At 45.5% G+C, this 288,358-nt stretch overlaps 6 protein-coding genes across 15 annotated transcripts; 3 read left to right on the top strand and 3 right to left on the bottom strand.

Annotated features, from left to right (window-relative positions):
• The first annotated feature begins 19,140 nt into the window (after positions 1 to 19,140).
• LOC127030706 (thyrotropin-releasing hormone receptor-like) lies at positions 19,141 to 48,902 on the top strand. Of its 2 annotated transcripts, none has more exons than XM_050917420.1 (3): positions 19,141 to 19,222; positions 20,605 to 21,494; positions 46,725 to 48,902. In XM_050917420.1, the coding sequence occupies exons 2-3, from the start codon at positions 20,688 to 20,690 to the stop codon at positions 47,103 to 47,105; spliced, it is 1,188 nt and encodes a 395-aa protein (XP_050773377.1). In that variant the 5' UTR covers positions 19,141 to 19,222; positions 20,605 to 20,687; the 3' UTR covers positions 47,106 to 48,902. The 2 variants fall into 2 exon arrangements, with proteins under 2 accessions (XP_050773377.1, XP_050773376.1); XM_050917419.1 differs by lacking the exon at positions 19,141 to 19,222 and adding an exon at positions 19,876 to 19,977.
• Positions 48,903 to 109,991: 61,089 nt separating this feature from the next.
• JPH2 (junctophilin 2) lies at positions 109,992 to 176,639 on the bottom strand. The gene is made up of 6 exons (XM_050917309.1): positions 174,652 to 176,639; positions 160,389 to 161,172; positions 132,095 to 132,213; positions 116,547 to 117,469; positions 113,821 to 113,918; positions 109,992 to 112,690 (listed from the first exon to the last, which is right to left on the bottom strand). The coding sequence occupies exons 1-5, from the start codon at positions 175,028 to 175,030 to the stop codon at positions 113,838 to 113,840; spliced, it is 2,286 nt and encodes a 761-aa protein (XP_050773266.1). The 5' UTR covers positions 175,031 to 176,639; the 3' UTR covers positions 109,992 to 112,690; positions 113,821 to 113,837.
• Positions 176,640 to 181,713: 5,074 nt separating this feature from the next.
• Positions 181,714 to 192,859, bottom strand: OSER1 (oxidative stress responsive serine rich 1). Of its 2 annotated transcripts, XM_050917458.1 has the most exons (4): positions 192,726 to 192,859; positions 189,906 to 190,011; positions 184,621 to 184,734; positions 181,714 to 182,520 (listed from the first exon to the last, which is right to left on the bottom strand). In XM_050917458.1, the coding sequence occupies exons 2-4, from the start codon at positions 189,980 to 189,982 to the stop codon at positions 181,827 to 181,829; spliced, it is 885 nt and encodes a 294-aa protein (XP_050773415.1). In that variant the 5' UTR covers positions 189,983 to 190,011; positions 192,726 to 192,859; the 3' UTR covers positions 181,714 to 181,826. The 2 variants fall into 2 exon arrangements, with proteins under 2 accessions (XP_050773415.1, XP_050773416.1); XM_050917459.1 differs by lacking the exon at positions 192,726 to 192,859 and having other exon boundaries at positions 189,886 to 189,984.
• A 2-nt stretch (positions 192,860 to 192,861) lies between these two features.
• On the top strand, positions 192,862 to 201,980 carry LOC127030710 (oxidative stress-responsive serine-rich protein 1-like). Of its 7 annotated transcripts, none has more exons than XM_050917426.1 (4): positions 192,862 to 193,059; positions 198,407 to 198,528; positions 199,180 to 199,290; positions 201,000 to 201,980. In XM_050917426.1, the coding sequence occupies exons 1-4, from the start codon at positions 192,877 to 192,879 to the stop codon at positions 201,700 to 201,702; spliced, it is 1,119 nt and encodes a 372-aa protein (XP_050773383.1). In that variant the 5' UTR covers positions 192,862 to 192,876; the 3' UTR covers positions 201,703 to 201,980. The 7 variants fall into 7 exon arrangements, with proteins under 7 accessions (XP_050773383.1, XP_050773388.1, XP_050773389.1 ...); XM_050917431.1 differs by lacking the exon at positions 192,862 to 193,059 and adding an exon at positions 193,066 to 193,190; XM_050917432.1 differs by lacking the exon at positions 192,862 to 193,059 and adding an exon at positions 193,207 to 193,286.
• Positions 201,981 to 207,424: 5,444 nt separating this feature from the next.
• Positions 207,425 to 248,837, top strand: GDAP1L1 (ganglioside induced differentiation associated protein 1 like 1). The gene is made up of 7 exons (XM_050917437.1): positions 207,425 to 207,771; positions 215,669 to 215,861; positions 221,182 to 221,355; positions 233,582 to 233,679; positions 234,485 to 234,599; positions 243,249 to 244,142; positions 244,354 to 248,837. The coding sequence occupies exons 1-6, from the start codon at positions 207,592 to 207,594 to the stop codon at positions 243,590 to 243,592; spliced, it is 1,104 nt and encodes a 367-aa protein (XP_050773394.1). The 5' UTR covers positions 207,425 to 207,591; the 3' UTR covers positions 243,593 to 244,142; positions 244,354 to 248,837.
• FITM2 (fat storage inducing transmembrane protein 2) lies at positions 243,765 to 260,195 on the bottom strand. Of its 2 annotated transcripts, XM_050917467.1 has the most exons (3): positions 259,934 to 260,195; positions 258,181 to 258,318; positions 243,765 to 244,086 (listed from the first exon to the last, which is right to left on the bottom strand). In XM_050917467.1, exons 1-3 carry the CDS (start codon positions 260,104 to 260,106, stop codon positions 244,050 to 244,052), a joined length of 348 nt encoding a protein of 115 aa, XP_050773424.1. In that variant the 5' UTR covers positions 260,107 to 260,195; the 3' UTR covers positions 243,765 to 244,049. The 2 variants fall into 2 exon arrangements, with proteins under 2 accessions (XP_050773424.1, XP_050773423.1); XM_050917466.1 differs by lacking the exon at positions 243,765 to 244,086 and having other exon boundaries at positions 253,957 to 258,318.
• Between the last annotated feature and the right edge of the window lie 28,163 nt (positions 260,196 to 288,358).

Raw genomic sequence — 288,358 nt, 5'->3', positions numbered from 1 at the left:
GACTGTCCTATCGGACATGATGATTAGTGACTGAGCACAGACTCTGGGGCTTGGCACAACCTTAGACAGAGCCACAGTCCCTGTCCCAGGCTTGGGGTAGCAAGTGCCCTCTCCTGAGCTGGCTGCCCAGGCTGAACTCTCTGAGGCACTTCCTGTCCCTAGTTAGAAAATGCTTCTGGCAATTTTCACTGGCAATTTTTATTTGTTTGCTTTAAATAATTTTAAAAATTTGCATAAGACATTTGTAAGACTCAAGCTGAGAACTGGTAGCTTGGTAGCTGCCAATCAAATTTCCAAAAACAACTGCTTTTCCTCTCCTCGGGTTCCATTGGAAAGGTGAAAATAATGTGAGTGTTGGGCCTTTCTCTAACATAGCTCAGGCACTTCAAATTGGTCCCAGCTAGCCTATAGCCAAAATGACTGGGAAATACAGAAGAAAGAAGGGGAGCTTTCTGTACAGAAGATGCCAATGCTAATACTCACAAACGTCTGATTTAACTAGGTTGTAAAGATACACTGTACACAGTCTGCTTAGCTCTTAAACTATAAGGAGATGGAAATTATAGGTATTGGAAAAAGGAAATTGGTATCCATAGAACTACATAATGCATCCTCATTCCAGAAGGTTGTTCTGTTCAGAGCTGCATCAGTCCCAGTGTTTCAATTCATTGTGCTTATAAAACTAGTCTATAATACATCACACTAACAAGTGCTTTTCTGCTCTTCATGGTGTATTCATAGGATCTCAGTCATTCCAGAAGCTGGTCAGAATGGATTCCAAAATGTGCACTGATTATAACTGTAACATGCGAGACCGATATATTCAAAGGCAGAGAAAAATAATTTAATTTCTGGATGCTCCTGGATATAGGAGGCTGCGTCAGTGATGAATTATAGTGATTTACATGTCTGCAGTGGATAAAGAATATGAGAAAGTAGGGGGAAGAGGGACATCTGTCTGAAAGTTCTATTTAAAGCACAAAAAAGAAAAAGAAAAACAGGATAATTTCTTTTTTTTTTCCATTAAAAATTACTTATCAATAACCCTGGAGCTGGCCTTCTCCTGTTGTTTTGTGTCAGATTAACACTTGCTACCTTCTTCTATTAGAGCAACATTTCTATTAAAAATGGATTCAGAGCAAAATCTGACTAATGTCTGGGATGAGCACAATGTGGTCAAATGGTATGAAAGGCTCATTTGGTGCATTGCTGCTGTGGCCTACATGGAGGAACAAATCTGCTGTGGGGTTGCAGTTTTAAGGAAAAAATATCAGCAACAAAATTTATTTTCTGTTGGGCTGCTAATTTATGCTTGAATTCTGCTGTCCTTATGTGGGCAAAACTCTCACTCAAGTAAGTCAGTGATGGTTTCTGTTATTTATTATTATGGTAGCACCCAGAGGCTCCTACTAAAATGGGGGTTAATTCCAGGCACGGTGCACAAACATAGTAAGAGACAGCTGGGGCAAAAAAACCTAACTGGCTTCAAGACCAAGCTTGATAAAGTTTATGGAGAGAATGGCATGATGGGATTGCCTACAATGGCATGTGGCCAATCTTGACTGCTAGCAGCAAATATCTCCAAAGGCCAATGATGCAGAGGGCTCTGAGTTACTACAGAGAATTCATCCCCAGGTGTCTGGCTGGTGGGTCTTGCACAAATGCTCAGGGTCTAACTGATTGCCATATTTGGGGTCAGGAAGGAATTATCCCCCAGGTGAGATTGGCAGAGATTCTGAGGTGGTTTTTTTTGCCTTCCTCTGCAGCATGGGGCATGGGTCATTTGCAGGTTTAAGCCAGTGTAAATGGTGGATTCTCTGTAACTTGAAATCTTTAAATAATAATTTGAGGACTTCAGTAACACAGCCAGAGGTTATGGGTCTATTACAGGAAGAGGTGGGCGAGGTTCTATGGCCTGCGATGTGCACGAGGTCAGACAAGATGATCATGATGGTCTCTTCTGAACTTAAGGTCTTTGAATTGGATCCGGCCCCTAAGAGCTTACAGTCTAAAGAGACGAGTGTGGGAAAAGGGAAGTATTGTTATCCCCATTGTACAGATAAGGAACTGAGACACAAAAGGTGAAATCCTGGCCCCATTGTCAAGTCATAACTTCTATTGACACCATGATTTTCCCTAGAGAGATTAAGTGACTTGCTCTCTCTACCTTCACCAGGAAAGTGAAAATTACTCTTCATTTAACTAGGAAATTCAGGCTCTTTCACATCAGTGGGAGGAAGTGAATTCCAAAATAGAACATCCTGACCTGAGACTTCGCTTTCTCCCAGTATGCAAACACAGGGAGTATAAGAGAGATTTTCTCTCCGCCTAGCTGACCCCTGTTCTTGTGACTCTCAGGGAGAGAGCACAGAACTAGGTAATCTAAGTAAACCTCTAGAAAAACAGAGAAACAGGAACATCATATCAGACAAATTCGGCGGGGAGGTAGAGTTATGTCAGCAAATAGAACATTATAAATGATTATGTTATATGCTGAAAAGTCAGGGGAACAAGAAATGGAGCATATAGATATATGAAAAGTTGTGGGGGGACCAAGATCTGGCAACTGCTCCCTTATCCCATAGCAAAAGACACCTCTGCAGAGAAACAAAAAGTTTCAAGGTAAAACTGTAACTTTCTTTTGTATAATTGTTAGATCAATGTTGAAGCAGGAGGGGAAAAATGAATCACAGTTTCTGACACTGGGCTGCTCGCATACTGATGGAGCCATAAACCTTCAGGTCCTTAGCACCAGCAAGAGGCTCAGAATTGCCTATTCTAATTAAATACTTCATTTTGGAAAGACATTTCCCATTTTATTCCGGGTGAAAAGTTTTTCATTTGAGAGCTTGAGGGGTGTGAAACATAGCAGGAAGGGAAAATGGAAATCAATTGTTTTAATTTAATGATGTATCAGTCGCCTTATATGGGTTTCTTAGACAGATCAGCTGAAAGTTCTTAAAGAAAAATCATTAACATCCACGTGCAGTCAGTTCCTCTTTTGTTTTTACGAAGTTGTGAAACTCCCATGGTGAGGGGGAAGGGAAATCCCACAAGGCATAGAACAGCTTTGAGGTCACTGGAATAGATTATGCCATATAATATATATAGAAGTGATAACAGAAATCAGACAATGACATAAAGGAGATGGAGGACCTATGTATTGGTGGGGAAGTCAGTGAAGAGAGGGCTTGGAAGGGGAATTGCCTTGCTATGCCCCACAAATAAATCACAGCCTTGATCCTTCACCCACTGAAGTCAATGGGTGTTTTGCCAGAGTTTCACCCTCTGGCTTTGTTCTGCACCCTTGAAGTCAAGGTTAAAGCTCCGATGGGTGTCAGTAGTTTAGGATCAGGCACTTAGGACCCGGATCAAAGCTCGCCAAAGTCAATGGGAGGCTTTCCATTGATTTAAATGGGCATAGGATCAGGGGCTAGGTCTCTCTGGTGCAAGTGAGGAGTATCCCAAATGCTAGGTGGGACTACACACCAATCCCCCTCTGTGGAGGCAAGGGCCCAGTCCTATTCAGTATATTTACAAATGATCTGGAAAAAGAGGTAAACAGTGAGGTGGCAAAATTTGAAAATGATACAGTTAAGTCCCAGGCAGACTGCGAAGAGCTACAAAAGGATCTCTCAAAACTGGGTGACTGGGAAACAAAATGGCAGATGAAATTCAATGTTGATAAATGCAAAGGAATGCACATTGGAAAACATAATCCCAACTATACATTTAAAATGATGGAGTCTAAGCTGTGAGCACTCAAGAAAGAGATCTTGGAGTCATTGTGGATAGTTCTCTGAAAACATCCACTCAATGTGCAGCGGCAGTCAAAAAAGTGACAGAATGTTGGGAATTATTAAGAAAGGGATAGATAATAAGACAGAAAATATCATATTGCCTCTATATAAATCCAAGGTATGCCCACATCCTGAATACTGCGTGCAGATGTGGTTGCCCCATCTCAAAAAAATATATTGGACTTGGAAAAGCTTCAGAAAAGGGCAACAAAATTATTAGGGGTATGGAATGGCTGCCATATGAGGAGAGATTAATAAGACAGATACTTTTCAGCTTGGAAAAGAGACGACTAAGGCGGGATATGATAGAGGTCTATAAAATCATGACTGGTGTGGAAAAAGTAAATAAGAGAGTGTTATTTGCTCCTTCTTATAACACAAGAACTAGGGGCCACCAAATGAAATTAATAGGAAATAAGGACAACCTGGCAGCAGGTTTAAAACAAACAAAAGGAAGTATTTTTTCACACAATGCACAATCAACCTGTGTAACTCCTTACCAGAGGATGTTGTGAAGGCCAAGACTATAACAGGGTTCAAAAAAGAACTAAATACATTATGGAGGATAGGTCCATCAATGCTATTAGATTCTGTTTGCCAGAAGCTAGGAATTGGTGACAGGGGATGGATCACTTGATGATTACGTGTTCTGTTCGTTCCTCTGGGGCACCTGGCATTGGCCACTGTCGGAAAACAGGATACTGAACTAGATGGACCTTTGGTCTGACCCAGTATGACCATTCTTAAGAAACTAGGTCAAATTACAAAGGATGAATATAAACAAATAACACAAGTTTGTAGGGACAAAATTAGAAAGGCCAAGGCACAAAACGATATCAAACTAGCTAAAGACAGAAAGGGTAACAAGAAAACATTCTACAAATCCATTAGAACCAAGAGGAAGACCAAGGATAGGGAAGGCTTATTACTCAGTGTGTGTGTGTGTGGGGAAATAATAACAGAAAATATGGAAATGGCAGAGGTGCTTAAAGACTTCTTTGATTCTGTTTTCCGCAAGAAGGTTGGTGGTGATTGTACATCTAACATAGTGAATGCCAGTGAAAATGAGGTAGGATCAGAGGCTAAAACAGGAAAAGAACAAGTTAAAAATTACTTAGACAAGTTAGATGTCTTCAAGTCACCAGGGCCAGATGAAAGGCATCCTAGAATACTCAAGGAGCTGACTGAGGAGATATCTGAACCATTAGTGATTATCTTTGAAAAGTCATGGAAGACAGGAGACATTGCAGAAGACTGAATAAGTCAAATATAGTGCCCAACTATAAAAAGGGAAATAAGGACAACCTGGGAAATTACAGACCAGTCAGCTCAACTTCTGTACCTGGAACTATAATGGAGCAAATAATTAAGCAATCAGTTTGCAAACATCTAGGAGATAATAAGATGATAAGTAACAGTCAGCATGGATTTGTCAAGAACAAATTGTGTCAAACCAACCTGATAGCTTTCTTTGACAGGGTAACAAGCTTTGTGGATGAGGGAAGCGGTAGGTGTGGTACATCTTAACTTTAGTAAAACTTTTGATACTGTCTCACATAACCTCATAAATAAACTAGGGAAATGCAACCTAGATGGAGCTACTATAAGGTAGGTGCAAAACTGGTTGGAAAACCATTCTCAGAGAGTAGTTATCAATGGTTCATAGTCATGCTGGATGGGCATAATCAAATATTTAGATAATAGTATATAGAGTACACTTATAAAGTTTATGGACCATACCAAGTGGGGAGGGATTGCTAGTGCTTTGGAGAAGAGGATTAAAATTTACAATGTTCTGGACAAACTGTAGAAATGGTCTGAAATAAACAGGATGACATTCAACAAGGACAAATGTAAAGTACTCCATTTAGGAAGGTACAATCAGTTTCACACATACAAAATGGGAAATGACTGCCTAGGACGGAGCACTGCGGAAAGGGATCTGAGGGTCATAGTGGACCATAAGCTAAATATGAATCAACAGCATAACACTGTTGCAAAAAAAGTGAACAACATTCTGGGATGTATTAGCAGAAGTGTTGTAAGCAAGATATGAGAAGTAGTTCTTCCGTTCTACTCTGCACCGATTAGACCTCGACTGGAGTATTAGGTTCAGTTCTGGGTGCCACATTTCAGGAAAGATGTGGACAAAATGGAGAAAGTCCAGAGAAGAGCAACAAAAATGATGAAAGGTCTAGAAAACATGACCTATGAAGGAAGATTGAAAAAATTGGGTTTGTTTAATTTGGAGAAGAGAAGACTGAGAAGGGACATGATAGCAGTTTTCGGGTATCTAAAAGGGTGTCATCAGGAGGAGGGAGAAAACTTGTTCGTCTTGCCTCTAAGGATAGAACAAGAAGCAATGGGCTTAAATTGCAGCAAGGGTGGTTTAGCTTGGACATTAGGAAAAACTTCCTGTCAGGGTGGCTAAGCGCTGGAATAAACTGCCTTGTGGAGGCTGTGGAATCTCCGTCATTGGAGATTATTAAGAGCAGGTAGACAAACACCTGTCAGGGATAGTCTAGATAATACTTGGTCCTGCATTGGGTGCAGGGGACTGGACTAGATGATCTCTCTAAGTCCCTTCCAGTCCTATGATTCTATGATTTTACATTTGACCATATTCAAACACATATTATTTGCTTGCACGCACTTTACCAAATGTTGCAGATTGCTCTGTATCAATAACCTGTCCTCTTTCTTGTTTACCACTCCCAGTCTTTGCGTCATTGCAAACTTTAGCAATGATGATTTTATGTTGTCTCCCAGAACATTGATAAAAATGTTAAATAGCATAAGGCCAAGAGTAGATCCCTGTGGGAATCCACGAGAAACAACGATTCCCCACTTATGCTTACATTTTCAGATCTATCAGCTAGCCAATTTTTAATCCATTTAACGTGTGTATCTTTTTGGGCATCTAGTAAAATGTTCTTAAATAGTTCCCAATTATTGTTCATCTTTTTCTGTTTAATTTTTTTCTCCTAACTGATTTGGCTCAAAATTGTTTTCATCTTTGTGAAATTGGCACTTTTAGTGCATCAAATAACTATATTACTGGTCTGGGATTTATTCTGTTCACACATAGCAGATGTACTCAAGTCAGGATCATCTATGTCTCAACTACCACTAACTTTTAGTTCTGTGATCAATCCTTCTTTATCTGTCAAGGTGAATTCCTCCTTGTCGCATGCAACACCTTTTGAGTTAGGAATTTGTCATCTATAATTTTTAGGAATTCCAAGGATGTTTTCATATTGGCAGCCTGAGGCCTCTAGCATATGTCACTCAGATTGAAATCGATCACGATAATGCAGCTTTTTCCCCTACACATTATAGTTACATGCTTAAGGAATTGGTCATTCTATTCCCTAATGTGATTTTGGTGGCCTGTAATAGAGACCAATTAATACCCCATCTTGTGTTTTATCTGTTCAATATGTGGATGTTCAAGGTCATTTGTCAAGTGTCAGTGACTCGGAAGCAGGTAATGCCAGTTTTGACAGTGCTACTCCCCCTTCTCTTCTTTTTGCCCACTCAATCCTTCCTAAACAGGTTATACCAATTGAGTGTAACATTCCAATCATGCAAATCTTTCCACCAGGTTTCAGTAATACCAAGAAGGTTGAATTTATGCTCATGAGTGAGAAATTCCAATTCCTCTTATTACCCGGGCTCCTAGCATCAGTATATAGATAATTAAAGAATTCCAATATCCCTGAAAAGCTTTACTCTGCAATGCCCTTGCCAAGAGGTTTAATATCTGACAGAATAGACAGACCAAGACAAATAAATAAGGATCTACCAAATCCATGGCTGTGAAAAACATTCCATGGACCATGAAATCTGGTCTCTCCCATGAGATCTGGCCTTCTCTGTACTTTTACCCTATACTATATATATTTCACAGGGGAAACCAGCAGTTCTCAAACTGGGAGTCCCAACCCATAAGAGACTTCCTGGGAGGTCACAAGGTTATTGTAGCAGGGTTATGGTAATGACACCCTTACTTCTGTGCTGTCTTCAGAGTTGGGTGGCCAGAGAGTGGTGGCTGCTGGCTAGACGCTCAGCTCTGAAGGTAGTGCCCCACCAGCAGCAGCGCAGAAATAAGGGTGGTAATACCATACCATGCCACCCTTACTTCTGCGCTACTGCCGTCAGAGCTGGGAGGCTGGAGAGTGGCGGCTACTGGCCAAGGGCCCAACTCTGAAGGCAACAGCACAGAACTAAGGGTGGCAATACCATACCGTGCCATCCTTCCTTTAGCGCCGCTGCCGGTGACGGAGTTGCCTTCAGAGCTAGGCTCCTGGCCAGCAGCCACTGTTCTCTGGTCACCCAGCTCTGAAGGCAGCGCCACTGCCACTGCCAGCACCAGCACAGAAGTGGGGAGGGCAATATCACGGACGCCTCCCCCCATCTCCTTTTGGGTCAGGACCCCTACAATTACAACATCATGAAATTTCAGATCTCTGAAATCATGAAATTTACAATTTTAAAAATTCTATGACTGTGAAATTGACCAAAATGGACCATGAATTTGGTTAGGCCCCACATATAAACATAACAAGCTAAGTTCATTCCTGGTATAGATAGAGTGGAGTATAATTCAGCGAACTAGCTAACTTTCCATACTATACCTCCCTCTCTTCAATCCGAGTGCCCCACCATGCAAATATCTGGTAGGACAGTAAAATGGACACAGAAACACTGTCTTGTTTGGTCAAATTTGCTTCCCCATGAAAGTCCCTCATTGAGACACCCCATGGCCTCTGTGAACCCCACCACTGTTTTTCATAGTTTGCTTTAGACACAGCATAAATCCACCAGCTTTCAGTCTAATTTCACAAGATTAATGGTTTTAATATTTTCAGTGTACCCGGCACCCCAGAGAAGAGAAAGATGCTCATGCAAAGTTTGGACACGGATAAACTCTCCTCCCACATTGTTTATTAAATATGTTAAAACATCATAGGTCTTTCTGTCCATGGAGCTAATCAAATTGCTCACCGAGGCCATATTAGAGGAATGCGTTTTCTAGCGGTTATTAAAAAAAATAGGAGAGTAAATTTGTTTATTGTCCATGTGAGATGTAACCTTATTAGCTCCTCACCCACAGATACAGAGCTGTTGCAATGGGAAATAACATACTAGGTGAAGGATTGAGCACTGTGGGAATGTAGGCCTCTAGGTGGCCTGAATAGGTTTTCTTAATTATTTTTATTACAATAGTGGCTTGAGGCCTCTATTGAGATCAGGGCCCCATTGTTCTATACAATTTACAAACAGCCAAAACAGACATTGGGAGGGGAGGGAACACGGTGTCCTACTGTCCCCCAATGCGTATGTGGCAGGGTCTCCACTGCACAGTTTAGGCCCCATTTTACCCCTTTCCTTCCGTGCTGTAGTCTTCGCTTTGGCTGCTTCTGCTGCTGCTCCTATCAGCTATCTCCTGAGGCTACCAAACAGGAGGCTAACTACTGCCATTTGCAATGGTAGCTTTTACATTGTGGGCATTTGTCCTTTACAAACTGGACTGAGAGCCCTCCCCCGCCCCGAAACTCATGTCACACAGTCCATTGGACAGCTGTCAGATGATCACATTTGTTTTTTAAGGACTTGAGCTAAACTTTAGCATGTGCCCGACTGCAAAGGAGAAAGGCTCTGCGACCCATTGCCTGAGCTATTCAACCTCCTCCCCAGCTCCACTCCATTTGCAAACCTCCATTCTGACTTCCCTGGTGTCCAAGCAGATAGCATGCTCACACATCACATTTTAATTATATGACAGTGGGCTCTATCTACACATCCCTCACTTACTCATCCCTGATTGATTTTTATAGAGCTATCTCTTTTCCTGATGCCAGCATTTTTTGCTCGGCTATTGCATCCTCTGCCACCAATGGACATGCTGGACAGCCTGGTGTGAGAAAATTAACACTGACTGTATTCATGTGGGGTCAGTGATAGCAGAACAAATTCCTGTGCCTGCTGTGCTCTCTTCATTAATGTCATTCACTGGCCTTCACAAGACAAAGCCAATGACAGACCATCAAGAGTAATGAGGCAGAGCTAACTCACTAGAGAATGTGACTGCAAATTAATTTTAGTTTCATTACTTGTCCTACTGAATTACATTAATTAAAGAGGAAAGGAGAAACATGTTTGCTCAGCTATTTTCACTGTCCTGTTACAGAAAACCAATACTCTGTGTCCAACTTGTTCAAAGAAATTAGCGAACGAGAGGGAAAAGTGGCAGGAGGTGGAGTGGGAGGGGGTGACACCCTCATAATCCATAGCCCAGATGAACAGTATGCAAATCCATTAGCAGAGGGAGACATGCTCTTCCTAGCAATAGCAGTTGCTTGTAAATAGTGCCAGAAGTCATTGAAACCATTCAGGGCTGGATTTTTAACTATGTCTAAGTAGAGTTCAGGAGCACTGGGGAGGAGTAATCATGATACCAGTTTGAATCTCTGATGCTGCATCACTGGCCTTGGTGTAAGATCCCTCCAGGAGTGAGCCTGGGTGGTGCAAAGTGGATGAAGCAGACCAGAGACTCTGATCCTGTAGTCTAGATATTTCTGTCACAGTTCAGTGCAATGGCACCTGAATTTCCCCTTCCATGGTCCAGAAAGGACACCCACTCTCACACTTTCAGCTTCTCAGCTGCCTCCGCACATTGGCTTGTTTAGCCTGGCCAAAAGAAGGCTGCGAGGGGATATGCTTGCTCTATATAAATATATCAGGGGGATTAACGTTAGGGAGGGAGAGGAATTATTTAAGTTTAGTACTAATGTAGGCACGAGGACGAATGGGTATAAACTGGATATTAGGAAGTTTAGACTTGAAATTAGACGAAGGTTTCTAACCATTAGGGGAGTGAAGTTCTGGAACAGCCTTCCGAGGGAAGTAGTAGGGGCAAAGACTTTTCTGGCTTTAAGACAAAGCTTGATAAGTATATGGAGGGGATGTTATGATAGGATCGTTAATCTGGGCAATTGATCTTGGATTACCACCAGATAGGTCTGCTCAATGGTCTGCGGGGAGATGTTGGATGGGATGGGAACTGAGTTACTGCAGAGAATTCCTTCTTGGGTGCTGGCTGGTGAGTCTTGCCCACATGCTCAGGGTTTAGCTGATCGCCATATTTGGGGTCGGGAAGGAATTTTCCTCCAGGGCGGATTGGCAGGGGCCCTGGAGGTTTTTCGCCTTCCCCTGCAGTGTGGGGCACGGGTTGCTTGCTGGTGGATTCTCTGCAGCTTGAGGTCTTCAAACCAATTTTGAGGATTTCAATAACTCGGTCCTGGGTTAGGGGTTGTTATAAAATTGGATGGGTGGGGTTCTGTGGCCTGCCTTGTGCAGGAGGTCAGACTAGATGATCATATTGGTCCCTTCTGACCTATGAGTCTATGAGTCTATGAGTCTATTAGAGTGGAGACCTGTGTCTCTTTCTCTCTCCTGGCCAGAGTATTTTCCCGCTTACACTGTGAATTCCTTAGCAAAGTCAGAGTGCCTCAGTAGGCCTGCTCTGCTTTTCTCCTCAGAGGCTATAAACAGTGTATTACCCACCATTAAGTTACCACACAACTCTTTCTAAGCAAGCACATTTATTCTTAAGGTAAAAGTATTACCGATAAAACATATTCCAAACAATAAAAGAAACTTGTCTCATGCTAATAAGTTTACCAGAGATCACCTCACCCCTCCATCTCCACCCATGGCTTTCATTGGTGTCAGTCCTTCCTATGGATTAGGGCCACTCCCCTTGGACAGAAGGTTCTGTCCATTTGCTGGAACAGAATGAAGGCCCTGAGTCAGTTTGAACTCAGGTTATTTGTCCAAAAGTCTTCTCTTTGTCTGCTAGTCTCTGGAGAATCCCATTTGAACCAGTATATGCAAGTATCTCCAGGTGGTGGTGCCTCTTTGGAGGTGTTACAACCTCAGTATACCCTTGTAGTCACCTCTCACTGTTCTTAGTTCTTCATGTGCTGTGGTTCCTCTCCCCTATGGAATTTCATATAATCCCTGGTCCACAGTGATACATAAACTTAATACCATTATTTTCTCCCAAAGATTTTGCAAGAAATTGCCATGACTGTCACAGCTTCTCTGAATTTACCTGATCAGATTTGGTTTGGACAATGGGGACTAAACATCTCAGCAGATCAGACATTCTTTCAAGAGTTCAGTTTCTGCTTCCTGATTTTAGTTAGTCTCAGAAAAACCCACAGAGATTTTCTGTGATGATGTAGACACTTTTGCTTCTGGGTGAAACTAGCAAGTGCAGAAGTACAGGTATGTGGAAATGTCAATTACAATAAAAATTAGTCAAGCTTCAAAACACACACACCTTTTGGATTTCATTCAAATTTGGGGTAATTATTTAGGCACATTCTTCTTTAACACTCATTGGCTGGCCAGATCTTATTTATAAGCACCTCATTATATTGCTATTTTTTTAATGCCTGAAAGGTTAAAGTTTTTTCTGAATTATAAGCAATGGAAAACAGGGAGTTACAAAGGAAGTTGTTAGGTAATTTTAATAATAAGCATTGCTACTGCACTGCTTATAACCTTACGTGTCTGCATTATGCTTGTGTGTGTGTGTATACACACATTTTATGTGCACTTCCTCCAGCATTTGGGCAAAAGGAGAGTTGATACTTTGGGATCTATTGGTGTGATCTGGTACCATTATTATTATGGTTATCGTTATCATCATGATTACTAGAGGGTCATTTATTGTTGAATGGGCAGTTCTGGAAGTAAACTGGAATGCAGTTTGTTGTATGAGGGGAAAACAGTCAAAAATGATGATCCCACAGACGGTTTGCTATTTGATGTGAAATAGCAACAAGATGTATTATTACTTTATTTTTCTGTCCTGGTCACAGCCACTGGCTCTTGGAATGTATTTGAGAAACCAGTCAAATCTGGAACCACTCTCTGTGCTTTCTGTCAGTGTTATACTCTGCCTTCCTCTCAGCTCACTCTCACACACTTTACCACCCAGCCTCCAGCTCTCTCTCTCTCTCCTTCTGTATTTTGCAATGCAAGCAACATGTCAGTAATAAGTTACAGAGACATCCAAATTAGAAGGACATGTGAATAACTTTGTGTCCACTTCTCCCACATAGCCTATTTCAGGAAGCAGTGCTGGTTTGGCTGATGACAATGCTCAGCATAGATTTTTTGCTGCATTTTTAACACCCTGGTTTTGTTTTGCATCAGATTCTTGATTCGGTACATCTGCTGAGCTGCATTGCCATATGATATAGCAGAACACCACAAGTCTTGTCACATGCAACATATGGAAAAAGAAAAGGGAAGTCTGGTACAGTGGTTAGAGGACAGGACAGATGCAAGAAGTTCTATTTCTGACCCAGCCACTGACTAGCTGTGTGAATTTAGGCATATCACTTTGAAAATCTTACCTTAAGGTGCAAAGGGCAGTTAGGCATCCAAGTCTTAGCGAAATGGAATTGGGTATTCAAGTCCTATTTGTGCCTTTGAAAATCTTCCCCTGTATCTCTTTGGGCATTGTTTTCTCCATCTGGGGAATATAGCAGGGATGGGAGTACTCACTACAGTAGGGGATGATACTTGCCTACCTGACAGTGGTGTTGTGAAGGTTAATTCATTAATGTTTGTATGAACCCTTTGGGGTTCTTGGAAGGAAATTGCTATATAAGCGCCGAGTACTATTTTCTTCATGAGTTCCTCAACCAAGAGATAAACGCATTTGTTATTGCAGGACAACAGAAGATACAAAAAGATGCAAGTGACTCTTCCAAGAATGTCCTGGTGACATTGGTGCCTCCCTCTGTACTACGGTGGCAATCACCAAGTCATAGTGTGCTCCAGTGGCTCCTTAGTCTAGTCGGGAACATGGGATATTCTATTGTTTTTGATGTTCATGTGGCACTCTTCTACTCATAGGCTTATAAGCTTTACAGTCAGAAGGGACCATCATGATCATCTAGTCTGACCTCTTGCGCGTTGCAGGCCACAGAACCTCACCCACCCTCTCCTGTAATACACCCAGAACCTCTGGCTGTGTTACTGAAGCCCTCAAATCATGATTTAAAGACTTCACGTTACAGAGAATCTGCCATTTACAGTAGTTTAAACCTGCAAATGACCTGTGCCCCATGCTGCAGAAGAAGGCAAAACTAACCCAGGGTCTCTGCCAATCTGACCTGGGGGAAAATTCCTTCCCGACCCCAAATATAGTAATCAGTTAGACCCTGAACATTTCAGTGAGACCCACCAGCCAGACATCTGGGAAAGAATTCTCTGTAGTAACTGACAGCCCTGGCCATTTATTGTCCCGTCACTGGGCTTTGGAGATATTTGCTACCTGTTGTAGGCAGTCTTTTTATATCATTCCCTCCATAAACTTATCAAGCTCAGTCTTGAAACCAGTTAGGTTTTTTGCCCCCACTGGAATGTCTGTTCCAGAACTTCACTCCTCTGATGGTTAGAGACCTTCATCTAATTCCAAGCCTAAACTTGTTGATGATCCATTTGTTCTTGTGTCCACATTGGTGCTTAATTTAAATAACTCCTCTCCCTCCCAGGTATTTATCCCTCTGATATACACCTCTACCCCAATATAATGCGACCCGATATAATGCTGGTTCGCATACAAGGCGGTAAAGCTCTGACACGCTGCTCTGAGCAGTGTGTTAAGGGTGCCTGGCCAGGCTGAGGTGTTCGATAAGGGGCAGAGGGTATCGGGAGTGGTCAGGGGCTCCCCCACCCAGGGTCTGGGGGGCAGGAGCTGTGGGAGGGCACTTTTGGGGGCCCCGCAGTCCCAGAGTGGCCTTGGGGATTAGCGGGGGCCAGGGAGCAGCCTGCTCCGCTTCCCTCGCCCCGGCCCCAGCTGTGTCGCTCAGGGGAGGGGCTTGGGGGATCCCCCCAGCACTCACCAGCAGCAGTGGAAGCAGAGCAGACCGGCCCCAGCCCGTTTGACTCCGCCAGCTCCCAGCCACGGCGCTCCGCTTCCTGCCGCAGGTGAGTGCGGGGCGGGAGGGGGCATCCTTTACCCAACCTCTCCGCACTCACCTGCGGCGGGAAGCAGAGTGCCGCAGTTGGGAGCTGGTGGAGTGGAGTGGGAGCTGGTGGCTGGGGCTGGGCTGCTCCGCTTCCTGCCGCTGCAGGTGAGTGCCTGTCAGGGGGTGGAGGAGGCGTAGATAGGGGTTGGAGCAGTCAGGGGATGGGAGGTTGGATAGGGGATGGGGTCCGGGGGGGTGATTAGGGACAGGGGTCTCTGGAGGGGGCAGTCTGGGAACAAGCAACAGGGGGCCCAAAGCAAGTTTGATATAACGCGGTCTCACCTATAACACGGTGAGATTTTTTGTCTCCCGAGGACCACGTTATATCAGGGTAGAGGTGTATGTATAGAGAGAAATCATATCTCCCCTCAGCCTTCATTTGGTTAGGCTAAACAAGCCAAGCTCTTTGAGTCTCATCTCACAAGGCAGGTTTTCCATTCCTCTGATCATCCTAGTAGCCCTTTTCCATACTTGTCCCAGTTTGAATTAATCTTTCTTAAACATGGGAGACCAGAACTGGACACTGTATTCCAGATGAGGTCTCACCAGTGTCTTGTATAATGATACTATTAACACTCCCATGTCTCTACTGGAAATACCTCACCTGATGCATCTAGGACTGCATTAGCCTTTTTTCATGGCTGCATCACATTTGCAGCTCATAGTTATCCTGTGATCAACAAATACAACCAGGTCTTCCTCCTTCTGTGTTGCGTCCGACTGATAAGTCCCTAGCTTACAGCAAAAATTCTTGTTGTTAGTCCCCAAGTGCATGACCTTGAACTTTGCACTATTAAATTTCATCCCATTTCTATTACTCCAGTTTTCAAGGTTGTCCAGATCATCTTGTATGATATTCTGGTCCTCCTCCATATTGGCAATACCTCCCAACTTTGTGTCATCCGCAAATTTTATTAGCACACTCCCACTTTTTATGCCAAGGTCATTAATAAAAATGTTTAATAAGATTGGCCACAAGATCGATCCCTAAGGAACTCCACTAGTCACCTCCCTCCAGCCTGACAGTTCATCTTTCAGTATGACCCACTGTAGCCTTCCCTTTAACCAGTTCCTTACCCATTAATTCTCATATTAATGCCCAGTGTCTCTAGTTTAACTAATAATTTTCCATGTGGCACATTATCAAATGCCTAACTGAAAACCACGTAGATTTACTCCATTTCCTTTGTCTCAAAAATCAGTTATCTTCTCAAAGAAGGAGATCAGGTTGGTCTGAAATGATCTCCACTTTTTGTTAAACCATGCTGTATTTGATCTGAAATACCATTTACCTCTATGTCCTTAATGACTTTCTCTTTTAAAATTTGGTCCAAGATCTTAAATACAATTGAGGTTACACTACCAGGCCTGCAGTTTCCTGGATCACTTTTTCCCTCTTTCTTACAAATAGGATCTATATTAGCAATTCTCCGGTCATAGGATATGATTCCCCCAGTTTACAGATTCATTAAAAATTCTTGCTATTCAGCTTGCAATTTCTTGTGTCAGTTCCTTTAATACTCTTGGATGGAGATTATTGTAATGTACAGTGCACAGTAACTACCGAACCTATTATTCTGATGTGCCTTTTTCCTGCATCTGCCTCAAAATTATGTGACAGTCTTTACTGCAATGGATTTCTGTTTTGAAGGAGGACATTTTAATTACCAAACAAAAGACCAGGAGTGCAAAATTACACCACTGCACAGCAATGTGGTGTCAGCTAATAACATCCATGTCTAACTTTGGACCCTCTGCTATTGTTAAGATAGAGCAGTGTATTGATGAACAGCAGCAACCAGATTGGCATTACAGTCACTCTGTTTAGAATAGTGACTTGTGTCAACCCTTGAACACCATGAGCTAAATGAGCACACACACACACAAACACGCACCCACTCCAAGGAACCCCACTTAGCAAACCAGAGAAAATTCAATTCATGGATTTCACTTGTAAGCAGCTTATGGAGAAAAATCATAAGGCAACACTAAGACCTTGTCTACATTGGGAATTAGTCTGATTTCAGCCATCAGCAGCTAGCCACTGATTCCTACCCCCTCATTTCGAGCAGGGATAAGTTCCACTGGGCAAATTGCAGCTTTCCTTGTTTAAATTAGGGGTTTGCACCTGTGCTGGCTTTCTAGTGGCTGGCTACTAATGGCTGAAATTGAGACATATTCCCATTGTAGATAAGGTCTAATTGATGGACTGCACTTCAGGTTAGTGCCGTGCCAAATACGGGGTTGAATTCAGCAGACTGCCCTCTCCAACAGTCTCAAGCACTCAGTGGAAAAGGATTATGTAATGAATGGTGATCAAGAAGTTCACTGGAAACCTTAGCCTGCATAAGGTAAGGGATAGGGTAGAGGTCATGATGGAGAAAAGCAAGAAGTGAGTGGCCACATTCAGTGCCTGCAAATCTGTAGCTCTTATATTAAGAGGTTCTTCGGGTGGGAAGCTGAAAGTTATGATGTTGACAGAAAGTGAATGAGGAGTTTGCCGAGTCTGGCAGCATTGGATGAAAAATGAGACAGAAAATGCTGAATGGTAAGAGGTAGAATTAAATCATCCAACAATTATTAAGTAATAATTAAGTAATGACGTGCTATTAAGCAGTAAACTTTAAGTGCTGGCTCAGTAGTGAAGACATGGGTTCTTAACATCATAAATCCCAGATCTGGACAGTTACCAAATAGCATCCTGCTGTGGGAGCTGATGATGATGTCAGCTATTATTTCTGTAGAAAATAATGGCAGGTGATGAACACAATGAGAAGTAATAGGAAGAGAATGTTTATTATGGCTGGAGCAGGGCCAAGAGAGAAAAAAGTGGAGCAACAGTGCTGCATTCAGGGAGGAACAATGCACTGCAGCCCTGCTAATGGTGCCAAGCAACAAGTAACCAGGAATGCTGTAAACCTACAATAAAAATAATGCTATGTTCTTGATTATATATCAGAGGGCAGCAATAATCATGATAATAATTATTATGACTAACATTTCACTAACTTGAAAAGTATTTTACAAACATTGCAAAGCAATTTATAATATATATATATATATAGTCTAACATGTATTTATATACATATATATGTGTGTGTTTATTATCTAAATATGAAACATAACAAATGTGTTAAGAGAATGTTGTTTCGGCTGTAAAGTCAAGAACTCAAAAGTTAGGAAGTACTAGAGGTGTGGTTGTCTGCACCCCTCAACCTTGTGTGTCTGTTCTGTGCACTGACGGAGGCCGGGAGGGGGTCTTGTGGAAAAATAGTATTTTATTATGTGCTTAAATAGTTATAATGCATACACACAAAGAGGAAGGATTAAGTTTGCAGGGGCAACCATAAATCTGGCATTCCCTAACTTTCAAACACTTGGCTTTGCAATTAAACAACATTCTTTCGATGTACCTTTTGTGTATAATTTCTTAGGGTTTTTTAAAGGGGAAAATCAAGATTTGTTATGTGCAGGTTTACAGGAGAAGGTGAGCCTGCCTTTTTCACTCCCGTTACAGCTACGCTGGCAGCTTTCTGGTGTTCCCAATGCAGTGCCTACTGTTGCTGCTGCTTTGGCAGTGGTGTGAGCCCAGCCTTGGAATGGTCAGTGATTTGGGCAGGCTTCCAACATTTCCATCAGAAAGGCAAGTGGGAGAAGAGACATGGTGATTTTTCAGTATATTAATGTTAGAGTCAAACTGAATGTAATTTCATGAGACAAAAAAATAAAAATAAAAATCTGTAGCCTGAAAGGATTCCCCTTGCTGCATATCAAAGGCCTGCTGAAAATGAAGGTGAGATGAGAGTTCTGGGGGGAAAAAAAGTAGCAAGAATCGTAGGACTGGAAGGACCTCTAGAGATCATCTAGTCCAGTCCCCTGCACCCAAGGCAGGACTAAGTATTATCTAGACCATCTCTGACAGGTGTTTGTCTAGCCTGCTCTTAAAAATCCCCAATGATGGAGATTCCACAGTCTCCCTAGGCAGTTTATTCCCGTGCTTAACCACCCTGATAATTAAGAAGCTTTTCCTAACGTCCAAGCTAAACCTCCCTTGCTGCAATTTAAGCCCATTGCTTCCTGTCCTATCCTCCAAGGTTAAGGAGAACAATGTTTCTCCCTCCTCCTTATAACAACCTTTCATGGACTTGTATGTATATCCTTTATTATGGAAAGTGTTACATCACTTTATGCAGCCCTGACTGTACATGCTTAGGGTTTGTGTATCTCCTTCTTCTTCATACAGAGAAGAGCTGATAACAGATGTGACTCCCAGGAAAAGCTCAGAAGAATGATCATGAGGGTCAGAATCTGAAGCTTCAAGGGGCTGTTTCAGTCCCCGTATCTGTGGGTCTCAATCAAAACCAGGTGGGGACTGAAATATAGGTCAGACTGGCGTTTGAAAAGGTGGACTGTGCAAATTGAATTGGCTCTAAGCGACACACAGGTGCAACCCGGATCCCCAAGGGGGAGGAAAAGTCCCCAGGAGCGTGAGTGAACCGCAGAGGTGGGCTCATCCCCACGCTGAAGCTAGGCTCGGGTTGCACAGACCCCCAGGAGTCAGGACTGGGTCGCTGGAGGATAAGCACTCATGCAAGGGGCTCCAAAGGCGGAAGGGGGGGGATGCGGTGGGCTGCAGAAGAGGGGCGGAGAGTTGAACATGTAGAGGAGGCAGAGGGCGACAGGCCCCCGTGCTGGGGGCAGGTGGGGGAGAACTAGTCACTAGTAGGGTGACCAGATGTCCCGATTTTATAGGGACAGTCCTGATTTTTTGATCTTTTTCTTACATAGGCACCTATTATCCCGATTTTTCACATTTGCTGCCTGGTCACCCTAGTCACTAGCGCCCCGTTTCCCTGGGCTCGGGGCTTTCCCCTCCGGCTCCGCGGGGAGGAGAAGGGCGCGCTAGGACCCTGCCGGAGAGGGCAGCTGGGAATCCCCCACCCCCGGGGGGTAGGTAGAGGCTCCGGCTGCAAGCGGCTCAGCACAGAGCTGCAGCTCCAGCCGCGCGGCCGAGCCGGCGGGCACCGCAGAGCGAGGGGGGTCGGAGCCCGGCTACAGCAGCAGCGTCTCCGCCCCGGGACGGCGCTGGCCACCCTGCCCGGCCAGCGCGCTCCGAGCTGGTAAAGTTCGCCCGGCCCGGGCTCTCTCCGGCTTAGAACAAGAGGAGTTCAGGCAAAGGCGCGGCCGGGCGGTGTGAAGCGGTGGGCAGGCGCGGAAAGTTTGGGCCAGCGGGACACCTGTTTGTGCCCCGGGTTTGCAGTCTCCTAGCCCAGAATCGCTGCTGGAGGGGTGTGCTGGGCTATGGGGGTGCTGGGGTGTGTGTGTGAGGCGGTGTTGGGGGGGTGCGTGTGTGTGCTGGGATATGGGTGTGTGTTAAGGGGGTGCTGGGGGGGGCTGTATGTGTGTTGGGCTCTGTGAAGGGTTGCTGGTGTGTGTGTGTGTGTGAGGCGGTGTTGGGGGGGTGCGTGTGTGTGTGTGTTGGGCTCTGTGAGGGGTTGTTGGGCTGTGTATGTGAGGTGGTGTTGGGTGGGGTGCATGTGTGTGTGCTGGGGCAGAGAGGACCAACCTTTAGATGTAAAACAAAAGCCTGCCAAACTCTTGAGCAGCGCAATCAAAGGGCCCCCGGTGTTTTGGGGGAAGACACTGGAGGTAACTGTGGGGAGGGTGATCTCCTGATGGGGAGTGCAAGGAAGAGACCACGGCAGTTCCTTTGAACCAACTGACTTTCCCTGCCTTTCCTTGCTCAGGACCCCTGAAACGCAGCCGGGGAGCTGGTGAGAGCATCTGGGGAGCCTGTGGGACCAGCAGGAGATCTTCCAAGCAAGGCCCCATGGAGAATGAGACCTTGGCCTTTGGACCCCCTCTGGGCAACAGCAGCGTCAACCAGACGCTAGGGAAGATGCCCCAGCACCCCATGGAGCTGCAGGTGGTGACCATCCTGCTGGTGCTGCTGATCTGCGGGGTGGGCATCGCAGGGAACATCATGGTGGTATTGGTGGTGCTGCGCACCAAGCACATGGTGACCCCCACCAACTGCTACCTGGTGAGCCTGGCTGTGGCGGACCTGATTGTGCTGCTGGCGGCGGGGCTGCCCAACATATCGGAGGTGGTGGCCTCGTGGGTGTACGGCTATGCTGGCTGCCTGTGCATCACCTACCTGCAGTACCTGGGCATCAACATCTCAGCGTGTTCCATCACCGCCTTCACAGTGGAGCGCTACATCGCCATCTGCCACTCCATCAAAGCGCAGCTGCTCTGCACCGTGGCCCGAGCCAAGCGCATCATCGCTTGCGTCTGGCTCTTCACCTCCCTCTACTGCATGATGTGGTTCTTCCTGGTGGATACTGCCCAGGCTACCTTCTCAGACGGGGCACAAGTCAGCTGTGGCTACAGGGTCTCTAGGAACCTATACCTGCCCATCTATTTCCTGGACTTCACTGTCTTCTATGTCATCCCGCTGGGGCTGGCCACTGTCCTGTACGGCCTCATTGCCCGCATCCTCTTCATGAGCCCCCTGCCTGCCACCCCCCAGGACCCCGACAGGCTCAGCTCCATGCACCGGGGCAAGCCGCCCAACTCCAGCTCCATGAAGCTCTCCTGCCAGGGCAACAAGGGAGCTCTGAGCTCCAGGAAACAGGTACAGCCTGAAAGCCAGTCTGCTGCCCCCTCCTGCTGCACCTGAGAGGGGGTGGCATTGGGAGGATGGGGGGCATGAGACAGGTGAGGTGGGGCAGGGACTGGAGGTATGAGAAAAGCAGTGTTCCTGTGTTTCTAAAGAAATGTTCACTCTCTGTCTCTCACGCGTTATAAAGAAAGACTCTGGGAATTGGTCTGAGTGGCATTTTTTTCTTGGTGTTTATAGATGGTTGGCATGGTGACATCCTGGAATGGATATAGGTGAGTTAGTGCATTATCCACGGTCCCCCGTTATGGTCAGGATGCATTAAAGGAACCCATCTGATGGCTGCTTAGAAAGTCATCATCTCTCTGAACAGACAAGTCTGTGGAGTTGCCTTACTCTGGGAGTTGGCAGCAAAGGCCTTTTCTGTGGGACAAAATATCTTAGAAGTATCAGAGGAGTAGCATGTTTGTTGCTTTTTACAGATGCAGACTAAGAGTTCTGTGGCACCTTAAAGACTAACAGATGTATTGGAGCATAAGCTTTCGTGGGTGAATACCCACTTGTGTCTGACGAAGTGGGTATTCACCCACGAAAGCTTATGCTCCAATACACTTGTTAGTCTTTAAGGTGCCACAGGACTCTTTGTTGCTCTCTTTAGAAGTGCGACTCTGATCCCTGACTTGACAGGGGCCCTGGAACACCATTTATTCAATTACATCTGATTCTTAGGGATCTTAGGGATCCTTTTCTCGTGGAACACCCTCAAAATTGGCAGGCTTCCCAACAGAGCCTAAAGCTTCTTGGATTTAAAGGAGTGATTGACCCCCTTACAGCAGACAGTGAGGTTGTATGGGGGGAATGGGGCTGAGCAGAGGAATAGTGCTATTGCCTTCGTTGCTGTTTCCGGGTTTTCTTTCCCTTCTCTGTGTAATGAAATCGTCAGGGGTAAGAGGAGAAAAGGCGTGAAAGCTGATAAAAGGCTGAGTTCTTTTAAAAGGCCCCTGACTACACAGGAGCATTGGTTTCCCACAGTCCCTGTCCCAGCGGAGAAGCGATTGCCTGGTGCTACAAGCACCATAAGAAAGGGAAGCATTCCTCAGAAATGGAGCAGTCCTGGTTAGAGGCGGTTATTGTTGCAGACTAGCTACTAATTCACTTCATGATTAAAAAGGTGTTCGATTGCTGTAATGCGACCTGAGCTTCGTTCCCCAACTGGAATCATGATTAATTAACCCTTCCAGTTTAAAATCGCCAAGGAAGAGGCGATCTGATGGGACACACTTCAGACAGGAGCTCCATTACCCAGACTCCCATCCCTTCCCTCTGAACTCCTTTCTGAGCCAATAGCATATGAATTAATTCTGGGGAGCAAACTCTCCTTGGGTAAAAAGAGGAGCTGTCCTCCAGCAGGGGGAGACATTTCTCTTTTCTTTGCTGGTTAGTCCCTGTTTGTCTGGCTGGTTCCTGTTAGCATTCACCATTCTGTCTGGATGTGCTTTCATTCTCTGCCTAACCCACACTTTTTAGCTGGACAATAACTATCTAAAAGCTTATTATCCTTCTTCCTTTAGCGGACAGTCACAGTATCCGGATGTGGGACCTCTCCTTTTACACTTGCACTTTTACTTTATTGTGTATTAGTCAACTTTTCCAGGGTGCAGGGAGGCAGGACTGGATTGGAACAGGTGCCATTTCTAGAGCTGCTAAGCAAATCCAAGCAGGGAGTGAGTCACTACATCTCAGTGAGGAGACAATTTTGAAATACCAGGTGCAACAGAATAGAGCTCTGTACCTGGATTTCTTAATCTGTACGTGTGTGTGTGTTTTGTTTCTAGTCTCTCTCCTTTAACTTTTGATCTCTTCCCATGAAAAGGTTTAGATCATGTACTGAATCCTTGTAAATTAACTGGGTGAAATGTTAGACAGAGGTTGGCAACCTTTCAGAAGTGGTGTGCCGAGTCTTCATTTATTCACTCTAATTTAAGATTTCGCATGCCAGTCATACATTTTAATGTTTTTAGAAGGTCTCTTTCTATAAGTCTATAATATATAACTAAACTATTGCTGTATGTAAAGTAAATAAGGTTTTAGAAATGTTTAAGAAGCTTCATTCAAAATTAAATTAAAATGCAAAGCCCCCCGGACTGATGGCCAGGACCTGGGCAGTATGAGTGCCACTGAAAATCAGCTTGTGTGCCATCTTTGGCACGCATGCCATAGGTTGCCTACCCCAGTGTTAGCATTTGAAATAAAGGAACTGGATTGGTTTAGACGTGTAAATAATAAACAAATGAGGCTCTTTGGGATTATGCTTGATAATTTACAACAGAAATGGACAGGCAGAGGATTCAGATGTGGATTTGGAGACTGCAGTTTGTGAGGCCAGTTCTAGCCTGGTGTAAGTGGGTGCAACTCCCTTGACTTTAAGGGCTTAAACCAGGGCTGACTTTGGCCCTTAGAGTCTACAAATGGTAAGGGTCATATACTCTTGAGGCATGGATGCACTGATACTGATAAGTGCTGTGTAAAGGCTGATTGGGAAATGGGACTCTCTTTTTGGGTCCCCTTTTTTCCATGGTGTCCCCTTTCTTTTTCAACCAGTTTTAGTGTTGTGTGTGTGGCAAGGGAAGGTATACGACTTGGCATGCTGCAGACAGCCTATTGTATCTTCAAAGCCCTGCTCTGACATTAACTAGTCCTCCCAGCACCCTTGTCAGTAAGAGGAATATGATCAACATTTCATGCCAGCTCAGCGTTTAAGGGTTTTTAGAACTGTGCATGTGCTTTTACACACCCAGGCTAAAACCCTTTTTGACTTCGCTGAGCCAAGATTTCACCCCTACTTTCCTGATTAAAATCACAGAAACTCCCCCCTCACTCATAGCCTGTTCTAATGGGCACTTAGACATCTAACCATCATCCGCACACACTTAACATAATCACACACTCAGAGTACATCCACAAATACACACACCTCATTTTAAAAATCCCAGGCTAAGTGACTTACCTAACGCCAGTCAATGGTAGATGTAGGATTGTAACACAGGAGTTCTTGGCTCTCAGCCCCATGCTTTTTCCTCTAGACTATGCTGCCTTTGATAGTTTAGGTATGGCTCTTGGTTTGTAAGGCATCCAACCACATCGGACTGTATTCTGGTGGTTGGAGAGTCCAGAAAATGTTCTTCAAAGAACAATTGCTTAACAAGTTGCCCCTTTATGGGGTGCCTCCCCCGCCTGATGTCCATCATTGCCTAAAGTAAGCTGCTCTTCAGCACAATTGCCTTGTCTTTTGTGGAGCTTTGCACAGCACCGTATAACACTTTTCAACTCTCTTCAGCAACAATTGTTTACTCTGTAGGCCCGGTGGAGACCTGTTGATTCCGCTCCTGCAGATGAGCAGACGCAGGATACTTATCATAGGATCACACTGTCTCCTTTCAGTCACACCAGAATGTATTGTTTGTAAAGAATGTTTGTAACATTCTGGGACTTCTCAACATGCAAGGGCTCTCTGTTTGCGTCAGGTTTCCTATGGCCTTTCTGATCTGCTGCTGCATGAGGGTCCTTAGATGAGGCTGAGATATGAACAATAATATAATCATAGAATATCAGCGTTGGAAGGGACCTTGGGATGTCATCCAATCCAACCCCCTGCTCAAAGCAGGACCAATCCCCAATTATTTTTTTTGCCCTAGATCCCTAAATGGATCCCTCAAGGATTGAACTCACAACCCTGGGTTTAGCAGGCCAATGCTCAAACCACTGAGCTATCCCTCCCCCCATTATTATTAACAAGTAATATTAATTATTAATAATAATATATTTCCACCAGTAGCTCTTAAAGCATTTTAAAAAGGTGGATCAGTATCATTATCCCCCTGACACAAATGAGGAACCAGAGGCACAGAGAGATGAAGAGTAGGGCCCAAGGTCACATGGCAAGTCAGTGGCAGAAGCAGGAAAAGAACATGCATCTCCTGGTTCCTAGCCCTGTCTAGATTTCACTGCCTCCACATCTGAGTTATGAAGCTGCATGAACTATCAAGTGAGCCAAATTGGTGGGACCCCAGAAAGATTATGGTGGGAAATAAATTTTGGAAATATTGGTCTCTCTGTCGCCAGAGAGAGATGGGCTCCTGGGAGAGAGTGAGCAGGAAGGTACCTTCCAAATGCAACTCGGGCTTCACTACCCTGTGACTGACAGCCAGAACATTGTGTTCAGGTTTACTGCATGGTGCAAAGATCACTTTAAAGGTCTTTCCTCATTCTTTGCTTCCCTAGAAGAAACCACTGTCAGCGGAGCCGGGGTAAGCATTGGAGGCAATAGGATAACTGCAACTATAGGGGAAACCCAACAAAATGCAGTTGGGAAGGACCAAGCGGGAGAATACATGAGATCTGCAGCCATATTAGGGGAACATCAGCAAGAAGATGATAAGATGTGGGAAGGAGATAATAAGATGAGCAGTGTGTGCCTGAGAGGGACACACACTGTAAGTGTGTGCATCTCTCTGCAGTTCATTAGCTGCTGCAGCTGAACATGTCTCTCTTCCTTTGCTGACTCTAGTTCCATTTTCAGAAAATTACAGCTGTGAAAGAATTTGAAAACCTACTGTTTTTCTTCTAACTTTTCTGTCATTGTCTTGTTAAATTTGACAGGGGCCATTGTCATATGTTAAAATCAAGGCTGGAGAGAACTGTAGGGTCTCGCTTCTCCTCCCACTTCTTATGCTGTAAATTGAGAGCAGCTCCACAGAAGTCAAGCAGAATGAGTAGTTCTCAAATGGAATATCCAAGTCATTTATGCCAATCCCAAACTTTGTCTTAAATGTAGTCATGCTTCTTGCTCCACTACTTTCCCCTCACTAGATTCTTCCATTATGCAATGAGTATCTGTAGTAGAAAACCTACCCAAAAATATTTAGCTGAGAGCCATCCAGTTTTTAACAGCAAATTGCTTAGAGCTTAATACATTTATTACAGTTCACAGAGAGTGTCGGAGAGGAGACAGAGACAGATGAGTTTATCAGGCCAGAGTCAGTGAGCTAAATATTGTTTTGTGGTATTATCCTCCAGCTTTTCTTTGCCTTTTCTTTTCGGATGCATGTGAGAGTCTCCAGTGGGTGTGAATCATTTACCTGGCAGAGAGTAAATCTATGTAATGCACACATACTATTGGGAGCCTCTCTCAATGAGGACGACAGGATTATTAGCATGTTGATTGCATCCAGCATAATATTTGGAACCATTACAATGGGCTTTGGAGGATTTCAGACAATGAGCTAACATGCATATTATTATTATTAACATTTATATTGCAGTAGCATCTAGAGGCCCTAATCACATTAGAACCCTACTGCGCTAGGTGATGTACAAGCATCATAAATGACAGCCCTTTCCCTAAAGAACTTACCATCTGTTGTAAAGGTTACTGGCAAGTGGATGGGGAGAAGCTGTAGACATGATATGCCTTGTTTTTAATAAGGCTTTTGATGCAGTCCCACAGGACATTCTCAGAAGCAAACTAGGAAAATGTGATGTAGGTTTGTCATAAATATAAAGGGAAGAGTAACAACCTTCCTGTGTACAGTACTTTAAAATCTCTCCTGGCCAGAGGCACCAAATCCTCTTACCTGTAAAAGGTTAAGAAGCTCAAGTACCTGGCTGGCACCTGACCCAAAGGACCAATAAGGGGACAAGATAATTTCAAATCAGCGGGGGGGGGGGGGGAGGGAGAAGAGGGAGAGGCTTTTGTTTTGTCTGTTCCATGGGGCTTTGGCCGGAGCAAGTTCAAAGAAGCAAGCAATCCAACTCCTACAGAATTAGTAAGTATTTGGCAAGGAAATGCATTAGATTTAGTTTTGTTTTGGCTTGTGAATTTTCTCTGTGCTGAGAGGGAGGGTATTCCTGGTTTTCCTTTTGTAACTTTAAAGTTTTGCCCAGAGGGAAACCCTCTGTATTTTGAATCTGATTGCCTGTGAGATTATCTTCCATTCTAATCTCACAGAGGTACTCCTTCCACCTTTTTTCTTTAATTAAAATTCTTCTTTTAAGAACTTGATTGATTTTTTCATTGTTGTAAGATCCAAGGGTTTGGGTCTGTGTTCACTTGTACCAATTGGGGGATTATTCTCAAGCCTGCCCAGGAAAAGGAGTGTTGGGGCTTGAGGGGATATTTGGGGAAGGTAGGGCTCCAAGTGGCCCTCCCTAAATGTTTGTTTAAATCACTTGGTGGTGGCAGCGTTACCTAATCCACGGTACAAGGAAGGATTTGTGCCTTGGGGAGTTTTTAACCTAAGATGGTAGAAATAAGCTTAGGGGGTCTTTCATGCGGGTCCCCACGTCTGTACTCTAGAGTTCAGAGTGGGGAGGGAACCCTGACAGGGTTATATTCCGATAAGGCAGGTGTACAACTGGCTGAAAGACCATTCTCAAAGAGAAGTTATTAATGGTTCACAGTCCAACTGGGAGGACATATCAAATGGGGTCACACAAGGGTCTGTCCTAGATGTGATACTATTCAATATTTTTATTAATGAGTTGGGTAATGGAGTGGAGAGTATGCTTTTAAAATTTGTGATGAGACCAAGCTGGGAGGAGTTGCAAGCATTTTGGAAGACAGGATTAGCGTTCAAAACAACCTTGACAAATTAGAGAATTGTCTGAAATCAACAAGATGAAATTCAAAAAAGACAAATGCAAAGTACGACCCTTAGGAAGGAAAAAAAATTTAATCTCAGCTATAAAATGAGGAACAAGTGGCTAGCTGGTAGTACTGCTGAAAAGGATATGTGAGTTATAGTGGTTCACAAATTGAATATGAGTCCACAGTGTGATGCAATGCAAAAAAGGCTAATGTAATTCTGGGGTGTACTAACAGGAATGTCGTATATAAGACACAGGAGATAATTGTTCTGCTCTGCTCAATACTGGTGAGGCCTCTGCTGGAGTGTGGTGTCCAATTCTGGGTGCCACACTTTAGGAAAGATGGGGCATACTGGATATAGTTCAAGGAGAGCAACAAAAATGATAAAAGGTTTAGAAAACCTGATCTCTGAGGAAACATTAAAAAAGCTGGGCATGTTTAGTCTTGAGAAAAGAAGACCAAGTGGGGACATCATAAGAGTCTTCAAATTTGTTAATGGCTGTTATAAAGAGGATTGTGATCAATTCTTCTCCATGTCCACTGAAGGTAGGACAGAAGTAATGGGCGTAATCTACAGCAAGGGAGACTTAGGTTAAATATTAGGAAAAACTTCCTATCTAGGTTGTAGAATCTCCATCATTGGAAGTTTTTAAGAATAGGTTGGACAAACACCTGCCAGGGATGGTCTAAGTTTCCTTGGTCCTGCCTGAGTACAGGGGGCTGAACTCTTAACGTCTCTTCCAGCCCTATATTTCTGTGATGCTATAAATAACACCTAAAATACCTTAGAGGAAAAATACTGACTGGGAAGACATGCCAGAAACCCCCATTTCAAGCTTCTGTATGTGAACTGTGTTCAATATACCTGAACCCCAAATACTTATGTGCTCTATATCACATTGACTAGGAGTTCCTGCCATCACACCAGCCTAGGTTGTGATCTTATAATTAAGTAGAGTTAGTACAAGGATTAGAGATTTCCATGGCTGACTCCAGTCCCTTGAAGAAGTGAGGTTTGTAAGTAAACAGTAAAGCTAATGATCTACACGTACCCCAGTGGCAAAGCCTTCCTTATGGAAGAGACTACTGAGAAGCCCTGTAAGTGTGAAAAACATTCATGGGGAGGCAGTGGAAATGCCTTTCTCTATCTGAAAGTTTGGTACAGGCAAGAATGTATAACACAGCTGGCTCTGATTGTTCTGCTAATCTCTCTCTGTCTTGCATTGCATAAGGGCACATCTCAGGAGTGAGAAAGGATGCAGGTTTTCTGATAATTTATTTCCAGATGCTCGTTTGTGTAAAGGATACAATCAACCTCAGAATGTTTTCTGTGCCATTTTCTCACAGATGGTTCTGTTTATCATGGAAAAAGAGAGAGGACAAATATATGCAGGAGCCTGTGTCTGGAAACATTTTCTTATGCCATGGCTTGCAGAACATTGTATTTCACATGGATTCTTGATGCACTTTGTTAGATGCTTCCTGCTGAGTCCAGACAAACAGCATTTGAAAGGGGTCTGTTTAAAGAGACACTGATGGAGAGGAAGCAGGCTAGCTACACTATTAGCTCAGTTATCAAACTGTCTGACAAGACTTCTAGTTAGGCACTACAGACTCATTAGTGCCTGCTTCAGTAATGTATTAGTAACCACAGTCTTAAAGGTGAGACATAAAGCCAAAGTTTGTGGTCCTTAAAGATCCCCTTTCATCAGAATAAGGGTGCTAATCTGACTGTCATGGCTGAGTTTCCACTCTCTGCATTGCCCAGGCAATTTCAGCTGGATCCAGAATTCTTCTTCAGTTCCTGATCCAAACATTTGTATTGTTGTGCACCGTTTAACAGTTGCTGTGTTCCACCCCAAAGGTGGCTGCACTTCAATATTATGGTAAGCGAGCCCAATTTCTCTGAAAAAACCTTCACTGATTTTTAGGACTAAACTCAAATGGAATCATTAAGGTTTTGAGGTGATACTTTTGGTTTTTCTACTTCCCAGATAGAGTCAGAATTATCAAAGGCAAGGCTATTCTCACAGTAGTTTCATGTGTGGACAGAAGTGCGCTCAAATCTCGTGCAAAATCTTGTTCACCCAAGATTGCCAACCCAGGTCTGCAGACCCACATGGTACAGAGAGTACTGAGAAGTGCACACATTTCTGGAGACTTATCTGCATCAAACCTGAACTCAACAACGTTTGAGGTCCAGAAAAAGAGTCTCTAGCATAGATACTCATCACCATTTCGAGTTCAGTCAGTAGGATAAGAAATTATACCTCTGGGCTTAATTGATATGCAACTTCCCACTTCATAGGAATATACATAGGAAAGGCCCTACTGGATCAGACAGTGGTCCACCTAGTCCAGTATCATGACTTCAACAGTTGTTGGCACCCACGCTTAAGAAGAAAGTGCAAGAAGCCATAGCGCAGACAGTCATGGAATAACTTCCTCCCAGGGGAAGTTTCTTCTTAACCTCCACTAGTTAGTTTTTCTTATGCCCTGAAGCATGTGTGTTTATATCCCTAATTCACTTAGGTCCTGATCCTGCACCACTGAAATGAATGGGAGTTTCATCATTAGCTTCAGTGGGAAGAGGATCAGGTCCCTATAGCAGAAACAAAGTAATCAGTCTCCTGTCTGGAAGGCAATAATCTTTGGGGGGTACCAGGGAACAGGCTGCCATGTAATTTGAATGTAAGTGCTGCTTAGTATGTGTTTCACATTGTAGTTACTGGTATTGAGACAGGTGATATGAGGTGAAATTAAATGGGCAGTCAGCTTTTCTTTGAATCGCAGCTTATGTTTTCAAGTACCAATTTTTCTTCTATAATAATAAAGGGATCAAAATTCCACTGCCTTTTTCCTACCTATTTTTATACTCCTTATCCAAAGATCTCAAAGTGCTCTACACCTACTTGAAATAAGTGTCTCAAACCCATGTGATGTATGAAAGGATCATCACACTCATTTTATATATGGCTAGTTTGAATCACAGAGAAGCTTAAATGGCCTGCCCAGTTTTGCATACCGAGTGAAAGAAAGAGCCAGGAATAGAACTCAGGAGTTCAACTCCCTGTCCTTTACCTACTAGAGCAGGGGTAAGCATCCTATGGCATAGGTGCCAAAGGTGGCACGCAAGCTGATTTTCAGTGGCACTCACACTGCCTGGGTCCTGGCCACTGGTCCAGGAGGCTCTGCATTTTAATTTAATTTTAAATGAAGCTTCTTAAACATTTTGAAAACCTTATTTACTTTACATACAATATAGTTGAGTTATATATTATAGACTTAGAGAAAGAGACCTTCTAAAAACATTAAAATGTATTACCGGCATGCAAAACCTTAAATTAGAGTGAATGAAAGAAGACTCGACACAGCACTTCTGAAAGGTTGCCGACCCCTGCACTAGAGTCATTGTGAAGCTATTTAACTTTGTGCTGTTATCCTTAGCAGTAAATTATCTACGCACCAAAATCATGCCAGATAAATCACAGCTATTTTGATGCAGCTACTGAAGGAATAAACAGAAAGAGTGCTCTGAGTATCATAAATCTGGGCTTTAGTAGTGCATCTAACAATGCCGTCTGAAAACTAACGGGATAAATTTGATCTAGATGCAAATTCTGTGAACTGGATTGAAGAACAGCTAATAGATAATTCATAAACGGTGGTGATTCATGACGCTCCATCTATTTGTGAGGAGATGAAGGTATCTAGTTCATTGTTGGGGCCAGCTTTCTTTACTGCTTGCTAAGGAATCTGGAGGAGTAAGGAGCACCGGAATTACTTTTGCAGATGATATTGAGCAAAAAGATGCTGCAAACACCTAGTGGAGCTCCGGTAGTATGGTGAAGGACAGCAGTATAAAACCCTGAGAGACAGCAGAGAGAAGACACAGGCAGAGCTCAAATTGGGGAAATGGATAGATAATTAATAACTAGGCTTCCGTTTGGAAAAATGCAAAATATTAATCGGGAGAACCCTAATACAGAGGTAGTGGATGGAAGAGAGGAGCTTAAAGAAGAGCCAGGTGTAGCACTGGGTGATAGCTGGTTCCCTGCAATGGGATCTGGTTGCTAAGCCAGTGCATATAGTGTTGTCTAAGCAGAGGCATCAAACTATGTGACAGAGGGGTAACAGCAGTGCTGCCAATGCTTGCAATTTTATTGCAAGTCTCATGATATTTGATGTTTTTCAAAAGGCCTCAGCTGTTACAAACAGGTGATTATGTGAGAATCTTAGTTTACGCTTCTAAAAAAGTAAGTTTCTAGGTTGTGGAGAAAAGTCTGACAATGTGAAACAACTGCATCCTAAAGGCTCAGACACTCAAAAGGAAATAACCTCTCTTCCCCCCCAAATATATTACTTTTAAAAATTTCATGACTTTGAAACTAACCTTGCTGGTTAGTTAGTTTCAGGGCCTGAGGTGATTTCTGAATGATTGGTATTGGCAATACTGTAATGGTCCCTCTTTGAGCAGATCTGGTGAGGCTGCATTTGCAGTTCAGTCTTGCTTCTAATTAAAATCAGAGACAAAATTCCCACCGATTTCAATGATCGGGATCAAGCCCTTGGAATCACTTGGAGAGTTTCGGGTATCTGATGTGGAAAAGACAGCAACTGGACAAGGTCCAGAGGAGGGCAACAAAGATAATGGAGGAACTGACGGGAAGAACCTCCTGTGAGGAAAAGTGAGGCGAGGCACCTATGCAGAGCTTGGTGAAAAGTTGGCTGAGGCAATAGGGATATTTTCATGTCTCTGCTCTTTACACAAAAAACATAATATGAAGGAACTACATGGAGAGAAGGATGATCCAGTGGTTAGGGCCCTAGACTACAACTTAGGAGACTGAGGATCAAGTTCCTGCTCTGCCACAGGCTTTCTGTGTGAGCTGGGGCAAGTCACTTAGCTTCTCTGTGCTTCATTTTCCCATCAGTACAATGGGGATAACAGCACTGCGCTGCATCGAAGGGGTATTGTGAGGCTAAAATACATTAGATTGTGAGGTGCTCAGATATTACAGTAGTGGGGGCTAGATAGGTGTCTAAGATAGGTAGAAATAACCACGGTTACAACATGCAAGTCTTAACACCATGCTGTTCTGGTGGCTTCTCAAAGCAGACATTGGTGAGGGCCACAAGCAGGCCCTCAAACCACTTAAAGGGATACTAGCCTATTCCGATGTGCTATGAGGAGCTTATATTATTGTGGGGGTTTCTCTTAATTTCTCTCCAGCCTCCAAATCTGACTTGTAATTGTGCACTTCCTTAAAAGAAATTATGTGCCTTCTCCTGGCCTTACAGGTGCGGCCTCCCTCATGCTTAACTCATAACAGGCTGCTAACGAAGGAGTTCATGTTAGACTGAGTCTGAAGATAATTGTTCTTAAAGGGGGGAAGGAACTGCTGGGGGGAGGAAGAGGTGAGGAACAAGGGAATAACAAGGAATGGGGGCATGAAAAGATATAAAAGAAAATGCAAGCTAGACTGCAGGAACAGGTAGTTGCATTGATCTGTGGGAAACTCTCCCAAGGAACATTGTTGAAGCTCGCATTACTGGAGTTCTTCAAACTGAGGCTGGATTTGTCCCATACGGTAGTGCAGTAAAGGCTGATCTTGCGGATGGCAAGGAGATGGACTCCACCTTACAGGTCTGTTCCATCCCTAATAATTGTGCTGCCATCAAGTAGTGACTGCACTAGCATGACATGGCATCTAGCCTTGGCTTAGCCTCAAGAACTCAATCTCCAGGCCCCTTTTCTATGGAATAGCTTGAATCGCTAGCACTGAGATATGTCAGGTGACATTCTCTCTCTTTCCAACCACAAGACAACCCAGATGGCTTTAGGAACTTGTGTCTCTTGAATAGCACCATAGAATGCTGCTTCACAAGTGATACAAGTTCAAAACCTGTGAAAGGCTCATTTGCTTATGAATCATTTGTTGTTGGTGTGGATTATTTGCCTTCTGCCATTCAGAAGCCCTGACAGCTTTTTGAAAATGTCACAGAAAATATTCCTGATGGCCTTCAGAAAGCTACCTTGTCATTTGTGTCAGAAACTTTGAATAGCACCAGAAGCTGATATTATAATAAAAGGCATGGGAGAGGCATCTTATCTAAAATGCTAAATACTAGGATTAAAAAAACCAGTAGACATGCTAATGATGAGATTTCTCTGCTTCAGTACAGGAGCTTGTTTAAAAGCACAATTGCCAAGTGGGTACAAACACAAGGGAGGCAGCTAGAAATCAGCAGATTTTCAAATACAAATGTGCTTCTGCAGGTGGTGCTGACATAGCAATAAATATTATTATATTTGTTATCTCTTACTGTTCACAGGTATGCTGGGCATCTCACAGCAAACATATAGAAGGCAGATCCCTGCTCTGAGGAGTTTACTTTCTAAGACCTGGATCCTGCAAACACTCATGGATGTTTGAATTAAAGAACATAAGAATGGCCATACTGGGTCATACCAAAGGTCCATCTAGCCCAGTATCCTGTTTTCTGACAGCAGCCAATGCCAGGTGCCCCAGAGGGAATGAACATAACAGGCAATCACCAAGTGATCCATCCCCTGCTGCCCACTCCCAGCTTCTAAGAACAGAGGCTAGGGACACCATCCCTACCCGTCTTGGCCAATAGCCATTGATGGCCCTATCCTCCATGAATTTATCTATTTATGGACCTAATCATGTGGCAGGATTAGGGCCTATGTGACTACCATGACAGACAGGAGCAGATACAACATGCCCCAACTATTTGATCTTGCAGCAGTCCAGTGGATGGAAATTGGAGCTAGACAGATTCAAACCAGAAATAAGGTACACCTTTTCATCAGAGATCTGGCAGTAAGTACAAAATCACTGCTCTAAAACTTTCAGAGGACACGACGATATGTATACTAGTAAAGGATGAGGACAAGGCAGTCATGCAGAGTAATCTGGATCACATGTTAACCTGGGCCCATTCAAACAAAATGTGTTTTAATACAGCCCAATGCAGTTATACGTGTAGGACAAAGGAATGCAGGCCATACCTACAGAATGGGGGACTGTATGCTAGAAAGTAGTGACTCTGAGAAGGACTTAGGGATGATAGTGCATAAGCAACATAGCATGAACTTCCAGTGTGATGCTGTGGCCAAGAGTGCTCATGCGATCCTTGGATTCACAAACAGCAGGGTAGTGAACAGAAGCAGAGAGATGATTTTATCTCTGTGTATGGCTCTGGTGAGACTGATCCTGGAATACTGCATCCAGTTCTGGTGTCCATATTTTAAAAAGGATGTTGAAAAAGTGGGGAGGGTGCAGAAAGAGCCACAAAAATGATTTGAGGGCTGGAGAAAATGTCTAATAGTGAGAGACTTAAAGAGCTCAATTTGTTTACCCTTTCAAAAAGAAGATTGAGCAGTGACTTGATTACAGTCTATAAGTATCTTCATAGGGAGAAAATACCAGGTCCTAAAGATAAAACCAGACACAAATCAAATTAGAAATTAGGCATAAGTTTTTAACAGTGATAATGACTAACCACTGGAACAAACTAGCAAAAGAAATGGTGAATTCTCCATCTCTTGATGTCTTCAGGTCAGGACTGGATGCTTTTCTGGGAGATATGCTCCAGCGAAACACAAGTAAAGCATTAGTTAAACAAGTTATTGGGCTCCATACAGCAGTTATGGGGTGAAATTTAATGGCCTGTGATGTACAGACAGTCATACTAGGTGAGCTAATGGTCTTGTCTGCCCTTTAACACTACGAATCTATGAATTATGAATAGTGATGTTAAAAAACCATTTGGAGCATACTTAGGGAAACTTGAAATCTTTAAATCAAGACTGGATATCTTTCTGAAAGAGATGTTGTAGCTCATACAGAAATGTTGGGCTTGATGTAGAAATTATAGGCCACCTTTAAACAGGAGGTCAGATAAAATGATCATAATGGTCCCTTCTGGCTTTAAAATCTATGAAACCTGGGAGGGGAGGGGCAAGGGAGGATATGTGTTACAGCCAATTTAGGCTGCACAAGTCTTAGTGATTCAAGTGGTGCAATTGGTTAGTTTTTCAAATGTAGTGTGTGAACAAGCTCATTTGCATAAGATCTGTGTGGAATCCACAGACACAGAGCAGGGATTAGTGTGACTTTCATAAGGGAGGCTATTTTGCAAGGTTTATGTTGGAAACAATGTGCTTAGGGATAAATTAAAATGCAACATGATTTTATCTGATAATAAATGACCACCAGTGGGCAGCAGAGATGTTCTTTAACCACTGTGGCCAGGACTAAGAAGCTAGAGGGACGACCACATGAAGCGAGGCTGAAGGTGTGTTGGAATGGTAGGACAAAAATAAGGCAGGGGAGAAGGTGTCCAAGGGGAAGTGAGAGGGTGTGGAAGCCGGAGAACAGCAGCAGGGGCTCAGAAGCAACTGCCTAAGGTGAGACTGTAGCAGATGGAAGGGGTAATAGAAAGCATACAGCCTAAGGAAGTCACTGAGGCCAGATATAAGAAGCAGGGATGGGGATACGGAGTGGGATTGCAAAGCAGCAGCCATCTCCTAAATGACTAAAATCAGCTGGGAGGACTGTAACTCCAGTAAGATCTGTATGGGGGGAGCGGTGAACTCCGACCCAATGGAAATGCATTCACAGTGATGGAGGATGAAAGCCCTCCCTGAAAACACATTGCAACATGAAGTGCCACTCTCATCGTGAGGGCCTTGTCTCAGGCCTGGTCTACACTACGCGTTTAAACTGATTTTAGCAGCGTTAAACTGATTTAACGCTGTACCCGTCCACACTACGAGGCCCTTTATATCGATATAAAGGGCTCTTTAAACCGGTTTCTGTACTCCTCCCCAATGAGAGAAGTAGCGCTGAAATCGATATTACCATATCGGATTAGGGTTAGTGTGGCCGCAAATCGATGGTATTGGCCTCCGGGCGGTATCCCACAGTGCACCACTGTGACCGCTCTGGACAGCAAGCTGAACTCGGATGCAGTGGCCAGGTAAACAGGAAAAGCCCTGCGAACTTTTGAATTTCATTTCCTGTTTCCCCGGGGTGGAGCTCTGATCAGCACGGGTGGCGATGCAGTCCCAAATCCAAAAAGACCTCCAGCATGGACCGTACGGGAGATACTGGATCTGATCACTGTATGGGGAGACAAATTTGTTCTATCAGAGCTCCGTTACAGAAGACGAAATGCCAAAGCGTTTGAAAAAAATCTCCAGGCTACACAGTGCTGCGTGACAAGCGTAACGGAAAGCCAAAGAATCAAATGGATGCCCAGGGAGGAAGGAAGGGGGTACTGAGGACTCCAGCTATCCCACAGTCGCCAGCAGTCTCTGAAAAATATTTACATTCTTGGCTGAGCTCCCAATGCCTATAGGTTCAAACACATTGTCCGGCGTGGTTCAGGGTATAGCTCGACAATTTACTCCCTCCGCCCCCACGTGAAACAAAAGGGAAAGAAATAGTGTCTTGACTTCTTTGAATGTCACCCTCTGTCTACTGAATGCTGCTGGTAGACGCGATGCTGCAGCAGTGAAGAGCAGTATCCGCTCCTCTCCCCTCCCTGGTGGCAGATGGTGCAGTAGGACTGCTAGCCGTCCTTGTCATCAGCCCGTGAGTGCTCCTGGCTGGCCTCAGGTGAGGCTGGCCGGGGGCGCCTGGGTAAAAATAGGAATGATTCCTGGTCATTCCCAGTAGATGGTACAGAACGGCTGGTAACCATCCTCATCATAGCAACTGGGGGCTGAGCTCCATCAGCCCCCTCCCTTTCATGTGTAAAGAAAAGATTCTGTACTGCCTGGACTATCATAGAGGCGCGATGCTGGGCTCCTCTCCCCCGCACCGCTTAATGTTCTGCTTTGACTGTCATAGCACCGGGAGGCTGCCTCCCCCTCATTTTATCTCACTAACAAGTCACTGTTTCTTATTCCTGCATTCTTTATAACTTCATGACACAAATGGGGGAGACACTGCCATGGTAGCCCAGGAAGGTTGGGGGAGGAGGGAAGCAAAGGGTGGGGTTGTTGCAGGGGCACCCCCCGTGAATGGCATGTAGCTCATCATTTCTGCAGGATCTGACACGGAGCAGCTGTGCTCTCTGATACACTAGTTCTCTAGTACACTTGCCCCATATTCTAGGTAGGACTGACTATTTTTAGAAACCATAAAGGAAGGATTGACTCGAGGAGTCATTCCAGTTTTGCCTTTGCGCCCCCGGCCAACCTCAGCCAGGGGCACTCATGATAGCAGCAGACAGTACAGAACGACAGATAATCGTCATCTTACTGCCAATTTACAATGGCAGCAGACAGTACAGAACGACTGATAACCGTCTCTGCTATCATGCAAAAGTAAATGAATGCTGCTGTGTAGCGCTGCAGTAACGCCTCTGTTAGTGGCATCCAGTACACATACGGTGACAGTAAAAAAAAAGCTGAACGGGCTCCATGGTTGCCGTGCTATGGCGTCTGCCAGGGCAATCCAGGGAAAAAGGGCGCGAAATGATTATCTGCCATTGCTTTCCTGGAGGAAGGAATGAGTGACGACATTTACCCAGAATCACTCGCGACAATGATTTTTGCCCCATCAGGCACTGGGATCTCAACCCAGAATTCCAAGGGCGGAGGAGACTGCGGGAACTATGGGATAGCTACAGAATAGCTACCCACAGTGCAACGCTCCGGAAATTGACACTAGCCTTGGACCATGGATGCACACCGGCGAATTAATGTGCTTCGTGTGGCCGCGTGCACTCAACTTTATACAATCTGTTTTACAAAACTGGTTTATGTAAAATCGGAATAATCCCGTAGTGTAGACGTACCCTTAGAGAGAAGTTATTCTGTGGATTAATACCTACTTCAGTCCCAGAGATTTCCAGTGTAGCTCATTCCGTCCCCCTTCCCATGGCATGGTCTTGAAAGGGATGCTTGTGGAGGTGGTTGTGCTCAGTATAGCAAACAGCTCTCACTGCTCCACAAAGTTAGAGTTAGCTGTTATGGCCTGTGTGCTTGTTTAACTGCTTTGAAAGACTTCCCTTTGCCGAGCTTGTGCTTTACTGAGAGACTTATGGGTTGGTTCCATTTGTGACTTTTCTGTGTGGAGCTGCCTGTAATGAAACTAGCGTGTCACACTGAGAAAAACCTTGTTAGGGGAACGGGGATGAAGACAGAGATGCAGAAGGCATTTATTGAGCGAAACTTTTGAGAAGAAAGCTGTTTCCCACACACAGGCAATCCCACGCCTTGGCATAATCATTAGCAGCCAGCATGAATTTACTAAGAACAAATGCCAACCAATTATATTTCCTTCTTTGATAGGGTAACGAGTTTGGTGGATAGAGGGGAATGTGATGGACATAATATACCTGAACTTCAGCAAGGCTTTTGACACAGTCTCACATGGCATTCTGTTAAGTAAGCTAGAGAAATGTGGGCTTTGCAGAGCTACAATTAAATGGATACATAATTGGTTAAACAACTGCAAACAAAGAGTAACTATTAATGGAATGATGTCAGATTGGAGAGAGGTCTCAAGTGGGGTTCCCCATGCACTCTGGGTCTGGCATTGTTTAACATCTTTATTAATGACCTGGATGTTGGAATAGAGATCATACTGGTCAGATTTGCAGATAAAATAAAGCTGGGGGGGGGCGGGGATTGCCAACACTTTGGAGCATAGAGCTAAAATTCAGAAGGATCTTGATAACCTGGAGAACCGGGCTAAAAACAACAAAATGAGATTCAACAAAGACAAATGTAAGGTGCTACACTTAGGGAAGAAAAACCAAATGCACAAATACAGAATGGGGGACAACTGGTTTGGCAGCAGCACTGCTGAGAAGGATCTGGGAGTTGCGGTGGATCACAACCTCAACATGAGTCAACAATGTGATGCTGTTGCAAAAAAAGCAAATGCAGTTGCAGGTTGCATTAGCAGAGGCATAGCATGCAAGTCATGGGAGGTGATAGTACCAATCTACTCAGCTGGAGTACTTTGCCCAATTTTGGTCACCAGTATATAGAAAAGATATAGAAAAATTGAAAAGGATCCAGAGGCGATTGACAAAGATGATCAGAGGGATGGAATGCAAGTCATATGAGCAAAGGCTGAAGAAACTGGGTATGTTTAGTTTGGAAAAGAAATTAAGGGGGGACATGATAGCGGTCTTCAAATACTTGAGAGGCTGCCATAAAAAAGGATGAAGAAAAGTTGTTCTCTCTTGCCACAGAGGGCAGGACAAAAGGCAAAGGGTTCAAACTACATCATAGCAGATTTAGATTAAATCTCAGGAAAAACTTCCTAACTATAAGAAAATTAGGACAATGGGACAGACCCCTAGGGAAGTTGTGGACGATCTTTCACTGCAGGGTTTCAAAAGGAGGCTGGAGCCATCTGTCTTGGATGGTTAGACAACAAATCCTGCAACCTGGCAGGGCGCTTCACTAGAAGATGATGCTTGTGGTCCCTTCTAGCCCTATGGTCAGGGTCAGTAAGTTGAGCGCTTGGAGACAGCTATAAGTATTTGTTCCCATTTCTGAGATCCTTTACATTTCCCCTCAACACTTTTAAATGGCTTTGCATGCACAATTATTTCACTAATGCAACGTATATGAAACCTGGAAGCCGCTGTAAGATAAACCACAGAGTGTGTCGGGGAGGTGTCTATATTGGAATCAGATACTTGCGGCTGGCTGGCTCATGCCAGCTAACTTGGGCTCAAGAGATTCAGGCAAAGGGGCTGTTTAATTGTGGTGTAGGCATTCAGGCTTGGGCTGGAGCCTGACTTCTGGGATCCTTGAGTCCAGGCTCCAGCCCAGACAAGGAGCTAATTCTGTAACTGAGATTCTTCCCCTCAGAGGCAGGGAGCTGACTTTCATCTGAATTTCTTCTGTTGAGCAGTTATAACTTACGCTATGAGTTATCATTAAGAATGAGCAGGTGGGATCAGAAGGGTGACATGCAAACAAACCCTGAACAGTTCATTTCTCTCCCTCTCTCTCAGATCTAGCTTTTAATTGCCCAGCATCTCTTATTCTTGAAACAATAAAACAAAAACAAAGATGCCAGCGAATGCCTAATATCTGTGTGGGAAAGGCACCTGGGCAGAAACCTATATCCACAAAGCTTAGTGCCTTTGGCTTTAGCTGGATGTCCTGTGGAGTGTCTGGAAGCCAAAGATTATTTCAGCCGAGCTGGTTGAATAAAAAAGGACCTAACTCCTCAGAAGTTTTATTTGATCTCTCCCTCTCTGTCTGCCGCTGACTCACTCTTCCCACTTTATCTGAGATCTGACACAATAATCTTTTTGCAAGACTTTTGAAGCTGCTGCTAGCCCAGCTCCCTAGACACCCCTGCTGAGCTCACTCCCCACCCTTCTCCTTCCAGGGCGGGGGGCAAGCACCTTTGCTGGGGAAGAGGCTGTAACAAGGAACAGCTTTTATACCGAGATTCCTCAGTGTCCTTTAGCAGATACCAACAGCTGTGTCCCCGGGGGGATAATGTCCCCGCTTATGCTTTAGTTTCTTGCTTTTAAGAAAACATGCCCCCCTGGCCCACATGTACACACCCACCCACCCCACACAGCTGCTTGGGCTGGTTTTTCATTGAAATACAGTGAGGAGCCCTTAGAAGGCAAGAAAGCCTTCGAGGGTGCTGATGCCCCTTCTCCCTTTGGCATGTCTTCTTGCACTTAGCAGAGTGGCTCCATTTACTACAGCCTTGTACTTTGTAGTCACTATGGGAAGAGATTCTCGCTTCCCCTATTGGGCTGGAAAAGCGGGTAACTTTGACATCCTCTCTGATGATTCCACTGGTATCTCCCAGCCCCCCTCCCTCCTTTATTATTAAGTAGTGAACTAGTGATTCTTTGTAGTCTAATTTTTCCTCAGGAGGACAGATGAGGGAGCAGCCTAAATAACTATTTGCTTCTGTGTGGATAGGCAGGAGACCAACATGGTTCTCTGTTACCCTACACCTCATAGTCACCTAATGGCATTGCAAAATACTACCAGATCAGAAGGGTAGCATCTGAGACCTGCTTTGCACTGGTGCAAATGACACAGCCTGTCAGTGAAGTGGGGAGTCAGGCCCACAGTACCAGGCAGAGCTGCACATCCACCAAAACAGACAGGTGTTGTAACCGGAATCTCCAACAGCAAATGTCTGGTCCACAATGGAATAGAATTATTTTTAGCAACTGGAGGCGGTTAGATCTGGGATGAAACATGCTCAAAGTCACTGAGGACATTTGTCACTAAAACCATTCTGATAACCTTTACTAGTCATGACATATTATTAATTGTATACCTAACCTTCATAAGTTCTCTCTTGCTTAACAATTCTATTTAGATTTCCCATTTAACCACCTTACCCAACATGCAGTACTTACTGTACATCAGTTATTTAATTAAAGTCAGAAAGAAAGGATGGTCACTCACTATGTTCTGTAGCCACTCTTCACCAGGTCAGCATGAGGTAAGCCATTGCCGTGGGAAACCTGGAGTATCCAACAGAAGATGACAGCAAAAGATTCCTGTCAGTCATGCACTGCTATGACATAGGACCTTGTCATTCTCAGTGATGCTGGAATGAAAGTGGGCTTGTGAGAGACCTGAAGGAAATGGTATTGCAGTCAAAGGAGGTATCAAGTATCAGAGGGTAGCCGTGTTAGTCTGGATCTGTAAAAGCAGCAAAGAGTCCTGTGGCACCTTATAGACTAACAGACGTTTTGGAGCATGAGCTTTCGTGGGTGAATACCCACTTCCTCAGATGCATGTGGGTATGTATTCCATTAGATGCAGCTTTGCTTAGGTCTCGATCTGTGAGATCATGACCAGTACCAATTGACTAAGGACATTTACATCTTAGAGAATGTCTTTCAGAACTGCTGCCAGACTTATTGGGGGGGTTGGGGCGGATCTGGATGCAGTGTCCTATGATAAAAGACAGATCAGTGTGCTCAGAGTGTGGGAAAAGTGACACCAAAAGTGATTTAATAAAGGTAATAAAATTCTTCTCAAGGTTAAATCAGCACGGGCTTTATGTGATGTGACAAAGGTAAAATTACTGGACTTGGCCAAAAATTGAGGAAGGGTAGATTCAGGTCGGAGATCAGGAAGAGGTTTTTTGATCACAGAGCTGTTGTGACATGGAATCAGGTACTGTGGGAATGAGTTGAAGCTGTGAATGTTAAGTCAGGTAAAACTAGAGTGAATGAGTAGTGGGGACTCCTAGCATTTGTATAAGCATCTGCTGAAAAAGGAGTGGGAGGTTTGTTCTGGTAAAAAGGCAACTGGACCAGTGGTTATTTCCATCCTAATTTCCTACTGCTTGAGAAACCATCGGTAACCAGATGTTAATTTCCATCATATTGGGGACATTCTCTCTTTATTAGTGAGCGGTACTGTTACTTGTGAATGAACAGGTCACCCTTCTCAAACATGATGGTGCTTCAAACCAAAGAAGAAGAGAATTACAAATAATCAAAGAAAAATCATCTTAGAGGTTTAAATGAAGCTCTGGTCCCCCAGCGGGAAGTGAAGTCCACCAGAGAGTTCAGCTAAACATGCTAGAGTTTATATTCGGACTATGTAAATGAAAGGGATTATTGTATCCATTCAGAATCTGATAACTCATCACCTTAGGAAGGAATGTCTGTGCTCAATGCCGGGTCTGCCTAGGCTAGCAAAGGTTTCTGGGACACACTCTCAGGCAGCTATCTTGCATAGGCTCAGTCCAAAGCCCACTAAGCCAATGAAAAATTTCCCATTAATTTCAGCAGTTTTTGGACTAAGCCCCAAATCTCTAATACTGAATTTTCTGCTTATCCCAGAGGACAGCCAGATCCTTAATGGAGTTCCCATTCACACAGGACAAGGATGCTTGCAGCCTGCTTAGACCAAATGAATATACATCCAAGTCTGCTTTAACCGCCCAGGAGACCAAGCTAAATAAATAGTTTAGTAGAGGTGAACTAATGAATTTGTACTCAGGGTCGCTTAAGACAGGCACTTGCCTCTTGCTGTAGGTTTCAGTTGATTGTTACAGCTTTGTCCAAGCTGAACACGTTCAAGTTCTCATACAGAATCAAATCTCAGCAGTACCAATACACAGCAAAAAGCAATCCTCTTTGCTAACTTGACAAGCAGGTAAATGTGCAGTGACTTAGGGGGAAGTGTTCAGACCTTACAGATGTACAGAGAGACGATTGCTAGACATTCTGGTTCAGATCCTTGGCATAGCTCCATTTACTTTGAGCAACACCACTTTACACCAGCTGAGGATCTGGCCCTCTCTCTTCCTAAAAGGATACATGTGTCTTCTTGTGATCTCTCCCTCTAGTCTGTGTCTCCCTTCTGACTTTGTTCTGTGCACAAAACTGGCTGATTATCTGTGCTGACCACTGCTTTTCCAGGTGGTGTGTTGGCCTCCATCCTGTTGAGCAGTTTCTCTCAGTTAATTGCTATAACAATATTTCTTATGTTTGTATATAATTTTTTCTGTATCCATTACAAATCTTTAGCATCAGGTTCATCGCCTTCATTGTCATTATCAGTAGCAACGTCCCAGTTGGTACCTGCAAAGCTTAACCATCAAGGTTACCTTCTTCATCCTTTGGAATAGTGTAAAACCCATCCTCATCTTCAAGACTTCATACATCTTCCATCTCCAGCTGTGGTAAATAGAAAATATTTTAGAAAACTGTCTTTCAATTATAGTGACCTTAACAGATTTGTTGAATGTTATATTACTAACATATAACATCTGTATAGAGTCACACTGATGCAGTGCATTGTAAGTACCATATGTTGGGGGTTGGTAAGGAAATCTGTCTTTTACTGTACTGGTTTGACAGCTCTGGAGACTAAAATTCTCCCAACCTAGATCACTGATAGCACAGATTGCAGCAATGTGGGACTCCATCATACTGCCCCCTAAATGTGCCTCAGCACTGACATGAATACACACCCTTTATTGAGCAGAAGATGGTTCAATCTCCATGGCCCAGTCATTCTTAATCCTTTTAGCTGAGACAGTGGTACCAATTATGACAGTTGGTTATAACTGGAACTGGATGGACCCCAACAGATTTCCTGTGGGGCACCAGGCCAACCATCAGACTATAATGACTGCTGGTCACTACCAACCTATTTCTTCATATTTCTAAAAATTACCCATTTGCATGCCATTTGGTGCTAGATGGGATAGATTGGAACCAGAAATCTGTATGACTCTATTATCCCCTGAGCCATCCTGTTCCTTGTAAGTAAGGATTTGCATGGTAGAACTGTGTCAGATATGAGTCACTTCACACATACTGCAATCCTTCATGTGTATTTCCCAGAAGGAGTAAGACACAATAACTGTTCCACTGGGTTTTTAGCTGTGATACAATAACTCATAGAATTATCACACTCTCTCGTGCTGGGACGTGTTCCTGTGTCACCACTGTACTGTACTCTGCCTTCCAGGCTTGGTAGTAATCCCTTTCTTGTTCCAGGCTTTACAGTGTGACATGTCACTATTCTCAGCTCCCACAGAGAGTGTTCTAGAGGGCATGGTACCCTGTAACCAACTGAAAACTATACTTCAAGAGAACCAGGCGGTCAGACCTTGACAAAAATATCTACCTGCAGAAAAGCATAATTACTGAACTACCCCCTTTTGGGCTTTTAGGGGTGCCTACACCCTTAATATGCATGTCATAGTCCCACTAGCATATATAAGGCATTCTGAAGAGCATGTGTATTCAATAAATATGTGCTGAAAGAAATATAAACCCTCTCATAGAAATGGCTGTTTGCAACTACCTGATTCGGATTATTGTAGAAAATCAATGTAAGAGAAATGCATTTTAAAAAAATTCTGGAGTTCAGCAGAGAGGAACTGCAGCTCATTTCTGAAGTCTCATCACGTCCTTTTTCCTAATGTGCCAATATAGAACTTTGCAGATGCTTCAGATTTTAAAGATATTCACTAGCTACTGTGTGCAAAAAAAATCGCTCTTGGAACATCTGGAATTCATGCTGGAGTCTGGGTGCTCTAATACCAGTTACAGGCAGAATCACTTGCCTCTGAAATGTTTAAATTGAGCGGCCAGTCAACAGAGTACAAAAGAATCATTTAAATATCTGAGAAGTAATTTTAATGCTTCCTGCACCAAATGCTGCTTGGGATTCTGCCCTAACATACAGGACAGTTTTCCCCTTGATTTTTTTTGTTGTCACAAGCAATTTTCAAAATTGCATCCAGTCAGAAATTCTGACCTCTTCAGTCCTTTCTATCCAGCTCATCTCCCAGCCAATGAATGATTGTTCCCAATGGGGTTTTAAGTGTCTTGAATGATGATGGGAGACCTGTTATATAAGTGTGTTATTATATAAAATGTGCTCACAGGAGTGAAATTGGCCCCCTCCAGAGGCGTTGCCAAGATCTATGCCCCACTTAGCCTTATTTTGGAGCTTTAATGGGACTTAAGTGATGCACATACCCTGAGCTGGCCCTCTGCAGTTTCAAAAGTGGTAAGGTCCTGTTGGAAGAGGTGTAACATCAGCTATTTATTTTTGGTCCCTCCCAACTCAACAGGTGACCAAGATGTTGGCTGTGGTGGTGATCCTCTTTGCCCTGCTGTGGATGCCATATCGCACATTGGTGGTGGTGAACTCCTTCCTGGACCCTCCTTACCTCAACATCTGGTTCCTCCTCTTCTGTAGGATGTGCATTTACCTGAATAGTGCCATCAACCCAATCATTTACAACCTGATGTCTCAGAAATTTAGAGCAGCCTTCAAAAAGTTATGCAAATGTGAACAGAAAAGGACTGAGAACCCCACCCAATACAATGTTCCGGTGTACTATAGTGTCATGAAGGACTATTCTCATGAGGAGTCCGATCATGACGTCACAGAACAAGAAGATCTAAATGGTTTCCCCGCAACAGTGAAGAAAAGTAAACTTTACAGATAAACGTGGTGACCATGAAACAGCACAGACTTTGGGAAGTACGTGGTTGTATTTTACACTGTCTGGAACATCCTCTTGAAAATTGTTTCTGCCATATGCAGAGAGCACACAACAAAATTAATTAAAGAGCTCTCTAGGTCATTTAACAAAATAGATTCGTAGAGGGCAAATTAATTTGTTTTTCCTGAGTGCTAATTTATTCACAATCAGTATTGTGTGTTAGAATTTTACCAGCATTTTGCATGGTCTGTAGTTAATGTGGTGGTGCAATTACATTTCCTGTTATGCACAAATATTTTCATTTGTTGGGCCTAATCAAGGCTTGCACAGGAAACCTAAGAAAATCCAGGTGCTGTGGGGGTTGTACAAGGTCTTCAGTAGGATATCTTTTCTCTGAACCAATGCCTCCCAAGCGGTAGTAAGGGGCACTGTGTTGCTGAAGTGTCATCTTTCTGGTGGGACATAGAACCGAGACCCAGGCCACTTGAAGTCATTAAATGAAGATCCCATAGGATCTTTCAATAATAGGAGAGGTGTCAGCTCCATTGTCCTGGCCAAATTCCAATTTGGAAAATTTTATTCTTCCTACTTAAAGTCTCTCCAGTATCTACAATTGCATATAGTACTCTTCCTTTTCTGTTCTGCTGTAACCTATAGTGTGGTGTTGCTGTTTACTATTGAATAACTGCATTTCAGTGGTAAGCAAAATGATTGTGTTAGATACCATAAATAATTTGTAAAAGTTTGTAAAGTGGCATGGGACCTTTTGTGATGAATGGTACTATGTAAATGTATAATATTATTATTTTGAATTGTTGTTACACTCTAAGAAGATAAATGGATATTCAGAATTGTACAGTTCAATGAAACTATCCAGTGGAGCATGTCTCATACTTGCAAGATATTATTTGGACTAGATCAAAAAGCACAGAAGATTGCAAATGATTAAAAGGAACATTCTGAATCCTGGGAATTCTTAGGGAAGATTTTGCTCCATAAAATAAATGGCAGCCATTGGTAATCCTGGTGAGTGATAGAGACTTTGTCAGACTCTCTCCATACATTGGAAATTGTTTCGTCACTGTGTGGCATCTTAAAGCTCCATATCCTCAAATTAGAAAGGGACAGTACAGTACATCTAGAGCACAAATGTGCAGCTATCCAGCTGTACATGTACAGAAGAGAACTGTTCTGAGAACCAAACTGGCACTTCATTCTGACCTATCTGAGGACTATACAGCATATATTTGTTTTTGGTCTGATATGTGGCTGCGTATTATACTGTCTTTTATTTAACTATTCCAAAATAATTATAAGGCAAAGAAAATGTTTAAAAAATGCAAATTGTTGTTTCAGATGCATATTGTAGAAATGTTTGTTTGGGAATTTATGAACAAATGTACTTCATGTGCTAACAGCTGGCCTGTCATTAACGTATATGGGTCTTTAGGAACCATCTTTCTCATTACTGTTATCACTGGGAGTTCTGCTCACTGATTTTAAATCAAAGCATCAATTGGATTCTACAAAGAGAACTGGATAGAATTACCATGGCTACAGCATGTGAAAATTGTACCAAAGGAGCAAGTAAAAGACACATCTTACAGGAGACAATTCTTCTCTAATCTTAATATTTTATGGCACTAAGTAGAGGTTAATAATAAGATTAACATGCAGCTCAGAGTAGAACAACTGCCACCACACAAAATCATCAGGTGTAAAGATCTCAAAAACAGTGGTAGGCACATGGAAGGTATGATAGAAACTGTGCCATGATTGATGACCTCACATTAAAAGTAGCCCAAGTGCCACTCCAGAAATTCATGACACAACAATTCCAGCTGTTTTCCTCTTCTATAATGAGACAATCTGTCATACAACTCTACAGGTAAACAAGTTTCATCTGTACGTATGAATCGTGGTGAATAGGGAAGTATTGTGATTATAGCTATTTATTTGCATTACAGTAACATCTAGAGTAGTAGTTCTCAAACTTTTGTACTGTTGGCCCCTTTCACATAGCAAGCCTCTGAGTGCAACCCCCCTTATACATTAAAAACACGTTTTAATATATTTAACACCATTAAAGCGGAGTTTGGAGTGGAGGCTGACAGCTTGTGACCCCCATGTAATAAACTCATGACCCCCTGAGGGGTCCCAATCCCCAGTTTGAGAATCCCAGATCTAGAGGCCCTTGGTATGGATCAGGGCCCCTCTACATTCAAAGCTGTACATACACGTAATGAATAGACAGTCATTGTCCCAAAGAACTTACAGTGCCAAACCATGTGATATAGAGTATATTGAAGTGTGCAAAAGGGATGATAGGGGGTCCCCAGGTACTCAGAGAATGGACGACTTAGATAATGACAGGTTTCAGAGTAGCAGCCATGTTAGTCTGTATCTGCATAAAGAACAGGAGTACTTGTGGCACCTTAGAGACTAACAAATTTATTTATTTATAGCTATGCATCCGAAGAAATGGGCTGTAGCCCACAAAAGCTTATGCTCAAATAAATTTGTTGGTCTCTTAGATATTAATAAATACACTGAAGAACTGGGCATAATGAAAGACCAGTACAAGCTCTCACTGGCTGAGCTGGGGTTTGGTTGTAAATTTGTTTGGAATGTTTGCCATGTCAAATCCTGTATTTCTATACAGCAAAAGATCACTATTGACCTGGATGGGACTTTCCAGCCTTTCCCCTACTCCAGCCACCTCTTGGTTAATTGATAAAAAACAGATACAATCTAGAGATGAGTTCAGACCAAACCCCTGAATCCAAACACTACCGAAATCTTAGCCCTGATCTGCACCCTAATTTTATGGCTGGTCCCTGTATCCATAACAAGTCAAACCAAGACAGCAACTCCACCCCTCATGGGATTCAACGCCTGCTACTGAGTTTTGCAATTCTGTGTAACCTCAGGTCTTATTCTTCCATTTGTGGCTGATCCACAAACTAGAATGATCCCGGTCTGCTGTGCCTGGCAGAATGGACATAGAGAATAATTCCAGTTTAACAGGGTAGGAGGTAGGTATATACAGTAGTTTCAGTTTGTGAGAGCAATGAACCCATATTAATAGGCTGCCAGTCCTAACGAGCCAATAGGTTCCAACGGACATGTTCAGCAGTAAAATGATAGCAAGTGCGTCTACGTTTAGGAAGAACTGGATGTAAAAAGAGCATGAACCCCACTGCCCTTAAAACCATCGGCATCTGGCCATTCATCCACTGGGTTGTGATGTTGTTCCCCCCCTGGCATGGGCTATAATACCCCCAGAAATACCCTCGTAACATATTGCTCGATGCCAGCGAGGTGGTGGATGGAGTTTGATGCACAAGAAGCACTACACACATTATCAGAATACGTTTGGAATTGTTGACTGGCTGTGGTTAGACATTTTACCAGACATTGGTGGACATGCTGAGTGAAATCTAGATCAAAGTGACCCTTGTTAACAAGCCCCTACAGTATCACAAGGGCAATGCTTAGGGTATTAAGGTAGTGACTTTAAACAGGTTTATACTCAAAACTGGATCAGCTCTGCCAATTTCAATAATAAAGCAGAATTACCAGTAACTCCCTCTGCCTCCTCTCAAGAGCTCAAAGGGGTTCTTGAACCCAACAGGTGAGCAGTGGGCATCTGCTGTAAGTTAAACTCGACGTAGACTGAAATGGCTGATACACAAAATGAGCCTGAAAATTCAGATATCCAGCCAGCCTTTAGAAACAAATTAGTTTCCTTTTGAGCTCGGCCTCTGAGCCTTCCAGTTCTGTATGAATAAATAATAGCAACTTCTAACAAGTCTCTGTGAATGTAATAATTTTGTTTCAGGTTTTATTTATTCACCACTTTCTTTTGACGATCATCAGAATGCTCATCGGATACTAGATTCCCTGGAAAATGAGACTTGGTGGGCCAGCTTGTATCAATCACCGTAACTCCATGAGACTGACAGAACTACTCTGACTTACACCTGCCAAAGATCTGGCCTTACATTGTATCGTTTACCTCAGTAATTTGCAGAAAATAGTGATGAGGATCTAGTACACACTATCTTAATCAGAGCAGGTGTTACACAGGAATCATAATTCCCAGGACAGGACTGAGGTATTAAAACTCTATACAAAGAATTTTGCCCCTGGGCCACTCATTTTAGAATAATCAGTGCTCCATCTTTGAACCCTCTTAAATTATAATACCTTATGCTCTAGGCATTTAGATTGTCTAAGCCTATGGAACATTTTGAACCCGAAACTTTGTGGTTCTCACAAATTCTTTGCAAACATTGCTAGCCACAATCAATATTCTGCGTCTATTAAGTCCTGTTTCTCATCAATCTCATTTCAGCCAGGAATTTCTTTCAATTATTGCTGGGTTTATTTTATTTTAAACAATTCCTTATTCTAAATTATTTTTGGTGGTGACTCCGCCTTTTCTGAAATGTCCTTGCCACACCTTGAATTCTGGCCACATTCATCCATGGCATAAACCTAATGAGGCTGGAGGAATTGCTACAGGAAGGATTAGTGAGGTCAATAGTTCCTTTCATGACTGGTCTGAGTCCAGCAGCTTCGGTGAATAACCCCTTTATATTTAGTACTAATGTTATCCCTCTGTATTTATTACAGCAGCGTCCTGTCTTTACGCAGCATAGGAGACATCGCAGGATGAACCTGACCCTCTGCACTTACCCTGACCCCAAATAATCACAATTAGCAAAGAGCTGTAGCCAACCAAATCTCCTCTCGCTGTTCACAGTCACTTTTCTGATTACTAATGTCTTGCCAGATGTGTCAGCTGCTTCTCTTCCTTAAGGTTCCTGGTGGAATGTGTTCCTGAAGTAAGGGTCCACACAGCTCCTGCTGTCAGTCCCCTCTATGCTGCCTCCAGCATCCTTCCCTCTGCACTTACAGCTTCTTGCTCCTTAGAATAATTTTCGTGCCTTTTCAGCTGGCCCTGTTTTTCCATCTTCATAACTGAATAAGCCTTTTAACAGGCAACAGTGTTATACACTGGTTTCATCCCCATATACATTTATTGCTAAAGTGTTTTACAAGATGTTTTCAATAAACCATTAAATGACACAATTGCATGTAGCAATCAGCTACAGATTGTTAACATGTTCATAAATGGAATCTTAACTGATTCTTAAACAAGCTGAGTTTTGAACTCCCATTTCCTGTGTCCTCAGTGTCATTACTGCAATTTCCTGGTGTGCTGCTTATTTTTAAACATGCCAGTGAAATACGATGTCTCAACAGACCTGGTATTCATAGCAGAGCCTGGAAGCTCTACCACCAGCGACTGGCAGAGCGGCTATATTTGCATTTGTAATGTTTAAAGTGAGAAGAAAGTCATTAAAACCCCAAGGCCCTTTAATCTGTAGACACAAGTCAGGCAGCTCTTGGTTTCGGAAGTTGCTTGGAATTCTTCCCTCCAGCAATTTTATTATTCATTTGTTATTTGATTGGTTTACAAGGTAAACACAAAATCCCGTTTGGGTGGCACAAATAATGTATAATATAGAAACTTTTGGGGGCAAGAAAGGACTCTTGTTGAGAGGCTTTCAATAGAGATATTTGAAATGAAAGTTGATCAAAACACCAGATTTGTGATTATTTTGTCAATAAAAGCAGAGTTTGGTGCACCCTGGCTCACAGGGTCACATTGTTTCTTCTTTGTGAATTTTCAGGTGACTGCTGGGTATATGTGAATGTGTGTGTGAATTCCAAAAGCTCCACAAATGATTCCCCTGAGAATTCTTTTTGTAATTTCATTGCTCGTTATTCTGCTGCTTATGAGTTTCAGTAATCCATCCAGAAAAAACCAGGATCAATACCATGTGACAAGGGAGACCAATCAAACACCATGACAGTGGATATCGAGTATTTGTAGTGAAGAGTTGACATCTGTAAGTGATTCTGTTAACCACTCAGGCCCTGCTTGCGACAACTCCTCTCGCTCAGCACCACATGGGAAAAAGGGACGTCTAGCGCTCCCTGAACTGGGAGTCGAGGCATGTGTATACAATACATACATGCTCACCCAGAGAGGAGTGGGGAGTGGCTTCATTACCCACCCATGATATGGCCAGCAGAGCTGCACTGTTACAAGCGGGAAGGGGAAGTTGTACCCTTTTGAGGGCTACAGTAAATTACTTTTCACCCTAGAGCAAGGGTGGCAAGCAAGGAAAGAACTGGGTCCAACATTCCTTCATTTGTTATTTTTGACAGAACCTAGGAGTGTGCTAAGCATTTTGCGGAACAAACAACAACAAAAACAAGCTCCCAGAGCATAAATTTGCTAACAAACCGATGTGATTAGGGAGGGACAGGCCGTTGAGGATGCAGGGAGGAAGAACTAAGGGTACCACCCACTGCTGGAGAGAAGCTACTGAACTAGATGAATCAGGGGTCTGATCCAGTTCAGCAATTTCTCCCTTACGGTAAAGTGAACACATAGTAACTGCTGTGACCCAAGAACCTCTTACTGCCAACTGGCAAGGGGGTTACAGGACTATCTTGATTCTGGGATGTTATCATAACCTTAGTCCCAGATTTGGACCTTAGCGTCCAAAATATGGGGGTTAGCATGAAAACCTCCAAGCTTAGTTACCAGCTTGGACCTGGTACTTGCTGCCACCACCCAAAAATTTAGTGTGTTTTGGGGCACTCTGGTCCCCCTGAAGAACCTTCCCTGGGGACCCCAAGACCCAAATCCCTTGAGTCTCACAACAAAGGGAAATAATCCTTTTTCCCTTCCCCCCTCCAGGTGCTCCTGGAGAGATACACAGACACAAGCTCTGTGAATCCAAACAGAGTGACTCCCCCTCTCCGTTTCCAGTCCTGGAAACAAAAAGCACTTTCCTCTTCACCCAGAGGGAATGCAAAATCAGGCTAACAAATCCAACACACACAGATCTCCCCTGATTTCTTTCTCCCACCAATTCCCTGGTGAGTACAGACTCAATTTCCCTGAAGTAAAGAAAAACTCCAACAGGTCTTAAAAGAAAGCTTTATATAAAAAAAGAAAGGAAAAATATATACAAATGGTCTCTCTGTATTAAGGTGACGAAATACAGGGTCAATTGCTTAAAAGAATATTGAATAAACAGCCTTATTCAAAAAGAATACAAATCAAAGCACTCCAGCACTTATATTCATGCAAATACCAAAGAAAAGAAACCATATAACTTACTATCTGATCTCTTTGTCCTTACACTTAGAAACAGAAGACTAGAAAGTAGAAACTACTTCTCCAAAGCTCAGAGAAAGCAGGCAGCCAGAAAACAAAGACTCAGACACAAACTTCCCTCCACCCAGAGTTGAAAAAATTCGGTTTCCTGATTGGTCCTCTGGTCAGGTGCTTCAGGTGAAAGAGACATTAACCCTTAGCTATCTGTTTATGACACGCCCCCCAAATTGCAGACAGTGGGGAAGCTCACTGGCGGCGATTTCCTTCTAGAACTTGAAAATAAACAGATTAATTCAACACATGCACCTTTACATATACCCCTAAGTATATAACTAACAGACTTCTACATTTTAAGAACACTTTTTAACTACTGAATTCTGGGAAACTCTCACGGGAGAGTGCATCAGCTACTTTGTTAGAAGCTCCTGTGATGTGCTGAATTTCAAAATCAAAATCTTGGAGAGCTAAACTCCAACGAAGAAGTTTCTTGTTGTTCCCCTTGGCAGTATGAAGCCACTTTAGTGCAGCATGGTCAGTTTGTAGTTGGAACCGCCGTCCCCAAACATATGGGCGTAGCTTTTCCAGGGCGTACACAATGGCATAGCATTCCTTTTCACTGACTGACCAGTGACTTTCCCTCTCAGACAGTTTCTTGCTGAGAAACACGACAGGATGGAAGTTGTCATCTGTTGCTTCCTGCATGAGCACTGCTCCTATACCACGCTCAGATGCATCCGTGGTTACTAGGAATGGCTTGTCAAAGTCCGGGGCCCTGAGCACAGGGTCAGACATGAGCGTTGCCTTAAGTTGGGTAAAGGCCTTTTGACACTCATCAGTCCACTTAACTGCATTTGGCTGGGTCTTTTTGGTCAGGTCGGTCAGTGGGGCAGCGATTTGGCTGTAGTGTGGTACAAATCGCCTGTAGTATCCGGCCAAGCCTAAGAAGGATTGGACCTGTTTCTTTGACCTTGGGACAGGCCACTTTTGGATAGCATCCACCTTGGCCTGTAGGGGGTTTATGGTTCCTCGACCCACCTGGTGCCCCAGGTAAGTCACTCTGTTTTGGCCTATTTGACACTTTTTGGCCTTAACAGTTAGTCCGGCCTGCCTGATGCGCTTAAAGACCTTTTCCAGGTGTAGTAGGTGTTCGGGCCAGGAGTCTGAAAAAATGGCCACATCATCGAGGTAGGCAACTGCAAATTCTCCCAGTCCAGCTAGTAGACCATCTACCAGCCTCTGGAAGGTGGCAGGTGCATTTCGAAGGCCGAAAGGAAGGACATTGAATTCATACACCCCCGCATGGGTGACGAATGCTGACCTGTCCTTGGCAGGTTCATCTAGCGGTACTTTGCCAGTACCCCTTGGTTAAGTCTATTGTAGAGATGAACTGGGCACGTCCCAACTTTTCCAATAGCTCATCGGTGCGTGGCATTGGATAGTTGTCCGGACGAGTTACCGCATTTAGCTTACGGTAGTCCACGCAAAAGCGTATTTCCCCATCTGGTTTGGGTACCAGAACCACTGGAGATGCCCATGCACTGGTAGATGAGCGGATTATACCCATCTGTAGCATGTTCTGGATCTTCTGTTCTATAGCAGCTTGGGCATGAGGAGACACCCGGTAGGGTGGGGTTCTGATTGGGTGAGCATTACCTGTATCAATGGAGTGGTATGCCCGTTCAGTCCGTCCTGGGGTGGCTGAGAACAATGGGGCGAAGCTAGTGCACAGCTCCTTGATTTGTTGCCGCTGCAGACGTTCCAGGGTGGTTGAGAGGTTCACCTCTTCCACGCCACCGTCTTTTTTTCCCGTCGTAGTAGACACCGTCAGGCCACTCAGCATTATCTCCCTGGACTGTAAACTGACAAACCTGTAAGTCTCTGGAATAGAAAGGCTTGAGAGAATTAACATGGTAAACTCTAGGTTTTAGTGAGGAATTGGGAAATGCTATGAGGTAATTTACAGTTCCCAGGCGCTCTTGGACCGTGAATGGCCCTTCCCATGATGCTTCCATCTTATGGGCCTGTTGCGCCTTCAAGACCATAACCTGGTCTCCTACCTTGAAAGAACGTTCTCTGGCATGTCTGTCATACCAGGCCTTTTGCTCTTCCTGAGCATCCTTTAGGTTCTCTCTAGCAAGGGCTAAAGAGTGTTGGAGGGTGCTTTGTAGGTTGCTTACAAAGTCCAGAATGTTAGTTCCTGGAGAAGGCGTAAACCCCTCCCATTGCTGCTTCACCAACTGTAATGGCCCCTTAACCTCGTGACCATACACAAGTTCAAATGGTGAAAACCCTAAACTGGGATGTGGTACAGCCCTGTAGGCAAACAGCAACTGCTGCAACACTAGGTCCCAATTATTGGAGAATTCGTTGATGAATTTTCGTATCATGGCCCCCAAAGTTCCATTGAACCTTTCCACCAGGCCATTGGTTTGATGGTGGTACGGGGTGGCAACCAAGTGACTCACCCCATGAGTTTCCCACAGTTTTTCCATGGTCCCTGCCAGGAAATTAGACCCTGAATCTGTAAGGATGTCAGAGGGCCAACCTACCCTGGCAAAGATGTCTGTTAGGGCCAGGCACACAGTGTTAGCCCTGGTGTTGCCTAGAGCGACTGCTTCTGGCCATCGGGTAGCAAAGTCCACTAAAGTCAGTACGTACTGCTTTCCTCTGGGCATCTTTTTTGGGAAAGGGCCCAGAATATCCACAGCTATTTGCTGAAATGGGACCTCAATTATGGGGAGTGGCTGGAGAGGGGCCTTGACCTGGTCTTGAGGCTTTCCCACTCTTTGGCATACCTCACAAGACCGGACATACTTGGCAACATCCTTGCCCATCCCCTCCCAGTGGAAGGACTTCCCCAACCGGTCCTTGGTTCTGTTCACCCCAGCATGGCCACTGGGATGATCATGGGCTAAGCTTAAGAGCTTCCCCCGGTACTTAGTTGGAACCACCAACTGTTTTTGCGGCTGCCATTCTTCCCGGTGTCCACCAGAAAGAATTTCCTTGTATAAAAGTCCTTGGTCTATAACAAACCAGGATCGATTAGAAGAGCTGAGAGGCGGTGGGGTGCTCCGTGCCGCCGCCCAAGCTTTCTGAAGGCTGTCATCCGCTTCCTGCTCAGCCTGGAACTGTTCCCTTGAGGCTGGGGTCACCAGTTCTTCCTCAGACTGTGGACTTGGGCTTGGTCCCTCTGGAAGCGATGTAGGTGATGGGGTTGTTTCCGTTGCTGGTGAACCGCTCTCCGCTGGTGCACCTGAGGGTATTTCAGGCTCTGGCTGAGCCTTTTGGGTATGGCTGTCTTTTGCTTCTGCCAGTTCTGGCTCGCTGGCGCCCTCTGGCGTTGAGTTTGAAGATGTGGTTGCACTTGCTGGTGCTGGTTGCTGTTCCAGTTCCGGGCCTGGGACTGGAGATGCTGTGGCTGTTTCAGTGGTAGGCATGGAATCCGGGTCCACTACCTCTGTCTGGGTCTCTGGTAACACAGACGGGGCCTCTGTGGACGGCTCAGGAACAGGAATGGGTCTGGAAGCTTGCCTGGTTTGGCTACGTGTAACCATTCCCACTCTCTTGGCCTGCCTCACCTGGTTGGCCAAGTCTTCCCCCAGTAGCATGGGGATAGGATAATTGTCATAGACTGCAAAAGTCCACATTCCTGACCAGCCTTTGTACTGGACAGGCAGTTGAGCTGTAGGCAAGTCTACAGCTTGTGACATGAAGGGGTAAATTGTAACTTTGGCCTTTGGGTTGATGAATTTGGGGTCAACGAAGGATTGGTGGATAGCTGACACTTGTGCCCCCGTGTCTCTCCACGCAGTAACCTTCTTTCCGCCCACTCTCAAATTTTCCCTTCGCTCCAAGGGTATTTGAGAGGCATCTGGGCCTGGGGATCTTTGGTGTGATGGTGGTGTAATGAATTGCACTCGCATGGTGTTCTTTGGACAGTTGGCCTTGATATGTCCCAGTTCATTACACTTAAAGCATCTTCCATCTGATGGGTCACTGGGCCGAGGTGAGTTACTGGAGACTGGTGAGGTGGAAGAGTAGGGTGTCTGTGGCTTTACTTGGGTGGTATGTGGGGTCTTTGGCTGTCCTCGGTTGTAGGGTTTATGGTCTGTGTGCCCCCTGGGGTAATCGTTCCCCTTGACAGTAGCTTTCTTGCTTTCTGCCAGTTCCATCCATTTGGCTCCAATCTCCCCCGCCTCAGCGAGATCTTTGGGTTTTCCATCTTGTATGTACCGTGTGATGTCTTCAGGAACACCATCCAAGAACTGCTCCATTTGTATGAGGAGGTGCAGTTCTTCCAAGGTTTGAACGTTGTTTCCTGTTATCCAGGCCTCATAGTTTTTTGCAATGTAGTAGGCGTGTTTGGGAAATGACACCTCTGGTTTCCACTTTTGGGTTCTGAAGCGCCGACGGGCATGATCTGGGGTTATCCCCATTCTGTATCTGGCCTTGGTTTGAAAAAGTTTATAGTCATTCATTTGCTGCTTAGGCATTTCAGCTGCCACCTCTGCTAAAGGTCCACTGAGCTGTGACCTTAATTCTACCATGTACTGGTCTTCGGGGATGCTGTACCCAAGACAGGCTCTTTCAAAATTTTCCAAGAAGGCCTCGGTGTCATCACCTGCCTTGTAGGTGGGAAATTTCCTGTGCTGTGGAGCAATAATGGGCGCCGGGTTGTTAGGTTGGCTGGCACATGCAGCCCAGCTTTTGCCAACTCCAGTTCATGTTTTCTCTGTTTTTCCTTCTCTTCATTCTCTTTTTGTTGTTTTTCCATTTCTTTTTGGTGTTTTTCCATTTCTTTTTGGTGTTTTTCCATGTCTCGGCGGTGGGCCGCCTCTTCTTCTGCTTGTTTCCTTCGGTAGGCCACCTCTTCTTCTTCTAGTTTTCTTTTGTGTGCTGCCTCTTTGGCTGCCTGTTCTCTTTGGTAGGCTGCCAGTTTGATGCTTTCTTCCTTTTCTTTCAGCTCCAGTTGTCGCCTGTGTTCAGCTTCTTTGAATTGCTCTTCGGCCTCAATTTTTGCCTTAGAAGTCATGATTCCTGTTTTCTTGTGTTGGGGTGCCCTCCGGTGTTTATCTTCTGAACTGCAGGTTCTCTGTTGCCTCCTGAAGTATGCCTAGCAACAGTGCCTTTAGCTAATCTTCAATGTTAAGTAAACCTGAAAAACCACTTTATTTGCATGTATATAGTGCTGGTATGACTCTCAATGGGAGTGCTATTGTGTGACAAAAGACTCTTAATAGCACCTTAATGGTTTCTTGCTAAAGATGCAAGCTACAAACTGCCAGAGAGAGCAGAAAAAAAAAATTCTCTCTGGTTCCCTTTTAAAACCAAACTGTTTCTCTCTGCTAAAAAGCCCTTAGCAGAGAAAAGAAAAATATAATATTCCTACTGGCTTCTGGATTCTGTCTATCTCCCAACCGCTGCTACTCATATCATAACCTTAGTCCCAGATTTGGACCTTAGCGTCCAAAATATGGGGGTTAGCATGAAAACCTCCAAGCTTAGTTACCAGCTTGGACCTGGTACTTGCTGCCACCACCCAAAAATTTAGAGTGTTTTGGGGCACTCTGGTCCCCCTGAAAAACCTTCCCTGGGGACCCCAAGACCCAAATCCCTTGAGTCTCACAACAAAGGGAAATAATCCTTTTTCCCTTCCCCCCTCCAGGCTCCTGGAGAGATACACAGACACAAGCTCTGTGAATCCAAACAGAGTGACTCCCCCTCTCTGTTCCCAGTCCTGGAAACAAAAAGCACTTTCCTCTTCACCCAGAGGGAATGCAAAATCAGGCTAACAAATCCAACACACACAGATCTCCCCTGATTTCTTCCTCCCACCAATTCCCTGGTGAGTACAGACTCAATTTCCCTGAAGTAAAGAAAAACTCCAACAGGTCTTAAAAGAAAGCTTTATATAAAAAAGAAAGGAAAAATACATACAAATGGTCTCTCTGTATTAAGGTGACGAAATACAGGGTCAATTGCTTAAAAGAATATTGAATAAACAGCCTTATTCAAAAGAATACAAATCAAAGCACTCCAGCACTTATATTCATGCAAATACCAAAGAAAAGAAACCATATAACTTACTATCTGATCTCTTTGTCCTTACACTTAGAAACAGAAGACTAGAAAGTAGAAACTACTTCTCCAAAGCTCAGAGAAAGCAGGCAGCCAGAAAACAAAGACTCAGACACAAACTTCCCTCCACCCAGAGTTGAAAAAATCCGGTTTCCTGATTGGTCCTCTGGTCAGGTGCTTCAGGTGAAAGAGACATTAACCCTTAGCTATCTGTTTATGACAGATGTACATTCTGGTTCACCAAAGAATGTTATGTGAAGTCCTAAATGAAAGTTGGAGTCACTCTGGTCACTCATATCGCTGTGAAATGTATATACTGATACTATGTAAGGAATTATCTTTACCTCTGGCAATATGGTTTTAAAGTCTATATCAAGGCAGGGGTGAAAACCAGGTTGTCCTCCAAAGAGGAAGTAAGAAGCGTATCTCTCTCTGTCAGAATATAAATTAAGCATGCTAACACAATGGATGTCAGTTTACATACAAAGTCAGAAGTTAGCAAAGAGATGTGAAGTCAACAGTGAAGGAGCACCCAGGAAAAACAAACCACAGATGGCTATCCTGGCTGTGTGCAAAAATAATAAGGTCTGAGGATATATCTATGAGGCAAAGAAGACACCCCATCATCCTGCACCTAGGAAGTAAACAGGAAGGGTATTTACCAGTCATGAAAACAGGATCTCAGCCAACCTGGACTGAAAAGCTGCAGAAGAAAGATATGTGTCTGACGAAGTGGGTATTCACCCACGAAAGCTTATGCTTCAGTCCAATACGTCTGTTAGTCTACATGGTACCACAGGACTCTGTCACTTTTTACAGATCCCGACTAACATGGACCCCTTTGATACTAGAAGAAAGATAGTGAGCCTGTGAGAAAAAACTTCTTTAGACAAGAGGTTAACTTGTTAAGTTTTGTCTCTAGAAAGTCTTTTATGATTTTGTTGCATACGTAACCATTTGTTTCCAATATTCTTACTCATCATCAATTGAATCTTTGATAATAAACTTCTTATTGGTTTTCACTATAACTATGTCGAAGTGCTGTGATATTAAGCAAAGTGCTGATCCTGAGCTGACTCATACAACTTGGTGTGTACACTGCTCCTTTGGGGACAGCAGACCTAGGATTTTTGTGAGTGTTCGGTGGATAAGGGCACTGGATGCTACATAGGAATGCTTCAAAAGGGACTCAGGGACAGGGGTGCACCTATTGTTAACCTGCAAGGCAAATTAAGGACTGGCTGGCAGGCTTTGGGAGTTCCTAAACCTCTGATTGCCAGAAGCTGGAACTAGACAACAGGGGATGGATCACTCGATAATTGTCCTGTTCTGTTCATTGCCTCTGAAGCATCAGGCACTGCCCACTGTCAGAGGACAGGATACTGATCTAATTGGACCATTGGTCTGGCCCAGCATGGCTGTTCTTATGCTCTGTTGAGAAAGAATGGACAGTTAATTATTGTAAGGTGCAACTGGCAAATAAATTGTTTCAGCAGCAAGAGACATCCACAGGGATGCTGGTAAACTAGTCAGAAGATTAGATGGTCTATAGCTGACGTGTCCACCTTAAATGAGACATTGTGTTTTGCAAGACAGATCTGAAATATCAGAGTCCAGTGCAGGATCTGTTACATCACATTTAAACCTTGGCTGGGCAAAACTCTGGAGAACATAACTCACAGGAATAATTCTACATTGAGTGGTGGGATGAACTACATGGGAAAAGAGAGGTATTCATCATTTACTCCTATGATTCACCAACAGCAGAAAGCTAGTGGGTCCAAGTTTGGATATGGCACATTCCTGCAGTATGAGATGCAAAATACAGTTCCATCAGCTGCTTTGGGTTATCCTCCTCCAAGGCAAAGCTTACAGGGCATTAACTCTGATTTTGTGGTGGCATTTAGGCAGTTTTAATTTGTTTGGGAAAGGAAGTTGATGACCTTCAGCTCACAAAAGAGGATGTTGGTGAAGGCACCTGTCTGGTCAAAAAATAAATTATTAGCAGGATAGAATTAAAATAATTGAGATGCAGGAGGCTATTGATGGTGACTCTCAAAGATTTTACTGGCAAATGGAGTATCACAAGCATCTCCAGCCAGAGTAAATGGATGTAATTTTACACCAGACAGACAGGGCCAGAGACCTGTCACACTGGTTGACAATTTCACATAATCACCATAAATTCAACTATCAATGAAAATCTAAAAACAATTCAGCCCTGAATTGACATTGCATGAGTCAGTGGGAGGATTCTGAGTGGATTCTGTTGCTCACTAAATTGAATACCACTCTCAGCTGGCCCAAGCTGTCAATCTAGTATCTCCTTTCTTTGTTTTTAGGGGTTTGTTCTTTTCGATACAAGAAAGTATAAAATAAATGTGGAAAAAGAAATATTTTAAGAATACTGATAATGAGCCATGACACATAGCAAAGGGAACCCCTTCTCTGGAAAGGCCCTGGCTTGGTAAAGATGGTTGCTCTCCCTTGTCTTGCTACCAGCACATAATCTACTATAGGCATTTGGAGTACCTGTAACCATACTGTCTGCTCAGTTTTCTCTTTCTTCATTGGTCCTTTCCCTTTTTTCCCTAGTTACTCTCATTATCCTTCCCCAGAATTTAAGCAAGAGCTCCTCAAGAGAAACACAAAAAAGGGCCTGGTGGCTGTTGTTGAAAACACAAATCCCGCATGGCTACGTGCACAGAAGTTCTAAAACCCACAGCCCACCTGCGTGTGCGTCCTGTCTTCTCTTGGATTGCATTGCATTGGCTCCTGCCCTTAGGCTGTAAACCCTGTGGGACAGGGGCCCACTAGCAGTTATGTGCTGAGCTGCTATGGTACAGCAGCACATACACTTATAAATTATCACTCTTTTGAAAGGCCATTGCTCCCAGTGATCAGATTATACCCATGTAGGTACAAGGCACAATGTTTTCTGGTGGCTTCATAAGAGGCAATTAGCTGGGATAACTGCACAAGACTGAAATTCCCAGCCATGTTGCTGAGCTCCATAGAGTTACTCCACTGCTATTCAGCTTTAATTAAAGCCAGTGCACTAGGCATTAAAGCACATGCTAAAAAAGGAAGGTCTATCAGTCTGGGGCAGCAATTGCCTATTCTGCCACTCATGGCAAGGGGAAATGACAAGAAAGAGCTGAAATGCATTTGAAATGCTCTTCCTTTCTGTTTGCTAGTTACATTCGCCACCGTCTGACTGTGCTAAGGTTCTCTTCTCTGACACACCTGGAACATAGCATCAGGAGAAGTCTTCCTACAGAGTCTGCCCCCTATCAATTAGCGGTGAGCTTGACATCCCTCTTGATTTCCTTTATAAGGGCAGAGATCTGACATCAGCTCCTCCAATACATCTAACACATGACTCTCTTTGATCTCTTAACCCCACCCCTGCCTCTTGTTACACTCATAACCCCTCTGTGCTACCCAGTTGGTTTAACCCCAGCCAGTCTCATGCAGCATTTACTCGCAACTCAGGCATGGGTATTGTGGAGATAGGAGCCATAGAAGTAGACAAACTGAATTACCGTGTGTTGACCTCAATACCCCTCCTTTTTAAAACAGCTGCTCCACTGGACACTGGCCCTAAGTATTTCTGTATTTTATCAGCACTGAACTCAGACTGATGTTCTGTGGTGCAAGGAGTCTGTTTTCTCTTTATCTGTACAGAGCACAGCTTACCTATGATGCTCTAAAAATGAATAAAATAATCCTAGGGGTTCTCTTTTTCTTTTTAATGGGAGAAACAGATATTTGCCCCCTTTGATCCCTGTTTGCAAGACAAATAGAAAAGCATCCAAAAGGCAGAGGTTGCAGGAGACGGAAAGGTGCACAGATTTAAGGCCAGAAAAGGCCATGCCAATCACCTAGTCTGACCTTGTACATAACCACTGAACTTCACCCAGTCCATTCCGTATCAAACCCATAAGTTCTGTCTGAGCTACAGCATGACTTTTAGAAAGATCCCATATCTTGCTCTGAACAAAGATGAGACTGGGCCTTTTAGAAGTTGCATTTAGGAGAAGGCAGAATGTCTAGGAGACTAATACCAAAAGTCACGTATCAATATGCACAAGCAGGCCAGAGCAAAAACCTCTGTATGAAATTACATTGCAGAGAGCAGGAAAACAACCTGTCTTGCTAAACCAGGGATGCTTCATCCACAGACTGCTAGTGTTTTGTACCCAGAATCTGGCACTCGCTTTTACATAAATATGCATCCTCACTCGCTGTTGTGGCTGTTTGGGAGAAAGGTGTTTCCGGGACAACCATTACGCTCTAAAGTATTATTGTGCCCTGGGATAGTCCTTCCAGTAGTGTTTTCTTGCTGCAGCAGCAGTTTTTGGGTCCTGGCTGCAAACACTCCCAGAGACTGAGGTTGGGTGGTGGCTTGGTAATGTTTGAGAACCCTTAATGCAGACCGTGGAGGGAAAAGGCTCTCTGCAGCCAGCACCCACACAAATAAGAGAGCAGCAAATTCTGTCTTCCTAGTTCCAGCCACATTCCATCCACCAGTCTTGGGAAGTTCAGCTCAAATGTTAGTTGCATCACATGACCAGAAGGAAAGTAACAGACAGAAAGAGATAAAAAAGATGCAAAATTGATCAAGAGCAAATACTAAGGGAGAGAAATATTTTAGTGTCAATAGCCCAGATAATGGGCATCCCTGATGCCAGCTACCTTTCAGGGAACTCCTTCCCCCACTACTCAATACAAGTTTCCCCTTAATGACAGGAAGACATGTACTCTGGTGTTTTTCCTCTTTAAATTCATAGGCTTAAGTGACAGGGGAAAAGCTTATCTGTAGAACTGCTTTTACAAACCTCAAAAAAGTAATTTAATGGGGATGGGGAGGGAGAAGAAAAGGAATGTGTGAAAAAGCTCAGCCTCTCCAATCTCATGGTCCCTACATCAATGCTGACCATATGCATCCATCCTCCACCACAGAAAACACCCCCTACCTAACTACAGTATCTTCTAGTCACAGCCCCCAGCTCTGGTTTATATTTCCTCTTGGAGAAGGTGGGGCTAATTCACATTCCTGTCTGGCCATCCTGCAGCTGAGCCATTAAGAGTGATTAGCAGTAGACTGCAGGCAGCCAGGTGGCTTCATTCTTCTGCAATTCTGGAAGCTTTTTCAAGGCACTTGTTTGGAGAAGGGTTTTAACCCCAACCCTGCCAGTTCCTGCAGAGGGTTCATTCATTCTAATCTAGGGAGCTTTTCAAAATGGGGCTTTTGTACACTGGGGTGAAGCTCGCTGCTGTGCACTATGGAGCTGTTGGGCGCGCAGTGGATCTGGACATATTCTATTCTCATTCGGGCATTAAAGGAAACTCTGAAAGCAGATCAGGGAAGGAATATGCAATCAAAATGTATACATGTGGTTGAGAAGGGGATACGAAGAAAAGAAATAGGGCAGACAGTTACTTATTCAGTTATATCCTAGGGCCCTAGAGTAGCTAGGAGATGTGCAAATGGCACCATCATGCCCAAAGATGCCATGTGAAATACTGTTCAACTTAATTTGGCCATAATCTGGATGTGGAACCAATGTTTGGGGATTCCAGTCTTTCAGCAGCAGGCTTCATCTTTCATATTGCTCATCCTTGCAGTGGTTCTCATCAGTGGATCCTTTTGTGCACATTTTCCTTACATGTCTCTTTCAAAAAGATCTGCTTGTGTGTGTGTGCAAATACTAGCAATCTCCTCATTTACCAGGACAGGCTCTCAGATTTACATGACAAGAGGTAAGCCCAGCAGTGCACACCACAACTATCTAAAATAATAACAATATCAAGTTCTCATCAGTAGATCTCAAAGTGCTTTGCAAAGGAAAGCAAGCATCATTATCCCCATTTTACAGATAGGGAAACTGAGGCACATAGAGGTTAAGTGACTTAGCCAAGGTCACCCAGCAGGCCAGAATAGAATGTGGTACTCCTGCATCCCAGGCCAGTGCTCTATCTACTAGGCAACACTGCCTCTCACTTTACCTGCTGTATGGGCTTGTAGATTTTACAGGGGAAATTTGAATTGTCTTAGGACAAAACTTGACATTTGCCTCAAGACAAGTCCTGCTAACTCATCTGAGGAGTTGCCTGAATTTCTCTCCATCCAGACAGCCTCCTCATTTACGGTTTGTTAGTTCTTTCTGAACTCTGCTTTGAAATAGTTACAGCCTCTTATCAAACTGTGCAGTCTCTAATCGCTGCTGTAAAGTGGGCCACAGATGGTTTGACATCCGTTTTGTAGCACCTACCCGTGCATGTGTCAAATAGAGTCCACTGCCCTACACACTCCCTGTTGCTGATCTAAGGCCTGGATCCACAAAGGTATGGAGGCATCTAAGTCCTATGTTTGCTCAAGTGAAATTCCCATTGAGTCAGTAGGCATTCTGCCTGTGTAAGGTTTATGTGAAGATTGCAGTGTATGGCCCCAAAGTAGTTTTGACGTGCACCAATTCTTTCTGAAGATAGCTACTGGACCCTGGTGCCATCAAGGTAATTACCTCCCTGGTGTTCCAGGCTGGCGGGTGAGGAGAATGTCCTCCGTTCTAAATATCTAGTATAAAAATGTCCAGGACTTGGCTCAGTTAGTGCGTGAGCCAGCAATATTATTGCTCTCTAGCTACAGAACAGCCAGCCAAGAGAGCAAACGTTAAATAAGCAGCTGTCAGAAAAGTACTGGTGAAGATGCAATTGAGATGAGAAACTGAGATGGCAAGGATGGATCAGTGTTTGTCAAGCAGGTGCAACTGAGCCAGTAGGGGGCATGTTATATTAAAGCTTTGGGTGAGGTGGAGGTAGTTATCAGAAAACGTGGAAGCTAAAATAAATTCATAAAACTGTGCTTAAAATTTTGGTTTTTTCCCTTTAAATTGGAGGGAGGAAGAGCTCTTGGTACTAACCATTCTCCCTGTAATAGGAGCAAATCTTCACAGCTCTTGTTTAACTCTATGGTCGAGGCATCTGCTTTGGGTGTTCAGGGCTCATCCTGGCAAACCTTTCCTCCCACAAGAAGCTCATCCCCCTGGACCTTGCCCCACTGACCTTATGGGGCTGGTCGCATACAGCAAGCTTGTCAGGATTGGGCAGTTAGTGACTTCGAGAGGAATCGATAACAGAATCAAGTCAGAGATATTCAGGGTTCAAAGCTGGTATGGTTTTTAACCTTCCCTCCCATAGGTAAAGATCCCAAGAGCAATCTGCCTAAGAAATGAAGCCGGTAATCATGATGCATTTTAACTACTGGATTAACTTCCTTGGTCCCCTCAGCTATTCTGTGTTCACAGTACTTCTTGGGAATGGGTCAGGCAGACTCCTTCCCTCTTGTGCACATTCCCTCACCATTTTTTGCTCTCCGCATAGATTTCTGCCTTCATTCTCTGTTAATTGTTTCACTCTACAACAGTAATACATTTATCTTAGAGCTCGATCCTACAAACCCTTCTCAATGTGATGACTTGCCCTTGTTTCTTATCCCGAATCATCCGATTCTGAGGTCTTTGTCTTTTATAGGCTCCTATTATCCCCCCACCCCAGTCCCGATTTTTCACATTTGCTGTCTGGTCACCCTAGCTAGGCTGAATTTGATCTCCGGTGCCCATAACCTCAATAGAGAACCCAAGCCCCTGCTATCCAGGATCTGCAGGCAGATAGCCAAGAGGCAAATACTGCTGAGATCCTCTTTGTAGGACTCAGACTGCAAATTTAATAGCTCTCTTTGCTCTATTTGCAATCCCTTTAAAATAGGCACCATTAACAGAGACATAGCCACAAATCAGGAACAAACACCCTCGTAAAGAGGAGGGAACACATTATTAAAAATAAGTAACAATACAGTTCAATTATAATGCTCAGGCTCCATAAGGCTGTGCTGGAGATCAGAATAACTGGACAGCCACTAAGCTTTGTAGTGGAGGAAGAGTGGATGAACCTCCAGTTCAATAATAAAGTAAAATATGGCTCATTTGAAATTATCTGGTCCTAGATTGCTTCTTTGAGCTAATTAGTTTAGAGACACAATCTGGGAGCAAATGAAATTGCTGCTGTTTAAGGAGCATCCATTAAGCTTGGGAGGCATAAACCTGGTGAGAGGAGATTGGTCTCAGCCATATTAATGTAATCAATCAAACATTATTTGTTTAATTTGCAATCCCTATTTTGAAAGGACTCCTGGGAAGCTTTCAATCAGCATATACACTTTGGCACCCTTGTCCTCTGATTTTGAGTGCTCAGCGGTAGCTCTTCAGCACATTTTTTAATCAAGGCATTCAATTTCACAAGTATATTTAAATATGTCATGCATCAAACCATGTGTATATATAGGAGCCCTTCTAATACAGAGTAATTTAATAAAGGAGCTGAATAGTTTTTCTGAGCACTCCAGCTGCACGAGCAACACTCCCTGATACTGAGCTCAAGAGGCTCTTTTTACTCTGGCGCACTGGTAACATTCAGGTTGGCTGATCTGTCTGAGCAATGGCTGGCTACACACAGCCACAGCTGGAGAATCACCTTCCTAGGAGAGCTGGGGAGGGAGGATGTCCCAGCGTCAACCTCCCTTGCAGCTATGTTGCTGTCTGACTGCACAAGCAAGTGGCTGCCTTAGGTCTCGAGCCCCCACCCCAGGGGTGTGTGCATGGTGTACCCCCATCACAGTAGGAAGCACACTCCCCCCACACTTGGGCATTGTGCCACCTTGAGGTTACCTGTCCACACCTTTGCTGTGTCCCTGAGATGGCAGGAGTGAGTATTTAGTAGTCACTGTTTGCTCTGGCAATACTCCTGTGGAAATCTCATTTCTATGGGCCTGAGCTGGAGCCCTCTGATGTCAGTGCGTGTGCCTTTCCATTAGCTTTAAAGGGCTTTGGAGCAGCCATGTATGGACTGACCTAATGCAGCCTGTATACCATGCCTTGCAGCAGAGCAGCTGAATTTCTGACTGCCTCCAGCGTACAGCTTGGCTCCTGACTTTAAGACTGTATCATTGTTGTGCAGTTTGTTTCCTGGACAGGGTTGTTTCCCTGGCAGCTTAAATGCAGCTAGAGAAGTGGAGTCCATGGCGCTTGTATTGCTCCCACCATCACAATATCTGAATGTCTCTTCCCACCTCCTTTCCAGAGGGAGGAAGCACTTATCTCTAGCCCCAGACATCAGCCAGGGCTCAGTTCATGTTCACCAACATTTCCCTGAGTTGTGAGCACACATGGTGCCCTGTTCCTTGTGTTAGCTAGTTTGGAAATGGAAGCATGAGGTGATGCTTTAAAGAAATGAACCCCCACCTCATGGCAATCTCGCCCTTCTGCTCTTTTCTATCCCTTGGGCCATTGACTCCCTTTTCTTGCTGCCTTTGGGCTCAGTTCTCCCCCTTGTATGTTGAGTAGCACCTTACCTTGGAGTAGTCCCATTCATTTATAACCCAGGCTCTTATGGAATCCGTAGAGTGACCTCCGCAAACAGGTACATACTACTCGGTGTAAATTACGGTGGCAGAATCAGGTCCTTTGAGTCTCAGTGGGGCTGAGCTGGGTAGTTAGGAACACAGGAACGGTCATACTGGATCAGATCCAAGGTTCATCCAGCCCAGTGTCCTGCCTGCGACAGTGGCCAATACCACCTATTTCAGAGGAAGGTGTGAGAATCCCCCAGTGTGCAGATATGAACTAATCAAAATTGACACTGGTAGGGGCCAAGGAGGGAAGAACTCCACCGGTCAAGGTCTGCATTCAACTTTCGAGGGCTGAATAGTGCAAGGGGTTGTTATGGATACGAGCATCTCTCATCAACGCTGTCTGATATACAGGCAAGGATAAAAAGCACCTGTAGGATGCCCTGCACTCTCTTACATCAGCGGCATGTTCACAGGTATTTTTATTGACCCTCTGGATGGAAACTCCATGTCAAAGTAGACGCTCCATGGTGCCTTTGGCCAGCCAGCATACCACGTTAATGAGGCTTCCCTCTTATAGCTGTTTTTCTAAGTACACGATTTCTTTTAACATCTACTCCACAAGTTGTGCACCAACTGTGCTGTTGCTATAGAGACAGGTGAAAGGACAAACACTTTACCGCTTCTCATTATTTCTCTGAAAGGGAAGGGATGTTGCCATTAGCAGTGATGCACTTTAGGCAGAGTAATAGGTTCTCCAAGCATCTCAGGGCAATACTTCTAAAGAGAATTTTATGTTCCATTTTGTAGTGGAATAAATGCTTATGCCCTTGCTTTCTATTGTACGCTTGTGATTAGCCCTGCTTCTACCCAGCAACAGTTCCCAGTTGCTTTACAACAAATATGATTTTCAGATGGTGAGGGAAAGGTTAGGGTTGTGTATGAATAGCCAGCAGTCTGAATAAATAGCCCTGTCAGAGCCTGAGTCTCTAGACTATGCAGGAGGCTGTCAGCATCTTGAAAAGTTGGTCCAATAAAAGATATAACCTCACCCACCTTGTCTCTGGAAAAAAGAATCAGTTCAGAAGGAGATGTCTGTCCATCTGTCTTTGCAGACATGAGGCAGAAGCTGTTCCAACTCCATCCACCTCTGCTAGGGACTCCAGACGCTCCTAAAATCCTCATGATCAATGGCATCAAAAGCTGCTGTCTGATCTAAAAGGATCAACATGGGCTGTCTCCATCCCTCATTAGCAAGAGATCAGCAACCAAAGCAGGCAGTGATGCCTCAGAACTCTCACTACCCAGGGCTGAAAACCTGATGGACTGAAGTCAAGGAACTTTAGCTGAGGTGCAGCCAGGCTCTTGGGAACACCTTTGGGGAACAATATCACCACTGGGCATAGAGGAGGAGAGGGAAGGGGAAGAGAAGTGATTGGGATTCTAGGCCTAGACTAAGCTCAGGGTTCAGTGGATGCAAGGATGTGGGACACGCAGCAATGCAAACACTCGCCGACTGATACCATCCGTTATTTAAAATAAAAAGTGTTTATCTCAGACAGGCAGTGGCAGGGATTTGCTATGCTTCTCAGACACAGAAATAGACCAAATTCAGACAGCTGCTCTCAGTGCCAAGCCCCTTCCGAATGCCTCATAAGTTCTAGGCTGCAGCTAGTCCTTAGTCGGTCAAAGGAATTAATTTGTCAGCCCTGGGCACCTGTGAGGGGTTTTGCTCATGCTGGAATGCACATATTCGCATGTCGCCCATGGCTGCTGTTTGTCGTGCAGAGCTCAGATGGGGGTGGGGCTGTCAAATTGAAGGGGGTGAGCTCTTTCACCAGCCATAGCAAAGCAGCAAGTATCACTACAAGAAGCACTTCCCTGCTCCCCACCACGTGGCCCCTGGAGGATCTGGCTGAAAGAGCAAAACAATCCATCCATTTCGTATATACTGTTATTCTTTGAGTTACAGTGGCATTGAAAGGTCCCAGCCAAGATGGAGGCCCCCTCTGTGCTAAGCACTGTACATACACATGGTACGAGACAGTCCCTGCTCCAGAGCTTACAAACCCACCACACAGTAAACTGCCTAGTGCTGCATTTCTCTGCCAGGGAAAGCTAATGGGGGAATAAGCTGTACCCAGATTTGCATGTATGACTCTGGGGAGCTATCCAATCTGCCTCTCCAGCTGCCTGCCTGATTCTAGGAGGTCTGACCAGTACCACTGCACACTGGCCTGGTCTGATCTTACTGCAGGCACACTTGTTCTCCCGCAGATCGACTGCTCGCATGCTGGCAGCTCTGCACTGGCAACTGGAGGGTTGACACCTCCAAGGTAAGTTGATGTCAAGCCAGGACTCCTTTGGTGGCTGATTATTGTGTTGTAGCATCCATGGGGTCATCTGTTCCCAACCCAAGTCTGTAGCAGGGGGTGTGAAAGCAACATTTGCTATTTCTCTCTTCTCCTTGCAGCTGCAATCCTCACCCCTCCCACCCCATTGCATTTGCAGGAATATGATGCATGCTCCAGTTGGCTCCTGTGGCCTCTCCTGCTCCCTCCTCCCTCACACAGCAGCAGGAGTTCTGTTGTTCCAACTAGTTGCTCCTGCTGGGATCTCTGGGCATATGCCTGACGCCAGGGCTGTCAGCTCTGAAGGTCTCCAGGGGCTCCTTATAAAGTCATTAGATGGGGCCAGAAATAGCTTATTCTGTTTATAAGTTAAATCCAGGAGGAAAAAAACCTTAGATAAACATGCACTGAGTTGCCAGATGGAACGAGGATCATGATGGAATCTCAGGGCTGAATCCTGCTCTGTGCTGGGCAGGTGGGAGAGGTGGGAGCCCTCTTCCCTTTTTCCTCTCCACCCTAGTGAAGCGGCAGGGCAGGTGTCATACCTCATCCACAAGAGAGTGCTAGGAAGGAAAACTGACTCTCTGGCCCCCTGAAGCACCATGGCCTTGTGAGGGAAGGCTTGCTGTTGGCTAGATGGCATGGCCAGGCCCTTGGCTGGCCAATGCTCATGTTGCAGCTGGCAGCACATTAGCAAGGGAGACATCCTACTCCTTTACAAAACAAGTGCAACGTGTACTTCCCCTACACCCTTGCCAGCCTGCTCTGGGACAGCAATCACCTCCCTGAACAAAAGTCTGTCTCTGGGAACATTCAAAGACAAAGAAACAAAAACACTCTCCATCTCCTGCCTTGTTTTCATTCCGTCCCTGCATCCCCCTGGCCTGTCCACATCCTCCTGCATGAGATTTCTTTGGACACAGTGAGCTGAGCTGTGTGCTGACTCCTTATCTCTGAACAAGTGGTTCCCTGGTGCCTAGCTGGGTGAAATGCTTCAGTTTCCCTTACAGGGGTTTGTGCAAATTATTCTCTGTGAGTTTGTTCCACCTGGGTTTGCAGCTGGATTCTCTTTTCCTTCCCCTACGGTCTCATCACCCATCCCTGGCTCATGTCCACTGAAGTTTTACACTGTGTCACAGACCCAAAAAACGCAATCAAAAGTGTCAAGGTTCCCCAGGATTCATGTAGCAGCCAGAAATGGGTAGGATGGAGAATTTCACCTGGTTTGGTGGGGATGTGAAACTAGCAATCAGCCCCAAAGACCAATGTTTTGACAAACCCTGCCTGGTCTGTATTAAAGTTTATAACAGGACAGGAATTCAGGTGGAGTACATAGTTTTATTATAAACATTCCATAGAAACAAAGAGACAATAGGCTCAATAGGCCATCTAGTCAGTAACCGCTCTCTGACAGGGGTCAATGCCAGATGCTTCAGAGGAAGATACAAGGAGCCCAGACATGGACATTTATGGAATAACTTGCCCATGTGGGTGAACAGCTCCAGGGTTTAAGCTCAAGAGGAAGGACAACACGCCTGGGACTGAACACCACTCAGGTCAGTTTGTTTGCAGAGTTCCAAGAGCTGAGGTTCCACGGGGCACATTGAACAGCTGTTGCCTGCACTGCTCAGTGTGTGGAAGGAGCCCAGGCTTCCATATGTTGGCTGATCCCTAGGTTGCTGCTGTGACTGAAGATTCAGGAGAAGTCTACAGTACAAAATTAAGTTGACCTAAGTTACATTGACGTCCAGCCACCGCAGTAATTACATCGCTTTTAAATGTCCACACTGCACTCCTTGTGTCAGTGGTGCACGACCGCACCAAGAGCGCTTGCACGGATTTAACTGTCAGTGCGGCATATTGTGGGATGGCCTCGGAAAGGTAGCAACAGTTGATGTAAGCAGCGCAGTGTTTACATTGGCACTGTGTCGACCTAGCTTCATTGACCTAAGTGCTACGCCTCTCACTGAGGTGCAGTTAGTAAGTTAGTGTCCTGGGTGAATTACATAGGTGAGAGCGACATTTTAGGGTAGACAGAGTTAGGCTGATGCAAGCTACCTTATGTTGACCTAATTCTATAGCATAGATCAGACCTGAAAAATCAAGATGGCAAATCTCTCTCTCTCTCCACAGTCTATATCCTTAGTAAGTATTTTAAGCTTTTTAGACAGTGGCGCTCATCACTTGTGCCCAGTCTGCATAGCTCTGCTGCACTGAGCTGTCTGGCTGGCACAATCCACTCTATTTCCATGCCTACAGGCCTTGCAACTGGCAGCTTATTTAACTGCAGCATTTCAGGTGGAACTGGACAAGGGTCACTTTACAGCTGCAGAGCCCTTCGGTATCCACTTCTCAACATTACCTTGACTATGCAAGCCAGAAGGCATTCCAGCAGGACCGGTGCTAGTGTTTTTAGCGCCCTAGGTGCATGGCCATTTCGCCACCCCACGCGCTGGTCCTATGGCTCCAGTGGACCTGCCACAGGCGTGCATGCGGGAGGTCCACCGGAGCCGCGGGAGCAGCAGACTGTCCGCAGGAATGCCTGCGGCAGGTCCACCGGAGCCGCGGGACCAGGGGACCCTCCTCAGGCACGCCTGCAGCAGGTCCACCGGAGCCGCCTGCCGCCCCCCCCGGCAAAATGCCACCCCCCAATAATCCTCGCACCCTAGGCGATTGCCTAGGCTGCCTAAATGGAAGCGCCGGCCCTGCGTTCCAGAGTCTCTTGGGAACATCCTCACTGGAAAGGCAGGGCATCGGGATAGCTCCTCTGTGCAGTGCAGCCTTACAGCTTTGATTTTTAGCTGAAAGAAAATCAGTACAGTGGCTCAGTTAGTACATATAGAGAATATGATAGATGGGCCCAATCCTGCCCCACTCAGACAAAACACCCCAGTGACTTCAATGAATCAGCACAGTTTAGTGAAGAGCAGAATTTGGCCCCTTGTAAGCAAAGGTGTTTGTCTGCAAAAAGCAGCCCTCACTGTTTTGCTAGCCAGGGCAGAAAGTGTTTCTGGCACCCTTGTCCTCAAACCCTGCCCCCCCCCCCAAAAGATTGGGCGGTACAGTGCCCCTCCCCCTGGAAGTTTCTGAGTGGTACAGTGGCCCCCTGTTCACCTGCCCCGAGGACTTCTTTGGATGCTTGTTACTGTTGGGGGCAGTGGTGTTTGTGCTTGAATCTGTGTGTGCACCATGAGCATTACAGAATAGGGGACTGATTCTTCACTGCCTGGCACCTTGGACAAAAAAAATCAGAATGATCTAAGTGACTTTGGAGCCAAAGTTCAATGTTTAAAGGTCACTCTCCGGCACTTAGCACCATATTTGTAAAGGGATTTAGGCACCCAAAGAGGCAGATAGGTGGAGAGTGAGCTTTTCAAAAGCAACCTAAGCAGGTTATGCACCTAACATTTACATCTCTATAAGCAGCATCTGTTTGAGTTTTGTTGCTACCAGGGCTGGGTAAGTACTGAACAAAGTGTTTCACCTGGAGTAAGTCAATACCCTTTTTGAGCTTTCTTTCTTTCCTGGGTGTTCTTTTGAGGTTGAGATTGTTGACAGGCACATGCATAGAAACAGCAACTCTTAGGTGAATACGAATTCCTACTTGCAAGTGTTCCAGCTGGAAAGCTGATTCTACGAATTACATTCATTGAGTCAGGGAGCAGAGACAGGTCATGTGACCTACTTGTCCAATCAGAACATTAATCTGCCAGCAGTAAACGACTAATGGCTGTTTGTTAGTCTATTGGTGAATAAGTGAAGTACTAGAGTGTGTCAAAAAAATGGAATTTATGTCCTGTGGGAAATTCTGGGATTTTAAAATTTGGTTTCATCCCAAATTGGGACAAATGTCAAAATCTGGAATTTTTTTGCTAAACAAAATATTCTGAACTGTTTTGGTTCAACCTTATTGAAATATTTCATTTCATCGTTACCATCTAGAATATTACACTATATTATATTATACACGTTTTGATAATTTCCTACCCAAAGTTTCAATGAAATCACTACATTCCCGCTGAATGTTTCAATTTCATCAAATCAGCATTTTCCGACAGGGAGTTGATTTCAGCCAGCTGAATAAAGTACCTTGCTATGATTTTCTATAGTGACTGCTGCCTATAGAGTGCACTAACTCCATGTTTGTTCCCTCATTCCCTTTATTGTCCCCCCTGAGTAAAGAGCTCATTTTCAGACTAAGAATTGTTTGCATTTCAGCCAGGGCCGACTCCAGGCACCAGCGCAGGAAGCAGGGGCTTGGGGCAGCCAATGGAAAAGGGGGCGGCACGTCCGGGTCTTCGGCAGCAGGTCCCTCAGTCCCTCTCCTCCTCTTTGAGCTGCCACTGAACTGCCGCCAAAGAAGAAGAGAGGGAGTGAAGGACCCGCTACCAAATTGCAGCAGAAGAATAAAGCAGCGAGATCGAGCTGCTGCCGAAGTGCCGTCGATCAGCTTTTTTCTTTTCCCCCCTCTGCTTCGTCGCTTGGGGCAGCAAAAAAGCTGGAGTGGGCCCTGATTTCAACTAGGAAGAAGAAGTTGGTTGTTTTCGACATGCATGTTGGAGGAGAAGGCACTGCCTGCGGCTGCTGAAGCTCAAATGCAACTAGAAATTCAGCTAAAGAATTGATTCAATAAAACAAGTAGAGATGGAAACATGGCAGCGAAAAGGCCTTTTCTGTGAGCTTTAGGCATGTTCAGAATCTCATGCTGTGCCTCCCCAAGACATACAAAGCTCAGAGCTGGAGGTGGGCATTGCCAAAGTCCCTTTGACTCTGCAGGAAGTGGGTGAAAGCCCTGCTTAATGTAGCAACAAAACAATTGTCCCACCACCCCCATTCCCAACACTGTCACCTCAAGCCTGGGTGGAACTGTCAGGCTGAGAAGTGACTTCTCCCCAAGAAGTTCCAGTCCTGGTGATCGGAAGACAAATTCCCAGCTAATTACAGCATCGCTAGCCTCGTCAGCTGGGGCAGCCACCAACCAGCTGGTCAGACTTTTGGTCTCAAGCAGCTCAAGGGGAAAGGCGAAGTTCTAGGGGTTGTGGCCTATCACTCAGGGTACGTCTATACTACTCGCCGGATCAGCGGGTAGTGTTTGATGGATCGGGGATCGATTTATCGCATCTCGTCTAGATGCGATAAATCAATCCCCGAATCGACGCCTGTACTCCATCTTGGCAGGAGGAATAAGTGGAGTCGACAGGGGAGCCGCGGCAGGTGACTTGCCGCTGTGAGGATGGCCAGGTAAGTCTAACTAAGATACTTCGACTTCAGCCACGCAAATAGTAAGGATTTTTTAGAGATGTAATTTTACAGTCTTCAGGACACACTAATGAAATATTTTTAAAGCAAATTTTAAACTAAGGTCCTGTAGACTAACATGTTCTGAGTAAATATTACAGTAATGCACAACTGTTTTTGCCAGTAAGTTCAAAAACTGACAGTATATACTTGGGGGTTGGCAAATGCCTGTTAAATGAACATAGGAACATAAGAACGGTCGTACCGGGTCAGACCAAAGGTCCATCTAGCCCAGTATCTGTCTACCGACAGTGGCCAATGCCAGGTGCCCCGGAGTGAAGCTAACAGGCAATGATCAAGTGATCTCTCTCCTGCCATCCATCTCCATTATCTGATGAACAGAGGCTAGGAACACCATTCTTTACCCTTCCTGGCTAATAGCCATTTATGGATTTAGCCACCATGAATTTATCCAGTTTCCTTTTAAACATTGTTATAGTCCCAGCCTTCACAACCTCCTCAGGTAAGGAGTTCCACAAGTTGACTGTACGCTGTGTGAAGAACTTCCTTTTATTTGTTTTAAACCTGCTACCTATTAGTTTCATTTGGTGACCCCTAGTTCTTGTATTATGGGAATAAGTAAATAACTTTTCCTTATTCACTTTCTCCACATCACTCATGATTTTATATACCTCTATCATATCCCCCCTTAGTCTCCTCTTTTCCAAGCTGAAGAGACCTAGCCTCTTTAATCTTTCCTCGTATGGGATCCTCTCCAAACCCCTAATCATTTTAGTTGCCCTTTTCTGAACCTTTTCTAGTGCTAGAATATCTTTTTTGAGGTGAGGAGACCACATCTGTACACGGTATTTGAAATGTGGGCGTACCATGGATTTATATAAGGGCAATAATATATTCTCAGTCTTATTCTCTATCCCCTTTTTAATGATTCCTAACATCTTGTTTGCTTTTTTGACCGCCTCTGTGCACTGCGTGGACATTTTCAGAGAATATCCACGATGATGCCAAGATCTTTTTCCTGACTCGTTGTAGCTAAATTAGCCTCTATCGTATTGTATGTATAGTTGGGGTTATTTTTTCCAATGTGCATTACTTTACATTTATCCACATTAAATTTCATTTGCCATTCTGTTGCCCAGTCACTTAGTTTTATGAGATCTTTTTGAAGTTCTTCACAATCTGCTTTGGTCTTAACTATTTTGAGTAGTTTAGTATCATCTGCAAACTTTGCCACCTCACTGTTTACCCCTTTCTTCAGATCATTTATGAATAAATTGAATAGGATTGGTCCTAGGACTGACCCTTGGGGAACACCACTAGTTACCCCTCTCCATTCTGAGAATTTACCATTAATTCCTACCCTTTGTTCCCTGTCTTTTAACCAGTTCTCAATCCATGAAAGGACCTTCCCTTTTATCCCATGACAGCTTAATTTACGTAAGAGCCTTTGGTGAGGGACCTTGTCAAAGGCTTTCTGGAAATCTAAGTACACTATGTCCACTGGATCCCCCTTGTCCACAAGTTTGTTGACCCCTTCAAAGAACTCTAATAGATTAGTAAAACATGATTTCCCTTTACAGAAACCATGTTGACTATTGCTCAACAGTTTATGTTTTTCTATGTATCTGACAATTTTATTCTTAACTATTGTTTCGACTAATTTGCCCGGTACCGACGTTAGACTTACTGGTCTGTAATTGCCGGGATCGCCTCTAGAGCCCTTTGTAAATATTGGCGTTACATTAGCTAACTTCCAGTCATTGGGTACCGAAGCCGATTTAAAGGACAGGTTACAAACCTTAGTTGAAAGTTCTGCAACTTCACATTTGAGTTCTTTCAGAACTCTTGGGTCAATGCCATCTGGTGCCGGTGACTTGTTAATGTTGAGTTTATCAATTAATTCCAAAATCTTCTCTAGTGACACTTCAATCTGTGACAGTTCCTCAGATTTGTCACCTACAAATGATGGCTTAGGTTTGGGAATCTCCCTAACATCCTCAGCTGTGAAGACTGAATCAAAGAATCCATTTAATTTCTCTGCAATGACTTCATCGTCTTTAAGCGCTCCTTAACAGAAATTAACAGTTTCAATGGTGCGCTAATACAGGAGTAGGCGACCTATGGCATGCATGCCAAAGGCTGCAGGAAGCGGCCCTGGCCAAGGGATATGCTGGCTGCCCTTCCTGCAGCCCCATTGGCCTGGAGTGGCAAACTACAGCCAATGGGAGCCGCGACCGGCTGAACCTGCGGACGTGGCAGGTAAACAAACCAGCCTGGCCCAGCAGGGGCTTTCCCTGAACAAGCGGCAGACCGGCTTTGAGAACCATTGGCTTAGATCTACTTACCGAGGGGTCCACACTATGCAAAGTTGACAGGAGACATTCTCCCTTCAACTCCCCTTACTCTTCTCGATCTGGTGGAGTACAGAAGTCAACGAGAGAGCAATCAGCAGTCAATTTAGCAGGTCTAGTGACCTGCTAAATTGAACACCGATGCATCGATTGCTGTATGTCAATCCCCTGGTAAGTGTAGACAAGCCCTTAGAATGCTGGGTAATTACTCACATGGCTAGCCTGTGCAAAAGGCTGTGGTGCCATAGTTTGACTGTGCTGGCACCCCAAGCTAGCTCGAGTAAAGCTAACTTGGGTTATATCTACACCGTGCTACACTCACACCCTGTGATTGCCCTGGAGCCAGACCCTCTAGCAGCACATCTTTTATCTCTTGCATTTATAATGCACCCATCACTGTAGTACCTACTCACCTCTTAGGCTATGCCTGTATTGCAGCTGGGATGTGGACTAACACACTAAAAACCAAATTCGCTCCAATCCCTCAAACAGAGACAAACACCTACAAGATCTTTATCAAGCATTCTTAAAACTACAATACCCACCTGGGGAAGTGAGGAAACAGATTGACAGAGTGAGATGAGTACCCAGAAATCACCTACTACAGGACAGGCCCAACAAGGAAAATAATAGAACACCACTGGTCATCATGTAGAGCCCCCAGCTAAAACCACTCCAGCACATTATCAACAATCTACAACCTATCCTGGAAAATGATCCCTCACTCTCACAGACCTTGGGAGGCAGGTCAGTTCTTGCTTAAAGACAGCCCCACAACCTGAAAAAAATACTCACCAGCAACTACACACCACACCACAGAAACACTAACCCACCAGGAACCAATCCCTGTAGCAAACCTCATTGCCTACTCTGTCCACATATCTACTCTAGGGACATCATCAGAGGACCCAACCATATCAGCCACACCATCAGGGGCTCATTCACCTGCACCTCTACTAATGTTATTGTATGCCATCATATACAGTGCCAGCAATGCCCCTCTGCCATGTACATTGGCCAAACCAGACAGTCCCTATGTAAAAGAATAAATGGACACCAATCGGACATCAGGAATGGTCACATACAAACGCCAGTAGGAGAACACTTCAATCTTCCTGGACATTCTATAACAGATTTAAAAAGTAGCTATACTTGAACAAAAAAACTTAAGAAACAGACTTCAGAGAGAAATGCAGAACTAAAATTCATTTGCAAATTTAACACCATTAACTTGGGCTTGAATAGGGACTGGGAGTGGCTGGCTCATTACAAAAGCAGCTTTTCCTCTCCTGGAACTGACACCTCCTCATCTATTATTGGGAGTGGACTACATCTACCCTGATCAAATTGGCCCTGTCAGCACTGGTTCTCCATTTGTGAGGTAACTCCCTTCTCTTCATGTGTCATTATATAATGCCTGCATCTGTAATTTTCACTTCATGCATATGAAGAAGTGGGCTTTTTACCCAAGAAAGGTTATGCCCAAATAAATCTGTTAGTCTTTAAGGTGCCAACGGACTCCTCATTGTTTTTGTGGATACAGACTAACACTGCCACCCCCTAATACTTAAAAATAGCAGTGCGGATGTTGCACCATGGGCAGTGGCTAGGGCTAGCTGCCCAAGCTCAGACTCAGGTGGCCAGTCTGAGTTACACCAGGGCCACAGCGTCCATAGTTCTGTTTTTTGCACACTAGCCCAAGCTGAGTTAGCGTGCATCTTGTCTACCCATGCTGGAAATCATCCTTCATACCCTTTGACCCCATTTCTCCACAAGCAATGAGTTAGTTGCCAGGAGTACAGTGATGGTGTGGACAAAACCAGCAGTCACCTTGTGCTGAGAAATAGCTCCCACGCACCCAAGGCATGGGAACTTGTTAGGTTTTGTGAGGGAGGGAACGTTGACTGGGACACCAAGTTTAGCCTGATTCTTTCCGATAACTGCGGTAAAAGTTTTTTCTTCTAGAAAGCCAATGGGAAAGAAGCAGAATGCCTCTAGCGGCCCCACTCCTGGCTAGCCTGGAGCAAGCAAGTGGATCTGGGTTTCTCTACAATGCAGAATATTAGCCACAGACCCAGTAGGGCTGCCTCCAAAAGCCAGTGGGACTGGTTATGAAAAACATCTTCTTCAGGCCTTTTATGCAGCTGGAAACAAGACAGAAAAGGCTCCTGTGTCTGCTGAGGCTTTGATGTTACCCAGCTTTACTGTGCAACAAGAACTGAGCATGGCAAATTCCTGGTTTAATCTCTGACTCACGGGGGGTGGGGAGAGGATGCTTTGTCTGGATTTTTTATCCTGACAATTTAAGAGGGTGATTTCTAGAGCAGCCGGGAGGGGCTTTGGGGAGGCAGGGCAAGGCAGACGTTCCTCTGTGCTCAGTCACCTTGGAGATAAGCTGTTGGCACCCAAAGCAACATAACCTCCCTGAGATGGGCACAATGGGCTCTGCTGGAGGCTACCCTTGACAACCATTTGACGACAGCACCTACTGCAGCACATGACTGTTCAGTTAGGGCCTGAGTCAGCTCCCATAGAAGTCTATGGGAGTATTTCCATTGGCTTCACTGAGAGCTGGACCAAGCTCTTCGATAGCCATCTGCACCCTATTATCCCGTTCTCCATAGAACTGGCCTGCAATTTGCTGCAGCATGGAAGCTAAGGGGGTTGATTTTTCCCTGCACTAATGCCCGATTTTGCCACTGTGGTGGCAGGCCTGTTCCTTGGAAAAATGCCCTCTGCATAAGGGACCTCTCTCCTGGCACCGAGCTGCCAGAATAGCCCTACATCAGCCCAGCCCTAGCCAGTGGTGTAAGGGGCATGTCAGGGAGGGAGGGGGCAGGTTTAATAAGATAAATATTCATTGTTTCCCATGGCTCTTATGCCACAGCTTCACTGACGTGAAGGATCATGTCTGCCCGAGCTCCGTTCCTGTGCTTAGTGCAGGGAGTAAGTGACTGGGACTGAGGGCCGAGGAGCGGATACTGCTATGTAAGCCCCTCAATGGATTGGTCCCAAGAAAGACCAGCTGACCTCTGTATGCTCTGTCATGACAGCTGAGGTCAGCTGTTGCATTCTCTAGGTTGGCTGCTCAGGGCAGGGCATTCTCAAAGGACAGCAGCTCTGACATTCACCCCACCTGGTCTGAGCCTGAGGCTGTTGACCTTCAGGGCTAATCTGTTTTTCCCCAGCTCTTGCTTGCTGAACTCCTTGCTCGCCTTCTCTCCGAGATGGCACAGTGGCATGAAGCAGCATGGGTGAGCTTGCCCTGCAGCCCTCAGCTTCCAGGGCTAGAACCCAGCACTGTTTTCCAACATGAAAGTCACAATTTTTATTTTTTAATTATTAGCAGTTGTACAGCAATTTTTCACTGCTTTAGTAGCAAGCCCAGTCCCTACTCCCCTGCCACCTCCATGCCCTGCGTTGGTCACGGGGAGCGGGAGCAGCTCCATTCACCAAAGTGTGATACTGCAACCCAACTCATAGTACTGAGCCCTCCCCCAGCCTTTCTCACATGGTGTGGATGAATGAGAGGTGGCTGGTTGCTCTGTTACTTCAGGGCAAATGCTCCTGAGAAGGAGAGAGAAACGATAGTTTCATGCAGTGTGAATGATTTCCTCTCCTCTCAATCTTAATTAGAACATCCATCCTCCCACCAGACCTCCACCCCACCCCGCACCCCCAAGGCTGTCTGAAAGCTGCATGTGCACCTCCCTCTCTGCACAAGCTAAGCCTGTGTCCTTAAAGTCACGCTGCACGGTTACTCTGTCTCGACTGGCTGGTATGCGCGTCGGACACTCCAGAAATAGAAAATGAATCTGAGGTTCCAGCTACTCTGGATTCCTCCCCGGCTGTTAGCTGATCAGCCCCTGCTGGGCCCAGGAGGGCAGAGCTAAGCATTGCTCGCCTGTCCTCACTCATAAATCTTCCCGCCATCTTCATGTTGATGTCATTGTTGCTTGGAGGGTTAGCAAACAATTCACAGCCGTGGGGTTGTTTAGCAGATTGGTGTAAAAACCATCTCCCCAAGAGGAGTTGTTATAGTGGCGAGTGCGGCACTGCATGTGTCATAAACAGATAGCTAAGGGTTAATATCTCTTTCACCTGAAGCACCTGACCAGAGGACCAATCAGGAAACCGGATTTTTTCAACTTTGGGTGGAGGGAAGTTTGTGTCTGAGTCTTTTGTCTTTTGTCGTCTGCCTGCTTTCTCTGAGCTTTGGAGAAGTAGTTCTACTTTCTAATTTTCTGTTTCTAAGTGTAAGGACAAAGAGATCAGATAGTAAGTTCTATGGTTTCTTTTCTTTGGTATTTGCATGAATATAAGTGCTGGAGTGCTTTGATTTGTATTCTTTTTGAATAAGGCTGTTTATTCAATATTCTTTTAAGCAATTGACCCTGTGTTGTATCATCTTAATACAGAGAGAATATTTGTATGTATTTTTCTTTCTTTTTATATAAAGCTTTCTTTTAAGACCTGTTGGAGTTTTTCTTTACTTCAGGGAAATTGAGTCTGTACTCACCAGGGAATTGGTGGGAGGAAGAAATCAGGGGGGGAGATCTGTGTGTGTTGGATTTGCTAGCCTGATCTTGCATTCCCTCTGGGGAAATAGGAAAGTACTTTTTGTTTCCAGGATTGGGAACAGAGAGGGAAAGTCACTCTGTGTAGTTTCACAGAGCTTGTGTCGGTGTATCTCTCCAGGAGCACCTGGAGGGGGGAAGGGAAAAAGGATTATTTCCCTTTATTGTGAGACTCAAGGGATTTGGGTCTTGGGGTCCCCAGGGAAGGTTTTTCAGGGGGACCAGAGTGCCCAAAACACTCTAATTTTTTGGGTGGTGGCAGCAGGTACCAGGTCCAAGCTGGTAACTAAGCTTGGAGGTTTTCATGCTAACCCCCATATTTTGGACGCTAAGGTCCAAATCTGGGACTAAGGTTATGATATGGTGTAGCAGCGGTTACGGGATAGACAGAATCCAGAAGCCAGTGGAAATATTTTATTTTTCTTTTCTCTGCTAGGGGCTTTTTAGCAGAGAGAAACAGTTGGTTTTAAAAGGGAACCAGAGAGAATTTTTTTTTCTGCTCTCTCTGGCAGTTTGTGGCTTGCATGTTAAGCGAGAAGCCATTAAGAGACTGTTGAGGGTCTTTTGTCATGCAATAGCCCTCCCATTAGGAGGCAAGTACCAGCACTTATATGCATGCAAATAAAGTGGTTTTTCTGGTTTCCTTTCATTGAACATTAGCTAGAGAGAGAAAAGGAAAAAAGCACTGTTGCTAGGCAGACTTCAGGAGGCAACAGAACCTGCAGTTCAGAAGATAAACACCGGAGGGCACCCCAACACAAGAAAACAGGAACCATGACTTCTAAGGCAAAAATTGAGGCCGAAGAACAAATCAAAGAAGCTGAACACAGGCGACAGATGGAGATGAAAGAAAAGGAAGAAAGCATGAAACTGGCAGCCTTCCAAAGAGAACAGGCAGCCCAAGAGGCAGCACACAAAAGAAAACTAGAAGAAGAAGAGATAGCCTACCGAAGGAAACAAGCAGAAGAAGAGTTGGCCCACAGAAGGAAGCAAGAAGAAGAGGAGGCGGCCCACCACCGAGAAATGGAAAAACACCAAAAAGAAATGGAAAAACACCAAAAAGAAATGGAAAAACAACAAAAAGAAATGGAAAAACAACAAAAAGAGAATGAAGAGAAGGAAAAACAGAGAAAACATGAACTGGAGTTGGCAAAAGCTGGGCTGCCTGTGCCAGCCAACCCTAACAACCCGGCGCCAATTATTGCTCCACAGCACAGGAAATTTCCCACCTACAAGGCAGGTGATGACACCGAGGCCTTCTTGGAAAATTTTGAAAGAGCCTGTCTTGGGTACAACATCCCCGAAGACCAGTACATGGTAGAATTGAGGTCACAGCTCAGTGGACCTTTAGCAGAGGTGGCAGCTGAAATGCCTAAGCTGCAAATGAATGACTATAAACTTTTTCAAACCAAGGCCAGATACAGAATGGGGATAACCCCAGATCATGCCCGTCGGCGCTTCAGAACCCAAAAGTGGAAACCCGAGGTGTCATTTCCCAAACACGCCTACTACATTGCAAAAAACTATGAGGCCTGGATAACAGGAAACAACATTCAAACCTTGGAAGAACTGAACCTCCTCATACAAATGGAGCAGTTCTTGGATGGTGTTCCTGAAGACATCACACGGTACATACAAGATGGAAATCCCAAAGATATCGCTGAGGCGGGGGAGATTGGAGCCAAATGGATGGAACTGGCAGAAAGCAAGAAAGCTACTGTCAAGGGGAACGATTACCCCAGGGGGCACACAGACCATAAACCCTACAACCGAGGACAGCCAAAGACCCCACATACCACCCAAGTAAAGCCACAGATACCCTACCCTTCAACCTCACCAGTCTCCAGTAACTCACCTCGGCCCAGTGACCGATCAGATGGAAGATGCTTTAAGTGTAATGAACTGGGACATATCAAGGCCAAGTGTCCCAAGAACACCATGCGAGTGCAATTCATTACACCACCATCACACCAAAGATCCCCAGGCCCGGATGCCTCTCAAATACCCTTGGAGCGAAGGGAAAATTTGAGAGTGGGCGGAAAGAAGGTTACTGCGTGGAGAGACACGGGGGCACAAGTGTCAGCTATCCACCAATCCTTCGTTGACCCCAAATTCATCAACCCAAAGGCCAAAGTTACAATTTACCCCTTCATGTCACAAGCTGTAGACTTGCCTACAGCTCAACTGCCTGTCCAGTACAAAGGCTGGTCAGGAATGTGGACTTTTGCAGTCTATGACAATTATCCTATCCCCATGCTACTGGGGGAAGACTTGGCCAACCAGGTGAGGCGGGCCAAGAGAGTGGGAATGGTTACACGTAGCCAAACCAGGCAAGCTTCCAGACCCATTCCTGTTCCTGAGCCGTCCACAGAGGCCCCGTCTGTGTTACCAGAGACCCAGACAGAGGTAGTGGACCCGGATTCCATGCCAACCACTGAAACAGCCACAGCACCTCCAGTCCCAGGCCCGGAACTGGAACAGCAACCAGCACCAGCAAGTGCAACCACATCTTCAAACTCAACGCCAGAGGGCGCCAGCGAGCCACAACTGGCAGAAGCAACAGACAGCCATACCCAAAAGGCTCAGCCAGAGCCTGAAATACCCTCAGGTGCACCAGCGGAGAGCGGTTCACCAGCAACGGAAACAACCCCATCACCTACATCGCTTCCAGAGGGACCAAGCCCAAGTCCACAGTCTGAGGAAGAACTGGTGACCCCAGCCTCAAGGGAACAGTTCCAGACTGAGCAGGAAGCAGATGACAGCCTTCAGAAAGCTTGGGCGGCGGCACGGAGCACCCCACCGCCTCTCAGCTCTTCTAATCGATCCCGGTTTGTTATAGACCAAGGACTTTTATACAAGGAAATTCTTTCTGGTGGACACCGGGAAGAATGGCAGCCGCAAAAAACAGTTGGTGGTTCCAACTAAGTACCGGGGGAAGCTCTTAAGCTTAGCCCATGATCATCCCAGTGGGCATGCTGGGGTGAACAGAACCAAAGACCGGTTGGGGAAGTCCTTCCACTGGGAGGGGATGGGCAAGGACATTGCCAAGTATGTCCGGTCTTGTGAGGTATGCCAAAGAGTGGGAAAGCCTCAAGACCAGGTCAAGGCCCCTCTCCAGCCACTCCCCATAATTGAGGTCCCATTTCAGCAAATAGCTGTGGATATTCTGGGCCCTTTCCCAAAAAAGACGCCCAGAGGAAAGCAGTACGTACTGACTTTAGTGGACTTTGCTACCCGATGGCCGGAAGCAGTAGCTCTAGGCAACACCAGGGCTAACACTGTGTGCCTGGCCTTAACAGACATCTTTGCCAGGGTAGGTTGGCCCTCCGACATCCTTACAGATTCAGGGTCTAATTTCCTGGCAGGGACCATGGAAAAACTGTGGGAAACTCATGGGGTGAATCACTTGGTTGCCACCCCGTACCACCATCAAACCAATGGCCTGGTGGAAAGGTTCAATGGAACTTTGGGGGCCATGATACGAAAATTCATCAACGAATTCTCCAATAATTGGGACCTAGTGTTGCAGCAGTTGCTGTTTGCCTACAGGGCTGTACCACATCCCAGTTTAGGGTTTTCACCATTTGAACTTGTGTATGGTCACGAGGTTAAGGGGCCATTACAGTTGGTGAAGCAGCAATGGGAGGGGTTTACGCCTTCTCCAGGAACTAACATTCTGGACTTTGTAAGCAACCTACAAAGCACCCTCCGACACTCTTTAGCCCTTGCTAGAGAGAACCTAAAGGATGCTCAAGAAGAGCAAAAGGCCTGGTATGACAGACATGCCAGAGAACGTTCCTTCAAGGTAGGAGACCAGGTTATGGTCTTGAAGGCGCAACAGGCCCATAAGATGGAAGCATCATGGGAAGGGCCATTCACGGTCCAAGAGCGCCTGGGAGCTGTAAACTACCTCATAGCATTTCCCAATTCCTCACTAAAGCCTAAAGTGTACCATGTTAATTCTCTCAAGCCTTTCTATTCCAGAGACTTACAGGTTTGTCAGTTTACAGTCCAGGGAGAGGATGCTGAGTGGCCTGACGGTGTCTACTACGACGGGAAAAAAGACGGTGGCGTGGAAGAGGTGAACCTCTCAACGACCCTGGAACGTCTGTAGCGGCAACAAATCAAGGAGCTGTGCACTAGCTTCGCCCCATTGTTCTCAGCCACCCCAGGACGGACTGAACGGGCATACCACTCCATTGATACAGGTAATGCTCACCCAATCAGAACCCCACCCTACCGAGTGTCTCCTCATGCCCAAGCTGCTATAGAACGGGAGATCCAGAACATGCTACAGATGGGTATAATCCGCTCATCTACCAGTGCATGGGCATCTCCAGTGGTTCTGGTACCCAAACCAGATGGGGAAATACGCTTTTGCGTGGACTACCGTAAGCTAAATGCTGTAACTCGTCCGGACAACTATCCAATGCCACGTACCGATGAGCTATTGGAAAAGTTGGGACGTGCCCAGTTCATCTCTACAATAGACTTAACCAAGGGGTACTGGCAAGTACCGCTAGATGAACCTGCCAAGGAGAGGTCAGCATTCGTCACCCATGCGGGGGTGTATGAATTCAATGTCCTTCCTTTCGGCCTTCGAAATGCACCCGCCACCTTCCAGAGGCTGGTAGATGGTCTACTAGCTGGACTGGGAGAATTTGCAGTTGCCTACCTCGATGATGTGGCCATTTTTTCAGACTCCTGGCCCGAACACCTACTACACCTGGAAAAGGTCTTTGAGCGCATCAGGCAGGCCGGACTAACTGTTAAGGCCAAAAAGTGTCAAATAGGCCAAAACAGAGTGACTTACCTGGGGCACCAGGTGGGTCGAGGAACCATAAACCCCCTACAGGCCAAGGTGGATGCTATCCAAAAGTGGCCTGTCCCAAAGTCAAAGAAGCAGGTCCAATCCTTCTTAGGCTTGGCCGGATACTACAGGCGATTTGTACCACACTACAGCCAAATCGCTGCCCCATTGACCGACCTGACCAAAAAGACCCAGCCAAATGCCGTTAAGTGGACTGATGAGTGTCAAAAGGCCTTTACCCAGCTTAAGGCGATGCTCATGTCTGACCCTGTGCTCAGGGCCCCGGACTTTGACAAGCCATTCCTAGTAACAACAGATGCATCTGAGCGTGGTATAGGAGCAGTCCTCATGCAGGAAGCAACAGATCACAACTTCCATCCTGTCGTGTTTCTCAGCAAGAAACTGTCTGAGAGGGAAAGTCACTGGTCAGTCAGTGAAAAGGAATGCTATGCCATTGTGTACGCCCTGGAAAAGCTACGCCCATATGTTTGGGGACGGCGGTTCCAACTACAAACTGACCATGCTGCACTAAAGTGGCTTCATACTGCCAAGGGGAACAACAAGAAACTTCTTCGTTGGAGTTTAGCTCTCCAAGATTTTGATTTTGAAATTCAGCACATCACAGGAGCTTCTAACAAAGTAGCTGATGCACTCTCCCGTGAGAGTTTCCCAGAATTCAGTAGTTAAAAAGTGTTCTTAAAATGTAGAAGTCTGTTAGTTATATACTTAGCAGTATATGTAAAGGTGCATGTGTTGTATTAATCTGTTTATTTTCAAGTTCTAGAAGGAAATCGCCGCCAGTGAGCTTCCCCACTGTCTGCAATTTGGGGGGCGTGTCATAAACAGATAGCTAAGGGTTAATGTCTCTTTCACCTGAAGCACCTGACCAGAGGACCAATCAGGAAACCGGATTTTTTCAACTTTGGGTGGAGGGAAGTTTGTGTCTGAGTCTTTTGTCTTTTGTCGTCTGCCTGCTTTCTCTGAGCTTTGGAGAAGTAGTTCTACTTTCTAATTTTCTGTTTCTAAGTGTAAGGACAAAGAGATCAGATAGTAAGTTCTATGGTTTCTTTTCTTTGGTATTTGCATGAATATAAGTGCTGGAGTGCTTTGATTTGTATTCTTTTTGAATAAGGCTGTTTATTCAATATTCTTTTAAGCAATTGACCCTGTGTTGTATCATCTTAATACAGAGAGAATATTTGTATGTATTTTTCTTTCTTTTTATATAAAGCTTTCTTTTAAGACCTGTTGGAGTTTTTCTTTACTTCAGGGAAATTGAGTCTGTACTCACCAGGGAATTGGTGGGAGGAAGAAATCAGGGGGGGAGATCTGTGTGTGTTGGATTTGCTAGCCTGATCTTGCATTCCCTCTGGGGAAATAGGAAAGTACTTTTTGTTTCCAGGATTGGGAACAGAGAGGGAAAGTCACTCTGTGTAGTTTCACAGAGCTTGTGTCGGTGTATCTCTCCAGGAGCACCTGGAGGGGGGAAGAGAAAAAGGATTATTTCCCTTTATTGTGAGACTCAAGGGATTTGGGTCTTGGGGTCCCCAGGGAAGGTTTTTCAGGGGGACCAGAGTGCCCAAAACACTCTAATTTTTTGGGTGGTGGCAGCAGGTACCAGGTCCAAGCTGGTAACTAAGCTTGGAGGTTTTCATGCTAACCCCCATATTTTGGACGCTAAGGTCCAAATCTGGGACTAAGGTTATGATAGCATGGACTAAATTCATCACTGATTTGGAGATGCCTAGTAAGAGTAATGGTGATATCCTGTTGATTATTAACAGTGCAGATTTGCCACTGGACCGAAGCCAGACCCTCACGTCCAAATGCTCAGAACGAGGGTACGAATTCGATTAGCTCTTCCTACTGCAGCTCAGCTCCAGCTCTGTTTGCAGAAAGAACCATGTCGGTTCCCTGGGCTCACAGCACTGCACTCACTCACCCCGCCTTTCCCTGCGATTTCACCCACAGCTTCCTAGGCTGCCCCTGGAATCTGTCTGTTTGGTGGCCCCTGGTGTATATGCTCAATGTCTGCCTAGCAGGTTTGGGGCTGTGTCTAACTGGACTAGGTGGAACACCTTGAGAAGTTGGCATGACCTGGACGTGCATCACTGAGTTGCATGCCACTGGCTGAGGGTCGAAAAGCAGAACAAACACAGGGTTGCTAGGAACCAATGTGATACTAGGCAGGGAAAGGAAGAAGCAGTTTCTCTGCTGCCCCTCCCACTTGCTGGTAGAATCTAGGCACCACTATTCAGTGATCAGAGCAAGGATTGGGAATCAGGGTTCCTGGGTTAAACTTCCAGCTTTTCCACTGATTTGGACACCTTACTCACTCCATGCCTCAGTTTCCCATCTGTAAAAGGCCAGGATAAAGCTCAAGGGTGGTCATCTTGCACCCGATCACACCCCTGTCTTGCAGTTGCTGAGGATGCTATGGCACATGGGCAGGTTGTCCTAAACTGAAGACTGTCCTAAATTGTGTCCTGGTTGTCACAGCCTCTGCTGGCCTTGGAGAAGCTGGGAAATTGGTGGGGTGTAGGAATATCCTGTCCAGGCCTCCTTCTGGCCCTGGTCATCCCCCAACTCCCCTTCACCCCCAAGCCAGTCCCTGCACAGACATATACCCTGGGACAGAGGTGTGATGCCAGCTCATGCCAAGGGCCAGGGCTTCACTGAACAGTGACAAATGCATAGCTGGAACCAGTCTGGCTCACCTGTGGGTTAGTATAGTTACAATAGATATTAGTTTTATAAGAATGTGTTCAGACTTTATGAAATGCCTGTAGGGTGCTGCATGTGTTATTCCTACGTATAATATCTGTATGCCATGCTATAAAATAATATTTAAATGTTTGCTCTGTAACTTTAAAAATGTTTGCTAAGACTGTAAATCCCCCACAGTCAGGGGAGAAGCATTTCCAAGAGTGAAATACTAGTTTAACACAAGAGGTGTCATCTCCTCCCCAACAAGAGGTCTGCAGACATCCGACAAGCCACTGTAGGTCTAAGATTTTGTTGATTGCTTCCCCCACACACCTGAAGAGGGCATGTGCACAAACCCTCATCCCCTCATAGCCTGAACACTAGGGGTAGAGAATAAACATACCTGTTAAGGAGAAATTGTTATTCTTATGCTGCTTGAACTCTCAGGGGGGAAGATTTCTAAACGTAAGCAAGGGATCTCCAGCTATTAAGCTTGGGTTAGCCCTCCAGGACATATAAAGCTTACATATTATAGCAGCTACTATCATCTTTTGGTACCTATATCTCATCTGAGTGTGTATGTTTACCTGATTTAATCTTGTAAATAACCCACTTATTTCTTTTACCTAGTTAATACGTCTTTAGTTCATTTGTTACAGGATTGGCTACCAGTGTTGTACTCGGATCTCAAACCAAAGACAACTAAGTTATTGGTCCCTGGGGACTAGGAGTAACCTGAATATTGTTGTGCTTTTTGGTGTAAGGGACCATCTATCACAGAGACAAGCTTGCCAGGATGGCAAGATAGACTGGAGTGCCCAAGAACAGTGTCTGTGACTCCATGTTAAGGCCATTAGTGTGCTTTAGGAGTTCACACTTGATGCTTGGTTGGTGAAATCTAATTATAGAACATACACCCAGTTTGGGTTTGTGCCCTGATCCTGGACAATCTGCCCTGAGGTTGGCACTCATGCTCCTGAACCACTCCAGACAACGTGACAAGAGGGTGGAGGGGCAGTCTCACAACTGCTTTGTGGCTCCTTTGTGCTCACATCGCCTTCACAAAGGGGCCACAGGTCACCAAGGACACAAGCCATAGCACTATTGAATACTTTAGACTTTCTCACAGCACCATGGAAATAATCATTCATATTCACAATCCTTCGGAGTAGTACCACAGTACAATTATCCCCATTTTACAGGTGGGGAAACGGATCCTGGAGAGGTGAAGTGACTTGCCCAGGATCACACAAAGAGTATCTGGCAGGGCCAAGAACAGAATCCAGACATTCCCATCCCAGAGCTTCTCTCCACTAGACCTACTGGCTCCCTAGCATATTTGCAAAGCTTGGAGGGATGCTCACATTACAAACATCCAGGCAAAGTGGCATTATACATGAGCGTGTGTCAGGAAATTTGCTTCACAGCACGTTCAGCTATCGAGTGGAAACATTTGCTTAATGACTAGAGTGCATGGTGTTTGGGCTGTTAATGCATCCTAAATCCTAGCAGCTAACTAGCTGTTGTTTATAATTGCCATTACAGTGGAGGTAATTAAAGCAGTGGGTTCAGATGCTAACCTTTACTCCAATACTTTTAGAATAAATTTGTTGTTTCCTCTCCCTCTCTCTCCTTTGTTCTTTTACATTTCAAAGTCTTTCCCCTGCATTTGCTGCTCACCCTCTCTCTTCCACAAGCTTCCCCAGGGCCCTGCGGTGTGACTGCCTGTCTGGGAAAGAGATAAAGCCAAGCAATCATGAAGAACCCAAACAGCCAGGTTTTTTTAGCAACAGTGACTGCCTGTCTGGGAAAGAGATAAAGCCAAGCAATCATGAAGAACCCAAACAGCCAGGTTTTTTTAGCAACAGTTACATGAAACATTCCACTCTTTCCTCTGTATTTCTGATCTCTTGGATGGTGCCGAGATATCAAGGTGATAGGTACCTTAATACTCTAAACAGAAAGGTTAGACAGACCATAGATGCAAGTGAATTATCCATGAGAAAAAGGGTGGCTTGGTTTGTACCGTTGCCCTGATTTCCCCTAATTTGGACAATGCCTGTTACAGCTGAATGAGGAAGAACTTTAGGTACATTTTTAACATAGTGAATAATATTATAATAAAAACTTAACAATATTTTGCCCTTCTACAGCATCTTGCATCAGACGCTTGCAGGCTTAATACTCCCAGTACAAGCACTCATTAACTTGAGGCAATTAATGAAATACATTTCAGAGCTCCCCTGTGAAGTAAGCGAGCTTTACACCCATTTTACAGAGGGGAAAACTGAGTTATGCAGTAGGTAAGGCTCCCATTTTCATAAGTGGCCACTGATTTTGGTACCTCCATTTTTGAGTGGCTAACTTGACACACCTACAGCCTGATATTCAGAGGTGCTAAACACCCACTGCTGGCATTGGCTTCAATACAAACAAAATCATTGCCTGAAATATCTTTAGTGACTAATTAGTGCCCTAAAGATGGCTATGGTGCCTTTAAGGAAGCACAGCTCCCACCTACTGTGAGGGGCTAATTCCAGGACAGTTTATTGGTATGAGATGGGCAGAGCCTGATGTGTGGTGATAATGTTGGTTCAGGGCCAGTGCAAGGATGTTTCGCGCCCTAGGCAAAACTTCCACCTTGCGCCCACCCCCCTACACACCTACACACCCCCATCCCCACCCTCAGCCCCCCCAGACCCTACACACACCCCACACACCAGGCCCCAAGCCCCTGCCCTGAGGCGCCTTTCCCCCCGCGGCAGCTCCCCATCCCCCACCCTCTGTCTTGAAGCACCCCCCCGCCCTAGCTCACCCCTGCTCCGCACACGAGCACCCCGAGCATGCCATCGCTGCTTCATTCTCCCGCCTCCCAGTGCCAATCAGCTTAGGCACCGCAAGCCTGGGAGGCGGGAGAAGTGAAGCGGCCATGGTGTGCTTGGGGAGGAGGCGGGACAGAGGTGAGCTGGGGTGAGGAGTTCCCCTGCGTGCAGCCCCCCCACCCTTAATTGCTGCAGGCGGCCCTCCCCGCGCTCCCCTGCCCCAGCTCCCTCCCCCTAAATGCCAGCGGCTACCGGGGCAGCCGAAGATCCGGCCACCGTGGTCGCTGCCGAAGAAAATGGCCCCCCCCGAATCCTAGCACCCTAGGCGACAGCCTAGGTAGCCTAAATGGTTGCACCGGCCCTGTGTTGGTTACCTGAGGAACCAAAAGTAGATGGCAGTTAAGGGCAGCACTTGGCAAAATAACCTGTTTTCACTTGATGAATATGTGCATAGTAAAAATGACCATTTCCCTCCTGGGAAAACTGCCTGCCACTTTCACCAAACCATTCAAAGTAAAGACAAGAAACATTTTGCTTTTGTGCAAAACATTTGTCTCACCAAATCAGTTCTCTGCCGTTGCAGGTACCATGGTGTGGATGGCACCTCTGCCTGTGGCACACAACATTTTATTCTCCTCCTGAGGACTAGACAGCTTTGGTTTAACTGAAGTAATTGGGCCCAACATGGTCTGTGCTGTACAGGAGGTCAGATTAGGTGCTCTAATTGTCCCTTCCGGGGCCTCAAACTCTATGAAACTATGACTCCCTGGAACATTTGATGATAAATGATTATTCCTGTGCAGATCTAGCTAGATGGGCTGGTTGCATGTAACATGTAATGTGCCATCTTACTTACCTTTCAGCCTGGGAGAAAACTCAGAACCTATAGAAAGAACAGCATGAAGGGGAAAGATTGTTCAAAAGAATGAGCTTAGAGGAAACCCAAAACACATACACACACACACAGAGTCTTGCATCCCACCTAATTTACCACCTGCACACTTGAAAATCTTGCATACAAGAGAAGCAGCAACTAATTGCTGGCTTTAAATTAGGAGTGTACATGGTTACTCCTCTTGGTACACAATACCTAAGTGCATAATCATGGCACGATCCATCGGCTCCGAACTGCTGTGAAAGTACTACAGGAGGAGGTGGGAGCATTGGATTTTCCAGCTGTGCTGGCTGAACACCTCATGCAGAGTGGCAGGAACCGGCCAACATGAACATGAGAGTTTCTGAACAATTGGGGATATCATCCCCCAAAGGTTTTTCCAATGGAGTGACTTCTTCATATTGAGCTCGTAAGTCCATCTTGAAAAATCCACACTCCTGAGAGACGCTATGCCGACATAACCCCCAGGATAGAAAGCACTAAGTCAATGGAATAATTCTTCTGTCAATCTGGTTACCACCTCTCAGGAAGGTGGATTAACTACAGCAATGGGAGAACCCTTCTCATTGCTGTAGTGAGTGTCTTCACTGAAGCTCTATAATGATACAACTGCAGCTGTGCTGTTGTAGCTTTTTAAGTGTAGACTTACCCTGAATTGAACACACCAGCCTTTTGTCTTGCAAAACACATTACCATGGATGCTTTCCTATTGCAACCCTAGGCCTAGTCAATCTAGCAGATGAGCAAGGGTTTGCCATGAATTGGTCTATTCACAGCTCGGATTGTAGGTGTGGATTCCAATACGCTCTTTCAGAAAGGCATCTGGATAATTCATTTTTCTTCTCATTCATTCCCCAGTTGTTTTACCTAATGTTTAATTAGTTCCCTGAGTCATTAGTTTTAAGACGCCGCTATACACCATTTCCTGATGCAATTCAGCAAGGACGTATCAGAAAAAATGTTATTAACCCATTGACAGCTCTGGAGTCTCTTCAGTCTGTATGTCACAGAGACTTCCTCTTCTTCCTTTGTGACCTAGGAAACAAAAGGATTCCAGTTTCCCTTTGGTGGACACTCACACTTCCACCAGTACTTTGCAGGTCTATAACATATGCTTCTGTGTATTAATGTCTATTGGGGACTGTAGTCTAATCTTAGAATTGAAGGGGATGGCTTTGCAGATGCAAGTGCTAATATTTCTGTGTTTGCAGCTGTTGGGCTGTAGATGTTTAGCAACAAATATGTCTGCATACAAAAATTGAGCAGTGATGTGGAGTACAAGTAAGGCCCCCACTGAAAATCGACCTCTTTGTCTGTCTTTCATATGAGATGCAAGACTGAGGCGCTTTCCACGAAATGAGAGATGCGACAAGGCTAAATTCCAATCAGGTAATTACATTCTGCTGACCTGCTTTCTCCCTGATTGAAACTATCAAGGAGATTATTTTCCATTTCCCCTTGTAGCAACAATGGTGTGGTGAATTCTTGCTATATTTCACTCCAGAGGATTGTGAATTTCAATGGTGAGTGAATGGTCCCTATCTATACTGTGTGTGAAGCACTTCGAGATCTTTAGAATGAAAGGTCCTATGTAAGAATATATATATATATATAAACTTCTATAATTTTAAATTGCAAGTACTGCAGGTGAAATGCAGCCAAAGCATATGCTTTCACTAATAAGTCTTGAAGGTGCTTTGATATTAAATTCTAAACTAATATCAAATCTCTGTTCTTATCTGAGTTTGACCAGTACAGCTGTCTAGTTGGTTGTCAGTACTAGGCTTGGTCTACACTACACGTTTAAACCGATTTTAGCAGCGTTAAACCGATTTAATGCTGTACCCGTCCACACTACGAGGCCCTTTATATCGATATAAAAGGCTCTTTAAATCGGTTTCTGTACTCCTCCCCGATGAGAGGAGTAGTGCTAAAATCAGTATTACCATATCGGATTAGGGTTAGTGTGGCCGTAAATCGATGGTATTGGCCTCCGGGCAGTATCCCACAGTGCACCACTGTGACCGCTCTAGACAGCAATCTGAACTCTGATGCAGTGGCCAGGTAAACAGGAAAAGCCCCGCAAAATTTTGATTTTCATTTCCTGTTTGCCCAGCATGGAGCTCTGATCAGCACGGCTGGCGATGCAGTCCCAGATCCAAAAAGAGCTCCAGCATGGACCGTATGGGAGATATTGGATCTGATCGCTGTATGGGGAGACAAATCTGTTCTATCAAAGCTCCATTACAGAATACGAAATGCCAAAGCGTTTGAAAAAAAAATCTCCAGGCAACACAGTGCTGCATGACAAGCGTAACAGGAAGCCAGAGACTCAAATGGATGCCCATGGAGGGAGGGAGGGGGTACTGAGGACTCCAGCTATCCCACAGTCCCCAGCAGTCTCCAAAAAGTATTTGCATTCTTGGCTGAGCTCCCAATGCCTGTAGGTTCAAACACATTGTCCGGCGTGGTTCAGGGAATAGATCGTCAATTTACCCCTCCCCCACGTGAAAGAAAAGGGAAAAAAAATCGTTTCTTGACTTCTTTCAATGTCACCCTACGTGTACTGAATTCTGCTGGTAGACGCGATGCTGCAGCAGAGAAAAGCAGTATCCGCTCCTCTCCCCTGCCCGGTGGCAGACGGTGCAGTAGGACTGGTAACCATCCTTATTATCAACCCTTGAGTGCTCCTGGCTGGCTTCAGGTGAGGCTGGCCAGGGGTGCCTGTGTGAAAATAGGAATGATTCTCGGTCATTCCCAGTAGATGGTACAGAACGGCTGGTAACCGTCCTCATCAAAGCAACTGGGGGCTGAGCTCCATCAGCCCCCTCCCTTTCCTGTGTAAAGAAAAGATTCTGTCCTGCCTGGACTATCATAGCAGCGGCATGCTGGGCTCCTCTCCCCCGCACCGCTTAATGTCTTGCCTGGACTGTCATAGCACTGGAAGGCTGCCTCCCCCTCATTTTATCTCACTAACAAGTCACTGTTTCTTATTCCTGCATTCTTTATAACTTCATGACACAAATGGGGGGGACACTGCCACGGTAGCCCAGGAAGGTTGGGGGAGGAGGGAAGCAACAGGTGGGGTTGTTGCAGGGGCACCCCCCGTGAATGGCATGTAGCTCATCATTTCTGCAGGATCTGACACGGAGCAGCTGTGCTCTCTGATACACTGGTTCTCTAGTACACTTGCCCCATATTCTAGGCAGGACTGACTCTATTTTTAGAAACCATAAAGGAGGGATTGACTCGGGGAGTCATTCCCAGTTTTGCCTTTGTGCCCCCGGCTGATCTCAGCCAGGGGCACCCATGATAGCAGCAGACAGCATAGAAGGACAGATAACCGTCATCTCATTGCCAATTTACACCAGCAGCAGACAGTACAGAACGACTGATAACCGTCTCTGCTATCATGCAAAAGCAAACGAATGCTGCTGTGTAGCCCTGGAGTATCGCCTCTGTCCGCGGCATCCAGTACACATACGGTGACTGCAAAAAAAAAAAAAGCTGAACGGGCTCCATGGTTGCTGTGCTATGGCGTCTGCCAGGGCAATCCAGGGAAAAAGGGTGCCAAACGATTGTCTGCTGTTGCTTTCCCGGAGGAAGGAATGAGTGACGACATTTACCCAGAACCACCCGCGACAATGATTTTTGCCCCATCAGCCACTGGGCTCTCAACCCAGAATTCTAAGGGGCGAGGGAGACTGTGGGAACTATGGGATAGCTATGGAATAGCTACCCACAGTGCAACGCTCCGGAAATCGATGCTATCCTCGGACCATGGACGCACACCGCCAAATTAATGTGCTGTGTGGCCGCGTGCACTCGACTTTATACAATCTGTTTTATAAAACCGGTTTATGTAAAATCGGAATAATCCTGTAGTGTAGATGTACCCCTAGGGTATTGACTACATCACAAAGCCCTTAAATCAACCCACAAACTGGCTTTAAGGAGGTAGTTCAGAGAGAGAAAGAAAATGACTGTGCCACTTTATCTGTTCTCTGTAAATCCAGAGAGATTATGGAGACAAAGGACTAAACTGAGAACCAATGGTAAATTCCAATGTAATAGAAACCAAAGCACAGAACTGTCTCAGGAAGCCAGAGAGTCACGTACTCAGGAAACCAGTTTATCAGCTTTGGGATTGTTCAGTCCCTGCGGGGCTCCGGGGTGCAAAGAGAGATTGATGCTCTATTTAGAGCATTCTTCGGTCACTGTCCCAGAATTATACATAGGTGCCCTTGGCCCATATTTATTCCTCCCAATTCCTCAAAGCACTTCAGATACGTTTACATCTGTCATGGTATGAACCCCCACTCTGAACCTTAGCGTCCAAAAGATGGGGTGCCAGCATGAATTCCTCTAAGCTTAATTACTAGCTTAGATCTGATAGGGCTGCCACCAACCAGGACTTGCAGTGCCTGGTACACTCTGGTCCCCCCAAAACCTTCCCAGGGGACCCCAAAACCCAGACCCCCTGGATCTTAAAACAAGGAGGAACTGACTATCCCCCCCCCCTTCCCCCTCTTAGACTTTCCCTCCCTGGGTCGTCTGGAGAGGCTTCACCAACTCACTGGTGAAACAAGATCCAAATTCCTTGAATGTTAACACAAGGGAAAATAAACTCTTCCCCCCTCCTCCTTTCCCCCCACCACTCCCTGGTGAGTTTAGACTCAATTCCCTTGAGCCTTAACAAGGGGAAAAAAATCAATCAGGTCTTCTAACAAGAAAAGCTTTTAATAAAGAAAGAAAAAGTAAAAATTGTCTCTGTAAAATCAAGTTGGAAAATGTTACAGGGTCTTTCAGTTTATAGACACTAGGGGGAGTCCTCCCCCTAGTACAAATACAATCCTTCCAGCAAAATACACATTTGCAAATAAAGAAAACAAACAAAAAAGACTAAACCGCCTTTCTAACTGGTACTTACTAATGTGAACAGAAGAGATTTTTTCAGAAAGATTGGAGGAATCTGCTTACAGGTCTGCCCCCTCTCAGAACCCAGAGAGAACATACAGAAAAAAACCCCAAGAAGCACAAACAAAGGCTTCCCTCGACCAAGATTTGAAAGTATCTTGTCTCCTGATTGGTCCTCTGGTCAGGTGTTCCAGATTTACTGCTTGTTAACCCTTTATAGGTAAAAGAGACATTATCCCTTAACCATCTGTTTATGACAACATCCTATAAAAGCCAATGAAAAGCACACATATAAGTGGTTTGCTGAATGGAGTCTAGGAGCCCGTAGCAGTGAATATGAGTAACAATTTTAGATGTCGACTCCCACCCATTCTGCCAATGCTGCTAGCCTTCATTGCCCCTTTAAACATTTTTAAACCGGCACTTTCATGCTTTCTCGCATGCTGCCCGTCATGTTTCCCTATGAACATGTGCAAAGCCACCTCCTTGAGCTCCTTAAAACCCCTCCTTAAAGCTCTCCTGTGCAGGGATGCCTACAAAAACTTGGCAACGGTTAGACGGCTGGTGTGCAGAGATCCCTGCCTTTCTCCTAATCAGTACTATCTCTCTGTTTCCTTGTGCTCTTCTGTCTATATGCACCTGCTATCTCTTGCCTTCTACTTAGACTGTAAGCTCTTTGGGGACAGGAGCCATCATTTTGTTGTGTTTATACACTGCCTAGCGCAATGGCTCCTTGGTCCATGACTGAGGGTCCTAGGTGCTACCATAATACAAATCCTCTTCTTTCGTATGTGTCACAAGTCACTATCTAGACTGATCCAGCAGTCAGATGGCTGAACATCGAGAGTGGCTCGAGAGTGCAGTCCACTCGTCTGTCAGGTTCTGGGTGTTCAGAATAGGTACCAAGGGTTGAAGCTGGATGTAGTGTCAGGACCGGGCCAAGGACAGAGCTGAAACTGAGGCCAGGGGACAGGCTGTGGGTCAGAACCTGGGTCACCCTCCGTAGACAAGCCAAATTGGGATCGTAGTTTGGAGTCCAGATGCAGGCTAAAGGTCTAAACCAGGTTGGAGTCAGTCCCAGGGCCTCAGGGTCAAGAGCTGGGTGCTGGGCGGAGGGGTTCAGGAGCAGGTCTGGGGCGAGTTGGAATAGGCCCTAGATAAGGCTGGAACAAGACTGAGGTAGGATCAGGGACAGGAGTGAGGGAAGGCTGTAAACCTAGGAAATTTGTAGCACTACAAGGCAGTAGGAGGGTTCCTAGCTGAGTGGTGCTATTGCAACAGGACTCTGTCATTACCAAGATTATATGAACTGTGTCAAAGGCAGCGTATCGGGACTTCACAATATGCACCTGAACATGTGAGGCCAGTATGGAAATTCAGATGCTAGAAGTAAAGTGCTCACGACTGGCACTAGAACTGGGAATCCTGTCTTTGATAGAAATAACTCTTCTGAGGGAAAAGACATTCAGACAAGAGTTTTCCTTCTTTAAGCTTGTACCTTGTACAATGAATAATAATTAAGGCAGAGTGTCATCGAGGTCGTAGAAGTCCCGGATTCTGTGACTTTCTGTGACCTTTGTGACTTCTGCAGCAGCCAGTGCAGCTGGCTCTGGGGCTGCCCGAGCAGATCAGGCAGCCCCTGGGCCAGCCACACTGGCTGCTGCTGGGGCAGTTTGGGTGGGGGAGGGGGCTCAGGTCTGGGGCAGGGTGTTGGGATGCGGGGTGATGCTTACCTCGGAGGGGGGAGAGAGAGGCTCCCCAGAAGCAGCTGGCATGTTCCTGCAGCTCCTAAGATGGGCTCTGCACACTGTCCCCACCCACAGGCGCCACCCCTGCAGCTCCTATTGGTGGGACCCCCCTAGCCTTTCCCCACCCAGGAGCTGCAGGGACATGTGGAGCCAGATAGGGAGCCTAACAGCCCCACCAATTCTCCCCTCAGCACCAGCGGGGTTCCCGGGCCACCTCCCAGCACCTGGGGTGCCCCTGAACTGCTCCTCCTCAGAGCACCCCCGGCTCAAGTTTTAGTTCGAGGTATATAGTACAAGTAATGGACAAGTCACAGGCCATGAATTTTTGTTTACTGCCCATGACCTATCCATGACTTTTACTAAAGATACACATGACTAAAACATAGTCTTAATAATGATGGATGTGGTGTCAAATGATCTGTCTTCTCGCGAACTCCATTTGTGTTAGAAAAGGCTATGAAGTCTATCTGTGCAATGTGTGGTTGTGAAATCATAGGATCATAGAAATTTAGGGCTGGAAGGGACTTTGAGAGGCCAGACCACTGTGCCGAGGCAGGACCAAGTCAACTTAGGCCACTCCTGGCAGATGTTGGTCTAACCTGTTCTTAAAACTCTCCAATGACAGGGATTCCATAACCTCCTTTGGAAGCCTATCCCAGAGCTTAATTAGTTAGGAATTTTTCCTCATACCTCACATAAACCTTCCTTGGTGTAAATTAAGCCCATTACTTTTTGTCCTGCCTTCAGTGGACATGGAGAACAATTGATCACAGTCCTCTTTATAGCAGCCCTTAACACATTTTAAGACTGCTATTAGGTCCTCTCTCAATCTTCTTTTCTCAAGACTGAACATGCCCAGTTTTTTTTTAATCTTTCCTCATAGGTCAGGTTTTCTAAACCTTTTATCATTTTTGTTGCTCATCAGTGCTGAGTAGAGCGGGACAATAACCTCCCGTGTCTTACACACAACACTCCTATTAACACACCCCAGAATGATATTAACCTTTTTTGCATCTGCATCGCACTGTTGACTCATATTCAGTTTGTGATCCACTGTAACCCCAGATCCATTTCAGCAGTGCTACTGCCTAGCGAGTTTTTTCCCATTTTGTGCATTTGATTTTTCCTTCCTTGGTGTAGTACCTTGCATTTCTCTTTACTGAATTTCATCTTGTTGATTTCAGACCATTTCTCCGATTTGTCTGTGGCTAAATGCTAGTACTTCAGAGAACGGTCTTTTTTTCTGCTCTTCGTTTGACGTGGTTGGGCTGTATAAATATTAAATAGACATGTTCTCATGAATCATCAGTTGATTGTCCACACTGCTTTCCTGTCCCATCAATTAGATTCTCCTGTAAATATGGAAATGGTGGTGGTAGCCATCCTTGAAGATCACATACACAACTGTATACATTAGCAGTTTAACACCCTATTAAAACCATTAACACCCAAAGAGTGGTAAGAATTGAATGACAACAGAAGAACAGTGAGGTCTGAAATATTCCTGTTATGATGGAGGAGGGGAAGTGAGACTGACATAGCTGAAGAGAAAGATGTACATGGTAGAGCTGGTGAGGAAAAACTTCAATGGTGCCATCAAAACTAAAATGTTTCATGAAATTGTGTTAATTTAGCTGAAATTTTGTTTTGGAAAAAAAAAGTTCTGAAGGATTTTTCAATATTTCATTTTAAAATGACTTTTTGTTTTTTTATTTTTTCATTTTGTATGATACTAGATACTATTATAATAAAATTGAAAAAAATCAAAATGAAACATTTCAGTTGACCCAAAACAGTGTAAAAACAAACCCCTTTTGCTTTGCGGAGAATTTTCAGGTTTCAATCTGATTTGGAATGAAGCCAGATTTTGAAATGTCAAAATCCTTCATGAGATGGAATTACCATCCTCTGCACAGCTCTAGTATACCTGTATCCAGAGTTATAGCAAATAAGTCTGAACATGGGTGGTTGTGGCTATGCATGCACAGCATGATATGATATTTCCACTATATATTATTGCTGTCAAATATGTATATATATGTACACATGTACACACATTGGTGAGTGTGACATTGCACCCCATATTCTTCTCAGTGATATTATTATGATATAATTATGGCATAATTCTGATGTATTTTATGCAAGCTGGGTCATGTGAGATATTATTGGAAAGATTATGATTTACTGAACATGAATTTGTATGCATGTATCATTTTTGTAACTGAAGTTAGGAATATTGACTATATATCTGTATTACAAATGTGTTTACACCTGGGAAATGCCCACTAGGCAAAAGATTCTCAGGCCTTGTCTACACTGCCACTTACAGCGTTGAATCTTTCTTCGCTCAGGGGTGTGCAACCCCCCCAACCCCGAGCGATGCAAGTTTCAGTGCTGCAAAGTGGCAGTGTAGATAGTGCTACAGCACTGGGAGCCACGGTCCCAGCACTGGTAGCTATTCCCCTCACGGAGGTGGTTTCGGCCTTGGCTACACTGGCGCTTTACAGCGCTGCAACTTTCTCGCTCAGGGGTGTGAAAAAACACACCCCTGAGCGCAGCAAGTTACAGTGCTGCAAAGCGCCAGTGTAAACAGTGTCCCAGCGCTAGGAGTGCGGCTCCCAGCACTGTAAGCTAATCCCCATGGGGAGGTGGAGTACCTGCAGCGCTGGGAGAGCTCTCCCCCAGCCCTGGCGCTGCGACCACACCCGCACTTCAAAGCGCTGCCGCAGGAGCACTCCCGCGGCAGCGCCATATGGCTGCAAGTGTAGCCAAACCCTTTATTACAGCCACAGCAGTGCTTTAACATTAACTGTGTAGACATACCCTCAAACTAGATGGCTGGCTGGGATGGGTCCATGCAGGTTAATGAGCCGTTAGGAAAACAATAGGCCTTAGAAGAAGCTTATAGTCCTGAACCTGGGAGTCTTCCTGAGGAGGCTACAAACAGCCTCCGACTCATGGCCGCTGTGACACTACCAAATCAACTGGTGCCGGACTCCATCTTGGAATACCAGTGTTTTTCCACTGACTGGTGTGGGAACCAGTCTTTGAAACAAGGAGTTCCCACCATATGCAAAAGCTTTATAAGGCAGGGGAGTGACATCATCGAGGTTCTTCACTGACTCCACACCCAAAGGGACTCTTGGAAACACCTAAGGAACAGAGAGACTGAATTGAGAGGAGTGCTGGACCCAGGCTAAAGGGATTTTTAGCATGTGAATGGAACACCTGGGGATTTTAAGCTGTAAATTAGTGCAGCTGGCCTCTTAAGAATCTGCAGCCTGCTAGTATCACCACTTAGGGTGAGAATCTGCTATTCATATCCAGTCTCTTTAGTATGTTAAGCTTGGTTTGCATGTTTTGTTTATTTGCTAGGTAATCTGCTTTGATCAGTTTGCGATCCCTTATAATCACTTTAAATTTGTCTTTTGTAGTTAATAAACTTGTTTTTGCTTTCTCTAAAACCAGCGTGTGTGGAAATCATAACTCAGGGCAGAAAGCTGTTGTACATTTCCTCTCCACGTTGAGGGAGGGGGGAATTTCATGAGTTTATGCTGTACAGTTCCCTGTGCAGCGCAAGACGGTATAATTTGGGGTTTACACTCCAAAGGGGAGTGTGTGCCTGAGTAGCTGCGAGGTTCCTGAGCTGAAGCCTTCCCATGCAGAGCTGATTAGAGCATCTGTATGTAACTACAGCTGGATGTGTCCCTACTTGTATGTGTGCTGGTAATAGTGCAGGCGGGAACCTGGGAGAGGGCTCAACAGGCTGGTCACAGCAGTACAATGTAAAGGGAGCCCAGGCTGGTGGATCGGGGGGCTAAGTGGTACTCCACTTACTTGTGCAGATCAGCTATGTGGGCATGTGGTGGATGATTAGACCTTTAAACTGTTTGCATTTGCAAGTCTCCTATGAAAAAAGGCCCATGGACCTTGAGTCTCACTTTACATTCATGGTGAAGGAGGGAGAAGGGGAGGAACGGGGGTAAGAGTTAGAATGAGCTTTACAGAAATGCACAGTGGACAAGTAACAAAGCCAATTAACTGTAAATGGAATTCATGACCTAATTTCAGGCCTGTTTCAGAGCAAAATACCCTGGATCAAGGGAGAGCTGTAAGTTTACCCTGTCTGGAGGCTATGGTAAGCTAGTCCCAGGGAGGTGTTGCTAAGATTCTGATTCCACTCAGCTGTTTGGGTTGGAGAATGTACATACACAGTCACAACTGCTGCTGAGGGCAAGCCATGGGGCAAACATGGTTACTCTTATACATGAGAGGCTGCTACCCAGAGACACCTGTAGGCTAGAATCTGCTGTAGGAAACCAAAGTTCTGTACATTGGAGAGTGCAGTCTGTGCACATCTTGGCTGCAAAACATCCTTTGTGCCACCCTGTGGCAAGGAAGGAGAAGAATCCAGCTTTCAGGACAACAATTTCAAAACTCAAGCAGTGAGTACAGGGTTTGCCAGCGGCCAGTATGTGTATGGGAGGAAGAGAGGTCACCTTTTCAGGGAGTTAAGGATGGAAGATCAGCCTCAAAAATCACCATCCAGTTACACCTTTAACATTACCCTTTGTTGTCCTGTTTGTGGTTATATGTATCAGAGGGTAGCCGTGTTAGTCTGGATCTGTAAAAGCAGCAAAGAATCCTGTGGCACCTTATAGACTAACAGACGTTTTGGAGCATGAGCTTTCGTGGGTGAATACCCACTTGCATCTGAGGAAGTGGGTATTCACCCACGAAAGCTCATGCTCCAAAACGTCTGTTAGTCTATAAGGTGCCACAGGATTCTTTGCTGTGGTTATATGGGGTGATTTTTCAAAAGGCCGGAAGCCTGGCCACCTCCCGTTATGAGGGTGCAATGAATTCACACTCATCTTCGTCTGCTTGCAAAATGAATTGTGAGTGCTAGTCAGACCACCTGCACTGTACAGTTTTTATAGCCTCTTTTTAGATTTAATTTAAAAGCCTATAGGCAAGCCCTGGGCATCAGGACAATGCGCAAAATTCATAGTCTGGTTAGAATGATCACCCAGCAACAGAGCTGCCTTCTCATCGAATAAAGCAAATTAATCTCACTGGAAACAATGTCGTGAAAGGAGCAAGTGCCCAGGTTTGTTCCTTTAGATACAAAAATGTGGGCCCAATTACACCCACAGGAAGAGAGGTGGGGGCTTCAGCTCTTCTGAAACGTTGGTCCTACAAATAAGTATCAGAGAAGCCTCTCTGTGTGTCTATGTGTGTGTGTGTTAGATATTAGGAGAAACTCCAAGGACAGTTCCGCACAGGAATAGGTTGCCCAAGGAGGCTGTGGGATCCCTGCCCATGGAGGATTTTAAGAACAAGTTAGACAAACACCTATGGAAGTAGAGCAAGAACTGACAGGGATTTGAAGAGGATTTCAATGCAAACAGTCTCTTCTGTGAGCAAGAGTCAGGCTAGCTGTTACCCTTATAACACGAGACTTGTGTGTGAGGCGAGTGAGAAAGACCTGTGTGAGAAGTTGTTGCGACCTTGTGCTAGATATGGAATGTAGACTATAGTCTAAACAGAAGTGAGAAAAATAAGAAGACCTATGTATAAACAAAATGCAGCTGTTGCTTATTATTGCATGCAACCAAAGGTATAAATACTTGCTGTAATTGTTATCTGGAGAGAGACCTGTTTAGCTCTCTCCCGCCACGCAATTGCTACAGATAATAAAGTATCTGACTTTGCTGCACCCAACCAGAAAGTGAGAACTTTGTTTTTCTCCGACACACCTGTTAGGGATGGACTAGGTTTACTTTATTCTGCCTCAGCATGGTGGGCAGGACTAGAGAACCTCCTGAGATTCCTTCCAGCCCTACATTTCTATAGAGTGTGTGTGTGTGTGCAAGACATATTTGTACAATTGTGTGTCTGTACACCCATTGTCTGTGTGTCTCAATGTACAGGACAGGTTTGCATCTATGAGTGAATGTCTTGTACTCACCACTGTAAAGTTGAACTTTATTGCATTTCCACACCACAGTATATGATTGTTCTAATTGTGTTTACTGGCTCTATTCTTATTCTAGTCACTACTGTAGTTCTCATTCTAGACTACATACTAGGAGAGCACTGAGCTATATCACATCTCACTGTGTGGCAGTTGTTGGTAAAGGCTGACTTTTCAATGGTGACCCGGCTGTCGAAACATGCATGTGCACGTGAGTGCGTCTCTATGCCTGGATGCATAAGACTAGCAACAAGTGGCCAGGATTTAGAGAGCAGATAACCTGTTCTCCCATTGTGCACATTATGTGTATAGCCAGGACTTGTAAGGAATCCAGAAAAGGCAGCAGGAGGGGCTCATGAAAGCATCTGAGAGAGGCAGGGCACCAGAGCCCAGGTATGAAGTCTGTAAAGGTGCCAGCTCACAGCCTCCTCCCAGGGTTGCTGATTGTGAAGAGGCTGCACTATCATCTGTCACCTTCCATAAGCATAGAAGCTGATGGCCAGGTTTTCAAAAGTGCGCAGGTCCCCGTCCCCCATCTGAGAATGATGGGGGCTGCTGTATGCTGGGCACTGTTCAAAATCTGGCCGTGGGGTTTTAATCCCACTCACCCACTCTTACCAGGATCAGTTCCTATTAGCTATGACCGCACCATTTCCATTAGAATTCTGTATAGCAAAACGACGCCCAAAGCCATATTCACACCCTGCTCTGGTCTCAGTGTACATTCATGGTCTGTGTATATTGCACTTTAGTGTGTAATGGCATCACTTTTCCAGCAGAGGGTTCTAGCGCCCCAAATATAGGGGAATAGGATGACAACTGCTGCCTTTGGGTGGCATGATCAGTTTCTGCTCGAGAGTTATTTTACAGCTTCTCCATTCAGTACTGCAGCTGGTATTTCTGGGCTGGAATCTCTGCGGGGTATTAGGTTTGGAATCTTTCCCCTGCAGTAACATGCATATCGTCTCACAGCTTTCAGATACGTCTTGATGGGGGTGAGAGTCCCAAACTGTCCCCCTCCCAAACCAACAACCTGTGTTAGGCTGAACCAACCCTTCAGCTGAGGAAGGCAGCGAGTGTTCTGAAGCCGGTGAATAACACTGCAGGGGAAACTGAGGGGCTGTGTGAGCCAATGGGCAGAGTAGGCTGCCTCTGTAGTGCTCCCACTCCCTCCACCCCAGTCCCCAGCCCTTTGAGTGAAATTGCCCTTCTGGGCTGTACTCAAAGTTGCCCACAATGACTTCCCCTCTACTGTACCTGTAGGTGTTCATAAATTGTTTACTGTAGGTTGCTCATGAGCAAAGATCTGCACACACTAGCTTGTTATTTATTGAAGGGTCTTTTCCCTGAATGCTGAAATGTTGTACTCTTATTTGTTACAGTGTTGTGGGCTCACTCGTGAGCAGTGGGCAGCATGCCCTGCTTTGTTATTGTAGGGTCTCCCCCATAATGCTCAATTGTGTGCGCTGATTTGTTACAGTGTTGTGGGGTCACTTGTGAGCGGTGGGCAGCATGTCTGGTTTTTTTTATTGTAGGGTTCTAAATGGGAGCTGGGCTACTGGCATCAAAGTTTTTAAAAGCCAGAATTGACACGTTTTGAAAAAGTATTCCTTAAAAAAGCCATGAATTTTTCACACAGATGTAAGGGAACAAAGTCAGGTGTTATAAGTCAAATTCTGGGCCACAGAATCCTAAGCATTCCTTTAAAAAATGAGGCAAGGAAGCCATGTTACCATGCCCTAAACACCCCCTCCCCGGCCTTTGACTCTAAAAATACACAATAAATAAAGTGAGCAGATAACTGTTTATTATTGCATGTAATCCAGCAGAACTGACTAAAAATTCTGGCCGGTATTACACCGATCGTGGACAGTACACATCTTGCAAAACCTATGAAGAAGGCAGTCCTTGTGAAGAATGAAATGTATCTCTATTTTTGTAAGACCTGAAAAGTTTATCAAAATATCCTAGTCATTTTTGAAGGCATGCAGTTTGAGGTAAATCTGTTACTTTGCATCTAAAGAAACAAAAGCCCTAAGAGGCTATGTCTACATATATATGCATGTAGCCCCTTAGAGCTTTTGTTTATAAAAGCAAATCTACCTACTTTTCTCAGAACATTACTGGGAACAAAGCACATTACTGAGTGCACATCACATGCATACAAACTGGGAGAGAAATAGCCTTAGCATTTTTTAAAAGATCCGGTTTTGTGCTTAGAGATAAATAAAGATCTCTTAGATCTCTCAGTCATATACGTGGTTAAAAAAAGCAACAGGCATATTGAAACGGTACAGCTGGCAACTAAGTGCCAGCAAATGGGTCATAACATTTCAAAGCAACTGATCCTGGTGTTTACAATACATTTATATTTAGAAAAAGAAGACAGGTTCAAAAAAGATGAATTGCTACCACCCTGTGCTCTGTGAAAGTTCCTAAGAGATACTTCTCTGCTTTCTCAGGGCTGGAACAGACACATGGTTTCCAGACAGGGATCAAATTAATTTCTCCTCCCACAATTAATACCATGTAAGTGCTACTGTGGCAACATTCCTGAGCTAAATATAGTCACAAAATAAATATGGTGGGGGGGAGAGAGAGAAAAGAACTATCACTCCTGTTTATCTGCATTTTATCTTCAACAACTGATAAATTATACATAAATTGCACAGAGGATTTTACCCGTGTCTTCAATCTGTATTAACCCCCGCATATTTGCCACATTGTATCTGAAATCCTTACAGATTGGCATTTGGAACTGTTTCCCTCCCCTTCCCCCTTTATCCATCAGTTTTCTGCCATTCTTTTCTCTCTCTCATGTTCTCCCAGCTGGTACTGTGCTGTGGGACTTCAGGGTACATGAGGTGCATAATTCACCATAAATACATTTTTAAAATACTGTAGAAATTGATACAAAATACATATTGATTTTAAAAAGAAAGAACTGTCCAAGCACTCAGTCTCACACTAACCTGTAACTTCATCTGTGCCATCTTTATATGCTTGTACTGCTATGGGTCAGAACATATTGTGAAGGAAGTATCTCATTACAAAAGTACAGTCGGAGTGTCAGTTTGTAGTTCTTTGTAGGATTATTGCATATCGCTGAGGCCTCTATGTCTAGAACACCAGAACACTGCCTAGAATTGTCCCCTCTTTAGTTTATTGCTGGTTAACGCCTATGTGCTGGGTCTTTTTCAGCCTGAGGCCCAGATACACTGGAGTCTAACTGGATCCCTTGTTTTGTTTTCTCACAGAAATACCTGAGCTCTTACAATTGTTTGACAAATCCATTCCCTTTTGTTGGGACAACAAGGCCAGAAGGCCATGCCTGCAGCCCAAGGATGAGTGAGAAAAGATACTGGAGAGGCGCAATAATGGCATCTCTGTATTTGGAAGCTAGTTGCCTAGTTTAATAGCAACTTACATCAGGTTCTGAATGCAACATTTAAACTGGGTTTTTTTGTTTGTTTTTAAACAAAGGAATTCAGGCCAAATATTTCTTCAACAATTACAGCTGTGGAGTAATTTACTGCAAAATGATCCTATCTAACTGCTGGTGTCGTGGACAACCCTCAGCAACAAGACTCAGTGTGTGGGTGCTGCATAGTCCGTAAGCAGACATGGTCTCCATCTGCTAGTATTTGCCCACTCAAGAGAAACAGCCTCTGATTAGCCTATCTGTCAAGCATGTACAACACAATGCAACCTCCCTACTGGTTCTTCAGCAGCAGCATGTGTGATCCAGCTATCTAGTCTGAGGATGCTTGCTTGCTTTACACTCAGCCCAATTTCAGTTGCTCCTCAGCACTCATTTTTGGAAATTATTATGGAAGCTGGGAGAGGAAATGCTTTTGGTTTCTTCACCTTGGATGATATTAGATTCACTGACTTCCAAGTATGGGTTCCCTCAAGGCTATGCCTTGTTAATAAATAATTTAACTTCATTTCTGTAGCAGCAGGGGAAGCAGCCTAAGGCTTTTGCTAACAGTGGATTGATAATACTCTGGGATTTAGTGGAGTGGTTGAACATCCTCAGCTCTGGCCTGGCTCTTATGAGTGTTCTTGTCTAACGTGTGCATTGCATTATCTCTTTGCATTTACTGACATTCTTTGGGAAAATCTCTGACACGGAGTCAATCAAGGGAGTCAAAGAACACAGGGCACTTAAGTGTACATGCTTCTACAACTACAGATAAATCCCTTTTCCCTGGCACGATCAGTGACTTTGGTGAGAACACTTTAAGGCAATGGCTAGTTCCTAGAAACGAGGAAGGGTTGCAAAAATCCAGGCTTCTTTTTGTTGGACTGGAGAGTCACCCATAAACTGGGAGCAGTGATGCTAAACAGATAATCTGAAAGCTTTATTTTAAGGTTCATATTTGTGGTGCAACTTTGGGTTCTAAAGTCCTCCTCTTTGATGTTTCCATATGTCCAAGAGTTTAATCCCTGCCAAGGTCCATGGTCTACATCAATGGTAACACCTGTTCCGGAGAAAGATCAATGGAAGAGTTAGTGAAGAGCAATATGTACAACCATTCCTAGGTATGTTATACGAGAGCATGAGGAGCTTCTGGTTAGAGGGAGTGTGCTAGGATGGCATCTCTCTTTCTGCCTGGATTCTTTATGAGGGAGGAAGCTGGGCTCAGTCCTTAAGACTGAAACACATGCTTTACATGCTGCAAGTTGTCTGTGGGCAGATTTGGAAAGAACTTGAAACCAGGCTGCTAAGAGCTGCTGTTTATCCTACTGCAAAAGGCAGTAAAGACTATTAATGTATTTCCCCCCACAGGTGTTATTCACACCGTTGGAATAATGATTAATACATTAAGCTAAATAAAGCAGAGTTTAGCTGAGCTGTTTTAGCTACCGGTCATCCCAACAGAACAGGAGCTTGAGTCAAACTTTGAATGGGCATGAGCTGAAGAAGGGTCCGTGAGCATTAATTCAGGCTTGAGGCCAAGTCAGGACTAAGATTAAGGTGCAAATTCAATAGTTTCCTTGCACATTTTCAGCCCAAGATGATAGAAAGCTTGTGCGAACTTATGAGAGATTTACTGTTTGGGCCAGTAGCCTCACAGGGACTGCATGCAAGATTTTAATGCCACCAAACCTAATCTAAACCTTCATCTCTATTCAGTGTCCAGACCAGTCTCTGATCCATAGTTTAACCCTTATCTGAACCAGGCTAGCTCTACCAATGCTGGAAATCTTACTCTGTAAATCATGCTCATCTAACGGGGGTGGGGGAGCGAGGTTAAAAGTATATCATGTGATTTACACTCAGCCAAAACAATTCCAATGTGAATGTTGAAAAACGAAGTCCCACTCCCATGAAAAAACAACTGACCAAGAATTCTTCAGCTAATATTTTTTATAATGAATACATTTGAGAATCCCTATCGGTTTGCAAACTAACAGCAACAACAAAAAGAGGCAACACTTATTGAATAAATTATTGGCTGTGAATTATTGGCAGAGCCAGCAAAGTTGGCCATTTTAAAAAGGAATAAGTTGGAGTCTTTCTTTAAGGAAATATTCAAAACAGGAGCAGGGAATTTTCTCCCACTGAACTCATTTCACTGTTTCATTTCCACGTATATGTCAAACTTACCTTGACTGAGGGGCACATCATGTCAGAAAATGTACAAATAAGATGGCCAGACCAATATTCAATAAGATGACCATGCAGATCATGATTGTGTTAGGTCCCTAAGGGAAAAAAGCCAAAGCAAAGTATTAACCACCATGATTCAAATACAGACATAGCTACAGTTCCCTGAGCTACCACCCAATTCAAAAGACACTTTGAAACCAAATTCTTTCAAAAATGGGTGCCTAAGTCTAGACAACTAAATAACTGGCCTGATTTTCAAAAGTGCTGAGTATCCAGCAGCTCTCACTCTTGTTCTTTGATTAAACCTTCTTCGCTATCTGACCAGGCTGAAAAGACCATGGCAGTCTCTCTGGACTTGTGCAAGCAACTAGTACAATTCATTTCAAGTTGTTTTTCAAAATTCCATTGCCTCTGCCACAAATTGTCCGTTTGCAATGTTGCTGTTTTTAAGAAGAAAAACATACTTTATTTTTGCTAGATTGTCTTAATGCGGGACTAGAAGAGAAAATAGCATGTTGAGAAGAGAAAAGCCATTTTCTTGTGATATTGATTTTCCGTCATTTTTTTGTTGTATTATTTGATGTTCCAACACTGCCATGGGGCTGGGCGAAAACCATTTTCATTTCCTTGTAGGTGGAGAGATAGATGAAGCATGGACTTATTTTACACACCCACATCTGATGTGTGAAAACTATTCCAGGAATAGAGAGAGACAAAGGAACATTTTAAATACAATGTTGGACAATAATTTTCTGTGAGACAATTTCTTTTTCATCTAGAGGCAGGACTGGCTGTGAAGGTTACTTTGGAAGAAAAAGCAAAGAAACCCCTCTTACAAATGGCTATGGGACCCAAAAGGGAACTGGATGCATGTAAATGATTACACTGCACAAAAGCCAGAAGTTGCGGATCAATTTTGGCCCCTTTAGTGTCGCGCGTGTGAATTACATAGCTAGACTACAGCATCAGTTGGGGTTACAATGACTGGGGAAAGAAAGGCCATTACCTGAACTGGGGGAGGAGAAATGAGCTGCTAACAAAAGTCATCACATGGAATACGTATTACTTTCAGGCTGAAGAGTAACTGGACTCCTTCTCAAGGGGGCACTTTTATACAGTAACCTGAGGTTGTAACGATCAGTCACCCTCACATGCTTGTCATCAGGGCCACCTCAGACTGGATCAGAATAACTTTTTAAACTTCTGTCTTCAAGCCATGAGTCCAAACCACAACCCCAGATTCAACTGCCCCCAGGACTTGGGATCCTGATCTGCTGGCCAGCCTCTTCCTCTCTGTTGGGAAAACTTAAACCTGGCATCAGAACACAATCAGGAGCTTCAGGGAACATTCAGATTCCAATTTCAGGGCAGGGGCCTGTCCCATTATTAGGGAGGAATGACAGTCCAGTGGTTAGGGTGGTAGCCTGGAGCACAGAAAACCTACATTCAATTCCCCACTCTGCCACAGACTTCCTGTATGACCTTGGCCAAGTCACTTAGGCCAAGATTTTCAAAAGCAACTAATGACACTGAGTGTCTAAAATTTGGAGAGCCTAGCTTGAGATACTGGAAATAGGCCTGATTTTCAGAGGATGGGTGTTCAGCACTTTCCGAAAATGAGGGCCCTTTACATTGTCTCAGGTTGAGGCACCCCAAATTGAAGCATGGGAAATCACCAGTTACTTTTGAAACTCACAGTTGGTCTCTCTGTGCCTCAGCTCCCCATCTGTAATAACACAGAGACATTGGGGGCCTAAATATAGTAAAAAGATCTTGAGGCGCTCAGGTACAATGGCAATGAGGGCCATAAATGTACCTGAGATAGATTATGTGGACAGGGGTTTTGTGATGTGGGCATCTGTCCACTAGGCCACTATGCCGGCTTTAGACCACGGCTCTCTTGATACGAGCCACCAACCCGCCTGGTGGTGGTAACAGCTTTTGATTAGGAAGAGGTAAGCCAGTGAGGATCAAATAAGAACCCACCCTATCAATCACCCCTATCTTGAGGCAGAAAGTCAAACCCAAACTTCATATGACAATCAAAACAATTAATATTTGTAACAAAAGATTCCAAGCACCTCTTTCCCCTGAGACTGGAAGCAGAACTATGTTTTAATAAGATGAGAAACACTATCTTTGTGGTATTACCAGTCCAGCTTAACCCTGCAGACACTGGGAAAGCCACTTCTTATGAGGGTTCCAGCCTAATTTCTAGGTCATAAAGGTTTGAAGAAGCCCCTGAAACTCTAAGTATCTAAACCTTCAGGCCTTTTTGAGGTTCACTTATTAATATTCACTGCCCAGTTGTTCTAGATACAAACCAGTGAACTGGAGCTGAAAGGTCAATTCCCAATCTCCTCAGCCATCCTGTCACTAGCAGGAAATCTTGCATTAGGCATGGATAAAACTATCCCAAAGATCTTTCATAGTTTCATAGATTTTAAGGCCAGAAGAAACGCTGGGGCATCTGGTCTCATCTAAAGTTATATTAAATTTAAATTACCTCAAATTAACCAAAATACTGGCAAGATGCTTCACCAGAAGTTGAAATCTCAAACCAGCCTTCCAAAGTGCATGTGCAGATTTTGTACTCACACTTGCACATGCAAATTGGTGAGAGGTGTGCAACCCCCCAAGTGAATGCACTTCAAAGGCAGATTTGAAAATCTGGCCCCACATGCATAAAATTCCCATTCTAATAGGCTACCATGCAACATCACCTCTTCAAATTCATCCACTTCCTGTGTCACTGCTTCAAGGGAAGGCTCCTTCTTAGCTACCACTGTAGGTTCAGGTTTAGCCAGAGCCTTGGTCTCAGTCTTTTGCTCAGGCTTGGCTTCAGTTGCAGCTTCTGTTTTCACAGCAGCCTTGTGCTCGGCTACATGGTTTTGCTTCAGCTCTTGTTTATGTTTGGGCTCTGGTGTGGGCTGCTCTGGTTTAGATTCTGCTTTGAGCACTGGTTTCTCTTCAGGTGCTGGTTCCTGCTGAGTGATGGGTGTACCTCCCCTCCTCTGAAGTTCTGCTTTGTGTTCAATAGCCCTCACGTCAGTTCTTGGCTCTGGGGAGATCGACTTGGTAGGTGATTTGGTGACAGGGAATGGTTCTTCCTCAAAGTCCAAGGGGGGAGTGACTGGGGAGGTCCTCACTGCATAGCTGTGATAGCCTTGGTATAATTCGACATCAGGTTCTTGCACTATCCTCTGAAGGGGCTTGATCTCCATCTGGTCTGCTGAAGTCCTGGTATTGCTCAGCCTAATGGAGTTCTGTGAGGCAGGTCTGCTGCTGGCTGCTGCCTTCTCCCCATGTGCCAACAGTGCATTGGATGGCGTGCTGGGCCTACTTCCTGTGAGGCTCCTGTCTCTGCTGTGATCCCCATTCCAGTTGCCTGGGCTGAGGAAGCCATCCCTCTGTGAACTCTGCTTTGCCCGCTTTGCCTCCGGTGGTGTTCCAGCAGGACTCGGAGATGGCATTCGGGCTGGATTTTCCTTGCGGTCGGCAGAGTCTTTCTCGTGGAGCTGAGGGCTTTCTGGAGGGGTTGACGGTGGTGGTGATTTGGATGGTAGTGCTATCGCTTCCATGTTTGCCACATTCTCGACATTCTCAATGATCTCCTGGAGCAGCTTCCTCTTCTGGTACTCAGGGCCTGGAGGAGAAGAAAGGAAGAGATGTTTAGCATCCTCTATGAGTAGCTGGTCACCTTCTGCCTGCCTCTTGGTTCTCATGAGCTAAAGGGTCTACGTGAACACATGCTTAAGGGCCCCTTCCGATCCTTGTTATCATGTGGGAACACAAAGGATCTACTTTTTTGGTGCTCCATGACCTGGCAACTGTTTTTGAGGGTGCAAGTTTGTGCCTGCATAAAACTGCACCTACATTTTTGTGTCTGCACTTCACTGCAGGTGCAAATACTACACATCAAATTACCTGATTTGAAGGTACAAACAGGAAGTTAGATTCTCTCTACTAATATGCATCACAGACCCAACTTTGCACCTCCCAAACTAAATATCTGAAAATCAGGAACAGAGGGTTTTCAGAATCATAGACATTATAGATGAGAAAGATCCTGTAGTCTAGTTGGATTGGCTGGGATTGCTCCCTTCAGTTAGAAGCAGGACCTGCTCACAGATTGTAATGTCTACATTGTCACTTTGCCAAGATACTAGCCTAGGACAAAGTAAATGAGAGAGACAAAGTGGGTGAGGTAATATCTTTTATTGGACCAACTGCTGTTGGTGGAAGAGAGAAGATTTTGAGCTACACAGAGCTTTTCTTCAGGTCAAGGTAAGGTAACTCACTCTGCGTGTGCTGGTTGGCTCCTGCAGGTCTCCTGCCTGAACTCGGCATGTGCTGTTTCTGACATGGACTCTATATAAAAGCACCATGTTCAAGTAACTAAGCCTTTACCTTAAAATATTCTGAAGCCCACTTATGGGGATTGTCTAGCTCCATAGGAGATGGTCTAGGTCAATAGCTTGGATGTGACCCAGCAGGACGCTTGTGTACCACTCATACTATATTTTTAAGGACAGCCCTGATTTTATGGGTTCATCCTGTGTTCTGCAAGGCCAGTTTGATACAGGCACCAGTCAGTGACTCAACACATTCCTATCTGAAACTGGCACACAGACCCTGCAGAGTTCCACTGAAAAAGTACATAATATGCAGAAAGACAAGAAGGTTCTTCCCACCTAGAGAATATTATTGTATTTCATTCAAGTTCCTCCCAAACCGACCTTTTGTTGCATTTCCCAGCAGCTAAACAGTCCTGCTGCATTTCTCCAAGTTACATAACTAGCTGGGACTTTTACTAAAGATGACACCCTGTCCCGGGTTAAAGCATACACTGAAAAGCCCAAGAGAAGATTCTCTCCTTCTCTGTTAATAAACCCGTCAAATAAAGAAAAATCCCTGCAAGGGAGAGGGAAATAAAAATTCTCCCATATACCTTTGTAGCTCCTTTCACTTCTTTCACCCAAGAAGCAAAATACTCTTTACAAACACTCAGTATCACAATCGCAGTTCAGTCGAAACACAATGAGGTAGCTGCTGTTCTCTCCATTATGCAGATGGAAAAGCTGAGGCACAGAGATACAAGGTGACTGACTGTGTGACCTGGGAACATCATGTGAAGAGCTGGAATAGGATCCCAGAGTCCTGACTATGCAGAGTACATGCCCACTGGTTTGTACTTGACACGGCTCAGCTGTGCCTTGACTGCCGCTACTGATGACAGCAAGTGCGAGTATGTGTACACGCACAGGAAAATCAGTGTAGACATAGCCTCAACCTCACCTTCCTGTCTTTCTCCAGATCCCTTCACTCCCCTCCTTCTGAAACAAATGTGAATGTCTCTCACTCTTATATTCTTTGTTCTAGTCACTTGCCCTAGAAATTTGTTCCATGGATTGATTTCCCTTTGCCTGAAGAAAGGACTTTCTAACCTCCTCATGTGAAAAGAGCCAGGTTGGATTTTCTTCAATACATCTAAACTCCTAAAATCACAGTATGTTTTCAGAAGAGATTCACCACACATTGGAAACTGACACTTATCTCTATCTCTGACACTGCCCTTCAAACAGGCAGCTAAGGGAAAACTGAGACAAGTAGCTATAGGTCAAAATAAAAAGTCATTCCCTGGTTGGACTTCCCTGCACCTATACAGGGAGAGCCAAATGAGTCATCTAGGCAGAAGGGCCTGTTGTGACAGCCAAGTGCATAGATAAGCAGCTCCGCAGACCTGTGCAATGTTCAGCTAAGTGACCTCTGGCATGGAGATCCTGTTCAGAACAGCAGAGCAAAGACCCATCACAATTCCACAAGGTGACTCCAGGATTTAGATTTCACTCTGACATCTGACCTCATCTGACTTGCTGGTGTCAACACATCTCAGATTATTGTTTGCCTATTAGTAAATCTTCGCTTCTTGGTAGCCCTGCACAAAGACTGCACAGCAAGTCCCCACCAAACAAACCTGCTTACATTTTGATGTACAGTAGTACAATCTGGCCTCTTTAAAGCAAACAACCAAATCCTACCAACCCAACATGCCCTGCACATGCTTCTCCCTGTGGGGAGATGATGAAAAAACAAACAACAAATAGATGCGAGGTTACATTTCTTAAAGCACTGCTGGAAGATGCTGTACCAGGGGGCTGAGTGCAGGAAGCTGAACAGAATGGGGTAGAGTCATTGGGCTATGCCAGTTATCAAAGGGCAGCAGGCAAAGGTGAGGATGCAGGGACATACTTTGGCCCCTGGTCTACAGGAGGGTGGTTATTGTTACTGATACAACAGTGGTGCCTAGAGGTCCCAACTGAGACCAGGGCAGCATTGTGCTAGGTGCTGTACATACATATTGTAAGAGACGGCCACTGCCCAAAGTACTTGCAGTCTAAATAGATAAGACAGACAAAGGGTGGGAGAGGACACAGAGGCATAGAGAGAGGAAGTGATTTGCCCAAGGTCACATAGCAGTTTAGTGGCAGAGCCCTAGTGCCTTATGCAGGAGACCATGTCATGTTCCTACTGGTTGCAGCTTCCTTCCGCTCCACGTGGTCCCAGCCCAACACCCCTGCTAAGAATCCTTCTAAGAGGTGGTGGTGAAGATGGAGTCTGTTTCGTCTAGTACAATTGTCAAAAAATCCTGCCTACACTAGAGCAAACAACCCAGATTTAATTAGAGGTGGGTGCCTAAGTGAAACATGTCTGTGGCTATTCATCTGAGTAAACGACTCTATTCAATCTGAGTTCATGCCCCTTTTGTGGTCACTTTCTGCCAGTATTTCAGCAAACAAGTGTGCTGGCAGAGACAGTGAATTTTAAGGGACTATTCAAGCATATCAGTCATGTAAAGCAAATTTTACATTTGTAATCCTGACCATTCAGACCAGAAACCTGGTTCCAAGAGATCTGCTTAGCTGAGTCAGGGAACAGAAATAACCAGGGGTCCAGTTTGTGTTGTGAACATCAAATACAACATGCGGCCTGTGACGGATCAGCAGAGCAAGAACCGCTGGCAGGAATTACTTGGCGAAGCATTTTGAACAATGAATTTGTCAAGTGTTTGTACAGCACCTAGCACAATGGGGTGCTAGTCCACAACAGGAGCTCCTAGGTGCTGTGGTAATACAAATGATCAATAATAATTCGAGCCAATCTTAAACTGTACTCTGGGAAGACCGAGGCAACACACATTAAAACATTATTTGCTCTGAATTATGCTTTTGGCTCCTGTTCAAGCCATGCCACCTACAACTGTCTTTGGGAGCAGCATCCCCTGTGTGGTTCTGCTGAACCTGAGAGCTTCTATGGAACACAGGGGTATGTAGCAGAGTATGTGCTCCAAAGGAACAGGCCTTTCAGTCTCCCTACAGTGGACTATCTAGCTGTTCAATTTCTTTTTCTTCTTTCCCCCAAGTATTAACTGAGGTTTTGAGGCTGGCCTGGAAGTTGATTGACTCCCGCTAAAAATCGGTAGTGTGAGCACTATGCTGCTAACTCTGGCCTGTATAGGGTGACTCCTACCAAAGGTGGGGGTAGGGGAGAAGTATAGGGTTTATTTTAGCCACCCTGCCCTGCCTGCACGCTCCTGTCAATCATAAAGAGACCCATTCAGGGCCATTTATTTCTGGCTGCAACTAGATTATTTGGAGGCCATTCCACCAGTTGTTCAGTCTCCTCAAAATAGCGCCCAGCAGCCTCCCCGCCTGCCTTGGGTTCCTCACCTCTCAGCTGGTGCCGTCTTCTCCCTCTGAATAATTCACACAAGAAAAATCAATCTCACAAACATGCCGGCACTCCCCGCCTCTCTCACTCGCCGGCGTTTGCTCAGCCTCTGTCTTGTTGCCTGCCTCTGAGTGCGACATTTCAGCGAGGCCCTTTCCCTGCAGATTTTTGCCCCTTTTTGTTACACCTGTGATACTGGCTGGGACTCCATGCACAATACTCACTAAAGGGCTGATGCGATTTGCACTGGCAATGTAGATGCTCTTTTTGCACCCGTCTAAATGAACTGCAGGTGCAAATATAAGCTCTTTGTATTTCTAACTACTTGAGTGGCACCCACAAAAGAGGCGCAGCCCTCTTGGGGTATGTCTTCACTGCACAGTTACCCTATCTGGGTTTTAGCCCAAGGCCCCCAACCGTCCAAACAAAAAAACCTCTGACCTGTGGTTGGCCCAGCTGAAAGTGTGGGTTTGAACCTGGGTGCTTCACTCAAGCTGGAAACTGCTCACTTTGTAGTGAGGATGCAGGCAAAATCACTCAAGAAATGACAATCCTCCAATGCTTTCCCACGATTTCACCCAGGGGATAGACAAGTTCTCACACAATTGACATAATTAACTGGGAATGACACCTAGAGCCTCTTAGCACAAAGAAAAAATGGTTACCTGCCTTTCATAACTGTTTTTCTTTGAGATGTGTCGGTCATGTCCATTCCATGCTAGGTTCATGCGCCTACATGTGCGTGAACATCAGAGATTTTTGCCGTAGTGGTACTGGTAAAGCTGTAGCGCCCTCTAGAGTGCTGCACTTATGCCGCGGTATATCTCTACACCATCTCAGTTCCTTCTTGCCAACAACTCCGACCAAGGGGCAGGAGGGCAGGTGGTGGAATGGACGTGAGCAACACATCTTGAAGAACAACAGTTACGAAAGGTAGATAACCGTTTTTTCTTCTTCGAGTGCTTGCTCATGTCGATTCCATTCTAGGTGACTCGCAAGCAGTATCCATGGAGGTGGGCTCGGAGTTCACCGTCGTGCAGCTTGTAGTGCAGCTCTGCCAAAGCCAGCAGACCTTCAGGAATTGCCCCTGCTGGGTCAGTGCGTAGTGCAACGCGAACGTATGGATGGATAACCAGATGGCGGCCTGACAGATCTCTTGGATCGGCACCTGTGCCAGGAAGGCCACCTAAGACGCCTGTGCTCTAGTGGAATAAGCCATCACAACCACTGGTGGGGGCACTTTTGCCAGCTCGTAGCACTGGCGGATGCACGCCTGATCCAAGACAAAATTCTCTGGGCTGACACCTGGCAACTCTTCATCGTGTCCGTGACAGAAATAAACAACTGCATAGGGAATGGCCTCATTCTATTGATGTAGAAGGCCAGCGCCCATCTGACGTTCAGTGTATGCAACCTGCGCCCCTCATCTGATGTGTGAGGCTTTGGACAGAGGACTGGTAAGTAACTGTCCTGGCCCATGTGGAACTGGGAAACAACTGTGGGCAGAAAAGCCAGACGTAGGTGCAGCTGGACCTTGTCCTTGTAGACCGTATAGGGTTGCTCCGACGTGAGCGCCCTGATCTCGGACTCCCACCATGCTGACATTATAGTGACCAAGAAGGATGCCTTCCAGGGAAGGAGCAAGAGGGAGCAGGAAGCTAGGGGTTCAAAAGGAGGGTCCATGAGCTTCAAGAGCACCAGATTCACGTCCCATGGGGGAACTGAGTCTCGGACGTGCAGGTACAGGCGCTCTAGAACTTTCAGGAATTGTGCTGTCTTGGGAGGGTGAAGACAGACCTGCCCTGAAGTGGAGGGTGGACTGCAGAAATGGCCACCAGGTGCACCCTGACCAAAGACAGCGACAAGCTCTAGAGTTTTAGAGTCAGCAAATAGTCCAGGATGTCCGGCAACGAGGCCTCCTCAGGACGAACACGCTTATCCAAAGTCCAACATGTGAAGCTCTTCCACTTGGCCACCTAGGTAGCCCTGGTGGAAGGCTTCCTGCTGCCCAGCAGGACTTGTTGGACCGCTGCAAAGCACTCTCGCGTGTCCATGCTTAGACACAGAGCAGCCATGCTGTCAGGTGCAGTGACACCAGGTTCGGGTGCAGCAGATTGCCGTGGTTCTGGGATCGCAGATCCAGATGGAGAGGTAACTGCAATGGGTTGGCCACCGAAAGACTCAGCAGCCTGTCGAACCAGTGCTGGTGAGGCCACGTGGGGCAATGAGAATGACGCATGCTCTGTCTTGCTTCATCTTTAGCAGGACACTGTGGATAAACAGCACTGGTGGAAAAGTGTACATCAGTGCTCCCAACCACGGGATCAGAAAGGTGTCCAACAGGGAACCCTTGTCCCCGCCATACAGGGAGCAGAACACGTGGCACTTCCTGTTCTGCCTGGACACAAACAGTTCCACCTGGGAGTCCCCCATCGTCGGAAGATCAGGTTGACCACCTCTGGATGGAGTGACCACTCATGGCGAGAGGAGGTCCTGCTGAGGCAATCTACCACGATTTTCCTGGTTTCCATGTACATGAGTGGCCACCAGATGGATGGCGTTCTGCACAAAAAGGACCCAGAGGCTGAGCTCCACTTGACACAGGGCCTAGGACCTGGCACCGCCTTGCCTATTGTTGTAATACATTGTGGCCATGTTGTCCATGAGGACCTGCACCACCTTGCCTTTCAGGTGGGACAAAAATGACTGATAGGTCTGGCGCACCATCTTGAGCTCCCTGACATTGATATGAAGAGCTAAGTCGTGCTGCATCCAGCAACCTTCGGTGCTGAGCTCGCCCACGTGGGCTCCGCAGCCCAGATCTGATGCGTCCAAGACCAGGGTGAGTGACAGTGATGGGTATACAAAGGGAATCTCCCCGCAGCGCTGACCTGGAGTCTAGCCCCCAGTTCAAGAGTGAGAGGACACGGTCCAGCACAGTGACTGCTCAGTCTAGGGGGTGCCTACTGGGAACATAGACCATTGCTAGCCACATTTGCAGGGGTTGCAGATGAAGCTGGGCATGCCTGACCATGTACGTCCACGCTGCATGTGGCCCATCAGCTGCAGACAAGTGTGGGCCATGGTGATCGGATGTCTCCTCACTTGGGCAATGAGATCCACCATGGCCTGAAAGTGTGTTTCCAGAAGGAAGGCCCGGGAATCGAGAACCACTCTGATAAACTCTATGCACTGGACCAGCGTTAACGTGTGCTTTTCCATGTTTATCAACAGACCCATGTCGCTGCAGGTGGAGAATACCAGATCGAGGCTTCTCTGCACCTGTCCCAGAGACCTGCCCTTGATGAACCAGTCATCAAGATACGGAAAGATCTGGACCCCCCAGCATCTGAGGTAAGCTGCTACTGGCACCACGCATTTCGTGAACACCCTGGGGGCTGAGGACAGGTCAAAGGATAGCACCATGAACTGGAAGTGGCATCCTGCCACTATGAAATACAAGAACTGTCTGTGTCCTGGGAATATGGAGACATGGAAATAAGTGTCCTTTAAGTTGAGAATGGTGTACCAGTCCCCCAGATCCAGGGAGGGGATAATGCAGGCCAGGGAGACCATGTGGAACTTAAACTTCTTGAGAGACTTGAGGCCACGCAGGTCCAGGATGGGTCTGAGGCCCCAGTTTGGCCTTTGGGATTAGCAAGTATCTGGAGTAGAATCTTCTTTCTTCCATGTCCTGAGGAACCGCCTCCACAGCCCAACTGCAGGAGCTTGTCGACCTCCTGAACCGGGACTTGCTCACGAGAGGGATACCTGAAGACGGACAGGGAATCAGGGGGTTGGGAAGGAGGGGTATCCACAAACTGCAGGGTATAGCCCCAAGCTACTATGTCCAGGACCCAGTGGTCCAAGGTAACTCGTGACCAGGCCAAGTGGTAGGGGGAAAGGTGGTTGAGGAAAGGATGGGCAGGATCCAGCCAGCTGACTGGGGAATTGCTCTTGAGTGCACCCTCAAAACAATCGGTTTTGGTCCCCCTCAGGCGCTTAGCAGGTCCGGGCTGGGCTGGTGAGAGAGAGGAGGAAGGGCGGCGATGGCTAAACCCGGTGTCCCTTCTCCTTGCATGCCCAACGAACGAAGGGTAGCCTTAGTGTCCTTCAACCCATGTAGCCTGGTGTCCATCTGATCAGAGAAGAGCCCAACTCCATCAAAGGGGAGGTCTTGAATTGAGGCCTGCATCTCCTGGAAAAAGACTGCCATTTGGAACTAGAAGTTGCATAGCATAACCACCACCAACGTGATAACCCTTGCTGCCGAGCTGCTGCGGTCCCTTCCTCTACCAGAGTACCAAACTCCTGAGCCTGACACCGAGGAAGGGAGTCCTGGAACTTCAGGAGGCTGTCCCAGAGGTTAAAATTGTATAGGCCCAGAAGGGCTTGATGGTTCGCCACCCAAAATTGTAAGCTTGCTGTTGAATAAATTTTTCTGCCAAATAAATCAAGTTTCTTGGCTTCTGTGTTCTTGGGGTAGAGGTAGGAGGGAATCTGCTTTTCCTTCTCGTTGGCTGCTGACACCATCAGTGAGCTTGGGGGAGGGTGGGTATACAAGCACTCGAAATCTTTGGCTGGTACAAAGTACTTTTTCTCAGACCATTTCGAGGTGGGTAGGATAGAGGATGGGGTCTGCCATAGAGCCTTAGCAATCTTGAGGACCCCATCATGTACAAATTGGGCAATCTGGGGGAGCATGGAGGCTGAGAGGACATTGAAAAAGGTGTCCTCCTGCTTTGCCATCTCCTGCACTTCTAGCCCCAAGTTTTCGGCCACCCACCTGAGAAGGGCTTGGTATTCTTTAAAGTCATCTGGGGGGCTGGCCCTGGAAGGTCCCACGACCGCCTCATCTGGAGAAGAGGAGGCGGCCCTGGCCACCGGTAGAGGTGCCGAGGGCTCGGCAGCCGCTGGAGAGGGAGGTTTGGGGGTGGGCACCGTATACTCCACATCAACCTCAGAGCGAGCTTCTGGCACTGGGCCTGGTGCCAGTGAAGCCGTCGATCTTCGGTCCAACACAGCCACTGATGCATGCTGCAAAGAAGGCATTGTCATCACCAGAACTCCCCAGGCTCCCCAATATGGCCAGAGTGTTGGCCACTGGCCTTGCTGCCACTGAGGTGCCGTGGACAGCAGAGCAGTTTCCGGTGCCCAATCTCATCATGGAGACTGAGGCAATGGGCTGAATTGGGTCTCTCTGCCAGAGGAATCACTCTCCAGCGACAAGGGAGGAGCCATCGACTCCTGGGTCTGCTTGCTGTTTGTGGCTACTGGTGAGTGCTGGTCACACAGAAGTGACTGGTTGTTATACTGGGGAGAATGGTCTCAGTACTGGGGAGAACTGGCGTTGGGGGGAATGGTGCCATGGAGACCGGAACACAAAGGGGAGCAGTCCCACGCTGCCGGCGACTGAGACCGACATCTAGAGCGGATTGGCAAGAGGGTGAACTGTGCTCTCTCTGCACCTGGGTTTGGGATGACGACGGTGCAGGCAGGATGGTGGGTCCCATTCTGCTCACCAGAGTCAGTGACAGACCTTTAAGAGGGCTAAGAGCCCCAGCTGCAGAGGCATGCTCGTGTTGCTCTTGTCATAAACAGATAGCTAAGGGTTAATGTCTCTTTCACCTGAAGCACCTGACCAGAGGACCAATCAGGAAACCGGATTTTTTCAACTTTGGGTGGAGGGAATTGAGTGTCTGAGTCTTTTGTCTTTTGTCTGCCTGCCTGCTTTCTCTGAGCTTTGGAGAAGTACTTCTACTTTCTAGTCTTCTGTTTCTAAGTGTAAGGACAAAGAGATCAGATAGTAAGTTCTATGGTTTCTTTTCTTTGGTATTTGCATGAATATAAGTGCTGGAGTGCTTTGATTTGTATTCTTTTTGAATAAGGCTGTTTATTCAATATTCTTTTAAGCAATTGACCCTGTGTTGTATCATCTTAATACAGAGAGAACATTTGTACTTATTTTTCTTCCTTTTTATATAAAGCTTTCTTTTAAGACCTGTTGGAGTTTTTCTTTACTTCAGGGAAATTGAGTCTGTACTCACCAGGGAATTGGTGGGAGGAAGGAATCGGGGAGATCTGTGTGTTGGATTGCTAGCCTGATTTTTGCATTCCCTCTGGGGGAATAGGAAAGTACTTTTTGTTTCCAGGATTGGGAACAGAGAGGGAGATTCACTCTGTTTGGGTTCACAGAGCTTGTGTCTGTGTATCTCTCCAGGAGCACCTGGAGGGGGGAAGGGAAAAAGGATTATTTCCCTTTGTTGTGAGACTCAAGGGATTTGGGTCTTGGGGTCCCCAGGGAAGGTTTTTCAGGGGGACCAGAGTGCCCCAAAACACTCTAATTTTTTGGGTGGTGGCAGCAGGTACCAGGTCCAAGCTGGTAACTAAGCTTGGAGGTTTTTCATGCTAACCCCCATATTTTGGACGCTAAGGTCCAAATCTGGGACTAAGGTTATTACAGCTCTGGAGAAGGTTAGCAGACAGGCCTGGTCTCTCTACTGAATGACCCTGGGCCTTGTTGCTTGGTGCCGATGGCCGCTTCTTTGCCTTCTTTTCCGGCACCGGCGACAGCGAACGTTGCCAAGGGGAGCTGGGCGCTGGTGGCGCACTGCACACGGAAGCCGAAGTATCCAGTGCGGCCTGCACAGAGTGCTCCGAAAGCTGAGCAGACAGCGGACTCCATCAGGAGAGCCCTGAGGTGAATGTCCCTCTCCTTCTGGGTATGAGGCCAAAAGTTCTTACAGATTCAACAACGCTCCTTGATGTGTGATTCCCCTAAGCACTTAAGGCAGCTGTTGGGGAGGTCACTCACAGGCATAGGCCTGCCACAGACCAAGCAGGGCTTAAACCTGGGAGCTTGGGGCATGCCCCGCTTGGGGCGAAGTCCCCGCTGGGACCTTAACTATCAGCTAACTATGCGCTTAACAACTACTTAACACTAACTACAATCAAACAAAGGCCTGAGGGGAAAGTCCAATGGGAGAAATCGCTAGCTCTAGACAAGCAAGAGAGCCGCTCTGACTGACCACCATGGGCAGTAAGAAGGAACTGAGAGGGCATGGGCCGTCAGTGCCTGATAAACCGTGGCATGAGCATGGCACTCTAGAGGGCACTACAGCCGGTCCTTCAGGTACCCCAATGCAAAAATCTCCAATGATCACGCAGATGGGTGTGCGCACACCTAGAATTGAATCAACATGAGCAAGCATTTGAAGAACCACGGGATATGCCCCCAGGGATGCATGGTCAAGTGCAGAACCAGTGAGGACACAGTAACATAGGTGTAGCTTTGCTGTGGGGATGCTAACAGCCAGGCTAGGCTAATCTGGGTGCTGAGACTTGCATCCCAATCCCAAAGCTAACTCTGCAGTGAAGACGCACCCTTGGGAATGTAGCTGTGTAAGTCCAGGACTCCTATCACAAGAGCTGGGCAAATAATAGACTTTTCAGTTCACTGATAGTTCTGAAAAATCAGGACAAAAATTGTTTCAAGTCTACCCAAAAATGAAATTTTTGGAGTTTTCAGTGAAGCAAAAAGTAAAAAAAACAAAAACAAAAAAACATTTTTGCTTGAAAGAAATATTTTGGTTGACACAAAATGAAACATTTGGTTTCAAATCTGAGCAGTGCTTGTACCTTTTTGCATTTTAAAAAAGATAAGACAAAAATGTTGCAATAAAAAGTCATTTTGACCCCCCAACCTCAAAACATTTCAGTTTGAAAACACTGACATAATAGGTTTTGACTTTTTCAAATTTTTTTCCATCTGAACCAAACTGATAAAACCAACATGAATTTGCGAAACTTTTGCAAGCATTTTTTACCCAGCTCTACTTTGCACCCATAACAGAGTGGGAGGGATGCATCTATGATGAGACATCACACTGCCAGATGTATGCAACCGGTCATGGCCTGAATCCGGAGGAGACACCACTGTGAATAGAAATGACTGATGTGTCACATGATGAGAAGTCATGGCAGTTACTGCCATGGGTTGAAACCATGCAAAAGAAAATAAATGTCATTTATTTTCTCTTTTGTGTACATGTGATTTCTGGGTCTTTATTTGATCCCCATAAACTCAAGTCTGCAGATAAACTGGAAGTTGTGTATTATTTAAAAATCACGTACTTAAAATAAAACTCAGTGAAAGAGAGGAACATCCTGACATAAGAAAGATTGACATGAAGGAATTCCATTTGTATAACACTCAGGGGCAGCTGTAGACATTTCGCCACCCCAAGCACAGCGGCATGCCGCGGGGGGCACTCTGCCGGTCTCCGGTCAGGCGGCTCCGGTGGACCTCCCGCAGGCGTGCCTGCGGAGGGTCCGCTGGTCCCACAGCTCCACTGAAGCCACGGGACCAGCGGACCCTCTGCAGGCACGCCTGCGGGAGGTCCACTAGAGCTGCAGGACTAGCGGACCCTCCACAGGCATGCCGCCGAAGGCTGCCTGCCTGCCGCCCTCCCAGCGACCGGCAGAGCGCTCCCCGCGGCATGCCACCCCAAGCACGCACTTGGCGTGCTGGGGCCTGGAGCCACCCCTGATAACACTTGGTTGGAATTTGATTGCTAGTGGGCCAGATTCCCAGTTATGCTATGTTTACGCCCTTTTAAACTGGCAGAGTGGTATAAAGGAATTTGAGTGTAAATGAAAATTCAGACCATTACAGTTTTGTTTACAGATACATGTTTTCCTGGTAGTGTTGTATCATTTTGCTTTTCTGTACTCCACTCTCTCAATAAAACATAATTTGCATTAAAAAGAGAGCAAAAGAAGGAAAACAGGAATTCTAATAAAATATTAGAAGATGCAAGAATCTGATGTGACTCTAAATTCAAAAGGCATTTAGCTGGTTCAAGCATTTGAGGGGAGGCCATTTTGCAAAGGGTGCACAAATTACGTCATGGAATCACCACAGATGCAAAAAAAATCTAAATATATACTTAAAAGAAAAACTCACACTGGGAATTCCAATTTCCTCTTACATGCATGCTATAAATACCCTGGTGTGTGCTGGGTGAATTGTGGAACCATAAGTGACAGCTGACAGTCTCATGCTGGGATTAAATGAGCTATTGTTAACTGAAGCGTCACATGTTGGCTCACACACATGCCAACGTATGATGGTGCTTCCTAGCTTAAAGCCAGCTACAACAGAAATGACCATGCTTTGGGTACCCAGGAAGTCCTCCCACAGAGTGATGTATCTCAGCTATTATAGCCAGGGACAACAGATGTCTGCAGGGAATTTGGACAATATCTGTGGGGATTTTTCTCCTTCAACCTGTAGAATTTCTGTGTTGGAGAGGAGCAATTTTTCTTTCCTACTGTGTGTCCTGTTTTCATGTTAATACCAGAGATCACTGTAATCCTCAAGGTATTCAAATCAAAGGAGAAGTAAGCATCACAGCCTACTGGTTAATGAAGGGGGTTGGGTGTCTGGACACTTGAGTTCTATTCCCACCTCTACTACTGATTTCCTGTATTATCTTAGGCAAATCACCTAGCCTCTTTGTAAATTCAGGCACTGAGAGGTGGAGTGACTTGCTTGAGATAACAAAACAAGTCAGGAGAAAGATGTCAGAGTTAGGACCGCAAGTTGTCTGCACTAGCCACTAGATCTGCTCCCTCAGTGGACAAAGTCAGGTTTACAATACTTAAGAAGAATGCATTTCCAGTTGGCTGTAGTTAGGGAAAGTTCCTGGCATTTATGATCAGGTTCTAGTAGTAAACATCACATCTATTAATTCACTAATGCTCCATCACCAGAAATAGCTGCCCAAGTATTTTCCTAACAGAATAATCTGCATCTGTGGTAAGAAATTAAATAGTAACTAACGATAATATTTTACAGTGTAGCTTTCTCACTGCATTTTACAGGCATTAATTAGCTAAACCTGAGAACCCTCCTGTCCAGTGTGGAGACACATGAAGCTATGAATTCCTCTGGCAAAGCTGGACCACAAAAATCAAGGTAAAGCTCTTTAAAAGTGCAGACCTGCATACGAGAGAGATCACTTAATCATTGCCTGTTAGGTTCACTCCCTCTGGGGCACCTGGCATTGGCCACTGTTGGTACACAGATACTAGGCTAGATGGACCTTTGGTCTGACCCAGTATAGCCGTTCTTATGTTCTTATGATGAACTGCTACAACCCCAATGTACAAGCAGTGGATTATGGGAACACAATTGGGGTCCAGGCAAATCTGCAGCCAGCCCGGACCTATAGAAAGGGTGGCGGAAGATGGGGGGGCAAGCACCAATTTATTTAATTCTTTATTTGCTTCTTTTCCTCCAAGTCATTTCTAGCCCTTGCTGACCTGGGGAGCAAAAAGCTTTTGGGAAAGTGTCTTGGGTCAGTATCACTGAGTAAACTGGCCAGCCCACATTGTACCAATGGGCTGCGTTCGACTCACTGGGAAATCGCAAAACGCTCCTCTGCTCTTCTCAGCCTGTTTCTCTTGCCTTCTCCTGCTCCCTGATGATTGGGGCACAGCACCTGAGGTTTAAGTAGAAGCTGCTCCCCCAGCTTACCTGGCTGATAGAAGTCTGGAGATAGTTCCCTGGCCATAGTCCTGGCTACGCTCGATTCATTGTTAGCTGCCTGAGCTGCTTGCTCAGCTCCATCTGCCTTGGCTTTGGCATGGGAGGTCCTGTGAAGAAAACACCGTCATGACATTAAGTATCTCCTGAAGCTATGATCAGCCTGGCCCAAGCACATGTCATTGGCCACACAGAGAACACTGAAGAATTAAAAACCTGGCACCTCATTTCCCAATAATCCCTTTGACAAGTGGGCAGAAGGAGCAGTGAAAAGTTTAGCCTATTCACCTGCCAACTAGTCATTTTCCTAGGATGTTTACTGCCACCCCTGCTGCCATAGACCTGGGCACCATTATGTAGTTAAAAACAGACATGATTGTTACCATCAACAGGTGGCAAACCAGCACTGCACTAAGCTAACCCCACCTGCCAGCAAACAGAAGCCACTGAATGGAAATGAAAATCCACAGCCTATGGACAGCCAAGCAAAATGGGACAGACTGGCAAATAAGTTAAGTGCACAACTGCTCAAGCATAGTCTGTGTCCACGTGCACACCTAGCTGTGCATAAGAATAAGGTAACTGTGTTTGCAAATGTGCCTAATTAGCCAGTAATTGTGCTAACAAATGGCACAGCTCTATTGCATGGCTACCACACCTTCAACCTTGGGGACTTGGAGCAGGAGTGCCCCAGCCAATCACACCTGCTGTAGTGGGACACGGAAGGAAAGGCCCCCTCTGAGATGTGGCATCCTTGTTGTAGGATGGGATTCTGTTTCCATAGCCAGGGAACACCAAGGAACACTTCTTTCCCCCACCTTTTGTCAGCTGGTTTGTATTTAAAACGGTAAGTTCTTGGGGCAGGGACCATGCGTCTTGCACAGTTTGGGCATTTCTACAATGTACATGACAACAACATTATGGCCTAAGGGCCAACTGCAGCCTCAAAAGTCTTGAGTGTGGTACACAGACAGCTTCATCTTTCCTGCATAGGAGCAGGCTATGGAACCGTAGATCCCCACATGCAACAGTGGGCAAAGCTAGGCAAGTTCTGTCCTGAATGCCTCTCAAGTGACCATAAAAGAAACAAGAGTTCAGTCTTTCAGGCAGATTCCCCTATCCATACCAACCTCCAGAGCTGCCCTTGTAATATGAAAACCACCAGCAGTGGCACAGATGTCTCCTCTTTCATACCTTGGCTTCTTAGTCCTGTAGAGAAACATCTCCTGCTTGCTTCATAAGGCTGACTAAGTTATCTGTCTGTCTGTGAGATTGCTAAGATACCTAGCATTTTGGTCCCTATGATCTTCACATGAGAAGTTAAGCTAGCTTTGGAGCAAAGATGCCTGTTTAGTATGAATAGGGTGACCAGATGTCCCTATAAAATCAGGATCGTCCAGATATTTAGGCATTTGTCCCGATATTTCGCACTGTTTTTTGGGTTCTTTTCTTCTCCGCCGGAGACCACCCTGTGTGTCCCAATATTTCCTTCCTCTCATCTGGTCACCTTAAGTATGAAGCAGGGCTGCCTGGGAGGGTGGGGGGAGGGCGGGGAGGGGATGACAAATGGGGGCAATTTGACCCAGGACCTGGGCCCCACAGGGGCCCCCACGAGAATATAATATTCTATAGTTTTGCAACTTTTTTTATGGAAGGGCCCCCCAAAATTGCTTTGCCCCATGCCCCCTGAATCCTCTGGGCAGCCCAGGTATGAAGCTGACTTCAACAGTGAAATTGAGCCTTCAGAACAGAAGAGACCAATTCTGTGCACAAACAAGCCACCCTGTTCCATCCAAGGCTAAGAATACTTGTTTTCCTAACACTGTCAAGAAGACCAGATTTTCAGCAGCTTCCAGAATCACATCAATCCATATTTGTGGATATGTAAATGTGCATATACAAAACTACACACATTTGTATAAATAAGGACAGTTAGATGTATGATTATTGATCTGTACGTGTAAACACGAATACTATTAATTACAAGCATTAATTCAGCTTTGCAATAATCTGTGAGCTAGTTAAGTGACACACAGTGATCCTTTTCCCCACACTGATACACAGACCCGGTTGGGGTGAAATACAGATGCTGTTTGATGGCACACAATGGTAGAGCAACATCTTAGAACTGGAACTGAGGAAAGATACTGTATTCCATTGAGACTGCAAAGGGAATTTTAGATAGAATGTAATCACCAGAGCTTCAGTTTAGCCAGGACCCCAGGATTAATTCTCTTTCACCAAATACCCACTTACATATGTGTGAGGGGGGAGGGTTTTGGCGCACACAAATATTGCAGGTGCAATAAAAGAGGCTGCTCAAATTTTGCCCCCAAGTTTCTTTACGATGAAAGGCGAGAGAAACTTCCATGATTCTTGGTTGCAAAGATTATGGAAAAGAATTAAATGGCTAGCATGTTCCCAAATCTTCATGCTCAGCAATGCTGTAAAATGCTGTGAACTAGAAGGGCATTCTGACTCTTAACATGCAAATAACCACAATATACATCCCCCTTATGCTTCAGAATTTCTATATCTGGAATCATCTCCCTTTATGTTGGAAACAGGCGTCGTCCTATTGTTTACATTTACCATTATCTTCCTTCTTAGCTTGCAAGCTGAGCTCTCTCAGATAGTTTTCTACAATTTTTGTTTTTCTGTCCAAAATTATTAAGAGCTCCTGAAACATCCAGAGACACTAGCTGATGAGACAGAAGTCTGCAATTTTAAACCTCGACTGCATGCAGGAGATCACAGGAAGCTGTAAACAGAGAAAGTGTCTCCTTTTTTGGTAGCATATAATCAGTGTGATTAATTCCACTACAATCTGGGGAGGGCCTGGTGGCATATTTATGTGCTTTTCGTGCCTGGGGAATCAGGGTGGATTCACAGCGCTCAGCGCAGAGCCTGAAAGCAGCCTTCACCTTGCAGAGAGGTGCTCCTTTTAACTCTCCAAAGCAATGCTCTGGGAAAGAGTGCAGCTTGACAAACATTGACAGTGCCGCTCTTCCACTTGGATCCCAGAAGGGGCAATCCAAACAGGAGTCAGCCTATTGCTTACATTTACCCGTCATCTTCCTTCTAGCTTGCAAGCTGAGCGGTCTTGGATAGCATTCTACAATTTTTGTTTTTCTGTTCAAAATTACTTCTTGCACTTGTATCCTAGAGGGGGCAATCCAGAGAAAGAAGCCCAGGCTTTAGCTACTAAATTAGGGTGGGAATCTCAGAACCTGCCCTACAGTGTCCGAGGACATTGTCTGCCCCATTGATCAAGGGGTTGAAGTTGCATGCTTGGGGCTAGAATGGGCCACCTTTGTGTGCGTTGGTGAGTGCTCGTTCCCTTGTAGTCCCATTGAAGAGGATGGGCCAGATCCTCTGTTCCTCCAGCCCAGGGACAGAGGGGCTTTAAGCCACCATTGCAACTTCTGCATTCCTGAGCTTCTCGTGGCCCTTATTTTAAGTCAGAGCTGCCACATGGCCACCCTAACTTATATTCATCATGCTGTGGCCATGTCCCCTTCTTCCCACAACACACTCTCTATGCTGGGGACTGTGAGAGAGGCAGTGTAGAGCCATTATGAGGTACCGTGATCCCCAGAGGCCATCTCTGCTAGGTTTACTGCCGGTAGAGTGGCATGAAGAGGCTGGAGCAGAGCACAGACGCCGGCCCAATGGGACCTCTTGTGGGAGCATGTGCTTGACATGGCCGGAAAGGGCTGCACAAATCCAGCCCTTGTTGTGGTATCTGGCTCCTAAACCAAAGCCTAGGGTTTGTGAAGAATGGGGTATTGGGATGTTCAGTAGCAGAATGTCCAAGGAAGAGACATATGATAGAATAAGAAACATTCTCAGACTGGGAGACATCAGGCAGGCACATTCCTATTTGCAACCACCTCAACTCGCCATTCTGAGGGCTAAATTGGATGGAGGGTCACCTCCCTATCATCAGTAGCCTGCTTGCCTTTAGTATATTGCAGTATGGGCTAACATGATAGTGGGGCCTCACTCTAAGATGATTAACTTGAATGGACTTTTAGGGAACTAAAACTAGGAACCGGCTCTGGATATACTAGGGCTTGTCTACCCAGGGACATTGAGGATAATTAATCCAAATTAATTAAAGATCTGAATTTGAAGTGAGTTAGTTAAACTGCATTAAAACCCTGTGTGAACACCCTCATCTAAAATTAGAGTAGCCTTAATTCAGTGTAGTTTAATTCACTTCCAAAGTGAATTATGCTAAATCGAATTAAGGCCACTTTCATTCTGAATAACTGCATCCACATAGGCGTTCAATGCAGTTTAACAAATCCACTTCAAATTCACACTGTTAGTTAATTCAGGTTTATTTTCCTGGATGTCCCTGTGTAGACATGATCTCAGTATTTCCCTGCAGGGCAAAGAGGAAGTGATTTGTCATGTGAGGAGATACCGTCTCTCTTATCCCCTTTCTAGAGTTTGCAAATTGATAAGGCCTGAGACACAGTTGCCATCAGTCATGTCACATACTGATTTATGGTGAGGCGTGGAAAGTCAGAACTTTCAGAGCTCCTGTCTCGCTCAGGCTTGGTCAGCACAAACACCCCAAGTGGGACATTGCATGGCTCAGTTATTACAACAAGCTACTCAAGCAGAGGATGGTGAGGGACTGGGAGCGGGTGCATACGGCTCTCTAGGGGGCACCTGGTGCCACGTTGATACCCAGAAAGTAGGCTTCCCTCCTCACTGGTGCGTGAGGTATGCACATGCTAACATGTTAGCAACAGCCAGTGCAGATACCCCAGCTCATTCCTTAATGCACCAGGATGAAACACAGCTGCGGCATGGCCTGGGGAGTTACACCAGACAAGACAACTCCTGATTACGCTAATCCTGTGGCAGTCCCGGTTTGGTACACAGAGGCTTCCCTTCCTCCTAACAGGCTGCTGTATCTTGTGCTTATCAGGCGGCTGCGTAGGGCTCTAGCGATGGGACAAGCAGGCTGCTTCCTCTGAAGTAATACAGTTCCTACAGGCCAAGACCCAGGCCAGGCAAGAACAGTACAATAAAGGCAGCCTGAACCTGGTGCAATGATCCTGTCAGTCCTCCCAAGCTGAGCACAGCTGGGCTGAATTCAGTGCTTGGATGAGGAAAACTGCAGGGCCTGGCGATGGTGATCCAGACCTAACCCTAGCATAAGCGGGTGCAACTCCTTTGAAGTCAGTGGAGCAACTCTGGAGTTACACTGGCGTGAGAGCAGAGCCTAGCTCCTTCCTTGAAGGAAACAGTACAGGAGTTTAGGTCTGGAAAAGGAGGCGAGCACACTACCCAACTGAAAGGGCAGCAGGTCTGTAGCTCAGCAGGCTGTAGTCGCCTCACTGGGATGCGGGTGGGGCCAATCCTGACCTCGGTTATTGCAGACGATGGAGTGAATCTGGATTCTCAGCACTGTAACTGGTGATCTGCCCCCTCCCGGCACATAGTCTGAGTTTGGGGTCCTCCAGGTGCTGCGTGAATAAGAGATATTGTTATGCTGGTGGTGGATTCCCCTTGCTTTGCGAGGCTGGCCTTTGCCTCACTCCCACTGATGTAGCATTTTCCTGCAATTCTTCTAACACCATGAACAGCTGCACAATGCTCTGGAGCTATGGCTTAGAAACTGGCATCTTACTCGCATCACGTGTTGAGATCTGCCAGGTGCTGGGAGCCTGAGCAGCTGAGTCAGCTCTCAAACCTGTGCCTATGCAACTCAAACAAACTCTCTTCCCCATGGGCATTTGTCCACCGCTTCAATGTCTGATTACCCTACACAGACATCAGGAACCTGCTCCCACGTTAAGATGCTGGCTCCCTGGGCTTGTGTGCCACCCTGATTTAGATAATTTATTATAGCACAGGTTCTGTGATTAGTGCCTGGGTTTTGCAGACCTTGATGGGCTTTGGAGATAAATATGTTGCATTCAGCTTCCACCGACAGTGTGCTCATAGCCAGGTGATACTGAGACTGTAGCAGCCAGGAAGGTATGAGTGGAGATTGCCACTGTCCATTACCATCTGAGGGGGACCGCTATGGATTTATTAACATGCTGGACTGGGGGCTGGAGTGGGGAGAAAAGGCACAACTCTACAGCAGAGGAGCTTGTATTCAGCCAGCTGCACTAGGATAGGGACAGGCATGCAATCCTAGTGTTTGTTGGCCATTCAAATGCTGGCTAGTGATTCTGAATAATAACAAAACGTAGCTCTTACAGAGCCCTTCCAAAATTATGAATCATTTGTATTACCATAACACCCAGGAGCCCCAGGCATGAGCAGGCTCCTATCGCGCTAGGTGCTGTACAAACAGAACAAAAAGATGGTCCCTGTCCCAGAGAGCTTCCAATCTAGATATAAGACAAGAGGCAACAAGTGGACAGACAGAGAGACAGGAAAGCACCAGGAAACGACGAGACAATACTGCTAACTCAGCATGACAGGCAATGGACTCAGCACACCAGCCACCTAACCATCTCTATGTTTTTTGTAGGCATCACAGCCAAGGAGAGTTTTAAGGAGGGATTTGAAGGAGGACAAAGAAATAGCTTTTCAGCTATAGACCTCAAAGTGCTTAAGATCCAGCAATTTCCCCCAAGCATGCTAGAGCTGGTAAAAAACAGGAACACTTTCTGCAAAAAAATTTAGAAATTTGAATTTTTTCATCCAGCTCTTTAGCTGGTCAGAAACAGAGTGAATTTTTCCTGAAAAAAGTGACGTTTTTCTACCAGCTCTACGCAAACATCTAGTGCCACAGCAGGGAGCAATTCACGGGGCAGACAAGCAGGGCAGAATATTTGCGTGGGAAGGAAGGTGCTGCAGGGACTGGCACCTTTGAAAATTCCACTCTAAACTTACCAGCGGCAGAAGTCAATAGCTCTTCTTCAGAACAGAACTACACAATACACAATCCAAATCTAATGTAACAGTAAATGGAAAGGAAGAAAAGGGCCCCCTAAAAATCATGACGGAACTCTCTGTCCCACCTAGGAAGGCAGTGATCTAGGAATGCGCCCCTGGGGACAGCCAGCAGCAACCTACATATTAGGGAACACAGACTTCAGGTTGTTGCAGTGGAGAAGGTCTCTTCCTAATTTCAGCTCCCCAGTCGGCACAGTTAAAAATAGCTTGCATGAATTCTTTGGAAGGGGAGCACTCGTCTAAAGCAGAGGTCAGGAGGAGATGTGCATGTGATGCATGCTGCACACCGCCCATTGCCTCTGGAGTGCATTGCCCTGTATTTTAGTCCCCCTTTATGGTGCTTTGGGGAGCTGGCATCCTACTATTGATCCAGAATCACGCTTTCCTATATAGTGATGCTTTTTGCTGCTCTTGAGCCCCCAGCATGGCTTACAATTTAGCTAGCACTCCATTTGAGAGAGTAGAAAAGCTCTAATGCTGTAATAGTTTTTGTACAAGCGCAGGGATCTCTTTTCTGGCTGACTCCCAGTAGCGCTGTTGCCCAGTCAACTCCTCTGAGGGTATTGGAGCTGAAGTTGAGCCCGATCACTAACAGGTGAGCCCATAAGCCAAGCCAATAAACCCGTTCTTGTGTTTTGCGCATCCACATTTTCTTGGACTGTAGATGAGACTGGAATGAGTAGAGAATCCTGCAAATGCCAGAGACAGCCCGAGAGCCACTTACAACCTACAGGTGCTGAGTTGACCTTGTAGCCAGAAATAGTGGAATAACTCAGATGCCTGCCCCAACTATTTTACGTTCGGTGGGGAGAGTTATTCTGCGCATAGTACAGGAAGTACAGCCCCATTCAGCACAGCTCTTACCACTCAGCGTTCTGCCTTATCAGACTGATTCAGAGACCTCCATCAGGAATGACCAACTGAGCCCCTTTTTCCTGATCATTCCAAATAGCACTGGTTCAAAAAAATGTGACGTGAATTTTCACTAATTAACATATTAAATGAAAGGCAACTTGGCTTCTCTGATCAGCCCTGTTTGTTCTATTGTTACAGTCTATTCTTGAAATGCACCTACCCCGTTTGTTTCATCAGCTTGTTGTGTCCTGTTCCGTAAGCTCTCTGGGGCAGGACTGTCTTCTTAGGGCTTGTCTACATCAGAAAGTTGCAGCGCTGGTGAGGGAGTTACAGCGCTGCAACTTAGGAGGTGTACACATCTGCAGGGCACCACCAGCGCTGCAACTCCCTGTTTGCAGCGCTGGCCGTACTCCCGTTTTGTCTCGGGTGTAGAGGATCCAGCGCTGGTGATCCAGCGCTGGTAATCCAATGTAGACACTTACCAGCGCTTTTCTTGACCTCCGTGGAAGGAGGAAGCCTCTGGTAATCAAGCTGGTCTCCTTTCCCGGTTTGCTCTCTCGTTCCCGGAGCCCAGAGCAAGCAGGTCTCCTTCCCTGCGGTTTGCTGGGTGGCTCCGGGAACGAGAGAGCAAACCGCGGCGAAGCGGGTCTCCTTTCCCGGTTTGCTCTCTCGTTCCCGGAGCCCAGAGCAAGCAGGTCTCCTTCCCTGCGGTTTGCTGGGTGGCTCCGGGAACGAGAGAGCAAACCGCGGCGAAGCGGGTCTCCTTTCCCGGTTTGCTCTCTCGTTCCCGGAGCCCAGAGCAAGCAGGTCTCCTTCCCTGCGGTTTGCTGGGTGGCTCCGGGAACGAGAGAGCAAACCGCGGCGAAGCGGGTCTCCTTTCCCGGTTTGCTCTCGCGTTCCCGGAACCCCCCTTGAAGCCGCCCAACAGCGCTGCAGTGTGGCCACATCTAACACCACTTGCAGCGCTGGTTGCTGTAAGTGTGGCCACTCTGCAGCGCTGGCCCTATACAGCTGTACTAATACAGCTGTAACAACCAGCGCTGCAAAACTTTAGATGTAGACATGGCCTAAGTTACTAGTTTGTATGGTGCCTAGCACAATGGGACCCTGGTCCTCTCTGGGATTCCTAAGTGCTACCGTAATACAAACAATAATATGAATGCCTATATATTACATGCATTAATTTGACAGGTCAGATAACCCTACATATCATGCATGTAACATGTTTGTTAGCCTTTGGTTTTCAGAAAAGTTGGATATGCAAAATGAAGATAGAATTGCACATCTAACTGAATGCGCAGTTGCAAGACCTAACTCGATAACTGTATATACAAATGACTGATTATGTTCATTTTGAGTGTACATGCAAAATCAGGTACTTGAACAATCACTCTAACTTCACCTGCAAAGTGCACATCTAATGCTTCGAAAAGTCTGGGTCTTGATGGCTGCTGTCCATTTAATCAATAAATGCCACATTTGGTACGTTGCAGTAGTAGCGTACAGGGGGCGGGAAAGATATTGTATATTTCAAATATCAAGACTATTGCATTTTGTCCTTCCTGGGAAATTTAAGATATAATAATTTGGCTCAGTGATAACATTTACAACACTGAACAAAACTGGGAACATTCTATAAACATTTTTGCCTCAGGGAAAATCAGAACTTTCATGTTGGTACCAGAAAGGTGTCAACTCTTGGGGAGGTGAGAGCGGAGGGTCGGTGTGTGTAAAGTACAGATGCTTTTGACTGCTTCTCCATTTTCAGCTCTATGCATGGAGCCTTCTCTTCCCATGTGTTAAGCCCACATCTGTTGCCTTACATCACTGATCTACTGTAACATTCTGCTCTCTCTCTTGTTCTCCTTCCCCTGCCCACACATCTATTCAGATTTGTCCCATCATCTCCGTCTCCCAGCCCTTCACACTATACAAACAGAAGTGACTGCTCTAGGGGCTAGATCAGTGGTTCCCAAACAAGGGGTGCAGCTTGTTCAGGGTAAGCCCGTGGCAGGCCGGGCCAGTTTGTTTATCTGCCACATATGCAGGTTCGGCCAATCACAGCTTCCAGTGGCCACAGTTTGCCGTTCTCGGCCAATGGAAGCTGCAGAAAGTGGCGCAGGCTGAGGGACGTGCTGGCCACCACTTCCCGCAGACCCCATTGGCCTGGAGCGGTGAACAGCGGCCACTGGGAGCTGCGATCAGCCGAACCTGCGGACGCAGCAGGTAAACAAACTGACCCAGCCCGCCAGGGGCTTTCCTGGAACAAGTTGAGCCCCTAGTTTGGGAACCACTGGGCTAGATGGTGGCCTCACTATCTGCTCACCCTTTGCAAATCAACCTTGTGTGTTTCATATCCGTCCAATTTAGACTGTAAGCTCCTTAGGGCAAGGTTTTTGCTGATAGTTGTTAATGCTCATGCACACCAAGGTGCTGTGTAAGTATTAAATACAGTACAGTCTAGCAACTACTTAATGCAGGAAATATACTTACTATTCTACAGCCTACCACTGTATTTTAAAAAAAGATAAAATAAATAACCTTGAAATTACTTTGATTTCCAATATCATTTCTCAAACAACCAATTTGTAAGATGCACTGGGATTTTCACTCAGTTGTACCAGCACTCAGCTACTGAAGTGATTGGCACTGAGTAAATACTTATACTAGCTAACCAGTACCTTCTCGCCTTCCTTCTGGCACAAAGGGTAATGCCCAGACCATCTTATTTTGGAAAAAAGCATTACTTTTTAGCGAATGTTTCAGGAGCAAGGAACTGTTGTCAAAGTTCACTGAAATTTAACAAGCTCAGCGAGCATTAGTCTTTATGATTACCTGGCGAATTTTTAAAATACTGAAATGTTATCCTCAGCCCTAAATAGCTCAAAATCATTTGTATCCTTCAGTGAATGACACTTCCCCACAGAACAGTTAAAGCGATATTAATCCTACAGCAGACGAATAGGCAGCTATCTTCATCAAGACGTCTACCAAAGGATCCCCATTCTGAGCAAGGGAAACTGGTTAGCTAAACATTCTAAGGTTTTCTAATTCTCAGTATTGCTTTCTTGATGCTTCATTGATATACCATGTTCTTTAATGCTGCAGCTCGGGCAGCCATTGACTCAGATGAGGGGCCAACATGAGCAACTGTCTGGGAGTCAGCTGCCGTTCTCTTTCATGTGGAGATGCCGCTAATGCAGATTGCAAGTCCCAACATGCAGTGCCCAGAGGCAGCTCAGGATGGAACGCTGCCTACTGGGACTTGCAGTCTCCATAGGCCACACATATCAGAGATAAAGCAGGCTGTATTAAACAAGTCCATGGGCCTCGTTTGCCCTGCAAGAGCGGAGGGCCTCAGAGATATCAGTGTAAGGAATGTAACAAATGCTTTAACTCTTACTGCTGTCATCTCCGGCTCCAGGAAGAACACACAGCCCCAAACTAGAGTTTCAGCTGATAAAAAGCTTTTCCATTCACCCTCTAACCTGGCTGGAAAGTATGTCATGCCAAAGTCAGTGCAGTTCTCTGCAGACAGAAGGGTAGATTCAATTTCTCACTATTAACTGCTGCACTTTCTTTCGCCCAATTTCTTGGCCTGCTCCCAGGCTTTTGTCTGCTGCTTTGCCTATTAGCAGGAGGGTGAGCATGAGTATATAACTTCTTCCAATCAGAGTGCACAGCCCAGCAACCCTACGATAACAAATCACTCTGTGCAGCCCAGTGCCTGTGATCAGCCCCACAGTAATACGCCAAGGCACACTGCCCTCGTGCTGTGAACAATCACTGCAAATGCTAATGATTTAGATTTATAAATTATATAAAAAGATGCTTATTTCATGCTCTGGACACTCCTTTTATAATTAATTTTCACAGTAAGATCCAACGGGAGGATGCAGTCCACTTACAAATACATCAAAGACAATAAAGCAAAACCCCTTTACAGAAGTCACAGCAATCAAGCTCTTTCAATCTTCAGCCCACTCCCTCCTTGGGATGCATTTGGGCCTAACAGCTTGCACCTTGGGTTGACAAATGTGGACTATTCCATACCAAGTGCACACACATGTGTGTGTGAAGGGGGGTGGAGGAAATCAATTTCAAAATCAAGGATCCAGAAGCCTCCTCTTGTTTATTTCAAGTGCAGTCTGACCAGGGAGAAAGGTGGGGTCACAGGACTAAATATAGATTCTATGAATGATGAAGGGAGCAAATTGCTCAGTGGTACCAAGATTAAATATGTTGCATTTATTAGTAAAGGTATGTTTTTCCGACTGACAGCCCTGCAAAATACTGGAGCTGATCAGGAATGGGTATTTTTTCCTGAGGAAAATGTTGAATTTTCATCAAAAACAAAAACAAAACCCACATATTGTTCAGTTTTTGGCAACCATAAACCAAAAATATTTTTGGCTTAAAACTGTGAAAAACCAAAATATTTTCAGTATGGGTTTTTTCTATTTTCCAACAAACAGAAAAAACTGGAAATTTTCAAAGATAACAAAAATGTTCCATTAAAGCAAAAAGGCAATTACTCATTGCAAATAAGCTTTGACAAATTTTTCTACCAGTCCTTTTGGCCTCAAGAGTCAAAACTCACAGATTTTAAGTCCAGAAGGGACCATTATGATCGTCTAGTCCGATCTTCTGCATAACACAGAATGTGGAATTTCATGCAGTTCTGGGTTCTCCCCCTCACAGTATCACCACCAGTCAGAAAGGTTGTGCAGTAAATATAGCCCCTCACTGACACCTCTACCCCCCATTGTCTTTCGTGGGTTTTCCCAAGTGTCGCTGATTGAAACTCAGTACACGATTCTGTTGATGGTGCACATGAAGGAACAGAATCCAGCTCCCTGTTTGTGTGTGGAGGCTCGGCAGGGCTAACTGGAATAAAAAAGGAAAAATCTCATGTTTGTCAGAAGCACAGTGGCTTTGGCTCTGCATACACACATAGTAGTTCTGTTGATCAAGAAGCTGACATTTTTACCGTCACTTTTCAGAGTGAAGCTGCATTTGGATTTTCCCGTATTTTTCCCCTTGTGATGGGAGATCTGGAAAACTGACAGGGCTGTGTGCAAATGCCTTTGGAAGATGAAATCCTTCTCAGTTTAAAGATGTGCTAGGCCAAAAATATCTCAACACCTGTGGCTTTGATTCTACAGAAGCAGCAGCTAGTCTGTGTTTTAGATGAAAACTCAGTTCTGAAGAGGGCAATTTGTCTCAAGTGTCTTATTTACATGCATTTCTCTGGCGTTCATGACTATAGTATCTTCTCACATATCAAACAGTAATGAATGAAGCCTCACACAACCCCTGTATTATCAGCCTCATTTTACACATGGGAAAACTGAGGCACACAGGAAGTATGCAGCAGACCTATCAGTAGAACCCAGTTCTCTTGACCACCAATCCTCTACCCTAACCCCAAGACCATCTGTCCTGCTCACAGTGTAGGTGCATTGGAAAGAATGGTTAGGCTAACTCAAATTCTACCCTTTTATTCCCAGAATAACTATCCATGAAAATAACCAAAGGGAATCTCACTTCTCTGCTAGGTTACTAAAGGAAAAGGAGAACAGGTGAGAGCAGCAAGGACTTTTTGTTATTGCATTTCCTTAGTATTAAAAGGCAAGCAGTGTCATTCCAGGATGACCTCTAGGAGAACCCAGTTGGAGAAGCCTCACTGACATGATGAACCTGCAGTAGACTACAAGAGATTCAGTGGAAATGGTTCTACAGGCTCTGGGCTACAATGGTGATTAAGGGAGGTAGGCTAAATGCTGTGGGGATCTATTCCTTTTAGAGAAGGATTTGTTCTAGCCACTAACTGTGCTACCCAACTGTTACTATTGAGAGGAGCAGGGGGAATCTCATCTGTGTGGCACTGAAGAGCCCAGCTGAACAGAGAAGGGAAGGGATAGGAAGGGAAGATATGACACTGGGTCTTCCCTTTCAGAACACACCCACCCACATCAAATGTCTGAAATCAGAGGAGCCTGGAGACCTCAACTTCCTTCCCAGTCCACCCAGAACATTAAAGGTCTCCTATGAATATTTACTATTGCCACCAAGAGCAATGAACCCCATACACTGGGAGTCAGGACTGTGCTCATTAGGCACCAGGGAGGCAAAGTCTGGGAGCCCTGGGATGAGCACTCAGAAACTGTTGACATAAATGGGAAGAGTTTTAGCTGCACTAATGGCAAAATATCACCCAGACAAACTGCAAGGAACAAAATCCCCTTCAGCTATAGTCAGGTGTATAATGTTGACCCCCTACTCATGTTAGAGAACCTGCCTACAGTCAGCTTAAGCTAGTGGTGTAGAATAGCAGCAAACACAGCAGTAACCACGCTCCCCACACCCACCCACACCAGGCAAACCTACTTTCTGCACAAACAGTACTAGTGCACCAGCTGAAGCTTATATGCACCTGCAGAGTCCACAAACCAGGTGAATTTGATTTCCTTAAAGGGGCTGCTCTCCATTCACCAGGCTCCCTGCGGCATCATTTACCACACACCTGGAAGGGAGTTAGAGTCATGCAGCCATCCTTCCTTCCAGCCCTGAATCAGAGGCATTCTACAGGCGAGATCATAGCTAGCTCAACTATCTGAGAGCAACTGGCTCCTTCTAGAAACACTGCAGTCCCTTATGGCCAGACTGTTAAAGGCATTGAGCTGCCTAAAGATACAGACAGGCATCTGGTGGGATTTACAACAGTGCCTAGGTGCCCAACTCCCATCCATTTCAATGGGAATTAGGCATCTCGGTGCTTTAGAAAATCCCACTGGGCACCTATTGGTGCCTAAATACTTTTAAACTCTGCATCCTTATCAATACAAGCGAGAGTTAAAAAGGAGAATAGAAATCCATGATGGTCTCAGTCAGGGCTGGCTCTAGGTTTTTTGCCACCCCAAGCAAAAAAATTTTCACTGCCCCCACCCCAGCCCTGGGCCCTCCCCCCTCCTGCATCCCCTGCCGCCTCAGCCCTGGGTTTTCTCTCCCCCCCACCTGCACCCCTTGCCGCCCCAGTCTTGGGCTCCACCCCCCAGTGCTGACTCTGCCTGCTCCCCCCTTGCCTCCAGCTGGTCTGGTGCTGGCAGGGTCAGGGTAAGCAGCGGGGCTCCCGGGTCCCTTCAGCCTAGGGTCCCACACGGCAGTGGCCCACCCTCTATGGCCCTGCTGCTTCTGGCCGCCCTGCTGCAGTCCCTGAGAGGCTTGGGACGCTTCACTCAGCCCTGGCTGCGACGCTGGGGGACTGCCGCCCTGTGGCACCTGCAGACGGCTCCGTGTGCCCCACAGGGCTGCCCCCAGCCTGAAAGTCCCACACTCAGAGCCCGCCCAGCCCAGCCACAAGATACAGGCACTGCTCCCCCATGGTGCGAACCGCAGCAGCCCCAGCGTGCCCCCCATGCACAACGCGCTGCTGCTGACAGGGCCAGCTCTACGCTTTTGCCGTCAGAAGCAAAAAAAAATATAAAAATAAAGGTGTCCGGAATGTCACCCCTAAAAATGTGCTGCCCCAAGCACGTGCTTGGTTTGCTGCTGCCTAGAGCCAGCCCTGGTCTCACTCCCTCCTTACAAAACCGGATTCAAAAGAAAAAAGCAGATGCTACTGTAACCTTACTAAAACATTCTGCCCTTCTTCAGAGCCATAACAACGAACCCTTCGGTAATGTCTAGGAAACTGCACTCAGTTGAGAGAGAGAAATGTGGCCTGGGAGAGAAACACTGCTGACGTCTAAGCTCATCTTTGACACTGAATCCTTCTGACACCTGTGGACTCAGTCTCCCCAGGGATACTGATATTTCCTTCACAGTGAGGGGATGAGGAGAGAGCCGTTGACGTTTCTAGAGTGCTTTGACACACACGGAGCATTTTATAAGGGCTCAGTGTTGGTGTCTGGGAGCAGTACTGCAGAATACCAAAGTATTTCTTGTACGTTTCTCTTTAAGAAACACGAGCTTCTTCTGATTTAACTTTCAGCATTTTTGTAGTGACAACTGCCCTGCGCCATCTCTGCAAACACAAGAATTGTTTCCCTGGGGTTCTTGGCTAGGTGAAGGGCCACACTCTTTGGTTAAAAAAAAAAAGAAAAAAGGCCAAACCAGCCTCTATAATTCAGGCTCATGAATTTCAAGTGGCCAGCTGAGTAGCTCCAGGACATGAACTGTATGATAAGGGCCACTAGATTGCTGATCTGCCACATTGGGGGAGTAGAATTGGGTAGAGAGTTCAACAGATCCTGTTGAAATATTCCTCCTTCTCTAGTAATCCCGAATGACGCGACCAAACCTTAACTCATGATGGCCTTGCATATTCTTTTGCCAAGTAGATTTGAGGCAAACTGTGGCCCAGACTCTAGGAGAAATGTCACTTCAGAGAGGGGAGACAGAAAAGGTAGACGTGAGAGGAAGCACCAGAGAAAAGCAGCCCAGCAGCACGTACTGCCTAGCGATGCAGCCTGCGTTGTCCCAATGCCAGTAAGGTTGACCTCAGCAGAGAGTGTGACATTCACATCCATTCAACAACACAACAGCCTGGAAAAACAGAGGCAGGAGCTTTCTGCAGCCATCACACATGAGAGGGAAGGCCTGCACTCATCCCGGCCAACACGGCTAATGTCTCAGCAGCACCAGAAAATTTCAGACCACACCATCCATGTGTGCGTCAGTACCATCCCCCCACTCCCCGAGAGCTAAGCCCAATGTGTCTCTACGCCAGGTCTGACACAGGCGGTGACAGGACAGGCTTCCCCTGCCCTGCTCCCCACCAGTCTTCTTCATCCCTGGCCTGGAGGAACAACCTCTAAGGGTGAGGAAGGAGCTGAATCTCCCTGGCCTATTCAGTGCTTGGCCTCTCTGCTGAGCTTTCTAAAGAAGGGACCAATTACTACAGATAGCTGTCCAGGAAGTGGTGGAAAATGTTTCTTCAATACACATCAGAGCTCATCAGATCACATTCTTCTATGTCAAAACATGCAAGGTGGCCTGGCTACTCCACCCATGACCATCACAGCCATTCTTGTTTCCCAGCTCCTGTGACAAAACCAATGAGCTGATGCCTCCAGGCGTTCCCATGCTTGGCACCAGGTTCCGTCCATGCTAGCAGGCTAATGGACTTTCCACATGTTTTGCAGACAGACCCATTTTATGTGCATACATGAGTCAGCCTGGAAAGGAAGTTTTGGTATGTGAGACTCTGAGGCAAGGACGGCAAACAGAAGTGTGGAAATGGTCTTTTTCCAAAACACTGTGAATTTCAATAACTACAAAAAGCCCCTGAGGTCTCTCTTGTCAGTGACTCCCCAGCCAAAGGCTCCCTCAGGCTATGTGTCATAGGAGGCTGGTGATAGGTCAATAAGCTGAATGCTATGGATATTGAATAGGGTTGCCAACCCTCCAGGACAATCTTGGAGTCTGCAGGAATTAAAGATTAATCTTTAATTAAAGAATATGTCATGTGATGAAACCTCCAGGAATACATCCAACCAAAATTGGCAGCCTGACGGTTGAAGCCCACATTTTCAGCAAGCCTCCCTTTTGTGCTTGTGCTCCCTCCTTCGTATGCATAGCGCTTGAGTTTGCACCGGCAAACAGCACATATAGGATCATGTGTGCTCAGCAGCCCAGCTCATGGAGACAAATAGCGTCATGCACAGTGCAGGGCACTACAGAGGCAAAAGGAAGAACATTACTCGTTTTACTTCATGTGAGAGAAACAAACATTTCTGGGGCTAGTGCAGCTGTAGCATGCCTATAAAAAGCCACAAACCAACGTATTAAGGACCCTGACTTCAGCTGGTGCTAAAATAAAGGTGGTTTGGGGATATCTGACTTTATGGTGAATTAACAGGCTTTACTTAGTGTCATACCCTTTTCAAATACATGGAATGTTAATAGTATGGGAGCTGTCTCATGGTACATTGACACTTCAAGCTGGAGGTGTAATTTCCAATGTGAGGAGACCTACCTAAAAATAAAGTGTAGCCATGGAGCAAGGCCAGTTAGCTGCCCTGAGTACATACCTAGAGCCTCAGTCAGGATCATCCTTCGGGCAGCTAGCCTCTGCCACCCCTTGCGCTGCTGCTCCAGCACAACTACCACAGGTACGTTTCCTCAAGCTGGAAATGACATCCCTAGCTCGACACATAGACATACACTCACTTGGAAAAGAGAGAACAAGCAGCTTCCTTTAACCACTGCTTTCATGATCCCGGAGTCCTGGGGAGTAGCGCACAGGGTACAGGCGTGTGAGTCATGGGTACGTTCACATCTCCCTGCCCAAATGTACAGTAACTCCCATGTGTTTGTGACTGCTGAGCAGATGAGATGTTCATTCATTTGATCCCAGATCAAAGGACGTGTGGACAACCTGGCTGATCAGTGGAGGCTGAACATGCTGCTGTGCGTGGGATTTGAGTCTGGCTCCACAGTTCAGTCACTTACTCCCCCGCACAGCATGAGCTTGGGGTGTCTTTTCCAGACCTGGAGTTACTCCCCCTCTTACTGCTTCATAGACTTCAAAACCAGAAGCAACCATTATGATTAGCGTGTCCGACCTCCCTACATAATACAGGCCAGAGAATTCCACCAAGTGATTTCTGCATCGAGCCCAGTGATTTCTGGTTGAACTAGATGATATCTTTTAGAAAATGTAAAGCTTCAGGTGATAGATACTCAGGGAAGCTTGAATGGGCTCTAGAGGGGAATGTGCATAACCCAACTTGGCAAAGAGAAGGGTTCTTCAATGGGGCAAAGTAAAGGACCGGGAATTATCTCTCCCTCTTGCCTTCTCAATGTTTCTTTGCTCATACTATGGAAACGGGCTGGAATGAGAGTGTGCGCTGTGATGTGACCTGTATCTCCTCCTGTGGGAGCAGAAGGGACCGGAGAGCACTGACTGAGGAACCATAACTGGCAACAGAACTTTATTTCAGTCAACTCCTATTTTGTTTTTTAAGGGGTCTGATCACATTACTATGTAAATGCTGTTCCCAACTATTCTACCTCCCTTGCAACCCTATCTAGGAAGGGTATTATATCAAATGTCCCACGTAGAACTCAGCATGGGATTCTGTCCTTAGTAAGCAGGCTCACTTTAGTTCCTCCATATTGTCTGCTTGTTACATGGCTAGACCACAATTCTATTCATTATACAGCCACTCCAAGCCGGGAGTGAGCATTAAAGGCCAAAAAATCAGAACAAGACAAAGGCCCAGAGCCTTGTCTAAACTTGGGGAACCTCCCTAGTACCGATGGGCTTGTACTACACTCCAGAATTGCCAACTCTTGCAATTTTATTATTAGACTCAACACGTTTGTTATTTTTCTCAAAGCCTCAGCTCATGCAGCTTTGTGAATACAGAACTATGTGAATACTTAGCAGTCATCAATATAATAATGAAAAAGTACGTTTCTACCCCTCATGGTTGTAGAGGAGATTGCAGGCTAAACACCCACAAACCAGAACGGAAAGAAAATGAAACCCAAATGTACTGTTCTTAAAAATCTCATTATTTTAAAGTCAAATCTCATAATATTGAGGCCTAACTAGTAAGCTTTGAATGTTTAGGACTGGCAGTACTGAACCTCCCAGATCCATACGCTCCCCGACTTTGGGGAAGTTTACATACAGATACAAACTTTGCCTATATCATAGACTGAACTGGAAGTCCATACTCCAGAACTAGGCGTCAGTTTGGCTCCAAACATCACAGGTGGGGTCCAGCTCTTTGAACATTAGGTATGGAGTTGCTTTGTGGAAGGCTGTGAGCCATTCCCTTTGCTCTTTGATTTCTCTAGTGGCTGGTGTAATCCTTTCAAATACCCCAGGACAGAATGGATGGTGGCTCTTTGATGTGGCTTGAGAAAGTTTTGACAGTTTAAGTACTTTATTCCTGGCACCATGAAGCTAAGGTCCACCTGAGGGGGCTCAAGTTTTATTGGCTAAGAGTCACAGGCCTTGGCTGTCAGCTGTTGCATTCTCCCCTAGCTCTGATAAACCATTGTGGTGCATTCCCTTATTTAGTCAGGGACTCTCTGCTGACTCCAGTGCTTTCAGTACATCATTTACACCATACACCACGGGCCCCTAAGGAGAGGCTCATTCCTGTCTAGGTAATGTAACTTTGAAAGGCTGAGCACATGGAGATACAAGTAACATTGCTTAAGAATGTGAATAGGCAGAATAGTTCAGAAAAATGATATGAGAGTTTCAGTTCACGTCTCAGCAGACAAGTGCCTCTGTTAGTTGAAGGGAGAGCTCAGAAGTGCCTCACAGAACACAGACAGCAAGGCTATTTAGAAGTCAAAACCTTGGAGCAACCATTTAACTGGCAAGACGAGAATCTCACACACAATTTTAATTGAGGCCAGGCTTTGGGAAAGAAAGTCCCAGAGTGTTTTCCTGTACCCGCAACTTCATCCCATTTCTGTTATGCTACTTATACACTGCCTGGCCTCTCCTTAAATTATTTCAGTGGAAGCACTTTGAATCTATGTTATAAAGCTGTGGAAAGATGTATGGTCAAATAGTAGATTTTAGATGTTGTATAGCCCAAACATAAAGCTGTGCTAATTTTGATTTGTGTTTGTCTCTAGTAAAAAATCTTGGTGCTTAGATACCTCCATGTGAGGCGCCTATAGATAAATCAGTAAAGTGTGGCAGTGATTTCTTCCTGCTGTCACATATCTGGGTTTCCTGGTGATAATAAATACTATATGTCACATGCCAGCTATATTCTGGAGGATATTTGTTAACACGATACACAACTTTCAAGGTGTTCAAAGACAGGGTCAAAGCTACAGTGTACACATTACAGAACATATGGAAATGTCCCTTTAAAAAACACTGCTTTCATTCCAGTTGGCTAAGAAGTGCTAGAATTTCATTTGGCTCAGATGCCAAATTGCAGAGACTTGATGGGGTCACGGAGAGCTGAGTGTGACCCAGAGCAAGAAGGGGTTGCTGAATTTTCATTGTAGATCTGACCCTTTTAAAAGCCTCCTTAGGCAAAGAAGGAAATTCACTCTCCTTAGCAATTGTAAGGACTGCTTTGTAGCTAATACTTTGAGGAGGTCTCAGACCACCAGCAAACCAACCAAGCTGAATCACTCAAGTCTTACTCAGATCCAGGCTTGCGCCCTCAAAAAGCAGCCAGGCTCTGTGCCTCATCTTGGGTTTTTATTTTTAAGGAGATGAAAGCTGTCCCTCAGCTGCCTGTTTTCGAAGGGATCACTTACCCTCTGCTTGACAAGTTAGCACATAGCCTGCATTCTAGCACAGATGCCATCAGGTAACCGCACAGACACCAGCCTTCCTAAATTGCACAGCTCTCAGTAGCTCTGAGTTCTTTCTGCTGATCAGAAACCACAGGAGCTTCTCAGGGAAGCAGAATGCCAGCCTGATACACAAGCCCTGTCAGCAGCTGCTCGAGGCCTCATGTATTCGGGGCCTCCGCTGCACAGACTCAACAAATCTCGGGCTGGCCTAAGGGGAGGGCAGATTTCCAATCAAAGCCTAGCAGCCTGGAGAGCATCTTTCACTAGGGTCAGCTCAAACTGAAATACTGGCCTTCGATGCACATGTACTATAGTTATTTCTCTCGCCTGAGTACTATGACCCATGCAGAGGATCTCACACTGCCAGTTCACAGGGGAACATACTCACAGAACAAAGAAGGGAAAATCAAAGACCACTCTTTGGAATGGGCAACATTCCCTGGCACTGTGATTCCCACTTGAATGAAACATCCCATACAGGTTCTTGCCATGTAGGCCTGTGCCTTCTTAGTTTATATAAGCTGGTCATTTGCCTCTGCAGGTATTTTCTTTTCACTCCCCCAACACGATGTTTGTCCTGTAGCCCTTTACACTGGTAACTGACGAATAACTTCCCATGTGGTATCTCAAAACCTCATTTGTCATCTTTCCTTAGCCACATTACCCACACTGCATTATATATTTTCACTTAACGAGCCCCCCAAACGAGGGTAACTGATGAATGAAGAGGGTTGGTTTGTGCACAGCAGTTAGTGAATTCATGCTGTACCACACCACACCAAACATCTGGGTTGCAAGCCAGCGTGACGGTCAATCTAGTTTTCACTTGACACTCGGCAACATCACAAACACATTAATTGGGCTTAACTGAGAGTCTCTGCTCATTAGACTGGCTGTTGTAGGTCTTGAATGAGATATACACTGGCAAAGCTGTGTAGCAGATCCGGACTGGAACAGCAGGGGTTGCAGCCAGGTGGAAGGGCAGTGCCTTGACAAAGCTGCGAGAGGGAAGCCTGCAAACAGCCTGCCCACACTTAGCCAGTACATTCAGGGTTACACTACCATAACCTCTACCATTTTTCACTAAAATCATGAAAAGGAAAATCAAAATTTTGGAATGTGAGGTGACATTACAGGGAAGGCTGCTGGATTTCTAATTTAGAAAGAACTATAATGGGACCTATCAGGGCCAAAACAATACAGCTCTGGAAGGAAAGCACGCAACTGTGCCATATTCTGGCAGGAGATGCTCAGAGGCACATCCGAGAAAATCAACAGCCAGCAGGGGGAAGAAACTGCAACCCAGTTTCTGATCCCTTAGAAACAGTGCACAGATGCTGCTCCAGAGACATTTCACAGCAAGAGACATGGAAGAGGCGTGACCCAGGGCTAAAGTGGTCTATTACATGTTTGTTCCCTGATCTCTCAATGCTTGTTACATGTAGATTGTCATGCTCCAAATAAAGGTTTGGGTTTTGGTAAGAACGTGGAAGCACATTTGGGCATAGACTGTGCAGCATAGGTGTGGGTTTATCTTTCTTCACACCTCTGCAGCTTGCCTGAGCCGCCAAAGCTGCAAAGAGCTGGGGTTTGGGCAGGTTCTAGCATTTTGGGTTTGTATTTCACTGGTTTTACCATGCCTCAAGGAACCTTTTATGGGGCCCCCACAAAAAGTGAGCACTAGTGTTTCCCTTTCTGAATGGTGGAAATGCTGAGAGGAGGCCAAAACTTGCTCCTTAAATGGTTCTTCGAGGTGTAAAAAGCCGGTGAAAAATCACGATCATGTACAAGGACACAGATGCTCAGATTTATTCACGTTCCTGCAGAATCTGACTGCTTGGCCTGAGAAACCAGACCCCAATGATACCCTGGCATTCCCACATAAAGATAAGCACTATCCTCTAAATAGAGGAGTCATGTAGCCTTCCCATGCAGCTAAAGATATTTCCATAAGGACCAGAAGCCAAGATACTGTTCATCAATTGGAACCAGGGTTTTGTGCTGTTAAATTCTGCCCTGGGGTAAGCCAGGCAGTTCCACTGACTTCAATGCACTTTTATATCATGATCCAAGTGGCTCTTTCTGTATTTTGATCCCCCAGATTCACTAACCTAGAATTTGTGCATTAAAGAAACTCTGAAGCCACCTTCCCATTTCTGCTAAATTCCAATGTTGCTTCCTTCATAGTCCACAAATTTCAACCCTTAATTTGCAGGTATGTTCCACCTTCATAACATCAGTACATTTACCCAGGTTTCCCCCAGTTTGCCTCATTGGCAAATGCCCTGCTACACTCTCAGATGAAGGGGCTGTTGATGGTTCCCTCCCCATACAGGCAAGGGGCCAACTCCCCTTTCATCACACGCAGCTTTGTTGGCAGTGCAGCTATCCTGATAGAGTCATGAGACATGCCAAGGTCTCCTGCTTCAGCAGGTAGTCACACTAGGCATTAGGATGGAGGATTTTGGCCAGGGTGTTATGGGTCACTACTGGCTGGATAGGGAGGTTTCCCCAGAGACCCAGAATCTCTGGGTAGCTCTGATTGGAGATGAGGGATTGTAAATCCTCTTAATACTGAAAACAATTCCTCTCTCTCGAATGGTTTCGGGAGGAACTCCAGGAAGGGATTGTCTAGGTCACCCGAACACCGCGTAAGGTCTCTGCATTGCTGTGGAGTCACTAGGGGGACACACAAAGGGGAAGGGAGTTGGGACAGGGCTGTAGCAAGAAGCCAGCACTAGCCCTGGCCCTGACAGGTCTCCAAGTGAGGGAGGATGGTCTAGTTGCTAGGGAGCTAGGCTAGGACTTGGCAGACCTGCATTCAAGTCCCTGCTCCCACAGACTTCCTGGGTGTCTTTGGGCAAGTCACTTAGTCTCTCTGGGCCTCAGTTCCCCATCTGTAAAATGGAGATCAGAGCACTGCCCTGCCTCACAGGAGTGCTGTGAAGATAAACACATTAGGAATTATGAGGTGCTCAAATGCTCTGGTGATGGGAGCCACAGAGGCTATGTCTACACTGCACTTACAAACTCACAGCTGGCCTGTGCCAGGTGACTGGGGCTTGGACTAAGGGGCTGTGTAATTGTTGTGTAGACATTCGGACTCAGGCTCTAGAACCCTGTGAGATGGCAGGGTCCCAGAGCTCAGGCTGCAACCTGAGCCCGCATTTCTGAAAGTCTACATCAGTTAAACAGCCCCTTAGCCTAAGCCCCATGAGCTTGAGTCAGCTGGCATGGGCCAGCCATGGGGATCTAACTGCAGTGCAGACATACCCATAAATATTTTAGCTAGATAGATAGCGCTACCTGCAAAAGTGTACAGAAGCCCAGTGGTAAGACTGATGAGAGGAGAAACACCCTATTGTTAGGAGAAAGTGAATGATTACTTAGCACTTTATAAATATTAGTCAACTAGTTCTCATGCCCTCAGAAAAGTATTAGACTCATTTTACAGGTGGTAAAACTGAGGCAGAGAGCAAGTGCCTTGCCCAAGGTCACAGAGAAAGTCAGTGGCAAAGCTAGAGCTCAAGAGTTTCTCCAGTCAACATTCCGAGCATTAGATTTTCTCTAGCCCTCAAAGCTGAGATTAAAGCAGGGGGAAGGGACACATTAACAAAAAAGATGCTGTGAGCAGGGATGCTAGCCCCTTATGAAGCAAAGGCAGAAATTATGGCCCCAAGGGTAAAAATTCACTGAAACTGACTTGATTGTGACGTGAGCACAAGACAAATCTCTGCTCCCCCCTTTCCTGAGTCACCCCCCCTCCTCATCTGCACCCCCACATCTGGGCTGGATCGCCTGCAAGGCCAGTCCTCTTCTTGCAGCTGCTCGAACACAAATTTGCAAACAGAACAAATTGCAGGCAGGAGTCAGAAGCCAGAGCAGAGCTCTCAGTATTGGGTCAGGCTCCCTGAGCTAACTGTCACCAGGGCAAACCCAGGCACTGCAGAAGCGAGGCTGGCATTGCCAGGTATAGACTAGGGCAGCACATGAACCTTGGCAGGTTCTGATTGTCACTTTCAGTTTAGGAAAGGACATACATTTGGTTTTAGATAGGCACCCAGCTGGAGAACCAGACACGCATGCTCAGAGGCAATCTATCCACTGCCTCATAATGTACGAGAGGGGAGGACTCATTAAGGAAAAGGGCTGTAATGCCTTATTTCCTCTGACTCAAAAGTTCCCTTAATAGGAAATGGTTTCCAAGCTGTGCTAGCGAGGAAGCCGGCCCCTGTGAGAGCAATGGATGCATTCCAACCCCTGATGGAAAACACCAGAGTCTCCTTTGGATTTGAAGTGTAAATCGTGTCTCCTAAAAAGGCCTTATATAAACTGACCAGTGCTTGGGAAGCAGCTTTGCCGCTCTAACAGCATTATTTATGGCCTTGCATGTGCCTTTTCCAGTACACTACAAAGCAACATAGGAATGAAGAGAGCACCAGGCCCATCCAGATGATGTAGCAGGGAGCACCTTGTGCCAAGACGAACATAGCCCAGTGCTGCTCACAAGTTCAGGCAGCAGCAAAGGGAGGGATAGCTCAGTGGCTTGAGCATGGGCCTGCTAAACTCAGGGTTGAAAAGTTCAATGCTCAAGGGGGCTATTTAGGGATCTAGGGCAAAAATCTGCCTGGGGATGGACTAAATGTGACCTCTTGAGATCTGTTCCAACCCTGATAGTCTATGATTCCAATCATTGCCATCTCCACAAGATACTCTTTTGAAACTTGCCGATATTTTTCTGACAGTCTCTGCACTAACCGAGCATGCTAAAAGCAGCCAAACTCAACATTCGCGCAGGAGCCTTGGTTCAAAACTTTGAGCTGAAATATTGGGCAAAGTATCTGCCTAGCTTCCAAGGGATTTTGATGGTTTTTAAACAGAGGCACCATGCTGTATTTCACCAGGTATTCCCTGCACCTGCCTGGCAATGAGGCCAAGTAATCAAAAAATCATCTCTTGAGAAGCTGAACAAAGTTAAACGGGACAAGTCAAGAAAGAACCATGAGCCACATCCAGGCCAAACTCCCATTGATTTCAATAGCCGTTTGCCTGGGTAAGGAGTGAGTACAAATCTAGTGCCAGATCCTGCCACCCACACTCGCCCTGAGCAGTACATTACTCATGCCACTGAAATCAAACTGGTAACATACAAAAGGAACACTTGGGTTTTTTAAATACATATGGCCAAATCCTTTGGTCCTTAATAAAAACCTCCTATTCTAGATCACCAATAACTCTTTTGATCATTAAAGCTGAATAAACTTTCAAAAATCTAAATGCACTTTTTCACCACTGCTGCAGGTTCCCTTGCACTTCACTTCCATCTTCTGTTTATAGCCCATTTCACTTTGCATCTCTTCTTTGCCTTTGGTAGCATGCTGTTATGTTTGGGTCTCTAACAGTACAGGAAGAAAGATCAATTAAAAAACTCCAGTTATTTTAAATGTGTGCCAATATTTCTATTCTCTGAGGTTTTGCAAGCCCTATCTTTTTTTTTTTTTAATACCAACCTAAATTTATGGCCTGAGCTAGTAGCCAGTGTTGCTTTAAGCAAAGAGTCAGAAGGATTTATTTACAACCTGCAGATGTTTGACAAAATATTCTAAGTGCACAGGCAAAGCAGAGAGAACCTAGCCAAAGTATTTCATATTATTACTTTCCAGAGTATCTTAAACCAGTCTGAGCTGAGACAGCAGTTTCCAAGCTGTCAGTAGTAGAGTTTAGCTGCATGGCACATGAATCCTGGTAAATCATTCAAAAACCCGGGTGAATGTAAAGAGATTGCTGGAGCAGGTCCCCACTCTCTGGAGTGATACGTGGAACTCATTGCACCAGTTTGCCATCTCCCACTATTCAGTATGGTTCCCAACTCAGGGACCTGCCTCCTGAGTGGTGAAATCCAAGCAGAACCTGGCTTGAGCCCTTGATATTGTTTTGCTTGTTAAAATTAGGTTAGGACAATAATTTTGTTCCCCCAAGTCACTGCATGCCCTGAAGCCTTGTGGCACTGTGTGAGGGGAAGGAGTGGAAACCAGGGTACAGCACACACTTCTCAGGAAATGCTGAGATGTTCTGTTTGTAGCCCAATGTGACGAAGATGTGACTATGTGCCCAACAGATGGAAAGCCCTCATTAGAAGACCAACAGCAGCTGCAGCAGCATTGTACATTATTGACCCCAAATCCTGCAGTGACTCTACTGTAAGATGGAATGTTTCTGTAGTGGTGGTTTTGTTGTTGGGTTTGTCTCTTAATAACGGAGGTGTCACCCAGAGGCCAAGCTGTCCCTATGCAGAAGGCCGTCCTGATTTATTGTAGCCAAAACAGACTATTTTTCATTGTGCCCTAGTAATAAAAAAAATCCACCTGCTCCAATGTGTTTCACTGGGGACTAAAGGTGCATCCCTATGTTGTTATCTCCAAACATTTCTATAAATGCTTAAGAGTATTGGCATCTATTAAGGCGTTGATATTTCAAAGAGTGGACCAGATTCTCAGCTGGCATTGTCCCATTGGATGTCAGAGCCATGTGAATTTACAGCTAAAGAGCTGGCCCATCCACCCCATCCTTTTCTGTCCTGCTGAGGTTAGCGTTAATGGCTCGATAGCCTTCCCCCACCCCCTAGGTCCAGCCTTTGTTAGATTTGGGGGGAACAGAGAAATCTGAAAGGTTCACGGGACTTAAGTAATTGAGCTGCGAGATGCTCAGACCATGGCCAATCTTTCTTCCTCACCCCCAAGTCTGTCCTATCAGCTGCAAGGGTTTTAAGTGATCAGTGCAAGCAGCACTATGCAGCAGAGAGGAAGCATGGTTCAGTGGTTAGAGCATTAGTCTAGGGCCCTGGAGATATGGGTTCAAGTCCCTGCTCTACCACAGGCTTTCTGTGTGACCTTGGGCAAGTCACTTAGTGTTTCAACTCTCCATCCGTGAAATGGGGATAACAGCGCTCCCCTAACACACAGGGGTGTAGTGAAGCTATTCAGATAGTGAGGTGCTAGATGCTACAGTAATGGGAGCCAAACAGACACTAAAGCTAGCTTTGTTGCATGCTCCAACATATTGCTCAGCTGCAGTGAGCTCTGCTCTGTGAAAAGCAGGATTCCTAGCTACTCTTCTATAAAACTGCAACAACAAACAAACAAACAATCACAATCAGTAATGAAACCTGGTGCGTTTTTAGTGCCTTCGTCAGAGCTGGAGCTCCTACCTGGAGACTGCAATCTCAGCTTTCTGCCGGGCGATGGCCGCGGCCCTCTGAGCCCCTTCCATGCTCCTGTCTACCTTCTGCCTGATCTTGGAGCTCTTCAGCGGTATTACCCGTTTCTTCATGCCTTTGATCAGGACATTCTGCCGATATTTGCCTTCTTCCTTCTTGCCATCTGGCAGGGTGGTGCAGCCGTAGCCATGCCGCACGTTGTCCAGCCACTCACCCTCGTACTTCAGGCCGCTCGACCTCTCGCTCACCCCGAAGCCCGAGCGCTTGTCATTCTTCCACTCGCCCATGTAGGACTCGGTGGTGGTGGCATCGATGTCAGACTCAAAGGGCGGGAACTCCTCCCCTTCCGCCCCTTCACCCAAGCTGATGGTGGAGGTGGCATCGCTGGCAGCAGAGCTGATGCCACTCTCGCTCTTGAGGAAGCTGATTCGGCTCTTCTGGCTGGCCAGGGAGGTTTTGGATTCCGATTTCTTTAACCTCCCCAGCAGGGAACCCCGTCTGAAGAGACCCCCTTTCTTCGGCTTGCTGGCTCCAGCATCCGCATACAGACTGAGGGCAAAGCCTCCCCGCATGATAGTGGGTGACATGAGGATGCTTTCTGGGCTGCCTGCTGGTGAGTCCTGTTGTGGCAAGGTGCCGTTGCTGTGCTCGCTACGGAGGGAAGACAGAGAGGTTCGGAGAGGGGAGCGGACCACAGACGCCATGCCGTATGGGACGCTCTGACGGACGCCGTATCCATGGCGCATGCCATTGGTGAACTGGCCCTGGTACGTTCCTGAAGGCAAGAATAAGGAGCTCGTTAAGCATGACACTTATTTTTCAAACCGAAAATCAAACCATCACATGACATAACGGTTGCCCTTGTGCCTGTGCACCAGCTGCTGCCCTCTGCTGGGAGGGAAAGGTCAGAGCTGCACAAGTGATTATCATCTTGTAAATGTCGCATCCCCTAGAGGCAGGCAGCCTGGAGAACAGATGCAAGCCATGTTCACTGCCCTGACAGACAACAGGTGTTCTCCTTTAGCTCATGTAATTCTGCTCTAATTACACCAGTTATAAACCCAAAATCACTCTAATGGACTCACTCTGGATTTACACCAGCGTGACTGGGAACAGAATCTGGCCCCAACATTTCTGGAATTTTAGGTTGTGTGTTCTACACCTGATGGCTGATAGCCATGGTATTCGTCTGCGTGTGCACAGTCTGTGATGTAAACAACTCTTCTCAAGCATCATGATGGCCCCTTCCAGTCCACTTCCCTGCTCCACTGCTCCACTCTTGGTGATTCACATTATTGTCCACGACTAATACTGCATAGGGTGAAAATGACTAATGTTGTATAGAGCGAACGTGATCTCCCCAGGGACCAGCCACATATTGGGCTGCCTAGCAGAGGTGGGAAGTTAACTGAAGGTTGGGAAGAAGGATGATCTTGTGGCCGAGGCACTGGGGTCTGTTTTTGGCTCTTCCTGTGAGTCCTTGGGCAAGTCACTCAGCCTAAGTTTCCCATCTGAATAACAGAGATAACGACACCCTCCTACTTCACAGGGGTGTTGAGAGGCTAAATACATTAAAAGATTGTGAGCTGCTCAGATTCTAATATGGTTGGGCCCAAAGAAGCATCTAGATAGACCAAAACTGTCCTCAAAACGCTGGGGAGACTCTAGGAGACAACTCTAAAAGCGTCTGTCTTGGAGAGCAATTCCTGCAGCCCTTGAATACGCTGCCCTTCACTGTTCCCAGAACAAAGCCCACAACCTATTGTTACAATGGATAAAGCTCTGAGTTTTAGAGATAGGTAGAAAAGAGAGGCAGCCACACCTCAGAGGCCCTCCAGCACTGACCCTAGGCTGGGATGTTTGCAGGGTACCTTCTCCCTTCCCCTCACCCCTTTGAAGGATTTGCATTACACTAAATTTCCCTCTGGCTGAGGAGAGCTGAGGGTGGCTCCCTCAGCATCCCCATGTGGAAGGAGACAGAACGGGGCTCATCAAGAGTTACACCAAGGGCTCCCTTTCCAGTCAGGAGTGAGCAGGCTGCCTCCCTAGCACTCCCAGATTCTGCTGGCCTGGGAGACCAGCTTCCCAAAAGCAGCTCTCTGCTTGGCAGTGCCATGTGATTGGAGGCCTGACCCAAAGCTTATTGAAATCAGACTCCCATTAGCTTCAGTGGGCTTTGGATCAGGTTGCTAGGTGCTCTTACTAGACAACCAGGGCGGCTCTTACTTGTGGTCCCTTCATTTACAAATGTGGTCCCTTCTGGATACATTCAACCCAAAATGATTCCGCTGGGGAGTTAAAATGTCCCTCCTGTAGCGGCCTGCCAGCCAGTCAGTTTTCCTCCAGCCATTTGAAAAGATGGCCTCAGATGTGCAGAGTTCAAAAGCTGCCATGAGCCAGCCATTCAGAGCAGAACTGACTTGACAATTCATCAGCAGGCAGGTCTGCAGTGCTGAGAACACAGCGTGGACTGCAGCCTCCCTCACTCATTACCTCAGTGTAGAGTCAGACTGCCCCTTAGATAAGCTACTGTCTTCGAATCATAGAAATGTAGGGCTGGAAATGATCTCTTGAGGTCACTAGTTTATCCCCCCACACTGAGGCAGGGTATATACCTAGCACCACCCTGACAGGTGTTTGTCAAACCTGTTCTTCAAAACCTACAGGGATGGGGGTTCCACAGCCTCCCTAGGCATCCTGTTCCAGAGCTTACCTACCCTTATAGTTAGAAAGTTTCCCTAATGTCACACCTAAATCACCCTTGCAGTGAACTAAGCCAATTTACTTCTCGGGCTGCCCTCAGGAAATATGAAGAACCACTGATCACCAGCCTCTTTATAATGATCTTTTCCATATTTGAAGACTGTTATGTCCCCACCCCGCAACTGTCTCTTCCCTAGACTTTGGGGAAGTCTCTTCAGCTGCTCTGCCACAGTTCCCATTCCTGTAGAACAGAGACAGTAATCCTGCCTTCTGTCCCAGGATGTGAGTGAAGCTTAGTTTCCTAATGTCAAGCTCTACTCAGAAGGGCACTAGAGAAGGGTTGCATAGGCTACAGGGAAAACCTTTGGGTTTTGTGTTGGGGGCAGGAATATTATTGTGGAGCCTCAATACAGAACGATCGGAAAGAAGCAGTTTCACTGCTGCAGCTGCTTTGGAGGTTTCCCAAGGGGGAGCCCGTTTCCTGGCCGGCCAATACCCCAGAATGCTAATTCTGCTCACACCAGAATCCCTCTCTCCCTCGATTTCCCTCATTCTGTTGATACGGTTGCCTCAGCAACCGGCAAGCCACCAAAAACAAAAGCAGCATTCAGCTCTGCCTCCATCCGTCACTGAGAGTCCGGAATGGGCTATCCCTTTCCAAACCACGGCACAGAACATGGTCCCCTGCACCATACAGCCCTCGATCAGCAGATGAAAGGTGCTAGGGGAGTGCAGATGTTAGATACCACTAGCCTCTCCTAAGGGCTAAGTTTCTCACGGGCAAATGGCCAGCCGTGCAGGGGATATTTTTATGGGCATCTGTTCTAAATGGGCTGCTTTCCATTAAATTGGGACAAGATACAGTGTCAGTGATTTACTGGCAGGTAGCACAGTATGGTCACCCTTAGAGAAGCAAACTCTATGCAGAGAAGGACACAGAAAGCATCCTCCCTGCCATCGCATCAGTTACTGCATGATCTTCTGCAGAGGGTGTAACCACTGCTTAGCTAACTAGTGACATGCATCCGATGAAGTGGGTATTCACCCACAAAAGCTCATGCTCCAATACACCTGTTAGTCTATAAGGTGCCACAGGACTCTTCGCTGCTTTTACAGATCCAGACTAACACAGCTACCCCTCTGATACTTAATTCCATTCACATTCCCTCCCTCCCCTCTCCAGCTCTCACCCAAAGGGAAGGATCAGCCTGGTTCCAAAAAATTAAATTCCACAATCTATTAGTCAACCCCAGGATAGTCCTGCCCAGGAGATTGTTTCCGATTCCTTCTTTGGCAATAATGGGCGTGAATATTTTACAGACTCCCTGGCCAGTTCTGCCAAATAATCTTTACTCCCAAGCTGCCGGTTTCATTGAAATCCTCTTTGAGCCTGTCAGCAGGGTGTTAACTTTCACACTCCAACAGGGAACAGAAGTGGTGCCCAGGTGCAGCAGCAGCACAAATCCCTCCCTCTGTGCCTCTCTCCAGCTATCTAAGTTCGCACATTGTACTCCTCAGCATAGTGCCTGAACGCCTCAACCCTGAGCTAGGAGAACCACAAAGGGGGGGAAGGGGGAATCCAAACTTCACTTAGTGTGGGTTTCTCTGTTGAGGCCGCTAAACAAAAGGCTCAGTTAGAGCAAAGAGTTGGGGTGTGAAGTGGCCACCTGCCAAACGGGAACAACCTACCATGGCAAAATTCTCTTCATGCTGTTTCCTAGCATGGTTTGGAGAAACTGCTTTAGAAAAGAGACTGTATGGTCTGGTGGGTAGGGCATGGATTGGGCGTCAAGAGACCTGGTTTCCATTCCCTACTAGGCCACTCACCAGCTGTGGGGGCTTGGGCCCCTCTCTGACTCTCTGTAAAATGGTGACAATGATCCTTTATCAAGTTTTATTACTCATCTATAAATAAGTTCACATTCTGTATTTGGATGGCCCTTGAACTCATCCACTTTGTCTCTGCTTGTGCTGGGCTTGCAGCCTGAAAGTGGAGCTGACACATAATATGGAATGACATTAGAGACCTTTCTGTAGGACATTAGTGACCTTCAGCCTCTTTCAATGCCTTAGGGATAGAAGACTTCATCCAATATTGGTTCAATATTAACGAGCTTGAAACTGAGTTCTAGCAAGTCTCTGAGGCCCAGAGAGTTTAAGCGACTCCCCCAGGGTCACACAGCGAGTCTGTGGCAGAGGCAGAACATGAACATCTCCTGCCTCTGCCACTGACAAAATCCTCTGATGGCTACAACTGTGCTCTGACCACTAGGAAATGCTACCTCCCAGCCACATTCTGTAAGCACACGTTCACACTGGAGGGGCAGGATTTTTAAAAGCCCAGTTAGATGCCCATCTCTTACTGACTGTCAATGAGATGTGTGCCTAACTCCTATAGGCACGTTTGAAAATCCCACTCTGAGTCTTTAAGTGTGTTCACTGGATCATTTTAGAGCTGGTTTAGAATAGTTCAGTCAGCTCGATTTACATATAGATCGGCTGGCCAGTGAGTTTACACTCAGTTTAAGCTGGTTTTGGTACTGGCCATACTTCCCAGCCCACCCTTGTTAAAGATGAATTTGTTTCAAACAGCTAAGCTCACGTGGCTAAACGCCTCATGTAAATGGGGCCTGAGCACAAACCCCAGACCGAGCAGGCAGTGAAGATGAGGCACTGAAAGTCCTTGACTGACTCACAGCATGTTTTTGGACAAACTGATTCCCTGTAAAGTGCCTGGCCCCAGCTTTGTGTTTTTCCATGTCACATCCCAAGCCACGATTTATAGCCTCTCTTAGAGCTTTCACCCTCTTACCCAGCAAAAGCCATAAAACAAACTCCAGAGCCTCGCTGGGCAACTGCTGAGCGTAGGTGGAAAGCCTGAGGCAGCTGCCGCTGTGTAGCACTGAATAATGAAGCAGGAGAAAGACAACTTCTTCCTGCACCAGCCTGCCTGTCACATAGCAAAGGACAGCAGATGGTGATCAGTCAAGGAGACAGGGATGCCCATATCCTCTTCCTAGCAAGATCCCCGATCAGTGCAAGGGGAGCAGGGAGGGGCAGGGAGAAAGCCAGGGAAAGGAGTGTTGACCAGAAGGAATCAACGTTAGTGTCAACCTTTACTCACAGCTCACTAGCCTGCTAAAAGACACAATTCTCCTCTCACTTATGCTAGTGTAAAACAGAAGCAGATTTCATTGCAGTCAAGGGAATTACAGTGGCATAAAAACAATGTCATAGGAGAAGGATGCCCAGCAGTTAGCCCAGGGCAAACAGAAAAGGAGGCGAGGTCAACCATGAGTAGGGATGAAAGGGATACAGCACTGAGTCACCTCGCTGTAAATAACCACCTTTGTGTCCTTGAAGACAAAGCCAACGTGGACCCAGCTAACACCTATGGAAAGGCCAGTCTGAGTATTTGCCAAATGTGCGTTCCAGGTTAACATTAGGGTCAGCCTATGGTAAGCCATAAACACCTGGAGCCTGGCAATCAATTAACAAGGTATGAAACTATAGTGAAGACATGCCCTAAAAATGAGGCAATGTCTTAACTGGGGGGAAAAGTTTGTAATTTTAATCCATGATAACCAACATGGGAAAATCTTAATGTAGACAAGATAAGGGTGGTTTTAACATATGTTAGTGGGACTCCTCTTTAGGGTTTAAACTGACAAGCTAACGTGCCAGAACTACAACTGCCTTGTCAACATTAGGATTTTAACACATGGAAGCTACTCTGGGTTAAAAATGCACCCACCTTTTATTTTCCTAGTGTAGACATATGCAGAGTGTGCAGACAGGGTTTTGTCCTGGTTTAACTATATTGGTTTAAAAACACACCTTGCACTAAATTGCAGAAAGTTTGTACAGATTCAAGCCCTTAGCTAATTAGTATGTGTAAATCATTTTAAATTCCCTGGATAAAAGCAGCTGTAAAATGGAAATGTGTAACTATTTATTCTGCACCATTAATACATGTGGGATTAGAACCATGTGCAAATCAGCCGTCTTCCACTTTGTGAAGATCAAAGCTGGTTGCAGATTTTTTAAAAGTTAAAAAAATTAACTACAAAGGTAGGTGGGTTGGAAGTGGGCCTGTGGACAAAGTGTGTAAATTTTTTCCTAGATATTTCCCCCCTATTCTGGCCAGCTTTAGTGAAATCCACATTCAGAAATAGTTATATGTCTGCACTCCCTCCAGCAACAGCTTTCCTCTGAGGAAATCACAATATTACCCCCTCTGCCTGGGCTGGGGCTGGGGCTGAGGCTGAGCCGAGGATTTGTACCTGACCAGGTTAGACATTTTAATGGAAAAACTTCCTCTCTTCTTCCTTCACCTTTAAAAAAATAATCAAATACACTTTTTTTTTTAAATGGTCACAGTAACAGGTCTCAGCCTCTGAAATCTCCCATTTGCTTTCCTCCAAAATCAGAGGCAATAGAAGAAAAGTGCAGCAGTTTGGAGACCCCTGAAAATGTGAATCTTGTCCCTGATGGGTCAAAAACCTTGAGTACTCTCATTAGAGTCAAAAGCTTGGTGCTGGTAACCAGGGATTTAGAGCTGGCAACAGCTAAAAAAACCTAATAGTCTTCAAAGCGGTTTTGAAAAAATGCTGTGTAATAGCATAATCTTCTTGGTATGAACAATTGTCTAGAGTTGGAACAGTAGATTCCTCAGAGGTGAGTGGAGGCAGAAGGGAAAGGAACAGAGACCTGAGCTGGAAATCACATCTGAATAAAGGCATAGCCCTGATGCACTCAGCCTGGTCGCTTTCCTCAGATCCACAGAGCTGTGATAATTCCCAGCTGGTGTGAATGTGGATTGTCTCATTCCACAATTCAGAATGGGCATTCCTCTCTCCACTACTCCCTTGAGAAATACAACTGTTCACAGGACCAACGGTGGCCGCAGGAGAGGGGCAATTAAAGGAGACACACAGCTGTGTTCTGTCCAACCTGGCTAAAAACACCCACTCATCACTGAGCTGGAGAGAAAGCAACGGCCCTTTCCTGCCAAGGCCCATCAGGACAAGCCCACTGGTGCAAAGCAGGGAAAGGAATGTACAGAGGCAAGTGGGAGTGGGTAAACAGAATCAGATTTTCTTTAGTTCTTCTTAATGGCTTGTATAAATTTGTGAACCTGCATAAGGGTACTGGCCAGAATGAGATCTGGTGCAGGCAGCTATTTAAGTCTCTGCCAGCAGAGCTTCACCAGTGCATCTTAGCCTTGACATACAGTAACCGCTGCTACTCCAGTCCTGAGCGCCACACAGATCCACCCTGACCCACAGTTACCCCAGCCCTGGACCCCAAAATCTCAGCCAACATGTGATGTGGAAAACCCTGTATTTAGAACTAGAATGGGCCACAGCCTTGCTTTCCCTCTTGACTTAAGTTAAAGCTGGAACACACAGATCTGCAGAGGTGAAAGGCCAGAATGTTAATTTGCAGAGTCACTCAATCGCCAAGAACTTCCCATTAGTATTAACTCCCACATTAGCAGGGCCAGGGCTGAGGGCTGATAGATGAAGTAACAGGGTGGATGGAGAGATGGGTTGATTGTTGTTTTTATTTCCAAAAAGCCCAAAATGCCTCTATGTCATCATCAGTGGAAAGCTTTGCTGTTTTTTTAATGACAAGAAATCCTACAAAATGTCCCCTTCCTCTCTTACACAAAAGATACCATACCTGGCTCTTAGTAACCCCTGTTAGGAGGCACATATGGGAGTCTGGCTGGTTTCTGTGTTTTTAGAGATTTCTGGGTCTGCTCCTAAATGGAGCTGGCCCTTTCTATTTATATACGCACAAGATGGGAAGGATCAAGTTGCAGAGCGGATTAATCATGGTTTCTGGAGACCTCAGTCTCAATCACTCTGATTCACAAATGGATTGTGTGTGCCCTCTGCTTAGGTTGGATAATATATCACACCTTCCATAAGGAGCTGTGGTCAATTAGTACAGAGGCAGGATGATCCACAGGTCATTGATGGGCTCGAAGGCCCGTGCTGAAATTTGAGTGCCACATAGTGTATCTCACTTCATGAACCAGGGTCCATTCTTCAGGAGACACCACCCTCTTCCCTTTCCACACTGGGCATAAGGTGTAAGATTAAAAAAAAAAAACTCTCATTGTAGTTTTAAAGAGCTTACTTGCCAGCTTACTGGCAACAGCCAAAATCATATCTCTAATTCTTACAGTCATAAAGTTTCATGCACAGATACCATGATGAGAGACATCTTAGAAGTACTTAGTGTGATGGACAGACAGATTAAATAGACACACAAGTAAAACAAACTAATGAAAACATAGTGCTTGCTGTTAGAAGAAGTCATCTGAGTGAGGATTGATTTAAAATAGTGCATAACTAAAAAGCATCAATTTTGGGGCCAAATTCAGCCTTGGTAAAGCTCCACTGCAAAGACAACATGGGCTAGTGGACAGGAAACTGGACCCTGAATAGAACGACTGGGAGTCTGTTCCCACCTCTGCTACTGACTTGCTGCATGACCCTGGGTGAATCACTTATCCTCAGTTAAACAGTGATGCTTTCTTTGTAAAGCACTTTCAGATCTATGGAGGAACTGTACTATATAAGCCCTGTTATTGTTATTTTTGGGGTCAATGAAGTTACACTAGGGCTGAGTTTTGCCCAAACTTCCAAGTCCCTTAGCTGTCTCTGAGGACTGCAGCTCAGAATCAGTAGGAAGCGTGAAGAATTCCATATACATTTGCTATCGATTGTCTGCACTTGACAATACACAGAACTAGCAGCAAAATCCCTCAGCTCCAGCTCTAGGGAAATCCTCCTCTAAGCTTCAGTCCCCTCTCAGCTTGATTATTGCTGCTAATTCCCTCTTTGATGGCTTCCACATGGCCCAGGTGCTCAGACTCCAGAATATGCACAGCCCTGCTGCTGCTGCTCACCATCTGGTACATACAAAGAAGCATGGCTATATCGCTCCTCTCCCTGGTTTCCTTTCCAGGTTCCCCATTCCCTTCAGGGTCCAAAAAATTGCCCTCCCTGTTTTTAAAACTCTGCACAGACTTACCTTGGCCAACCCCATAGACCGTCTCTCTTTTCTTCTCCCTCCTCCTCCTCCTCCTCCTCTAAGTACACAATTTCACCACTGTTGGTGCAAGAACCTTCATGAATTCCAATCAGCTGCAACAGCCTTTCTGTACCTCTTCACCCCACTGAGTCTTCAGTTCATTTCATAGCTCACCTGAAACTAACCTCATCATTTCTTTTCACCTCTCCACTGGTCTCATGACAACTGAATTTAATTATTTCCCCACGAGATGAATTTACACCAGTGCTTTCTCCCAGCTCCCCAGAAACAGTCATGCACTATTTAATACTGTTTCAGGCCACAGCTTGAACAAAAGACATTTTAAAAAATTATACAATCATTGTATTGCAAAACGGGTTGAAGACCAGATTTTTACATTAGCAGCTTCTTCTGTGTGGTTTAGTATGATCAAACAAACACTGAGCCCCTCCAGACACCCCCATCTCTTCCTTGAACAAAAAAATGATGAGGTTTGGAAATAATGTCAGAGACTGAAGCTCAAGCAATCGTTTACTCAATGCTGTAACATGCTTAGCTCATTCCCACACACAGGGCATTCCTGATCCTAGATCACCTTCCCCTTTACCTATAAAGCACTATTCTCTTAAAGGGCTCCAGTCTCACTCTTTGTTAACAGAACTATATCACGATGCTTTGAGTTAACCACATTTAAAAAAAAACAAACATTCATGTTCTTATATGTGTTACGGATACATTAGGTGGCATGGTCCCTAATGAGTCTGGGTTCTGCTTTAATGTTGAACCAGACTCAACGAGTGTAAGTGACACTACTCCAGGGGCAATTCTGTGCCGCTGTGCACACGCAGAATTCATGTCCCCCGCAGGTCTTTCCTCCCACACAGAAAATGGATTCTGCTGGGGGAGACACTGCAATTACACCTTTCATTCACCAAGGGCTGCTGTGGCACCAGAAGAGAGGGCAATTGACTCAGGTCCAGAGCAACCAGCCACGGAGAGGGAGGGGTCAGAGGCTGCATCCCTCAAAGTGCCCTGTCCATTGGAGGAGGCACAGATATGGGGGGAACAGACAGAATGGGACACACAGGGCTCCTGGGGAGTCACATAGACTGGGGTTCAGAAGGGCTACTGGGAGGAGACTGGTGTGGGGACACAGGAGCTAATGGGGTGACAGCATTGACCCTAGGGCTGAATAGGAGTGGGGGTGCAGGACCACATGGGGACAGGGAGGAGGAGTGGCTGAGTGGGCATGCAGAGACACATGGGGATGGGGGGGAGGGAGGTGCAGGGACACATGGGAATAGGGGAAGGAGGGGTAGCTGAGTGGGGAGGCAGGGACACACATGGATGGAAGCAGATGTGCCTGACTGAATGGGAAACACTAGGGGGTCAGCCAGGGTCTGCATGGGAGAGGCTCCCCACCAACTCCCTAATAATCCCTTTGCCTTTCCCCTCCAACCCCCCTCCCACGCCCCGTTTCACACTTTCCACACCCAGCAACCCTCCAGGTTCATTCACAGGCTCCTTCCAAGCAATTACTTGATGCTCCCTCAGCTCCTCCATTACCTCTGACTGCCCCCGCCCCCCAAGCCTTTGCACTGCTTTGGAGGGGAAATCCATTTCTCTGTTGTAGTGTATATGAATGATTACTCAAAGTTCTGTCTTAATATGCCTAGTAAGGGATCTATTATCAAAAAACATTTCCTGAATCTTTTCTCTGGTCTGTACTGTTACAGACATACTTGCTGACAGGTATTTTGAAATAAATGACCAAAATAATTGAAACTGGCATGATTACATTGTATTATTTTGACAAATAAAATATGCAGAATTTTAAAATATTGTGTACAGAATTAATGTTTTGGTTCAGAACTCCCTCAGGAGTAAAAGTGAGCACTACCGCCTATAGAGGGGTTTTTTACATGCAAGAGTAGGGAAGTGTTCACCCTGGGGCAGTTAAACTCCAGGTTTTGTGCCAGTTTTTTGCCTGCCCAGATGCCCTTCTTTTGTAGTGCTAATGTGAGCTGTTGAATATCTGCAGCATCGCACCCCAAAAGTAGCTGCATTTTACTGGTGGATGAAACAATCACTGCATATGGTTTAAGGCAGTCTGACATCCTTCAGAATGAAAGGTGTTCTAGAAATGAAAGACAGTAGCTGGACAACGGCTGTATTAGTGTGTCATTGCATTAAACATATACATACCTTACAAGTGACCTAAAGATCCTCATATCAGTAGTTCAATTCATTACAAACACAGTTCAGTCCCTGCCCTGTATTATCACTGTATAGTAAACTGCATTAGATTATTTAACAGATCACATAGCCTGAAGATAGAAGAAGGATGATGTTTAAAGAACTGGGCAAATGAAATTGGTCACCTCTAATCTGCAACTTTAACTGCAACTTCATGTGCCATAAGGGCACGAACTTCAGCACTTAGGCATCTGTTTAAGTAACTTGCTGAATAAGGGCATATTAACAAAGCCCTGGAAAACCAATATGGTAGCTTGAATTCTTCTATTATTCTAAGGGGTTCTCACAACATTTGTTTTCCCTCACCAACAAAACTCTTGCTGGTGGCCACTCTGACAATTTTCCCTAAAATGCTTAATTAACCTTAGGAAAAACAAAGAAATAGGCATATACATGTGTCCAAATCATTGTAATTTATGCATGTTGGGTTTTTTGCAGACTCAATTAAAAAAAATAATGTACAGTTGTCTCTGTTCTTTACTGGACCGAAACAGAATAGGAACTCAAATAAGGTGCTTTGCATGTTTTGCTTTTTTTTAAAACTTGCTAGCTAGTAAGTCTGCTACTGTGAAAAGTAGTATTTGTAAATATCATTTTCACAGCAGACTTACTTAGCCCCAGCAAGCTGAGTGACAAATTGATGGGGAGGTGGGTAGGGAGACGGGGAGACCAGGAGCGATGTGAGGGCTTGAGGTGGCAGCAGGAGTCAGGGCAATGGAGGGCGGGGATGAGCCTGGAACCTGGGGTCCCGCTGCATGGCTGGAGACTGGAAGAGGCAGGAGGGGCTGGGGTGATGTGTGGGGGATTAGCCCCGGACTGGATCTCCGGGGCCGGAACCTGAAGCCCTGTGGCAGGAGGCCGGAGCATTATGCTGCACGGCCAGAGACTGTCACCCACCACGCCAGGGCTGAAGCCCAAGCAGCACCCCCCTTGGGAAGATGGAGAACTCACACTGGTCACCTGATCCTACAGTGGTTGTGGCTTCAGAAGGGGGCATGGACCAGCACCTGCTGGCGACAGTGGAGAGGGATTCCTGCTTTGCCCCTCCCCCAATCAGCACCCACGAGGCTGTGACCGCAAGAAAAGCCCTTTGTGGCCGCAGTTGACAAACACTGTAAATGTGATATGCTTTTTTATTATGAAGAGATACATTTCTCAAATTATTTTTCTTCATAAATAATTGGCATTGTGGGTCCTGAATAATAATACTAATAAAGTGCAATCCTCAGGAATATATCTGCGAGTACTCCCCTCCCCCACAAATCACCCTCTTGATTAGCCATACGAAACATGGCAGCACGCACTGTTACACTATTGAAGAGTTGCAGAATTACTTGCACAGCATTCCTGTGATGTTGCATTACGATTGTTCATCAGTTTCAGATGCTTCCCACCTCCTCTAATTAATTTTTTTCTTTATCGTTCAGAGCATTTGCAAAATGTCTGACGAGCACTTGTATACTGAATGTCTTTGTGCGTGAATACGGGCTGAGATTTTCAAAGTAGTCTAGGAGATTTATACTAGTGGAAGATAGGTGACTAAATTCTCAACAGCTTTGATAAACATTCGGGTTGAGTTTTAGTCATACACATGTTCAGTGCATTCATGCAATTTGGTATTTAATAAATAGACACAGAGCATTAAAATGCTGTAGATGATCCAGTGATGTATAAGGTGAAAACATTCACAACTCTTTGCCCAATGAGAATTAATTCTTATCAGTTTATAGTTTGCAGTAGTCATGGGCCCATAATTCTTCAGAAGTCCTATAATATAATCCAGTCTTTCACTAGCCTCACGTTATTGAAAATAAAGTTTGGAGAAAACATCCATAATCAAGACATTTGAAGAAGTTTTTCACATAGAAAGCATAGTCATCCAGAAGCTTTACAATTATTTGAGGTCTGTCTCACTTTTCTGGTGTACAGAAAGGAGAATGTGGGTAGATTACTGAGTGTTGCAATTTTCCAAGGGGCAGCCAGACTGCAGAAATTAGGGCCTAAATGCAAGTAGATTAAAAAGATGTCACACACAAAGCTCGCCCACAAACAGAAATATATAAAAATATACGGTAGAGGTAGAATGTTCTAGTAAAGTGCCTTGATTTCTCCTCCCCAGCTTTTGCTGTTAGTGATCTGATTTGAACTCCCTCTCTCCTGGGATGATTTACAGTCTCTGGATTTACAGGTCAAATATCATGTTGCTCACTGACCTGATCCCAACTGGCCCCGCCAGTGTCATCCTTACCTCCATCTGCGTAAGTCTCAGTGCCATAACCGTCCTGCAGCCCGTTATTCCAGGTGCCTTCGTACTTTGCTCCATTGCTCATGCTCTGCCTTGTCCCATAGCGTCCCTTAAAGCCATGGGTCCATTCGCCTTTGTAAAGCCACCGTCCTCTAGTCTCGATCCCCAAACCATGCCTCTTGCCTTGAGACCAGTAGCCTTCATAGGTGTTGCCACTGGGCCACGTGTATATGCCCACCACTTCAAAACCATAGTTCCATGAACCCGAGTACTCCCCTTGGCCCTTGGGACCAGTGCAGATGCCATGGCCATGGGCTTTCCCCCCTTCCCAGCCCCCACAATACGCTCCTCCATCGTCAAAATCAAACCTTCCTCCACTCATGGTGCCATCGAAGCTCAGCAAGCCGGGATCTCCACTTTGCTCCTTCCTTCCTTCCTTCCTCTTTCTTTCCCTCTTTCCTTCCTACTCAGCTGGATGGTTTTTCATAAGCAAAAGTTTGGGGAGTTTAAAATGTTGCCACATTTCCAAATTAAACATGCTCAAAGCAAGGTGCTGTGCCAAGGGGAGGATTGCCTTGTGCTGTCCAGCCAGAGGATAGAGGGAGGAAGGGAGGGAGGGATTTGGGAAGGGATCCTGTCTTGGAGAAGGATTGGGTGAGGACACTGCAAACACTGTGAAAGTCCCAGGGACCTGCCCGCAACCCAGCACCCACCCGTCACCTAGGGGACCAAACAATCAAGCATGGACCATGCTGTGGTACTGGGGCAGATTGGGCGAGGAGGGATAAGATCTGACTCGTATCTCTGCAGGCTTCGCATTGCCCTGACAGTGCACTGGGGAAGCGTCCGGCCCCTTTACGAGGCTCTCCAGTAAAAGGCAGGGGGGACCCGTGCTTCCCTGGGGGGCTCCCCCTTTCCTGATCATACCCGCCCAGGCTGCTATGCCCCACGGCTTCTCCTGCTGCTCCGGCTGCCTGCAGAGTCCCTCCCTCCTCAGAGTCCCATTGTGTGTGTGTGTCTCTCCTTCGCAGCCCCTTCCCTCTCTCCTCCTCCTGCCGTAGAAAGGTCAACACTGCCCTAACAAGGCCATCGGATCCCAGGAGCTGCTCCCAAAATAAACCCCCACAGGCCCAACCCCTGCTCCAGGGGCCTTTTATGAAGGAGGAAAGAGACACCCCCCCCTTGGGCAGAAATCCAGAAAAAAGAAGAGGGGAGAGGAGAAGCTGGGAAAGTAAGTGCCTGCTTAAAAATAGACCCTGGGAAGTAGCTAGGGGAGGTGCCTGTGAGAGGGGGGAGAGCTTCTGCTAGTTACTTTGGCATTTTTCCTCCACTGCACAGAGATCTGCTCAGGGCTGGGCATGTTTCCTGATTTAGGGCAGGGGGGAACCAGAGGATGTAGGGGGCAGGAAGTGGACAGATGACTGGGGGTTTGCTCTCAGAACACAATCATTCCACAACAGTGGCTAGGACTGGGAGCAGGGGGAAGAGCAAAGGGCCACCATGTCCCCCAAAAAGTCAGTTCTGAGTTCCCAGCTGCTGCTGTCCTGCTTCCATCCTTATAGGGAGCAGAAACACCACAGCCAAGGCAAAAACCTCATATGAAGCTAGTGTTTGAGGCAATGTTGTCCCCCCACCATGCGTCTGCAAACTGCTCCCACGCTTTCCCTGCTCACTGAAGCAAAGGGATAACAGCTTTCTAAGGATTCACTCCCCTCCACTACCTCGTTCCCAGCACAGTCGGAGAGCAAGAACTAGACTCAGACCAATCCCACAATTCCCAAGATAGGAGGCAGCCTTACTAGACCTCTGGCTCGCTCTCCTGCTAAGCTGGACACAATAGGATCTTTACCATCTGCAGGGAAGTGGCTCAGGTCTCTGTTACCCACCAATTTCACCCATCAGCTCAGTCTTTGCTCCCCTGTAACACCATTCCTTCCACCAAAGTTTTGACATAATTATGTGAATGGGGCAGAGGCCACATTGACCAGGCACTTTAGTGTTCATCTCATTTCCCAACATCTTTGTCCCCTGAAGTACGCTGCATGAAGCACTGAAATTTTAAATTAAAGCCCATTTATTCACTCACAGGCAGTATTGGGAGGAAGGGGGGGGCGAGAAGAAGACAAGAATATACACATTAAAGTGAAACCCCAAGAAAGGTTTGGAGTTACAAACATCATTTGAAATTATGCTCATTTCCATCACTCATGCCAAGGGGTGTCAGTTGCCCTGCTGACAATCCAGGGTCTTCTCACCAATAGTACAGGTGTAATTGAGCACTGCACTTTCCCATTTTCATGCTGTGATGCGTAGGACGAGCCAGTGTTATCTTAAGCCTGGTCTGCATTGAAAAAAAATCTAGTTTATTCAAGCCACTAGCGTAGATGTGTTTAAATCAGTTTTGCTTGCATCTGTAATTTACAGAATTAAACTAAACAGATTAAAGCAAGGTTTAAAGCAGTTGAGGGGGATCTAGACTAGGAGGGTTTGCACATTTTTACATCAATTTTAAATCTCTTTAGCTCACCAGTGCATGTTTTCAAGTATGACAAGCCCTCAATGAACAAGCAACTGTAAATGCATGTGAAGCATCTGCTGCAATCCACTTCCCAGGTCAGCTCAGACCAAGTTTGCACAGAAGATGCATTCATCTCCAAAGAGAGGTTGCTGGCTGCCCCAAATGTTCCCTACCTACTTCAGATAGGCCATAGGACCTACTTTAAAAAATAAATATATCGATCACATATCTGGAGGTGTTTCACCTTAGGGGCAGCTTTTTATTTATTTTTTTTATAGTCAATCGTTTGCTACTCCAAATGATTTACAAGCAGTGGCTCTGTCTAATAGGTGGTGTGAGCTCTGCTTATTTTCATTGTGCTTGGAAGAGATAGAACTAAACTACAGAGCCAGATACAGCTGCCATGTATTAGCATATAACTCCCATCTTCAAATACAAGACTGGTGAGTACACAGGAAAGAGAGGGGGAAAGTTACCGCAGCATGTCACACTGATCCAAATCCTTCCCTCTGTCAACCTGTCCCATACTCCAAGGAGACACTTAGCAAGGCTATAAAAGGATGATGTGATATTTAGTGACCACCATATTACTAGGAGCAGGAAACAATGGCAGCTATGGAGCTAACTTGTGTTACTGCTGGCACATTATGCACCCCTACTAAGAGGTAAAGTGCTAAGATAGGAACTCCAGAGTTCTAAACCCAGCTCTACCACTGATTTTTTGTATGGGTCCAGGCATGCTGAAACATCTTGCCTCATTTGTAAAATGAAGACAACCCATTGCATGGTTGTACAGGGCTTTACAACTGATGCTATCTTTATGGGCTTCAGTTTTTAGAACTGCAAAAGTACATGTAACAGGGTACCTAACTGCAGCTCCACATGCAAATACACCTAGCCATTTGCACATGCACGCACAACAAAGTTAAGCACAACAGTCACTTAGGCTAACCTTGTTCTAGAAGAAAACACACCACCAGCTTTAAAGCACACTTTTGGCCAAGGATCTTCCCTTACCCAGCCATTCAGGTTCTCAGAGAGGTCATTCAAACAAGAAGGGAGCCAGGGACAAAATTCTGTTCTACATAGTTTCTTATATTGCACTTACCACCATAGTATCTAAGCATATCTGAGGCTCAGAAATGCCAGGTACAGAACTGTCAACCCCCAGCATTCAAACATCATGAGTTAGACCTCAAGTTATAAGACTGACTTAAAAAATAAGATTCTAAAATAGTAAGTGTTGGGTTCTTTCACTCTCTTCTGGTTTGAGCCTTTAGGGTACAGACAAGTCACATTTTCAACTCTTTCTGCTCTGAGGGGTAGATTTTTTTTTTTTTAAATTAGAACTGAGATTCTCATGTAGCCACTTTACTCCAGGTGCTGGGACTTTAAAAGAAACAAAATATTGCAAGATTTGTGATAAAACTGAAGAGTTATTAATGAAGTGTCTTCAAGTACATGTCATACTGGTCTAGAAGAGCAGAGTTTATTATTCCTATCTGGTTTACCCAGGGACGGCTCTGTTTTTTGCTGCCCCAAGCATGGCAGGCAGGCGGCTTTTGGCAGCGCACCTGCGGGCAGTCCGCTGGTCACGCAGATTCGACGGCATGCCCGTAGGCGGTCTGCTGGTGCTGTGCCATCAGCGTCCCCACTGCCGAACTGCCGCCAAAGCTGCGGGACCAGCAGACCTCCTGTAGGCACGCTGCCGAAAGCCGCCTGCCTGCCACCCTCACAGTGACTTGCAGGCCGCCCCAGGCACGCGCTTGGTGTGCTGGTGCCTGGAGCCGCCCCTGGGTTTACCACCACCAATGATGTTAATGCCTTAAAAACAGGCCAAGTTCAAGACCATGAAAGTTATTTACATTACAAACTGCAAAATTGTTCTACAACAAAACTAATCAAAATTATATTCAAATGTGTATTTTAAGCACCACTTGGCTGTAGGACTCCTAAATGACTGAACTGATACCCTAAACTTTCTAAGTAGTGCAAGTATGAGTTAGCCAGTGGGTCTATAGTGTCATGGACATGGAGTAACGGTGACATCCAGTGGCCAGACATGGTTTACCAACTTGTTTGGATGCTTTTCCTTCCCTAACCATCAACAGTTCATACTCGACTACTGTACAGTTTTCCTTTAGAGTCCCTACTAGATATTGCTTTGTGCTGCAGGATTCACTTTTCATAAAATTCAGGACAAAGTAATTGACTGTACCAGCTACACCACACTGCACTTCATGTACAGTAAAGCAGGGCAATCAAAATATAAATCCTCCCCCCTAAGTTTATGGGACTCCAATAAGAAAACAAAATAGTGGAATGGTAACTGGGCCCTCCTCCCTAGGAAAGGTATTACTCCCATTCCCCAAATGTAATACCTACTGTATGATTTAGAAGATGAGCAATGCAATGAGCTGGTACTTGCATATATATAGGAAAAAGACAAAATAATAAGCAATTGGGGGAGAAAATTAAATTTCAGAGTTTACAATTCTAGTTCTATTCCTGCAGCAGACCACCACACAAGGAAATGGAGCTACTTCGGATAACTTAGTAAGATTTGTCACATGTATTTGAATGTGAACGCAGGGAAGTTGAAGGGGAAAATGGACCCAGAACAGCCTGCCTAAGACATTAAGCCTGACATTAAGAAATGCTAATTAGTTTGGGATCATCAATTCTGTCTTAATAGTGAGGCTACTTCACTAGGCTAGATTATAACACTGATAGATAATGACCATCCTAGGTCATTAAGCCATATCAAGCTGCAGATAATGGAGCAGGGATGACATTCTTAATAATCAGAGGTGCCACTGGAATTTAGCAAGGAAGTGTTTCTCCTAAATTATTCTTCCATCACACAAGGCACAGAACTGCAAAAGTATCAGCAAGTGATAACACTGGTTCATGCCCTCCCCACAAGGGGTAGTTTCAGTACCTGGCGGTATACTCCCTTGCACCTCTCCACTGCTAAATCTAGAACAGGAGACAGCTGATGCTGCTTTGATGTGATCACATGCAGATTTGAGCTGCAGCTGCTCTTCTGTGCAGGGAGATACAAACTACAGGCAGTGGAGAACTGTACATCAGCACTCTGCCTCATGACAAGACAAGGATCACACTACCAATATTTATATGTTTTAGCAAATGGACTGCCAGAAGGGAAGGAAAAGGAGAACACATGGATGCAGCAGGAAGGCCCAAGATGTCCCGGATTGGCAACTGACTAAGTGTTAGTTACTTGTGTCAAAAATGTGTCTCAAGGGGCTGATCTACACTGCCACTTAAATCAATTAAGTGACATCACTCAGGGGTGTGTAAAAAAAAAAATCCCGTCAAGTGACGTAGCTTACATTGACCTAATGTGGTGTCTACACTGCACTACTTTGGTGGGAGATGCTCACCCGACAACTTAACCTTTCCAAGAGATGGAAGGTAAGTACTGAAATCAATGGGAGAGAGAGTTCTGCCATTGACTTATTGTGTCTTTACCAGACCTGCTAAATCGATGCCGCTGGATCAATCACAGCAGCACCTATTTAGCATACCAGAGTAGACAAGCCCTCAGAAATGAGCCACTGCCGGGAGGAAATACAAATACAAATTTGTTGTATTTTTGTCTAACAATAATCAGGATTACAGTGGGTGAAGGGATGTGCAGACAAAAGCACACTGAAGAAGTTAGCAAATGCTATTTTTGGTCTTTTGATGCACTTTTTAAAACAAACTGCAAAGGAGTCAACTCACCTCCTCAATTGCTTTTCCTTTGGCTATTAAATGAGGAACAATTACATTCAAGATACAAAACCATCTATTTCTGCTGCAGCAGACAAAGGTAGAAGCTCTGATTACCTGAATTATTTCTCTGATTGGGAAGCCTAATGTGATAATACCTCTTGCAATGTTAATACTAGCACCTGATACTATACTAACTTGGAGAATAGGAGAGCTGTGAATAAAAGAAAAGGGAAGAAAAGGTCAGAGTATGAAGAGAAAGTTTATCCTGCTAGAAACAAAACTGCTCTTTAAATCATAAAAAACAAACATTGCACCCACCCCAGAAAAGCAAAAATTCAGGCACCTGGAAATAATTAGAGCAATGCATGTAAAGCTGAAGGAAGATATGGGGCATGACCCCCACTTTTAAAGTGTTCCCATAATTTGGTGCTACACAGCCCCACTTGACAAGTTTCCAAAGCTAACCCTGAATCCATAACCGTCTGCATATTAGTTGCAATCAAACATCAAAAAGTGAACTCAGATGAGCTAAGATGCAGCATGAGGCTTCCCAAATAAAGAGGTCTGATCCCATACAGTGCTTTCTACGGACCCGTCTGTACAATAACCCAGAACTGCAGGTGTTTTTGTTTTTATTTTTAAATAAGACCTTTAATCAATGCAGAATTTCCTAAATTATCTGTTCTATAAGTAGCTATTGGAAGAGACCGTTCTTTAACCAAACCAACCACCATTCCAGGGTTAGAGCTGACATGTTTCTAAATTAAGGTGTTTTGTCTGGTTTAAATAACAAAAGTTAGCTGAGATGCAATGAAGTGTTTTTATTGCAAGCATGGTGAGCAGGGAGCGGATTGCTTCTCATGTGGAGTGTGACTGAGGGCAGATTTCAATCAAACCCTTTCTCTAAAGCCCATTGATGTCAGGTGTACATCATTTCTGCCATGTGAGACATTTTCTTGGGAATATATAGGTAATATTCCATGTATCCTGAAAGGTCTTCAATAGTCACATCATCCACATAGGCCCTTGCTTGCTCAGAGCAAGATCGTGGAGAGCTTGAGGGAGTTCTTGATGGCAAAAGCTGGGAGTGGTCCTCAGCAACTGTTCTTTCCGGTGACAATGGGATGGTGTTCTGCAAGCCGGAGAATTTGTACACTTCCATGTCTTGCCACTGCTTACACTGACAGGCCTTGTCCATGCATGCACATGGCTTACTCTTGTTTTGTTTGGACACTGACTGGAAGTCAGAAAGATCTGTGGTCTTTAGACTTGCTTTGGACATCAGAGAAACAGCAACAGAAGAGTTTTCCTGTTTGTTCTCTTGCACTGGCTCTGCAAGAGAAATCCCCGAATGCTCAGCACCAACTCCCTTGTGGCCAGCATCATCAAGAACAGGACTGGTTCGTTCATTTGCACAGAATTCCTTTGGGATTGGCACCCCTAGCCCTGTGCTGTTGTTCGGAGTGTCTATCTGGCTCTTGTGCACCAGATGGCTGCACACAGAAGGCGTTTTTGAACTGCAGTGGATAAACTTAGGAGGATGAAGGACTGGAGACTTAGAACGCCTCCGACGCTGGGTTCTCACTGCCCCTCTTGAAGGTTTCCTCATAGACCTAGCAGTACAAGACACACAAGTGAGTGTTTACTCTATAACCAGGAGCAAGTACTATTTTCTTTCTGTGAATCAGAGTAGGAAAATTATTTAAAAAGCAAACTCCTCCGCTGTAGAGCCTCCAAGTTACGAACATCTCAAGAATGGAAGTTGTTTGTAACTCTGAAATGTTCGCAATTCTGAACAAAACATTATAGTTGTTCTTTCAAAAGTTTACAACTGAACATTGACTTAATACATCTTATAAACTTTACTATGCAGAAGAAAAATGCTGCTTTTAACCATCTTAATTTAAATGAAACAAACACAAAGTTTCCTTACCTTGTCAAAGCTTTTTTTAAAAACAAAATTCTCTCTTTTTTTTTTAGTAGTTTATGTTTAATACACTACTGTACTGTATTTGCAAAACAAGGAGTCCGGTGGCACCTTAAAGACTAACAGATTTATTTGGCCATAAGCTTTCGTGGGTAAAAAACCCACTTCAGATGCATGTACTGTATTTGCTTTTTTTTTTTGGTTTCTGCTGCTGCCTGATTGTATACTTCTGGTTTCAAATGGGGTGTGTGGTTGACCCATCAGTTCATAACTCTGGTGTTCATAACTCAGAGGTTCTACTGTATGTATATTACATTTTAATGAGTGTCAGTAGCATCCACTGAGCTTTATAAAACAGGTGTACAAGATTGTACGAACTAACTCAGACAGACATGATACCAGTTCTGGTAAACTAAGGTGTGGAGCTAGCACCCGAGAGATCAATGTAAGAGAAAGAATAAAAGGTGGTTTTAAGGAGGATTCTGAAAGAGGTGAGGGAGGGTACTTAGCACATGGGATGAAACAACACTACAGAGGCCACATGAAAATAGTAGTGATTCAAGAATGTTTAACAGCAATTTGAAAATGCAAAGTGCTGCAAAAGCACTAAGCATTAAGGAAACAAAAGGCAAAAGATTCAGAGATAGAGGTGCCTCAGATGTGCCTCTACCCTATGATGCCAAATGATCCTGCAAGAAAGGATTTATGACTTAAAATGACTCATCTCCAAGTACAGCAGCTTGTTGGATAGGTTTACACTGCTCCTGTACCTAATGCTGGTGCGGCTGCAGCATTCAGAACTTCAGCCACAGTTCAGAGGTGTTTCACTTTGTACATTTAGGCCTTGTCTACACTACAAAGTTGCAGCGCTGGTGAGGGGGTTACAGCGCAGCAACTTAGGATGTGTACACACCTGCAGGGCATTACCAGCGCTGCAACTCCCTGTTTCATCATGGTGTAGACACTCACCAGCGTTTTTGTTGACCTCCGTGGAATAAGCAGGTACCCCCGCGGTGTGCTCTGGCGTTCCCCGACCCCCACTCCAAGCAGGTCTCCTTCCCCGCGGTGTGCTCTGGCGTTCCCCGACCCCCCCTCCAAGCAGGTCTCCTTCCCCGCGGTTTGCTCTGGCGTTCCCCGACCCCCCCCTCCAACAGGTCTCCTTCCCCGCGGTGTGCTCTGGCGTTCCCCGACCCCCCCCTCCAAGCAGGTCTCCTTCCCCGCGGTGTGCTCTGGCGTTCCCCGACCCCCCCTCCAAGCAGGTCTCCTTCCCCGCGGTGTGCTCTGGCGTTCCCCGACCCCCCCTCCAAGCAGGTCTCCTTCCCCGCGGTGTGCTCTGGCGTTCCCCGACCCCCCCTCCAAGCAGGTATCCAGCCCCGCGGTGTGCTCTGGCGTTCCCCGACCCCCCCTCCAAGCAGGTCTCCTTCCCCGCGGTGTGCAACAGCGCTGCAGCGTGGCCACATCTAACACCACTTGCAGCGCTGGTTGCTGTAAGTGTGGCCACTCTGCAGCGCTGGCCCTATACAGCTGTACTAATACAGCTGTAACAACCAGCGCTGCAAAATTGTAGATGTAGACATACCCTTAGAAACAGAACACCAATGGCATGGGAGTGAGGGGAAAAGGAGGACAGGCATGTTTGTTTTAAAAGGGAAACTAAAAACTAAAATTTTTGTGAACAAGTCTGTTTAGAATCCAAAACCAGGAATAGAATTGGGTAATTAGAATTAAAATAATTCCAGTTCATTTAGAAGTCAGTCCAGCCAGTCTCAGGCTGCCCTCTGCTTACCCATGCCAGGCTTCTTTAGATGTGCACACATTCTTAGGTTTGGTTTCATCTGTAGCTGTTCTAACCAGTGCTCTTGGAACTGTACCCTCACCCACAGGAAGAGAAGCAGTGGACCTGAAAGAGGAACAGAAATACAATGCTATTAACTGTAGATAGATATATATTGCAAAATACTGTGGAGAGGCTATGAATTTTCTTTCCCAAAACCCACATTCTTCTGTAACCAGAAATGCCTTAAGCAAACTGTTTGTAAATGGTCTCCTAAAAGCTTAATTGAAGCACCAAACCAGGAAAGACAGTATGCTAGATCGTAACTCAAGTGTTAAAAATTCACAGTGAATTTTCATAATGAACCACCAATGTGTGAACATACATCAATTAAGCAAGCATATGATGGTATTGTAGTAACTTGTGTCCTTCCTCACCCTACTATTTGTTACACTCATCTGTTATATCACATTATGTTTAATTTTCAAGTCTAAGCTTTGCCAGGCATGGATCAGGGTTCTTCATTTGTCCTGTTATGTTCTTAACACACCTTTTGGCACTAAAACTAATAAATATTAAATAAGATAATAACAATTCCAGTCAGCCTTATTTACCAAACCATACCTTGTTGCAAGCTGTTAGCCAAAACAATACCTGCAATTACTCATTAACGAGGGGCAAGAAAACACCAATAAATATACAATAGAGAATAATGTATATGAGCCAGTAAGTCTTTTCTATAGCTACATTCTATAAAAACGCTCAGATATCACAGTTATAAAATGGGTTAAGTGTGGACAAACAGCATTACAACCATGTTCAGGCAGGTGAAAACAGTTTTAAAGGCAAATTACTAGCAGTGGAATGGACAGGGGTTTATATAATCCAGTTTCTGTCTGAAGCTTGTGTTTTGCTGTTCACTGCTGAAGACCAGTAAAGTTAGATTTAACCATAGCATTGCTCCCATGACCAATGAATGAATGCTTAAAACTCATGTTTTCTGAATCCACTAAGTGTACAAATGGATTAGTTTTCTACAGAGAGGTTTTCAGTCTGAAGAATCTCAAATCACTTTACAGATTGGTTGAACCTCAATCAACTATCAAGGTGAAATGCAGCAGCTCTCAAACAGTGTACAACACTACTGTACTAGGAGGAGACATGAGAAAGCTTACAGCAGTCTGTGAGTTTTTACTAACTCAAGTCTACTTCAGCACCATTCCTGGCATATTATTAAAATACTTAGGCCTCAATGCAAAAATGTGAGTTTAAGCTCAGGTAAAATCTCTCCACAAAAGTAGAATTTGAAGACTCTGTATGATTTGGAATATATGATATAGTAAGCCTGCTCCATTACCCCTTCTTGCTGGATGACTTCCACTTGATACTCTGCAAAAGCAGAGACAGTTGCTGAAATAACATATCCAATGTAACTTGATATAGAGTCCAGAACAGGAAAGCCATGTGTGTGTACTTCAAAAAAAATTAAGTATGGAAGTCCAATGTGATTAGCAAAAACACCAAACTTAAGATCTTTAGAAGTAATATTATAAAAGTGTCCTTATATGGAGCAAGGTCCTGGAAAAATAGGACCAATGCACAGTTGAACAGCTTTCAGTGAAAGTGTCTGCATAGAATATTCAAACTAAAATGGACTGAGAGCAAGTAAAGAAAAGGCCCTAGAATGGGCACAAACACCTACAAGTAATACAGATTGAAGATGTCTCAGATAGGTCAATTTCAAGAATACCCTGAATAAGCATTTCTAAGGCAAGAGACACAGAGGCATGTTCCATAGCACAACAGGGGCTGAAGCAGCATTATTACATCTGAATATAAAAAATCTGGATAAACAAGTCTAGGATAGGGATGACTGGCGCTGTTTGACTTCTGCCTTACGTACTTGATGGTGTGGGAAGAATGATGAATATAACTGAACAAAATCTTAACAGTTAGAAGAAAATCAACCCAAGTAACAGAGTAGAAAGAAGATTCCGTAGCTGAAAGGACAAAAACTGCTGGTGTTAATTACACTTATGTGAAAATTGGGCTGGGTGGGGGGGGTGAGGAAAGGAGGTCCACAGACTCTCTGAATTTTGATTAAATGCTTAGGAGCATTATACGGATACAATTTTTAACAAATAATTGGAATGGCAGCTGTTTAGCTACTAATTTTTAAGTTAGACCTTCACACTGCAACTCTAAGCTATACACAACAGCCTTAAATGGAATTTTTCTTAGAGAAACAGACTCCAGAAAATACCTAATTTTTTAGAGCCACAAAAAAAAAAAAAGTCTTAAAGCCAGTCTTTCCTAAATATAAACATTCCTTGGCTATAAATAGACTATTTAATTGGAACCACACTAGTCCTTGTGTACAGGGAGAACGTTAGCTATAAGAAACTCTTCTCCCTATTGTAGGTTTGACAAACAGAACTGAAAGGTTACAGTACATTACATTCTCAAGAGCCTTGGCTTAAATAGAATTTTAAGATTTACTGGCCTCCCAAGGCCACATTTTTAAAGCTGCCCACAGTCTGCACACAACTACAATTGTGTATGCAGTTACTCAAAGAGCAAGTGCAAATTAGGCCAGAAATTCTGAAAGTTTAGGCCCATGTCTATCAACCTTCTGGAAAGTCCTGACAAGTCAGGTCAGGAAAGCACACTCCTTCCTCTCCCACTAACTCAAAAGACTGTTCATACAGTTTCATACTGAGTTGCTCATTCAACTCTCATGACAGAAACCAATTAACCTGGAACAGAAAATGGGCAGGAACGGACAAGGAGGAGAAGGTGAAGCATGAGGTCAGATAAGATTATAGCAGTGGGGAAAACAAATGACAGTGCAATAGCTGAAGGCAGTGAAGAGATGGGTTTTGAACTGCATCTTAAAAGGGAGTAGGGAATCACAGTGAAGCAGAAGCACAGGGCACATCCAGAGTAGTCAGTGGAGGGGCAGTAAGGCTTTATAAGAAAAAAAATGGCTCATTTAATGTAAAGACCAGGACTGAACTAAAACTGCTTTAAGATGAAGACTACATATTGCCAACCTATTTAGCTCACTTAACAGATGTAAAGCAGCTCTGAGCTGCTGCCATGACATTTCAGACTAGTAGGAATTTATGATGCAGTAACCTCCACTTATTAACAGCAGTGAATCACCCTTCCCATTCCCGTGTCATTCATCACTACTATGTCCTCCAGTTTCCATATGTCCAATCCATGGATCATTCATCTTTACTCATAAGGCACTTTGGTGGAAAGTCCAAGTATTATATAGCTCTAAGCAGCAGTGTTTGTACAAGGACTTTGATATTTTAAGTTTACCAAAGTGGGCCTATCCTTACGTATTTTGGTCCTCTCCCAAACATGGGAAATAAGAATACTAGGTATGTTTTACTGTATTGCACTTGCAAAGAAAACTCCTTGTGGACATTATGTTTGTAAACTATTGTTATAATAATTCACTCCTAAATACTTTGAAATGAGGGTAATACCAACATTTATACAGACAGAAAGACTTGGGTACAGAGAGCTAAAGTGAATCAGATAGGGGAATACAGTGAGTGTCACAGTCAGGACCAGAATGCAAGATGAGACTATATAGATGTGTGACACTTCTCATAGGATTATTTTCAGTCTCTTTAGTCAGTTGCAAATATTTGATCTTTGAGATTAGGAATAATGTAATCTGATTAAACAGAGCCAGCCAGTCAGATTTTAAATGAGATAGAACTAACTAGTTAAAAATCAAATAAGAAATCACAGGATTAAATATGCTTGATATGTGCAAGGTGTTCATTTATTTAGGATGCTCCTTAAGTGTCAAAATAGGACATCACAAATCTATCCCAAACCCCCATTTTCAGGGAGTTGTAACAGTCCAGCATATTCTTTCAGGTTGAGGGTTGAACACTTTGGATTTCAGCCAACCAGGGAATTATTTTGCAACACTTGCACTAAATTGGTTCAGACTGGAGGTGGAGGTTTCCTGTGAAGTGAAATTCAGTCCTTATACCATGTCCTGAGCCCAGGACAGTTGACATGTAGAAAAGACCAAGATACTAACATTCAGAAAGAAGCTCCTCTTTCTACTGTAACTGCTATGAACACAGACCAGTCGAGGTGGGAGAGATCACATCATCTCTTACAGCTCACTTCACTGGAAAAAGAGTTGAAGCATATTGGAGAGAGGGGCATGTGCAGGGAAGGGGATTGACCAGGCTCACTAGAAATCTGTGACAATCGTATTGAAAGACCCTGAATATACTGGGGCTCTGTAAGGCTTCCAGTGTCACCCTAGCCATCTTGAAACTGAGGCCTTGTCTATACTTGGATTTTAACCACCTGTTCAGTTGCTTTGGTGCAAATAGCTTATACAGGAGTTATTTACATCAGCCCTGTTTACATTGTTTTCAAAAAAAGGAAGGCTGCATCACTGCAAATCTTGCTGCTCTGGTGTAAACTGTACCTACATTAGGCATTTGCACTGGTGCAGCTACACCAGTCGCTGAAATTCCAGTGTAGACCAGGTTTGAGAGTTGAGACTTGATAATAGTATTGAATGTTCTTTTATGAAGTAGGAAAGGGTTGCCATTGTGGGAATTAAAAGTAGACGGACAGATTTTTTGTACTCTAGTATCATGGAGCAGAGAGTCAAGTACTGCATATCAGATCATTCAAGTAAGGAGAAGATATAGACAATATCCTCCCTTTCAGTGTTTTTGTCATAAAAATAGTCATTCCTGGACACAAGAGTCCAGTGGTGGCAATGCTGGATTCCTACATCACCTCACCAGTATCTTCAATACTTATATGGAAAGACCACCGAACTCGAGGCAGGTAAGAAGAGAGTCCATCTCCATGGTTTAATTCAATGGTTGGCCTTGCTGCCTGTATTGCCAATAAATATTAGTTACATTAGCAGCGTTCTAATAATGTGTATGTGTCCTCCGATAAGCAGGGCTCAGCCCAAATTCATTTAATATGGGCAGCCAACTGACAGCTATCAAATAAATAGTAGCCATTTTTGGCCACTGCTTGCCCACGCTGGACTTGAACCAGCAACTTAGATGGGAAGTGATCTGTATCCCATTTACTAATCCCCACAGCTAAACAGCCCTCTGATTACAAACTTAAAAAAACCCAAAAGACTTCAATTTTTTGTGCTACAATTAAGTCTTCCACTATCTAATCATTTGGTATCTACCTCAAACGCTTCAGATTTGTAGAGTGGTTCCCTAGTAATTCACCAGTCATATACGTTCTCATTACCTCATTATATGCTTGCTTACCCTGCTGCATCAACTCTCAGCTTTTTGAAAGCTGTCTGAAGACTTTCCTCTTCTCCATCCTTAGCTTCTGTTTTCATCCTTGGCACTGTGGGTGCTGACAGTTACCCTATGGTGGTGAAAGCAGAAAGTGAGTGTTTGAAAATAAAATGGAGGCAACCAGCACTGTGTTCAAAACTTTACTATAATGACCTATCATCATCATAACTCAAGAAATAAATTCTGAACAGTAAATTGTAGCATACACATAGCCCTGATCACTGTACTAAGACACTTCCGTGAGATGATTCAGAAAGAGGAGCAGGAACATACACAAGAATGATAGAGCCATCATCATGTGTAAAAGCGCAGGCAAATAAAAACCTTTACAGTAAAATAATTTGGTGTCAATTCTGAGCCAAGTGCGGGCAAGGGATGGGATAGATCTATTCAGTGAAGGAGTTTTCTATCCGACGAAGTGGGTATTCACCCACGAAAGCTCATGCTCCAATATGTCTGTTAGTCTATAAGGTGCCACAGGACTCTTTGCTGAGTTTTCTATAGATTCCTATACTTAGTTCTACTGTAACCAAAACTCCACTCCAGAAGCAGTAGAGCAAACAAGGAGGGCGAGCAACACCACACCAATCAACTTTCTGTGGGCCACTGCTGGTACAGTTTGAGAACCGCTGCCCTACAGTACAGTCTTTGGGGTTTTGTCCTGTTTTATAAAAGTAAATTGATTTGGTTTCCACTATTTCCTTTGATGACTAATCCACAAACCAGGGGTATGTCTACATTACAGTAGCACAGTTATGGGGCTACAGCTGTGCCAGTGCAGCACTATAATGTAGTGCTTCCTACACCCAACAGAAGAGAGTTTTCCGTTTATGTAGTTAATACATTCCTCAGAGAGGGCAGTTAGGTTGACGATATAATTTTTCCATTGAGCAAGCTGCATCTACACTGGGGGTTAAGGTCAACCTAACGACAGTGCTCAGGGCGGAAAACTTTTCACAGCCCTGTGCAACACAGATAGGTTGATGTAACTGATCCCAGCCTCAAAAAGTTCTATCAGGTTTTCAGGTCAAATTTACTCTTTCTTAATTTCAGTTTTTTGACCCTTGCTATATCCAAGCATTTCATACTAATTATCTCCTCTTGGATGTTTAAGGCCCAAAAACTATTTCTAGACTTGTGTCCCTTACTTCTCGTGCAACTGGCTGTCAGTTGGCCTAGCTGAAAATCAATCCTTACAGTCTCTCAATCATTTTAACAATCTCTGTTGCCTTTCTCCAGCTCCTTCCAATATGTTAATATTTTTCTGGTAGTCAGTCAGTTGCCCAAAACCAAATTAATAATTGTTCCAGTGCTTTCATCAGTTTAAAACAAGCGTTTAACACCTGGTGTTTAAACTGAAGTTTTCCTGATTGGTAAAAGGAGTAATAGACCAGTAAGTATGGTTAAAATGATTCTTTTAATTTGTAAGAACTCCATATACTCACATGGGCACAAACATTGTCTCCCAACTCCTTATGAAGCTGCTCTTTGATATGACAGATATAAATGGAATATTGCTCACTACAGAGCTGAGTTCTCAAGTCACTAGAGAGAGAGATGCCTAAGAGCAACAGATATAAACTACCATTATGAAGGCTAATTAATAAGGGCTATTAAATCAAGCTACCAGTACAATACTACTTATATTGGTATTTGAATAATACATTTGCTAAAGTAATTATAACTCTTTGATATGCTAGAAGAGAGAATAAATTTAGATGAAAGAGGGCTGCAACTAAATAGTCACACAGATTCTCAAAAGACAAAATGAAACCAGTAAATATGAAGGGTAAATTCTGTTACCTGCGAATCTCATTTTTACCTGCCCCCCCCTCAGATCTTCCAGCTGATGTGTCTGCTGCTTGCTCTGCAATGACTTCATTCAAACATATTCCTTAGCTGCTAGTTGGGTGCCATGATGACACATCCATCTTTCTGGATGTGTCATAATGTGTTTGACGCACATGCGATGAACTGAGTCAGGCAGCAAGTAAACACCAGAGACAGTGGTTGAATACAATACTGGTCACTGTGATGTTTGTCTGAGCAGATCTCTAAAAAATTTCAAATGGAGCTGTAGACCCCTTTGGAAAGCTTAGGCATAGTCTGTGGACCCCCGGGGCCCACAGACCAAGGGTTGAAAACCACTGTTCTATTTCATTTGGCTACCAGCCTCTGAAGAGCCGCGTGAGGACACTGGACACGAAAAGGTAAGGAGTTTGTAAGTGAATACACTGGGAAACGAGACATCAGTTCGTCCATCCCCTGAGGTACAGAGCCTAGCCCGGCCTGAAGGAGGCTCAGACACTTATGAACATCAGCGTTACCTCTAGAGCCAGGAGCTGCCATGAGGGCCCAGCGGGAATTTATAATTCAGCGCTTCTTAAACCCGACTCGTTCTCCGCCTTTGGCCGGCAGCACCCGCCGGGCGTTCGGTGACTGAGTCCCAGCCACACCCCCGGCTCCGGTCCCGCCCTGCGCTCCCAGCCCGGAGCGATGTGTCGCCCCCAGCAGCGGGGACCGGGCTGCCCGGCCGGGCGGGGTGACTCGCACCCACAATCCCCCGGAGGAAGCCGAGAGCTGGGGCCAGCCGGGGGGCACCGCTCGGTCAGGGCGGGGACGAAGGGAGCTAGGGCGGCTCCCGGCTGGCTGGGGACTGTGCTGTCCCGCCGCACGGACGCGGCCCGAGGGACTAGGGAACGGGGCAGAGCAGCCGCCCGAGAAGGGGGCACCTAGCGGGGAGGACGGGCGAAGGCGAGTGGGTGCCCCGCCCAACGCACTTACCACGCTCAGCCCCACAGAAAAGGAGCCCGCCGCCGCCGCGAGAGACAGCGGCTTCTTCCGGGGCGGGGCGGGAGTGACCGTTCGGGTCGAATAACCCGGATGGGAAAACCCTCAGCACCGGGAAGCGGACGGTGACTGGCCGGCTGCACGCATGCGCCCTCCGGGAACATTGGGCGCAGAAACACAAATAGCGCATGTGCGGCCCCGCCCCCCGCCGATAAGTCTGCAGGGGAGGCGACTGCGCATGCGTCTCGGCAATCCTGCTCCTCGCGTGCGCTTACGTCAGTTCCTGTTGTTTTTATCCCCTCTCGGCGAGCGAGTCGGAGGCCTTCTGGTGAGTGACGCAGCCGGGCGGGGAGGGCCTGTCTCGCTCCCCCCCTCCCCGGTCTCCGCGCCCTTTCTCCTGGATGAAGGATCGGGGCCGCGCGCGGGGGTCTGGGACGCGCAACCCCAGAAGGCCCGGAGGTGACCCGGCGGGGTCTCGTCCGGAGCAAAGGGCCGCGCTGGCTGTGAGGGGAGCTGCCGCCGCTCAGGGTCTCCCAGCCGGCAAACATCGCACGCGTGAGGAGGAGGGAGGGGGGCAGGGAACGGTGCCCCCTCGGCTGCAGGCGGCAGGGAGCGACCACAGCTCATCTGGCCTGCTTGTATTGGCCGAGCCAGGGCCCTGGGCCCCGTGTGCTCGGCGCTGTAGGCTCACCGCTAAACGGCGGCCGTCCTCTTGCTCTGCTCTTCGGTTAGCGCAGTGGGCCTGGCAGCAACGCGCTCTGGCATCGCTTCCCCGAGCCGGGCCCCTCTGCGGCTCCTGCAGCTCATTCCTCTCCAGCGCAAGGAGAGACACATGCAGAGAACAAGGGGAGCGGGGAGCTGCTGCTTTTCATGCAACAGCGGGCCAGGGTCGAAGGGTCTGTGCAAGTGAGGCCTGAGCTACACATAGGGGTTTTGCAGTGTAACTCTCGGCCAGGGCTCTGGTTTTTCATGACAATAATTATGTTGGTACAAGCTCTAGTGTAGACACAGCTATACCAGTATAATGGTGCCTTATACCGATACAGGTTATTCCCCTTCATATTTGTGACTTGGGGCACATCTTCACTGGCAACGTTAAAGCGCTGCTGTGTAGTTGCAGCACCAGCACTGGAAGAGAGCTCTCTCAGTGCTCTAAAAAAACCACCTACACAGGGGGCGGGGCTCCCAGTGCTGGTGCACCGTCTACACTGGCACTCTACAGCGCTGAAACCTGCAGCGCTCGGCAGGGGTGTTTTTTCACACTCCTGAGCGAGAAAGTTTCAGTGCTGTAAAGTGCCAGTGTAGACAAGCCCTATGCTATACCACTAAGCAAGTTTGCACTGATATAATTGTGTCCACAGGGAGGAGGATTGTACTAGTTCAGCTATGCTGGCTTTGTTAAAGCAGTACCACTTTTCCATGTAGCAAGGCCTGAGTCAAATTTGAAACAAAACGAATATGTGTAGGTGGGTGGGAAATAAAATCACACTTTTTAGAGAAGGCTGTGGGGAAGAGTCATTGTGGGGTTCGATGTTTGTGGCTCAATGATTCCCAGTCAAGTGTGGCCTTTTGGACTTGTAACGTGAGTGTTGGGGTGGATGTTTCCTATGTGCCAGTGCCACAAACTCATCCAGGACTGAGTCAAATCAGATTGCAGGTTATGAAGATTAAATTGTGCCTTCACGGACATTAGTCTAGTATCATTGCCTTGAGTTGTCTTCCATGGTTTTACATGCCCTGAGGACAGAAATTGAGCAAGCAAGGGGAATGTGGTTAACAATTTGTTGATGCAGGGGCTCCCAGAATAGGATCTCATTTCCTCTCCCAGAGCTGTGCATAGCTAACTGAAGTAAACAGTAATAAAAATGTGTTTTTGATAGAAAACTAAGCATGACTGAATATACACAGATCTGTAGGGTAAGAAAATGACATTTTGTTATCGTTCAGAGAAGAATCACACTTCACATTGTGTCATTTTCTATTTGGCTATGAATAATTTATCACACCTTTCTATTTTGCAGATATATATGACATGATACAATGGTGCTCAGAAACCATGGTGATTAAACTGTGAAAAACCTAGATAGGTACAGTGGAAACCCAGCAACACAACAGGTGCACATGCTGAGAACACTCCCCATGAATACATTGGGGATGACATGTTGAAGGACAGCACAGCTGTCCAAAAAGCATGGTCGTTAGCATTGTATGGCATGCAAGGTTTTATTGTATCTGTTAAATGAAATTGAAATAGTTGAGTTTTCATTACAGAAAGTGTCAGATTGTTGTCACCTACCTTCCTGTCTAGTCCCAGATCTGAAAGTACATTGCACACCTTTAAAAGGCTTAAATAGCCTTTGGGATGCTGTTGAATCAGGGCAGAAAGAGAGTGGCAGCATCTTGCTCTAAGCCAGGAATTTATAAGTAGAGAATACAACTGAGGCATTTTTGTCCTGGTTCAGCTCTGAGGTGACTAACTTTGTCTTTCTACTTCCACCCTGATTTGTTCTCTCTCCTTTTTCCTGCACGTCTTTTTGCCATTTAGCTAGTTCTGTATTTGCGCTATGGACTGCAAAGGGAAATGTACTCAAGCAATTTGTAAGTTTCACTTTGCAGCCTATGATGCACATAGAGAGTAGTGTTTCCCAAATGGTGGGTCCCAACGAAGTTCTAAATGGGTTGTGAACCTGGTGCAAAGGGGAGACTCAGAGGCAGAGGGTTGGAAAGTGAGCCCACCCTGCACTCACCCCAAAACTGTCCCCCATAGGTGGGCCCAGTTCCTTGCTCCAGGGGTTGTGACGTGATGTTTGGGGTTGTATTGCTACTCAGGGGTGGTTTGGCCAAACCTTAGTGGCACTGCAATCCAGTGCACCAGATCACAACACCCAGAATGGGTAACTGGGCCAAGTCCATGGGACAGGAGCAGCCACCGGTATGTGAGTGCAAGGTGGGCTTTCTCTCCAACCTCCTTCCCCCAGGCCTCCCCTCCACACTAGGCTAAGATTCGGGTTGTGGGCCAAGGCAGAGAGTGCTGGTGTGGGTGGTTGGTGCCTCCCAGCAGGGTGAGGAGGCCTCCCATTTTGCCCCTTCTCCCCCCAAATATGACCCCTGAGTCGGTTGCAAAAAAAGACCAAATGCAGTTAGTGAGTCACCTGAGTAAAAAGTTGGGGAACCACTGACACAGAGCATGAAAGAATAGATATTGGAGAACACAGCTCATGTCTGAGGACCCAGTAGTGGAAGGAAGTGCTGTAGTGGAAGGAAGTGATCCCTTGATATTTGCTCTTAGACCTATGGGAGAGCTCCCCAGTAGCAGTGGGGCAGTGTACAGAAGAGAAAATCCACCTAGGACAACAGATAGCAGTGGATTCTTAATAGCAAGCATTATGATCAGCCAGTTTCTCCATAGCAAGCACTATGCTCAGCCACCTCCTTAAGATTCAGAAAGCAAAATGCTTTCATTTGTTCTCTATAATCTTTATAGCCCAGGACTGATTGGATACATGTACACAGAAGTACTTTCTTCCAATGTGGGCTTTATTGTCTTCTGCTCCTAGTCCAAGCTAGGTGTGGCAGGGAGGAAACCTGCCTTCAAGTCAGGGATCAAGTTGCAAGAGCAATATACAACACTACTAACTGTTTAACGGTAAATATTCTACATTCTCCCTGTCCATATAATTATGCTGCTTATGCCCAACACTTCAGTTCCTGTTATTAGGGCCCAACTAATTTCACAGCCATGAAAAAAACATGTCATGGACCATGAAATAACCTGTCCCTGTGAAATCAGATTTCCCCAAAATAAGCCAGGCTGGGGAGGGACAAGACTTGTACTTCCCCTGCACGTATGTTATCGGAGGGAGATCAGCTCTATCTCCACAGGCAGCGCAGAAGTGAGTACCCCCTTCACTTCACTTCTGCGCTGCAGCAGCCCTAGAGCTGGGCTGCAGGCTGCTACCCCCCACCCTCCCATCCCATGACTCCTGCCAGTGCTCGGAGCACCCAGGCTGGGGTCTGCTGCCCCCTGTGACTCCTGGCCAGGCTTGGGGTAGCCAGGCTGAGGGCTGCTTCCCCCTCCTACGGCTCCAGCCAGGGCTCGGGACTTCGACCCCCTGTGGTTCTTGCCTGGGCTCAGAGACTTGGTCTGGGCGCTGCCACCCCCAGACAGCTCCAGCCCAGCTCAGGGCTGCTCCCCTTTCTCCCCGCCCTTGGCTCCTGCCCAGGCTTTAGGCGCTCAAGCTCAGGGCTGCTGTCCCCCTGCCAGTGGCTCTTGCCAGGGCTGGGGGCACTCAGGCTCCAGCTGTGACTTGGGGCTTCAACCCCCTGCGGTTCCAGCCTCCACAGCTCCTGTCAGGCTCAGGTCTGCCTCCGTCCCCCGCCCCCCATGGCTCCTGCCCAGGCTTGGGGACCTGGGATGAGGGCTGCCACCCCGCACAGCTCCAGCTGGGTCTTGGAGCTTTTGCCTCCCAGCTCCTGCCTGAGCTCTAGGCTTCAGCTCCCTCACCCTCCTCTGGCTCTTGCCCGGGCTCAGGGCTGCTGCCCTCTCCTCCATCCCCAGTGGTTCCAGCTGGGGATTGGGGCTGCTGCCCCCCACAGCTCCTGCCTGGGCTCAGGGCTTCCGCCCTGGTGGCTCCTGCCAGGTCTGGGGCACCCATTTTTCAAATTGTCTGGGGCCCATGTGTTAATTCATCACTAGCCTTGACTAGCAGCTAGGAGCACCCGGTTGGAGTGCTTCCAGCAATGCTGGGGAGATCGGACCTACGTCCACCTCCAGGAGCCTCCTCCAGCTGCAGGAAACTCCGCAGCACAGAAGTGAGAATGGCAATCCTGTTACTCCTCTACAACAGGTTTGGGACCTCCCCACAATTCCCCTTTTGGATCAGGACCCCCAGAGTTACAACAGTGTGACATTTCTGATGTAAACATCTAAAATTGAGCGATTTTAAGACCCTGTGGCCATGAAATTGACCTAAGTAAAGCCTGAATTTGGTAAGGCTCTACCTGTTATTTATATCTCCCTATCTAGGCTAGGTGTGGCCTATCTAAAGTAACAGGTTACAAAAGTAGTATAGCTCAATTAACTGTTTAGTCTCTAAATCCTACGCTCCTGTCTGTGGTGTAGCGCTGTAGACTGAAATTAACTCTGCTCTGTATGATTTCAAGCAGATAATACATATACTTTTTATAGGCTTCACTTCACTTCTCTTAATCTTTCTCGGTAGCTTCTCTCTACCTTATTGACACAAAGGTTCCTCAGCAAGTGTTGGTTCAGCATGCTGACCAGAAACTACTCAGTAGGGCTGATTGAGGTCAGTGTCCCTTCTGTCAATGACAAGTGCCTAAGTGAATTTGAAATGCCAGTGTTACCATTTTATAAACTAGTACCAACTGCCAAAGTACATCTTGTGTTAAAACAGCATGTAGGGAAGTGGCAAGATTTAGATTATAATTCTTCAGGGCAGAGGTTATCTCTTCCTCTGTGTTGTGAACAATGCTGAGTACCCAGTTCATGGTGAACAAATGATATTAATGGAACGGTTTTATTCTGAAGGCAATGGGACTGACACTAGAGGAACGAGCCACCATGTTGTGTTTCATTTCAGTTGTGTGGAGTTTTATTCAGAGGCCAGTAAGTCTTCAGTTCCCAACATCAAATCACAATTTGTATTTTTCAGTGCACACTTCCATGGCCCAATCAGTGTTACTCTGACAGCTCATCAATGGACTCAGAAGATAAAGACAGAGAGGAAGAGAGTCTGCAGACAGCTTTCAAAAAGCTAAGAGTAGATGCAGGAGGGTAAGTGAGCTTGTAGAAAAGTAGCTTAGTTTGTCAAGTTTTAATAAAATGAAAAACACTTTGTACTTCCATTGTTCAATGCTTTAGAGGCATTACCTAAGCCTCCAATCTCCCCTCAGGTAGGTAAGGGACATAAAGGAGTCATTTCAATGACCACTGCAATGTCATTACCTCTGGAGTGGAAACACATGTTTAATCACAGGGGTTGTGTGTACTGATGGCTCATTAGACTTCTTACTGGCTATTTGCATTTACTTCAGTTGAGAGAGTTAGGCAAACAAGGCATTTCTGGTAATGGAATTGTATGCTTGCAGTTCTGAAAAACAGGGCCTAGAGTCCTATACAGGAGTTGCTTTGCATTTCATTCCTGTCTGAGAGGAATAATGGATAGGTAGCCTCTTAGCTTCTGTTGCCACATCTCCTTTCCTTCCCACTGGCTCCTTGGTCTGCTGCTATAGACATCCTGTCCTCGTTTTCAGTGAAACCATAAGTCTCTGTTTAGCAATAGACAATAGAAATTGGACCATGGATTTACATCCCATTACCATTAACGTAGCCTTCTGAGAGGGGTAGGGCACAACATCAATAAGGAGACACTTTGAGACATATGTTGTGGCACTATCTTAATGTAGCATTTTTTCTCTCACTCAGATCTACCACATCTCTATCTGTGGATGAGGGAACAAGTCTGAGAGCACCAATAAGAACAGCTATGGATGGAACCAAACCTCAACCTGTCTGTGCCAAAGAGACTTGGCATGGGTAAAACACATTGTTAACCGAACTGTATATTTATTTCTTGTTAATTAGAAATGATGAAAACATGCATAACATCATTTTGGACAGGGATTGCTTGTTTAATTAAGCAGCTGAGCCATGTTATTTTTCCCCTTTTTTTGTTTATAGGAACCTTAACCTAGAGTTCATCTTGATTCTTTTTAATAGCCTTTTAACAAACCCTTGAAGCAAATGCTGTTTGTCTCCCTTCAAGAGATACTGGTATCCATGTGTGTCACAGTTACTGGGCTAACTGCACCTCTGATCACTCCTGATGTTTCTGAGTAATATCGCCCTTCAGCTCTCAGGTCTCTAGCTGCTGCCTGGCTCTGAGTTGAACTATGTGATTCTTCCATACCCAAAGCCTGGTCTGAGAATCAGTCCCCTGGTAACTGATTACCTCAGCAGATCTGATATATTTCCAGACCCTGGAATTCTATTCCCTCTGGGGCAATGACAGAGGTAAGCAGTGACCAAACAGCCTCCTTAAAGCAAAGTATTAGTTATTTAGCACAAAAGTGTTTCATAGAAAAGAGATCTTAAAAAAAATAGGACAGACTGTACGTATATCTAGCTCTACCCATTAAGACTTACCACTTCTTAGATCTGGGAAGACCAGTTCCTTCAGACTTCTCCACAGAGCCTGTCTGTGACAACTTGTCTCCTTAGACAGCTGCTAACCAGAGACAACCTTCTCTGTCTTCCCACAAATCAAAATACTTCCTAAGTGTTTGTAGCCCTTTGATCTGGGAGGTTTGCAACTTGATGAAAACAGAGGAGACAGGATCCCTGATCCTAACACCATGGCTCATTGTCTTTTAAGTATGTACCTAGATGTTCTTATCTGGGAAGCCATTGTTTTGCTTCCCTGTTTGTTCTTCCTACAGCCCCTATTGAAGCCAAGCCTTATGGTGTGCAATAAACTTTCCACTACCCCAGTAAAAGTTTTATACTCTGTCAATAACGAGGTTACATATCAATACTATTCTGCTCCTACAATATTTATATCAATATTCCATATCAACTCCTCTTCTGTCATATCAATTACATCCTCCTGAGTATTGGTATCTGTGACAATTGTCATCTCAGTCCTTTCCTCTCCTTTCTTCCACCCAGGTCCTTACGTGTCCCGGATGATCATTTTGTAATTCAATATAAATGAAATAAAACACACCATCATTTCCTTTCTCCTGAGTCTGTTGCTGCTTCCCTCAACAGCAACTTCAAAACCACCTCAGCTTGGTGTGTTCAGTTACAAAAACCATCCTACAGCAGGAAAGCATCCTTCCTTTGGGGTATCAGCTACCTCACAATCTTTCTTACAATCCTCTCTAGATGCTGTTCTCCCACTTTCTTCTGCTTCCAGCATAATCTAGGGTGTAGGGGCGGTCAGTTCTCTCTCCCCATCCCCTTTTATTTAGCCACACAAGAGTTTAATCACCAATACTGGCATTTGTAGCTATTGTGAATGTGCATTCCGAATATCTCGTGTCAATTCTCTTCTGTGAGTTAGTCTGCTGAGGGTGTTCAGATACCAGTGGAGTGCTGGGATTTCCTGTAGCTGTATAGATAATCATCGTTCAGAGCTGATACTTGACACTGTCTTGTTGTAAGTGATGTCCTGTTTTGGAAAGCATTAGGCTCTGGAATTGAGTTCTGAGTAACCTAATTGTTCATATTTTGTTCCCTAACAGGTGTGTGAGGAAGCCCTCCAGGGGGTCATCAAGAACCCAGCGTCGCAGGCGTTCCAAGTCTCCTGTCCTGCATCCTCCCAAGTTTACCTACTGCAGTATGAAAGCATCTTCTGCCCGCAGCCAGTTGAAACACAAAAGTCAGCCAGACACTTCAAAGAGTAATATCAGCTCAGACATTTGTGTTGCAGAAGAACCGTGTACAGGGGACAAGTATGATTCCTGCTTTGATGCCAGTGATTGCAGAAGAGCCAGAAATGAACCTTTGGGAGCTTCCACAACTGAACTGCCTTTGGAGAATTCAAGAGAGAATTCTGCTGCTGTTTCTTCGTCCTTTGAAACCAGTCTGGATTCTAGCCAGCCTTCAGATTTCCAGTCATTATCTGTGCTCAGCGATAGCAAGCAGTGTCCTTGCGAGGACAAGGAATGCCAGTGCAGACAGTGGCAAGACATGGAAGTGTACTCTTTTTCTGGCTTACGGAGTGTCCTGTCGGAATGTGAAAAGGCAGTGCTAGAAGTCCATTCTCAGTCTCTGCAGAACAAATCGCCCTCTGGTGTGGCTTCGTCAGGTTCTCCCCGATCTTGTTCTGAGCAAGCTCGAGCCTTCGTGGACGATGTGACAATTGAAGATCTTTCAGGATACATGGAATATTACTTATATATTCCCAAGAAAATGTCCCACATGGCAGAAATGATGTACACTTGACTACAAGGAATCCATGGAGAATCATGAGCTGGAAATTCAGTAGTAATGAGTGGATGAAGTGCTCCCTCAGACCCAGGGATGGGAATTTGGCCATTCTCATTGCTGTGTATTTGATCAAATGTTTCTTTGCACCATACAGTGTAGTTTTTTAATAAAGTGAAAAACAGACAACAGCCTCTGAGCTTAGTGTTTCAAAAGAATGCATTAAACTCTGCAAAGCTCAAAGAATTCATTGTAGATCAAATAAACTTCCTCTGTTCTTTGGTCTGTGCTGTGGACATTTGAGCTGCCTGTACTGCTTTCACTATATGTCTTAGAGAAATAGCCTTTTATGATTGAATCAGGGGATTTGTGGTGTTTGGGAGATCCTTTCTCTTTTTAACTGCAACATACTTAAGACAAAGTAGGGCCCAGTAACTTAAAGAAACAATACGTAGCTAGGGGTCTATCTTAAACCAGCCCACTTGTGTGGGAAGGATAAGTAAATAATCTGAGTGGTGGGCAGGGTGTCTTTCATTGCTGAAAATGAGTATTGCATAGATGGTTCCGCTTGAAGCAAATTTGGAGGCTTCTTCCTCACAGCTATGTTTAGAAGTGCGGACTGTAATAGAGCATGTTTCTGCACCCTATATAATAATATTAGCTCTTTCATAGCACTGTTCATCTGTGCATATTAAAGCGCTTTGCAAAGGAAGGGTAAGTATTGTGTATTTTATAGATGGGGAAATTGAGGCAGAGAAAAGTGAAGTGACTTGCTGAAGGTCACAGTGCAAGCCCATAGTAGAACTGGCAATAACTCAGCTCTGAATCCCAATCTAGGCCACACTGTGTTTGTAGGAGAAAATCAGCTCCTGTATACATCAGCTTGTGGGGTTTTCCTCATTGGTTGCTTCTGCGCTAGCGTTGCCATGGGCAGAGAGACTATATATACATCATACAAACTAGATAGTGTATGGCAATAACACTGAAGCTGAATGAAAATTTTCTATCAAAACATTCTGTTGGCATAAAATGGCACTTTAACTAAACTGAAATTTTCACCAAAAAACACACTTGAAAACTGAAGGGTCTGTGTGTGTTTTTACATTTGTCAAAAATCAAAAACTTTGGGGGGGGGGGGGGTTTAGTGACCAAATGACATCCTCCCTCCTCCACACCCCCAATCCATTTTCATCTACTTTTTTTCACAGGGCAAATACTTTCCCAAGCCCGCTGTGCACTGAACACTAGCTATAGGCCTGTGATAGAAGGGCTAACGGCCTGCATGTGCCCTGCCAAGCACTATTGCAATCTCTGCTTGTAAACCTCAAGATCAGTGGGTAGCAGGTTTGAGAGCTACTGCAGTTTCTTTACAAATAAGTTGTAGCAGGTGTATGTGTCTGTACTTGCATTCTGTGCTGCGGAACTTCTGAGAATTCTCAGATAAAATCTACATACATCTGGAGTTCAGGCTGAGTATAGATCAGTAATTTACTGGTAAATATATTACAGGGATGTTGTAATTATCCCCAGAACAAGCATTGCAAATCCAAGAAATTCAGAGTTAATGCTTTTAAAAGAAATCGAAACGTGGTGCCGTCTGGAAACACGCAGCTAAGGCACCTGAAGAACCATAACTTTCCCTGTCGTGATTGATTTTATTTAGCGTGTGCAGTCGTCTAGCCAAGTGATGGCATTTTCAGTGGTGTGATGCAGTTCTTCTAGGCCACTGTTGAACCTAGTCAGCAGGCGTTCTTCTCAGCTGGTAGTCATTGTCTGTGACCCACAGCAAACAAACATAAAATAAAACTCCACTCTCCATGTACCAGCAGGAGCACTGAGAACTGGCCTAGCCATTCCATTTTCCCTGAAAATGAGAGCTCCCTTGTTACTGTGTTTGGTGAAAGGGACTCCCAGGTCACCTTGGGGCACTGGCTCCTGCTAAGCACTACAGCGGTGCTTGTATCTTACCAACTGCAATTGAACAATGACCTTGCTGCTGGGAAGATGTACAGGAAATGGGGGGAGCCTGGACTGACAGGCTGATACTATGATAATTTGGCATCAAACTCGAACATTGTAAATGCAGCAGATGGCACCAATTGTATAGCAGATTTGTCGGCACAGAGCATGGATCAAGTCCTGGTGCTATTTGATCTGGGCTGAGGAAGGAATGTAGGAAAGAGTGGAACTCAAACCATTCCAAGAAACTCCCTAAAGTACTAGGGCCTTGGAGTTTTATTTGAACTATGGAACTTAGCTCTGCAAAACAGGTGGAAATAGCACAAAAGCAGGTTCTCCAATGAAATTTCCTGTGTGTCCTGAGTTAGATGGAATTGTTCACAGCTTGACTATTTCAGCCTGGTTCACCTCAAGTCCATCCAGAATACTGCTGCTAAGATCATCATCGTGGCTGTTCTCTCTGATCACATCAGGCCCTTTGTTGGCTCCCTCTTTATCTCAGCCTAACTAATAACTCATGGTGTTGTCTGCTGCTGCCTTCGATCTGCCAGCATCCTCTGGCTGCCTTGCCCAACATTCAACTTCTTCATTAAACAGCGTCCTGCTTTCTTCCATGCTGCCTGGGGAAAACTGGATATAATTCATAAGCCTCACCTCTACCGTAGTGCCTACAAAACCCTATTGGTTGGTCATGGCTAGGCAATGCAAGTGAGTTGCGATGCCCCCTCTTCCCCTTCCTTCATTTTTGTGCTCTTTTTCTTACAAGCTCCTCCATTTCTGCTGCTCCTCACTCTTCCTCTAGCCACAGCTCGAAATCATTACAAAACAAGTAGCTAACAAAGTTGGGCCGATTCTTCACCATGTTAATTTGCTTCATGTTACTTTCACAGAATGTAGAGTGATGCGAGACAAAGGCATCAAATAAGTTAACTCTTGCCAGCCTCAGCAATGGCTCCATTTGAGTGGGGGTCAGAAGGGCAGCTGGGTTCACTGAATTATTTTTCTCTAAGGAGGAGGGACAAATTCCACTCTCAGGTTAGATAACTTCTGGCAGGTATAGTTAATCCTGCCCTGGCCTGGCCTGGGGGTCATGGACTTCACTAGACAACCTCCTGAGCCCTATGTGTATGATTCTATAGGCTACATGTTGGCAAGTCACTGGCTCAGGCCAGCTGGAAAAACCAAAGCAGCTGATTCCCACCATTTTTTTTTAAGTTGGGCCATGTTTCTGTGTCTATAAAGTCCTGGATTCAGCCGTTCACCCACCTTTCAATCTCACTCCTAATCTCCTAGCTAGCAAGCCCACAATAGTTCAACCCTTTGCATGCCTGCAGTTTGATGCTTTTCATTCTTCCAGTCATCACCTTTCAGACACTAACAAATTCACTTCACAATAGCTGGTAGGGGAGATCAGTCTCACCCCCATTTTACAGATGGGGAAACTGATGACAGGAAAGGGAGGAAAGGGAACTTTCTCAAGGTCACACAATGTCAGCCTCAGAGCCAAGAACAGAACCCAGCAATCCTGCCTCTCAATCCTTTGCTTGGTTTGTTAGGCCACACGCTGTCTGACTGCCAGCCAAGTACACACTCCCAAAGGATGTGGATATCTACAGGATTCAGAAAGCTACCGAAACTGTCATTTTTATTCCTGACTGCACAATATATAGTATAAAATCAAATAGTCCACTAGATGGTGCTTGCTGGACAATGATGTGGTCTGATAGGTTTATACTGAGTGGCTCCCCTTCTCTTCTCTTGTTCTAAGCCCAAAACAGCAGCACCATTTGATTATATACTTTGGCAGTGACAGTTATTACTATAAAGGGATCTGGAAAGATGCTTTATGGGCAATGAAAAGACCTCTTGTGCCTGGAGGATAGAAAATGCTAAATCCAAGACTAGGATGAGCTGGGGAAAGTGGCAATGCCTTTCTTTGCACTTCAGACCGTGCTTCTGCAGATCAGGAGTGCACAAAGTCTGTGACAAAGAGGGTCACATCAGCAACCTGCCAGCTCCCTAAAGGCAGGCCCAAGTTTGGCCTTATATACCTGTAATACAGCATGCACAGCCTCAAGGCTGCAGGCTGGATCTCTCTTGGCGGTTGCGTAGAAGTTGCCTGCTGCTTGAGTTCCCCTGTCATAAACACTAGAGATGAACAGCTGTTTCTGTTAAGGCTTCACAGACTGTGTTGAGGCCTCCGGCTGCACTTTGCAAGCCCTTGCTATGGAGAGAGAATCTCTTCCATGATTGTTTCATGAGACTGAAGAGGATAGAGGAGCAAGGGCAGAAATAACCCTTCCTAACTCCCAGCTCTTCCTTCTGCCATTAATTTTCCCTGCTTGTGGGCCACGCTGCACTGGAAAAATGCTGATTCATTTTACCGCTTTTAACCTCCCCCAATAAATGGTTTTTAAAAGAAATCTGGCACATTTAGAAATCTATTTGTGGAGGCCAGACCCACCCTGCCCGTCACCCCATAGACAATGCCTGTGGGGAATGAGGTGGGGAGCTCCTGTTAAATGCTCTAAAGCAGGGGCACATTTCACCAAATGTCTCAGTCCCCCTCCAGTCACCCCTCACCCCAGAGGGTTAGTTCTACATTTGTAGCATTAGGGGCAAAGTCAGGGGATCAAAAGAAGCTGGAGATGGGAAAGACCCATGGGGACAGGTCTCTGGAAATGCCCTAGCAAAATGTGCAGGTCTGTCCTTCCGTGCACTCCAAGACCAGCCCTTGTGCACACAAACCAGGAGCTAGACACAGTCTGTTACAAGGTTTTCACATGTGCACACGTGCACCAGCACACTTTGCACATGCAGCTTGTGTGGGCACAGATTTAGTTCCCCTCAGTGATTGAGCTCATGCTCCCAGCCCATACAGGATTTATTTTATTTTCCCAGACTTTAATCAGTCTAATCGTAATTGGTGCTTCTAGCGCTTTTCTTGGGAGACTGTTTCAGTGGTACAGATGACAGCGCACACTGTCAGGAAGCGTTGCTAGCTATGAAGCCAAATAGTGAGGCATATGAGCCTGGATTTCCAGACCTCTGTGTTTGTTATCATGTGAATATGTACAACCAATCCGTACCCCACATACCGTGAAAGTACTCAGAGTCAAAATAATTGCACCTACCGAAGGCCCTTAGATGTCTAGCCAGCCATTGACATGAGCGTTGACTTTGACTGCATGCACAATTACAATACTTACATATGAAAGCCATGTTCCCAATTCTGGAAATTTGAGCTATCAATTCTGTAAATAATTGTAACCCACCTCTGTGAGCTCTTTGGGGCAAGGACTGTCTTTTTGTTCTGTGCTGGTACAACCCCTAGCACAATGGATCCTGGTTCATGACTGGGACCCCTAAGTATTACCGCAATACAAATAAATTATAATAATTAATTAATAGTTAATTGGAACATACAGAAACACGAGAACATTTGAAGAATCCTTGCTTCTTTGTTCCATACAGGGCTGTAGGTAGGAAAGCACCTGCTGGACATTTTACAGACAGCATTTATTTATGAATCAGTTTATTCAATATCTATCAAATATAAAGTGATCCAAATGTTAGTATCAATTGCAAAAACATTCCTAATGAGATGTGGGGATTGGAATTGCATGTGGACTCCTGAGTTGGTAGCACAGGTAGCAGAGACTGTTTCTGATCAGTTCCAATGGAACAATGCATGCCCAGTGTAGCATGTTTCAGTGAAAGCCCTGGCAAGAGTGTAAATGGGCTGTGATTTAACACACCCAATCCCCTTCTTTTGTAAAATCAGATTCTGATTCTGCTCCCTGGCATTGCTCACCTAATACCGAGCATGTAATGAAATTCAGTCCACTTGCTTGAGTAATGATGCTGTTTCCATGAGCCCATGTGATGCTTGGATAGTGCAGCTGCTGCTTCTCTCTCATTCTCCTGTTCTTCCAATCTCAGGCTGTCATGGCGACTCCCAACAATGCTACTCCCACCAACTGCAGCTGGTGGCCCATTTCAGTTCTTGAGAATGATGCAGGGAAATCTGCGGAGGTTGAGGACAGCCAGGACCCAACAAACCCCGCTCTCAGATCCAAGGATAGGCTGGTTTTGTATCACTGGACCCAGTCTTTCAGCTCACAAAAGGTAAATGCTGTGCTGAATTCCCAGGGAAGAATCACCTCCAAGATCCAGGGCATATCCCTGCCTTGGGAAAACGGCTTGGATGGGTGTTTTATAGGATGAGTAGACTGGCTATTCAGAGATGAATAGGGGTGCAGCTGGCAACCAGAATATCTAAAGAGTGATGTGTTTTGTGCCTGTATTTCTGCATTTTGACAGACTCTGTCTGGGGTGACTGGAATGTGGGGGGGGGGGGAGGGTCCGGGGTTTCACTGTAATTCTGCCTTTGCTCTGAGGTCAGATTTTGTACTGGGAGATGTTTCTGATTTATGATCCTGCTTCATCTAACACCTGAATCTCACCTGGGAGGGAGAAGGGTAGACAAAGACAATTGCATTGAAATATTGGCTAGCTAGGACTCTCCTGGTGTTGGGGGAGGGGATGGTAGCCATATGTACAATGGTCACCATTAGTTCCTATACATCGTGGCACAGAATTATATCCATGGATTTGAAAAGAGTGTTCAGCACTGTGCCAAACAATGCATTTGCTCCTGATGCTGCAGCAATGCTACTGAAATCCTGTTCCCTCGACTCTCTGAGTCAGTTCAGAGCTGCCATGCATGGATTTTGGTAACAAATAACACTCAATCATATTCTCCAGTCAATAGTGAATGTTCTATTCTGCAGCTCAGGATAGCAGCCAGCGTTCAACAAACTGACCTTATTTTCATAGTCACCAACAGCCTCAGTTGTTCTCCTTACATTCATTATATATGTGAGCTGAATTATTCATAGCGGAGAAGGTGAACATAAAGTTTTCAAGCTACAAGGGCCCTGGGTTCCCATGAGAGCAGAATGTTCTCCCTTCACCCCAAGCACATTCAGGGAGGCTGTGGAGGCGGGGTGGGGGGACAGGCTTGTGTGTGCACAGAGAAATCCTGAGGCACACAGTGCAGCCAGATGTCTACGAATGTTGAGTCCTTTCTTCCCACTCTTCTTACTAATGTGCTTATTCTGCATTAGCAGAACTGAGTCTTTAGGGTAAACAATCTGACTCCCATCGTTCCTTCCTTCCCTGCATTGCAATGTCCCTTTTGGGAGGTTGCTATTTGTATCCTTATCTATTGCTTTTCTCATTTGTCTCCCAGCACTGGGAGGGAAACAGTTAACCAGCTACTCACACAGGATTTTCTACAACCAATCCAGGCCGAGCCCTAGCTCTGCCAGAACCACTCCATGAACACTATAGGGCACATTTTAAAGTCACAGTGCACAATCTCATATTATTAATTGAAATCCCAATCTGATTTTTTTAAAGTCACTTGCAAAGAAATAACACCCTGAAACATGTTCACTGTAACTAGGGATTAACTAGCAAGACAACCTGCTAACTATTACAGCGCATAGTACTGTACATGTAAGTGTAATGGACACAGCATGCCGCAGAAAGCAGATCCATGCCAGATATTCAAATATCCTTCAAACCCTCTTTCTGATAGGAAATTTCCTTTATGTTAGAGGTGTTGTTAAAAGTCCTTTAGGAGTAAAGTGGTTTCCAAGCCCTGTCTCCCTGACTAATTACACAGATCTTGCTGCCAAGGTTGTTGAATATTGACTAATTGGGTGGGATTCCAGGGGCAAACCCTAAGACGTGGGGAGCATCTGCTGAACCCCTGATTTGGGCCTCACTGCTGCAAAGTAGGCTTTTAATTTGAAAAGGTTTCCTCTTTCAGTCAAGGTGTCTGGCACAATAAAAAACTTCAAATTTCTGGGCAGATGCCTGATGATAGAAGTACTCTGACATGCTACGCGCAGCCAGGCCACCTGATCTAGCGCCGGGCAAAGAAATGCCTGGGGTTCCTTGTTCTAGGTTTGGGTCCAGCCTCCCCATTCAGCACCATGGCCAGAGCATAAGATGGTCTCCTACAGCCTGCCGGAAACAAGCTGGGGGAGATGGGGAGGGAAGCAGGGTAACCTGCACAAGCCAAAGAGCCAGATTCATTCCTGTATAACTCAGCTGGGTAACATTTGGCCCAGTGTTTCTAAACCAGGCCTTGGACTTTCTTCCGTTAATTGATGGTCCCCCTTACACATCAGGGGTGAGTTATCAATGGCAAAGCACCCTTGGACTTCAGTTGGGCCAGGATTTCACCCTAGGTGTCTGGGATGCAGATGTAGTGTCAGTGGCTCTTATACAGCTGTGCACATCTGGAACCCAGACCTATGATTTTTCTAAAGAAATAGTCTAGCTAGGCAAGGTCGCTGGAGCTGGTGGCAGAATCCCTTGCAGGCTATTACAGGCGGTTTCTCAGCAGCTGACATGGAGATTCAGGGGACTGCTTTGATTAGCAAGCACTTCACAGCTTGGTTATCAGTTCAAATCCAGCCCAGGTCAGTTGTAACCCAAAGTAATTCCCTTCCAACAGCCCTTTGGTGTCGCTTGTATGAAACGAGTTGGTAGGTCTTAGTCCAGTTCCTAGCAGCTCAGGTTTCTACGTGATAAAAATTGCCATAGCAATTGGTCTGAACACCCTCCTCCTTGGCAGCCTCAACTGAGAGTTCAAGAACTGAATAAGCCTGATAGACTGAATTCTTCTCTTAACCTAGATGCAGTTCCTGACCTGTAGTCAGGGTGGAGCTACACTAGTGGAGGGTGCTGTGTGTGGGAAGGCTGCCCTACTTCTGTACATGTTCTGTGACTAGAGGAGAACCATCTCCAGGGCTGTCGAGCTTGCTGCTTGCATCAGAACCAAAATGCACCAAAGGTTATTTGGTAGAGAGAGACTTGTCCCAGCATGCCAGTGCATATTATCATAAGAATCCTCTTCCACTCCGGGCTCTGAAATGGAATCTGAGCTCATGGTGGTTCTCTCTTAGCTTGAGTGGAAGCCTCTTCCACATCCAGGGAGGAAGCATGGTCTAGTGGTTAATGGACAACTCTGGGGGTAGAAGCCTTAGAGTCCATTTGTGGTTTTGGCACTTATTCGCTGTGTGACCTTGGGCAAGTCACTTCCCCACTCCAGGCCTCAATTCCTCATCTGCAAAAGGAGGATAATCACACCCACCAACCTACCTCACAGTGGGGCTGTGAGATTTCATTCCTTAATGTTTAGAAGGTGCTCTGAGAGCTTGGGATGGGAGGTGCTACAGAAACACAAAGCACCTGATGACTACTATAAGGTAATGATGGGTAGCAGATTGCTGTGCCAGGGATGCAGTGGGCACAATTGGCACCAGACCTGCTGGACATGTGTGGTGATCCCTGCTGCAAGCTCTGCTTCTCTCGTCACTTCTAGAACAGGCCACTGGCTTCTTAATGGCTCACTGATTAGAAAAGAAGAATGGGGCAACGGTCCTCAGTGGCAGGACCGGTTATCCTAGCACTGTCCTTCTGGGGTTTAATTCCCTTTCCGCAACACAGGGGCAGAGAGCAAGGAATCTGAAAACAAGGGGTACAGGCTTTTACTTGTTTTATGTTAAAAGGAAAAAATAAATTGTCGCTCCTGTAAATAATTAATTGCTAGTTCTGCAAACTCTTTGTTTGGAGGCTCTAATTAAAAAATGCTATTTTTTTAAAGTTTTATTTTTAGCAAATTCTAGTTGTAAGAAAACAATTGCTTGTTTGTTTTTAATTCAGAAGTTGTGTGTTAGGCACCTGCCTAGGTGTCACACCAGTTTGTTTGTTTTTTACTTGTGTGTCCTACTTAAGTCATAGTGGTGAACATTTTCAAAACCTGCATGTCTAAAATTAGACTCCTAAGTTCAAATTACGGATTCTAAATTAAGTGGCCTGATTTTTAGAGGTGCTGAGCACCCACAGCTTTTCTAGAAGTCAATGGGAGTTGTGACTGTTCAGCACCCTTTGAAAATCAGAACCTTAAGTATGGGCTTGGTGGTCTGATATTGAACATGTGGGTTTGAAAATGTAGGTCAGTGCATTTTGTACACATTATACTTTGCACTTCTCTAATGTTTTCCATGTGAAGAAGTGTTACTAATTTGATCTCAAATCCTCCTGCCCCTGTGTGGTTGCTATCATTGTTCCAATTTTACAGATGGGGAAACTGTGGCACGGAGGTTTAGTTATTTACCCACGTTCACATGGAAAGTCTGTGTCAGAGTCAGGAACAGAACTCGCATCTCCCATTCCCATGTCACAGCCCACCTGTCACCCCTGGAGTTATTTTTATTTAGAACAAGTAGAAAATAAACATCCTAGTATTAATACTATGCATCAGGGCAATTTGTTGAGTGCCTGGAAAAATATAACTGGTTCATGTTCCATGTGCCTAGGAAGATCTGACAAATAACAACAAAGATCAATTCTCAGTGCAATTTTGTATGTGAGGGTGCAAATGAAACAGGACTGGGTGCCTCTAAAAGAGCTGGATGGGCAGTGTGACGGGCCATGCTTTTGTGGCTGGTACTCCAGGCTCCCTGACTGTTCCCTACCCTAAGGATGAGGCCCTCACTGCCTGCCTCCCATTCAGCTGTGCACAGTTCAACCTGCATGACGTGTGTGCTGCTCACTGCATTGGGAGTCAGTTTTGTAGCAGCCCAACCCCTCTTGCTGGTTAGAGTGCACAGCTGAACGGGAGGCAATGGGTACTATGGTCTGCCAAGGGCCTGGAGTGGAAAATTGGCACAGCTGCCCAAAGAAGCCGGGATACTAACTGATCTAAATCCCTGACCTCCCCGACTCAGAAGAAGAAGCCAAGCCTGGTGTCCAAAAGCCATGTAAAGGGTGGGATACAGATGTGAGGGATGCATATACAGAACAGCTCAGGACTGGGCGTGCAAAGGTTCTTTAGGCCACCGATGTGTCTCCATGCTGCTCCTGAGTCAGGTGTGTTCTGGGATGGACCTTTGGCTGATCCCTGTACCACCTGCCAATGGCCTCATGGGGGTGATGCAGCATTTGAGGGTCACTCACACACAGGTGGCATTGGCTGTTTCCCTTTTTCCAGGCCACACCTCCTCCACTAGCAGAAAGGAGGGATTTTGCAAAGGAGCTATTAAGCCATCTCAGTGGTATCAGAGGATGGCTTTAAATGGCACTGATCCACCTAAGGCTTTGTATTCAAGCAGAGAAGCTCTGTAGTTAGGGCACTGGCTTAGGACTCAGAAGAGCTGGGTTCTGTTCCATGGTCTGCTGGGTTTCTTTCTGCCTCAGTTTCTGTATCTGTAAAATGGGGGTAATGATAACGATGTTCCTTTCTCAGGAGACTTGAGATCTCTGGCTCAAAAGTGCTGTGTAAGCTCCAGGTGATATTATTTATTATGACCCTGAGTTTAGACCTGCGCAGCCCATGAAGCTGGGAACTGGGGTCATACAACAAGAATTTGGGAGCCTCCCTAAATGAGATCCAGTAGCTCTGTATGTGCACCATCTGGGCAGATTGGAGCAATATGGTGCCTACCATCACCCTAAGACAGGCATTTGAACTATACTAGGTATGGCATCAAGTATCAGAGGGGTAGCCGTGTTAGTCTGGATCTGTAAAAGCAGCAAAGAATCCTGTGGCACCTTATAGACTAACAGACGTTTTGGAGCATGAGCTTTCGTGGGTGAATACATCTGACGAAGTGGGTATTCACCCACGAAAGCTCATGCTCCAAAACGTCTGTTAGTCTATAAGGTTCCACAGGATTCTTTGCTGCTTTTATAGGTATGGCATTGTTTTCTCTCTGGCAGCTTTACGAAGATTTCCAGGGGTGACCATCTGTACCTTAAAGAGAAACGCATAAGGAGCAGCGAAAGATGGAGAAGCCAGACAAAGTGTCTGAGTCGTGCTCCCCATGAGTGAAACTGCTGAGTATTGTGGGTGGTGTAGAAATGTGCAGTATGTCTTCCTGTCTCAGCAGATCCCAGTGTTGGAAGGGGCTAGATTGGCAGATCAAAACACCACTCTCACAGTGCAACTGATAATCGGGTGATAAAACCATAAATCCAATCACACAGAAGCTTAAGGGCTTTATAAGCATTCACTGGCCTTTACCAGCTGATAGTGATAAGTCAGGACACAGTCTGAGCTAAAGCACAGAGATCTGATTAGTCCAAACCTTTTGGTCCAAGAAGGAGTGCGAGCAGTGCATGGCTGAACTTCAGCAGATGCTTTGCTTTAACACACACAGGTATCCATTATTCTCACAAAGAAGCACACAGAAATGTGCACATTCACAGAGACAAGCCCTGTTACACAGATGCACACACAAGCACACTAATTGCCACACTGACAAATGCATGGCATTTTGATTAAAAAACTAGAATATCAAATTAACGTGGCTCACAATAAATGGATTAAAAACTGGCTAACTGATAGGTCTCAAAATATAATTGTAAACAGGGAATTGTAATCAAGCAGGTGTGTTTCCAGTGAGGTTCCACAGGGATTGGTTTTTGGCCCTACTCTATTTAACATTTTTATCAATGACCTGGAAGAAAACATAAAATCATCAGAACTAATTAGTCTTGGCTCCCAGTTCCCTGTTCTAACCATGTAGCAGGAGCATTCACGAAGCCAGATCCTTCTATAATGCAAAATGTCTCTAGCAACGAGGGCCAGGAGAAAGGAAAGAGAGAAGCTACAGGCTACAAGGGACCTTTATTTACAGCATCTTCATACAAAGTATTTCACCCCAAATCCTTCACAGGGATAAATAATAGGAGTCAGGGAGTGAAGAGAGGCAAAGGAAGAAAGAGATGCAAGGTGGAGGGATGGCTGGAGACTCACAGAGCAGGAGCTGTGGAGTATAAGGCTCTCTGATCCCATGGAGGGACAGGGCGAAAGCTAGTGCTAGGAAAACAACGGGAATGGGAAGGGGATTGCAATACGTGGCAGGATTCTCCCTGTTGGACATTTGCATTCTTCTCTCCCCTTGACACTCGTCTCTGCTTTTGGAACCAGAAATATTCCCAAGGGAGCACTGACTGACAAGAGTGAGGAAAATAGTGAGCCTTCCCCTGCTGTGGCAACGATACTCCATGTATAAGTGACGCCAGCCATTTGGCGTGTAAGGGAGGTGCCCGAAAATCAGCTGATGCGGTCCTGTCCTAGGTTTGCAATGTGTGCATCATGGCGTGTCATTGTGCCTTAGGGATACCATGTTCAGAGGCGCCATTGTGATGAAACATAATGGCACAAGAGGAGGACAGCATGCTGAGATTATGCCTGTCTCTGATCAGCCCCTGATGCCAGCTGCCATCACTCGTTAAATTTTCAAACGAGCACCTTTGTGCTTTCCCCCAAGCTGCCCCTCATGCCTAGGAGAAGCTCCCCGTAAACTTCCACAAACCCAATTCATTATCCATCTTCAAACCCCTCCTTACAGCTCTTCTTCGCTGCCAGGCCTACAAAACACTTGACTGCTAGTGTGCAGAGACTACTGCCTATCATGTTGGTCAATATGGTCTCATTGTTTCCTTTCCTCCATTAGTCTGTTGTCTGGTCTTATATTTAGATTGTAAGCACTTTGGGGGAGGGGCTGTCTGTTCTATTTTGTACAGCACCTAGAACAACAGGGTCCTGCTCCATGATGGCTGGTCCTAGAAATTGTAATATAAATAATAAGTTTCTGTGATTCTCTGAGACTGGGTAACAAAATATTTCCTCTGCCTTCTACCTCCTTCTTGGCTGCTGGGAGAGATGCCAGAGACTCTGGTATGTTGGGCTCAGGGCTCCTCCTGATGTCTTACTACATAGTACGTGTCAAGTGGCTCGAGGAATAATCCCAGGGTGGGCACTCTACTGAATGCCCATTGGTAAGAGGAGCTCCAATCAGCCCTGTGAATGCTACAAACATGGGGCCCCAAAGACCCACAAGTGGCTGAGCATCACTGTCCTGTAGACTTTGTGGGTATTGGAGACCATATGCAGAGCCCAGTGGGCAGCAATGAGACTTATTGCTTCCTGCCATAGGTCCGCCTGGTCATCGCGGAGAAGGGGCTGCCGTGCGAGGAGCGGGATGTCAGCATGCCCCTGACTGAGCACAAGGAGCCCTGGTTCATGCGTCTCAACCTCGGAGAGGAGGTGCCCGTGATTATCCATGGAGACAACATCATCAGTGACTACAACCAGATCATCGACTACATGGAGAAGAACTTCACAGGAGGTGAGGAGGGGTGGGTCAAAATTCATCATCAAAATGAGGTTTTGATGGAAAATTGGAGTTTCGGCTCAAGGAAACTGTTGGTGAAAAGGAAGTGGGTTTTATCCCACAAAAGCTTATGCTCAAATAAATCTGCTAGTCTCTAAGGTGCCACAAGTACTCCTCATTCTTTTCGTTGGTGAAAAGTGTCTGCTCTTCAAGAAAAATTTCAGCTTTTTTTTGACAGCAAAACATTCCAAAACCAAAAAGTTGTCAGCCGAAACTGAAAACTTGCAGTTGAAAACCAAACATTTCAATTTGGAAATGTCACCACAGTGCCTCATGGGAGTTGTAGTTCATGCCCCTCATGTCCCCATTTTCCTTTATGAGCCAGGCTCCCAGCAGGGCTACTGTTTTTGTATTTGGTTTGAGTTTTGGGCTGTGTTCCAGGCCTCTTCACCACCCCCAGCTGTGACAACTCTATTATTTCTGTGTATCATCATTATGAGACTTCATGTGCAGAGATGGGGTGAAACTGGAACCACTTATTCAGCTCTCCACCTTAACAACCTTTATGAGTTTGGATAAAATGGGGCCTAGCTCTGAACTGGCCAGGGCCAATGAGGTTTGGCAAAATCATTGCCAGTTGTGGTTTTTGCTCAACCTCTGCTTAGACCTAATAGTCCTGCAGAGTTTTGCCACCCAGTGGGATGTCACATGGTCTGACGCGAAGCTTTCATAGCCTGCCAAAATCAGCTTACTCTGGTGTCCCGGCCAGTGGCACCGGGCGCTGACGTTCCTCTCCCTGGAATGTGCCTGGGAAGGGCTTTCCTGGGGCTGAGCTGGTGAGTGACTGCAGTCGGAGGACAGGTTGGTATATTGCCAGTAGGGAGGAAATGAAAGGGGATGGCAGCTGTTAAGGAGGGGAGATGTTTATATTTGGTGTTACGTGAATGTAGTGCCAGTGAGCAGCAAAGTATTGCCAGCACTGGGGAGTGAATCCCTTTATTTATCCAGAGCAAATGCAGCCTGGTTAGTGGCAGAGCGAGCTCCCCCACACTGTCCTGCCCTGGTGCTTCACCCCACGGGTTCACAGAGAGAGGGCCCAGCCCTGAGGCAATGACTCACCAGTGCTTTCCTGAGTTCCCTTCATTTGTCAGAGCAGAGCTGGCCAGTTCAGGGCTGTCAGACTGGGATGAGTAAGCCGGGAGACTTCAAAGGCTTAGGAGGGAGGTTTTAACTCTGTCATCATGACACTCATCCTAAAGCCTGTCACCTTAGGAATGGAGAGACTTTAAAAACCATCTTAAAATAGATTCCAAAAACAAGGGAGTCTTGGCAGATCAGCGGCTGTCCTCCTCTCCTCGGCTCCAGCACTCCCTTCTCACGCTGCTCAGAGAAAGCATTCAGAAAAAGCAGGAAGTTTCCCCACTCAATCAAAGGCCTTCTTTTAGGCTTAGTTGAACAGGCTGGTCTTGCTGAATCCCCAAAGTTTCAACAAATACATCTTAAACAAAGCAAAGGACCACTTGTCACCACCCCTCGTAGCTTCCCAGAGGTTCCCGCTTATGGACCAGGCCAGGACCCAGATTTGGTTCAGTCTGAAAGACTCTTCTCAGGCACTTCACTCAGCGGCCTATATTCTGTTTTATTAATGCAACTTCACTGATTTCTAATCCCCAGTGAGCTCACCCTTACAGATGTGACTTTACCTTGTCTCCATTAGGGTTGCACACATCTAAATGAGGGCAGAAGATGCACATGTGATAGCATCCTGTCACCAGCAGAAGGCATTGACCTAGTCAGCGACATGGAACAGCTCCTAGAGTGATAGATAATTACAGATCTGCCATGGTGCTGGGGCAGGGGGTGGGAAGGGGAAAAAGGTGCTCTGACCCTGGTTAGCAGTTCTATTAGTCATATTAGCAAGCTCTGGAATCATGTCCAGCCCATTCTGGCTTTGCCTGCAATGCCAGTCTTTAGAGGCTGATGCTGGTGAGACACTCACTCCATAAAAATGTTTCAATCCTGGAAGGGCTCTTTATACTAAGGATAAATATCTGCAAGGCTTCATTTTGTCGCAGGCTCGAAGCAGAGTCTAGCTCTATTAGTTACCAGCCATACCCTGTGAGGTAATATATAACATGGCATCAGCAGCAATCGGGCCAATATGTGGAGTTAGTTCAGCAACCAACAGGGAGAACAGGTGTCATTCTGGTGAGCTAATGCCTCCAACACCAGCTGAAGGGAGTAGGTCCACAGCCACAGCTGTTGCATTTCAGTGTGGTTACTGAGTAGCCTTACTTGAAGGGCTGGCTATTCTGAATGCATTGGGTTCCAGCCCGGGAAACCTTGGCATGAACTGCTACGATGCTGGCTGGGAGCCATGTGGAAGCATGCGCTCTAGGGATTCTGTATTAGTGTTATTTCATTCCATTGGTGGTGGTTCTCAAATGAAAAGTCCCTGTTTGTGGCTGGGATCCAGCCTCTTGTACTTGGTCCAAGGACAGCATGAAGGTGAACGGCAAACTAGCAGTCCCATGAGGGACTTCGGCTCAACCACATCATATTTAGAAGCTATGAAAATCTCTCAGTCTGAAAAATTCACTGGGAAAGGGTTTAATGTGATAGAATCCCCAAACCTATCAATGGAGATGCCTTGCTTGGTCCCACCCAGTTCATCCCTGGGGGCCAGGAATGTTCCCTATAGTGCATTTACTGGTACTTTATAGAGTCTAGATTTATATTATCCTAGGGAATAGCCAGCTCACTTATCTCTCAGGACAAGCCCTTCCCATTGCTGCTGATAGCACTTACTTACCCACCTCAGAGGGAGGTGATGAGGTTTAATTAGGTTTTAAACAGAGCTTGAGATGCAGAGCACTACATACCAGCTACCAGGTCTGATATGCTTTTCAGTGTGAGGATGTACCATGGCTATTGGTATAACCCAAATCTTGGGGCTCATGCTCAAACACCCATAGAAGTCAGTGAGAGTTTGCCAGCGTTCAGGCCGAGTAAAACCGGAATGAGGACCTCCTGGTTTGACTCTGTGCTTGGTGCAAGGAAATGGAAATCATGGGACCAGTGGAAGATTTCAACCAGTCACAGCTGAGAAGAAATCAGATGTTCTCCAGGAATTGTTTAAAACCTCAGTGATCTTTTGGGGCCACATTTTCACTGGGTTTCCAGGAAGCACCTGCAAAATCCCCTGACACATACAAACCCTGTATTGGTGGAACAAAGCCATTCAGATACCACAACCAGCTTTTGGCTAGAAAAGGCAGGCACAGTCAGCTTTCAGACATCGTGAGCCTCTTTTCTTAGAAACCCCTCAGCCAAGGGCTGTTGGCAAAGATGCATGTGCCACAGTGTGCCTAATGTGTGTGCATAATTACTGAGACTGCTTGAAGTTGATCAGAAGGGTCTGTTTGCATGTGATTTGTATGTGCACTCACAGTAATTACATGCATATATTAGACATGCCATTGTAAACAACCCTGGAGGGCTGTGGCTTTGAAAATCAGGCCGCTAATTCACACTTTTTAGCAAGGAGAGAAGGAGCTGAATGTTGTTAGTTAGGAAGAGAGAGCACACACACAAATGTGAATGTGTCAGTGAGTGTGGGCGGATGACACACTGCATAACGTAGCCAGGGCTGACCTTACAGTAGTTAATATTAGAGCAGAACTATGAAGATGCAAAGTGCCATATAAGTACTAAGTATTGCTGTTATTATTGAGTGTTATGATTGTGGGTGCTTGGCAGTGCCCGAGTCAGCACCCAGGAATTAGCATACAGCTAAAGCACATGTAGTGGGTCTGGTCTATAGGGAGTTGCTGGGTCTGGGTCTGTGTCTGTGCACTGATTGGCCAAGAGACTGCACTTGGAATAAAGAGCATCACAAAATAGTTCTGTTGCCCTAGAACTCCTGTCATAAACAGATAGCTAAGGGTTAATGTCTCTTTCACCTGGAAAGAAATAACCTGAAACACCTGACCAGAGGACCAATCAGGAAACAAGACTTTTTAAAATCTGGGTGGAGGGAAGTTTGTGTGGGAGTCCTTTGTTCTGGTTTTGTATCTGTCCCTCTCGGCTATGGGAAGGATTTCTGTCTCTTGCTTTCTAATCTTCTGTTTCCAAGTTGTAAGTACAAATATAATAAGGCAGTAAAGTTTATATGGTTTTCTTTTGTATTTACATGTGTGTAGTTGCTGGAATGTTTTGAATTGTATTCTTTTTAAATAAGGCTGTTTATTCATATTTCTTTTAAGCAATTGACCCTGTATTTGTCACCTTAATACAGAGAGACCATTTTTATGTACTTTTTCTTTCTTTTTATATAAAGCTTTCTTTTTAAGACCTGTTGGAGTTTTTCTTTAGTGGGGAACTCCAGGGAATTGAGTCTGTGCTCACCAGGGAATTGGTGGGAGAAAGAAGTCAGGGGGAAATCTGTGTGTGTTAGATTTACTAGCCTGACTTTGCATACCCTCTGGGTGAAGAGGGAAGTACTTCTGTTTCCAGGACTGGAAATAGAGAGGGTGGAATCCCTCTGTTTAGATTCACGGAGCTTGCTTCTGTGTATCTCTCCAGGAACACCTGGAGGGGGGAAGGGAAAAGGTTATTTCCCTTTATTGTGAGACTCAAGGAATTTGGGTCTTGGGGTCCCCAGGGAAGGTTTTTGGGGGGACCAGAGTGCCCCAAAACACTCTAATTTTTTGGGTGGTGGCAGCTTTACCAGGTCCAAGCAGGTAACTAAGCTTGGAGGTTTTCATGCTAACCCCCATATTTTGGACGCTAAGGTCCAAATCTGGGAATAGGTTATGACAACTCCATACACAGGGGATTTGGAAAATCCCATTAATTCCAGGTACGAGTTTGGTGCCAGTTTGCTTTCCTGGGAACAGAACTCAGCACCTGATGTTTAGAGACGCAGAGACTTTGCAGCCACCACTGAAGTCAATGAGAGCTGCAGATACTCACTAGCTGTAAGACCCAGGCCCTGAACATTTACACTCATTGGGTGCAGGGGAGGGCCTACTGTACATGATCAACCTAATCAACCAGTGCATAAGAGGGACCAGTCCAAACAAATCCAGGAAGGCTTAGCTCCGGGGTTAATTTCACTTGAGCCCCAGGAAAGTGTTTCAATGAATGGTTTGATTTCATCTCTAATCAGAACTAGCACATGCTAAACACAAACCGGTGTCGCAAAACAGGAAGTAATGAGCCACCCTAAATCAATCTTTGATCATCCCAGTGGCCTGGGGACAATCAAATCACATGGGAACAAGTTGGTGTATTGTAGCTGTAACCAATGCCAACTTTTTGTTCTGTGTTTCAGAAAATGTTACCAAGCTGATCCCCGATGCCGGGAGCATTCTTCACACAAGAGTGGTGCAGTACAGAGAGCTCCTGGACTCACTGCCCATGGACGCCTACACTCACGGCTGTATCCTCCATCCCGAGCTCACCACTGACTCCATGATTCCAAAGTACGCTACAGCTGAAATCCGCAGTAAGTTGCCTCTTTAGCAGGACTGCCTACCGCCAGTGAACAGTGGGATGTTTATTTCTTTCTATCTTGGCCCTATGCAAACTCCACCCCGACAGGTGCTGTTGACACACATTTAAAAACACAAGGGCATAGGAGATGCAGAGTAAATCAGCCAAAGCAGCAGCACTTCTTTCCTTCGTGCTACTGCGCATCATTTGGTCATGTGACTACATTTCACCTTCAGTGACTTCAGCCCTCCATAGGGGCCTGCTGAAACAGATGGGCTCAGCAGTGTGCCCAGGAGACAGAGCAGAACTCTTACTTGAAGAACAGGAGACAGTCTAGTGGCTTACTGACCCAATACACTGGAAGCAAATGTCAGGTGTCACTCAGACTCCTGTATGCTCTTTACTTCAGCTGCCTTCTCCGGGAGCATTACTCCAGATGTTTATTCCCTCTGGTTCAAAACCATTCTGCATGAGTTCCAAGTCACTCACATTTTACACTGTGCCCCTTGCCAGGGTGGAAAATATATCTCGTGAAACAATGGAAATCCTGCCACTTTGAAAATCTCAGTCTCCTTTTCCCATGATGAATCACCCTTGACCATTCCCCAGAGCTTACAGCTAGAGCTGGTAGAAACCTTTGGACAGAATGTTTTTCCATTGGAAAATGCCATTTAGTTGAACCTGCTATTTTCCAGGGGATCATGTCAACATTTTGTTTCGATAATGTTGGAACATTCCATTTTGGCATTTTTGAAATGGAACATTGTGATTTTTCATTTCACGAAATGGAAATTCTGATTCCTGCACAACTCTACTCACAATCAACTGCTGAGTAGCGAGGAGCATCCCTGATTCTCTGTGAGACGGTGAGAAAATAGAGGGTAGCCAGCACCTTCCAGGATGGGACCATTAGATCCTCCAGACATAGTATCACCCTTGCTTCCTTCTGGGTCCCCTTCTCAAGGACAATAATCTTCCCGCAGGGTGCTGCCCAGGGCACTGCTTACAGGATCCCAGATGGGGCTTATCATCCTCTCGAAGATGATAGTCTCTTTCCTGTAGGATATTTGTACCCTGTGAGCAGAGAGCAGAAGGGGATTGTGAACCTGCTGCAATAGGAGCTGCAGGACTGCTCTCATGACCAGGCACTGAGCATGCAACGGAGTGCACTGTCAGCATCAAGAAAAGCTGCTGTCAAAGCCCTGTCATCATAATAGACACAGACATAAAAACCCAGATGACCAGGTCCAGCCCTTGTGCAAGCAGGTGCTAGTCTGTTGGGCTTCAGGGGAGTTGCATTATTTTAAGCCAGAACTGAACCTGACCCGGAGTGGCTAACATCCAGGCACTACGTTCTGCCAGTTACCCATGACTAAGATACTCAGCCAGTGAGTAGCCTCTTTACGGCTTTCAATGGCATTGAAATTCACTTGGGATAATTAGGGCTTGGTGGTTCTGATTCCAAACAACCAAGGTAGCAGATGGTCTGGAAAGGAGACAGAGAAATCGACTGCAGCCTTTGGGACAGAGGGTAGGAGTCCATCTAGTCGCAGTTCAGAGGGATCAGCCTCCACGCGTCCAGGACCAACATTACTGGGCCCTTTGCAGATGTTTTATCCATACATGCGGGTGGAGGACATGCTGTGCCCTTCATTATTTTATAAAGCATATTGCATTTGGATGCATTAGCTGTTATTGCTGAGGGGGCGCAGTTAGGAGAGATTGTTATCCCACACTTTACAGCCCAGAGACTGTGTTAAACAGGGCACGCGCTGCACATGCTTAGGGCCTGGGTTTCCGTGATTGCTGAGCACATTCCAGTCTAACATGTGCTGTCCATTCATGAGGACTAAGAAAGCCAGTGGGGTGGTGCGTTTTGGCAAGTACAGACTTTGGAGTCCTGGCCCCCTTCACACCATGGAGGGGGATCCACACCAGTACTAAACAGGCCAGCATGGGTGCAGGGCTGTGTGTGGAAGAGGCCTGTGGGGATCCAGTGGCCCGCAAGGCCCAGGTAGGTGGAATAGAAGGCATGGCTATGTGAGTGAGGGAGTGAAGGGTATATTAACCCTGTGGCCTGCCTGTGGGTTGGGGGATGGACTCTATCCCAAAGACTGCCTATTACCTCCCATGAAGTCCAAGTACTGTTGCTTTGAGCAGGAGGGAGAATATCATAACGGACCACATCAAGTGTCCAAATCACAGCCTCTCTTTACTCCCTCTCCTTGTCTCTTTTACTTTCTCCCTGCTGCTCTGCTTTTTCTCATGTGCGCGCTCTCCTTCTTCCTCTCCTTCCCCCCACCTCCAGTGGGCTATTTCATTATTATTTTCAATAATTTAAAGGTCATACGGGGGAGACTGCCAGGGATTTAATTACAGACACTGGATGAAGCGACGTAATACTGTGTACTTGACCTTCAAGCATTCATGAAACATTGATGATACTTAATATAACTCAGCTGCAAAGACTACTCTTAAGGCCTGGTTCTCCTCTGGGAAGTGCCTTTTCAGAATGACACTGGAGCGCCCCACCATTATTGTCTCTCAAGGACTCTGGATCAGAATGGCTCATGGATCACAGTTTACAAATACAAAGATTTTTTTACCTTTGACAAGCCCATCCTAGGATCTGGAATTAAGCTGGGCTCATGTATCACAGACAATCAGATATCTGCTGTTGACAGGGCCGGCTTTAGGCCAATTCCACCAATTCCCCTGTATCAGGCCCTGCGCCTAAGAGGGCCCCACGCCCAGTGGCAGAGCCGTTGAGGGGTGGGGCAAGTGGTCGAGAATCCCTTCCCTGGCTAGAGGCTCCTTTTTAATTTTTACTCACCCGGCAGCGCTCTGGGTCTTCGCCAGCGGGTCCTTCACTTGCTCCGGGTCTTCAGCAGCACTTCAGCGGCAGGTCCCTCAGTGCCACTGAAAACTCGGAGCGAGTGAAGGACCCGCCGCTGAAGACTAGGAATGCCACCCAGTGAGTACAAGCCCCACATGTTTTTTTACATTTTTTTTTTTAAGTCATCCCTGCCAAGGCCCCGTTGAAACTGTTCGAATCGGGCCCCGCGCTTCCTAAAGCCGTCCCTGGCTGTTGACCATGTCCTTCTCTGCCAGATTTTCTTCAGGGTTTTTCTGTTTGTGTCCCATCCCCATGTAGCTGGGACTCTCTCTCATATGGGCTCCCCATCTCCATCTTCTCATGTGTACCTTTGCATCTCCACCCTGCCTTTTCCTTGTGCCACAGGCACCTTGAAGTCTTCTCCCTTCTACCCTCACTGAAGTTCTTTTGTGATCTGACCTAGACTTCCCTCCTACTCTCAGTCCCGAGGTTTCACACCGAGGACATGCCCTAAGCACATAAAGGGAGTATTAGAAAATGCAATTTGCTCATGCAAATATCCCATTGGCACACGTAGGGCCAAATTGTACTCTCAGCGGAGCTGGTTTCAATCCAGAATAAGGCTAATGAAGTCTAAGATGAGAAACCAAGTTGATGAGATTTATACCAGGAAGAGTCAAGCACAGAACAAACTGGTGCTTACGATATACTATTGAGAAACACAAGAACATTTCTTACCTTGTCAGTGAAGTGAAAGGGAAAGGAGGAATTCTAGAGGATATAAAGAACCAAAAAATATTAATTCAGTGAAACAGGTCTAACCACAGTGCTAAACATAGGGGGTCAACTCCTAGCCCCACTGAAGTCAATGGAAGAGATCATTTCCCCTACATTCTCAACAACACTGAACTCAGTTTTGGCTTTCCACCTTGATGGAACAATAATTCAGGCCCCCTGCACTAACAATTCCATCATTGCAGAGTCTGCCTCAGAAAAGGTTGTATAGCAATCGACATGGGGAGACGAGGAGACAGGGCCCCTTTATTCTATTCTTGGCTTTGCCACAAACACCCTTTGTTACTCTGGGAAGGTTCCTTGACTCCTCAGTGTCGGTCTATCTGGGCTACTTATCAGGCCCCATCACTGTAGTATCTGTGCACCTCAGGTTAATCTCCACCTCCTTTTCTATCTCATTCTCTTCTCAAGTCTTCCTATTGGTCAGTGCCTATGGTGGGCTCTTCCTTGACAACACATACATGTTGAGATGGTTGTACCCCATCACATGTATGTGTTTCTATGTGCACACGTACACTATTGCTTTCTAATGGGTGGAAGCAGATCTGCTCATGTGGATAGCAGTCCCTTCTACTGGTTAAGTTAGTGCCACTACTGTAATTTACTGAGTACCACCTTGTGATTTTGGAGCATGGTGATGATTATCAGTATCTGTTTATATTGCGGTAGCCCCTAGGAGCTAGGCACTAGACAAACACAGAATACAAAGACGGTCCTTGCCCCAAAGAGCGTACAATCTAAGCAAGCGTAAGAGTGTGGGTTCTTTTCCCTGTGCTGTGTGTCTGTGACTTGATGACAATGGTGTTGGCTGCCCACAGCTCAGTGCACAGAAGATGAAGTAAAAGGCTTCCAGCTGCGTGCCTAAAAGAAGTTTTCTAGGGTTGGGATTATACCAGGCATTGGATCAGCGGTTATCAGAACCAGAAAGCCAGGATGCATTTTGGACAGAAGCTTCTGGGCAGTCGCTTGATCAGTGGAAGAGAGACGCAGAACAGAGAGAGAGAGAGAGACGTAGGATGAAAAGAACATACAAGTAAAGCCATTTATTATTTATCATTATAATTCTGAACTCCTCAGCTCCCGGGATGGCCCATTCATTAGAGGGAGAACTTCCCCTAGCAGGACTGACTGAGTACTCCTTGCTTTAAAGGTAGATGTTGGGATGCTTTCTCAGGGTGACCAGAACTCCAGGTGACCTTGTTACCCCTTTGCCTTAGCAAGAGAGAGGTTGCTAGCCAGCCAGCCAAGTTCCCTAGGACTCTGCCAGCCCTCTTTTCCTTGCAGGTAACATTTGATACACCCTTGTCCCCAATGCCCCCTAGAAGTGGATTCCTCTGCAGTGTCCAGCCCCTGCCACTGGACACTCCCAGAGATTACCAAGTCTGCTGTCTCCAGAGAGACAGTATACACACCAGCCTGTTGGCTCGGCAGAGGTTTAGCACTGTATGTTTAAACACTGCACTGGTATGAACTTATAGTAAAATGAATAACAGGTTTATTAATAGTGGACAGAGAGCTAAGTGATAATGAGCAAGGATAATAGGAACAAACTGATTACAAATAAAACAAAAGTATAATGAGCTTTTGAGTAACTGAACTTGGCAGGCTACAAACCTTGTCTTAAGGCAGTTTTCTCACCTACCACTACTTCTTAGCATCACCAACCCATATGGTGAGGGATCCAGAGTTCATGGATGCAAAGAGCGCTGACCTCTTTGTTCCCTCAGTGGTGGATCACCAAAATTCCTTTTGCTTCTCTCTATATTCCCCCCAAATTTATCATTTTTGTCACCACTGTCAGGATGAACCCCTGGCATTCAGACTCCAGCCTCTTCCCATGCTGAGTTCACATCCTCATGTTAATTTGTTCCTCCTGTTTACTTCTGATGCAAATGAACTGCCCGTTGTCTCTGGCATCACCTGCTCATTTTACATTAGCGACAGGGAGATAACTATCCTGCCTCTTGTCTGGAAGAAAACCTGTTTTTCCCTTTCTCTGGTCACAGACTTTAAAGCTTAATATCGGTAGTTCCTAATATAGTGTTAATACATACACTTCAAAGTGATATAAATGACCATGTGTCACTGGCTTTCATTTGATATCTCACACAACATTCTCTGTAGATAAATATCCTGACAGCAATGTGTTAGGTGTAGTGAGTTTGTCAGGCTTGATAGGAGTTGCTGTTACATGACAGTGGCATTGAGGGGCTCATAGGGGCACAGATGTACAGAATTTCAAGGGTAGACTTTGTAACTAATAAACCATTTGTTCAGTTCTTATAAAGGTCCCAGCAATGTCTATTTTGTATGCACAAGGCAAAAGAGGGTGAAAAGAACGCAACACAAACTGCTGATCTGATGAGGATAAAGCTGCAGGCACAAGGTATGCAGCAGCAAGTGTTCAGGAAAGCTTTAAAAAGTCCGTATGCTGGTAGTCTAACAGGAATCCAGAAGAGAAAATGAAGAGCTGAAAATCATTTGAAGTCCACTGGGGCTGGGATGAACCTGCTGGGGGATGACATGGCATTTAGCTTTTATTATTATATTGGGACTGTGCCACCACTAATGTTAAGGTTGAGGCCAGCTTACTGTTTACCAGCTGGTAAGTGCTTGAAACGTACAGCAGGTATGTTTCAGCAAGGGCTGCTCTTGGGCTGTAGGTAAGAGGCGTGACTTGGTAAATGTGGCATTTTCTGCAGTGTGTTGTCCCCCACAGAATTGCATTCTCTCATTCTTTGGTATGCACCCCAACTGTCCTGCACTGTGTTAGGAACAGTGTATTGACTGGTGCAAGGACTACTTGCAGCAGGTTTCTCTGTGATGTGAGGAGAAGTGCATCTGAATCCAGAGAGATCCTGGACTCCTTATTTCTGTGCTGACTCATGGGATTGTTCAAGAGGAGCAAAATGGTATGTTCTTGCCATGGGGATTTGTACCAGTGTAAGAACATAAGAATGGCCATTCTGGCTCAGACCAATGGAATCCTGTCTTCAGACAATGGCCAGTGCCAGATGCTTCAGAGAGAATGAACAGAACAGGGTAATTATCAAGTGATTCATCCCTTGTCGTCCAGTCCCAGCTTCTGGGAGCTGGAAATGTAGGGACACCTAGAGCATGAAGTTGCATCCCGGACCATGTTGGCTTATACCCATTGATGGACCTATCCTCCATGAATTCCTCTAATTCTTTTTTGAACCAAGTTATACTTTTGACTTTCACAACATCCCTGGCAACAAGTTCCACAGGCTGATTGTGTGTTGTGGGAAAAAATACTTCCTTCTGTTTGTTTTAAACCTGCTGCCTATTGATTTCATGGGGTGATCCTAGTTCTTTTGTTGCGTGAAGGGGTAAATGACACCTCCTTATTCACTTTCTCCATACCAGTCATGATTTTTAGACCGCTATCACATCTCCCCTTAGTCGTCTCTTTTCTAAAATGAACAGTCCCAGTCTTCTTAATCTCCTTGTATGGAAGCTGCTCCGTACCCCTTATCATTTTTGTTGCCCTTCTGCACCTTTTACAATTCTAATAGATCATCTCTGAGATACAGTGACCAGACTTGTATGCAGCATTCAATGTCTGAGAGTACCAGGGATCTACATAGTGGCATTATGATATTTTCAGTTGTCTTATCTATCCCTTTCCTAATGGTTCCTAACATTCTGTTCACTTGTTTGATTGCCACTGCACTTTGAGCAGATGTTTTCAGAGAACTATCCACAATGACTCCAATATCTCTTTCTGGAGCTAATTTAGATCCCATCATTTGTATGTATATTTGGGATAATTTTTTCCATTTCATCTGCCATTCTGTTGCCCCATCACCCAGTTTAGTGAGATCCTTCTGTAACTCTTTGCAATCAGCTTTGGACTTGACTATGTTGAGTAATTTGTATCATCTGCAAGTTTTGCCACCTCACTGTTCACTCTCTTTTCCAGATCATTTATGAACATGTTGAACAGCACTGGTGCCTGTACGGATTCTTGGGGGACGCTGTTATTTAGTTTTCTCAGTTGTGAAAACTACCATTTATTCCTACCTTTGTCTTCCTGTCTTTTAACCAGTTACTGATTCATGAGAGGACCTTCCCTCTTATCCCATGTGTGGTGGGGTGACGAGTCACCTGTGAGATGCCTCCTGCTGGTTGTCCAAGGAATTAGCTCTTTTCAGTCCAGAGCACCCTCTGCAGGCTGGTGGCTCACCACTGGCCCCCACGTGCCTCCCTTCTACCAGGGGTTCTGCCCACGGCAGCAATGCCCAATCTGGGTCTCCCCATCCAGGGGAGCCCCCAAACCCCTATCCCCACCTTGCCTCAGTGGCTACTGCCAGTGCATATCTAGTCCCCGCTCCCTGGGGCAGACTGCAGTCTGTAAACCACTCAGCATCGGCAAGGTGGGTTGGACCAGCTGCCTCTGCCTATCTCTGGGCTGCCTCTCTGCAGCCCTGGTACCCTTTTGTGGGCCCTTAACTAGGCCTGCAGCCTGGGGCTTAGCTAGGCGGGAGCTCCCCCAGCTCCCTCTGCCCTTCCCCAGCACTGCTCCACCCTAGGTACCCTTCTCAGCTTCCCAGGCAGCCAGGTCCTTCTCTCTCTGAAAGCAAGAGACAAAGTGTGTCTCTTAGCCTCTGGCCCTCAACCCTTTTGTAGGGCCAGCTGTGGCCTGACTGGGGCATGGTCCCACCTGTGGCTGCTTCTCCCAATCAGCCTGGCTTTTTCTGCTGCAACCCTCTCCAGGGCTGCTTTAAGCCCTTCAAGGCAGGAGCAGGGTGACCACCCCACCACACCATGACTGCTTAGTTTTCTTAAGATCCTTGTGAGGGACCTTTTTAAAAGCTTTCTGAAAGTTCAATACACTGTATCAACTGGGTCACCCTTGTCCACATGCTTGTTGACACCCTCAAAGAATTCTAACAGATTGGTGACGCATGATTCCCTTTACAAAAGCAGGGTTGACTCTTCCCCAACCTTTCATGCTTATCTCTGTGTCTGATAATTTTGTTCTTTACTATAGATTCAACCAATCTGCCTGGTACTGAAATTAAACTTACCAGCTTGTAATTGCCAGGATTGCCTCTGGAGCCTTTAAAAAAAATCAATATTACCTTAGCTACTCTACAGTTATCTGGTACAGAGGCCAGTTTAAGCAATAGGTTACATACCAGTTAATAGTTCTGCAATTTCATATTTGAGTCCCTTCAGAACTCTTGGGTGTATAACATCTGGTCCTGGAGACTTATTATTGTTTAACTTATCAATATGTTCCAAAATGTCCTCCACTGACACCTCCATCTAGGACATTTCCTCAGATTTGTCTCCTAAAAAGAATGGCTTGGGTGTGGGGATCTCCCCCACATTCTCTGCAGTGAAGCCTGAGACAAGGAATTTATTTAGCTTTTCCACAATGTCCTTGTCTTCCTTGAGTGCTCCTTTAGCACCTTGATTGTCCAGTGGTCCCACTGACTGTTTGGCATGTTTCTTGCATCTGATGTACTCACAAAAATATTTGCTGTTAGTTTTTGTGTCTTTAATTAGTTGCTTTTTAGATTCTTCTGATAGCGAACATTAACAGTATGGGCAGGGATAAGTGCAGGTGATGTTCTAGAGGGAATCCTTAGGAGAAGTGTCAAAGGGTGGAAACAGCTGGCATCTCTGGGATGGTTTGTGCAGAGCAGGTGAAGAGGCTGGGTATAGGCCAGGTAGAGACAGCTGGTGATGATTAAGCCTATCTTAAATGTGACTTTTGCCTTAGCAAGGACATGGACTGACAGTTTTTGTCTCATGCTCCATGTCATTTGCACAGTGCTCCATGTCATCCGGAAGGATAGTGAGCTGTGATGTCTGCCAATGGCATGTTATGGCATCCTTTATAGAGGAAAGAATTAAGATTCTGGGGGTGGGACTGGCATGCACGTTAACTCTGTATTTCCTGGTTTTCAAAAGTTTAAGTCTAGGTGCACTCAACGTTCTTGAAAGGCATGAAACCTTGATGGTCAACCTTGACTCTCGTTAAAGAAGTTTTGCGTGCTGATTGAAGAACTCTCTTTCTCTGAGTTGTTTATGATCCACAGTAGGATGCATGTATAAATCATGCAGTAAAAGAGCTGAACTGAGCCAGGTATAGGGGAAACGTGGGGCAGATTCCATCCCTATCTTCCCCAGTCCCCAGGGCTCCTGAGCTAGCGACAGAGGTAGAGAGAAGGAGGATGGGGGGCTTTACTGGTCATCTCAATCCTGACCCACAACATGCACTGCTATTCTGGGCCCTAGGCTCCCCATATACATAGGCTAACCAGATAGCAAGTGTGAAAAATCAGGACAGGGGTGGGGGTCGGGGGGTAATAGGAGCCTATATAAGATAAAGCCCCAAATATCGGAACTGTTCCTATAAAATTGGGACATCTGGTCATCCTACATACACAGCTTTGCCCATGGCCCAATGCTGCCTGCAACTCATTCTGTATTCCACATCTGAGTTCTTCTTTCACAGAAACCACCGACTCTATCAAATGACATAACTATTCTTTAAAATCAGTCCGTGACCTGGATAAACAGCCAGGTCCAGCTTTCACTTGCAGCTGAGTGAGGGGGATGGATAAGGAAATATCTGTATCATAGTCACAACCCTCTCCCCAACCCTAGACAGCTATGCCAGGTTTCAGAGTAGCAGCCGTGTTAGTCTGTATCTGCCAAAAGAACGGGAGTACTTGTGGCACCTTAGAGACTAACAAATTTAGTTATGTCAGGAACACCTCATCCCTCTCGGGAAGATGAGCAGTGGGCTGGCTGTGATACTGTACAGGCATTAATCACTCAGACTGTGCTGGGGAATGAAGGGAAAGTCAGAGGCTGATTTATAGACTAGCCCTGCATCTTGCTGAACCACTGATGTTGTCATAATTACCAGTGATCATTTAAGGGAGGCACATAAAAGTGAGGGGGAAGAGAGTCATTACTGGGTTATCTTATTCACTGAGGAGCCTCCAGAGGTGTTTGTTTTTAATCTAGTAACCTGTTCACTGCTTCATCTGCTACCAAAAGCAAAGTGTCCTGGCTATGTGATTCTCAGAGGAAGGGTGAATGTGCATTGCATACCCTGGTGTACATCTATCTATACTTAAGGTTTTGTTATTATAGGCCAAGGATCGGCAGCCTTTGGCACGTGGCACCTCAGGGAACTCCGCTGGTGGGCCGGACCAGTTTGTTTACCTGCAGCATCCTCAGGTTTGGCCGATCGCAGCTCCTAGTGGCTGCGGTTTGCTGCTCCAGGCCAGTGAGGCTGCGGGAAGCGGCGGCCAGCACATCCCTTGGCCTGCCTGATGGGCCGCATGCCAAAGGTTGCCGATCCTTGTTATAGGCCAAGTCCTGCATTCCTGCCATATCCCCAAATCCCAGTAACTCCACTGGGAGTTTGGGATCCCAAAGGCATGCAGGGTCAGGCCTGGGCCATCGAAGTGCCCAGGGAGGCTATTAGTACTCCTTGATGATGGGGTAGTATGTATCTTCCTGGTACAATGGAGCTAGCCATGCTTCTTGATCAAAATGGAAAGTGTTCCCATCTCTAGCTTAAATCAGTCTGTTGCTTATTAATTATCAGTGATCATCATTATTAATAAACCAGATTTAGTTCTCAGTTACCCTTCTGTAAAATCCGGAGTAACTGCATTGAAACCACCAGCGTGATGGAGAACAGAATTTTGCTTGACATGGCCCAGATTGAGAAAAGTCCCAGTTTCAATGGGATTTACGCATATGCTGACGTACTTTCTGGTACTGTAAGATCTTGCATATTCACATAGCACTTTTTACACAAATGAACTGCACCTCAAGGTGATTTATAGACTAACGGCCTTGTTTTCAAACTGTTCTCTAGATGATGCTTGCAAATCCCAATCAATTACACTCTCCAAGGGTAAACCCGCCAGAGCTGAACAAAATGGCTCAGCAAATATTTGCTGTGACAGTTAATGGCCAGATCCTTACTTGGTGTACACTGATTTCAACAGAACTTCACCAATTTACCTGGGGATCTACCTTCATGTTTTTACCAGTATTTGCGCAATCACAAGGTCCATGGGCAGCTGCAGTTTTTGGCTGCAAGAAGATCCGGATTCTGCCCCCCACCCAGGGTGGTACAAGTCTTGAAGTTAGACCTAAAGTTACACCTCTTTGCACCAAGGCTGAATGAGGACACTGTACAGACATGTGTGCTGTAGAAACCACTTTTCCTGGTGTAATGACTGGGGGGAGAATTACAGTTTCATAGCCAGAATGAGGTTCTATTCACAGACTGCCAGGTTGGCATCACTGCTGCTGAAATTAGCCTTTCATCTGCAGTGCAAGAGGATGCAACAACCAGGGCCGGCTCCAGGGGTTTTGCCGCCCCAAGCAGCGCAAAAAAAAAAAGCCGAGATCACGATCTGCGGCAATTCAGCGGGAGGTCCTTCGCTCCAACCGGGAGTGAGGGACTCTCTGCCGAATTGCCGCCAAATACCTGGACCTGCTGCCTCTCTCTGGAGTGGCCGCCCCAAGTACCTGTTTGCTAAACTGGTGCCTGGAGCCGGCCCTGGCAACAGCTCCCCCAAACTGTCCTTCTGTCTCCCTCCAGGACACTTAGCTAATGCAAGCACGGAGCTGATGAAGCTGGACTACGAAGGGGAGCCCCAGCTGACTGAGCCATACCTTTCCAAACAGAAGAAACTCATGGTAAGACGTCTACAGCAACGCATGGGACTTATTTCTAGGAGGGAGAGGGAGGATGCATCCCAAAGAACAGCCAAGGGTGCCCATTGCTGGGGCCCTGATACTACTGAGAGACCGCGGAAGCATTTGGGTCCATTCTAAAGTGCTGAATATTTCCTCCCAAGTCACCCTGATGTTGTGTCTGTACCACCTGGGGACCAGACTCCCAAGTGAGTTGAAACCACTAATAAAGCCTCTCTTTCCCCTCACCCCTCTCTGGGGCTGGACTCACAGTGGGGCATCCTGAATTTTACTGCAACTGGGATGCCATCTGGGGCTTGTGTGGTCTCCAGGAAGCAGCACTGTTATGTGAGCCCAAAGGCTGCCTCTCTATGGCTGATCCAGTCGGAGCTATGCTGATCTGCTCTTACTGGGGAGTTGCTTCCTCTGGCCAAAGTGGCAAGAGCTCAGCTGTACTAGTCTCTCCTGGGAGGTCTCCCTCCCTTGCTGAGCCGTGAGGAGCTGTGCTGCTGAGCTGGAAGCAATCTTAGCCAAAGCTAGCAGGAACTGTGCTGAGCTGGGCTAAAATGGAAGTAGCCTCCCCATGGCTGAGTAGGTCTTAGCAGGGGGTCACTTTTACATAGATGAATCTTCCCTCCAGAGTGTGGTGAACTCCTCCTGCAGCTGTTGAATAACTGGAATGATGAAGGGGTTTGGAAGGTGCTGTGTATGTTCTGCATTGCACCCATTCTAGTGCCAAGAGCACCTGGACAAGGAACGTATGGTCTCAGGGCCACCCATTTAGTGTAAACCTTTGGCTTTTGTTTAGGCCAAGATCTTGGAACATGACAATGTGAGCTACTTGAAGAAAATCCTTGGAGAGCTGGGAATGGTGCTAGACCAGATTGAGGCCGAGCTGGAGAAGAGGAAACTCGAGTATCAAGGTAGGCAGCTTTGTGAGGTGTTTTGTAAGGCACTGCTGAAGCACTGGCCCGGTAAAGCAGTAACTCTGCAGCACCAACAGTCACATCTTCTCATCCAGAGGTTACTGTGAGGCGTTCCCTTCTCTTTACCATAGTCATCCTTATCCCTGGGGTGGCATTGTTTCAATGCCTTGGGAGGCACCACCTGGGAAGTAACACCTGTGTGGTGCAGCACATAAAGGGTTAAGGCCTCCCTGCTGATCTCAGATGGCCAGGTTACATGGTTCCACACATCCCCCTCTCTCTATTTTCACTTCCCTCTGCTGGCTGCGTGATGATACCTCATAATGAACTACCCAAGAAACCAGATGAAAGTTCAGAGGCAGAGGAGCAATTGCACTCAACTGCTATGATGAAATGTCAGTGGTGTGGCTTGTCATTCACCATTCAGATCAACTGCTCCACCTACCTCCCATCGAACATGCCTACAAGGGAAGCGAGGTTGTGGTGAGAGCTGCTTTGACATTACAGTGACCCTTGAAAATGACAGAGCTGGGGTGGGGCAGAGGAACTTCCTCTGCTCCAGTTGTGGCTGAATCCACTGCAAAGTAACAATAGTTTGTGTGTGAGGCCCAAAGAAGCTTGTGAGGAACTACGATCAGTGAAGCAACTTCAGGGAGGCCAGGAGCGTATCTGAAAACACCTGGACCAGTCTCACTTCTCGTGCAGTAGGAGGGGAACATGGAATTCTACTCAGATGCATAGAGTAGGGTTTGGAAATACACCGCTGCATTAGAAAGAGCTAAATAAACCAGTGCTCCTGGGTTACACAGCAGGGCACTCTCTGCAGAGAGGGATTGAACAGCCTTCGCTGCTCAGGAAGTGGGGGATTAAAGATGAGCCTTTCCTGCGTAAACATGACATTTCTCATAAGTAGCCTTGTCAGTGTATTTTAGCACTGGCCTGTGCAGGCTTTGGTGTATGGCTTTGTAAATCATCGGTGTTTGTTTAATTCAAGAAAGCTTCTATTTACACCCAGTGACTTGTTTGTGAAATGCCTTGGGACTGGTGGAATCACACAAGAGGTCCAAAGTGATAGCATATTGTAAGATAGTCAGGGCAAGTCAACACTACAAAATTAAGTCAACCTAAGTTACATCAATATCCAGCCACCACAGTAATTGAATCTTTTTTGCATGTCCACACTACACTCCTTCCGTCAGCGGTGCATGTCCTCGTCAGGAGCTCTTGCATCAATTTGTCACGGGCATTGTGGGACGGCTTCTGAAAGATAGCAACAGTCGATGTAAGCAGCACAGTGTCTACACTGACACTCTGTCACCCTAACTACATTGACCTAAGCGCTGCGCCTCTCACAGAGGTGGAGTTATTACATCATTGTAGTGGGCGAGTTACACTGATGGGAGCTACATTTTAGTGTGGACGCTTCCAGATCTAGAGCGACTTAAGCTGCCTTACATTGATCTAACTCTGTAGCGTAAACCAGGCCTCAGTGATTATGGATGCAAACGGCAAAAAAAAACCAAAAAACAAACCCAAGGGGGAGAAAAATATTCCCACGAACTGTGGTTTGTAACCTATCACTTAAATCAGCCTCTGTACCAATGACTGGCGGGTAGCTAATATAATGCCAATTTTTAAAAAGGGCTCCAGAGGCGACCCTCGCAGTTACAGGCCTGTAAACCTCACTTCAGTACTGGACAAAATGGTTGAACTATAGAACAAAATTTTCAAACACATAGATAAACATGATATGTTGGGGAAGAGTCAACACAGCCTGTGTAAAGGGAAATCATGCTTCACCAATCTATTAGAATTCTTTTGAGGGGGTCAACAAGCATGTGGAAAAGGGTGATCCAGCGGATATAACGTGCTTGGAGGTTCAGAAAACCTTTGCAAGATCCCTCACCAAAGGCTCTGGAGCAAACTAAGCAGTCATGGGCTAAGAGGGAAGGTTCAACAACTGGTTGAAAGGCAACAAAAGGTAGGAATAAAAGGCCAGTTTTCACAATGGAGAGAGGTGAATAGTGGGGTCCCTCAAGGATCTGTACTGGGACCAGTTCTGTTCAACATATTCATAAATGATCTGGAAAAGAGGGTGAACAGTGAGGTGGCCAAATTTGCAGTCGATACAAATTACTGAAGATAGTCAAGTCCAAAGCTGACCACAAAGAGTTACAAAGGGATCCCACTAAACTGGGTGTCAGGGCAACAGAGTGACAGATGAAATTCAGTAATGATAAGTGCAAAGTAATGCACTTTGGAAAAAACCATCCCAAATATACATACAAAATGATGGGATCTAAATCAGCTGTTACCACTCCAGAAAGAGATCTTGGCGTCATCATGGAAGTTCTCTGAAAACATCCACTCAATGTGCAGCAGCAGTGAAAAAAGTGAACAGAATGTTAGGAACCATTAGGAAAGGGATAGATAATAAAACAGAAAATATCATAATGCCACTGTATAAATCCACTGCACATCCACACTTTGAATACTGCGTGCAGTTCTGGTCAGCCCATCTCAAAAAGATATATTAAAATTGAAGGCACAGAAAAGGGCAATGAGGATGACTATGGGTATGGAACAGCTTTCATACGAGAAGAGATTAAAAGTGGAACTGCTCATTTTAGAAAGAAGACAATGAAAGGGGAATATGAGAGAGGTACATAAAATCATGAAGGATATAAGAAGTGTTATTTACCCCTTCACACAACACAAGAATTAGGGGTCACCCGATGAAACTAATAGGCAACAGGTTTAAAACAAACAAAAGGAAGTATTTCTTCACACAATGCACAGTCAACCTGTGGAACTCATTGCCAAGGGATGTTGTGAAGGCCAAAAGTATAACTTGGTTCAAAAAAGAATTAGACAAGTTCATGGAGGATAGGTCTATCCATGGCTCTTAGTTCCAGGTGTTTCTAAACCTCCAGCTGCAAGAAGCCGGGACTGGGCAACAGGGGATGAATCACACAAAATTACCCTATTCTGTTCATTCCCTCTGAAGCACCTGGCACTGGCCACTGTCAGAAGACAGGATACTGGGTTAGATGGACCATTGGTTGACCCAGTGTGGAAGTTCTTATGTTCTTAATGCATGTGCAATTGTACACCTAATATGCATGCAAAGTTTTTGTAAATGCACATTTATAACCTGGATTTTTGGGCGCACAATTGACCATTTATAAATCTGACTAATTATTTACATATACAAATAGGCAACTTTTGCATGCAGTCAAGGATATTGATTATGCAAATTAGGCCTGCAATTGCTCACAGGTATTTCTGATCATCTATCACTGAATGTTTAGGGCCAGGGACAACACGTTGATGAGGTGACATTTCCATTAAAAATAACAATAAATCTTTGTACTGCTATAACGCTTTCCACTTAAGGATCCTACTGTGCTTCACAAATACCAATTGACTAAGACTCATACCATCCCTTCCCCTATGAGGTAGATCACTATCGTTTTAGACAGGGACCCATGGAGAGATTAAGTAACTTTCCCAGAGTCACACAGCAAGTCAGTGTCAGAACTGGGGCTAGAACCCAGACTTCCTGACTGCACATCTCATGCTCTGACCATCAGAAAGTACACATCCCAATTCATATACATCACTGGTCACACTGCAATTCCTGTGCTTTCCTTCTCTTCCATTTTGTCATTCTTCTCCCCTTGTATTCTGATATTTATGTAGCAGCCCAGTCTCCAGTGTCTGGGTTTCCAGAGGAGGCCTGCCTCCTGAAAAGCAGGGTTATTCCCAAGGATTCAGCTGTCCCTCAGTAAATGCTTTGTAATGAGCACACAGCCCACAGCAGGAACCACCAGCATCTGCCCAGCCACAGAGACTTTGGGAATGGGGGCATTACGGTCTCCCAGTTGTGCTGAAACTGATGGAGTTTGTGCTGCTCACAGAGGGCAGGCATTTTATGGGTCCTACACAAAATGCCTGCAGAAGTCTGAAAAATTCAATTAACTCCCAATTACAGAGAGTGAAAGCCTGATGAAAAGAAAGCTATCAATTACCAGACCAGAGCAAAGCAGCCCAACAGGGCTTCTCCCACCTCCCGCAGGGACCCTGGCATGTGAGCAGAGAAAGATTCCATCTGAGACTGAGTTGCTGTACAACAGACAGGGAAACGGCTTGCCAGGAATATGGGAAGCCCTGGGGATTGCCGCTCTGAACAGAGTCCTACCAAAGGCCAATGCTGCCAATGAAAGGACCAGATCCTCACAGAGACTTAATAAAGGATTCATAGGAATTGCCCTTCTCTTAATAAACCTTTAATCTTTTGTTTCCTGTCCTGCTCCCTTCATTCTGTTAGCCACCCACTTTCATTGTCATGAGTACAATGGAGGCTATAAGCTCTTTGGGGCAGGGACTGTGGACGAGAAGCTGGATATGAGTCAGCAGTGTGCCCTTGTTGCCAAGAAGGCTAACGGCATTTTGGGCTGTATAAGTAGAGGCATTGCCAGCAGATCGAGAGACGTGATCATTCCCCTCTATTCGACATTGGTAAGGCCTCATCTGGAGTACTGTGTCCAGTTTTGGGCCCCACACTACAAGAAGGATGTGGAAAAATTGGAAAGAGTCTAGCAGAGGGCAACAAAAATGATTAGGGGGCTGGAGCACATGACTTATGAGGAGAGACTGAGGGAACTGGGATTATTTAGTCTGCAGAAGAGAAGAATGAAGAGGGATTTGATAGCTGCTTTCAACTACCTGAAGGGGGTTCCAAAGAGAATGGATCTAGACTGTTCTCAGTGGTACCTGGTGACAGAACGAGGAGTAATGGTCTCAAGTTGCAGTGCGGGAGGTTTAGGTTGGATATTAGGAAAAACTTTTTCACTCAGAGAGTGGTGAAGCACTGGAATGGGTTACCTAGGGAGGTGGTGGACTCTCCTTCCTTAGAGGTTTTTAAGGTCAGGCTTGACAAAGCCCTGGCTGGGATGATTTAGTTGGGAATTGGTCCTGCTTTGAGCAGGGGGTTGGACTAGATGACCTCCTGAGGTCCCTTCCAACCCTGATATTCTATGATTCTGTGAAGCACCCAGCAGGCTCTCAGGCACTATGCAATGAAAGTGGTTCTCAGCAGCGTGACAAGCAGGGCTGAGGGGGCTTGAAATTTGTGGGTTGCAGGTTTGGAACAGACCTTGGAACTGGTTAGTCAAGCAACAATTCCTGCAGCCACCTCACTCTCCAGGGCAAAATAACTGGTTCTGGCTGTGATGGGAGTTGGGTCATTCCCAGTCAAAAGCAACGTGGGGACTTAACAGCTATCAAGTTCAGTCCCAGCAAACCCCACAGGTGCAGGGATTATGGAAAGCCATGCAGCCACTGGAGTGCGTCTGTGTCTACCCTTGCTAATCATGTCAGATAATACTCTCATTAACAGACACACTCACTCTTAGTACTCATTATGGTGCCCTCTGATGGGAGATTTCTGGGGCATGAAGCCAAGAGCCGCCGCTAATGTCACTCAAAGGGGTTTTGTTTCCTTCCCACTTAGACAGGGCTGGTCCCTATCTCCCGTTTCATAACAGAGGGCGCCCAAACTTTATCCCACTGGTGCCAACGATTTGACAACGGCTCACAAGCTGCATTGCAGCCACCCGTATCTTCAGTCCAGAGCTGCAGCCACTGAGGCGACAGGGCCCGAAGTGCAATGCTCCAGCTACCCGGCTGCTTGGATCCAGATGGGGCTTCATGGGCTGGGACCTGACACCCTTTGGCCTAGAACAAACTGGGCAATGCTTGACTCACACACTGGGCTTTGGCCGCCCTGCTTTGTACTAGAGATGGACCCACGTTGTGAAAAACCTCAATCTGAACTTCCGTGCTATCTGGACATTATAGACATGGGCCTGAGTCCTGGGGTGAGATTGTCTCCCCCATGGTGGCCTACCAGTGCTGTAAAACCCCTTCTGCCAGTAGGCACCAGTGCTGTCACCTGCTCTGTGTGTGTCTGCCAGGCCAACAAAAACCAGGCCTTGCAATTAACATTAGCCCCATTGCTGCAGCCTCTCAAAGCAGGCAGGCACCGCTTGTTTGCAGCTCCCTGCCCAGGCAATGCCATAAATTGTCTGTTTCCGCTCCACTCGCCTAATAATGAGCTTTCCAGAGCAGGGACTATGTCTTTCCTACTCTCTGTAAAGTGCATGGACATTCACAAGGCTAGAGATTGGGTTAATAATGCAATAACTAACAGCAATATCAAACGACTAGTAAGGTTTGATTTAGTGCATGCTTGTTTTTACACTACAGCAGAGGGGGCAGCATCTTCATCCCCAGATAGGGGAGCATATGCCAGTGGAGGGGGAGCTCACAAATCTCCCTTTCTCTGCCCCCCACCCCCAATCAGGGTATTGGTTTTCCCTTTCGTGGTTGGAGCAAGGAGACAGATTTTCTCCAATGGCCCCGTTCAGGCTCAGGAAGGGTAAAGAGGGCAGAGATCAGGTTTCCTCTGAAGGGAAATACCAGGCTTCCCTTTGATCCACAGGAGCTCTCTCTCTGGCGTTAGCTCCAATGCTCTAATTTGTTTGGAAGGTGGAACTGGGCTGAGAGTCGCCCTCCTTTAAATGTTTACCACAGAATCATGACGGTGCAGGAATAATTCAGGACACAGTCCTAGCCTGGAGTGCGTGCAAGGCGGAGAAGAACAAGCTAGGAATGGAGGTGGGGGGGGTGGTGTTCATGCCAAAGTAGGTTTGTTTTCTGACAAACAGAACAGTTAGTTAATGAGCAGATTGGACCTCACCCCATGCCACTGCCCTACATGCTCTGCAGGAACCCAGAGGTCTAGGAACACGCCACTATTCCCCTGTAGGCCCCCAAATGCGGCCTCTTCGGGGTTGGGTCTGCTCTTCTACTTAGCCTTTCTCTTTCTCCTCTTGTCAGCCCTCTGGTACCTCCTCAGATTAGTGAGGTGTCCTTCAGAGACGGACACGTAGGGTTTGCGGCATTTCAGAGATGACTGAGGCAGGTTTTAGGATAACTTACTTATTGACCTAACAACAAGAAATAGCTTGCAAGTCAGCACAGCACAGATGCTGCTGTAATCTAGCCTGGCTTTATTCTCGTTGCCCTCTTCCTAAAAGAATCATCCCTGCCTCTGTGTGAGAGTCTGTAGGAAGTGTGGCCTAGCATCGTACCCTGCAGGGTGTGGGACAACTTTTAACCTCAGCCTAAAGCTCAACCTTTTCCTGCAGAGGGTAGCTCCCCACATTACAGGCTAGGCTCACTGGTTTGTCATCGCAGGTCTGTTCCTGAGCACTTCCACCCTGCAAATCCTGGTTTGTTATTGCAGGGTTGCTCTTAAGTGCTCTGCTACACACACTGGTGTATTATTGTAGAGAGGCTCCCTGGCTCTGTACTGCACCCAATGATTTTTTATTGGAAGGTTACTCATGCCCCAGCACTCAGAAGTACTAGAGATTTTGCCTGTTTATTGATTTTAGAAAAATGTATGAAGAGCATTTAACTTCCAATCATTTGCTCCTAAGGGTCAAACAATAAAGCTTCCCACAGCTACAGAACATAGCAAGGGATTCAGGGGGTCTAAAAGCCTAAAGGAAGAGACAGAAACCCTGCCCCCCCCCTTTTCCCCCTTCTTTTAGCTCTAATCCTTGCTCCTCTGTGAGTTTATGTAACCCCACCCTTAAGGAAATCAGCTGCTGTCACTAATAAGGCTCACCTGCTACTCTGCCGCTGGCCCTGCCAGTTAGCATAGTACAGGGATGGAAGGATGTTTGGGAAAGTGTTTTAACCCCCTCCTGGCCAGTGCTAATGCAGGAGTTCCTCCGTCCCATCACAGACTTTCTTCGAGAGCATTTCTCCTGTGATATTATTGCTGAGGGTAGCCAGTGATGGGGAGCTTTTAACCCTTTGGTATCTGTTCTCATAGCCCACGTCAGCATTAAATATTGCCTCCCCCTGAAATCTGATTCCCATCACAGAAGTGCTGATAAATCTGGTGTCTTGGAATAGAGTTTCCGCCAGAGGTCATGAGTTTAAAGAGGCAGGAGATGCTCGCTAGTGGTAGCAGGAAAAGCTGGAGGTGCTGCATCAGCAGCTACGCTAGTCCCACACTCTGTAGGAAATTTCTCGGATTCCCAAGTATTTCTAAGGTCCCTAATATAGAAAATGGGGAACAGGACTGGCCGTGACCCTGGGGCCACCTTCATTTCTGAAACATCACACTATGTTCAACCAGCAGCCAAGGCCGAAGGTAATTGCTGTCCCTGAGTGCATAGGACAGCTTGTTCATTTGGAGCTGGGACACTTACTAGGTCCCACTGAAGCCAAAGGGTGTTTTGATGCTCACCTCACTGGAAGCAGGATAAGGAACCACCATCTAGAACCAGCCCACAGAGAAGGTTCATGAGTAGTTCTAAATTCAACAAATTCTCACAGCCCTGCTTTTTAAGATTCCCCGGGGCCCAGTTCAACTCCTTTTAAACTCATTAGAGAAGATCGGCTTCTTAATGAACTCTAACTCTGCAGCGATACTTAGAGCTTAATCCAAAGCCTGCTGCAGTCAATGGAAAGGCTCCCCATTGCCTTCAGTGGACTTTGGACCAGGCCCCAATTTTCCAAACAGCAGCTTGTTCTCATGTCTGTTTTTGTGGCTTAATTCTCCAGGGCAGAAGTGTGAACTCTGGCTCTGCGGCTGCATCTTTACCTTGGCCGACATCCTACTGGGGGCCACCCTGCACCGCCTCAAATTTCTAGGACTGTCTAAGAAATACTGGGAAGATGGCAGCAGACCCAACCTACAGTCCTTCTTTGACAGGATACAAAAACGCTTTGCCTTCAGGAAAGTTTTGGGAGACATACACACCACCCTTCTCTCGGCCGTGGTACCCAATGCCTTCAGGCTTGTGAAACGGAAACCCCCCTCCTTCTTTGGAGCCTCCTTCCTTATGGGATCTCTGGGGGGAATGGGATATTTTGCTTATTGGTATTTAAAGAAAAAATACATCTAATGCTGGCTGTTTGGTGTTTAGTTTGGTGTCTCTGTGCTGTGTGAAATCACGCTGACTCCTCAGTCACTGTAATGAAATTTGAAACAAGGTATGAATAGTTATATTGTTGATGTAACATTCCATAGTTAGAAGTAGAAAATTATACCGCAAGGAAATAAGACACACAAATAAGTCAACTTATAAATGGCTTTTTTTAGGTTTAAGTATTAAACAGTAGCGACTGGTGAGTGTCATACTCAGGCACTTACTGAGCTTACACCCCTGTCATGGAGTGAAACTACCTCCAGAGCAGGCAAATTCTGGTGGAAGGGAGAGGACAACCCCGGAAAAATTTTCACCCCCCCCGCCCCATTAAACTATGGGATTTGGATACTCTGTGCGGTACCTTTATGTTTTCAAAATGTACATTGGCCGCATCACACTTTTCCCAGGTGCAAGTAGAGGGGCCGTTGTTCTTCTAGAAACTGTTACACTCTTGTGATCTGGGATCTTTCCTGGAAGCAGAGAGGACACAGCCCGTTGGGGGGTACAGTAGCCAGTCAAGATCAAGGTAGAGTTGAATGATTTAATTATCCATTTTTTTAATTATTTCCATTAAATCAAATATTTTTAATGAGCTGGTCTTAGAATGTATCCACCTTCTACATCTGCTTTTTTTTTTTTATGTTTACATGTCTTTTATTAAGAGCCACTTTTATTTCTCAGTGATATCATTTTGACTTCCAGGCTGAATTCTGTCTGACACAGATTTATTTTTTTAGCCTCACAGCTCTTTGCCTTGAATTTCCTTTCTGGATTTGCAAAGCACCTTTCACCGACTGAGCTTCTCAGAACTTTTCTGCACTTGCCTGAAGACACTTTTGTTTTCTCTTCTGTTGAGGGCTCTTCTCAGTAACTTTCTCCCTCTGTATTTTCTTAGAGACACTTTGCACAGAATCACGTTTATCACTTTCTTGTGCCTTTTGCATGTTGGAAAGAATAATAGGTGTCACTGCTACTCATGCTTAGAAAACTACAAGATCCAGAATAAACCAGATGGGAGGCATAACTGCTTTACATTTCTAAATGTGCTTAACATCAGTTGACTCTTATTTCAAAGTGGGGCAGTATTTGGAGGGACTGTCAAGTGGTTTGTGCTGTTTCCTTGCACAGTAAGGATTGATCTAAAGCCCAAATGAAGCAATATACCCTCCTTTTCAATCAAATCTTTCTAGCGATATCTAAGCCTGTTAGAATTTCCTCTACCTAATTTTCAGATCTCCAAGTGATCACTGGCAAATAGCACTGCATCTCTAGATTTGGTAGCTAACAATGAGCGCTGCACAAGTGCTAGGAATCACATTGTGCCTCGCCTCTGGTACGAAGTGGCAAAAGTAGTTTCTTTATGCATTTGCGAGACATTGGATTTCACAGCAACGTCAGTGGTCCCCCACCCTGTGAGTCATGAAATCATGAAAAATTCACCAGAAACAACATGAGGGACCAATGTGTACATTTGTGGACAAATGTGCAGGCAAAAATGCACAAACATCCTCCATATTTTCATGATCAGTTACACATACAGTTGAGCATGCACTCAGTTTGAGTGTGCAATCATTTGCACACAGATGAGGCACCCAATTCATGCACACATTTTTTCTAGACGTTAAACCCATATTTTTCAAAATGTGTGTGCATGCATGCATTGCTCCACTGGTGCATGCAAAACCCTCAAACCAGCATGTGTACATGCAACTTGGGCAATTGTACATAAGTGTCTATTTACATGACCAAATGGGTGCAATGTTTTATGGGTAAACATATTCCTACAAATATTGCTGGTGTATTTGTGGAAACTTGGTGGTAATTTGGCCTGAAGTATCCAATATAGGAGACACTGAATTTGGTACATTTTAAGGAGGGCAGGAGATGGAAGAGTCTCTCAATTTCCTCCCCTTGTTTAAAAGCTTGAAAGGAAAAGGCTAACGTAGGAACACGTGGTTGCCACCCTAGAGCAGGCCAATGGTCGATGTAAAGCAGTGATTCTCAACCTTTCCAGAGTACTGTACCCCTTTCAGGAGTCGGATTTGTCTTGCGTACCCACAAGTTCCACCTCACTTAAAAACTACTTGCTTTCAAAATCAGACATAAAAATACCAAAGTGTCACAGCACACTATCACTGAAATATTGCTGACTTTCTCATTTTACCATATAATTATAAACTAAATCAATTGGAATACAAATATTGTACTTACATTTCATTGTATAGAATACAGAGTAGTATACACAAGTCATTTTCTGCCTGAAATTTTATCTTGTACTGCCTTCACTAGTGCTTTTTATGTAGCTGAATGCACTGCTGGAGGCACCTAGGTACTACGGTGATGAACACAGTGAAAGAATCTCTCTGGACTAGAATAGGAACATACCTGACAGCGAGCACTGACTGGTAATGCTTACCAAATGGGTCCTTTTCTGAGATTTTTATGTAGATTAAATAAACAATTCAGAAAAGGCAAACAACCCCAGCATGTTCCCAGGGTCAGTGAGTCTGGTTTCCCTGGTAGTTCACCCAGCAGTGAAATCAGCTGGAGACTCTCGCTAAAGTAAGCACTCCAGGGAAAGACAGTGAGAGTAAAAAACGACAATCAGAGGGACTGTTGGGGAGATTCGGTGGATAGCAAAGGCACTGCTGAAAAGAACCACTGGATGAGCATTACCATTCCAACCAACCTATATTAATGCACATACTTCATTATGGGGCAGTCCTGCTATGGTTAGAGGCAGTTATGATCAAATGTAATCGCAGATCCACGAGTTGGCCTTTACATGCAAGCCTCTTCTATTCATTCAGGTGATGAATGGTTTTCTCCCTATCACTGTAACCTTAACGTGGAACCAGGCAACAGCTGCAACAGAACCCTCCTAGACAAGGGTTTCCCCACCTGAGGTGCTCTCGATAGACAGAACTAGTGACCCACTGCAGATGTGGCACCCCAGCCTAGGGCTACATGGGGACTTCAGGCACAGCCCTGAACAACAAGGGGTGGCACATAAGTTGCAACATCACGAGTTCTGCTGGGCAACATGCCTGAGTCTAAGTAAATTCCCACTTTGCTTCTGGCCGTAGTAAGTGACAGCTGTGCTACCCAGCAGTAGGTGCTGTCCCCCCGCCCCCATATACTGGCTTAGCTACAGGCCGGTAAGCAGGGGATGAGGGTACATGCCAAGGATCTGCCCATTCCCTGCCCCGGCCCATTTACAGGCTCCTGGGAGGGAGTAAGCAGGCAAGTAGCTCCACTTACTCCTTTGAACTAAGGCCCCCATAAGGGTGTAAGGAGAATTCTTCTTCCATTATATAGGGGTGTAATCTGAGCCACAATCTAGCCCTATGTGTTTTAACTTTCATTTTAAAAGGGCCTCAACCTGGGTTTTGATTTTGCTCCTCCTGCAGTTTTCCCCCAGATATAGTTTCAGCTTTTAAAAGTCTAACTCCCAGATTTGTGGATGCAATCAAGTTTTTAGACATCTAAGTGCCTTTAAATTTTTATTTGCACTCCAACCCTGAATCTGCAATTATTTGGGGACAGAAAATCAGAAGCCACTTTCAAAACTTTTGGTCATTTAGTATTTATCAGAGATCTGTGTTTTCTGTGGCAATGAGTGAGTTGTGGATACATCGTGTCCTTTGGGTAATCAAGACTCTCACTTTCAGCTAGAGATTCCAGACAATTTGATCTCTACTCCCGGCTATTGTTCCAGTTTAAATAGCTCCCAAAACAAAGGATTTTAAATCTTTTTTTCTGTGGGTTTTGTTTGAAAGCTTCAATAATGAAAAATGTAAGTGTACGTCATTTTATCAGGCAATTGATCTTGTCCTGTCCACACCTTACTAGTCTCCTTTATTTTTCAAGGCAGAGCAGAAACTCCCCCCCTGCCCAGAAATGGTGTATTCAAGAGTAAAACTGATCAGATGATGAGGGGAGCGAGAACATGGTATCAAGCCTTTCCTTTCTAGGTTGCCAATAAGAGCCAAGCCCAGGTTCGCAGTGTTCAAAGAACATCTGGTGACTGTTTCGTGACTCATGTGAAATTAGTGGCAGGATCATAGTCTGTTTCTGAACAGACAAGTGTCCACATGACACAATTGTTGGCAGCCTGAACAACTCAGGTACGGAGTGCAGGGCCATGGAGCTAGAATTATCCTCTCAGATTGCTCATCTAAGGGCAAGATTGGTCAAGGTCCATAGATGGGGCAGAGTGGGGGAAGCTTGCACTGGCACTGCACGTGTTGTGCCTGTTTGAGACTAGATACGTGACTTTGCATCCAGGACATCGATCAACAGGAAAAAAATATCATAGCAAATGTTAGTGGTTGTGAAAGTACTTAACATTAGGTCATGTTTTAAACTTATGCCAAAATAAACTTTACAGCATTGGTCAACACCATCGAGAGTTAAGCCAAACCAATCCGAGTTACTCCAAAATCCTGGTTTAGGACACTATAATAATGGACCAAATTTATCAGTTATTACTAATGGCCTTAGGTATTGATAAGTCACTGAATGAATAATCCAAGGATAAGGAAACTGCTCTTTCAGAAATTAAATAACCCAGTTTTGCATCTGCAGGTATTCATAGAATAGTGGAGAATAAAGTTCTGACCCATCAATGACAAAGCTTTCATTGACTCAATGGGGTGGAATCAAGCCCCATGGCCCCAATTCAGCAAACTGGTGCTTTTGTTATCCAACAAAGAACTTAATCACATGCTTAAATTCAATCACATGCTTAACTCTCATTGGCTTTAATGGGGTGTAAACACATGCATAAGCACTTGTGTGAACAGGGTGAGACCTCACCATGTGCTGAAGGGTTTATCTGAATTTGGGGCCTAAATGACCAAGAACTAGGGAATCCAGACCAATCCATTTCCAGTACTGGATATAACCAATGCCAGCTTTTTAGCTGGTTGAGGCCAAAAAATGATGGATTTTTTGTTCCATCTGAAATAAATGCATTAAAGCCATGAGTGCATTTCTCATCCTTTGTTCTTGCGTTGGTTTTCTAGCATGTCCAAGTGACTTTACTTTTTGCTATTATATTGTCCTTTACCATAGAGCGACATTTACAAGAGTTTCCCATCCTTCACTATGAGAAATTGCACATTATGAACACAGTCTGTTGGTTTTTTTAAAATGACTCGTATATTGGAAATATTATAATCTTGTTTTAAGAAAATAAAATAGATGGGTAATTGGCTCATCTCAGATTTATTGGTGTAGATTTCTTTACCACTTACTGCACTTAACAGGGAACTCAATCTGTAGCAACCAGGAAAAGCAGAAGTGAATGGAAGCCACCGCCTGGAACTTGTCTGTATACTGAGGTCTAGCATTTTAGGTACACATAGCTTTGGTTGTAGCTCTCAAACACTCTAAAACGGATTGCTTTGCCTTCCGTTTCACCTTAACACTGACCAATTCTTGTTTCCTAGACAACAGCTTCAATATAAATAGTAAACTAGTCTCTGAACTACTTCTCTGATCATGTTTTGGCTGAGAATGAAATGCTCCTGCATTTGTCAGAATAGCAAAGACTCATGGTTTAGTGTATGAGGAGGGGAAGTGGGTTCTGTTCCTGGCAAGTCATTTTACTCCTTCATGCCTCAAGTTACCCATCTGTAGCTTGGGGAGAAGAAAACTCAGCTACCTCACAGGGGTGTAGGGACTTTAATTTATTGGGTGGGAAGTGCCACATAGTTTCAAGAAAAACTTGTTCCTTTGGCCCAGTGCCGCACCAAGGGTCAAATCCTCCCTTGAGGTAACCACTGAAATCAATTATAGTAACATAAGGGATACAATTGTCCCAAAGATTCAGCTCTGTCTTGATAACCCAGGGCCATACACTGGTGTGATCAGCCATCTTGGATAAAGTCACGCGAATAAGGGAAGATGAAATGTAGCTTGGTGAATGAAGAGTTAAATCACTTTCAGGATTTCAACATAGAGAAAAGCACTAGGCTTACAGTTGAGACTAAGAAAGCTTCCTGCAAATGAGAGATGGGATCATCCTGAGCGCCCTAAAAAGACCCATCACGCTTTCCAGGACATAAGATCAAACAAAGCTCAAGAGTATTATTTCCCCGGGCCCAGGTGACATATATATAACGGGAAGTCAGTATGTGAGTAAAGACATACTAAAGCTATTTCACAAGCAGACACAGCCCATTAACTGTAGCAGCAGCTATAGCCTTGCATGATCCCTTTCATGGGCTTTTGGTAGTGGATCCATGCACAGTAGTTCGTAGACCCACTGGCTACATGCCCACTCCTCCCCTGGCCTGCTCTCACACGCCAGTTCCTTGGCATGATTCTGCACCCCTTCTTATCTGCCAGGGGCAGGTACACTTGGTCCTACCTCACCACAGGGGACTGAACTAAATGATCCTTTGTGGTCCCTTTCAGCCCTGCATGTCTATGATTCCAGGCCAGACTCAAAAAGGCCTGATGCCCAAAATATATTTAGTTTAAAAGGTGGGTCTGTCATGAACTGCTAGTGCCACTTGGCATCACAAACACTAGAGAGAAAAGTCCCTTCACTGCCCAGCCATCTAATCTATATCCGCTGCCCCACTCCTTTAACTAGCCCAGGACTATCCCCTGCAGTTTATTCTCCAGTCCTTCACACACACCATAGGGGACAGTCAGCTGTGGTCTTCTTCTGCCCTGCTCTTTATTAAAGATGTTCCTAACAGTTGTATGAGATCGTACTGGGACCCATGTCAGGATCTACACAGAGCTTCACGGCATTGTGTCTCTCCTACGACAAGTGATTTCAAACACTGCTTTGAGAAACCAGGGAGCAGGGACTAGCTCACTCCAGAAACAGGTAACATTTTGGAGGTGTCATCCCAACTTCATGTATATAAGTCCCCACCTCTAGGAGAACACACCCCTTAGCCTGTACCACTGGCAGAGCGAAAACACTCAGGCTTGAATAAGAGGTGATCCACTGTCTGCAGAGTTGTTCCCTGGCTGCTACCACTTTGCCAGTTCTTCCCCTTTCCTCACTGGATAGTAAAGAGCCACCAAGACAATAACAGGCAGATTTTACCTGAGTGACAATCAGTATATTTAAACAAATGATTTCACAGGCATGCTACGGCGCTCACCAGCTCGTCTTTAGTGGATTTATCCTCACAATACCCCTCTGACGCGGGGAAATATTGTCATCCTCAGTTTGATGGGTGACAAACATAAAGAGTAATATTCTGGCTCTAGTGAATAAAGCCAAGGGAAATTTTGCCATTGCTTGCAATAGGGCCAGAACTTCAACCTAACTGACTTGCCTAAAATCAGTTGGGAAATCTGGGACAGAGCCAGGAACTGAAGCCAGTGCTCCTGAGGCTCAGGCCAGCCTTCTTGTCTGTTGCAATAAAAAGAAACTTTTACACATAACTTGAGCTAATATTTCAAACTCTTTGAATCTGTTTACAATAACCAGATAACTTGATATATTGCAAATTATTATTAGCCTTTACAAAAGTACCAGCAGGGAGGATCCTTGCCCCCAAAACACTCTCCCCCCAACTTGACACCATTTGAATTACCCATAATCTTAAAAAATGAAATCACTTTGATTAGATTAACAAACCAGACCAGAAAGAACAGGCTCTGACTATAGGCTGCAGGGACCATGGAGCCTGGAATGCAGGAGTCTTTGAAGAGCCACTGTCCATAAATACAAACCACAACTAAACTACAAACAACTGTGAAACATGAAGAAACAACAGGTGCTTGTTTCTGTGATCTAAAAATAGAGACCATCCCAAGATGCGGAGACTGCACTTTGAGTATCACTCCAAAGTAACACAGTGCATGATACTATTGTAAGGGAAACAGACCCCAAATTTGGGGTCAGAGCATGGGGTCCAAGGGGCTGATTTGAAAACAAGGCTGGAGAAACAAAAAGACAACAAGTTTCAGGGATTCAGTCTCACCTCTTTCTAAGATGAATCTGGTGCAGAGCTCAATTGAGCTCCAGACCAGGAAGACAAGTTTCAAAGCACCGTCCTTTCTCTAGTTCCATGATTTCCCTCTTTAAGGATGCAGCTAACCCCAGACACATCCCACACATTCCAAGCCATGGTCTGCTGAGCCTGTCACAGGCACCCTTACATCACCTGCAAGTCTCTCTTTAAAGGCAGGAATACTTCAGGGGAAGGCTGTGCAGACATGTAGCAGCATGAGGTTCAGGTAGGTTTGACTTCAACATGACAAAACATTATGGAATAGGGATTAAATCCATAGCTGGTGTAAACAGTCATTGCTCCACTGAATTCCACAGTTTACCGCAGCTAAGAATCTGCCCACTGATCTCTACAATTCATTACATTGTAGGACATGATTTGAAACACCACCCTCCTACATGTGCAGAGATACACCTAGATTGGACATCAACAGAGGGCCTTGGAAATATGATAGATCAATTAGACTGTTATTCATATTTACCTTCTCTTGTTTAACAGTTCAAGGGTCTTTCCAGACACGAGAGGTATACAGTACAAGTGGTCTCTCGCCTCATATTATGGCTTAATATACATAGGGTTGCAGTGAGCCCTAATGTTACATGTTTTTCTGTATATTTTTTATCCTGGATATTCAATTCTCCCTGTTCCCCAACTTTTATCCCATTGTATCCTTGTTGTGTGTTCAGTTTTAGCTCCAAAACATCCTTCCTGTGTCTAAGCAGCAACTAAATTTCCTGCTGAGCCTACCACCAATGCCCCCTCATTATGCCAGCTACTACAGTGTACAATGGCCATTGTCCAAGATAACCAGAGCACCAGACTCATCTAGTCCATCGAGAGTCACTACGTTTACCAGTGAGTACAGGGATCAGCCTAACAGAACGTGCAGCTGTGCAGGTGCACTGGAACAATCTGTATAGTGGGGGTGCTGAGTGCCATTGAACCAAACTGTAAACCCTGTATATGAGGGAAACCACTTTAAGCCAGGGGTGTGGAAGCACCACCAGCACCTGTAGTTCCAGGACCCATGCAGCTGTGTGACCACGATGCTGGGCCATCTGCAAGTGACGTTCACCCTTTCTGCCAGGAATCCAGTGCATCTGTGATACAGCTCTGCGCAGGGCATAATAGACCTATGGAATATCAGTACATTTCCATCCCATGCTAGCCCTGGGGTATTTTAGTTTAACTTTACAATTGCTGCCTCAGCTGTTCATAAGGAGTATTGTTATCATAGTTCAGAGCTGCAAATGCTAACAATCTTCCACCTGGTAGGCTGACAATATGCTTTAAAAATATGCTGAACAGAAAAAAAAAACCTTTTATTAATAAATGGAGCTCTAAGCACTCAGGAGAAGCTATAAAAAGAGGAAGAGGAGTGTGAGTGAACAGAGACTGAGTAGGCAGCTGACGGCAAAGAACTGAAAAAAAAACGATGATCTCTGACAAGGTGCAGGAATACCATCACCTCCTGCTGCAGTCACTGAAAATGCTCACCCCCAACTGTTTAACAGGAATGGCCTAGATTTTTCAGAAAAGTTGGATGCACCACCTAGTTTGCCCATAAAAATGCACCCGGGTCACAATCTGGCATCACCCTGAATTGTAATGCAGATGAATTACACCAGAGGTATGATTCTGTTATCACAAGCTCACTCCAGAAATAGAGGTTGACTCAAAACTGTTGGGCCGTCTGGGAGGGGAGGTGTACGAACTGCACTACTCATACACAGACATCACTAAAAGGTTTTACGGTTACGGTATCAATAAATGGTCAGATCAAAAGTCTGGTCTAAACCCCAGTGTTCGAGACTAGAGAGAAAAGTTTAATTTAGGGGGGAAAAAAAAAAAAAAAAAAAAAAAAGAGAGACTTAGGGGAGAAAAGAGAAAGCATCAAAACCCTGGCAGTTCCAGGTTTGTTTAAGACCTGACCTCTTGCCAAATACTTATGGAAGACTTAAACTCTCCTCTGCCCCATGCTGGGATTCTGTTCTTCCACATTATGATGTAAATAGATAAAACATGTTATTGGAAATGGTAATATGAAGTTAAATTAATCCCAAATCTTTTAAGACTTCCTATTTTGCTATCCTCTTGTCCTTCCGTTCCTTAACAGGCCCTTGGCTAGGTGAAAGCTCTGAGATCTGGAATGCCAAAAAATCCAAAGTTATTTCTCTTAATGGCGTCATTACATAGAACCCCCAAAATAAGCCACAACCTTAAATATACAGAGTGAGGAATAAGCAAAAAGCTACTTTTAAAAATGTATTTTGTTTACTTTATTTGTGTATTGTAGTGGGATGACGACAAGCAAAATTTCCTAAATAATTCCAAAGACACAGGAAACAATACTGAATATAGGCAAGAGACTTTAATTCAGGAAGTCAAAACAAGGCTGTTATGAGTTACAATTTCATGATTACAATTGCTTCATATCATCATCCACTACAAGATTTGAATATTGTCCTCTCAAATACTTTTTCCAGGTTTTAGTTTTAAAACTCAGGCAAATTCCAAATGTATTTCCAGCAAGTTCAAAGAAAAGATCTGTCCACATGGCAGCAATCCACATCAAATCCAGCTGTTTAGAGTGGAGTTTTCTTCTCTAATGCAAATTTACCCCAGATGTGGAGGGACTGGATTTTCATTCCACTGGTAAATATAAACTACCCCCCCAAAAAGTAAAGAGAAAAAAATACGTGCACAGAAGATTTCCTGCCATTGAATTCCACAGACAGCTATTAAATTAACACTGAAAACGAAAAGGACGGGATCATCTGCCTGTGGTACAATCAAAAGGCACAAAAGAAAAGTTCCAAAGTCTGAACACAGCAAGTGAACTCTCCGAGTCAATGGTAAACGTGTGGCCTCTGTACTGAGACTGGACACCTACCTGCAAGATTGCCAAACATATTAGGAACGAATCCAGGCCCCACAGTGAGAGTTTTCCCATTGACTTCAACGGGGCCAAGTTTTCACCCTAGGTGCGCAAAGTGCAGGTGTATTACTAAGATAGTTTGCTCAAATGGGTATTTATGTGTAGACAATTACACAATCAGTCTGCACAGTGGACACACATTAATGCTCATTTTGCTCATACCTCATGTTTTTGAAAATTTGGGACCTACTCACATGCCTAAATACCACTGGAATTCTCAATGACAAACTGAAAAGTCTTATCCTGCAACACTTACTCAACAGAGTAAGTGCTTACTCATGCAAGTAGTCCCATTAACTACATGGGCACAAGTAGCAGCAGTGGGCCCTTAATTTATCTTTAGAGGCTCCAGAAACTGAACCTCAACCACACAACGCCTTGTAAGTCCTCCAGGTGAATTTGATCAGTTACATTTGTCTAACATACTAGCGCTGAGGTTACAGGAAAGTTTCAAGCATTTCCATATCCTATGCTATTCATTTTAATAAATAATAAAATAAAATAATAAACAGTTACTATGACACACTGGTTAGGTGAATGGAAGTGTTTGTAAACAGAGTTTGCACAAAAATAGTGTTTTCCAGAGGGGAAGCTAATTTTAATTTAAGCTTTAAAAGCCTGTCAGTTTAACTGCATAGTTTTTAATACTGGGGTTCTACTCGGGACTTATCTACATGGGAATGTTACACTGGCATAATTTAAACAGATACAGTATAACTGATATAACCCGTTTGTGGCCTCTCATATCAGTATAAAGGCGTATAAAAATCAATAGACATCAGTTCAGGAAAGAACCGGACCTTGGGTGCGTCTGCCCAGGAGTCTGGGCTTTTAGCAGTTTTGTTTAAATCTATTTGGAACAGGTTTAAGCTAAACCAAAATAAAGAGTGTCCACACGGGGTTTCACATTAGTTTAACTATATCAGTTTAAATACTGATTTAAGTTAAACGGATGCAACTCTGTCATGTAGACAAGGCATCCGATAAAGCAGCTGAAAGGTGGTTTGACACAATGGATATGTCTACAATCTGAACTGGAGGTGTATTTTCCAGCTTGAAGAGATATACCTGCATTATCTCTGACTGATCTAGCACACTAAGAATAGCAGTGTAGCCGCGGCAGCATGTTGAGCTAGCCTCCTGAGTATGTATGAGTCTTGGACAGAATCATACTCAGGGTTGCTGCCACCTCCCGCCACCGTGCCTGCACTTCTTTTTTTAGTGTGACAGCCTGAACAGAGCTAGTGCAGATATGTCTGCTGGAGCTGGACATTACACCTCTGGCTCCAAGCGTAGACATACTCAAAGAACAACCCAAAACACACAGCTGAATCTCATGAGACAACCTGATCCTGAGATCTGCTTTGTGCCTTATGGGAGCTCCCAAGTACCCTCAACCATCACTTGATTCAAAGGAGACAGAGGGAAGTCAGTATTTCAAAGGATCAGGCCCCCAAATGAGACATTAACCTGTTTGTATGTGCGGGACTGTCTCCCTCTCTGGCTAGGAAAGAAGTGTTAAGGTGGCAACATGAATATATTACGATCAGGGTATGGAACCCCTTGTCCTAAAGGCAGAAAAACACTTAACTTAGAATTAAGTGATGTAGAAAATTAGGTCCACTACTGTGCTACTAGAACTAGCTACAGTTTAGCAGACATACAGATGAGCTACCAAAAGCTTTTGATAGCCTGCTGGACGATTACTGCTGTAAAACTGATTTAGGTTTGTCTATCCCTGACATGAATAAGCCTTTTGTAAAACAAGATGATAAACTTTTTTAAACTAAAAATTATGCTAAATGTCCATCTCACATGAAGGACAGAACAGAGACGTCCCAATTTGGACATCATAATAGGGTTTTGCTGGCTACCACTTTTTGCCACAACTTAGTATGCAATTAAAATAGCTTATTTGATGCCAACAAAAAGGTAAGAATAAATATTTCTTTAAGCATATTGCTATAGTACCCTCGGCAAACAGTATATTACATACAATCCCCAACAAACAGAATGATTCAAAATATAGTGGGTCCAGTCAGTGCACTTGTTACATGAGGCCAAAAATCCACGGGGCGTCTGAAAGGAACATATTAAACACGTTTTTTTTTTTAAATTGCAAATACAAAATTTGCAACTTATAACAACATCTGGGAAAAAAATCTTTTAAATCATTAACATTTTAGTACGAGCCAATTAACAGAGAATTGGGAGAAGTCGTCTTATTATCACATTTTAACAAAAGGTATCATCTTGCTATTTTTACAATCAGTGTCAAGAATAAAGGGGCAAATCGATTTTTTTTTAAAAATCAACTGAAGCAATAAAACTTATTCTTTAGGAATTCATTTTCAAAGATTGAGAGTAGCAGTCAATTTAAAGTTATGACCTAACAGACTCTGGGTCTCAAAAATCAAAGTCTCTCTTCTCCCTGCTGAATATACAGATGGCCAATTAAGATTTATGGGACGTGAAAGTATTTAACAATCTGGGAATGTGAGGCTTCACAACCCAGCTACATTCTGCTTTAATAAGTGCATTCTGATTGCCAATTAAAAGTCTGTTGCAATAGTTACCACCATTAAACTGCCCCAGGCACATTTGTAAAGTTTACAACTAGAGTATTCAAAAAGTCAGACTTAAAACCTAGCACAAGATTTGGACCATGTGATATATTTTATCTTAAAAAAAGATGGGGATGGGGAAGAGAATGAAGAATTTCAGATCAGTGAAAGGTGTTGGCTTGACAGCCCTAAAGACCTCTTGTCAGTGCTGGTTCCTCTGTTTAATCGACAGAACAGGTAGAGAACGCATAGGTAGCAGTGCAGGCTTTCCTTACCAATGGGCCTCAAGCTTGCCCTAGCAGGACCCACAGGAAGGGAGAAGAGAATTCAGTCTCCAGGCGGGATCCAATCCTTGGCCTCTCTGCTCAGATATTAGTTAGGTGGCCAATTATACTCAATCATGGTAGGCAGTTCTGTGATATCAACATTTGCTCACCAGGAACCATATCATAGCCACAAGTCAGGCATCAGACTATAAAGACTATTGGCTTTTCTTCCCATCCCCTTAAATATGCTATTTACTATTTAAATTTAAAAAAAAAAGTAGCATTGGACAAATATTCCTGTATTTAAAACAAAATCTGAAACACAGAAACTTATCTGCTACAATTAGGCTTCTTTGAACTCAAACTAGTGTTTTGGGGAGGAAGTCCAGGAGAAAAGGATTTCAAGTACCAGAACCTGTATGTTCCATACCAGGCTGATAGACCCACTAGGGTGCCAAACAATTTTTGGGAGAAGTCATGGAAATACAGAGCAGTGCAAAAAAACATCCAGACCCAGATCAGGGTCAGAAAGCTCAAGGCAACAAACAGGGCATTGACCACTGCATGTAATCGTGGGCTCCGTTCAGTGTTCAGGACATGCAGCACAGCCATCTCCTCCACAATCATCAGAGCACAGTATGTTAGGAGGAAGGAGTGCCCTGAGATGTCAAAGCCATGCCAGAAGCCACCACCCTGGCGGCACTGCCACTTGCTGAGGTGCTCCTGGAACAGCACATCAAGTGCTGGTGATTTGTAGCAGCTGCCAGTGAAATCCTCTATGTGCAAGAAGAGACTAGTGCAGACATACCAGACCATGGTGCCCACCAGCAGGGTGCTGATACGCCGCAGCATCTCCAGAACATTTCGGCTGAGACAGTAGTTGGTGATGGCAATGAAGGGTAACAGCAGCCAGAATGTCCAGGCCCAGGCCAATTTGACAAAATAGCTGCCAGGGAGAAGCCAAAGGAGAAGAATAAATATATTAACCTTCAAGTCAGCAAAGAAGGGGTAGGGATTAGGGGTGTACATGGAAGAGGTTTCTAAATTACATCATTAACAGCTATTTACCGTATTTACACAGCACCCAACACCACAGCATCTAATCTAGACACCTAGAGAACAGAAGTTCTTAAGCTTTCAAGTGACAGCCAAATAGACTGTCTTGTGGACATATCCCTCCCTTTTCATGACTGTCTGGAGGAGCTCCCCTGCCCTCCAATCCACAATGGATTTACATCCCCATGACAACAATTGCTACCGTGAAAAAGCAGTATCAATAACCTGGGGGTTGGAGGCCGAGGGGGTGGGGTGTCACACACTTTGCTGCTCCTGTAGGCTCCACTCATTTGTATACACCAGGGGCCCTTTGCATCCTTCCATTTTCCAGTACAGGTTCCCTGTGGGCCACCCTCCCAACTCCAGGGATTCTCTGCAACCCACCCATGCTCACTTTGGGGATTCTGTGTGCCTCCCACTCCTCAGGATTTGTGTGATTCCCCCATTCCTCCCAAACCGAGAGCTCTGTTTGCTCTCTTTTCCCCTCATCCCATGGGCTGCCTTTTACCATTATTTCATTTCTTTCTGTCTGGAGAAAAGTCATTCGGAGTGTCAACACATTAAACTATTAATGAACAGAGATGAGATAGGAGTATTGTTATGCTAGAAGGTATTAATTGTTGCCATCAACCAGTTCTTTGATCTACTGACAATTACAGAGATACTTGAAAATATGGCAGGGGCTTCAGGTGTTCTCCATTTTTCCAACATTCACAAGTTATTGCATTATAGAACCAAACAGATAAATGCCATCAAACTGAATGTAAGACCTTGCAAGCTTGGCCAAATATTTCATGTGTTTTAGGAGCTAGAAGAAAGGAGGAGAGTCAGCACCATCTGATCTAATTGCTCTCAGATTCTGTCCCCAAGTCTCCATGCCAATTTCTGGGGCTCTACAACTATTGTTTTTTCTATTTAAAAAATATGTCTCCCTGTTTCTGAGTGGAAGATCCAAACAGACAAAACTGATCTGCAATAAAGGGGAAAGACTAACCAAGTGACAATGACTGCACACAAAAGGTTGCCAGATGTACAATGTAAAAGGGAAAAACGCAGAGCTATTTTCTCTCTCATCTCTGTCTTTCACAGGACCCTCAGGGATCACGGTAACACCAATAGGTACAGCATGATTGTTAGGCTCACGGGCCCCTTGAACGCGTTGCTCACAGACGGACGGTGCTGCCTGGCCAGCTGCATAGGGCTGCCCTGCCCCTCTGTGCCCTACAAGCAACCAGGCCCCACAGGATGAGCGTGTTATGCGTGTCCTGACTCTCTAGGATCCTTCTGCAGCCCTGCATGGAGGGAGTCACATATGCACTGCTGGTGTGCCAGCCTGTGCTCCACCACTACAGGGCCGGCTGGGGCTGGGGCCACTTGGATCGGGGCTCAACCAGCCCGCGCCCTCCCCCCGAGCCATACACCACCCAGCAGGGTCACTCATCCCCCCAGCACTGTCCTCCCAGGCCGCCCGCCCCACCCCAGCAGGCGCAGACCCCGCCCCTCACATGTTGAGCAGGTTGCGCTTGCTGCTCATGTAGGAGTCCGGCAGCAGCGCCAGCGCCTTCAGGAGGGAGCCGCCCAGCATGAGGCCCAGCAGGCCCCAGGGCAGCCACCGCCGCATCGAGCGCCGCACCAGGGCGGTGCGCAGGGGCCGGGCGCAGCGATCCAGCCGCTCCATCGCGACGCCGCTCGCTCCCACCGTCACTCCCGCCGCAGCGGCAGCCCGACGAAAGAATCACCCTTCCCCGGCGGCGCCCGCCTGCCCCTACCGCCCGCCGTACTGCGTCACTGCGTATGCGTACGTGCGTCATGACGCACTGCTCCCACTGGAGTCCAAGGGCGCCGGCGCCATCTAGCGGCCATCGAGGGCCAGCGCCGGCACGCCCGAGGGAGCTCAAGGCGCTGCTTAGCGAGCTGCTTGTCTGCGAGAGGCGGCGTCGCGTATTGCTCTCGGGAGACTGGGCGGCTTTGCCAGGTGGTGCCGATCGGGTCTGGTCAGTACCCGCCGCTGCCCGGCTGTGCCCGCCCCGTGCAGGAGCAGGGGGGGCCGCGCCCGGGCGAGTCCCCGCCCCGCCACCGCGTGACCGGCTCCCATCAGTAGGCTTCAGAGTGAACAGGCCGGGCTCTAGGGGACGGCTGCGGGGGCGCCTGTCCCGTCCCTCAGGCACAGGGAGCCCTCATTATCTTCATCATAAGGCAGACTGGGATGCAGGAGGCGGTTACCAGAGCCAAGCAGTGGCTGGGCCCCACCCGACATGGACACTCTGCAGCTCCAGCCAGGGCACTCCCACCCGCCAGGGGAGCCCGGCCCCCAGGCACCTTCTGGAGGCTCCAGCACAAACACAGCCCCCTTTCCAGGTGGGGACGAGTAAGTCACTGCAATGCCAGGGGGCAAAGGCTCTGGGCAGCACCGCGGGCAGAGCAGAGCAGTAGCATTTGCCTCAGGTGTTCAAGGCTGTTCAAAGCCAGCCTGAGCCCTGTTCCACCTTCGCTGCCACTGGCCCCTTTGCTGATACAATTCAATAAACTCAGAGTTTTTTCACAGCTTTCCACTAAGTGGCACCACAGGCCTGTGGAAAGGAAGGAACCGGGTTACTCCAGCCAGCCACAGGATAGCACCAGATCCTGGGGAGCCGGGTGGCGTGTGTGTATGTGTGTGGGTTTGCATCAGTTTACCTGCTTCATTTCTGCTTATCCCGCTGTAAAGCTCTGGGTGGCCTCAAGTGACTAGGCACTTCGGCCCACATCCCCAAAAGGATTTAGACACCACTGCCCTGCTCCGCTCTGGTGCCATCTAACTCCCCAGGCCAGAGCCTAAACTCACTTGTCACCTATTTTGCTGTAAAAGTTCCTTACCCACCTAAGTTTCTGCTTTTTGGTATTCCCACTGCTGCCTCACTCCAGATACTGGAGTCAGCAACCTATGGCTGATTTACTGTGGCATGCTGCTGCCAGCCTGTGGTCCTGGCTGTCGTCCCCGCTCAGCCCGCTGCCGGCCTGGATGGACGGAACTCCGGGATGACAGTGGACTGAGTGGGGCCAGCGGCCGAGACCCCGATTGGCAGGGGCTGGTGGACAGAACCCCAGACTGGCAGCGAGATGAGCAGCGCAGCCCACTAATGGCCTGGGGTCCCAGCCGCCGGCCCCGCTCAGCCCGCTGCTGGCCCGGATGGACGGACGCCCAGGCAGGCAGTGGGCTGAGCGGGGCCAGCAGACACGACCCTGTCTGGCTGGGGCCAGCAGACGGAACCACAGGCTGACAGGAACCTGCTGCCAGCCTGGCGTCCCAGCTGCCGGTCTGCTCAGCCTGCGGCCAGTCTGGGGTTCCATCTTCCAGCCCCTGTAAATGTAAAATGTATTACTGGCACATGAAACCTTAAACACTGCGAATAAATTAAGACATGAGCACACCATTTCTGAAAGGTTGCTGACCCCTGCTCTAGTCCCTCTGCACTCCCAGATGGGTTGCCTAACCACCATGCTATGGAGTCATTCTCACTTTCTCTCACTGGCCCAATGACTAATTATTTTATCCGAAACCAGCATCAACAGGAGAGATTCAGGGACACCCACTCAGAACATCCCATAGCCCAATGGGTAAGGCACTCTCAGGAGAGATAGGAGTCTGTTCAAATCCTTTCTCCCTATCAGGTGGAGGGGGGAATAGAATCTGGGTTTCCAGCATCCTAGGTGAGTGTGCCAACCTCTGGGCTGTTACAGGGGTGGTAGTACCACATCACCACCTTCTCCTAGCCATTTTGTTTCAAACTAGGCAGGTGCCTAACTCATTCCCAAGAACCAGCTTAAGCACCTAAGGTGCCCCACTCCAGGAGAGGCATTCCTGGCTGTGGATCACAAAAGAAAAAGGCACCTGCCTTCAGTCTGTAGTTAGGTGCCTGAGGTTGGCATCTCTATTGGCCAACTGAGGCAGTTCTCCATCTAGCATGCAGGCTTTTGTGGATCCCATTTTTAGGTGCCTCTCTCTCCTGCATTGTGTAGGGAGCATAGGTGCCTATTGTTATTGTAGGACTGAGGACACCGTCATGCTAGGTGCTGTACAAACAAGAGGAAAAAAGCAGTCCCTGTCCCAAAGATCTTACAGTCTATGTACATGCCTATGAATCCCAAGTTCTCAGGAGGGTATTTGGGGCTGAGGATGGCTTGATAGGTCCCTTTCAGGGTCCATCAATGCTACTGTTCTTTGGGACACACAAATACGGTAGAGCGACAAGGCACCATGTTCCCCCATGCTAGTGGCTAAATAGATTTTTTTTTTTTAATGCTGCCAGACACCAGTAGCTCCTGGCACAGGAGACCAGATTTGGGTACCAATGCTGGGTCTGTCACAGTGGTTTGGAGCGTGTGGCTTGCTACAAGGTTACCACACCAAAAAAAGCCCTCTTCTCCCTTCCTTTGTCCAAGTAATTTATAATACTTAGCTACAGACCCCATACAGAGGTTTGTCCTGCTGAGAACTGTATAGCAGAACCTCATTTGATAAACACATCAGCTGCTACAGCTGAGTAAATCTCTGCCCCCCTGCAGCCACACATTAAATTTAAGGAATTGCTCTGCTGAGTACAATCATATTATGTGGCTGTCAGAGGCCCCACTCTGAGGAAACGATTTCCAGTGGCAGCTGAGAACCATTTGTCAAGGGGTTGAACAATTCCTTTGTCTCCTTGGAAACAGCCTTAGATAGGCAAAAGGTTAATTGGAAAATGAAAAAAACAGCCCACCCAACCCAAACATCTATGTGTTTATCTCTGTCTGCCTTTCCATCCAATATTAAAGTGATTGATTGTTTTACACTGAGGAACACACAGCTTTTATGTGAGCTGACCAGATGTAGGGGATTTCAGGACTGACTCTTATTGAAACAATTAGGGAGAGTCCACAATCTGAGAATCAGAGAATTCAGGTACCCTGTAGGAATTTGTATCATATTATTGTTGTCCTGTGTTGATCAGGAGACCCACCCCAACCCTGTTAAAGCAGATGAAGGACTCCTGTGGAGACAGTTCTGTAAGCTGCCACAGAAACCTCTCCCCTGCTATATTAAGACAGGTAAATAGGATATGGTAGAAATGGCTGCGATAGCTACTCACACAATAGAAAAAGATACTTCAGCTGGTGAAGTGTATGGTTGCAAACTGGAGATTTACAAAAAAAAAATAAAAAGCTAATTGTATCTTGCTGGACTATATAATGACTAGGGGGACATGATAAGAATCCACAAATATCTGAAAGGTAAGTGTAAACCACAAGGCTGTAGAAGAACTGTAGAAAGTGGTAAAAGAGGCAGCTGGTCTGATTGTTCAAGTAGGCATTTTCCATTTCTAATTTATCTGATTTAATGAAGGCCCAGAGATAAAGCAAGCTGGGTGCAACTGAAGAAATATGAGTCATTCCCAAATCTTTCAACATCATCCAAATGAATATGTACCTTTCTTGATATTCTTACCCTGGAAAAAGTCACAAATAGGAATATGCATCACTGTCCAGCTGTTTGGAAAAATCCTCCATTGTGCATACGAATGCCAAGAAATGGAGCAGAATGGTATTGCACACCCAGGAATTCCAGCTTTGAATCCAGCCTCATTTAGGGAAATGAATTGCTCCATAGATTGTTACTCTCTCACTAGTCAGCAAACCCATGTGAGGCTTTAATAATGAACCAGAAACTGGGCACAAAATTCACCTGCTTCGGGGGTTTATTACAGACCCAAAGCTCACCAGACTTTTACTAAGCTTCATGAATCTTTCAGTGTACCTGGGTCAAGTTTCAAGCAAGAACATCTGAATCAAGTTTTGAATGAGCCGCAGGAACTTTCGTGGTTTTGAATGGAAACCAGATAAAACTTGATGGTTTTGATTGAGGTTTGAGGTTTTGGGTTCAAATTCAGAACTCAGAGAGAAGGGTGGTGAACTTAAGATTTTTATTGCCCCCTGTCATCATGCCTCCCACCTCCAGACCACTTCCTTGAGTCTAGGTGTGGTGGTGCAGGGCTTTTTTCAGCCTGGTGCCCTCCCATAGTCATTCTGGTGTCACAACATCTATCTTTATAGATAGCCTAGCCCTCCATCCAGGTCACTGTCCAGTCTGTTCCTCTTCCAAGTTAACAGACAAGTCCCAGATAGAAAATCCCAAAGTCTGAAGGCTTCTGAGCTCAGTCCTCAACCTGCATCTGGGCCCCACAATACATGACCCCTTTCTGATGCCCTTACCATTCCCTAGACCAAGAGGGAAGGTAAGGGAACCCAGGCCCACCCTCTTCTTTGGTTTCCAGCCCCAGAACCTTGTTTAGGTAGCCATGGACTGTTCCTTCAACCCCTCTGCCATTTTTCCTGGGCTGCTCCTATCTTTTACTTATCTTGTCAACATCTTTCCCCACATCTCTGGATTCTAATATCCTTACTTGGGATCTCTGGTTCCTCACTACTGCTTCTCTGGCTCTACAGCTTTACCCCCTCAAGTTTACTCACAGCAGCTGGGAAATGACAAGTAACTCCTAGCTCTTTGGCTTAGATGAGCCAGTCCTACCCTCCTCTGAGCAGAAGGTCCCTGTCAGCCCTCTGTCTGGAGCTAGGGTTCTCTCCCAGGCCTCTTTGCCTTAGGTTAATCACTCCTACCCTCCTTTAAGCAGGGATTACCTCCCCAGCCCTTTTCCTGGAGCTGGGATTGTGACTTAAAATCCCAGTTCCCTCTAGCTGAACACCCTTACCAATTAGCCTTCCACTCTGGAGTGTTCAGCAGGGTAGCCTTCTATCAGGGTCTGCCTGCTCTGAAGGCAGAGGCAGCTCCCCAGGTCCCAACTTCTTCCCACTTGGTTGGGTGAGAGAGCTACAGTGTCCAGATACTTTCCTCAAGTACAATTAATTCCATGGAGCCTTAGGTCTCATATATATCTGTTGGACCCTCTGAAGCCTTAAAGGGCCATGCCAGGGGATATGGTGGGCTGACCTCTCAGTGCTATCACCCTCGATAGCAGACGACCTTGGCACACTCCCCACAAACAGAAACTGATGTATCACAAAGCTCTGTCACGAAGCCCCTGAGATATATTAAGGTAGCAGAATATAGTAGGTGATAGGGTCTGACAAATACGTTTCCTTTGTCTTGACCTAGAAAGGAACTTCTTGAGAACCTCAGGGGCCAGATAGACCAGGCCTGCAATGATGGACATGTTTGGCTGAGTCTGACCACAGAGCTGAGCTCTTTTCTGAACAGCAGGGCCAAAGAGGAAGAACCAGAACACACCATTTGCTAGCCATGATGCAGCTAAGTGAATTGGCAATTAATTCTGGTGAAATACCATGTGTCCTAGGGCTCGGAAAAGCTGTCCAGCTGCAGAGACAAGGAGCCTGAATACTAGACCTGTGCAGAGTTTGAAAAGGCAAAGTCTTTAATAAAAATAAACATTGTTGTCCTAAGATCCTTATGTAGGCCTCTGCCCGTCATAATCTCCAGAGTTTGAGATTTCCTTGTCTTGTTCACCTCTCCATGTAGTATTCTGCACTTGGGAATATCACCAGCTGCTAGCAGGAGCTAAGACCTGTCCACACATCTTCTGATGGTCATAGTATCTCTGGTCAGCTTTAGGTCAATAGTTCATGTCCTGGGAAGATGTAATGTAATGCTGGTGTAATGCTGTTTGTACAGAGTTTTTGTTTGCTTTCAGAGGGGATCACATGCTGGGATACTCCATTGAAACATTGTGGGCTCCTTGATGTACAAAGAATAAAGTGCATTGTACATCAAAAAGCTCTTGTTTACCTCAGCTTCACAATCTAACCTGTTAAAGTGATAAAGACGACTCTTTCATTTTTCTAACCAGTCAGAGAGGTCCCTTTAGAATGTCAAAGGTCACTAGTCACCTGCAAAACAAAAACAAAAACCAAGAAAGATTAGGGGATACATTATGCAACCATTAGCATGTATTCCAACTCACCTGTGTCCCTCCTAACATATGTGCATGTCTTTAGAATCATAGAATATTAGGGTTGGAAGGGACCTCAGGAAGTTATCTAGTCCAACCCCCTGTTCAAAGCAGGACCAATCCCCGGATTTTTACCCCAGTTCCCCAAATGGCCCCCTCAAGGATTAAACTCACAACCCTGGGTTTAGCAGGCCAATGCTCAAAACACTGAGCTATCCTTCCCCTCACCCAGTGAGTGAATTTTTGGAACTCAAAAGTTTGTCGATCTTATGATTACACACACAAGACCAAATGACTTGCTGTGGAACTACACTGAAAGCAATGGAGTTCCATCAATAATGAATTTGCCCCCCTGTGATTTTATCATATTTATGAGCGATTTCATTTGTCAAACAGCTGTTGTGAAAGTAATTTTAAATCAATGTTTTTAAAAATTAAAAAGCAGCATGGAGCGGAGGTACTGCTTTGGAACAAAGACCTTGTTTTTCATACAAATGTCCTTAGTATTAAAAACAAGGGTTGGTGGGAGGAGACCCTGTATGAGACAGACAGAGAAAGCGTTTCTCAAAGCATTTTTCAAAGTCATCATCACCAGATCTGTGACAATGTGCAGTCTGAAAGAAGAGAAGGGTACGTTGGAGTTCGCTTACATTGCAGAGAAATTCTTCATTTGGTACTGAGAATTTCAGCCAAGAAGGCAAGCCAGGATAATGACATTTATTATATGTTGTTTGTGATAATACTGCCGTGCCCATGTCTAGTGTTGCTAATCACAGCGTCATATCCCTGAATTAAAAAAGACAGCTGCATTCACACAAATGATTGAGGATAATAGGGACTGAGAATGGATTTCACAGAGTAAAGTATTGTCTGCTTAAACCCCTTATGCTAGGGCACCGCCGTCTTTGAAACTTTTCCTTCTTTGCTTCCCAGATTTGTAGTGCTGCCATAGGTGCCGACTCTGTGGGTGCTCCAGAGCTAGAGCACCCATGGGGAAAAAAATGGTGGGTGCAGAACACCCACCAGCAGCCCCCCCCCATCAGAACCTCCCCTCTGCCCCAGTGCCTCCCACCTGCCACAATCAGCTGTTTCACGGCATGCAGGAGGCTGGGGGGTGGGAGCGAGGATGTGTCGGGGGAGGGGTAGAACAGGGCAGGAAGAGGTGGGTGGGGGTGTGGCCTGGGGCAGAGCCAGAAGTCAAGCACACCCCCCACACACACACATTGGAAAATCAGCACCTGTGAGTGCTGATCTTCAGATTGTTTTTCAAAGAGGTGCACTGTAAGCTGAAGTTCACTGGTTGCTTGATTGGTTGCTAACAGAACATATTGTGGCATCTGCAGTAGAATTCATAAACTGGGCACCAGTTTTAGATGAGTAGAACTGATGTCATGGGCTCGAGTTCCCTTCACTTCAAATTGAAACATGAGAATCATCTCTGAGGTCATGAGTTCTAGAATGTTCAGTGAGAAAAATCTGATGGTTTCCAGGTGTTGTGCAGATTTGGAACAATTCACCCTCTATTTAGAATCCTTTTATTCCGCATCCCATCTGTTTCTGTTGCCGGGACTACCAGCTGATGCCAATACTCTTTTAGAAGAACCAGTCACTGTTCCTTTATAGGGACTCAGAGGAGGATTCAGTTTAGCTGAATGTGATGAAATCTGATTTTGCATTGTTTCCTCTATGGGGATTGCATATGGAAGATTTGTAAGGGAACAGTTCCTCCAGAGCTGGTGGAACTGTGACAGAGAAAATCCATATTTATGTGAACTGATTTTAGGGGGAAAGCAGATATAGCCTACCGCTACCCCTTCTTTTGTATGTTTTAACATGCCTACTCCTTGTTTTGCAGAGGGGAGTCAGATTTTGTACTGTAAGTGTGTAAAGAATTTGGCCCATGAGCTGTAAAATAAAAACCTGGGAAGCATCTTGACTCTGTGGAAAATAAATTGTATTGTTTTGTAGTGAGGAAAATTAATGTGTTAAAGAATGTGCTTGTTACACTGTATTTGGCCTGTTAATCACTTTGGGGTTCTATTGGAGTCTCAGTAAGCTTCAGTATCTCTGCTGCTGCTCCTATATGTGCATATGGTGCAGGTATACTCTAAGGTGGCCAAGGTTATGCAGAAAGTTCCCCAACTCCTCTTTGCCTTCTGTGCCTCTTTAACTCTGAACTAGAAGTCAGAAAACATATGAAAGTCAGGATTGGCAACCTGGTTCAGATAAAATAGGGTCTCCATCATACAAATGGTCATCTATTATTAGAACCAATGTTGGTTCTTGTTTGATTTGAGTTTTGGGGTAAGGTACAGGCTGATTCTTATTGTCTCCAAACACGTTGGTCTATCCATAGTTTTCACACCATGTACAGAGGCTTGGAAGGACTTGGTAAATGTCAGCTTCACCATACATACAGAAACTGATAAAATATTTCCATCTGTAATAATCAAATTTTTCAAAGGCAAAGTAAGAAAAGTGCCACTTGAGAACTTTGACTTAGGGATATTTACTTTACATATTTTAACAACATGTGTTTTAATGGTTACAGATCTTTAAATTTTTGAATCTCAACATTGACTGTCATTAAATAATTGTCTGATTCTACCATAATTTCCCACAATTGTGAAAATTTAATAGAAAATACTTAAAACCCATAATTTTGCACAACTGAAAATGTACATGGATAAAAATTTAAAACAGCTGAAAAATAACTATATTATTCATCAATTTTAAAAAGTAGTTTTGCCCAGTCTACATCTATCTCATCCTTGTTTAGACTTCTGTTCAAGTCACTTGTGAAATGGTCTCTTATTTCTCTCTCCAGTTTACTGATCTTTCCCAGAAGGACACCTGCAACCCAGATGGATCTGCTTATCACTCATTATCTGCCAGCTCCTTCCCCAGTTGCTTTTCTCTTCATCTCCCCCCACCCAGTGTTTTGAAAATGATAATCATTTGGACAGCATGTGCTTTTAGTAGCTGAGCTGCTTGTACTGGGAATTCATTCTTGCAGGAGCTTGGCCAAGTCCTTCTTGCTCTTTGTTTTCCTTGGTTCACGCTGCTTACATCTCAGTGATTGATTCTGTCTGATTTTGATTGTTAAGTGTGCTGGGGATGTTTGCATAAAAGGTGCTACATAAGCATAATTTGCACAGTATTTTCTTTGCTTAATGGGAGCTTATGCCTGAAGTTCTGGGGTCCTGGACTTTCCCTGGGACACTGCCTTTGATTTCCAGTGCCTCAAGCAATGTAGCATGCCCTGCTCACCGTAAGCTTGGCAGAGTGTGGTTAGCTGGACAGTTGTGATCACTTTTGAGTCTCTTGGGAATTCAAACGTCCATGTGGGGAGTGATGTGACAGTCTTTCCATGACACAGAACCAGGTGTTTTGCTGTCCCTTGTTACAACGGATGCTTTTAGACCCTGATTTGCCTCTATACCATGCGGACCTATGGATCACTCACTTCTGTGAGTGGATGGTACATTATGTACAGCAGAAATACTGAATCAAGTAACTGAGGTGACAGAAAATGCTATTTCACAACCAATGTGGCTGTTAAAACAAGTGGTAGTTTTTCCCCACTCCATAAACCCCAAGAATTTTGGAAGCAAGTATGGAAACTTAACCCAGATAATTTGTAAATACTGAACTATCTCTGTTCTCAGCATCAAACCCTCTGCAGGTCATACATTTCCCTGGCAGACTGTTCAAATGAATAAAAAGGATATGATTCTGGCTAAGGGGAATTTTCAGCAAATTTGGTGGTTATATCCAAAGATCAAAATAATGTGGGATATGGGGCAGCTACATATTCAAAGAGTAATAAAGAGACCGATTCATTTTTCAGTGACAACAAATAGCAAATTAATATCTAAGGCTACAAAACAGTTAGACTTCTTGCTCTGTAAAGCCAGACTTTAGCAGAGTAGCCCAATGGCAGATTTTAGTTTAAAAAGGAGACTGGTATTGTGGTTAGGTCATGGGACTGGGATTCAGAGGATCTGGGTTCAATTTGTGACTCTGCCACAGAGTTCCATTGTGAGCTTGGGAAGTGTCACAGATCGGGTTGGTCTCCCCTTGCCCTCCTGTCACTCCCCAGACTGCTGTGAGGCGGTCGAGACAATGAATCTCCCATGTGCTGTAAGCTTCCCTGGGTCTCAGCAGGTGGTAGCACTGCTGCTTCCCTTGGTCTCTCCTGAACATTGCTTGGGCACCAGCTGTACCTGACATCCCTTCATAGTAATGGAGCCCTGCAGCCCACCTGCCTTTAGGCACCCAGGACCAGCACATACCACCTTGCTTAAACACACCATCCTCCAGAACTCCAGCTAAAAGTGTGAATCTTCTGCTCCACCTCTTCAAGGATCACATGATAAGGTATAACACAAAAAAGGTGCACACACTTTGCTCAGGAACCTACAGCACTACTGCTCTTTACTTAATTGCCTGAGAAATTTAGACTGTGTAGAAAGACATCAAACATCCTCAGAGTAATAATACCCCTCACTCTAGCTCACCCTTCACCGTGGGGGACCATCTGAATTCAGGTAGTCAGAGTTTGCCCTGCCTCATCAGGCTCCCGCAGAAGCTTCCTCCATCGTGAGCAGCAGGTGAAAATGGCCAAAGACACTGAATAGATCAGCTCCTGCCCTCTTATAACCTTCCTGCCCCTCTATCAGATGACTCCCAGGTCAGCCTATTCAGGTAATCTTAGATCCTTATCAGGCAAACTCTACAGTTCTCTTGGGTGGGAGCTGACCTAGTGGTTTTTAGAACAATTCCATTTCTGTTAGAGCTGTTAAATCAATGGCTCTCTATTGTCAACCCCTTACCACCAGCCTTTGGCACCGCAGTCCGACATAGAGATAACAGGATAACAAAGAAGGAAAAGAACCTCCCATCCACAATGGAGTCGGCAGTCTAATAAAGATACAGCGAGTTCATAATCTCACACAAAATTCATAAATTGTCCAGACAGATTCCTCCAATGGTCACAGCAAGTCACTTAACCTCTCAGTTACCTCAATAGCCTATCTGTAAAATGGGGATAGCAATACTTCTCTATCTCATAGCAGTCTTTCAAGGGTAAATTCATTATTGTTCATGAGGTGCTCAGAGAGCATGGTGACATAGTCCAGAAAAGCCTAAACATAAAAGTATTTATCTCAAATGCACACAGTTCACAAAGCTGTGAGAGAGTCTCACTATAGAGCAAATTACCTCTCAGAAATTTGGCAGCGCCTTATTTTTAAATAAAATAGGTATGCAACTTAATATAAAAATGTACACCTAATTTGCATGCATAGTCATTATTGTTGCCAGCTCTGAATTCAGGTTGCGGCAGGGAAGTGAAGGAAGAGCTTATTTTGAAATACCTTATTGGATCACACGCTTTTCTATATTTACCTCTGGGCAGGAGTTTCACTACTGATTTGGGATAATAATGCAAAAATAATGTGAACTCTGCTGTTCTCTTAAGGGGGCAAGAGTTTATAGGCACAGCAATAATAACCCACCATCAGTAATAAGAACAGAGCATGGGTCCTGGTAAGGGGCATTTCAGCCACATGCAGATTGCTCCAGCTCCATGAAAGCTGGTTTACCAAAATATAGACTAAACTACAGGGATTTATTTAGTTTTACATGTGCCACACAATTACCTCAGAGTCTCCCTCATATAATGAATGTTTTCCAGCTGCCTGATGAGTCTTCCTCCTTGTCCTTGCAAGGTGGGTCAATGTCTGTTCCCTCTGCTGTCAATAGCGGTCAGGAAATATTTTACTTAAATGCTCAGGGGAACAGAAGCTTTCTGTCCAAGTATGGCCCCAGGGAAGCTTGCATGAGCCAAGACCTAACAAAGCTCAGAGGAGCTGAAACCCAACTCAGGACACAGTGGTGAGCTCCTGAGAGCCGAGTCATTATATTATGGGACTATATTGTGATGGTGCAATTTCCAAAATAAATCAAGGTCTCTGGGGTTGTGGGCATAGGCTCTTTGGTTAGATTTAGGACACAGGACTCGGGGGTTCTGTTTCCAGCTCTGGGAAGGTTTGTGGGCTAGCGGTTAGAGTAGAGATCTGAGAGTTCTGTTACTTATATTTTTCCCTGATACTTCTCTAGCAACTTTCCTTTTGCACAGTTCTAAAGCACTTTATGTATGTTAAAACAGCAGTACTTATCTCCATCACCAAAATACAGCCACCTTGGGCACAGAACTCAGCAGTTATCCTGTCTGAAGGACACTACACTACCGGACGTTTAGGAGAAGAACTGAATGCTTTTTCTGGATCTAAACTATTGGGGAAATTTTGATAGGCAGAACTTTGGGTACTTGAGTTGGAATATGGCTCAGATGCCAGGGTAAATGCAGGGAAAACAATGACAGTTTCAAACCTTGCCCCAGACTCTGCTCTGGGATACACTTCACTTTATCTGGCCTTGGTCCTTTTCATTAACTGCCCCCTTCTTCAGAAATAAATAAACAGTATTTAGTTGGATTTTTAGCACTTTTGGTGACATTCAGCTGCCATTCCCATCCCCCACACCTGGCACCTCCACTCCAACTAATCCTTTTATTTTGGCATCCAACATTTTCCCCTTATTCACTGTTTAGCGAAAAAGATAGCAGGTACCAGTCAGAATTAGCAGTCCTGGATCTGCTGCTAAAATTGAAATTTATGGCTTCCAGGAGCTTCTAGTGCCAGTGCCAACAGTGGCTATATTTGGGTTAGGAGCAATGCCCAAACTCCAGTTGAGGAATCTCAGAGCTGTACCAGCTAGAAGCGAGTTACAAAATCATGACTGTTCAACTGAGAGAGGAGATACGTCATAAAGGTACATGAAATAGTGAATAGTGCAGAGAAGGTTGTTGGGACACTGCTATTTACCCTCTCATAACACCACAACATGGGGACGCTGAGTGAAGTTGAAAGGTGACTCATTTCAAACAGATAAAAAGAAATATTTTCAGACAACACAGCGTGAACCTGCAGAAATCACTTCTACACAATATCATGAAAGCCAAGAATTTAGCAATTTTTTTTTAAGAAAAAGGATTAGACATGGAAAATGAGAATGTTGAAAATTATGCTAGATATGATACAAAACATAAGGGACCAAACCCCTCATTATTTCAGATAAAAGACAATCACTAACATTAAGACCAAATGTCCCCTATGGGCTAGTTATTCCAAAAGTATTTATTAAGGAGTTTCATGCAACTTCTTTTGAAGCATCAGGTGCTGTCCACTGTCAGAGATGAGAGACTGAACTAGACAGACCACTGGTCTGATATGGGCTGGAAATTCCCATGTTCCTATGCACCACACTGACAAAATGGAGCAGACTATGGCTGCTTCTCAGCTTCGCTCTAGGCAAGGCCTCCCACTCTGCAAGGAATACAGAGTCCCAGAATATGATGGTCCCTCTTGCTACTCACAAGGAGTGCAATATGGAACCTTTCACCATTCAGTCAGCAATTTAAAATCAAATCCAGACTAAGCTGTGATTAGGTGACTGTTCAATTGCCTATGTGTCTCAGCCAAGATTCCTAGCAGACAGATGGACATGGACGCATATGCATAATCTCTCTAGGATACGGCCTTTCTTATTCATCCACACAGCTAAACCTCTTCTTTAAGCTCTCCTCATCTCAGTTACTGCAACAGCCTTCTTTCTGGCCTGGGCAAAAGCAATCTTATCTTGCTCACATCCATTCAGAATGCTGCTGCAAAAATAGTTTCCTAGGCTGGCAGCCACCACTCTTTGCATCCCTCCACTGGCTTCCCCTTGTCTAGCTCATCAAACATAAACAGATTGTATTCACTTTCAAGGCCCTTCACTGTCAAGCCCCACCCTATCATTTCTTATTAGCTTGCTTGCTTCTGATCAGCCCATGATCCCAGCCTCCACTGCCCACTTACTAATGTTTCAAACAAGCACCTTCGTGTTTTTTCCTACTCTGCCCCACCTGCTTGGGGAGTGCTTCCCATTAACATCCATAAAGCTCCTCATTGTCGACTGTCAAATCCCTCCTCAAAACTCTCCTTTACCATAAGGCCTATAAAAAAAACATAACAGCTATGCAGCAGGTGTGCTGAGACCAGTGCCGATCAGGCTGATCCGAATTGTCTCATTCTTCACTTGTACTCCTCCATATGTCTTATTAGTTTATAAATTGCTTGGGGAAGACCTTATCCTTTTGGTCTGTATTTGTACAGTGCCTAGCACAGTGAGACCAAGGCCCATGACTAGGACACCCAGGTGCTATGGTCACATAAATAATAAAACCACCAGATTATAAGTGTGTCCTCTGATGGCAGCCTCAGCCTGAATGGACATGGAGATTCTACGCCTGGATGAATCCATATGGCAGATGGTTGGGAAGGGGCATAGGAAAATCTCACATTGCTATGACTTGGGCTGTACCTGTTCTGAGAATAAGCAGATTTCTAAGGACTGGCAACTTTCACCAGCATTTAGCGCTGTAAAAAATAAATTTGAAACCAAATCCTAGTGCTGGGATTAATCAGAACATTAACCAGCTTCCCTAAGAGAAACAGGATTGTTTTCAGTTGTATTTGTCTGTACAATTAAAAAAAAATCTATTTTATATGAATACACCACAGATGTGTGACTTGACTTAATCTCTGTTGACACAATTCAAACATTAGGAAAAATACATGAGATGTATGTTCTGCTGAAAAAGGTCTTTCTTTGGCTTGTTCCTTTAATGCAGGCCCCAAACAATTGGCAGGGCATTTCTAACCCCAGTGTGGAGAGATCAGTGGGACCCTGTGAAGGATAATGCAGGATTCCAGCACAATTGCTGGTGCTTAGATGAGGAGAGTTGGTGGCTCTGTTCCCACCTTTTCAGAGTGGCATTTTTGCATGCCAGTGAGAGCTTGCTCCATCAGCAATCTCACAGGTGCTGGGCCTTTGAACTCCACTTCAAAGCTGGGGGCTAGAGGGAAGTTTTTCTAAACTCAAAAGAACATGTAAATATTTGCAGGCACCGATGAACCCTCCTCGTCATTTCAATGATCAACTGTATAAGATGGCTGGACAGAGAGGTCAGCAAGCTTTGAAGTGTATCCTGCTAGTTCACTGAACCCCTCCAAGAGCTGCAGAGATGGGTGCACACAAAATGCAATGACAGGGAGATTTGTACCTGAACTGGAATTTTCTCCTCCTATATTCTCCATATAAACTTACGAGGACAAATCAACTTTTTGCTAAGCTTTGTGCAGTCTGACACTTTGAACAGTAAGAAACGCCCTTTTCTGGTCAGGAATACATGATGAAAGTAAAGGGCTGAATTCTGATGTCATTGCCACTAGTATAAATCCAGAGTCACTCCAATGAATCAGCAGGGTTATTTCAGAGTCACACCACTTGCTGTATTCCTTGAGAGCAGAATACGCCTTACAGCTGTTATTCCAAACATGACTGATTTTGGGTCTCCTGATCCTGGAGTTTTACAGTGACCCATTATAAAGTCAGACCAATTGTTAAATCTAGATTCAGGTTTATTTTCTACCCAGACCCATCCACCAATGCTTAAAGGTCTTTGGACTGGAGAGTTGAGATTCAGAGGCCCATTCACTCCCCAACCTTTATGCTGAGGTGGTCCATGAAGGAGCTTATTAATGCCATCTGTGTGCTGTTTTTTTTGCCATGTGGGCACTTGTTCACTAACAAGATGGACTGAGACCCACCAACTAATTGCACCCATCATACCACCATCAGATGATCATGAACTTCATTTAACTGGACTGGATCTGACCCAGTTTCCTAGGCGTGAAAGGTTTTACATTCCAATCTGCCTCCCCATCAGCTGGTGTCTTTAACATAAGGATGCTGAAGCTTTTAAACCTATATTAAATATGAAGTTTAGTGCTTATTGGACCATTTGGTCGAAGGCTATGTCCACACTGGGAGCATTTCACTGGTACCTCACCACCTTCTGCTTAAATGCAAAGTGCACTTCTCTACCCTGCCTTCTCTAATATAAAAAGAACCACGTTTACTTTTTTTTTTTCCAAACCTTAAAACCTAACAACCCTTTCCTAGTGCATATACAATTCTCCCTCAAGCAGAGGACAAGAGAAAGAATGACCCACACATGACAGATGTCAGTCACATTTAGGATGACTACAGATCCCTTATTTTATGGGACTATCCCTTATTTCATTGACCTGTCTCTTTTTTAAAGATATATGGGAATGTCTTACAATTGAGCATAAGTACCATTGTAAACATCACATTGAGGTTTATAATAATTGCACTGTATGCTTCAGGGCAGAAGAAATGTACGCTTTAAAGAAAAATATGCTAAGGACAATGGCACTTCATTAAAATGTCCCTTAAAATAAATTATTGTCCCTTATTTCCATCCAGAGAAGGTGGCCACCCTAGTCACATTGCTTAGTGTGCTAGTGGAAGGTGCTCAGGTTCTACTGTAGTGTGAGGACACAAAAACAAAGAGACATGCTTTAAGTAGCACTTAAAGAATTCCCTAACCAGGAAGTTCCTCCGTTTATTAAGTTTCCTGCTGCAACTCATCCTGGTCATCTCTCTAGACAGTGGAGGACCAGGAACTCTATAACCACTCCACATCTCCTTTTTTTTATAACAATAGATTAAAACTTAAATTATAAAGCCATGTGTATATACACACACAAAATAAAGTGCAAAATAAACTTCAAATCCCTTAAAACTATTTACACTACTATGCCCCTGTAACCAAGTTCATTCCCCACTAGGTATCCCCTTTGTGGCCAGACATGGAGTCACAGCTCTCTCAGTTGGCTAGCAGCCCCTGCCAATGGTCGCTCCAGTGCCGTGGTATGTCTCTGCCTGGTAACGCAACCCTCTGGCTGGCTCACCATCTTTAGTTCACCCCTGCCAGGGTGGCAACTGTCCCAAACTAAATGTCCAAGAAACATCTTCAACAGAAAAAATCCTTCCCCCCTCTCAGGGACTCTTCCTCACTCACTCTTCAGCATAATCTACAGCCCCCCTACCAGGTTCAAGAACCCTTACAATGGACTTGTATCATAACCTTAGTCCCAGATTTGGACCTTAGCGTCCAAAATATGGGGGTTAGTATGAAAACCTCCAAGCTTAGTTACCAGCTTGGACCTGGTACCTGCTGCCACCACCCAAAAAATTAGAGTGTTTTGGGGCACTCTGGTCCCCCTGAAAAACCTTCCCTGGGGACCCCAAGACCCAAATCCCTTGAGCCTCACAACAAAGGGAAATAATCCTTTTTCCCTTCCTCCCTCCAGGTGCTCCTGGAGAGATACACAGACACAAGCTCTGTGAAACTACACAGAGAGACTCCCCCCTCTCTGTTCCCGATCCTGGAAACAAAAAGTACTTTCCTATTCCCCCAGAGGGAATGAAAAATCAGGCTAGCAATCCAACACACAGATCTCCCCGTTTTCTTCCTCCCACCAATTCCCTGGTGAGTACAGACTCAATTTCCCTGAAGTAAAGAAAACTTCAACAGGTCTTAAAAGAAAGCTTTATATAAAAAGAAAGAAAAATACATACAAATGTGCTCTCTGTATTAAGATGATACAACACAGGGTCAATTGCTTAAAAGAATATTGAATAAACAGCCTTATTCAAAAAGAAGACAAATCAAAGCACTCCAGCACTTATATTCATGCAAATACCAAAGAAAAGAAACCATAGAACTTACTATCTGATCTCTTTGTCCTTACACTTAGAAACAGAAGACTAGAAAGTAGAAAGTACTTCTCCAAAGCTCAGAGAAAGCAGGCAGACTCACAAAAGACTTAGACACTCAGTTCCCTCCACCCAAAGTTGAAAAAATCCGGTTTCCTGATTGGTCCTCTGGTCAGGTGCTTCAGGTGAAAGACATTAACCCTTAGCTATCTTCCTCACTCACTCTTCAGCATAATCTACAGCCCCCCTACCAGGTTCAAGAACCCTTACAATGGACTTTTACACTCCCTTCCTTGGGGCTGGTAGGGGAACCCAGTCCCACCCGCAGCTCTGGATTCTGGCACAGGGCCCTGTACTGAACAGCTAGGTCTGCTCCTTTACCTGTGGTACAGTCTTTCCCTCCTCTATTTCCTACTCAGCCTCTTAAGTTCTCTTCCATTCTCCCAGTCTCTTTCCTGGTTAGTCAGGGTTTCTCCCAGGCCTGCCTGCCTGCCTGCCTCCCTGTCTGGAAAGCTTTGCTTGCTTCTCCAAGCTTCCTATCTAGCTCTCCCTCCAGCTCCTACTGCAGCTGGGCTTTATCACCACTCAAGCCTGACTCTGCCTCTTTTAAAGCAGCCATTTCCCCTGCTTTATGGGGAATTGCCTGATTTCCCCTCAGATGAGGCTCATTCTGCAATCAGGTTGGCTTAGCCCCAGGCTTTCCAGCCCATAGAGTAAGCCACCCTGCTACAGTCCCTTTTTCAATTGCATGTAATTAGTCCTGAGCAGTATTCTAAAGATCAAGTCTTTGAGAGGGTCTGATCAATTCTTCCAGACTGTGTTGAGTTCATTTATAGAAGTCCCTGTCGAAGGAGCTCACTTCCTGACAAAGTACCAGCAGGTCCAAGATCCTCTTTTCATTGCATTATAAAATATTGAAGGTGACCCCCACTCCTTTAGAGAAGCCTTTCTGGAGCCTCCACTAGGATCTGGCAGTTTCTGTCAAACTCTGAACACTTCCAAATGTCTGGGAGCTTCTAAGCCAAACATTTTCCCTAGTTTCAGTGCAGATAGTGCTTTTGTTTTGTGCTGTGCATTGACATTTTGTTGTTGCCAAAATTTTATTTCAGCATCCTGTTTGCAAAAATGCTTTCAGGTTGGACCTCTTAGGTTTAAGCTGTACCAGTACCCAGGTAAAGGTGTCCTTAGTCGCCTTCCCATCAGAAGTCCAGCTGGTGATAGTACAGACACAAGAGGTGTGGATCAATATGCCAGGAGTGCTTTATATGAGTCCACTGGTTTTTGCAGTCTTTTTAAAGTCTGTGCTGCTCTCTCCACCTCTCCGTTGCTCTGGGGGCAATGTGGATGAATAGTATGGTGTTCAAAATCAAAGCCTTGTGCAAATGCTAGGAATGGTTCAGAGGTAAATTGAGGCCCATTAGCAGACACAAGGACTTCAGAAACTCTGTGTCTTGCAAATATTGACTTCAGTTTCTGGATGACCTGTGCCAATGAAATCTGTATAAGTATAGCCAAGTCAATATCTCTGGAGAAGTAATTAGCTAGAATAGTGTGTGTGTGTCCTTTCCAGAAAAACAAATCTGTGGCTACCCACTGCCAAGATTTGTCAAGTAGTTTTGCACAGAATAATGGCTCTGGAGATGATTTATTTGGTTATTGTTAATTTGTTACGTATTTCGCAGCCCTCTTCTAAGGTCTGAATTTATCACCGCAGACTGGGCCACTGCACAGAGTGTTGTGCTTGTGCCCTGCACTCATTTATATCTTTGTTTCCCTCATGGACTGTGGAGAGCATCCCTTTCTGAAGTACCATAGGGCTAACAATGTGCTAGCCTTTCAGAAACAGGCCACCAACCATGTAAAAGGCCATTTTGGTCCTGCCAATATGGCAGTAGGTCTGTTGGAAGTTGAGTCCATTGATCCCACCCTCCTTGGCAGAGCTAAATCAGTTTCTGGCGAGTCTCATCCTTTAGTTGTTCACTTCTAAGTGGCAGAAGTTAGCCGGCAGGTGCTGGAGCTGCTGCCAGAAGAAGGTCTGTGTAGATTTTGACATCTTTCCCTAAAGCCTTTTCTCCTTCCATTGGTGGCTGCACAACTGGGGATCTAGATAGTGTGTCTGCTGCTCTGAGTGCTCTCCTTTGTATGTGTTCAATGTAGAAAGAAAATCGCATCAACCGTATTCAAAATCTTTGACTCCTCAGCGGAAGGGTATCCCGTGGTTTTGAACTCAATAATGCCACTAAGGCTTTGTGACCTGTTTCTATGTTAAAATTCAAGCCAAACAGATATGCACTGAGCTATTCACAGGCCCGCCTGACTGCTGGAGATTTCTTTTGAGCATACCGCTGCTCTATTTCTGTGAGGTTGCTTGAGGAAAGCAACAGATCTCTGGTCTCTTTCTGGCTGCTTTTGTGTGAGCCCTGCTCCTAAATCATAGAAAGATGAGTCTGCTGCAGGGCTGGCGCTACCATTTAGGCGACCTAGGCAATGGCCTAGGGCGCTAGAATTTTGGGGGGGCACTATTTTGCCGGGTGGGGGGGCGGCACGCGGGTCCGGTGGACTTACCGCAGTCATGCCGGCGGACGGTCCGCTGCTGGGAAAGGCTCCAGTGGAGCTGCCGCAGTCATTTCGGTGGACGGTGCGCTGGTCTAAAGGCTCCGGTGGACCTGCCGCAGGCATGCCTGTGGTAGGTCCACCGGGGCCACGGAGGGCGGTGAAATGGCCGTCCACCTAGGGCTTCAGAAACCATGGCGCCGCTCCTGGTCTGCTGCTATGGTTGTTGGATAGGTTATTGATCATTGTGCCAAAACAGGTGGAGATGTCAATTATTGTATTAAATGTGTTTTGTTGTATGCTCCGCAGATCCACATATTGTGACCATTCAGGAGAACTCTTAAGGGTTTTGTTAGATGAGCTAAATTTGGTAAGAGTTTCCCAAAATGATTTGTCATGCTCAGGAATCTTCTTAAACCTATCCTTAGGTTCAGATAAGGCAAGTAATGGCTTCAGTTTGTCTGAATCTGGCTAAATTCCCTGTTTGCTAATTATGTGTACTACCAATTTTATCTGCTCCTTTCCAAATTCACATTTCTCATTCAGAGTGAGGCTGGCTTGTTGGAAGCATCTGAAAACTGCACAAAGTCACTCAGCATGTTCATTTTTATCTCTGCCATATACCAACACACCATCAGCATGGCAAGCAATGCCAGGCAAACTTGACATGATCTGGGAAATTATCTTTTGGAAGTGTTCTGGTCTGAAGATATGCTGAATGGAAGACAACTAAAAAAGGGCCTTCCAAATGGGATGATGAATGTAGCTAATGGTATAGCTTCCTTAGCAAGGAGTATTTGTCAGAAGCCTGCTGTAGCATTTACTTCTGAGAAGACTTTGGCTTCTGATAACTCAGCTAATGTCTGGTCAGCTGTGGGAAGCAAGTGTCTTTCTCCGTACATTCTTTTAGTAAGTTGTGTAAGATCCACACAAATTCAGATTTTACCATTGGACTTAGTAAAAAAGAGTTAGGAAAAAAATAGGATTTTAAAACAACAAACAGTCGCCACACATCTTTCTTACCTAAAGTACTACCACCCCATAATGATGACCTTGGCAAGCCTCTCCTCTCCAGACATCCTCCAGCTGGTTCCAGTGCCTGAGTCTGGTTCCCATCTGGCTCACCCGGCACTTCCAAGATTGTGTCTTTTAAAAACCTGTCAAGTTCTTTGTCAGTCAATCTTGGCAGGTTTTTTTTCTTCTCCTGGTTGAAGCAGCCCCATAGGCCTGGCAGAGGATTGAGCTAGAGTTGTCAGAGCTAATAGTCCTAGCATTGTCCCTTAGTAGCTCTTAAATGTCAGCTGCTGGAGGACATGGCTCAAGATGCTCACCTTTCCTGCCTGACAGATCCTAGACAGACTCCTAGTGAGAAGTACTTAGAATGAAATACACATACAGAAACCAATAACCGGGCCAACATGCCGTATTAATACTAAATTATTACAGAGCAGGTTCCTATTCCTCACAGGCAGGCAGGAACATAAACATCTCTTTTATTCCCAATGTAATTTTGTTACAAGCTGAACAAACAAACATAAATAATCTTTTCTGCAGCAAAACCATATCGCACCTAAAGAAAGCGAAACTTGCATTTTGCAGGGAAGGTCAAAAGGCAGATCCTGTTGACTGGGATCCCTTTTCATTGGCTGATTCCTAGCCAAAAGCGCAGCCAGGTGCAGGGACTCATAGTGCAAGGGGAGCCCGTGTAGGTGTGAAGGGAAACCAAAAGAGAAACAACGATAACAAGAGCTTACTGTGAAGTGGTGAAAATCTGCCTGTGAACTGGTGCCAGACGCTCAATTTCTATCTTAGTTTTGGACTTGGAAAGAAAGTGAGCAAATTAAATACACAGGAACTACAGTGAAGCTGTGAGGCGCACACCCTCCAAGCAAGCAAATTACACATTACAGCTGCCAGGGTGTCCTGATTTCACTTCACCGGGTCTAGGTTTTACAGTCCGTGGTAGCTTTTGATCAGGAGCCCTCAGAACAGTAACTGATCTTACATGTTATCCCAACCCATAGGTGCTAGAACTAGAGGTCTTGGGGGTGCAGCTGCACCCCCTGGCTTTAAGTGTGGTTCAATAGCTCTCAGCACCCCCACTGTACAAATTGTTCCAGCACCCCTGTCTGAACCACAAATTTCAGCCCCCTGTCCTGATCAATGCACAGCTCCCATGCAGTGTTATCAGTGCCAGAACTCCCGAGAATGATGATTGCATGCGTCCTCAGATATGAACTGGGGATATACATTGAATTCAAGTAAGTACTGACCACACATTTTTGCACACTGCAGAACCCTGTTCAGTGTTCATTATTGTGGAAACAACCAATAGTGTACTGGTGGCACCATGATAATCTAGAGATAGATTTTCACAAAAGAAGGTGGGCAATTGTTATTGTGGTGGGAGGCTTTCTGCATAGTCATGTTAAGAATCTAAATACAACAGGTACCACAATGGTCAGATATGCTAGCCTGTTCCTTACTGCCATTGCCTTCCCTCCCAACACAAAAGTTTCACAGTGGGACTGGAAACAATACATTTAGCTACCAGAGGTGAAGCCCCCAGCAGAAAATTGCTGGTAGTTGTAGTGGTGTGATCATGGGAATGCAGGGCATTGGGAATGCAAAAAATGTTAGGTATTTCATCTTTGTGCCGAGGTTTTGATACATAAATTGAGGCGATGGATGTGGCAATAAGAAAATCTTATCCCCATCCAAAAGGATTAACTAATTTCATTCTGCAGAAGCTGAAATTTTAAGTGCTTATATCAGTGGTCATCAAGCTATTTAACATTGTGGGACACATATGCAGCTCCCTATGTGTTATATGGGTCACACTCACACAATATATAAACTACCTGTGTGGTTCTGAGGATGTCACATGGATCTCAGCTGTTTGCTGATTGGGCCATAAGCAGCCCACAGGCTGCTGGCTGAGAGCCACTGGCTTAGATATTAGAGGATGAGCATTCTAAAAATGCATACACATAGACTGACAAGCTCTGTTTTTGAGATTGACCTATTCCATAAAGCTTGTGAGGGGTGCACATGTCTATGTGTGGTTTTTAGGTGTGTATGGGTGTGTTATAGTTTGGGGACAGTGTATAGTTGTGTGGTGTGGTTGTGTTCTATAAATATGTGTGCAGTGGTTATTGGAGTGTGGTGTATGTAAATCACAGATATGAGTGGTTTATAGGTGTCTGGTGTGTGTGCTGGTAGGGAAGAGGGATGTGTTAGGAATGAGTTCTCTCTGTTTTCTGGTGTGATTTATGGACTGGTGGATTCTTGTTTTCACGTACCTGTTAGATTCTTCTTATGTTGGCAGAATGCACTGAGATCATCGCAAATCAAAGTCACTGGGCTAAAAACGTAAATTGTTAGCAAACAGTAAATGGACGATTGACTCTTATGACTTGTGTTGTGAGTAACTCCCATGTTATTTATGAAATGAATTCCTAAATGTAGTCTTGCTACCATAAAAAATATCTTTAAAGAAACTACAATCCATGACATTCCATCCTCACAGACATTTATTTCTTGAAATCTCAGAAAAATTTCTCACCCTTCAAAGCTTCCAATTATATATTAGTGCCTGGGTGGATACAATATGCTCCACAGCCTCCTTGATACAAAAATATGGCTTATGGAGACTACAATACCCAGCATGCTGTGCTTCCTCTTGATCTGATCCACATTGCCCAGAGTCAGAACATTGCGTGGAACCTGCTCCGTTTCCACAAACTAGCCCCTGTATTAAAATCACATCTAAATTATGTAAAGCAGATGCATCCCTTGGGATTCTGGCAGATTGGGAGTGTTGTGACTAAGATTGGCAACATTTGGGCACTTCTGCCGCAGTAAGAATCCCAAACTCAGTGGTTGTTGCTTTATTCCACCAAGGCCCCAATCTTGAAAGGTGCTGAGCACCCTCAACTGAAGTTCCACTGAGCTCAGTGGCAGCTGAGAGTATTCATCCCTTTACAGGCCAGAACTCAAGCCAGGAGCTGGTCTAGTGCAAGATCAGAGGAACAGAAGGAAACATTTTCAGTACTTGGTAGCCAAGCTCTGTGCAAACACAAGAGAGCTCCAAAACCCCTTTGTGAAGTTCTCATCAAGCCCGCCTCAGGTGTCCATAAACACACACACAAACACCGTGCACTTGGAATCACTGCAGAGTCCTCAATGGCAGCACTAACTATAAACCAGAAAAGGACTTTCTCACATTTATTTTTAGGTTTTCTCATGCTCTAGCAAATATGTGAGCAGAAACGACATGGTTATAGGAGGATGTTTTACCTGTTCTTAGAGGCAGTAGCAGTCTCCTGAGCCACTCCAAAGGCATGCAAAAATGGCTCTAGAAAGGTGGGATTTGCAACACAGGATCCGAGCATTTGGTCCCTCCAATCCAATATCCTGCCTCTGGCACTGGCAACAATGCACAGCTCTCATATCTGTTTTTATGGTATCAGCTATGGCCTGGGCTTTTGATATGGTAACATCATTAATTGCATTAGGTGTGGAGAGTCTTAGCTCAGAAACATTAGTAAATGCTTTCAGACCCTTAGATGAAGAGACAGCAGACAATAGCAAAGTATTATTAATTTATTCACATAATTACCCTCAGTTACTAGATACAACTGATCCTTTCTTCATTTAACAAAACCCCTTGAGGTTTGAGGAACACATTAGCCAAGGCCTTATCTAGACTAGGATTTGGAAGGTGCTGGCTAGCATATATTAACTAACACATGTTAACAGCCTAGTGGAGACAAGGCAGTGTACTTTTAGTGTGTTAAACTGGTTCAGTTAAAGCCTAGACACCTCCTAGACAAGTCTAGACCAAGCTCAAGGCTGTCTTCTCTTTTGCAGCCTGTTCAAGTCTCCGTGCTCCTAGTTAGTCAGTATCTCAGCTGTTTTCCTTGATTCTGAAGTTTTGTATCACTGCGTACAACAGGAATTTTCCTTCTAGCGCCCGCTCTGTTTCTACACCCCTTCATGTATATCTCACAGAGCTGGGTGAAATCTTGGTGCCGAAGGTGCCTGAATAGCTCATACCACGCACTGTAACATGCATATTCTTCAACACCTATTTGGTCCAATGAGAAGCACTGAGAGAAATAAGTAAATGCTGTACACCAAAATAAACACACTCCATGGAGTTGGCTTGAGTAGAGAATAAAGGATAATAAGTACTTTCAGGGCAGATGCCCTCATTCTGTGCCAGGACACCTGGAATTCAGCAGTGTAACTGTGAACTACCGCACTTGGCAGCAAGGTCAACAAAGTGTTTTCCAGCGAGCATGAATTACTGAGTGCCTCCAGTGCATAAAATGGCACCAGGAAGCAGACAGAGCTGGGGAGAGCATGACTATATAGGAGGTGATTTCAAATCGATCTCTGCTTTCAGTGCTGGAGCCAAGAGTGGGCTCAGATAGCAGAAAGAGCTTTAGGATTTTTTTTCCCTCTGAGTGACTTTTGGGGAGATGCCCCCTTTTTTTTCTAATGAACTAGCCAAAGAGGTGGTGCTATGAACCTTCTAGACATGTGAAAGTCGTGAGATGCCCTAGACATAATATTAATTAATTAAAAGCTGATAGGAGCCTATTTATTAGTATTATTATAATTTATTTGTATGATCATAGTACCCAGGAACCTCTGTCATGAAGCAGGACACCATTGTGCTAGGCACTGTACAACCACAGAACCACAAGACAGTCCCCGGGTCTTTGCAGCTCAGTTTCACATACTGTTTCCAGAACTGTGTCCATTGCTGCTGAAATCTCAGGAGTTGTGTACTAACCAGGGGGAAAACAAAAAGGAGCCCTTTGGATTAAGTTTTATTAAAACCTCAAAGGAAATTACCAAATGGAAAAGAATCAAACTGATGTGGAAAGAAAAATTAGCGCCAAGTTTCTCACAAAATCATACAAGTAAGAGATGGGAATGACCCTGATTTAGAAACCTAAACCTCATTGCCAAAAGGAATTTAAGCACTTAGGAGCCTAAATCACATTAGCTTTCTATGGGGACTTGGTTCCTAAATGCCTAAATCCCTTTTGACAATGATACTTAGGCTCCTAAATCAGTTAGGCCTTGCAATACTGAGTGCTGCAACACCTCGATTCCTTTAAAAAGCTAGGCCTAAGTTACTCCCCTGAGATCCCACTGGAAGTCTGTGGCAGAGTAGGAAGCTGACCGTGGGTCTCCCAAGTCCTAGATTAGTGCCCTAACCACTGGACCCACCCTTCTTTTTACTTGGTCCAGGATCCACTCAGAAGGTGCCTGACAGCCAGAAAAAAATACAGGAAAAAAAGAAGAATACAGGCTATTTCCCAGGCAGGCCTCTATTGTTCCCTCATAGGGAAAGAAGCTGCTGATGCTGGTCATGGGCAGTGGGTACCATAGGCTGGGGGAGGCTGTGCCTCTCAAAACCGCCAGGCATGGCCCTGCCCGCACACCACCCCCAGCCCCCCTGCTACTGCTCTGTGGGCTGGCTTCAGGGTCTGGGGCCACGCCGCCTGCCCTCACGGTGCTCCCAGGTTTGGAAAGCTGCAGCCGTGGTACTCACTGTCCCGGCGCTCTGGGCCTGGGGGGCGAGGGAGGTCCTGCGTCAGTGCTGCCCTCCGTCCTGGCATTCCAGGGCTGGTGGGGCTGCAGGAGTGCTGCCCTCCCACCCTCTCTCCCAAGGGCTCTGGGGCTCGGGGTGCTAACCTGGGGCAAGGGCCACCAGCCACGGTCAGTAAGGGACCCTGGCAGCTCTGGTCAGTACCACTGACCAGGCCATTAAAAGTCTGGTGGCAGCACAGGCAGGCTCCCTACCCAGCTCTGTACAACTCCCAGGAAGCTGCCAGCATGTCCCTCTGGCAGAGGGATAACCACCAGGCTTCTGTGCGCTGCCTCCATTCCCAGCACCAGCTCAGCAGCTCCCATTGGCCAGGAACTGCAGCTAATGGGAGCTGAGGGGATGGTGCCTGTAGGCGAAGGCAGCGTGCAGAGTTATGTGGTCGCGCCTCCGCCTAGGAGCAGGAAGGAGATGCCGGCAGCTTCCTAGGAGTTGCCTGAGGTAAGCATCACCCAGAGCCTGCACCTCAAAACCCCTCCCACACCCCAATCCTCTGCCCCAGCCCAGAGCCTTCTCCTGCACTCCAAACCCCTCATCCCTGGCCCCATCCCAGAGCCTGTACCCCCAGCCGGAGCCTTCTCCCCCTCCCGCACCCAATCCCCTGCCCCAGCCTGATGAAAATGAGGAAGTGAGCGAGGGTGGGGGAGAGTGAGCGACGGAGGGAAGGGGGAATGGAGTGAGTGGGGGCATAGTCTTAAAGAAGGGACTGGGCAGGGCGGGTGGCAAGGGTGTTCAGCTTTCTGCAAATAGGAGGTTGGCAACCCTAGGAAGCCATATCAAATGCACCAGCAGCAATAGAACCTCACAGAGCTGGCCCCCATAATCACTCCTGTCATCATCCACCAGTTCCTAAAGCCCAGGGCAGTGAGGGTTTGGTGTCTGCCAGACTGGGGCGGGGCGGAGGGGGGAAGCAGATGCATGAGAGACAGGGAGCAGGGACTCTGTACTGGGAGAAGACATGCCTCTGTGACCTGCGACCCAGACAGCTTGCCCTATTTACTGCAAACCTTCCTCTTCTGTCTAGTAATTGCCTGGGCATGGTGCTAAATAGAATAACCTAATGACAGCCCTGCCTTCCCTTCTCTGAGTCAGACCGTGAATCTAGAAGGGGCTTT

This window comes from Gopherus flavomarginatus, chromosome 11, assembly GCF_025201925.1.
Source record: "Gopherus flavomarginatus isolate rGopFla2 chromosome 11, rGopFla2.mat.asm, whole genome shotgun sequence".
Taxonomy (NCBI): Eukaryota; Metazoa; Chordata; order Testudines; family Testudinidae; genus Gopherus; species Gopherus flavomarginatus.
This window is presented reverse-complemented; position numbering and strand designations above follow the sequence as displayed.

Bases quoted from the DNA above. Each gene is read 5' to 3' on its own strand.
- LOC127030706 (XM_050917420.1), top strand. From the start codon at position 20,688: ATGGAGAATGAGACCTTGGCCTTTGGACCCCCTCTGGGCAACAGCAGC. The intron at 21,495-46,724 runs GTACAGCCTGAA...CCAACTCAACAG, and splicing joins CTCTGAGCTCCAGGAAACAG to GTGACCAAGATGTTGGCTGT.
- JPH2 (XM_050917309.1), bottom strand. From the start codon at position 175,030: ATGAGTGGAGGAAGGTTTGATTTTGACGATGGAGGAGCGTATTGTGGG. The intron at 161,173-174,651 runs GTAAGGATGACA...TCTTGCCTTCAG, and splicing joins TGAGACTTACGCAGATGGAG to GAACGTACCAGGGCCAGTTC. The intron at 132,214-160,388 runs GTAGGAGCTCCA...TTTTCTTCACAG, and splicing joins GCTGAGATTGCAGTCTCCAG to GACCTCCCATGCCAAAGCCA.
- OSER1 (XM_050917458.1), bottom strand. From the start codon at position 189,982: ATGAAAACAGAAGCTAAGGATGGAGAAGAGGAAAGTCTTCAGACAGCT. The intron at 184,735-189,905 runs GTAAGCAAGCAT...TTCCTCTTTCAG, and splicing joins CTGAGAGTTGATGCAGCAGG to GTCCACTGCTTCTCTTCCTG. The intron at 182,521-184,620 runs GTAAGCAGAGGG...TTGTACTGCTAG, and splicing joins TCTAAAGAAGCCTGGCATGG to GTCTATGAGGAAACCTTCAA.
- LOC127030710 (XM_050917426.1), top strand. From the start codon at position 192,877: ATGCGCCCTCCGGGAACATTGGGCGCAGAAACACAAATAGCGCATGTG. The intron at 193,060-198,406 runs GTGAGTGACGCA...TGTATTTTTCAG, and splicing joins AGCGAGTCGGAGGCCTTCTG to TGCACACTTCCATGGCCCAA. The intron at 199,291-200,999 runs GTAAAACACATT...GTTCCCTAACAG, and splicing joins GCCAAAGAGACTTGGCATGG to GTGTGTGAGGAAGCCCTCCA.
- GDAP1L1 (XM_050917437.1), top strand. From the start codon at position 207,592: ATGGCGACTCCCAACAATGCTACTCCCACCAACTGCAGCTGGTGGCCC. The intron at 207,772-215,668 runs GTAAATGCTGTG...TTCCTGCCATAG, and splicing joins AGTCTTTCAGCTCACAAAAG to GTCCGCCTGGTCATCGCGGA. The intron at 215,862-221,181 runs GTGAGGAGGGGT...TCTGTGTTTCAG, and splicing joins GGAGAAGAACTTCACAGGAG to AAAATGTTACCAAGCTGATC.
- FITM2 (XM_050917466.1), bottom strand. From the start codon at position 260,106: ATGGAGCGGCTGGATCGCTGCGCCCGGCCCCTGCGCACCGCCCTGGTG. The intron at 258,319-259,933 runs GTGAGGGGCGGG...TCTCCCTGGCAG, and splicing joins AAGCGCAACCTGCTCAACAT to CTATTTTGTCAAATTGGCCT.